Source organism: Pogona vitticeps, chromosome 7 (assembly GCF_051106095.1).
Source record: "Pogona vitticeps strain Pit_001003342236 chromosome 7, PviZW2.1, whole genome shotgun sequence".
Lineage (NCBI taxonomy): Eukaryota > Metazoa > Chordata > Lepidosauria > Squamata > Agamidae > Pogona > Pogona vitticeps.
In genome coordinates this window covers 7,780,976-8,041,708 of record NC_135789.1, presented here as the reverse complement: position 1 = coordinate 8,041,708, position 260,733 = coordinate 7,780,976, and the positions used below count along the sequence as shown (strand labels likewise).

Sequence of the window (260,733 nt, the reverse complement as noted above, 5' to 3'; positions counted from 1 at the left end):
TTGTCCAAGAGCTGCACAAGAAATTCAAAGTCTCCCGTGCCGAGGGGTTTGTCCTGGTTAAACCAAGGGGTCTTGCATCCTGGAAACGAAGACGGTAGAAAAGAAAATGGAGTGGTGAAGAAATCACAGGCCCTCTGGCCTTCCTTGTCACAGAAGCAGGACTAAACACAGCATATCTTGAAAGAATTTGCCCCAAGAGCCTCTGGCAAGCGGAGGGTTTCCTCACACTCATTATATGTTGGCGGGGCACGTTGGCCAGGTCTTCTTCGCTTTCCTAGCATGCATTTGGAATGTGCATGGGATCTGGTTACAAGTCCCTAAGGAATCGTTGGGAACTCAGGACTTGAGGAAGAATATCATAGACTCATATACTCCGAGAAGAACTTGAGTTGCAAGGGGACTATAAGGCCATATAGTCCAACCCCCTGCTCAAGGCTGGAACCCAAGTCAAAGCAGACCTGACACAGGGTGGTCCCATTTTTCTCTTGAATGCCACCAGTGTTGGAGCACTAATCCCTCTCGAGGTCATTGGGTTCCATTGTCGTACTGCTCTAACAGTTGAGACTTTTTCCTGATATTCAACTTAAATCACGGCTACTTGTAATTGGAGCCCATTGTTATGTGTTACTGGGAGGATTGAGAACAGATCCTGCCCCTCCTCTGTAGGACTGCCTTTCAAGTATTAGAAAATGGCTCTGCTATCTCCCCTCAGTCTTTTTCCCCTCAAGGCTAAACAGGCCCAGTTCTTTCAGTTTTTTTCCTCCTAGGGCTTGGTTTCCTGTCCTCTGATCCTCCTTGTTGCCCCCCTCTTCTGAACTTGCTCTAGTTTGTTGGCATTCTTCTTAAACTGTGGTGCCCTGTAGGTTCAATGTTTTTTTTGTGGTTTCTTCCAGCTGTATAGTTCTACGATTCTGTGATCTCACCTGAGTGGGGAAGACTGTATGCTTACAGAGGCTGTGATCTGGGGGATAATTTCACTGGATGTGTTCCTGTTTTTTCCTTCCTTTAAGGTCCTTTATCTTTGAATCGGGATTGAATAGAGCAGTCCTTTCGACTGGGAAATTTGACAGAGGACTGTTATATGTAAAATAGGAGTTTTGGCCAATCTGCGGGTGAATATAGTTTCAGGAAGTAAATTCCCCCTCCCCAAATTGTTCTGACTGGTGACTAAGAAAACTTTAAAAAGTTCTCTCCACACCGGCTAAGACTACACAAATCGACTCTCTAGAGTCTATTAAAGTCCGTTGCTGAAAGCAGTCATGTTTGTTAGTTTGCTGTTTGATCCCTTCAACTGTAAGTAATGAAACCTTTTATTCTTTCTCTTACCCATGTCTCAGAGTAAGTTACTGAGTCTGTAAGTGACAGTTGAAAGAAAAAAGGGGCATCTCTAATCTGGGGAACTTGAAGCTATTCTTCTGTGTGAGTACCCGCACTTCTGCTGCACAGCTAGAGGAATGTAAGCAAAATTCAAAACTCTGCAACATTTTGTCCTGAATGTCTTTGTATACAAGGTTTTCCTCAAGTAATGCAGATTGTTTTAGGGGGTCTCGGTTAATGCTGTGGTGCAGCTGAGAAACCTCCAGGGTTTTTTTAAATACTTCTGCAGAATTTTTTTTTAAAGAGTTTGAGATCTTTTTCCCCATGTGGTCCTTCCCTGTTGAGAATGAGAAAATCTGTGATATTTCTTACAGAGGACTGAAATGCACAAAGAGTGCAGCTCAGTCCTGTTTTATTTGTTTCCATGGGATTTGCTAGATGAAAGCAGGTAGAGGAGAGGAAGGGTGGTTCAAACCCTAAGTCTAAGGAGCCACCAAACGACAAGAGAAAGCTTGAGGTCTGCACACATTTACATATATCCGTATGTTTCAAACTTGAATTCACCAGTACAGGAGAAGCCACGATTGTCCAGTACAGAAGGCTGTAGTTTGCCGAGAGGGAAAGTTACTGACCTTTGGTAGGAGATTTCGAGTTCTCTTGAGCGCCTAAAGAAAAAGGAAACCAGGGATGGCTTAGTAAACTAATGGCCAACAGTAGACAAGGAGTCATTTGTGCAATTAGCAATGGAGGAAAAACGTATGCAGTGACACAATGGATCAACAAAACTCACCTGGGAAAGCCAGGGGGAAAGGAACCAGTTTTAGTACAAGCTTCAAACCCATAATAATTACTTCTAGGTGCAGGGTGTTCTAAAGGGCAAAAGTAATCGTGCTGCATTCTGTTTTCGAGCAGCTGCTAGGGAATTAAAGCATGAGGCATCAAGCAAAGAGCCTCTCCTAAAGACCAAAGGCATGGAGTAGAAGGGACAACATGGTTCTTCAGGGTCAAATTGCATGTCGTAGACAGCATGTCATTAGAAGCAGAAACTCCCTAAATACTGAAAGGCATCTGATTGTTGCAGCCCAAGCTTGCCGCACCTCTCCAGGTTCTTGTTTTGAGCTTTAGCGGGTAAGCACAGGCTTCGTTTCCAGGCATGAGAGTTGGTTGAAATCACGACTCTCTAACACTGACATGACTTCGGCTATAGTGGGATGATGCCTTTGAATGTGGAGCCTGACCCTCCAGTAACCCAGCCCTAGGTTGTTGAGCATCTTGTTCATGAATATCAACCACACCTTGGAAAAGTTTATTTTTGGACTACAACTCCCATAATTCTTCAGCCAGCAGGCACCAAATGTGGGGCGGTACCAAATAGAGACCTAGAATAATTCAGCTTCTTGTCTCCCTTGCTTGTCATGAGAGAAGATACTGAGCACTTACCACTGAAGGAGAGAGCCAGGAGTACTCCGAGGAGCTGAAGAGAGAACGTAAGAGTCAGTATTGCAAATTAGGCCCCTGTTTGCCTTCCAGAAACCAATCCTAACAAGGCATGGTCAATGCAAGATACAGAGGCAAAGAAAATCATATGCTATGAGAAACAGCCATCTTTCACCACTTGAGAGGACAGCTCTGCATATAATGGCTAAAGGTGTCTACTGGTAACTTAGTTATACTCCAAAGTTTGTTCTTCTCTTAATCCTATATTTAAAATATACATGCAACGAACGAACGAACGAACGAACGAACGAACGAACGAACGAACGAACGAACGAACGAAAGAAAGAAAGAAAGAAAGAAAGAAAGAAAGAAAGAAAGAAAGAAAGAAAGAAAGAAAGAAAGAAAGAAAGAAAGAAAGAAAGAAAGAAAGAAGGGTAATCAGGGAAGTTACCTGAAGGGAAAAACACACAATGGCGGGGTACATGCAAGGAAAATTTATTGAGACAAGAGGGTGGTAATTATGGGTTTATCTCCTGTCCCCTCACCTAATTTCTTCTTTTTTTCCTTGTCTCCCTTCTGGTCCAATTAAAAGCAGAAGTCTGGGTTTTTAAGAAACCTCAAAAGGTTCAAGAAAGATGGAGGCAACAGTGGGCTACCCCAAGGCATTTTTAAGTAGAGTAGACCAGTGGTTCTAGAGGTCTCAAAGTGGGGTCCCGAGAGACCCTTGGACTGCAATTCCCAGAAGCCTTCACCACTTGCTCTGCTGGCCAGGATTTCTGGGAGTTGCAGTCCAAGAACATCTGGATGACCCACGTTTGAGAACCGCTGGACTAGACCACCTGTTCATAGTGGCACCTGTCTCCCACTCCATGCACAGGAGCTAGCTGGACTGAAATATCTCCTAGTTCAGTACCTGTGAAGCATTTCTTCTCAGTGAAGGCAATGTCTGGTTTAGGAGGTGCAAGACATTTCAGCATCCATTCTTCCACCCATAGAGGGAAACCAGAGGGCAGACTCAAGGGGGAAAAAATCCAGATGTTCAGCTGCCCAGCTGTCTTGTTCCCCTCTACTAATCATCTTGTGCTCTCCACTCAGTTTTGACTTATGACAATCCTTCCCAGGTAGAGAACTGAAGTGCCTTACCCTTCCCTTCCTCTAGGGGTGCTCTGGGGCTGTGCAGCTTGCCCAAGGCCACCCAGGCTAGCTTTTTCTCCTGGGAGGCACACAGTGGGGGAATCGAACTCCCAACCCTCTGAATGGCTCTCCAGCCAGAGACCTAAACCACTGAGCTATCCAGCCGGCTCTTGTTCCCTTAATATCCCACTGCCTAAAATGGTCACCTCACTCTGGAAGAAGCAAATATCCGCTCTCCTCTTCCAAATACCGAGACTTTATTTGAATTTTCAGATTCAGATGGACGTCGTTCGCTCCTATAATTACCATCCAGTTCAGATCTTCCTCTTACTCTTTGCTGTCAAACTGTTGGCCTGATTTGCCAAATGCAAACGTTTCTCTACGATTATTGTTCATAGTCATGAATAATATATATTCTTGGGAAATTTGTATCCGCAAATGACAAATTATTTTGCAAAACACATTTACCGACTTTGAAAAAAAAATCAAGTCACCCCCCTTAAGACATGGGTTAGCTTAGAACGAAAATGAAAATTCCTTACCAGGCTCTGGCGAGTTCTCATGCCCACCATCCTTGCAAACACAGTATGTACAGTCTTAGGTTCTGGGGTGCGACGGTTTTATGGGCTACTGGTTGCCTGTGGCCCTGCGTAAGCTGAGCTACTGCATTTCCTGTCCGGTGACATTTCTGCCTTGCTGACATTTGTGGGAAGGAAACCTTCTGCCCTGCAGCCGCCTTGTTTCCCCATCGTGCCCTCTAGCCAGGTCGCCGGCAAGCGACTTTCTGTGCTCCATTCGTGAGGCCAGATGTCCGTGAGAGGACACATCCACGGCAGCCGGAGCATCCCTAGGAAGCTATGTCACTCTGCGGTGGCTGCAGATTCTCCACGCTTACTCTCGGTCCACCAAAGGCAGTTCTGAGGTTCTATTATGAAATGCCGTGTGTGTTTACAAAACAAAATATTTACTTTTTAAAAAAAGAAAACAATTTTTGGTTGTTGCATGGCCGGGGAATGAACCAAGCATGCAGCCAAGTGCATCACTGGGGTACATCCAAGCATGCAACAGAGAGCCGGGACAATCATCCACACCAGTTATGTAATGTTAGTTTGGGGTGTGTGTGTGTGTGCTGTCACATCAGTTCTGACTTATGGTGACCCTTTCGGGGTGTTCTAGGTAAAGAGTCCTCAGAGATTCTCTTCTCATTCTCTTCTGCAGGGGGCGCCTTGGGATTGTGCAGCTTGCCCAAGGCCACCCAGGCTGGCTCTATTTGCAGGAAGCATGATAAGAAATCGAATTCCCAACCTCTGGCTTTGCGGCCAGATGCCTAAATGACTGAGCCAACCAGCCAGCTTTAATAATCATGTGCTGGCAAGTCAATTCTGATTTACAGCAACCCTTTCCCAAGGTTTTCCAGGTCAAGAGTACTCAATCATGTTTTACCCTTCCCTTCCTCTAGGGGCGCTGTGGGACTGTGCAGCTGGCCCAAGGCCACCCAGGCTGGCTCTACCTGCAGGAAGCATGCCATGATTCTAGGATTCATTCAACACATGCAACACACACTCCCTGATGCTCTGGGGTCCACAAAAATGGCGGCTGGTGGCTGCATGGATTGTCAATCCTCTGTGTTGCAGTTACCGGTCTGGCAGGTGAAGTTTGGACAGAGTCTTGGATCTCATAGTCATCATTCAAAATTGGTGGAGAAGGTTTAACCTGAGTCAGAGATTAGATGGGTTCAATGAATCATGGTGACCTTCATCCCACCAGCCTCCAGGGCTCCCTGGCTTTCCACCCTCCAGTCTCCCATCACTTCCTTTCCACTCCCTTCCTGGAGGGCCCAGAGCCACTTCAGTTTCTAGTCTCCATGCAAAGGTCAGAAGACGCGGGTTCAAGTTAAGATGTCTTTTGTTGCAATCTTGTTTTTGGTTTCCACTGAAAGAAAGAGGCGGGGGGGGGGGGGAGAGAATGGAAAACCCTCTAGCTAACCTAACAAAAGAGTTCCTTCCTTGTCGGGAGAAAGAGACCAAATATTGGAACAATGTAAGTTGTCAAAATGTGGCAGCAGTGGAGTTGCAAATCATTAATTTTAACATGGAAGCACATCGCAACCGTCCCAAGAGCCAGCCTGCCCCAATAAAGAGAGCCCAAAAAACAGCACCCAGCGGGATTGGTCCGTATATTAACAAATGAGGAGCAGGTCTTTTGTAAACCGATTGACTCTTAGCTGCCAATATTAATTAGCCAGCCTCTAAGACTTTGAAGTACAACAGAGTTAGCTCACAGCAGTATATCCTTCCAAGAAAAATCCATTTCCCTATAATTCTCAGTTTTAGAAACAATGCGGCTCGCCTGGGATACAGGCCTTAGCTGGAAGACTTTGAGGCCTAGCTAGGCCTAGCTCTACCTAAGCTTTGGAAAGAAAGCTCCCAGGTAGCACAGGGGCAGGAAGAGGAAGGTTGGGGGAAACTAGACCCAGTCAGCCTGAAAACCTTCCAGTTGACACTTTTGTCTCAGTTGACCAAAATAAGTGTCTGTAAGGTTTTTGTTAGATAGAGATCTCAGAAATGGGAAGCATGGGATATATAGTACAATAATTTTTTAAGAAATCCCATCCCTACCCATTTCTCTCCAGCTATTGTAAGGATTGCAGATTTGTTCAGATGGGAATTGAGGATGGTATTTCTCAGCGGTTGAGGTCTCTGTGGAGCCAAAGGTTGGCAGTTCGAATCCCCCACTGGGCCTCCTTCACAGGGGCTGGATTCCATGATCCAGAGGGTCCTGCCCAGCTCTACAGTTCTAAGATAATGATGATGATTGAGCCTGAGGACCAAAAATCCTGCCATTCCACCCCTACACAGGCTGTGTCCACTACACCATGGTCCACATGCATTCAGAAACTTTGAGCAAAGAACTGCATCACAACATTTGGAGCACGGCACAGTTTGGAGGCAACGTGTGATGTCACCAACCGGAGAAGAGCAAATTTATTAAAGTCACTCAAAAACTGTGCTGCTAACAGAATATAACCCCCCGTTCCTATTGGATCTCATGGAAATGGGTTTCAGGCTACCCCAACATGCATACTATAGAAAACACATACTTTTTTTTTTACTCTCTGGTGTTAGAATCATTGAATGATGGAGTTGAAAGGGGCCTGCTCACCACCTCTTGGTGCCATGGTTTCCGTTGTCATACTGCTCTAACAGTTAAGAATTTTTTTCCTGGCCTGCTTATGTTTCATAGAATCATTGAAGGATGGAGTTGGGAGGAGCCTCTAAGGCCACTGAGTCCAACCCCTCGCCCGCTGTGGGAACCCAAATAAAAGCAGATCTGACAAAGACAGCTGTTTAATTTTCTCTTCATTGCCTCCAGCGTTGAAGCGCTCACCATCTCCCGAGGTCATGGGTTCCCTTGTCATACTACTCTAACAGTTGAGAAGTTTTCCCTGATATTCAGCCTAAATCTGGCTTCCTGTCACTTGCACCCATTATTATGTGTTCTGCACTCTGAGATGATCGAGAACAGATCCTTCCCCCTCCTTTGCCGGATTAGCTTTGAAGTCTCCCCTCTGTCTTCTTTTCTCAAAGCTAAACATGCCCCAGTTAGTTGTAACCCTAATCCAGACGATTTATCGGGCATAACGTATCAGGAAGGAACCAGGAGGTCAATATTCCTGAGGGGCTTCCTTTTGAAATGCCATCTTAGCCTGTATCTTGTATGAGTAAGAGATGCTGACTGCCTTAAAGGCACCATCCACCTCCAGATTATTATGCACATTTCCGGTGTTTACACCTGCAAACCTCACCCAAAGTGCAGAGTATTGTATAAGACACACACACAAAGTCAAGCCCATCTCTTTTCAGGCTGATGATTCAATATAGGCAGTCTTTGAGTCAGAGTAGACCACAAGAATTTAATGCAACTTCACCAGCTAATCGCCTTCAAATCAGTGGATCTGAGTGCATTCAAACTGCATTTATGTCTGGATCCGATTCACCCGGCTTTTTAATTTCAAGTTTTGTTCTCCGCTCTTCACCATCGTGGTGGCACAAAGCCTTTAAGGTGGCTTATTTTTTTTAAAAAATGGAAACTTCAGCCAATTAAAAGAAAAAAAGGTCAAACTGGAGAACACATAGAACGATCTATGCATAACTACATCAATACTGCTGGCAAGTTTTATTGGGTAAGAACATGGACGAATGGATATTATTATGCAGAATGAGGGAAATGTGTTGGAATTAAAAACTGCCGCACACTGCATGCGTGCCGTGCTCTGTGTGGTACTCCATGAGGTAGTGGAGGTGGAATAACTTAGAAATCTTAATGTATTTATTTACTTGTTCCATTGACATCCCACCATTCCTCTGGCAAGCTTGATGCTTCTGCTATTTCCCACTTTATTCTCACAACAGTCTTGTAAGGTAGGTCAGGCTAAGAGATGGTGACTGGCAGAAGGTCACCCCCTTGATTTCCATAGACAAGTTGGGAACTCAGGTCTTCATCATTCAACATCCAAACTGCCTTGCGTCTCACCAGATTTGCTTTAAAAAATAGTCCCTTTAGAACGTTAAAGCTCAGATACATTTGTCACAGAAGCTTCTACAGTGAGAAGGTCTCTCAGGGCTGGTGAACATGTGATCTCCTAGATGTTGGTGCACTATAGTCCATCATCCCTTTGTATTGGCCATGCTGACTAGGACTGATGGTTTTCAAAGTCCAGCTCACATCCCCAATTTTATCCTAGTTTCTTTGTCCTTGACTGCTCCAGACACACTCATGAAATGTTGGAGCATCTCCTTTGAAGTTGGAGGAGAAAGAGTCTCAGATGTTTTTCAAGTTGGACTGGTTTGGTGGCTACCTATGGGATTAGGTTGTGGTGGTTGCAGGTCATGCCCAGAAGAAAGGTTTCAGTAAATTCTGGCCCAGTTGATGTCCACCCTTCCGTAGCCCTGGATGTCCTAGAGCAGAAATGAGACACTCCATTCCTTTCTCAGATGGTGGAGGCACCGGTAATTCCATGACACAAGCTTCTTGTCTTCTCAACACTTGCATGATTAACCCCCTTTCCTGATACAAAGCAGGAAGGATCTTTGCAGGCATTAAGAGGAGGAGGTAAGTATAACATGGTCATCATCTCCATGCTAGAAACAGCTAGACCTGTTAAATTCGGCCAACGCAGATGAGTGAGAATATGGCTTTAATTTGTTCTTGAAGAAGCACTCAGTTCCACTGATTTCCTTATGTCTGGGGATGGGCAGAACAGAAAGTTTAAAGCATTCTGTTGTGAGATAAATTAAAAATGATGGATTTTTCACATGTTATGTTCATATGTAAAGTTTCCACTAAACTTGCCCACCTGCTCAGATGTGCTCCTCAAACAGTACAATAGCTGAAGTTGAAAAACAGTGTGAGATTCAGCTTTAGATTCTTTATAACCAATCTGCCCTTGCCTTCACCTTTTTAACTCAGTAAGAATATGTATTATGCTCAATAATAACAGCACAAATGTTTTATGCCATTTCTCAGAGTATTCATCATGTGACCAATTTCAAAGCCAGTGCAGAACTAGTCACATGATAGATACTCCCCCCAAATTTTGTAAACCACTTCTACAAATACCATTCTCCTCAAAAGATCTCAGGCCATGATGTTTTGTGTTTCTGTGGCTCACATTCATCCGACTAAAGACTCAATGCTAGTAACTATTGCTGGAAAAGCTTCCGAGAGTGGTGACACCTTAGACATACTCCATGATACTGTGCTGGCTAGAACTCTGAACAATGCAGGTGTAATTATGGAAGGATAATCTGGCTCTTGATTCCCTGCTCAGATAAGCAATAAATTTGACCAAGTCACACATAGCCCAAGGCCAAATTCTGCACAATGCCAAGGTGACCTTTCAAAGCATAGATCACAAGTCCGATTGTTGCTGAAAGAAAGAGAGAACTTGAGAAGTCCCCATTTTGAAACCAGCAGATGGTGAACGTCACAGATGATACATGCAGGCGGAAGGAGGCACACTCTGGAATCAATGTTGACAGGCCTCCAAAAGTTGCGGGACTTCCATTAAACCAAATGGTTATAACTGATGGCGACAAGTGTTTGGAATTGTGTCTAGAGGATCATGGTTGCCCATTTGTTGGGTTTGACCAATTAACACCTTTATTAAGGTGCTGGTTTTTTTTTTTAATAATCCACAGTCTGAAAGGAGATAGATTGGAATCTATTGGTGGATCTCTGAGCAATTGTGCATGCCATGTTGCATATTTGCACATCGTGTTTATCATACATTTGATGTTATTGGAAATTGCTTTGGAAATGCTCAGATCTAAGTTGTTTATAAATACAATAGGGCCCCCTTATCTATAGGATCAGTACATGCTGAGTCACTTCTCCACGGTCTGAAAATATTAAGCAGATTAAAAGAAAACTCCTAGAAATATATATTTCTAAAGGTATCATTACCAGAACTGGTCATGGGAGGGAGGCAGAGATCATGCTTTATGTATAGCATTTGTTAGAGAAATACATTTCCACAGTGTCTTTATCTGAAGTGGACAATAGAGGGAGCCAGAGACCATCCTATGTATGGCAGTTGCTATAATCTGCATTTTTCAGTATCCACTGGGCAGGTCTTTGAACCGATTCCCCGCAGATACAGCGGTCCCGTTGTACTTATTAATAAATGAAAAGTCTGTGATTCAATAACTGCCAGCATTTTCAGCGATGAATTGATGGGAAAGACCTTAGCTTTAGACTTCACAGAAGCGCGGTTGAAGACGAAAGGCCGAATTGAATGGTGAGCTTTAATTTGCTTTGGTTTGGCAGGCAGGGATCGGCTGATGCCCCCTTGACTGCAGTTTATTTTACTTTTATTTCATTAGCTTTATATATTGTCCCATTAGTGCAATGCACTATTCTGGGCATTCAACCACAAGTGGAAGAGGAGGAGAAAAAAAAAATAACAAAAACATGTGAAACTACAGAAATATTAAACCATGAAAACAAACATACTGTAAAGGCATTTTCTGGATGAGAGTGAAAACAGAGGTGCAGGTGGTTGTGGAAGGTCTTCCTGAAGAACAGTGTTTTAAGGTGAATGTTAGCAGGACGGCTCCATCAGTAGCTCGTTCCACAGAGTCGGTGCCACTATGAAGAAGGCCCTGCTCCTCATAGGCAGTGGTTCCCAACCTTGGGCCTCCAGATGTTCTTGGACTTCAACTCCCAGAAATTCTAGCCAGCAGAGGTGGTGGCGAAGGCTTCTGGGAGTTGTAGTCCAAGATCATCTGGAGGCCCAAGGTTGAGGACCACTGTCGTAGAGGACCTCCGGGGTTCCCTCTTGGTTGACAAAAAGTACTCAGCCATCACCTTCACCCTTCAAGGACGTTTTGGGATAACTCTGCTCACAATACAACCAGGGTCTGCTGAAAGGGAGGCTGCACAGGGCTCTGTTATCAATAGGACGTCTTTTGACACAAGTCTGCAAGTTTTTACAGTCCATGGCAATGTTTAATGGCTTGGATCACGATTCTGAGGGAGCAAACAACTCACTCTGATAACCCTTTTGACCTAGCATTCAAGATGCGTATGAGTGTGTCGAGGAAGGAATGTCAAATATAAAGGAGGTGACATTTTGGTCTCCTCCCCTTGGCCGTTCACTGTCTTTTCTTCCTTGTAATTCATATTTAGTTCGTTCCAGTTTGATTAGGAGACTGCTGAAACTTTCAGTTCCATGAGTCACTTTCCCTGAGAGAACGTACCTGAAGGAATAGTTTTGATGTACGGCACATCTAGACTCACAAAGGAGAGGAGATATTTTAAGGTAATCCAGTCCAGCCTTCTGTCGGCCTCAGAAAATGGAAAGGATTGCGTGCGTTTGGCCTAGAACTCCTCTCATACTTATGCAAGAACCTATATCTTTCTTTAGACAACAATGACAATTCCTGGTAATCTCCAGGAACTATAACTCTCCTTTTCTGGCTGATTGAATGGGATTGATCTCATCTAGAGCAGCAGAACACAGATGTCATAGAATCATGAAGTTGAAAGGGGGCTCATAAGGCCATCAAGTCCAACCCCCTGCTCAAGGCAGGGATCCAGATCAAAGGATATCTGCCAGGTGGTGGTTAACATTTCTTTCGAATGCCTCCAGTAGTGGCAATCTCACCATCTCTTGAGGTAAATGATTCCATTGTTGTACTGCTCTAACAGTTAGGAAGGTTTTTTTTCCTGATATTCAACTGTTTGAAAACTGCCATCATATGTCCTTTCATCTGTGCGAAAGTTCTTCAAATAGTCCAAGATGGCTGTCATATTGCCTCATAACTATCTTCTCTCTGGCTTAAACATCTCCAGCTTCTCTTGGCAGAGTGTGGAGATGTTAAGGCTTAAAAAACTTTGAACCATGCAGCAGATAAAAGTTCAGGGACCTATAGAGTCAAATTTCCCCTCAGTAGACAGCCCTTCTTGCTTAGTCCTCCTCAACTGGCACCTACTGTCTCAATAATTCACCCAGAGACATTGGTAAGAGAAGAGAACAAAAAGTTCCACTTTACTCACATTTCTTCATAGATCAAAACCTGAAAAGCAGTCTGTGGAAAAACAGTAACTGATTACATGAACGACATTTAACTGATTAACTACCTGCATAGTAAAGAAGGAACAGGTGATACCTTTATTAGACCATTAAAAAAATCAGGCAAACAACAAACGGTGAGCTTTCAATGATAATTCACCTTGCACCAGGTTCTTGGGGTAGTTCCAAAAACGATATGCTTTTATTAAAGTTCCAAAGTCTCATGGCCTTGGTTGGGGCCAGCGGAGCCTCTTAGATGGATATAGATGTAGTCTGCAGGAGGCTTATGGGGGGGGGGGAGGGTGTGGTTTAAACACCTTCTCAGCCACTGGTTTGGGAATTTATAATTCAATTCTTTAAACCCAAGGCTGCTAAGCACTCTGATGGAGACCGGCTACGCTTCTGTGTTACCTTGTTTTCCCTGGCCAAATAAGAAATTCTTTGAGTTTCAAAATGAAGGCAGTAGGTGGCGACAAGGGGGATCCAGAGTGCTCTCCAACTCCTTTTCTACTGCTGGGTCTTGGGTTCAAATCCCCACTTTTTATTTTATTTATTTATTTATTTATTTATTTATTTATTTATTTATTTATTTATTTATTTATTTATTTATTTATTCATTCATTCATTCATTCATTCATTCATTCATTCATTCATTCATTCATTCATTCATTCAATTAATTAATTAATTAATTAATTAATTAATTCAATTTACACCCGTCCATCTAGATCAAACGTCTACTCTTTAGCCAGGGAGGCTTCTTGGAAGTCACACAGGAAACCACTGAACATCTGAAGTTCATTGAAAACTATACTATGGGGGTCATGGATTGGAATTGACTTGACTGCCTTGTAATTAATGGGGATCTGCATCACCCCGGCAATTTATGGGATGGCCTTTTAAGACCAGGGAGGCAAATGGAGAGAAGCTGTCAAGCTCCCCTGAGAATTTCCCAAGGAAGCAAGTTTCTGAAGATTCGAAGTGTCTGATCTTCTTTTTAAACCACAGTATTGGATAGACACTTCCTTTCCGATAGGCCTGTAGAATAAATAATGACTCATATCCTCTCCTCCCACTGATAACAGGGTTGATGTAAGGAAGTTTACTAATGAAATACCAGCTGAGGAATAGGATATTTTATAGCACCATTGTATACATTTGCTTAGCTGATATTTCTGGGCCATGTCTCTGTGGAATGTTTGCTTAGAAGTTAACCTTATTAATTAGTAATTTAAAAAAAAAAAACTTTTCGAAAACTCCACGCACCCACGCCTCTCCTTTAAATATGTATCGAAGAGGCCTCTTAAAGGTCCCAGGAGAATCCTAGGGAAAAAGATATTTTGGTACGTTTATTGGAAAGAAAAATGTGACTATGCCATGCAGGAAGGACTGTGTACTGTACTTGCAAGGAGAAATGGCAGGTGGGAACAGAGCTTGGAAAATTTATTTTTACAGACTACAGATCACCGAATCCCCCAGCCAGCATAGCCAATGGCCGTGGTAGAAGGGATGTGTAGTCCAAAATAAGTTATATTTCTAAACTTTGAGAGAGAAAAATATAGTTAGGGTTCCTTGATGTATCCCTCACTGTTTTGCTAAACCTGCTTCTCTTTTACCTCCCTTGGGGGGGGGTGTCAAACTAGACAACACACTTAGCACATATTTAGAAGCAGTGCTCCTATTGGTTAAAAAAAAGTCTGATTGTCATAACACATTCTATGCTACAGGAGTGGGGGAATCAAATTCTCAACCTCTGGTTCCACAGCCAGATATTTAAACCACTGAGCGATCCAGCCAGCTAGTTCTATGCTATACCAACCACAAAACAAGATTGCATCGAAGACCCAGAAATCAGGTATTGGTCATTTGTAGACACCGTTCACATTTGACTGCTAAGGCACACAACTCTGAGGCTGACCTGTCAGAAGAGGAGTGACAAACACGTTAAATGCAGGGGTTTACAGTCACCTTTAATATGATAATATAGATGCATTGGCATTGCAATAAATCTCTCTCCAGTCGTCTGGGCAAACAAACTAGCCACGAATGCTCATATGAAAATGCACCTATAAACTAAAACCCAGTAAGGCAGAGGTGAAGGTTTTAACTGGAATACATCACTCACAGAGACAGAATGCATGGTCAGAATCTTAACTGATTATTTATGCTTGCGTAAGGGTGGTCATGTTTGCTAACTCCTAACAGATCACAGCAGAGGAATAAAACTGGGGAGGATCCCAGGAAGTGATGGGAGTTTGATGGGGGCATAGCAGTGGAGGAAGAGACCAAAGGAGTGAAAGGCAGGGAGTTCTATATCACCTGACTTTTCCAACATCCTTCAAGGCAGAGAAGATCAAGCCCAAGACACTCACAGACAAGCAGAAGAAAGTAAAAAGGGAAGAGGAATCGTAGAGAGATGAGACACTTTGTGGCGTGTGTGCCACAGTTGTCTTCTTGCCTGAGAACAACACAGTGTGCCCACGCAGCAAGTGTAAAGTGGGTAGACCTTTTTGGAAAGATAAGGGAAAGAACTGGGGGAGTCAATGGCCATACTTAAGGGTATAAGAGAAGATTAGTGGAATATAGTCCGAACTCTTGAGCAGTAGCTGCCACGGAGGGAGGCGTTGGGGGGGGAAGAAGAACCAGACAAAGCAGAGGAGGAGAGTGTTACATAGTGGAGGAAGCACCATGGGGAAAAGCCCCTGCTAGGAGCCGAAGAAGGAGAAGACACGCTACTCGAGTAGAACTGCGAAACCACTTTCAGGTTCCTGAAGATGAGCCTGGCAGACAGCATGCAGAAGAAGACCTGCAAGAGAAGAGAGAACAGGAGAGAGGCTGAAACTCAGTCAAGGAGTGTCGTTGAACCCACGCCCCTACAAAAATAAGTAGAGAAGAGTAGTCGTAAGGGGTGACTCCCAACTGCGCGGGATGAGAACTGAAATACGTCAGAAAGATACATGGATCTCCTCGGTATGCTCTCTCTCGGGATTAGGGAATGTGTGACATAAGATATCGTGGCTTCTGCAAAGCCTTTGACAAATGACCCACGATATTCTGATTAGCAAGCTAATTGGGTATGGGTAGAACAACGATCAAGTGGACACACAGTTTGTCACAGAATCGTACTCTGAGAGTGCTTATCAGCGACTCCTTCTCAAAATGGGAGGAGGTAACAAGTGGGGGTATCCCAAGACTCTGTCCTGGGCCGAGTGCTCGTCAACATTTTTTGTAATTTTACATTGGGGATGTTTAGCTTTGAGGGGTAAAAAAAGTCTGAGGGCTGATACAATTACACTTGAAAGGTAGTCCTACGGAAGAAGGGCAGGATCTGTCCTTGATCTTCATAATAGGCTCAAGCTGCAGATTTAGGGTGACTATCAGGAAAAACTTCTTAACTCTTAGAGCAGTATGACAATGGAATTCATGATCTTGGGAAGTGGGGAGCGCTCCAACGCCGGAAAGCATTCAAACTTGGACATGTTCTTCTGCATGGCTCTTAAAGGTTATGGTCCCTCCATGCCGGTATAGAAGCAGCCATTGAGTTTCCTGGAGTTTTATTTCTTTCAATTGCAGCTAAATCAAACAGATCCTTGTATCCGAAAGGCAAATAAAAATTTTTGTGGCTTTAGGCAACCACACGATCGAGGAACTGATACAACTTCGCCCATGTGTGCGTGACGGCAAAGCACTGGGTGTGTTGACCTGACGGAGGAATTTCACTTCTGTGTAGATATTTTCGCAAATGCTTTCCAGAACGTAATAGCTCAACTGTAGAGCTCATAGGCATGCGAAACAAGAGCACAGGTACACAGTTGCCTGAACTTTGATTAACATAGTAGTCTGTAACGTTTATGATGATTAAGCAGCTAGTTTCTCTGGTGGTCTGCTTTGCTTCACAGAAGGAAAAAGAACTCTCATTTTACATGGCGACATTTTACACAAACTTCAGAAACCTCGAGAGAGTGGAGGGAAAAAAAGGACATCTTTCGTTCTTGCGATAAAGACGCCCCCAAAACTCACAGATCCCAACAAGGTCCTAAAGGGGAATGAGCTATCTTCAAATGGCATCTATTTTCAAGGACTGCCACCTACTTTTCTAGCTTTCGCACTAGACCGAGGCTACACCTCTGTCATTTTGGCACCGATTACAATTCAATCATTTTTTCCCCCATGTTATATGTTTTTTCCCAGGCTCGTAAAGTGAGATAGTGCAAATCTGAAGCTGCTGTGGTTTTCTTTAAAACCTCCACTCCTTTCTTCCTCCCCCCCCCTTTTTTCTTTTTTACTGGGCGGCAATAAATGTGGTCTATACAACCAGGCCTGATTAATAAATTACCAAGCTGGTTGATCTCTGTAGAAGCTTTATAAAACGGTGCCTTTTTTCCCTGTCTCTCTGTGTGGGTGGGGTATAGTTTAAGAGGTAGAAAACTGAGCAAGTGCTTAGAAGGAGGAGAGAAAGAGAGAGCAAGAAGCAGTAGAATTTTTTCCCACTGGAAGACGTGGAGAGGAGGGATACTGACAACCACAGAAAACACAGTTGCTCCAGAAGGAGAGAGCTGGAAATATTGGTCATGGCATCCATGGTCATCCCTGTGATGGTCATCTTTTCAATGGTGGTCCAGACCTGCCTATCTGCCGTTATGGTCCAGGTAAGTCTTCTGTCCCCTCGACATGTTATTGGAGAGGTGCTTCCAAAGCTTCTCCCGACGGCAGATTCCCTACGATTTGGTTGGGATGCAGCCAAGGATGGTTCAAGCAGGATCAACCGGCAGTTCGCCATGTGACGGAAACATGCCTTGTGAGTTTGCAGAGGTGTGCGTCGTCATGAGCCAAAATGTCAGAAAGAACGTCCTCACGGCATGAGCTGTTTGGCAAAGATCTCTCTCAAAGGCCCTTAAAAAGTTATGTAAACGAAAGGAAACCGGGTGTGTTTGCGTGTGTGTAACTTAGTTGTCTCACATTGCTGCACTTTTCAAATGGGATTTTGCTGTGCTTCTGTTGCTGTGGGGGGAAAGCACCATAATAATAATAATGATCACTTTTGAATGGTAGGGCTGGAAGAGACCCCATGGATTCCTCTCAAAGAGGCCCAGTGTGGAACTGAACCCCCTACCTCCGGCCCCTCAGCCAGAGACCTAAGCCACTGAGCTATCCTGCATGTACTGGTAAATGCATTACTGGTTGCTTGTAATATCTAATTGTTCCCCTAATTAAACCTCTCCTAGTTTGGTACCCTCCATAAGTTTTCATCAGTTTTGGCTGGAAATTATGAAAGTGGTTGTCCCACACATATGGAGGGTGTGAAGTTGTGGGAAAGGGGTCTAAACCTTTTTCAGGCTTTTGGTGAGTGTCCTTGCTAATACGGAAGGACATAACTTCTGGATAACTTCTAGATAGCTCAGGGGTTGCGGTCTCTGGCTGTGAAGGTTGGGAGTTCGATTCCCCATTTGGGCCTCCTTCACTTGATGATCCATAGGGTTCCTTTCCAGCTCTGAAGTTCTAAGATGATATTGATGATGATGAACACCTTGCTGGAAATCAGCCTTCAGAACTGTACAGAGAATCTCGATGGACTTTCTACATGGGGAAGAAAAGGATGATTGATGGGCAGGTTTAGCATGTAGCCTCTGCTCGCTTGTTCACTGTATGGAATTCGTGACAATCTAAGTAGAGTTCTAGTTAAAGAGAGTGTATGCACGTCAGAGTGGGGCAGAAATGATCTGAATTGTAGGATTATAGAATGGTTCAGGTAGTTCAAGCCGCTCCTCTGTGCAGGTTGCAAATTGGTGTTTAAATGGACCTAGGAAAAAGGACAGTTCTGGGATGAGACTAGAACCCAGGCTACGTCCTTAAGAACATGGAATCATGGAAAGGGCATCAAGCTAAGTTAGATCCTTGGTCTATGTCGACCACTGTGATGAACTTTAACTGGTAGTGATGGCTTTCCACAACTTTCAGGCAGCTACCTGTAGCTGCAGAACTAGGGAATTTCCTGGTGGTCTTCCACCCATGTGCTTAACCAGGGCTGATCCTGCTTAGCACCAAAAATGAGATGAGAGCAGTTGTGCGTAAGACCATTCGACGATGTGGGGTCAACTCATGAGTTTGGTTGCCTTGGAGCAGGATGGAGGCCTCGCCTTCCCCCTGGAGTCGGTGAAGAAGCTGAAGGTCCTCTTGGAAGCAGATGCAGGATCCGCTCCCTCCCGCCAGAGGAGCCAGCTCCCTCTCATTGCTGTTTGTAAGAATCCAGAGCTGCCCAAGGAATTCGAGCCAGTCTGTAGAAGAAGAGATGCTCCTCTCGTTTTCAAGAGGCTCAGTAAGTGAACAGGGCTGGCTTCCTTTCCTTTCCTTTCCTTTCCTTTCCTTTCCTTTCCTTTCCTTTCCTTTCCTTTCCTTTCCTTTCCTTTCCTTTCCTTTCCTTTCCTTTCCTTTCCTTTCCTTGCAGTTTTCCGGAGCTTTCTACGAGGTAGGATAGTAGATGTGTGAGTGTGTGTGTGTGTGAGAGAGAGAGAGAGAGAGAGAAACTTTGTCAGGACTACACTGATTAAGAAAGTGTTAAGCACATGTGTTGCTCTTAAGAACCCGCCTTCTACTAGTAAAGAGTAGTTAGTTAGTTAGTTAGTTAGTTAGTTAGTTAGTTAGTTAGTTAGTTAGTTAGTTAGTTAGTTTGTTTGTTTGTTCGTTTGTTTGTTTGTTCGTTCGTTCGTTCATTCGTTCATTCGTTCGTTCCACTTTTCTCCCAGTGCTGGGGCCCAAAGCGGCCCACAATGTTAAAACAAGGAACACTAAGAGCACAATAAAGTACAGATCAAAAAGCAGTTAAACTGCAGCAATAATTAAAAATGAATGAAGCTATTTAAAAAAACACCCATTTACAACTTTAAAAACAAACTTAGAAATCTAAAAAGCTTTTTTTTTTAAAAAAAATAGCATCCATTGTTGGTGGAAGGATAGAAGGAAGGAAGCCAGCCTTATCTCCCAAGGAACAGCATTCCCCAACCTGGGAGCTGCCACAGAGAAGGCCCTCTCCTGTGTTCCCCTCACGTGCATCTGCAATGATAATGGGACGCTCCTTTCTTCCTGTCTATCCCCTTCATACACAATGTTCTCGTGTCCACAGATGAGACCACCAGAATGTCCCCGGTCTGTTTTCAAGTCCTTGGGTCAGCCCTGGCCAACATTTTCCACTCCTCCCTGTCCCACCCTAGTCGCTCTCATATTTGCTAAGTCTTGGCTTGACCGAGAGACATTCTTTAACCAAGAGTTTTCTTTCCGATAAACTTTTGTCTTATTTACTCTATCCCATTTATCTGGCTCATTTTAATCCTGCAAGCCTGCACCTTCTTTTTCTGGTGCGTGGGGGTGGTTTACAAAAGTTTGGCTCCATGGATGAGTCCCCGGAAACTTCTACATGGACCTCCGCTCCAAACAGAGGTCAGCTCTCCCATAGTCAGGATCTAACGAAATAGAAATAGGATGAAAAATTTTCTATGGCTGTTGATGAACAAGCAGGTTGATTGGCAGGGACCCATCAACAGGCTGCTGTAAGGAATGAAGCCCAGTTTTGTAAATTTTTGGAAGACCAGTTTGGGAACTAACTTCATGGACCTCCAGATTTTATTTAACATATTCACACCAGCAGAATTGATGTATGAAACTAGATTATCTTCGTCTTCTTCAGAGACATGGACGTAGTGTTTAGGGTTCTATCTAAGCCTTCCTCCCCCAAAACAGGATTTCCACTCAACCCTCCAAATTTTCCATTTCCAGCAGACATTGAACTGACCAAGGGTTCTGAGTCTCATCGGAATGGGCTGGCTTGTGTTGACCAATTGAGAACATTTCTCCCTTTGGTTTGTTGAGTACGTCTTTTTGGGCTATTGAAGAGTTCACATCTCCTGCTGGCATGGGCTGTAAGAAGACTTGACACCCCCTTTCCCCATCGAGAAGAAAAGCTCTTAGAATGGCGTAAAATTGTATAGTGGGATGAGAGTCCTAAACTCTGGGATGATTGAGGACAGATCCCTCTGTATGAGGACCTTTCAAGTATTTGAAAAGTGCTCATGACCTCCCAAAGTCATTGGCTCCATTGTCATACTGCTCTTACATGTTGCTCTTCCTGACAACATGTAAAACATGTTAACTCTGTGGTTTAAGGTTCTGGTCGGGGAACCAAAACTTGGAAGTTTGATTCCCTGCCTGGGCCTTCTTGACAAGGGCTGGACTTGATGATCTATAGGATCCCTTCCAACTCTACAATTCTAAGAGGAGAAGGATGGTCTCCATCCTAAACCTTTTCATGAGTGTTGCATCTCTTCTGCTCCTTGACCAGAGAGAGCACCTTCAGTGAGTCCAGGGTCCATTTTTCTGTTCTGAGGGAGGCTACACTTTTGTCCCCTCAGTGTTCAAGCAAAACAAATACAAACCAGTCTTGAATCGTTCCTTGCTAAAAACAGCCAAGCTAATTTTAGTTTTTTTTTCCTTTTGAGCAGATTTGGCTGTAAGCGATGACCTATGTGAGATCTGCGCCAACGCGGCCTGTACTGGCTGTTACTGAGGGGAAATAGTCAACGACGGAGGCCATTTTTGACTCTTTGATAGAAATATTTGGAAACGGTGGATCACTGAGTGTCCTTTCACTAATGTTGTCCTTTCAATGGTGGTCGTCTCTGTTCATTTTGAAGCAAAGGTGATATCAAATTCCTTCCCTTAAATATCAAGTCATCTCCTGAGCTTTGAGGATCCTAAATGAAGAAGATGAACAACCCTAAATTCTTGAAAGACTGGATTATGAGGTAAATTTTGATGGTAGCCTTAAGGGCAACAGTAAGTGTAGCTGGCGCTGTGCATTATTTCTGTTACAATGCCCACAACGCCCTAATCCCACTGCCATGTCCTGTTTTACGACTGGTGGTATATTTGTGAATGATACTTCAGAGTGAAAAACAAAGAAGAGACTGTTTATCAAGCCTCTTTCTTGGCCAAATTATGCACTATGTGATGAAAAAGAGGAATTCCTGAAGGATGAGATGGCTGGACAGTGTCATCAAAGCGACCAACGTGAATTTGACCCAACTCCGGGAGGCAGTGGAAGACAGGAGGGCCTGGCGTGCTCTGGTCCATGGGGTCACGAAGAGTCGGACATGACTTAACGACTAAACAACAACACACTACAATTGGAAAGTATTTTTTTAAAACCTTAGTTACTGCAGATAGCAATTAGAAGTCATTCATGATAAGGAATAAGTTACTTCCCAGTTTTCTTATGACTTTGGATCAATAATTTTTTTTGCCAAGCTTTGTGAAGAACAAACAATTGTTGAGTGGCCTCAGTACAGAAGAGGTTAGCAGAATGTGTCCTAATGCCAAGCTACGTCTGTATATTTTGTTCCAATGTCATTCTGCTATTAGTGATGGGATTTTTTTGGATCCTAAATCCTGTAAGTCTCCATTCTGGGAGTTCTACCTGACACACAGACCCTTTCCAGACACCTGGATGTGGCTCGCCTGGGTGAAAAGGCCTAAACTGGAAGGCTTTGATACTCAGCTCGGCCTAGCTCATCCAAGCTTCCTGTTTCTGCCCCATGAGCTTCCTTTCTGAACAGGAAGCTATGCAGAGCTAGGCCTGGCTAAGTCTCAGCACCTTTCAGCTGAAGCTTATCTCCCAGTTAAGCCACACTGAGGTACTGTAAGGCAATGGTCCCCAACCTTAGGCTTCCAGATGTTCTTGGACTACGACTCCCAGAAGCCTTCACCACCACCTCTGCTGGCTAGGATTTCTGGGAGGTGAAGTCCAAGAACATCTGGAGGCCCAAGGTTGGTGACCACTTCTGTAAGGTGTCTGTCCATCAGGTAGAACTCCCAGAATGGAGAATGATGGGATTTGTAGTCCAAGAAAAAAATATCTCTGTCATTGTGGCTGCTGATGCATGTCTGAAGGGAAAAGCTGGCATTCAGTGCTCTCGAACACAGAGAAGCTATATATTCTTTGACACCCAAGCCCTCCCTTAACTGGCCACCCTGTTTTAACTTCATCTAGTTACAGATTAACATTTTAGCAAGGCAGATCTGCTGCTGAGGTACATATTTCAATAAACTCTGATTCACTACCTTCTTGTTGATTGTTTTCTTTGTCTATGACTTTGTGGCTGGATGAACTCAACCAACACTGAAAACAAATACAGATGCTGGGGAATTCAGGCGGCATTGTTAGCGATGTGTCAGTGGTACATTTTGCTGTGCACCTGTCCGTCCTTGTACGAGAGCCAACCGCATGCAGTTTCCTCAGCACAGATGTTGGGGTTCCACTGGGAGAGATCAATGTTATTACCACCTATCAAGCTAGTTCAATGCGACACGGCATTTATAGTGTCATCTTCCGATGTCTATCCACTCCCTGTGGGATCTGCCACGTGTGCACTTGAGCAAAAATTCTGATCTCCTCATCAGCCCCACCTATTTATTTATATCCCACTTTCCCATTATTAGGGCACAAAGTGTCTTACAATGTATTAGTGAGTTGAATTTAGTAGGACCCCCTTATCTGAGAGAGATTGGTTCTAAGCTCCCCTCCTCCTGTGGATGCTGAAAAATGCCGATTACAGTGAGTGCTGTTTTAATAGCAAATGCTATACATAACATGACTTCTGGCTCTTTCTAATCGGCAGTTCTGGGAACTTCATACAGTGGTGCCTCACAGGACAAAAAACTCACAAGACAAATGGTTTTGGCAATAGGGATGATGACTCGCAAGACGAATGTTCCTATGGCCATGCTTCACAAGAAGAATGTTTTCCATTTTTTGTTCCTGCCTCATGTTTGCTGATTTTTAAATGTTTTTCTATGATGTTTAAAAAGTTAAGGTTTTTTGATTGAATTTTAAAAAATCATCTGCACAATACGAATGGCTTTAAAGAGCACTTAATAAACCCTTTGTAAACCAAATTTGACTTTGTTCTGACTTTTTTTGCCCATAGGAATGCATTAATTGGATTTCGGTGCACTCCTATGGGAAAACGCGTTTCGCAAGACAAATTTTTCGCAAGACAACATTAACCGCGGAATGAATTAAATTCGTCTTGCGAGGCACCACTGCATATATTTCCAGGATTTTTCTTTTAATATTTGTCATATTTTCAGACAGTGGATAAGTGACTCCCGTGGATACCAGAGTCCTGCTGGATTGCAATTCAGAAGAAATGAAACTGTTAAAAATAACCATTGTTTTGATAATACACAATAAAATATCAGATGATATAATATGAAATAACAAGACAAATACACTTAATCCAGTTCCAGAAACATGCCGCATCTGTGGCCTGAGACGTTTAACTCACTCTGCCCAGTGGGAGAGCTGGCTTGTGAGGGAGTGGAAATGTTGTTGTGAAGTGTTGCCATGTCACTCCCTGCTGACAGCAACTCTAAGGAAGGGAAAGGTCCCGTGGGTTGTTCGGAATTTTCCAGATAAAGGTTGGTTAGCTGAAAAAGGAAAAAAATAATCGGGATTGGGAAACCTGATGGGGCATGGCTGATGCTTTCTTTCTATCACTCCCCCCCCCAGGGTGTGCAAAAGAATTTCTGTTATGTGCTCTCAAGTTGCCCCCAATTTATGGTGACCCAATTGATGACCGATCTCCAACACGTCCCATCCCCAACAGCCCTGCTAAGCAATTGGAAACTCAAACCTGGGGGTGTTCTTTATTGAGTTTGTCCATCTCACATGGGGGGCCTTCCTCTTTTCCTGCTGCCGTCCCTCTCCCCCAGCGTGATTGTCTTTCACAGAGAATCCAGCTTTCTCAGGATGTGCCCAAAATAGGACAGCTTCAGTTTCATCTTTTTTTTTTTTGCCTCGAGAGATGGTTCAGCCGTGATTTGCTCTCGGCCCTAGTTGCTTGTCGTTCTCGCAGTCAGGGGCATTCGCAAAGCTCTCCTCCAGCAACCCGTTTCAAACAAATCCATTTTGTAAAAAATTTCCAGTTTTCTTCGTGGTCCTTAGAATTCTTAGATGTGTTTTTTTCCTTCCCACGGATTTCCAGCAGATGGCAGTACATCGACACCATCGTTACTGTCGGACAAGTAGCATTTTATGGGAATTTCGAGATGCCAAAAACCTTTCATTATCAGATTCTTTTTAATACATACACACACACACACACACACACATCTATACATAAACACACACACACACACACACATCTATACATAAACACACACACACACACACACACACACACACACACACACACACACACACACACACACTTTTTTATTAGAAACTACAACATAAAATACATAAACCAAAATACAAATCAGTTGTGTTCCCCCACCACCTGATTATTCATTACCCAGTTCTTCTTAATATTCCAGATTCTGCTGGTGAGTCAAAGCACTCTTAGAGTTGCTTCCAAGTTTACTTTTTCATTCTGGGAAAGAGTCACGATTCCACCCCCCCCCCCACGTCCCCAAGACCTAGAGATAAGAACAAGGCTGTAACTAGAGCAGGACAATGGGAGCCTGGATTTATTAAAAAAAAGATTTCAAGATTCTCTAGGAAAGACTGTAATGCTAAAGCTTAGTTCAACTCTACTGCACCTCACTGCTTCTGCTCTCCCCATTCCTTCTGCTATTTCTAACATTTGGGGAGTGCCCATCTCAGAACATGCCATGTCCATTTTAAAGCCAAATTAGCATTAGCAGGGCCTCCTTACTTAGCACCAGAAGACAGCTGAAGGGTTCCTAAGGGATGTGATATGTTGAAGGAGCGGTTTATCATTCCATGGCTAAATTGGGATTTGAATCTAAGTCTTAGTCTGAGCCTGTAACCACCATACCACATTGCCTATCATGATCATTCAATGCCTCAGAATCTGCACCTTCTGAGTCCTCTATTATGGCACATTCTGGTGGTCTGCATTTTCTTGGTTCTGCAAACTTAGATTTGCAAGTTCACTTGTGACCCTCAAGGATTTCAAATCCACACCTTCTGCAAATACAGGTCTGCCTTTCTGAGTCTGCCTGCCCCCTTCCCCACCCTCATGACCGAATGGCATTGACCAATATCACCCTATCTCATCTCCAGACAAGTATTTGCACATCCAAGCTAGGTCAAGAAGTTTGTGCAAGAGAAATGTTCTATTTAGTCATCATATTTATTTTTTACCTGATTTAGCTGGTGCAACTTCTTCAGGTGTAAACGCTGGAAGATTTTTAGCTTAGCCAGAGCGATTATGAGGGAGCCATGGTAGGAATACTGGGAAATGGCTTATACCCAGGGATGCTGGTAACAGGGATCCAAGTCCCGAGTTCAAGTCTCAAGTCAATTGACCTTGGGGCAAACGAAACTTGAACTTCAGAACCAGGACTTGTTGGGATTTGTCACATACTCTGGCTGGCAGCACTGGCCCTCCAGAATTCTTCCCAAATCCTACCTGGAGATCCCCATTTTTCCCTGTTGGCCATTCATCCCAGTACTAGGGAACCAACCCTGCTCCGTTTCTGAAATCAGATGAAATCAGATCTATTCAAATGGGTGGAATCATAGGGCTGTGTACAAAGGCCAGCATCCTATTAGGATTTTACTTTGGAGCAAGTCACAGTGGTGAATTGTAAGTACCAAGGCAGTGGTTGCATTCCTGGCCTTGCCCTCGGTTGCTTGAGTGACATGTGACCTGGCACACAACAGGCACTTTATGAATTGTTGCAATTTGCCAAGATGACTTACGTGATTTCACTTCCCCTGGCATAAAGCCACACTAGGATTCTGGCCATGGTATTTGAGCATGTCATTTGTGCATGGGATGTAGAAAGTTAACAAGGGAGATATTTTTGATGTTCTGTCATGATACGCAGAATGCCGGTCATCCACTGAAGATGGATGGTGAGACATTCCAAAACAGAAAATAGGACACACTTCTTCACGCAGCGTATGGTGGAATGATGCAATTCACATTCATAACGTGCAGTGATGGCCACCGCCCTGGAGGACTCTAGAAGTCAACTGAAGTGATTCCTGGAGTCCAGTCTATCATTGTCCAGCCTTGGTGGTCCTATTTTGCTCCTTGCGATTAGAGGTATGAATTCCAGTTGTCAAGACTGTGACAGAGTCTGAGAAGCCCACACTAACCACTCAGCCACAATGTCCAGAGTTTCCTGGTGTGGGCAAATTCCAGGAAAGCTAGACATGGTGATAGCTGGGGAAAAATCTTTCTGCATGATATCTCTCCCAATGCTTTGAGTCACTCTGAATACTCAGGGCGCCAGGGAGTTGCCAAAAATCGATAAGTTTGAACACTTTTGATTTGTATGCCAACCCTGGAGAATGAATTGGAGTGTATTTGGAGAGGATGTGGCTGGCTGACGTTCAGATTTGAAGCAATCTGCTTGTCATAGGGGTGTGGAAACACTGCTATCCTTTCCACTTCATTTCTCAAACATCGCTTCTGTTTCATTTCTCAAAATCCCAATGGCATTCTTTTCCCATCCTTGTTTGGTGTTGGCCTGGAAGGCCTTTATTCTTTCCCCGGACAGAAATCAGGATTTATCTTGGTGCAGACATTTCCCAAAGTGTGTGCTGTTCTTGATACTGAATCCCCCCAGTTTTATATACTGAAAGTTTGTAATTTGATTTGAGTGGTCTTGTCTCTGCTCATGCGTATTCTAATCTATTGCAAACGGATCGATGGAAAGATAATGAACAAATGCTATGGGCCGATCCATCGATTCATGGATTGGTCGATCAACCAGGTCAATTGATTGTGTGTAATACAAAAAACGGACCCTGTTCTCCAGAATCAGAATTATTTGGAGTGATAGACAAAAACACCTTTGCATCAACAAACAGCAGAATGAGAATTAATGAATGAATTATGTTTATTTCTGAAACCATGTTCTGCAATGACATCCATGACTAAAATCAGGAAGCAAAGAATTATTTTTTTCTTGAGGCAGCTTCATACAACACTAATACACATTTAAATATGAGAAGGAAGGAAGGAAGGAAGGAAGGAAGGAAGGAAGGAAGGAAGGAAGGAAGGAAGGAAGGAAGGAAGGAAGGAAGATGTCATCCTGTGTGTTGAATCCAGAGTTAATTAAACTAAGAGTAAACTCATTGAAATCAATGGGGCTTATATCAGTAACTAAATTCATTTCCTTTGACTACAAAGGATCTATTCTAAGTCTGACTGCACTTGCTTGCAATACAATGACTGAAATCCAGTAGTAAGTTGCAACGAGAGTAGACCCGTGGAAATCAGTAGGCTTTTGGTGAGTCAACTGCTCAGTCCAGTTCAATTGATTTAATAAGCGCCCTCTTGTTGTAACTTACTCCTAGATTTCAGCCATAGTGATTCGCAAAACAGTGATTCCTATGGGGGAATTTCGCTGGACAATGTTTGGTCCCTGCTTCGCAAACCAATTTTTGCGAGACAATGATTTTGACAGCTCCCTCCACGCTCGCAAAACGGGTGTTTTTTGGACCTAAGCTTCACAAGACAGCGATTTAAACAGCTGATTGGCAGTTCGCAAAGCGGCTTTCCTATGGCTGATCTTTGCTAGACAACAACGATTCTTCCCTATTGGAATGCATTAAACAGGTTTCAATGTATTCCTATAGGGAAATGCTTTTCGCTAGACAATGATTTCGCTAAACAATGATTTCAGTGGAACGGATTATCATCGTCTAGCGAGGCACTACTTGTATCTAAATATCTAAATAGTCTACTTGTTGTTTAGACGTTAAGTCATGCCCGACTCTTTGTGACCCCATGGACCAGAGCATGCCACCCCCTTCACGGATGGCTGCCTTGTCGTGGCGAAGGGGCTTGAGTCATTCGGAGAAGCTATGGGCTGGGCCGTGCAGGGACACCCAAGACGGACAGGTCCTAGTGGAGAGTTCTGACTTGATGCAATCCACCTAGAGCAGGAACTGGCAAGCCACTCCAGTCTCTTTGCTAAGAAAACTCCACGGACAGAAACCAAAGGCTAAATATTCTACTACTCGGTGGTTATTTGCCTGGAAGCTCACAACAATTCCTTTCTGTATGAGCTGAACTATACATGGAGGGCTCCTTAATCCAACTACACAATACAATTTCCCCCCACCTTTAAGTCAAAGGAGGAGGGGGGGATTATGAACAGAGAATTATGGCGCCCGAAACCTCCTTAAACTCTGCAAAGGAGCAGAACAATAGCATCGTAAAGGGCCTTATCTGAAGTTTCTACATAGACATTGAAGCTCATATACTGTATGTGGGACGATGGCCTTATAAGCCCCTTCCGACTCTATGAGTCTATGTTAAACATTGGAGAGCTGAGCCGAGATTTCTTCAACTGTGGTTTTCTGAGTAAAATAAAAGCATTTGGCTCTTCTCGCCCTGCACCAGGAAAATGGCCATTTTGAAGAACATGTTTTAAATTTCTTAAAAAAAAAATTCAGTTGGTCCCGCAATCATCTGAGTTTCTTACTTAGGTTGCACATAAAAGAGGCACTGATTTAATTAATCTTAATTCAACATTTTGTTGAAAGTGCTCCTTTATGCTTTCTTGCTTCTGGAAAATTGGGAGGGGGTGGTGGTTTTATAACCCCTTTGTATACATTCTTGAATGCAAGTCGCTCTCTTTTTTAATGAAAAAGGAAAGAAAAGCAGGAAAAAAGTTACAGAGAATGGATGTAAAGAATCGTATGGCTCCTAGCTACATTAGAAGGTATGTAACTAGCATAGCAAGTGGAAACGGGACATAACTTAGGCAATCTTTTTCCTCTCCTGCCTCCCTTCCTTCTGAACCCTCTACAGCGGTGCTTGCCAACCTTGGGTCTCTAGATGTTCTTGGACTGCAGCTCCCAGGAATCCTGGCCAGTGCAGCTTGTGGTGAAGGCTTCTGGGTATTTTAGGCCAAAAGAACCTGATGATCCAAGATTGGGAAGCATTGATAAACAGGTTCGTAGGAAGCTCTTGACAGTCCCCTGGACTGCAAGGAGAACAAACCTATCCGTTCTGAAGGAAATCAACCCTGAGTGCTCACTGGAAGGACAGATCCTGAAGCTGAGGCTCCAGTTCTTTGGCCATCTCATGAGAAGAGAAGACTCCCTGGAAAAGACCCTGATGTTGGGAAAGTGTGAAGGCAAGAGGAGAAGGGGACGAGAGAGGACGAGATGGCTGGACAGTGTCATCGAAGTGACCAACATGAAATTGACCCAACTCTGGGAGGCAATGGAAGACAGGAGGGCCTGGCATGCTCTGGTCCATGGGGGCACGAAGAGCCGGACACGATTAAACAATTAACAACAACCACAACAAAGTGTAATGGCGGGTGTCCAGGAAGCCAAACTGGAGCAGCAGTAGCCAGGAAGCCAAAGCCTCCCATCTATACAAGCAGGCAAGAATCATCATCTGTTGAGATGGACAGAGGAACAGCAGCAGGAGCAGAATGGTCCAGCCACCAGGAACATCTCAGAAGGCAGTCGCGATGGCCGGAGTGCGCTTGGGTTAGCATCCAGAACAAGCGACGTACGCACAGATCTCGCAGATTGTCGCATCGCGGGCGACAAATTCTGAAACGAAGACAAGAGGAGCCATTCTTTAAAAAGGAGCTCCTTTTTTGTGGCTCCAGAACCATAACCTAGAGTTTGGAAAGTTACTTTCAAACACGTGAGGAAAGTAGCCTGTCGTTGTTGCTCTGCTCAAAAAAGGAACACTTGGCATTCTGCACCTTAGAGATGAACTCCTATATTTTAATATGAGTTTTCAAAATTCAGAGGAGGACCACAAAGATGATCCAGGACTGGAAACCAAGCCCTAGGAGCGAAAGACTGAAAGAACTGGGCATGTTTAGCCTTGAGAGGGGGAAAAAAAAGACTGAGGGGAGAAAAGAAAGAACTTTTCAAAGACTTCAAAGGGAGTCCTACAGAGGAGGGGCAGGATCTGTACTCAGTCATCCCAGAGGCCTGGATACATAATAAATGGCCACAAGCTCCAGGAAGTCAGATTCAGGCTGAATATCAGGAAAAACTTCTCGACTGTTAGAGCAGTACGACAAGGGAAACAATGGAATCTTGGGAGGGGGTGAGCGCTCCAACACTAGAGGCCTTCAAGAGAAAATTGGACAACTCTCAGTCAGATCTGTTTTGATTTGGATTCTTGCCTTGGATCTGATATCCTAATTGGCCCTTCCAACTCAATTATTCTAGGATTCGTGGGCAATTAATATATCGCCCTAAGCCTTTCCTTAGGGCCAAATGATTTATGTGTTTTTCAATGCTCTCTGGAAACTTGAGAAATTCGGCACTTAAATGAGGTTGGAATCTCTGTCCCCCCCAAAAAAAAGGGGGGGGGACTGTACTCTGTTGTAATTTGTAGATTTATATGTTCAAATAAAAAAATATTTCGAGTGTCACAATGCTTCGTTTTGTTTCTTCTTTTTCTTTTGCCTGCTATGCCAGCACAGTCATTTTTGTAAGGATTGGATCTCTCAGAGCCTCCGTTTTTTAAGTTGAGATTGTGGACTCTGAAAATGTGCCATAGACCTACTGAGGTCTAAGCCATAAGCTTTTGGAGACAGATATGGATTGCAGGCATAGACAAGGTGTGGGAACAGGAATACCTCCACACCTCTTCTGCAATCAAATGGAGGGAGGGTAAAATCCTAGGTATAGTGGGAGAGGAATATAAGGAAGAAGAACTTTAGGGCTCCTCTCTGCTTAAGGGAATGAAGGAGGGCAAAACGGCTCTGTTTTCCTGCAATCAGTGTTTAGGGAAGGATATTTGTTATCACATTTTGCATCTGATGGAGTTGGCACCAACCTACACAACTGGTACAGCTTGGTGACTGCCACGTACCGAGCTTTTGGAACACACTTGGAGCCCTGGAGCTGGAACAAACAGGCGCTATCTCGGCAGGCAGCTGTGGGTGCGTACACACTGCGATGTATCGGCTGCTACGGAAGCGTGGGTTCCTGGGCTCCGCATCAAGGAGGACCTTCAGCTGCTTCACGGATTCTAAGGAGACCGAGAAGTCGTCCACCTGCAGAGAAGAAAGGGGGAGAAAAGGAAGGGTGGAGAAAATGGTTTGCGAGTTAAGAAGGTTGCAAGCGAAAGGTCTGAATAATCTTAGAATCTTAGAACTGCAAAGCTGGAAGGGATCAGACCCTGCCCAAGAGGCAAGGGGCAATGAGGCAGAAAAAGCCTTCCAAGAAGCGGCACATTCCTTCGTTGGGAGAATGTACTGTAGGGTTGCCAACATTCCGCACGAGAGGGTAGTGGGTTGTTCTGATTAAAAAATGTCCTCCAGGACAATGTTGCTTCTCATCAACCCATCCCAACTCTGCTAAGGAACTTCAAATCATAGCCGCTCATCAGGCTTGTAGAAGTTGCTTTTTTTTTTTTTTTTTTAAGATAGCTCTCAGAGTCCCATCTCCAATATAACAGCTGTTCTCCAGGACCGATCTTGAAGCCCAAGGTGGGACACTGAAAAGTGGAGACAATGACTATGTACTATCATTGGTCCCATCTAACTCACCCCGGAGCAAAGGGGCTGAAAACGGTCCAACAGGAATCCTTCCCAGACCTTTCTGGTGATTCCAGAGGCTGAAACTGGAACTCATTGTGGCCTAAAGTCAAGGCAGGCTTGTTTTTCCTAGTTGATCCCTATTTGGTGGTCTCCCATCCAAACATTGCCCAGGCCCCAATCCTGCATAAGTATCTCGAATCAGGAGAGATCAAATATATTTAGGGCACTGTGGAGCCTGTGAACAGTGACATGGATTGCCTTGAGGAAAGCTGTCTTGAAATGACAGCTCATGAGCAATCTCTCCTCCAGCATGAGAGTGAGACGTCAGGTGATTTCCCCACGCCCAGCCATCCTATCCTGCACAATTTGCACAATATGTCATTTCCCCTTGTGAAGCTACACAAATCCAGACAGACAGACACCAGAACAATCACTGAACAGGATAGGATGGTGGCTCGCAATGACGTAGCCACGTCTTCCAATGGTTCAGCTTCTGAATATCACATCCTGTGATACAACAGTAATCAGATTTAAATTCTGCATTTTTTAAATACAGAGATCTGTCATGAGAGGGGTAAGTTCTGTTAGAGATTGAAAAGAAATATATATATTTGTGTCTCATTCTTTTCTGGTTGAATATTTTCCTGCCCAGTTATTCAGTCATTTAGGTTTCTGATGGTGAAGCCAGAGGTTGGGAGTTCGATTCCCCACTGTACCTCTTTGACAGGGGCTGGACTTGATGATCTATAGGGTCCCTTCCAGCTCTGCAGTTCTAAGATGAGAACCAGCTACTCTTTCCCAGTCCTATCTAGAGATACCACCACCTGAAACTGGGACGAAAGCATGGGTCGTGAGCTAATTGTACCAATTGGACTGCAGTTGACATCTTACCAAATGGGGAAGCCACATGGGAGCTGAACTGCTCTGGAAGGCTGTTGGACACTTACCGTGACCGTGACCCCATCAGAAATCGCTAGAAGAGCCGATAAGCAGAGCGTCACTGTCAAATAGATGTTCATGGTCAGCTGAGACTCTGTGGCTTCTTCCAAATAATCAGGAGTGTTGAGATCTTAGGCTAGACAGCCACTGAGTCAGACTTTTAAAGGGTATGCCTTCTGGTTATTGAATAACTCCAGTATCATGGCACTAGCTGAGACGGTTTATAGTCTCTCTTAGCAGATTGTAAAGTAACAGCCCTGATTGCCCGATGACAAACCAGGGAGGAAGGACTCTGCCAAGAAAGATAATGGCGTCCTTGTCAATTTATGGCGGCTCGTCAGAAGTGTTGCTTCAGTTTATGATTACCGCTCGCCATAACCCATCTGGAATGGGGCTGCTGGCAGGTGATGGGTGAAGGAGTCTGATAACCCAAGGATGGGGAAAATCAGGCAACGCCTAGACCAGCTTGTTGACGAACTTCCTTTTCTATCAGCCTAACATGAGAGAGGAACTTTTGGTGAGACAATCAGAAGTTTGTTTGTTTTAGTTCTCTTTTACCGGTGATTCGTAGCCAACACAACAGTTTTGCTGGCCGATCCGTCCACTAATGGGTCTCTAAAACCAGGCGGTGGGAATGGTCTGCTTGTTATACTTGGTTGTCATGTCAATTAGTCCTGGGAAGTGTACCTCCAAAGTAGCACGAATATAAAATAAATCACAATTAATATCTTAAAAAAAGATCCACACACATAAGCACAGATACGATAGTAATCATCGAATAAAGAAAAACGCACACAAATTGATGGCAAGTGGGAATAATCACACGATCAGTTCATAAAACATTAGGAGAGGATGCTCTCGAAGGCATTGGTAAACAGCCTTGTTTTGAGCGTTGTGAGGGAAGAGGCCAGGGCAACTCCACTAGAAGGACATGAGAAGGGGCCACTACCAAGAAGACTCTGTTTCTAGGACATGACTTCCTGGCTTTCCTCAGTATGGCAACCTGGAGGAGCATGTTCTGAGAGGATTGGGTGGCATGGGTAGATGTTTCCAGAGAAAGGTACTTCAACAAGGAAGAAGTTCTACCATCATTTTGGTGTTTCTGTACTGCTGGCTAGAAGACTCTTCTTATTCCCATATTTCTCTGAGAAGTAAAAAGCCCCACAACCCCAATATTATTTATATATTCTGTATTTCCAAAATGATCTTGGTGGAGATATATGATCATAAGACATCTTTTGTCCAGTGGTTAACCGGAGGGGTTATCTAACTGCATCAATGTGCAAAGTTCTTGAAATGCAAATGGTATGAAGACTGAATGCTAGAACACAGAGCCGTGTAACACTGCTTTGTCTGATGACATCCGTCTGCACGAAAACGAGCCTCAGCAATGATAAAAATATGGACTCTGTTGAGTCAAACCCAAGGTCCATCTTCTTCCCCACAGGGCCAAAGAGATGCCTCTGGGAAGTCTACAAGCAGAAGGTCAACTTCATAGGCCTTTGCTGTTGATCTTCACTAGCAACTGTAATACAGAGGTATTACAGCTCTTGAACATGGATGTTTAAAGGTACAGAAAAAAACTGAAAGAACTGGGCATGTTTAGTCTTGAAGAAAGACGTCTGAGGGGAGATAGGTCAGCACTTTTCAAAGACTTGAAAGATTGTCATCCAGAGGAGGGGCAGAATCTGTTCTCCATCATCCCAGAGTGCAGGATACACACAACAATGGGTTCAAGTTGCAGGAAGCCAGATTTAGGCTGAATATCAGGGGGGAAAAACTTCTTAGCTGTTCGAGAGGTGGTGAGAGCTTCTGGAGGCAACGACGTGAAAATTGGACAACCATCTGCTGCCAGAGCTGCTTTGACTTGGCATCCTGCCTTGACCAGGGGGTTGGACTCTGTGACGATAGAGGCCCCATCTTGATTCAATTTTTTTTATGATTGTATAATTATCACAAACAAGCTCATGCAAGGTCCCTAGAATTGTTATTAATAACTCTTAATAACAACATCAATAAGTTCTTAATTTTTTAAAACTTCTAGTTTTTCTTCATTTGTTGTTCTTTCTGTATATTCTATGTCACCCTTTGTTGTTTCTGCCATTGAGGTTTAAATTGATTCGAACGGATTCATTTATATTGTTGTTATAATTTAGTCACATCTTTATGTGCAAATCGCTCAGAGTAGTGGCTCACTAAGTTGGGCAGTGTATACATTTGATGAGCAAAGCAAAGCAAAGCAAAGCAAAGCAAGGTTCCCCTTGACATTTAGTCCAGTCGTGTCTGACTCTAGGGTGTAGTGCTCATCCCCGTTTCCAAGCCATAGAGCCAGCGTTTGTCCAAAGACCGTTTTCATGATCATGTGGCCAGCGCGACTAGACACGGAACGCCATGACCTTCCCACTGAGGTGGTACCTATTTATCGACTTGCATTTTTACATGCTTTTGAATGGCCAGATTGGCAGGAGCCGGGACGAGCGACGGGAGCTCCCTCCGTCATGTGGATTCGATCTTCCGACGGCTGGTCTTCCGACCTTGCAGCACAGAGGCTTCTGCGGTTTAACCCGCAGTGCCACCACGTCCCTAAAGTAAAGTAAAGCAAAGCAAAGCAAGGCGAAGCAGAGTAAAATAGAGTAAAGCAAAGTAAAGTAAAATCAAATCAAATAAATACTAAATTAAGGCAAACTTCTAAATGATGCACGTTTCTTTTTCCGTGATTGCCAAAATCCAGTAGAGCATAAGCTGAGTTCAAAGAAACCTCTCCTGTTTGGGTAAGAGGAGTCTAAACACAGACAATCCCCATTTAAAGGGACACAGCTGAATCGCAAGTTTAACACTTTAGCAAGAAGAGAAAATGTTCACTGGAAATGTTCCCCGGGAAGGCAATTTTCCCCAGACTTGAACAAGAGCTACATAAACATAATTCAATGCTTAGTTTTACAAGCCTTTGGAGTTCATGATGACCCTTCCATTTAGATAATGGGACACTGTGAGATCTCCTCTCCCTTGTATGACCCTTTGACCTCAAACTGTACCCTTTTGCAACATTGGTTTAGCCAGCTTGTACCTTAGCCATCACAAGATGTTCTCAATGGGGATAAGAACAACCTTGTTTCGGTACGCAAGTTACTGTGAAACTGGCTGTCTGATAATAACATTTCAGCTCAGCTTTTCTGAAAAGAAAATAAAAACATCGAACAGCCTAAACTGCCCACCTTTACTACATTTTAGGTCTATTTTAGCTCAAAGGGAAATGAAGAGCAATATCTTGATTTATTTCAAATCACGTCAGGGCCAACGTCCTGTTGAAATTTCCAAGACAACCAACAAAATAAGATAAATGCTGAGGTTTTGTGGTGATGGTAAACCTTGAACAACTAACATAAAATCCCAATTAAAATTGCACTCGTTATAAAGACAGCAAGCAAATCCAGAGGCTTAAAGCAGGAATAAATCCAGAGCTCTAAATATGTCTATTAAAAGGGGGGGGGGGTTCGGTTTTCCAGCAGCCCCCAAAGCAAAAGACTCGAGGAGTTAACCAAAAAATTATCCCTGAAATGGGATGGTTTAGATTTTGCTGCTTCCAAAGCTATCTTTCGTTAACGCTTTTACCTAACATTTTAAATATGATGCTATTCATTCTTAAATATTTGAATAATTTGCTGTTTTTAACTTTTAACAGTGTGGTTTTAGTAATGTTAAGCCACCGTGGGTCCTTTTTTTGAGGAGCAAGGCAGGGTAAAAAAATATTTTGAATCAATAAAATAAATAAAAATAAGCTCCTGGCCTTTGAATTCTGGTGAAGATAATTACCTTAGGAAGTTTATTGTATTATCGATTGACAGGCATGAAGTATGATCCCATAGAGGAGACGAAAACATTCAGATGCCCTCACATGCTGGGATTCATAGGTAAGCAGGCGTGCGTTTCACATGAATGTGAGTTTCCTGTATAAGTAGCTTTGAAGGAATTACATCTCTGAAGGGAAAACATGCTATCAGCCAAGTAAGCAGCTGTGCTGGACTTTCTATAACTTCTCCCTAACTCTCATTATTTTAAGTTGAAATGCATTGGGCATTAGTCAATTTTTGTATATCTAAAAGATGACCCCTCTCGGGCTACACAGTTTCACAGTCCATGTTTTGTCTTGTTATGCTTTCAGTCCCATGTGAGTTTTTCCATCCTAAATAGCTTTAGATACGAAATTTTATGTAGGTGTTTGTTCCAAGGTGAGCACACTGCATTATTGTGCTCCATAAACCAAGGCCGAGTGTGGTTTGTAGCAGCAAAGGCAATGACAACTTGTGCAAACAGAACATGACTTTTTTTTTTAAAAAAAAAGATCCACAGCCAATATCAAATGACAGACGTCCTTTGAACTGCAATTGAAAAACTGAAATGAGGCCTTTTCTCTAGCATGGCGGTCTTTAGATTAGGGCTCCTGAGAAGCTGATAACATTTCAATCTTTCGGGTCATAGCGAGATTAGAGAGGCCTTAGCCAGGGCTGTGAATACACGGCTTAATTGTCTAATTGCCAGTTTGACTTGTGAAGTCTACAAACATAATTTATACGGCTAGTTATCCCCATGAACGTGAGCCCCATTGACACGGTATCCCTTTCAGGTATTGGTGAGAAAGAGGAACCGATTTCTGTCCTGCTCTCAGAATAATGCCAAGCTTTGAAGCTTCCTGGGAAATTCTGGGCGATCCTCACCAGCCTCGCTTTTCCATAAAAACAGAAAGCCAGATAAAGTTACAGTATAGAGTATGAACATGGGGGATCATTACCAAATATTGCAGGCTATCTCGAGCCCTAAGAAGAAGCTCCTTGGGTTGCGGCCTACAAAACCCATCATCCTTGGCTCCTTCTGAATCGAGCATCGCGGTCTGAAGATTTTCTTCCCAGTTTGCAATATAAAAAAAGTCTCTGGATATGTGCCTAAAAAACTGTGCTTGGAATATTTGGTAGGTCCTGGGAAGTAGAAGCAACCAAGTGGAACTGTTCGCTGAGCAAATAAGCGAATTGCACATTTAAAATCTCTCGCTTTCAGGTTTAGATTTGTTGCTGCTGTTGTATATAAAGCGCACTGTTAGAAGTGCCCCTTCTTAGTCGGATCCCTGCCTTGAGCAGGGGGTTGGGCTTGATGGCCTTCTAAACCCCTTCCGACTCAATTGTTCTTGGATGCTTCTATGATCCCGATGGAATTACGGGAATTTTAAGTTCAATGAGATCACAGATGAAGTTCCAGAAGGGTGTCTGGGAACTTTCTGGCACAGAATTCAAAGTCCTTCACCAAAATGCGACACCACAGAAATGAATAGAAAACTCATGCTAGGGGCAAGCATGGATCAAGTTCCTTAAAATATGGGGGATGATGTGAAATACTTAGGTTTCTCCCAAAACATTGAATTCCAAAGTAGTAAGAATTGCACAGCTACACACACTCTATGATGTGTAATATTGGGTAAACCCAAGGTTGGCAACGGTGACTTCAGTTGTATATTTTAATGGGAATATTACATTTTGTGGCCATATTTGAGTCCAGAAGTCCTTCCCGGTCATTATGATCATAAGAGCAATGATGCTTGCAGCAAGCATCTTTCATAAAATGGGTGTACTGTATATGGCCCCATAGTAGATGACATCAAACTGACTTAACAGAGTAACTGTTACCATCAGAGTAACAGTTTAACTTCTGAAAAGGGCAGGCACAATCACAATAGGGGAAGCATTCGGTTATAAGTCACAAAGGCCATAAACATTATGAAGGTTGCAGAAGAAAAGCTTCGCCGAGTTCCAACTTTGAAGGGTTTGGAGTCAATGGCAATGGCCTCCAGATTGTAATGTTCCCAGAAGGCATAGGTTTTTTTTTTTAGTTTAAGTAGAACTCACCAGAATGGGAAAAGAGAACATGTCTCATGGCTTCCCCTGTCCTCAGTTTTCTCCCTCTACCTGACTCATCCCTATTTCAGCTACTGTTCAAGGGTATCCTATGAAATGAAATTAAACTGATTTTTCCACTCTGAGAAAGGATGTGAATCTCAAACATCTTTTTTGGGGGGGGAGGCAGAAATTGAGCACAGGGGAATCACTCTGCTTCCTGTGCTGCAAGATTTATTCCTTCAAGATATTTTTTTCCTTAACAAATCTTTTGAGGCATCTTTTCAACTTTCTTGAGAAGTTTCCTGGTGATTTTCCCCTTGTAACTAATGCTAGACTTTCACAATTGCTAAAGATCCTATCTGCAGAAAGCAACCCCGAGTGCTCACTGGAAGGACAGATCCTGAAGCTGAGGTCCAAGACTTTGGCCCTCTCATGAGAAGAGAAGACTCCCTGGAAAAGACCCAGATGTTGGGAAAGTGTGAGGGCAAGAGGAGAAGGGGATGACAGAGGACGAGATGGTTGGACAGTATCATCGAAGCAACCAACATGAATTTGACACAACTCCGGGAGGCAGCAGAAGACAGGAGGGCCTGGCGTGCTCTGGTCCATGGGGTCACGAAGAGTCGGACACGACATAATGATTAAACAACAAACAACAACAACAACAGATCCTATGCAGAATGGGATCTTTCCTGGGCAGGATGCATCTGCAAAGGGCAGAAGGAAACCAAACTGGTTTGTTACAATTCTTGCACAGAATGTCATCTTTCCTGGGCTGGATCCACTGGAAGAGCATTAAGCTGCACATAAGACGGCAATCTTATCTCACAAGCTTGAGTGGCTGGATCTCTGAATGTCGATGGGCTCTGGCAGTTGCCCAGCTCTGCCACTCCACACTGGCACTCACAGACAGAGAGATTTCAGCGTAATTCCTTCTCTAAAATACATGGATTATTTATTCACTGCCATGGGCAAAGGTGGCCACATTCTTGGAACAAGGACATCAAGACAAGGTCAGAACCCGGGAGAGCTTGAGAGCAGACGAATCATCTGACAGCAGTCGCCCAAAGTTCCAGAACAATAAATGAAAGGTGACAAGGCTTCTGAAGAGCTGGTCAATTTCGACTGACTGTAATTTATTAACCAGAAAACAGGGTGGGAGTGTAGGCAGAAGAATGGAGTCTCCTGAAAGATGCACATGTCTCATGGGACTGGCGACTTCAACAAGGTGCTGAATAGATAAGTCCCACTTCTTTTTCCCAAAGATCAAAACCTCTCCCCTGTAGGAGACCTGAAGGTCCAACCACAAAAGGCATCTCTGGCTTTTCCTGGAGTTAGGTGCAACCAATAAACTGACATTGCACAGGCCAATCCTCAGCCTGTAGTTATCCTGCACCTCCTGGGGATGAGAGCACCGAACAACGTCCCAGCCTCTCTGCCAGCCACCTGTTTACCATCTGTTCACAGGGTCATGTCTCCATTGCAAACCAAGGTTGGGAAGCTTCAGAAGAAATTTGGAAAGGCAGAGAAGCTGGGTCTCAAAGAAATGCTTAAAATGATAGAGAAGGGGTTACATCAATCGTAGCAGAGAGATGCCATCAGACACATTTTATGTAAAGGATAAGGCCTCATCTGGAGTCCTGTGTCCAGTTCTGGATGCCACACTTTAAGAAGGATGCCAACAAACTGAAGCAGCAGAGGAGGGCAACAAGGATGATCAGGGGACTAGGAAACCAAACTTTGTAAGGAAGATCTGAAAGAACTGGGCATGTTTAGCCTTGAGAACAGAAGACTGCAAGGAGAGAGGATAGCCCTTTTCAAAGACTTGCAAGCCAGTCATACAGAAGAGGGGCAGCATCTGTCCTCAATCATCTCAGAGTGCAGAACGCATAAGATGGGCTCAAGCGACAGGAAGCCAACTCAATTATTCTATGATTTTAGGATTGTGTACATTAGCCACACCCCATCAACACAAGCCTGGCTACTGAGTGCATCATGCATTTGTATAAAAGAAGCTGTGATACATCTAAGACCCCTCTGATCCCAAAATGTGGCAGCTGTGGAAGTGATCAGAGAAGTGAAAATCTCTCATCATGAACTTTGTTGCCCATTTCTGGACTTCATTGTTCTCCCATTTAGTCTGTGCTAATTGTCCTGGAATTTTCCCCAGCTTTCCAACGATGTTCCCCCTATCTTACACCCAATAATTGACCCCCAACAAAACTTCCTGGACCTCCTACAAAGCTTGGTTTGTTTTTCTTCCCCTGCGTACTGGGGAGCAGGGACACACTTCTCCTCTCTTGTACCCTAAGAGGTCCACCACCACCATTACCAGAAGTTCATAGACCTCCCAAAAACTCTGGATTATTTTCACTCCACTTTGTAGAAAGCAGCAAAGTTTAGCGCTGTAGCACTTCACACATTTGCAAAATGTTTTAAGTAATCGTTTCTGCCCATGTGTGCATTCGAAAGGCGCCTGCTCCGAGCCTATCACCTCCCACAAGGCATGGAGAAGGATCTTCCTTTACCAGCTGCTCTAGTCCTGGAGAAATCCTGCCCCAATATGTTAGTATGGGGATAGAGGTCGTAGCCAGCAACCGTTAATGCCGCTCCCAACGTGCATCACCACAGAGGCCATAAAATGTGTTGCAGCTGGAAAAAAAACACAACAACAGTTGAACAAGCCCCATGTTTAGCAAAGGACTTTGGCATCATGGCTCATGGAGGATTGGGTGGATCAGGGTTGAATTGCCCTTCTCCACAACCATGGCTTTGTTTGTTATTGCGTTATTTTTTTTCCTGGCAACTCCCAGGTGCACATCTTCCATGCGTAGGGCGTGACTGTTTGAAACGGGTGATATTAATGAGGTGAAACAGGATCCGGCCCTTAGCGGAAGTAGAGATAAGGGCAAATGGACTAGATCCGAGTGTGGGGGCTTGCTTTTACCTATCTGATCGAATTACGGAAGGCGATTCATGTGCCGCTCTAGAGAGATTTCTCAACGCTCATTTTTATTTTCACCTACAATTAGGATGCTCACCCAAATGGAACTGCCCTTTTTAATTCCTGCCTTTCAGATTTCTCGTTTCTTTGGAAAATTGCTTTTCCACTTCAATATGCATTGTTCTAAACAGAATCCCTCCCCTTCCTTTTTTTTTTTTTTTTTTTTTTGAATAAGAGAAGTCTGAGAAGACATTTAGGAAGGATGAAAACCATTTCCGTCCTGGCCTCCTATTAGCCTAGCAGGTGTGGAACGGGACGGTTTGTATCCGGATTTCCACATGAGGGGAAAAGTAATCACCAGACCTCTCCACCGTGCTAAGCAGAAGCCAGAAGGGTTGCAGTATAAACCCTGCCATCAATTTTTCATTTGGCCGTGTTCTACATGGTCAGCGGGTTATGAGGAGAGCCACATGGAGGCATGAAAATTTAATCTAGCACTTGAATCTGGTTCGTTAGCGATGCCACAGGTCAGTTCTTCCCCCAGCCGTGGTCTCTCACAAGGTGCCAGCATGATCAAGGCATGTGCTAATTGGAGGTTTTGGGGCCAGCCTGAACCCCATAGTGCTTTGGGCCTCTAAGCCCTAATGAAGAGAGAAAGCCGCCAGGGTTTTAGGAAGGCGAGTGCATTGATCTTTAGCAAGGAGGCAGCGTGGTGCCAGGCAGCAAAAGGTAACATACAGACACGGTATCTGGGAGAACTTCCAGAGTCCAGCTGGATGGGGTCTCGATTGTTATGGGTCAGTAAATATAACCAGGGTCCTTCCCACCTCCTGGCAGAGGTCGAACCTGATTTGGACAATGCATTGAGTTTTAATGTTCTAACCTCCCTTGATGCAAGTACGGCTATCCATCCATCCATCCATCCGTCCCTCCCTCCATCCATCCCTCATCTATCTATCTATCTATCTATCTATCTATCTATCTATCTATCTATCTATCTATCTATCTATCTATCTATCTATCTATCTATCTATCTATCTATCTATCTATCTATCTATCTGTCTGTCTGTCTGTCTGTCTGTCTGTCTGTCTGTCTGTCCGTCCGTCCGTCCGTCCGTCCGTCCGTCCGTCCGTCCGTCCGTCCGTCCGTCCGTCCGTCCGTCCGTCCCTTCCTTCCTTCCCTCCCTCCCTCCCTCCCTCCCTCCCTCCCTCCCTCCCTCCCTCCTTCCTTCCTTCCTTCCCTCCCTCCCTCCCTCCCTCCCTCCCTCCTTCCTTCCTTCCTTCCTTCCTTCCTTCCTTCCTTCCTTCCTTCCTTCCTTCCTTCCTTCCTTCCTTCCTTCCTTCCTTCCTTCCTCCCTCCCTCCCTCCCTTTTTTTCATCCTTATGGCTCCCACCAAGCCAGGGAGGTGAGGCTCATGATCTAAGCCTCTGAATGTGTTTCATACTACAGATTTCCAATTCTGTCCAAAGGATGGGTAATAACAGGCCCAAAAATATGAGCATACCCACGTGACACAGTTTTATCAATACGATGCCGCTTCAACTGTTGCGGCTTTGAGTTCTGCCCATTTTCATTAACTGGCACTTAAAGTCTCATTGACTCACTCTGAGACATTTGGAGGAGAAAGGATAAAAATGTTTCATTACTTACAGGCGTGAACAGATCAACCATGAACACACAGTGCTTTTGAAGGACTCAAGAGAAGGGGAAGTAAAAACAATCAGCAGAGAGGCGGAGTTCTCTTTAAATTCAGAGGCGGGAAGGAACGATTGGTTAGTGCTGCATAGATTGACAGTCACCCCAGCACGAAAAAGTCCAACCCAGTCACTCAAACCACAAGCAGCATGCGAGGTTGTTTAAAAAAAAATCTCTGACAGAGAGTTCCAGTGTATTATCCTGAATAGGGAAATCTAAATGTACGATCACATGAGGAGATAGCTCATATTTTGGTCCACTCCTGCAGCCATCTGGTGTGAGGTCTTTCACAGAGATCACACAACATATGGAGGATAGCGCTCCAACGTGACCCCAATCCATGTCCAAGCTGGATTTTTTTTCCCTACAGCAGTAGAGTTACTGCATTTTGCAGTGAGCTTTGGGGAATTGCAGTCTCAAAACATCTGGGGGCCCAAGATTGAGAACCATTGTTCTATAGGATGTAGTCACGGTACTGGGGGGGGGGGAAGGAACTGAGATGCTATGATTGCATAGTGTAGATACACTCTACGCACAGAGCGAAGTGGGGAAGGGGGAAAGAAATGAAAAACAGAAAGTAGAAAATCCTTTTTTTTCTCCTAAGCATGTTTGGGATCTTTAAGGGTTGGCCAAAAAGCTGCGTCCTGTGATGAAAGCACAGGATCAGGCCCATCGGGTTGGGGAGAAGAAGGAGGGGTGCACTTGAAAGGTCCCTCTGTCTTTATCAGCAAACAGGCGGAGGGTTCACCGTACCTGCGGCTAGGCCTTTGTTCCCATGGAAACCAGCTGCTCTTTGTGCCAGACAGGGAAGGGGGCCCTGAAGGCCTTTTATCGTTCCAACAGCAAGCAACCTTGTGTCCACCTCTTTTCCAGGGGAAGTGATGAGCAGCAAAGAGGGCCTCGAAAACCTGCCCAAGCGCGTGATGATTAGGGAGAGCAAATCGTTTCATTCGACCCGACAATCTTGACCAAATTCGGCTTTCTGGATGGCCCAAAAGTTGGTGCAAGAAGCAACGCAGCTTGACCTGAGAATTCACTCATTCACTCGTGACCCTTCATGGAGGGTTCAGTGAAATGAAGGGCTCACGAAACAAGGTGTATATTTTTAAAATGTAAGCAGATAGATACCCCCCCCTCTCTTTTGAATTTCAGTGTTTTCTGCAAAAAATGTGGGAACTTTTGCTCAAAATTCTTGTTTATGCAGAATTTCCATTGTTTTGCATTAAAATGATTGGGGGTTCTTTTTGGTGCTGAAAAAGTGCATTAGTTTCTTCATCTTGAAGTAGACCGATGCTGCTGCTGCTGCTGCTGATGATGATGGAGGCCTCAATGTGCTGGGCAGATGGGGGAAATTGCAAGCCGTTTCCTGCCCAAAGCTTAGACACATCTCTTTTTGATTTAGCCCCCATAATCCAGTGCCCATCCTGGCTAGGAGCTTCTGGATTTTTCATGTTTTTTGAAATTTTGCTCAAAATTGGTTGACCTCTATATAATGCCTGGAAGCCTATTAGCATTCACTTAAGGTTTGCATGTCCTACTTTGGGCCCATCATGTGAAGGCAGGATTCTTTGGAAAAGACAATAATGCTGGGAAAGGTGGAAGGCAGCAGGAGAAGCGGAAGACCCAACACGAGATGGACTGACTCAGATGCCATAGTCTTGGGTTTGCAAGAGCTGAGAAGGACAGTTGAGGACAGGACACTTTGGAGAGCACTCATTCACTGGGTCCATAAGTTTCTGATGACTTAATGGCACATAAAAAACAAAGTTTTCCTGACTTGCCATCACTAATTGCATGGCGTGCTTTGGTTGCGTGCAAAAGCTTATGGGAGTTACAGTCCAAGAACATCTGGGGACTTAAGATTGAGAACCACTGCTTTAGGTTCTTGACCAGGAGTAAGGGGCTGTAGCCTTCCAGATGTTCTTGGTCTATACCATCTAGTTTAAGATAGGAGACAGGATAGCTCAAAGGATTATGGGGACTGTAGTCCAAAATCATTTGGAGGGTCATAGTTATTGTAGCACCCTAGGGCAAAATTAAGATCATTGCACCCTCTGTGTGTGTGTGTGTGTGTGTGTGTGTGTGTGTGTGTGTTCTGTGCCATCAAGTTGGAACTGACTTAGCAACCCTAATAGGGCTTTCAAGGTAAGTGAGATATTTAAGGAGTGGTTTTACCAATCCTATTCCCCCAGTGAGTGTTCCAAGAGAGGGCAAGGATTCGAACCCTGATCTCCAGAGTTCTAGCCCATCACTCTGTCCACTACATGATACTGGGAATCCAACCCTAGTTACATCCTATAACCTAATGTCCTTTTGGCACCAGTAGCGTGTAGCCTGAGAAGCAGGGGCACCTGATTTTATTAATTTCAGGGTGTGTTGATTCTTCTTGCCTAGGCAATGAGGTGCCTCCATCCACAGGGGAAAACTGTCGAACGCATCACCCTGAGAATCAATGGATTAGAATTAATGTCTAGACAAAATTGTGCCAGAAGGTGGCAGAAGAATACAGGGAAACAAACACAGCGTCTCCTTCCTGCCATTCAGAATCTTAAAGAAAAAATCAATTTCCATTTCACCATAGAATTAACTTCTAAGCAGCCACGGACAAACAAACAAACAAACAAGCGAAGAAGCAGAAGGCTCAGCTGCACCACAACAGATGTGCGAGCCATTCTGAAATCTCATTGCAAAGACAGCCTCTGGATGGGAGCTAAATATCAAAGCGGTGAGCAACACAACAGGGCAACACAAGACCCATTTTAAAAATGGTCCTAGACTACTAATAAAAACTGCTTTCGTTGGTAATTGCTGTATATTTGGTACTTTGGCATCTGTTTAATCAGAACGTTGGAATACTAACTGCGGGCAGACTCCTCCCATCACTTCTTTTTCTTAAAGTCTCGGCAAGTAAAACTCTGGAAATACAGTATAATTCTCTCCAGCTTCCTTTCATCCTCCTTTTTTTTAAAGAATGGGAAATTCATGAACAAGGAATATTTTGGGTACAGCCAGACCCCTAGAGGTCATCTCCGATAGCTTACATCCTACATATATATATCAGGAAAAATATCAGGAATATCAGGAAAAACCTCCTAACTGTTAGAGCAGTACGACAATGGAAACCATGATCTTAGGAGGAGGTGAGCGCTCCAACGCTGGAAGCATTCAAGAGAAAATGGGACAATCATCCATCAGATCTGCTTTGATTTGGATTCCTCCATAGAGCAGGGGGAGGGACTCAATGGCTTTATCGACCCCCTTCCAATTCAATTTACAATATATAAAGATATGCATGAGATGTGCCTTCCATATGTCAGTCCTTACCAATAGGCTACCTCTTAGTTACCTATTTCTTGAGAGAGAGAGAGATTTTGAACGGTTCACTTCTTCACATTTCTCTTGCCAAACAGAAGTCAGCTAAGTCCTCTTTCTCATTTAGAGTAAGCTTTTGATTGAATAGCTCCACGTTTTAGGTCTCTGGCTGCAGAGGTTGGGAGTTCGATTCCCCACTGGGCCTCCTGGGAGAAGAGCCAACCAGGGTGGCCTTGGGAAAGCTGCACAGTCTAGAGCAACCCTAGAAGAAGGGTAAACCACTTATGCGTATGCCCTGTGTAGAAAACCCTGGAAAGGGTCACCATAAGTCAGAACGGACTTGATGGCATTCAATGGCTACTATTATTTGAATGAAGAGAACATAGAGAAAGCCCGAGAAGAAGTCAATATCAAGAACTTCTGCTACGTGTCCGAAGCTATTTTGTCTAAGCTCCTTCCATGATGCTCAAAATTTTCCTGAAAGTACAAAATCAAGGCAAAAATGGAAGCAGGCAGAAATCCCACTCATGGGAAGTAGCTTCATTTGTATTATCCTTCAGGCAACGGATGCACAGACAATGTTATTCCACCAAGATCCTGGCAGTTAACACAATTCACTGATTATACACATCAGATGTAAAAAAAAGCACAAGAGACATAGTTATTTGCCACAAGTTGGTTTTCTTGGCAATGAAATCAGACATCAGAAGAAACACAACAACCGGGAATTGTTTTCCTTTATGTTTCTTGACTGCTGATGAACAATCTTGATGGGCGCTGATATCATGTATCCAATTCGGATCCTACCAACAAACTATTCAGAGCGATAATGAGTAGAGGCATTAACCTCACTCTTTATTGACTTCATGAGGAATGATATTTTTAGTTACCCCATAGGATATTTTCCTCTCAAGGGTATTTTCAATCATTTTAAGATCAACATTTCAAGTTGTATGCCATTGATTTATCAATCTCAAGCATTTTCCTTAAAAAAAAAAAAGCCAACAGGGAGCACAACAAGAACTGTAGCAAAAGCTGTGAAACTTTTAGAATGATTAACACTGTAGCAATAATCACGTGTCATCAAGTCTATTCCGACTTGCAGTTAGCCTTTTCAGGGTCTTCCAGACAGAGAGTATCAGAAGTGGTTTATCATCCCATTTCTGGAGGCACTCTTGAACAGGTGCAGCTGGCCCAAGGCCACCCAGGCTGGCTCTTCTCCCAGGAGGCCCCGTGGGGGAATCGAACTCCCAACCTCTGATTCTACAGCCAGAGACCTAAAACACTGAGCTATGGGCCTGAATAGGGCTCGGAGCTAGCTGAAAAGAAGTATATTGGCTATTTCCATATATATGTTGCCTCCTTCTTTCACAAGTTGGAGTGAGTTGACAGTGACAACCACGTTGATGAAGTTGATTTGCCATTTCCTCTTCTGAATGCGCTGATTTTGTCTCACAAGCTGTCCCGGGCGTTACTTCACAGATCCACAGATAATCCTTGCTGAGTGCAGATTCATAATCAGGGCAGCCCTTCCCCACCTTCAGCAACACATCCACCCACCCCCTGCATCCCCGCCCCACCTCCTGTTAATCCTGTGATTTGAAATTGCATTCCCATCATATTATCTCCCAGCCTTAATCTCCTCCAAAGCCCCCCCCCCCCCGAGGCTCACATGTGTGGATCGCAGGATTTGGCCTCCGACGACGATTCTCTCATTTGTGACTCCAAAAAGATGGGACACAGAGATTCAGGTCAGGGCAGTTCAGATCAAAGGTGCCGTAGTGATGCATCTGGGCAGAGGTGGGGGCAAACCTGAGCAAGGCAACACAATCTCCACCGCACCACCCACACACACAAGGGAGGCAAACAAGAGCCTTGCTTCATTTCAGTCTCTGTTCATGAACATATCCAGGGCAGCCCCCCAACACCCTTGGTCTGTAATCACCTAGGGCCGTTGTTCCCAATCTTGAGTCCCCAGATGTTCTTGGAGTGCAACTCCCATAAGTCTTCACCACTCGTGGTGCTGGCCAGGATTTCTGGGAGTTGTGGTCCAAGAACATCTGGGGACACAAGGTTGAGAAGCACGGCCCTAGGTGATGGTGGAGGTGAGAATCAAAAAAATGTGACAATGGTCCCTTGAGACATCCCTTCGGATGAATGGAGAAGTCTAGGTAGTGATAGGACCAAGGTGGAAGTATCTCAGGATGTGTTTCGTTATTTTGTGTGTCTGGTCTGTGCCGTCAAATCAGAACTGACTTATAGCAGCTCTCATAAGGCTTTCAAGGTAAGTGAGATATTTATGGGGTGGTTTTAACAGTTCCCTAGTGAGTATTCCATGACTGAGCAGGGATTTGAACCCTGCTCTCCAGAGTCCTAGTCTATCACTTTATCCATGACATAACACTGGGAAATAATGCAAAATACAAAATACTAAAATGGGTAACAAAGAACTGCTCCAGCCTCTTGCAAATAACACTGGCTGGTATGATAGATAGATAGATAGATAGATAGATAGATAGATAGATAGATAGATAGATAGATAGATAGATAGATAGATAGATAGATAGATAGATAGATAGATAGACAGACAGACAGACAGACAGACAGACAGACAGACAGACAGACAGACAGACAGACAGACAGACAGACAGACAGACAGAGAGAGAGAGAGAGAGAGAGAGAGAGAGAGAGAGAGAGAACGTGATCCCAAAGCTTAGCAATTCATTCAGAGATTCAGATCAAAGGTCTTTATTGGCAGGATACATTTTACATGCAGTCTCACATATACCATTGTGTGTGTATGTTTCAAGGTATGCAACTCACAAGCATTCTCCTCCAAAGAGAAGCAGGAATCCCACCGAATGAAACTAGACCTTGTATGGGATGAGGAACACCATCAACCAGTGTCTACCTGTGTCTTCAAACCACTACCATCCAGAAATGTCAACTGCAAAACCGGAGACACACTCTTAACACTTAAAAAGGCACACCGCCGTTCATCCTTTTAAAACGGGCACATTAAGTAGGTTCTGTGTCCAGATCTACTACTGAAGCGTCTACCGCCTATTGTAGTTGGTCTGTCTACATGAGTTATTCCTACATCAGTCTCCACCGCTGTGAGATAATTACATGATTTCCCCTTCTGATAGCTTGGCAAAGAGTGGGGTCTGCACCATGGAGTATCTGTCCCTGAGCACCGCTTGCCCATGCATTGCTTGGGGAAGATAAAGGGAGGGACACCACACGTTCTCTCTCTTCCTCTCTCTGTCTCTCTCTCTCCAAGATTTAAGATTGCCCTTCGGATCTTCTCATGCTCAGGATATGAACTAAAGTGCATTTAAGGTTGAGTTCTGTGTTATTGTGAAGTCCAATAACCCAAAAGATCTCACAATTTCGTTGCTCAAAAGAGGCCTGGATTCCACCTTGGTGGAATTCAAGTGGACAGGTCTGGCCTTTCGGAAGTCTGTCCTTTGGGAATAGCTGGTCACTTCCTTGGACAGGGGTCCATTGGTCCACTCAAGTGATGGAGTACTGGGTTCCCCACCATTTCTCTGTGCTCCTCTGCAGTCTAATTGAACATCACATATCGGAATTGAGAGTCAAAACGGCCATCCAGTTAGCTATAGAACACCGGCTTGCGCTGGATGCGCAGCACATTGTATGTGTTCAGCCCTGGAGCATCAAAGCCGGGGGACAATCCTTTGCGATCAAAAGGGTAGAAATTAAAAAGCTGCCCGTCCTGGGTTTCCAGGGAAACTGAGGCCGAGCCCAGATGCAGAGTACAAGGAAACTCCTTGTCAAACACCACCTGGAAGACCCGGTCCTCAAGGTGGTGCAGCTTGATAGTCCGATAGTTTTCGGGGATCAGCTCCTCGATGTGAGGCCCAAACTGTTGCATGACCAGCACTCCACCAGAGCCAACCTTGATCTCGTAGAAAGTTAGATTGGAGTAAGTGTAGTAGCCCACGTAAGGGGTAGGACTTGGCGGCGGGTTGAGGCTCTTCTCAGCCTCACGGAAGGCAGATTCCATGGCCGGGATAAGATGCTCATAGGTCTGGGCCACAAGGTCTCCTCCTTGAGGACGAGGACCAGCCATCAGCACAATGAAGCTCAAGCGGAGCTTGGGGACCAGGGAGAAGGTGGCCGAATAGCCATCCAGGTCTCCGTCCTTACGGATGATGTCGTACCCGAGCAACTCATTGATCTCCCAGGGAGTGCCGGTCTTGTTGGCGAAGTACTCGCTGGAGCACTTGAACAAGGGCGTCAGCATGGTCTTGACGGTGTCGGGCTCCAGGAGACGCCGGTGGTAAGTGCCCAAGAAGACCATGGCCAGCTTGGCTAGGTCCGCGGCTGTGGAGTACATCTGACCCGAGGGCCTGTACCAACCCAGGTCATAGAGGGGAGCCGGTTGTCCACTGCCGTAGAAACCAACGGCCATTTGGGAGCGGATGGGAGGGGTAATATCAAAGCCCGTGTCCTCCATCCCCAAACGGTCAAGGATGTTCTCGGTGACCCAGCGCTGGTACTCGCCTTCGGCAGCGTGTTCTGCTAAGACATGTGCCATGAGGGAGAAAGCTAGGTTGCTGTAATGGCACCTGAAGAAGGAAGAGGGGAAGGAGGGAGAAATGCATATCGTTCTCAGTGGCCACCAAGCTAAACAACTGCCACATCAAAGCATCTCAGTTGCTACAGAACATGATGAGACAATGTTGGCCTACAACTCCCAGAATCCTTGGTCCATGTGGGCAGGGCTTCTGGGAGTGGTTGAGGACCCATGTTTGGCAACCACTGCTAGAGACCGAGACTCAGGATCAACATGATGGATCCACCTTTAGTCATACTTTTAAAAGAACCCTTTGAAATCAATGACACTTGTGTTCATTATGACTGATTTAAATACCATGGTTAATGTCCTATTATTGGTCTCAGCAGGAGAGTAGAGAGATTGAATCAACTGCTGATGGACACACCAACAGTTGTGGAAATCTTATCAAGTCAATAGCTCTAATTCTGAGCAATTGGACACCGGCCCATGGATTTTCAAGAGGGCTCTTCTAAATTTAGCCAAATCTGGATTCAATCCATTGTTACCCTAGGTCAATGGTTCCCAACCTTGGGTAACCCAGATGTTCTCAGATTAAAACTCCCAGAAGGCTTCAGCACTGGGTGTGCTCGCTGGGGTTTCGGGGAACTGCAGTTCAAGAACATCTGGGCTACCCAAGGTCAAGCAATGTGTGGCTCACAGTTTATATAGTGGCTAAGAAGCGGCCAAAATACATCCCTCCGACACATAAACACTCAATCTTGGGGTAGTTCTGAAGTTCTAATTTTCCAAATTTCTCCTGGAGGAGAAGCAACATGTAGAAATCTTAGGTGTTTTATTGATCAGTCTTGTCACTCTTAGAACTGCACAGCTGGACAGGACCCAACTGATCATCGAGTCCAGCCCCTGACAATGAGCCACAGTCTGACCTCTGGCTCCACATCCAGTTACCTAAGCCACTGAGCCCAATCAAAGCGCAAAAAGCTGTACCCACAGACACATCTTCCCCGTCTCCCTTGAACAATGAGGTGCTCAACAATGAGATCAGGACAGCTTTCTGTCAGCATCCAACCACAACTTGGCAACACAGAACGGAAGGAATCGAAACTAAGAAATACATGGAATAACATGATGAAATCAAGAAGCGTTTTTTTAAAAGATAAAGCAGTGCCCCAAGCTGTGGAGAGATTCTAATACAAGGTGCAACTTCAGAAACAAAAAGCAGAGAATCCGGAATGCCAGAATGTGTGGGGAAATGGGGGTGGGGAAGAATTTTAGAAAATATGGGTGCAAATGTCACTGTAACAGTAATGATTTGTGAACAATTCCGGATCATGAAACGTCAGCACTGTGGAAAGAAACACAGATGGAGTTGTTTCTTTGGTAGGTGCTAGATATGGGTACAAATGTTCGTGTCAGTTTTTTTTTTTTTTTTGGCAAAACACATTTTCGGAGGTTCTCAGCTCCACCTCCTTCAGTGGGCACCCGCTCAGAGGCAGCTTCCCTGCCCCGCCTCCCCAGCCACTGCCTCTGAGTGGGTCTCTAACAGAGGAGGCAGAGCTGGAAAGTCCCAAATGCCTATTTGGCTGAAAAACGAACTGGCACGAACTACTATACTATGGATGGTTCACACCCATCTCTAGCAGGCACCACTGACACTATTTTATTTTATTTCATCTTGCTTCATTTTATTTGATTTAAGTCTCATATTCCCTTCAAACAGCTCAAAGGGGTGACATGGTTTTGCTCCTCCCTACCTTTTCCTGTGAGGTACAACAGGCATGACAGCATGCGAGTCCCTCAATGTCACCAGGGAGTTTCACGTTCATGTTTCATACCAAGAACATTTCCTAGTTGTTTCATCTGCAGCTCTTCCTCATTTTAAAAAGAAACTCTTGCTGGGTTGGATTTAATTTGTGGATTAAAAAAAAAACACTCTCCAGTACTGCTTCTACCTCCCTTGGTTATTTTTTCCTGAAGGGAAAAGAAAGCTGGGAATATTTAATCTCCCAAGAGAGAACAGGATAGGACGAGGGTCACTTAAGCTGCTTTGAAGATTTCCCCTCACAGAAACACTTAAATCACCATTAGGCGTGAAAACTAGAACTTGCATGTAGTATTTATTATGGATCTTGTCTGTGATTCTAGCCAAGAATCTGGAGGGGGAGGGGAACTCAATTTCTGGCTGATCTCTTTTAGGTCTTTTTGCCCAAATAGCAGAGAAAGCAAGCAAAGAATGTTTTTAATCCTGTTGCAGAAAAGGATACCGTGAAAATACAAGAGCATGATTTCTATGCTTTAATATGTTTTCATAGTTGTAGCTGTATTAGTCTGTGTAAGCATATCGAAGGACAGACACACAAACACACACAAAGAGAAAATAAAAGCAAAGGCAAGCACACACACACACAAAACCCATTGTGGCACATTAAAATATTCATGTAAGGCTCTGGTGCTCAGTTGCATTTCACACCTCGTAGTGATTTATGACTGAGTATCAAGAAAAACTTCATAACTGTTAGAGTAGTACAACAAGAGCACCAATGACCTCGAGAGGTATGAATGCTTCAACGCTGGAGGCATTCAAGAGAAAATTGGATGTCCACCTGTCAGATCTGCTTTGGTTTGGATTCCTGCATTGAGCACGAGGTTGGACTCAATGACCTTATAGGACCCTGCATTATTCTAGGATTCTATATCCCCAAACATGCTTCACCATGTGGTCTCTGTATTCTAACCCATAGGTCTGAAGAAGCAGAACACGTTCCAGGAAAGCTTATATTAAAACATGGCAGTTAGATTTTAAGGCACCACAATGCCTTCTCCTTTTTTGATTTTGTTTTGCTTCGAGTGTTTTTTGTTGATTTTTAAAAATAGAACCACAGAGTTAGAAGGAACTCCAGAAGCCATCTAGGCCAGTTGATGATGATGATGGAAGAAATTTACTGCGACCACACTTTTCAGCAGAGTCTCTGCTGAAAAAAGCCTCTGCCCATAGAACACCCACAATCTGTTCCACCCTCACATGGCTTTTACTCACTGGGAGCCCTTCTTGATTTTTATTGGAGCTTGAGTCCACTCATTTGGCTCCTACCCTCCAGAGCAAAGGGTAATCCAGGTGTTCTTGGACTGCAACTCCCAGAAACCTCAGCCAGCATGGATGATGGTGAAGGTTTCTGGGAGTTGTGGTCCAACAATAACTGGTTGGGAGCCACTGCTCAGAAGCATCAAGAAAGAAATAAGCTCGACCTTTTATGTGCCAGTCTTTGAAATAGTTGAGGCAGAGACCACTGCCTGTCCCTTGCCTGGCCCTGATCAGTTTGTATTAGAGACGGACACAAACACCCCCCCCCCCAAATGGTGGTTCATCTTGGTTTGTGGTTCGCGGAAGTCCATGAACCACGAACCACAAATTTCTGAATTTTTCCCAACAAACCATGAATCAGTTTGTTGATTCGTTCAGGAATTTTTTTGTGTGTGTGTTTAGATAGCCCAGAATCAATGAACCAGCCATTTTCAATGAACTTCCTGGTTTATTTTTAGATTGGTGCCCATCTCTAGTTTCTATCCATCTCTCACATATATTTTTTCTCCATGTCTCACTCATGCAGTACCTGGAGATTATTAATTCCCCCCCCCCCGTCCTACCTAGAAATGCTAAGCAGTGAACCAGGGATCTTTCTCACGCAAATCAAAAGCTCAGCGTAGTCACCTTTGCACTTTTGAAATAATTTTCAAAGAGAGGTTAGCTACCTTGTCGACTGCTAACATTTCTAAAACATTCAAAGACCGGTATCATTTTAATGGATTCCAGAGGGACGAAAGAGTGATAGAACAGGTGTAGGTGGGGTTAGGTTAAATTCATTGTCGAGGGGGGAAATGCAATTATGGAGATGGTGGCCTTATTCAGATCTGGAAGGCGGCAGTCTACAGATGCTGAGAAGGGGATCTCACCAAAATGAGCCTCGTGGTGGAGTGGTTAAACTGCAGTCACAACTCTGCTCACAACCCAGATAGCTGGCTTGAGGTTCACTCAGCCTTCCGTCCTTCTAAGGTCAGTAACCTGAGTACCCAGATCTCTGTAGTCTGCATAATTCAATTGTAAACTGCCCAGAGAGTGCTTTAAGCACTCTGGGGCAGCATATAAGCAGCATGCTTTGCTTTTGCTTTATTTATTTTTTGCTTTGTATACTTACTTGGTTCCCGGATCAGCCACCAGGACATCATCCTTCAGCAGCGCCAGTGCTTCCTGAGTGGTTCCTTTCCACAACAGGCTTGTGGAGCGCAGACGTCGGGGCAGACCTGGAAGGGCAGACACACCCAAGGAAAGTCATTCTCCACATGTCCCATTGCTTGCAGGGCAAACTGGAATCTGATCGCTCCGATTCCAGTGGGGCAGTGAATCAATCCAGGTTTTACTCTGAACCTCACAGGCACTCTCCAAGGGGCTGAATCCTAATCTTCAGCCCCTTCATAGGTCAAAACACAGGCCTGATCCATTGACCATCCGAAAGCAGACCCAGAAGCTTCACCTGGAGAAGAATCCCACAGCCTCAAGAAGGAGGATGATCTGAGAGATTACTGCCCGGGGGATTCCTGGAGGAGTTATTTATGCCAGGTTTCGGTACACAGATACACACACGGAGAAGATTTACTGATTAGGCCAGACTCTTACTACAGTTGGCACCAGCATTACTCACTCCCAGAAGATCAAGAACCTGAGGTGGGCAGAAGTATTAATAGCTCCAGAATCTCGGATCACAAGGTCAGTTTAAATCACACATTAAGATCTGTTCTCCGCGATAAGCCACCATCACCTTCTCTTCCAACAGGAAATCAGAACGCTCTTGGCACACGGAGACGAATGATGTTGCAATTCATTACTAGGGCCTGAAAGTGTAAGAGTTACTCCTGGGAACGACTGCTATTTCCCAGAATCTCCCAGCCAGCATGGCTGTGGGCTATACTGGCTGGGGAATTCTGGGAAATCTAATCCCCAAAATAACTTTACCAGCCTCTTGTCAGAAGCAAACAAAAAGGTCCGCTTATTAAATTTTTTTTAAGGGGAAATGCATGAAAGTTGGAGTAGAAATGTTCCTCGCAAGGCAAACATGTGGATGTAGAGAAGTTCCTGCAAAGGGCATTAAAAGTTACCTGAGAAATTCCTCCTCTTTCATTCTATTTCTAACAACCCCCCCCCCCAAAAGAAAACATATTACTCCAACTCAGCGGAGCTTGTTTAAAACTCACTGAGGTATGTGTGAGAAAAGATGGCTTCCCCCACTGCTTGTCCATCAGGCAGCCATCTTGGTTTTTCCCCACACACAACTCTCTGGTGATCTAGTATCATTTCCCAAAAATGGAGGCAGTGGCCGGGGACTGAGATAGCTGCCTCGCTTTGCCTCGTGTGGGCTGGCCCCCCTCTGGAAGGAAGCCACCCTTCAGAAACCATGTTCGCTTGGTTTTATTAAGATGGGCACCAATTATAAAGTGGTGAGGACACTTCCGGGTGCTTGTAGCTCTATTTGTTGTTGTGATCTGCAGACGAGCTGCTTCTGATATATGGTGACCATGATAGGACTTCCAAGGTGTGTGAGACACTCAAGGAATGGTTTAACATCTCCACCAACAGCCAGTGAACTTCCATGACTGAATGGGGATTTGAACCCATATCTCCCAAGTCCTAGTCTGACACTCTATCCATTACTTCTATTTAGACATTTATAATGTAGTTTAAGAGAGAAAGCGCTAGCCCTTCCCACTTCATCACCATCCTTGATCTTTGGCAAGAATCAGTCTAAAGAGGAGAGTCTTCTCTACACATTGCAGCTGATCTAGAACCCCGATCCTTCAGGGTTCTAGATCAGTGGTTCCCCCCCACACCTTGGGTCCTCCAGTTGTTCTTGGATGAAAACTCTCAGAAGCCTTCACCACTAGTAGTGCTGGCCTGGATTTTTGGGAGTTGTAGTCCAGGAAGATCTGGGGACCCAAGCTTGGGAACCACGGTTCTAGGTAATGTATGGAGAACCACATTGAAGGTACAACACAGGTGCTCCCATTTATACTGTCGCTCTCTATATTGTGCCTGGTTTAACCAGAGTCCAAACAACTGAACAAAAACTTGCCAGGCGTTCTGAACAACAGGTCTGCTTGGATCTGGATGGACAATATCTTGGAAAGGTTCTGTCACAGGGCCAAAGATAGAACCCTCTCACCTGAGAGCTGGCTGGCCATCCTTCGCAAAGTAACAGGGGATGGCTTGAAGGGCAAGGTGCCTTTCTCCAGGAAGATAAGTCCATCGGCGGAGTACCTTTGCTCAGACTCTTTGAGGCGTCCCAGTGGGTTTTTAATTGTAAAGCTCTGGGTGTAGCGTTCTAAAGGGTCATCAAGAGAGGTCACCTTCCCTTCCTCCCACAGCCTGTACAACATGAGGGTGGGGAAGATCTTGGAAACACTGGCGATCCTGCCAAATACACAAACGGCACTTAGACACACGAACAAGAGCAATTAGCTGCGCTGGCAGATGTAATTTCCCCCGCTCAACCATTACCGACACTCAGCAATGGTTCCCTAGAGGTTCTTGGACTACAACTCCCAGAAGCCTTCACCATGAGCTATGTTGGCCAGGATTTCTGGGAGCTTCAGTCCAAGAACCTCCGGGGACCCAAAGTTGGGAACCACTGCAGTAGACCATTGGTGGTTTACTGGACGAGTATCAAGTTGAACAGTTTTGAGAAATTTATACTAAAATTTTTATAGATTTTTTTTTTAGAAAGGGCAGCATGAACCTGGCTCAGGATGTATACAAAGAAGGAAGTCTAGGGAACATCTCTAGCCGGCTCTACAAAAGATTTGTTTTTCCAAAGAATGCCACAGGTAGCATTCTATGCTTCCTCCTTTTGCTTGATAAGGGCCATACCATGATGTGTGTAGAGAGCCGTGGATCCCAACCATGGGTAATCCAGTTGTTCTTGGGCTGCGACCCCCAGAAGCCCTAGCCAGCACAGCTGGTAGTGAAGGCTTCTGGGAATGGTTGTTTCAGCTCATCTGGGTTAAGCAAGGTGGGAACCATTGATTTAGAGGATGACCTGGCAAAGAGGTGTCCACATTGTCCATGCACAAGAAAATCCTGTGGCGTGTTCTTGTTGTTGTCAAAATTTCTTCTGCTGTTCTGCTCTGCACATGGAAACACACACACACACACACACACACACACACACACACACACAAGGTCTGGAATGTGCAGGAGATGGCAAATTCCAAACCAACTGAATGGGGTTGTGTCTGCCTTACAAAGTTATTTATAATTCTTATAAAGTAAAGGACACGTTGGCAAAATTAAAGGGAGGAAAGGAAGGTGGAGAGGCTATAAACTATGGAACTTAAAACTATGGATCAACAGATTTATTTCAGGGTCAGCTTTTTTCTTTTACTGAATTCCACTTCTACAGACAAAAGGGCAGGAATTCCTCTACAGTTATGGAAAAGGTGTATCCTTTACTTTAGAGACATGTTGGTGTAAGTTAAGAAGTCTCTTTATGTTGTCTGTTGCACATGGAGTCACACCGCATGCAACATGTAATGCCTACAGAGAAGAAGCCATGACCAGCTGAGGATACAGCCAGATAATAGGGCAGTACATTGTTAACACAAGATTTGAAATGTGAATAATTTGAAATTGCAAGCCATCACTAGGGTAACAAATTACATGCCAGGTAGATCTGGCTGTCACAGAAATGTTCTTTTTCTGGGTCAGACGTCAGAGCGATGACTATTTTATACCCATGGGGTGTTACAGAAAGTGGAGGCATTAATATATGTAGTGTGCTACAGAGCCTTGATCTCTATTTAGGCTTTTAGAGATGAACTTGAATGTATTCATGTATTTAAATCTGCGGAAATTGTATTTGATCAAGGAAAGCTTGCACTGAAATAAGTTTTTAAGGAGTTGTGACTTCTTCTCTCCCTCCCTTCCTTTCTTCCTTTAGATTTGACAACATTGTGAGACTAATTAGCACAACTACTACATTGGAAACAGTAATAACACAAGAATCAGAGTAGATGGGGTGCTTTGATTAGGAAGGAGCTTGGTGGAGAAAAAAGTAGACTGTACCCTCCAAGCATTGGTCCTCCCAGAGCTTGGCGAGGTTACTTTGTGGACTACAACTCCCATGATTCACCAGCCAGTATAGCCAGTGCCTTTGTAAGTTTTGGGACTTTTTGAATCATGTCCAAAGAAGGGTTGTGTTGACATCTGTGGGTCTGCTCAGAATGTATTTGAGAGTCTGTTGTGTTTATGAGCATTGAGTGAACAGAACCATGAAAACAGCATGTTTAAGAGCATTTTTGGTGCATAGTCTACCATCCAGCCAATTAAAAAAAAAACATGAATGCAGCTCCCGCCATTCATCGTTAAGCCCCCAGTAGATGAACAGGAGTCAACTGGGCTGCAATTTCAAGAAATCAACACCTTGGTAGTCATCTTGTATTAACGATATGCTGTCACTTGGTCTGTCGTCTGTCTGTCTCCTCATCTGGTTATGGACCTTACCCAAGGAGTCTCCATTTTGTACAAAAATACATATCTTAGGGAAACTTGCTTGCACAACAATAACAACAAAAAACTTAACCTCCAGGCTCACCTGTAAATGGTGTATTCATTGGGAATGCCCGAGAAGGGATCAGAACCATTTCGTTTCCCAAAGTTGCCCGTCCACAGGACGGTGTCGTTATAAATCACGATGGCCGACAAGGCTGGAAGGCCAGGGCTGCGGATTTTGTGACGAAGAAGTGTGTCCACCTGCGGGCAAATTTGGAATGGTAAGAGGGAAGAAACGAAGGCATTTTTTTCCAAGCGGAATAATATAATATATTTCCCCCAATGTGGCACAATTTGTTTGCAATTGCTATGTATGAACGTTGGATACTAATAGGGATATGGATTTCTGCCTGTCTCATTCTTGCACAAGAGAACAGGACACCAGTGGCAATCAGTCACTGGAGCACATGCCCCACTGGTCTCCAGTCATCCCAATTCAGTTTGTCGCCTGTCTGTGTTCCTTGCCTTCTGTATGAATGCTGCTGGACACTATTTGAGAGGCACGTTAAAATGTTTCACACCCATCACACCCAGATAAGATGTTTTGTGTCAGTCTCCCTGAGTTTTTTGCATTTAGAAGAACAACTGCTCTGCATTTTCTGCAAGCGTGCAAAACTATGGCAGCAGCGGCCTCATTGCATGGGCTTTCAGACAAAGAAGCATGGAATGGGTTATTCATATACTTTTGAGAACTCAATCAGCCCTTCTGTGCTTGTGTTTCGCTTCACAAGGGAAAGTCACTCATTTTGCAAGAGGCAAGGCTATAGAAACCTTGATGGGGAAAAACCTCCATTATTTTACTCACACCGGAGATCAGAATTGTCTCGGGGTTCATAATTCATCAACAGGCTGCCTCTCTGGAACAAGAATGAAAACTCCAGGAAAAAAAAATTAACATCCCTAGAGTTGCACCAAATGTTCACCTGAAGCCTTTCAGGTTTTGTGAATTGGGAACCTAATATTCCTTGGGGGGGGGGTACACACAATTTGAATTGTGACAAACAATTTTCATGCTAAAATGTCACTTTGTTCTCCTTTTAGACAGGCCATGTCATCCCTTTTCAGATCTAAAGCCTCGTTCTTTTCTCTCAAAATGACAAGACTGGTTCCAAAATGATGGTCCACCACTGAAGGTTCTGATGGTTGACCATCAAGAACATCTTGATGGTGAGAGATGTTCTACAGTGGGACTAATAGCATCAAATGCTAATTGGCTTTTCATGTTGTTGAATGGTGGGACATCATCTTAGATGTACCTTGGTCTCACACCTGTCATAGATTGGCTCATAGTTCTCCATGCACTGGATAATGCACATACCCTTTCCATGTTCCCAAAGTCTCACCACAACCTACCTTTTCCAACGCATCCTTCAGGATTGGGATTGGGTGGTCAAGAGGCACAGGATCTGGGTAACGAGGACACATCTGTACTGCTTCAGGCTTGACCTCTGTTACTGTTGGGCCTGGGAACCAAGTGAGATGGATAGCGTGGGTGGAGGAAAGGAGCCCTTTTGAGTGGAAATGCTGGAGGAAGTCTCGCTCCGCAGATTTTGAAACAGACCGAGTTAGTCTCCTAATACTCAGGTTGGAATTCTGCCAAATACAAGATGCTGTAGTGCTCCAGATGTTGTTGTGACATTCTTGGCAGTTTTTGCACATCAAAATGCTTTTTTTTAAAAAAAATGTGCATATTGAGTGCAAATGCAGATTACTAAATGCTTTTGCTGTACAGAAACGCATATTATGGAAAAGAGAATGGAAGCCATTAAAGATGGTGACCCTTCAGAGCTTGGAAACCCAATATGTGAGTTTTCTTTCTACCACTTCATCACACTGCAATCTTTATATCCCTCCATAACTCTGTATTAGAGATGAGCTTGCACCGGAAATACGGTAGTTCGTGATAGGTCGCGTTTCGTCGCTATTCACGAACTTTGATGAACTTTCTGATGAATTTCACTGTTTTATGTGGAAACCGGGACTTCTGGGAGTGGCATTTTAATGCAAATTAAAAATGCCAAACTCACAAGAAGGCTGTCCTCCACATCGCCTCCAAGTTTAGTGAACACTGGATTTGGGATATTAGAGTTGTGTACCCACTTAAAGCAGGTCCTCTCCCCAGGAAAGTGGTCTTCCAGGGTATTGGCTATTCCATTAAATAAAAATGACGGGATATGAGACTATGACAAGTAACTCAAGGGAATTATTTGACCAAAACTGGGTTGGCCAAATGGGCACTGAGCTTGATACTTACTGGGTTCCGCCTTGGGAAGGCTGTACTGCCAAAGGAAGCAGCTGGTCATGGCAACCGAGAGCAGGAAGAAGACAAGGAGGGCAACATAGACCAACTTCACTTCCATCGCGGGCAGCCGGAAGAGGCTATGCTTACTGGAGGCCTAGTGGATACAAAGCAGAGGTTTAACAGGTCCTTAGGACTGGAGAGAACTCCGTTGTGCCAAGTTCTGGGAGTCTCATTTACGAAATTTAATGAGGAAATGTTTTGTGTCAGTCTCCCTGAGTATTTTTGCTTTTAGAAGAACAACTGCTCTGCATTTTCTGCAAGCGTGCAAAACTATGGCAGCAGTGGCCTCATTGCATGGGCTTTCAGACAAAGAAGCATGGAATGGGTTATTCATATACTTGAAGTTGTTACATGCCATCAAGCCACCTCCGACTCATGATGTCTCCATGACTCTTCAAAATGCCCTATCCTCTCAACAGCCCTGCTCTGCTCTTATAAACTCTAGGGAATCAGTCCATCTCATATTGGGTCTTCCTCTTTTCCTGCTGCCTTCCACCTTGCCCAGCATTATTGTCTTTTCCTGAGAACCCTACCTTCTCATGATGTGCCCAAAGTACGACAACCTCAGCTTCAACATTTCCAAGAAATCATTGTGTGCTCAAGACAACCCAACTAATGGACACCCATTGACTCAATGGGTACACATAAGTCTTGACTCACTGTTCACCAGTTGATTCAGTAAGTCTACTATAGTTGGCGTTACTGTTTAATTCAGGCCAATGATCAGTTCAAGAGTTTCTAGAGTGTGAAATAAAAGAGACTGGTGGTTTCATAAATCGTTTTTCAGCCCTGTCACCATTTCATCGTCCCTCCAATCAGCTTTAGTTTCGAAATGTACTCTAACCATATTCTTCTTCTGGAGCATTAAATGGACCTACATTGTTGGCGCCCTTGATTACTTGCGTATTAACACAACTGGGTTTCAGAACTTTACCTAGTTGTTCATGAAACATTTCCTTTGTTCCAGTTACTTTTAATATTCGTTACTTTAATCATTCACTCAGCCACACTATTTATTTCTGTAGAGCAGATATTGATGTTATGAGCTGTCAAGTCGCTCCTGTCTTAATGGTGACCTTAACAGGATTTTCAAGAGATGTGAGACAAGGAGTGGTTTATCTGTGCAGTTTCTTAATGGGTTTCCCCAGAAAAGCAGGGACTTAAATCCAGGTTTTCTGAGAATTAGGGGTAGGAGTAGGGTCTGACATTCTATCATCTAGGTTTAGGTGATGAACTGAAACTCATGAAACTTCCAAGCTGGACACTTTCAGTTTCTCAAGGGTGGTGTGTGTGCTTGTTGGTTTAGCCTGAACATCAAGGGAGCTGTCTGAGGTCCTGAAACTAGGAAGGATAGGTTTCAGCACCTGGATAGCTCCTGTAAAACCAAAAAGACTGAATAGATTCATCACCAACTCTTCATCATTTAAGAACTGTGGAGCTGCAGGGGAACCTATGGATCATCAAGTCCAGATCCTGTCAAGGAGGCACAAGGAAATCGAACCACCAAGCTCTGGCTCCCTGTTAGATACCTAAACCACTGAGCTGTCTACCAGTTCATCACCCCACGGAGAAATGGGCTTTTCACTGCCTCTGTCAACAGAACCAACCAGTGGCTTTCTCAAGTTCTAGTTTTAAAATTGCACATGATGTAAGAGCCAAAGATTTATCTAGGCAAAGATCTACCTATCTGTTTCCCATGGGGGTCCAACAGGTACCCAGATGGGACACCCTAAGCAGGGCAAACAACACACAGCTGTCTCCTGCTGATTTACACCAGCGATTATCGTACAGAACTGCCTTGCTTTTAGGGCTGAACAGATGGCTTTATTTCTGGTACATGGCAATTGCGCATATTCGTTTATAGGTCTGTTCCATCCCATTTCTGCATTGATCAGCATTAATACTCACATATGCACACACAAAGAGAGATGTATTTAAGGAGGTATGCAAACACAAAATTTTGAACCTATTTTCTGGCAAAGCACGGCTTTCTTCATTTATTGGAGATCAAATTCTGCCTTTCTAAGTTTATTTTATTTCCATTAATGCACTCTAAACATATCTTGTACCCAGTGTGGTATAGTGAGTACAGTAATGCACTAGGAGTCAGGAGACTGAAGTTCAGTTCTCGGCTCTGCCATGGAAGCTCACTTGGGGAGCGGAATTGGCACAGCCGCTCCTTAAATATCTCACTTACATTGAGAACCCTATTAGGGTCGCTATAAGTCAGTTGCACACAGCAGCAGCAACAACAATATCAAACAAATATGCCCCCCATTCAAGAAAAATGTCAGATCCTGCACCCACATTGGAACATTCTTCTGCAGCCCAGCTTTGGAAAATACCGGCATCGGAAAGGCGACACCAGGATGTGTTGGGAAGGGAGACCCCCAAAGTCAGTTCATTGTGATGAATACAGGAGAATTTCGGGAAGAAGAGGTGAGTGTCGGTGTGAACAGAGGCTTGGAAAGGAAAGCTGCTGTGCAGAATGATCCTGAGTGGTCTCTCTATCTCTCCCCCCCCACAAGAATACTGCTCCGATTTCATAGCATCCCCCACTCTAGCCCATTGGTTTAGGGTTTGTCCCCAGGCCACCAAGCCAGAAAGGCGGGATGGAAATCCTTCAGTGGGAAAGGAGATGAAGCGGACCATCGCCAGGCAGGGGGTTGCCCAACCTGCACGGCTTCTCCCAACCCAGGCCTCCCCAGCCTCTGCCCAGACTTACCTGTGGGAGCTGGCACTACCGTAATCCCACTGGAAGGGCCCTCTTTCTGCATCCGTGAAGTTGAGCACGGGGTGCCATAATGGGCAAGGGGGCACCTGCGAGGGGGGGATTGCAACCCCTCCAGAGCAAGCCTCCGCCATGCGCTGAGAGAGCGGTAGCTGTGGCCGCTCCTGCTGCTACAGCTCCTGCTGGCCTCTGCAGATTTATTTCTCTCCCCTTTTCGGTCTCTCCCCAGTCCCTCCCCCTCTGAGCTCTGGCCTCTTACTCTCTGGGACTCCCAGTGGCCCAGCCAACCCAGGGAAATCCAGATCTCCTTGGCTAAACCCCCTGGGGTGGGGGAGTATGGCATAAGCCGGCATTTGCACTCTCTAAGTGCTCTCCCATTTCTATGGATATTGACCCCAAAGACCTGGAACAGCAGCCAGATCCTCCACGGCCATCTGCTTTGTTCCTTTCCACCCCTGATTTCCTGCCTGCAGGCACATCAGGACCTCGGTGTACACCCAGGAGCAGCAGTGCATGGATTCCCAGCCCTCTCTGTCCATGCAAACATGAACTGGAGAGTCTTTCCAAATCTCCAGAGACAGTGAAGTCGAAATGGAGGCAGCCTTTAAGCAGCTGTGGATTGGACATTTCCACATCTTGGCGTTCAGCAGAAAGAACAGCGGTCTTCTTGGAACATCTGCTAATCTAACATGGTTTGGTCTGCTTAAGCTTTTGTGGTCTGCACTCCACAAAGATCACATTATTCTTCCATACTGTCATGTTGCTTCCAACGTTGTCACCAACTCTGCCCCTGTCTTGCACACTCAAGGTCATGGTTTCCTTTACTGTGTCAGTCTGTCCCACATTTAGTCTTCCTCTTTTCCTGCCATCTTCAGCTTTTCCTACCATTATTGCCTTTCACAGAGCATCATGTCTTCTCATGCTGTGCTTCAAGTCTAATAACCTCATTTTAGATTCTAGAGGAAGTTCAAGCTTAATTTGTTCTAGCAAGTATCTCTAAAACACTCATTCAACACCAGATTTTGAACTAAACCTTTTTTCCCCTTGTCACTTTTATCACTGTCCAACTTTTACCTAGTAGCCTAGGATGATCTTAGCTCTGGTGGCATCTTGTTGAGATCCTTCGTTGCTGCCCTTCCATGTCTCAGTCTTCTGATTCCTTGGCTGTAGTCTCTAGTTGGCTTGATGGTTCGAACCAAGAGATAATGCCAGACGTTGTAAAGAAGGCCCACAGAGAAGACTAAACTACAATTACAGCAATTTAAGGAAGACTCAAGGAGCCTTTAACAAAAGAAGGCAGAGGAGGAATGTTTAAAGCTACCAGCCCTCCCATCAGTGGGATTCTTGTGGAAGGAACAGAAGTCATTACCTTGGAAAACATGGATGTCCAAACCAAAAGTCTTCTAACAGGAGATGTGAGTTCAAAGGCCCACTTCGTCATGGAGTTCATTGGCCAGTCGCACCCAGTGTGAGCTACCTAACAGGGCTGTTGTGAGGATCCAAGTGAGAAGCAAAGCTCTCCATGCTACCTTGGACTCAGTGAGTTCTGGATGGAACTAATCATATACAAATGATGCTCAGTGTGGTGTAGTGGAGGGACCGACAAGGTTCGAAGAGGCTATGGGAGATTTCTTTGAAACAAATCTGCTAATTAGATGGCACCATCTGCAGCAGATTTTCAGTTTCTTCAAAATCATGACCCCCCGTCTTCCTGCCTGATGACTGTCTTTTCCAAATGCCACCTTCCTGCCTCGCAAATCCTAAATCCGATTCCTGAGGGGCTGCTTTCCCGTTGGCGATGGGTGACATCGTTCGTCTTGCGTTCAGTCACAGGGGCAATGTGTTACAGACGGCTGAAACACTCCTGTCGGTTCAACGCCCACAGAAATGCATGGTGAATCGATCCGAATCAGACATACACATGTAGGTTTAGGGGAAGTTTAAACAACCAACTAGCCCCTTTAAACTCATCCTGCCAAACTGTATTTTGGGAGCAAAATGAGGGAGGGGAGATTCGGGAGTTCATCCAACCCAAAATCGAGGCAAGCTCTTCACAAGGCCATGATGTTCCCTCCCCTTATCCTGCCTTCAGTTTCCCAGAAATGAGTCTCTTCTCTCTGTAGGGCAGGGAATTAAACCTGCAAACATGGAGGAACCGGGGGGGGGGGGGAAGGTGATTTGGTCATCCCTCTCACTGAGAGATTGAATATTAATTCTCTCTAATGCTGCTCAGCCATGTGGGTAAAGTGAGCTGACCTCAAGCTATTTATAAAAACCTTCAATCTCCTCTTAGCATCTGTCAGAGAAGGGATTAGCTCAACCAATGGGCAACCTCCCTTCCTCTCTCCCACTGTGTGCAGCAAAAGGCAGAAGACCCCTTTGGGTCTGACGTGCCTCTTGTGTGGTCTATGGGATCCCTCCCCAACTTGTTTTAAACACACAAAGCGAGAGGAATTGCCAAGATCTCTTCAGGAATTGCTCCTTGTTGACCAATTGCACTTGCTCAACAAGTGCAATTGGTCAATTCTTCACCCCAAATTCTACACCCCAAACTGTGGGCTGAAAAAGTTGTGTGCACGATAGAGGGTTTCACTAGATGTCTATAGAATATGCACCAAATTCATCATTCTCATGGATTTAGCCTGCCTCTTGACTGGGCAGTACACTCTAGCGATGGGACTTTTGGATTTTGTGGACTACAAATACCATAGTCCTCTGTTCTGTGAGTTTTACGTACCTTAGACACCTAACTGTGGCTCACCTGGGAGAAAGGCCTGGCCTGGAAGGCTTTGAGGCCTAGCTAGGCCTAGCTCCACCCAAGCTTCCTGCTCTGAGGGAAATCTTCCAGGAACAGAGTAAGAGCTAGGCCTAGCTAGAACTCAAAGCCTTTCCACACACATCTTTCTCCTAGGTTTATCACATTTAGGTGTTTAATCAGGTATCTTTAAGCCAGGTAGAACTCCCAGCCTGCAGATTTTTGGTGTTTATAGCCCAGAAAATCCCATCCCTAGGACACACAGAAGTGTTATGTTTGCTCATTGAGGTCTATGTAAATTGTTTCCTTTCCTTCTGAGAAGCAAACCGTAGGGGCATGAATACCACATGCTCTCTGTCTCTCATGTAGTCGCCGCAGGTGGGGAAGACCCATTTGATAGTGAAGTTGCTCTGCACAAATGTTCACTCCCTTTCCCCGTATCTCATGGGAAACCTTGTGCGATTCCTCCAAAGTTGCACGGACAAGTTTTTTTTCAGGAAAATAATATTGTGCAAGATTTCCAAACAGCATGGGATCTTTCCTGTGGAGGATTGATATAGATCTATAGTCTTGATATGGATCTATATCCTTGTTGTTGTTTAGTCGTTAAATCATGTCCGACTCTTTGTGCCAGGCCCTCCTGTCTTCCACTGCCTCCAGGAGTTGTGTCAAATTCATGTTGGTCACTTCAATGACACTATCCAACCATCTCGTCCTCTCTCGTCCCCTTCTCCTCTTGCCCTCCCACTTTCCCAACATCAAGGTCTTTTCCAAGGAGTCTTCTCTTCTCATGAGATGACCAAAACTTTGGAGCCTCAGCTTCAGGATCTGTCCTTCCAGTGAGCCCTCAGGGTTGATTTCCTTCAGAATGGATAGGTTTGTTCTCTTTGCAGTCCAGGGGACTCTCAAGAGTTTCCTCCAGCACCACTATATATCCACAATCTATATCCTTAGATTTCACTAAAATGCCTGCAAGCGCCAGAGAAAATCTTCAGCTGTTTTTCTGGGCAAAGCTCACCATTAAAAATGGCATTAAGAGCAGTCTTTCTCTCCTGCGCACCCGGGCAAACGAAACTGTGTTGGCACCCTGGCAACTAGTTTTCATCCAGCAAGTGTCCTTTCAAGAAGATCTTGTCAAAACCGAAGGATATGCAATGAAATTTGTTCCAAGCTTTTTGGGAGAAGGGTAGCATTAAAAAGAAGCTCTTGAGTATGGTGGGTAGCCATGCTGGTTTCTTTTGTAACAAAAGAGAAACCTGAAATAGTACTGTGGCATCTAGAAGACTAACTATTTCTTATTTTACATAAGCTTTGATGCGTCCAAGCACACTTTTTCAAAGGAATGGCGCGCCTGTATCTCTGGGCAGAGTAAAAGTTTTGCTCAACAGTTTTAAACTACCCCCAGAGACACAACCACACTGTTCATCTGAATAAGTGTACTTGGACACATGAAAGCTTACGAAAAATAAAAAAAATCAATGGGGCATGATCACATGTAGGCATGTAGCTTGTGGTTTGGACGGCTTGTAGCACTGTCTGGTGTGAGTTATTTCTTAGTGATCACAGGATGTACAGAGAATAATACTCTACCCTGATCCCAATCCAGACACAAGCTGGACCTTTTTGGCTCAGCTCTATTAAATGACTCTAAATCTTTAAACATGGTAGCAGCGGTGAATCAGACTGAGGTGGCTTCCTGACCCCAGAATGGGTTCCTTTGCTTGAATCCCAGTGGATGAAACAAAACAACAGCACAAAGATCAGAAAAAATAGAAATGCTGTTTCATTCCTCATCAAGAGGCAGGATCTTATCCCAACCCCTCAATATCTGGTTTGCAACCATGTACAAGTGGAACAGATCCCTAATATTATGTATGGTGTTTTTTTTAAAACTGACCCTTACCCCAGACTTCAGCCATGTGGTCATAAGTAGCTGTGCATTCTCTTATATAACAGCAAAAAAAGGGGGGGTGGAATCCCTCCCCCGCCCACAGTCCTCTGGCACCCTTGAGATTAACAGATTTACTTCTGCGCGAGCTTTCACGTATACAGCCCACTTCTTTAAATGCAGCTGGTTTTTATCCAGCTGCCTCTAATATATATTTTTCATGGTGAGCTTTTGAGGATAAAAAACAGCTGCATCTAAAGAAGTGGGCTGTATACGTGAAAACTCACGCTGAATATTTATATTTATATATTCCTTCCTTCCTTCCACCCATTATCAGCTCCTTCCTTCCTTCCTTCCTTCCTTCCTTCCTTCCTTCCTTCCTTCCTTCCTTCCTTCCACCCATCATCAGCTCCTTCCTTCCTTCCTTCCTTCCTTCCTTCCTTCCTTCCTTCCTTCCTTCCTTCCTTCCTTCCTTCCTTCCTTGGGCAACCACACCTCAGAAATTTCCCACTGCTAGACCATACTGAATCTAATAAGGGTATATCTACACTGCACAGTTACGACAGCTTCATTCCACTTTAACTGCCACAGTTCCATCCTACAAAATTCTGGGATTTGTAGTTTTGGTGAGAGACTCCGAATTCTCTTCTGGGGAGTTCTGGTGCCCTTCCCTGAACTACAAAGGGAAAGTCTACATTCTTCACCAAACTACAGATTCAGCATTCCACAGGATGGAGTTCTAGAGAATAAAGTAGGATCAAAGTGCTTTTAACAGTGTAGTGAGGATAACATTCTCAGTTTTAGTCCTTTAGCATGATCCAACAAGCCCTTCACATTTCTAAGACCCATACGTTGCTACCAACACCTCCTAAGCTGAATTAGTCCAGAGGCACACTCACCCTGAGAGCTAGTGTGTTATAGTGGATAGAATGACCAACTAAGACATAAGAGACCTGGGTTCGAATCATTGCACAGCTATGGAAACTCATGGGGGTGTGGCACTGGTCAAAAGCAGTCTTTAAAATCTCACATTATCTTGAGAGTTGCTATAAATTGGATTCTACTTGAACAGTAGCTGCAATACACATGCTGGAAGCAATCAGTGGCGTTCTTATGACCATTTCCTTAGGGCCCATAAGTTGATAAAAACACTTCTGAAAATAAATTACTCCCAAAAGACACATCGAGCTCAATGAACTGGGTTCCTGGCTGCAGAGCTAGGAGTTGGGAGTTTGATTCCCCACTGTGACACTATGGAGAACAGCCAGCCTGTGTAGCCTTGGGCTAGCTGCCTAGTCTGCGAGCATCCCCAGAAGAAGGGAGTGGCAAACTACATCTGAATACTCTGTATCTAGGAAATCCTGGGAAAAGTCAAATCGAATTCAATTTGATGGGACATATATTGTTATTGCTGTACGCACTGTGGGGGGAGGTAGCCAATGGGTTCAATCCATATCAGGCCACCTCCTTAAGTCTTATGATTATGACATGAGCATCAAAACTGTCATACAGTCCTAGAACCATGGAGTTGGAAGGGGTCTACAAGGCCATCAAGACCAACCCCCTGCTTAAGGCAGGGACCCAAGAGGCTTCAGGTTTTAGCCTCTGGATGTTGACTGTTGATTCAGAGACAACCTCTCCCACACCACAACAAGTCACACCATATTTTTTGTGCCCTACCTGGAACTGGAGACCATCCATGGCTGGCTATGTTTTTTTCTTCATGGCTGCCTCTAAAAATCCAGGGAACGGGCCAGCCAAGAGGAGGAGGAGGAGGACAGCCGGCGGGGAGAAGAAGCAGACCTCTTCAGTGACTTGATGACTTGAGGGCTGGAACGAAAACAGGAGACGCAAAGCGATGGCACAATCAAAGAGGTTGACGATGAGTTAACACGAGCCAAGTGCCTCCTATGCAGCACTAAAACACAGGGCGTCTGCCTTTGCATGTTAAAATAATAAAATATGCGGGATCTGGATTCCAAAGGAGGTGAACAGAAATCATGTCCGTGGCCACCCTTAGCTTGTCCGTGGACACTGGGGGCCACAGCTATGTGGAAAGACGCACCATTTCTCCTACCTGTTCTTCCTCTGATTGCAACCACATCATTTCAATGGGAGCCAAAGCATACAAAAGTGCCCAGGAATGGTGACCAAATCTATCGGGGCTGTTCTGGGTGTACCTTAAACTCTATTCTGCTGGCAAACATCTGTATCCTTCCTCGGTGTCCCCCTTTGTCGCCAAACCCAAAAAGTGATGCCATAATATTCTTACCGGCCTTCCTGCCTCTTCCTTCCGTGTCCAGGCGGTGTGCGCCGGCGGTGATTTTGGGGAGGGGGCTTATTCCCGGCTGCAGATGTTAAAGACCGGACGACGCACTAATCCCGCTGAGTGGCACAGATTACTCTCCGTGTGAAGGCAACTAGGCGGGATGTGGAACATCTGGTCCGAGATGGAGGGAGCCCAATTGCTGCCTTGTGACTCGAGATGGCCGGCAAGGGGCGGGGGCTGAAGTTTAGAGATGCTGTTCCCTGGCTGCGTTGCGCAGATGATCGTGCCAGCATTTCACTTGTGCGGGATGTTGCATTGGGGGGGGGGAGAGAAGAGGGAGAACATAGAACAGTGTAGAAAGCCACCAGTGAATCCATCTAACAGATGGAGCTGAGCCTTCCCTGCTCACGTTGCACGCTGTCCAACTTTTCACAGATCAGATTAATCGTGTGCTTTTAACACCCCGTTTTCCATGATGGGTATGCCCTTTACAACGCATGTTCCGTCTGCTGTTTGGATCTCTTCTATAAGATGTGTGCTTTTAAGGCAGATTTGTACACAAATCCAGTTTTCAGACAGACAACGCTCACGGCTGCAGGATCTTTAAAACACTGAGCTGTGCGCATCACAGCTGACGAATAACTGGAGCAATGGAGTTCCTCTCCTTCCCCCTGAAATTATTACGAGGAACCCTCCCTGCTCGGTCAGTGAGTTTCTCCTGGGGTGCACCCCGATGCTTGACAATTTAAGGACGGGGATATGGAGATTAAAGACATGGCTGCTTAAACGATGATGGCTAATGCTGGCTAGAAAGCTCAGTAAGTGAGGTACATGGCTGCAGAGCCAAAGGTGAGGAGTTCAATTCCCCACAGTGCCTCCTGGGAGAAGAGCCAGCCTGGGTAGCCTTGGGCAAGCTGCACAATTCCCAGAACAGCCCCAGAAGAAGGGGATAACTCTGAGTATTCTTTATTTGGAAAATCCTGAAAAGGGGTCATGGTAAATCAGAACAGACTGGAAAGCGCATGACTATTATGATTATAGTCAATGCATTAATTTCCCTTTGGAATCAAAGCTCATTCAGAAATAAAAACTAATTCCTCACTTTTCAAATTACAGAACAGGGAGAGGATCTGTTTTCAATCATCCCAGAGTGCAGGACACATAAGAATGGGCTCAAGCTACAGGAAGCCAGAGGCAGGCTGAATATCAGGAAAAAAAAATTTTTTTTTGCCTGTTAGAGCAGTATGACAACGGAACCGATGATTTCAGGAGGTGCTGAGCACTTCAGCAGTGGAGTCATTTAAGAAAGGCTCAATTATTCTATGTTTCTATGATTCTAAGTCCAGAGAGAAATATGGGAAAAGAGAATTGCAGAAGCTGTGTCAGAAAGACTACTAGTTTTTGTGGCTGTTTTTTGTTGTTGTGCCTCTCGTCTTTATAAGAACAGATGGAGAGATGGAGGCCAGTGAGGCAGTCTTGATTCAATCCTCTCCCCCTTACCCTGCTTATCTCTGCAGATCCGTTCTTAAAATTAGACATAAAAGCCATAAACATTCTGTGGCTTGACCAACCTTCCTGGTGGATTTCTCTCTCTCCGACACTAACAGAGAGAGAGAGAGAGAGAGAGAGAGAGAGAGAGAGAGAGAGAGAGAGAGAGAGAGAGAGAGAGAGAGAGAGAGAGAGAGAGAGAGAATGTGTGATGCCGTGTTTTCTATCCAATATCTTTCCATGCCCTGCCTCTGTTTCTGCCCTGCCTCCGAACACCTGCCGGGGCCCAAAGCATCTTGCATCTCCTTTGTTAACTCCCCGCCGTCAGCCCATTTACAGATAATGGATCTCGCCTCTGGACTTTTCAGCCCCATGGCAACCAGATCTTTAATGGCCATTAGGACTCAATGGAGAACAAGGGTGCAGCAGCTTGGAAGATGCTTGGCAGCCACCTCTTCCCAGCGGGACAGGCTCACATTTATATGTGTGCTTAATTCTCTTCCTCCCCACTTTGCTCTTACAGACACAGACAGGGTAAAACAAGCATATGCTAATCACCCAAAGCACCTGGGGATTGGCTTAAACATTTTCACATACGTTATCATAGCTGCAATGCTTCTGACTAAGGGTGATCCTATGAATCGATGACAGCCGCCCCCTCTCCAAGAAGCTCCTGCCATTAGCACTCCTATCAGGGACCTAAAAGGCCATCAAGTCCAGCCCCCTGCTCAACGCAAGAATCCAAACTCAAAGTCATGGCATCTTTTAGTGAGTGAATCTGTCTCAGACCGTGGTGCCTCACAAGATGAATGCGATTCATTCCACGAGAAGTGCTGTCTTGCGAAAAAAATCGTCTTGCGAAAAGCGGTGTCTTTAAAAAAAGAAGTATTGAGAAGCACGGCCATAGAAGAAGCCATCTTGCGAGGCACCATAGCGATCACAAAAAACAATCGTCTTGCGGGTTTTTCATCCCGCGAGGCATTCGTCTTGTGAGGCACCACTGTATTTGGCTGCTTTCCACTTTCCTCACATTATTGTCTTTTCCAACGAGTCTTGTCTTCTCACGATGTGGCAACGTATATTAGCTGCAGTTTAGTCATTTGCGGTTCCAGGGAGAATTAAGGATTGATTCGATCGAGCACCCACTTATTTGTCTTCCTGGTGGTTCACGGGATCTGCCAGCCCCCCCCCCCCGCCCCAACAACACAGGCATTTTGAACCTGTTGAAGTTCCGAATAACTTCCAGTACATCTGCAAAACTCCCAACCCACTGAGCCAAACAATTGGGTAGAGAAAGTGTAACTGCCCCTCAACTACTCAGTGAGCAAACCTTCACCCAGTTCTTTTTCTGTGTTCAAATGGGCTAAATAAGCTGCCAGTGTGTCATTGTAATCTGCTGAGGAACCAACAGCCCCCTTTTCTATTCTCCCCAAAAAATAATAATAATAAATTAAATGCACCCAAACAAAACAAGAAAACCTCCAGATTTTTCCAGTGAAACAATTTTATTTTTACATTTTAGGTGACTTTCAGAGACTCAACCAAAAGTTATTAATTTGGAACAAACTGTCGGAAAGAAGCCATGCCATAGAAATAAATATATTCCCCCCCCCAGTCTGTAAACACCTGCTCATACTGTCTAGAAAGGGTTGTGTCTGAGACTCTGTTAAACGGGTGGCCAGACGGACTTCAGCAGATGTGACAGGGCTGCAGCGGGGTAACAGCTAGGAGCCCCAGTTCTGCCAGGCAGGTCATTAGGGCCTGCCTTGTGTGTCCTACCCTTGCTGCCTTTTGCAAAGGTCAGTTGCTCCTGTGCCACATCAAAAGAAAAGTGAGTTTTGATTGAGGGTGGGAGCTGTTCCAAGAGTCAAAATAGTTGCTTCCAAACTGCAGCTCAGAATTGGCTTGGATCAAAGCGGGACTCGGAATTGGCTTGGATCAAAGCGGGACTCGGAATTGGCTTGGATCAAAGCAGGACTCGGAATTGGCTTGGAACAAAGAAGGACGTGGTACTGGCTTAGCGTAAATGCTACAGGCAGTGCTGGTCCCATGCTAGTGCATGCATATTTGCTAATGTTTATGCTTGGCATCTACAGAGGCTCACTTTTGATGCTAATTGCATGTGAAGTAGTACCTTCCATGTTCATCTGTGTCATTACCAGTCAGAGAGAGGAGGTGGACTTCTAAATGCATATTGATGTGTTGGAAAAACAACACAAACTAGTATCGAGCGGCTACTGTTTTGTACGAGAACAAGATACAAGGGACTTCTGTGCTAAATACTTGAGAGTGATGGACTCACCTGTCATGGGACGATGAGGAAGTGAAAGGCAGAAATAATTTTATTTGTTTTCTTTTAGCATTTTTAAGTCGGAGAAAGCCTCACCATGGAGTGCAGCAAGGATGAGCACCCCAGAAGAATCATTTTTTTCCCATCAAGACTGCAATCAGGCTTGATCTGCAGTTCACAGCATCATAGAATCATAGAATAAATGAGTTGGAAGGGGCCTGTAACCCCCTGCTCGGCAGAAATCCTAATCTAAGCCCATCTGACAGTCGTTTGTTCAGTTTTCTCTTGAATGCCTCCAGCGTTGGAGCTTTCACCTTCTCCCAAGGTCATTGGTTCCATTGTTGTACCGCTCTAACAGTTATGAAATTTTTCCTGATATTCATCCAAAATCTGGCTTCCTGTAACCTGAGCCCATTCCTGAATGTCCTGGACTCTGGGATGATCAAGAACAGTCCTTGTCCCTTCTCCGTATGAGTACCTTTCAAGTCTTTGAAAAGTGCTCTCTTATATCCCCTCACTTTTCTCCTCTCAAGGCTAAATATACCCAGTTCTTTCCTCCCAGGGCTTGGATTCCAATCCCCTGATCATCCTTGTCGCCCTCCTCCCAACTTGCTCCAATCTGAGTACATGTAAAGCTCTCCTTCAACATGATGTTTTGATTCATTTGGGGCTTTCCCTTCTTACTTTTCCTAACTGTCCACCTTGTCCTTAATTGCTTTGTAAGTCTTTAGTTCTGAAAATTAATGCATTTCCCCATCAACGAGGGTCCTGGAGGAGATGTGTCTCCCTTTGACCAGCTAACCGCTCATGTTTGTGAAATAAATTCAAGAGAAAACGTCTGGTCCAGTGGCAGGCTTTGACTTGGGTGTTGTATGTTTGCAGTTTTGCATCTCTCATAGGAGAGGGCACGGGCTTGTCACAGGGTCAGTCTTCATGTTCTCATGAAGGCAGGGCTGATAAGGCCTGGAGAATAGCTAGGAGAATGAACAAGGCTTTCTGTGTTGAACCCATGATATCTGGAGGCATCTCAGTATGGGTTCGGATGGATGCCCAGGTGGATGCCTCATCACTACATGTAAAAACCTTACTCTCCTCCTTCAGGGGCAGCCATGCTCAAGTCAGCCTCCTGCAAAGAGACATGGAAAGGTCCAACAAGCCCCTGAGTCTTCACTCAAGCTCCTGAGATGCAGCAGCCCCACATAGGGACGTCTACCGTTTCCTCCAGGCTGGTTGGGACACCCCCTCTTCTTCCCAATGCATTATTAGATGTATTGCCTTCCACTTCTTGTCTTTGTTCAGCATTCACTCCTTCAGGAAGCAGAGGCGGGCCAGGGCGAGCAACTGCTGCCACCTGCAGGCTGTTATTTTTAGCTTCAACCATCTGAGAAACCCGGAAGAAAGACCGCTCATTGGCCGATGGCCAGTTTATGTTTGAATGGGGGGAATGGTGTAAGCCTTTGCACCCCTCTTCCAACCCTTCCCAACCTTAGCGATCCATGTAGGCTTTGTTGATCACGTGTTGGCTGGGTCAGCACATTCAACCTCATGAGTTACCTGGTTGTGATCTGTAGGGTTGTCGAATTGTTTCGTTTGCGGTCTTCAGGATACTGTGAACACACGGCTGAAAGTAGTTAGATGGAGATGTGGAGACCTGATTTTAAAAGTTCATCGGCTGGTCACCACGGAAAGCTATATGAGAAAAGGAACGCCGGATGCAAGGATGTGCTTGAAGACTTGGTGGAACCTCAGATGATGTTGTTCAGGAAAAATCAGGAGAAGGCCCCATGGTAATACAAATGCAGGAAAAGGCAATACCTTTATTAGAAGAGAAAGGGACGTGGTGGCGCTGCGGGCTAAACCGCAGAAGCCTGTGCTGCAGGGTCAGAAGACCAAGCAGTCGTAAGATCGAATCCACGCGACGGAGTGAACTCCCGTTGCTTGTCCCAGCTCCCGACAACCTAGCGGTTCGAAAGCATGCCAATGCAAGTAGATAAATAGGGACCACCTCGGTGGGAAGGTAACAGCGTTCCGTGTCTAAGTCGCACTGGCCATGTGACCATGGGAGATTGTCTTCGGACAAACGCTGGCTCTATGGCTTGGAAACGGGGATGAGCACCGCCCCCTAGAGTCAGACACGACTGGACAAAAATTGTCAAGGGGAACCTTTACCTTTACCTTATTAGAAGAAGACTGGAGTCATTTCCATCTAAGAAGCTAAACTTGGCCCCTACACCAGCCGTCAGACTTTGGGACTTTAATCAAAGCATATAGTTTTTGAACGACCCACAGCCCAAAGAAGATGAATGATTGTCAAAAACTCACTGCTTGCTTTTGTTTGTTTGTTTTATATTCTTAATGGTCTAATAAAGGGTCACTTTGAAGCCAAGCTCACTCAACCATCCAGAGCTTTGGGACACTACAGCCAACAAAGAGGTGGAAGCAAGTAAGCGATGGAAGCGGGTGAGAAATTATCATCCAGACGACGCACAGCCTGACTCAAGCCATCTCTCCGAATCTGAGCATCCAGAAAGACAAGCTGTTGTAATTATTGCAACCTCGTATGCTGCTTTTAAGAGGTTTTGGCAGGGAGGAACATTTACTATCAATCAATCCAGCAGCAACCTCTCTGACTCAGGTCTTGAAGAGAGCTCCACCTCTTTTGCCTAATAATTCTTTCCCCACTCTTTTCAAGTCAAGTTAAGATTATGTAGTTACTCGTAGAGACGTGGTGGCACTGCGGGTTAAACTGCAGAAGCCTCTGTGTTGCAAGGTCGGAAGACCAGCAGTCGTAAGATCGAATCCATGTGATGGAGTGAGCTCCCGTTGCTTGCCCCAGCTCCTGCCAACCTAGCTGCTTGAAAGCATGTAAAAATGTGAGTCAATAAATAGATACCACCTTGGTGGGAAGGTCATGGCATTCTGTGTCTAGTCGCTCTGGCCACGTGACCACGGAAACGGTCTTTGGACAAATGCTGGCTCTACAGCTTGGAGATGGGGATGAGCACTGTGCCCTAGAGTTGGACACAACTGGACTAAATGTCAAGGGGAACCTTTAATTTTTACCTTTACTATTCACTCAAAGCCAGTCAGGTACTGATTCAGTTAGTCATGTCATGTAGCTATAACTCAGTGAAGCTCTGTTCATGCAACCAGACATTACTTTTTTCACAATATGCTGTTTTGGATCTGTTCGGAACTGGGAGTAAATGCAGCTATTTATTCGTTCTCTTTCCTGTATCTCTGAGTGAGCTATTGAGGCAGTCAGTGCCTGTTGATGAGAACAAACGATAAAAGATGGTCTATTTGAGGAAGACCTGAAATGAATTCTGCTCTGTAGGTCCCTGAACTCCCCCCATGCATAGTTAGAGATTTTTTCAAGCTAAAATTCCACACTGTCAAGACAAGCTTGATGCCTTTCTCCCAGACTCAAGATAACCTACAACACCTCTAGTGTCCAACACACACACCTCCCTTCCCTGTTTCTTAAAAGCAGGAGCGGAGGTGGTAAAAATGTCAATAAGAGGTCTAAAAAGGGAATTCTCACCTCTCCCTTTCCCTTTTCATTCACCATAACCTGTCACTTAAAAACAAGAACAACAACTCCTAGGTAAGATGTTTCTTAATCAGGTTTTCATTCATTGAAGGTTTTCCATCGGTAAACAAATTCCAGAGCCAGCCATGCTACATCTGCAGATTATGACAGTGTGTGGCTCCAGGCACTTTTTTCTCCTTCCAGGAGATGAGAAGATGCTAAAACACGCCTCCAGGGCTGCAAAGTGAGGACAGCCAGCTGTGCCGGAGAATGCGAGAGGGACGGATATCACTCCCCATCCCTTGAAGGAAGAAGCATCCTAGAACGGGTTAATCCATATTGTGGGTTTCGGCGATCAAATCTTCTTTTGTCCAGCCTGCTGTTCAGCTACAGGCAAGCGCTGGGCCTGCAGCAACTCGGAATAAAATGAGGGTAATTTCCTCCTGTCACCTGCTGTTGACCCACTTAATGATCACAGGAAAGGGGCTAAGCTTTTCGGTCGTGCTCTGTCATGGGGGAAGGACCGCAGTGGGATGCTTAGAGAGAGAGAGAGAGATTCTTCAGATATTCTTCCCAAGAATTTGTCCCCATCCAGTATTTTTGAAACTGCCCAGGTGGCCTCTGGCTAATGATTGCAAGTGGGAGGGGTGCGCCCTACTTCCATTCAACTAGAGATGGGCTAAACGAAACTGAAAACAAACCCAGAAGTTTGTTAAAAATCACTGGTTCATGGGTTCGGGTTGGTTCAGGCTTGTCAAACCGGAACCACAAATTTTCGCAATGATTTTTACGAAATTCCCGGTTCGTTACCCTCCCACCCTCTTCTCACTATTCACTACTTCCTTCTCACTACCCCCCTTTGCTTCCCTACCTGTCTCTCAGGATGGTGGCAGAGGAGAAAGAGGCAAGACCAGGCAGGGAGGCAACAGGGACAATTCATGGTTCATAAAAAAATGTTTCGCTGGTTCATGATTTGTGGGTAAGCACGAACCACCACGAACCACAATTTTTGAGGTTCGGGCCCATCTCTAGCTTATTCTGTGTTAACCCAACCATCTCCTACCTGCCTCCTTACCAGAAAGCAGAAGATTAGGGCTCGTGGTAGGTGTCATCTTCAGATAAATGTGTAAAAATAAATCAGACAATTCGTGAGTATTTGTGCATTTCTAGTGTGATCAATGGGTGGAGTGAAGTACCTCGAGGTATCGGTTGGATGTAGTGTTATAGTCACATTGACAGATGAAAAAGAGCAACTCAGCAAGACACCGTGTTTGTGGCAAAGAAGAAGCTGGGTGTGCTTTTTAACTTCAAAATGAATCTTCCCTGCCTTTCTTGCTGCAATGTCATTTTTAATCAAAGAATCTGTTCTCAATCATCCCCAAATGGAGGATACGTAATAATGAACTCAAGTTGCAAGAAGCTTCATTTTGGTTGAAAATCAGGAAAAAACATCTTAACTGTTAGAGTAGTACGACAATGGAACCAATGACCTTGGGAGGTGGTGAGCACTCCAGTTCTGGGAGCACAGCAAGATAAATTTACACAACCACCTGGCAGATATCCTTTGATTTATATTCCTGCCTGGAGCAGAGGGTTGGACTTGATGGCCTTGTAGGCCCCCTTCCAACTTCATAATTCTATGATTTTATGAACAATACAGGAATTGCTTGAGAGTGGATTTTCGATCTCCTTCCCACGGACAAGTGGAGACTTCCTGACTGAGCCCTGGCTTACTGGCCATTCTTGGCTACAGATTGAGCTGCAGTTGCCCACAGTCCCTGGCAAAGCCACAGAAGGAAGCAGCCGGTGTGTTGGAAGGAGCTCATAATTCATAGCCCTTTTCTTGCTGGTGATGGTTTGAATGGATCCCCTTTGCTCCTATAGCTTAGTGCGAGAGGAAGGTACAGTGGTGCCTCGCTAGACAGTTACCCCGCATGAAAGTTTTTTCGCTAGACATTGACTTTTTGCGATCGCTATAGCGATTTGCAAAACAGTGATTCCTATGGGGGAATTTTGTTGGACAATGTTTGGTCCCTGCTTTGCGAACCAATTTTCGGTAGACGACGATTTTGACAGCTCCCTCCGTGCTCGCAAAACGGGTGTTTTTCGGGACCTAAGCTTCACAAGACAGCGATTTAAACAGCTGATCGGCGGTTCGCAAAGCGGCCTTCCTATGGCCGATCTTCGCTAGACAACGATGATTCTTCCCCATTGGAATGCATTAAACAGATTTCAATGCATTCCAATGGGGAAATGCTTTTTGCTAGACGATGATTTCGCTAAACAGCGATTTCAGTGGAATGGATTATCATCGTCTAGCGAGGCACCACTGTAACAGTTTTAATGAGGTGAACAGCCATGTTAGCCTCTTGTGGAACAAACAGCAAAGCAGCTTGGGAGCTCCTTAAAGACTAACACCTTTTACGGACACCCATGAAAGGTTATGTCAAATAAAACGTCTTAGGCTTCAAGGTGACACAGGTCTCTGAGTTGTTTTTTTCAGGATCACCTCCAGTTCCCAGTTGAGTGTTATGGTTGTTAATATACTGAGTTGCTATGTCTCTCCCTTTGCCTTTTCCTTCCCTCCCATGGAAATGAGATAATAGGTAACAAAGGAGACGCAGAACTACCAGCTGAGGTTGTAGAGGCTGTCAGGGGCTCCTCTAAACCTGCGTACAGCGAGACCACCGCCGTGGGGAAGAGCCAGGTCAATCACCCGCCTTTTATTGAAGCAAACAGCAGGCAGGCCAGGCTTCGTCAAGGTCAACAAGCTGAGGTTGGAATTGGAATTCCAAGTTGGAACTACCTCAAATGTTGGGGAAAAAATAGTCTCATAAGGCATGTGCCATAGTCTGGATTAAAGAATGGATAACATTAGAAAATCAAAGATTATTGAAATTGGAGGGTCATGATTTGAAAATGGGTTGGCATGCCTATGTATGGTATGGGAAATGCAAAGAACAATCACATTTCGCAGAACATATTCTGAGGAAGGCGCTCTGTTTAGTATGGCAAAAATTTCAAATACAAACCCTCAAGAAAATTCCAATATGGGTAGTGCCAATGGAAGCATTTACACTGAAGGTATTGAATCAGAAGGGAGCGTTACCCATGTACAAAGACTAATTAACTAAAGATCATGATATGAAAGATAAACAAGATCTAGAGAAACTGGGCCTTGCTACAGATTGGTGGTCAGTGATGAAATTAGAATCAAGATATAAAAGGCTTTTTTGAGGGGAAATTCCAGGTGGATTTTTACACCAATGAGAAAATAATTGTAAAAATGTATACATATTTATTAGAATACAATTTAGAGAATGAGGGGGTGAAGGAAGCGATGGTAAAATGGGCACAAAACTTTGGGTACAATATTGATATTGATGAATGAACAAAAATGTGGAAAGAGAATCATAAACTGATTAAGCTAGTGAATCTTAGAGAAAATATCCTTAATATGTTTCATAGATGGCACTTTACTCCTGTAAGATTGGCAAAAAATGTCAGAAGGGATCAGTAATGTTTGCTGGAAATGGCAAAAGAGATTGTTCAACAAAAATAAAGTTTTAAACCTGAAATGTTATTACAGTGGTGCCCCGCTTTACGATTGCCCCGCATTACAACGAAACTGCATTATGACGACATTTTTGCGATCGCAAAACGATGATCTGAATAGGCCTTTTCCACTTTGCGATAATCGATTCCCTGCTTCGGGAACTGATTCTTCGCAAAATGATGATTTTCCTACAGCTGATTGGTGGCTCCAAAATGGCAGCCGGGTAAATAAAATGGCTCCCCGCTGTTTTCTGGGATGGAATCCTCACAAGACAGCCACCGAAAATGGCCACCCTATGGAGGATCTTCACTAGACGGTGAGTTTTTAGCCCATTGGAACGCATTAAACGGGTTTTAATGCGTTTCAACGGTTTTTTTATTTTCGCATTACGACGTTTTCATTCTACAGCAATTTCACTGGAACGAATTAACGTAGTAAAGTGAGGCACCACTGTATTGAATATAATGCCAGACATTATTGATAAGAAAATAAAATATAGTCTACTGTATATATTCACAGCAGCTAGGTTACTCTGTTCCCCAAAACAGAAGAATGTAAAGACACCAACGTTGGATGAGTTTTAAAGAAGCTATTGGATATTGCAGAACTAGATATGCTTCAGAAGCACTACGGGATCAACCAAGGTACTTTGAAAATGTGAAGGCAAGAGGAGAAGGGGACGTCAGAGGATGAGATGGCTGGAAAGTGTCATCAAAGCGGCCATCATGAATTTGACCGAACTCCAGGAGGCAGTGGAAGACAGGAGGGCCTGGCGTGCTCTGGTCCATGAGGTCACGAAGAGTCGAACACCACTTAACGACTAAACAAATACAACACTAAGCAACAGGATTTCAGCCCGCAAGAATAAATATGAAACAGGTGAATCTTTGTTGCTGAGCAGGGGGAGGAACACCCCTTCATTCCACGGGGCTCCCACTTAAGATTCCGGCTAACAAAGCTGAAGTGGCTGAGTGAGGCCAATCAAAGTAGCTGTGGGGCTGATTTCCAACTGCTCTCCTTTTCTCCCTTTCTGCTTCCCAGCCCCATCCTCTCTGGTCCCTCCACCCACCTGCCCCTTCCTGAGACTCTGGGCGACATACCTCACTCAGAGAATAAATCAAGAAAAATTGCACTAGGCAGCCCAGCCTCACGTGCTAAGATTTTCTCTCTCTCTCTCTCGGCAGATCAGCTCAGTGTGTGCTCCTGTCACCTGGGCTTTGAAAGGGGAGAGAGGGGAGGGCCCCACCAGCTAACCCTAAGCTTTCAAAGAGAGATGAAGGGAGAGATGATGAGAAAAGGAGGGGGCAGCAAACACTGGGGGGGGAGATAATGAAAGAGGAGAGGCTGCATATGACAGAACACAGCAATCCGCCCATTGTTCTCTTCATTTGGATTTGCAAACTCCAGATTATCTGGACACCTTACCAATATCAAACTGGTATACCAGAAATTGCTGGTGGACAGACATGGGAACAATTTTTTTTTTGAAAAAAACTAATATTTGGAGAAAATTGCTGATTTGTTGAATATTCATTGCTTTGTATTCATCAAGTCCAGGGACCTCGACGAATACGAAGGGACACCACCCCCCAAATAAACCCCAAGTACTGATGAACTGATTTGTGGTTCATCAGTAAAACACTATTACCATATTTTTCGCACCATAAGACACACTTTCCCCCCACAAAACAGGGGGGTGGAAAGTCTGTGCGTCTTATGGAGGGAAGAAAACAGATTATATTTTCCTGTTTTCTTCTCCTAAAAAATTGGCGCGTCTTATGGAGCAAAAAACCTTGATGAACCATGAACCAAGATGAAGTGCTATTTTGGCATCCCCATCTCTACTGGTGAACGCCTTCGTAAAACCAACAGACAAACCATCTTCGCCATGATCTACCAAGCAGTTTTGGGTCCATCAACATTGCTCTGATGTCATTTGACACAGGCTGGATTCTGTGATCCCTTCCAGCCCCGTAGTTCTAAGATGATGATGATGATGATTTATTCTTAGAATTGCAGAGCTGAAAGGGACCCTCTGGCTCATTGAGTCCCACCCGTGTCGGTGAGGCATAGTGGGGAATCGAACTCCCAACTTCTGGCTCAGCAGACTAACAGGTGAAATGGCTTCATCTTTATTAAATTTCCAACAGTTAGTGAAAAATATGTTATCCTGCCATGCTCTGCCCTCTTAAAATTGTTTTTAGTCTGTTTTTTAAACATGTTGGACAGAATCCTGTTTATGCCGATGCAAATGTAATGTGCAAATTGTGGCCAAAAAAAATTGCCAGTAGTTGACGGATGTATTCCTAGTCAGGTGGTAGTCATATAACTGAGGACTAGGCTAGGAAAGTGAGTGACAATCTGTCAGCTGGTGATAGTTTGCTGCCGTGATTTATTCTGGATAGCTCAGTGGTTTAGGCATCTGGTTGCAGAGTCACAAGTTGAGAGTTTGACCATCCACTGGGCTTCCTGGCCTTGATGATCCATAAAGACCCTTCCAGCTCTGCAGTTCTAAGATGATGATGATGGTGATGCCATTACACTTAGGCTGGTGTAAACCCACAACAGGATTCTGGCCATTTTTTAAAAATCAATTTGCTTGGGAGGTTCTGCTGATCAAAAGAGCAATTAAGAAGTCCTCTTAATATGCAAATCATCAAGTAATGAACTATAAACAATGGTACGGTCACAACTGAATTCACTGAGATGGTGCTAAAGGTTGTATCAAGACTTTCCTTGCTTGCTTTAGTGATCACATCTGTAAGGTAGGCAGATTAACAGAAAGTCTCCGGAAAGAGAAAGCTATAGCCACGGGTGCATAAGTCTGAAACTGAGAATTCATTGGTGATGTTCGGACAGATAACCACCTGTAATCAGAGAGGAGCAAAATTGGGCAGGCAACCCAAAAGGACAGATAAAGCAGGGAAGAATTTATTTTATCTCTAAGATAAGAGCAAAATACTATCCTTTTTTAAAAACACAGCTCATCCTTGTTGGAATATGTTATCTCACCAAACTCAAGGCACATTCCCCCTGCCAGCTTATCTGACAGAGCGGTGTGCTTTTCCCAGCCCTTAAATCCAGGAGCATGAGTCAGTTTCATGCATATTTAAGGCAGAACATTGTTAAGCTATCTCTTCCTTGCTCCTAAGGGCTCGCCTCCAGCTTGAAGTGGCTTGAGTCTCCGGGGTTCCCCTTAAGTAAAAGGGAGGGGATATTTAAGGTTTCTGCTTGATCCAAGGTTAAAACCATAGTCAGGAGGGCTGGTGAGCAGTGCTTTGAGTGTAGAGGCATATCCTAGTGGCAAACATTCCAAAACTCTGAGGTTGGACCTCATTTTCTTATTCCAGCATATCAAGTTGAAATTGATAAGTCAGACCCAACTTATGATAACTGTTCCCAAGGTTTTCTAGTGACTGTGCATAGCTGTGGACATTGAGTTGGATATGTGAAGCCAGGAGCCTAGGGTCTAGTTCTCCACTGTGCCTTGTAGGAGAAAGCATTGGCCAATGTAGTATTTGGCAAGCTACGCTGTTCTAGATCATCTCCAGAAGAAGGGAATGGTAAGCAATGTCTGAGTCCCTGAGAAAAGTAACCATAATTTGGAATCACCAGGATGGAGCATACAAATTTCATCCACATTCAAAGAAAACTTAATGTTGTCATGGGAAAAAATATATATGAACATTCAGGTTGTCTCTTCAACTCAAGATGGTTTCATTTATTATTCAATTCTATTTGTTTTATTTAATTTATTTGCTTTATAATAATAATCTTGTCTAGCCCCTGTCAGGGAGGCCCGGGGGGGGGAATCAAACTCCCACCCTCTGGCTCAACAGCTAGATGTCTAAACCACTGAACTGTTTATATATCACCCAGCCTCATGGAAACTCTGTGTTCTGGGCAGTGAACACAAAAGAAATGTGACCAACAATAGCTGCAACATCTAACAATGATATGAAATTACAGAATAATCTAAACAAGCAGCAAAGAAGCAACAAAATCATATGGTGACAAGTTAAGCTCCAAAAAAATTATTGTTAAATAAATAAGGAGGGATGGGGCCAAGCCATTCCACAGGGAAGGGGCCACCACTGATAAGGCCCAGTTGACGTTCTTCCCATTTTTCTCAGTTTGGCTACTGTAAGAAGCAGGACTTGGGAGCAATGGGTGAAATATGTAGCAGTCCTCTGGGGTCCCAAACCCTTTACTAATTTATGCAGTGACTTCATTATTTAATTTGTGGTTGCTAGTACAGGAAGGAGTGAGAAATTCATTGAGTACATATCTTTCAACGCGAATATACCAAACCCAAGTTCACATTTGGTTGTAAACGTATCCAAAGCACACTTCCTGAATCGGAATCGGAACCAAAAATGGGTGGGAAAGGCATTTGCCTGAAAAAAAAAACACACACAACAACACACAATTGCGTACTTCTTTCTTTCTTTCTTTCTTTCTTTCTTTCTTTCTTTCTTTCTTCCTTCCTTCCTTCCTTCCTTCCTTCCTTCCTTCCTTCCTTTCTTTCTTTCTTTCTTTCTTTCTTTCTTTCTTTCTTTCTTTCTTTCTTTCTTTCTTTCTTTCTTTCTTTCTTCCTTCCTTCCTTCCTTCCTTCCTTCCTTCCTTCCTTCCTTCCTTCCCTCCCTCCCTCCCTCCCTCCCTCCCTTCTTTCTTTCTTTCTTTCTTTCTTTCTTTCTTTCTTTCTTTCTTTCTTTCTTCCTTCCTTCCTTCCTTCCTTCCTTCCTTCCTTCCTTCCTTCCTTCCTTTCTTTCTTTCTTTCTTTCTTCCTTCCTTCCTTCCTTCCTTCCTTCCTTCCTTCCCTCCCTCCCTCCCTCCCTCCCTCCCTCCCTCCTTCTCTTTTCCTTCCTTCCTTTCTCTTTTCCTTCCTTCCTCCCTCCTTCCCTCCCTTCCTCCCTCCCTCCCTCCCTCCCTCCCTTCCTTCCTTCTTTCTTTCTTTCTTTCTTTCTTTCTTTCTTTCTTTCTTTCTTTCTTTCTTCCTTTCAGATTCTCATGTGCCTGTAGGTGTGTTTTTAGCTGAAGCTGCTGACCTACATTTCAGCAACCAGCAGCTACTATCAAAAACCGATGCTGACGGATTTTGGTGTGTGAGTCAGAGCACTCGGCCTAATTTTCTAATTCTACAAGATGCTTAGAGTTGGAGATGTCAAAGCGAAGCTGCCGACTTGTGCGTTCTTATGAATGAGTCTCGAAAGCACCCACCAGGCAGGGGTTCGGCACAGCATCGCTAAAGTGCTTTTCAGTGTAAGAAGCACAGGCCAACCCCATGAGGCTGAGCTGCTTGGCCGTGGGCTGGTGCAACCTACTATTCCCTGTTCCTGCAACAATTTGAATACTTGGAGGGGATGATCCCAGAAAAGGAGGATATCTTCTCTTCTGCTTTTTCAGTATTCTTCTGCTTTGGTCACCTCTGCGACTAAATAGCGGTACAATGAGAGGTTTCGAACGTTCCCCTTTTGGCCATCTCTCAGAACAGCTGCAGGCCTGGCAGGCTAGGAGAGCCTGAATTGTTGTTTCCAAGATCTATCCAGGTTTGAGCAAAAATTCTATGACAGATTTCCTAACCAGAATACATACTGTGTGCTCCTGTACTCAACCCTGACAGTTAACCGCACCCTGTGTTAACAAGGACGGTTCATGACTGGAGTACGAATCTTGGTGTGAGTCTCTACATCCCAATCTATGAGCCACCCATTAAGTGTTGCCAGTTTGCATAGGAGGAGCAGAAGAAAGTAAGGCTTTACACGGCCTCCTTCACACAGCCCATGGTGGAAACTGTGGAACTGTTTGCCCCAAAATGGTTTCCAACTTCAACAGGCTTGAAGGAGAATAAGATAAATTCATGGAGGATAAAGATGGCAATGTTTACTTACAATGATTGCCAAAGAATTGATGCTTTTGAATTGTGGTGCTGGAGGAGGCTCTTGAGAGTCCCCTGGACTGCAAGGAGAACAAACCTATCCGTTCTGAAGGAAATCAACCCTGAGTGCTCACTGGAAGGACAAATCCTGAAGCTGAGGCTCCAACACTTTGGCCATCTCATGAGAAGAGAAGATTCCCTGGAAAAGACCCTGATGTTAGAAAAGTGTAAAGGAAAGAGGAGAAGGAGGACGACAGAGGATGAGATGGCTGGACAGGGTCATCGAAGCAACCAACATGAATTTGACACAACTCCGGGAGTCAGTGGAAGACAGGAGGGCCTGGCATGCTCTTGTCCATGGGGTCACGAAGAGTCAGACACGACTAAACAACTAAACAGTGACAACAACAACATCTCATAAGAAACATGAGCAGGTGGATGTTACTGCATTAAGGACATGACAAATTTTTGATAAATGAATAACAATCATGTGCCATGAAGTCAATTCTGATTTATGGTGACCATTTCCAGGGTTTTCTGGGTAGACAATAGAAGATTTCGTTTCTTCAGTGTGAAAAACTGACAAAGACTTCGTCTGTTTTTTCTTCAGGTTTTTGAGATGTGTGCCAAAGCCCTCAATCCAAAACAAACACCTTCTCCCACTGTGAGGCCAAGCACAGCCATATACCCACCCACAGAAACCCCAGAAGGACTGACTGAATAATCAGAAAGACAGGAGCAACCCATCCGATGCTTCTGATTATTAAATACATCTAGGCAGCAGCTCTCATAATTTTCTGTGATTGAGACTTTGTGCCAAAAAAGGGGAGACAGTACACATAAGTACAAGAATTATCTTTTATGATGGAAGAAAATTACTCATTGCAGGCCAAGAGGGAGAAAATGTTGACTTCTCATTCTCAGGCACCAGAACAAGACAAAGGAGGACCTACATCCTTGAGCTGGCTGTGTATCTTGGTGGTTTAGGTCTCTAGCTGTGGAACCAGAGGTTGGGAGTTCAATTCCCCACTGTGTCTGCTGGGAGAAGAACCAGCCTGAGTGGCCTTGGGCAACCTGTGCAGTCCCAGGGCGCCCCCCAGAGGAAGGGAATGGTAAACCACCTTTGAGTATTGTCTACCTCGAAACTCTTTGAAATGATTGCCATAAGTTGTAATTGACTTAACAGCACATGATTGTAATAATTCTTTACAAATTACACACTCTCTCTCACACACAAACACAATTTTCCATGGCAGAGCAGGGATTTGAACTCACGTCTCCTGAATCACTCTATCCACTACACCACACTGGTGTACCCAGTAACGTTTTAGCGACCTAATTAAGGTAACACCCAATGCAGACTTCGGTTTCTGCACATAATTACTTTCTCTGTCCCCTTTTTCTTACTCTAGACCAACGTGGTGAAAAGTATGACTTTTATAAAACGTAGACACAGAGATGACAAAGCCATTCGAAACAAAGCTGGCAAGGAAGTGCTGCCAGAGGGGTTGAAATACAGTGAGGAGAAGACTTGGGGTTTCGCTGGTGGATGTTGAAGCCATTTTCTTTTGCCCGCTAAAATGGGACCATCCTCTTGGCCTCCATCCATTAAGAGGACACCACACACCCAACACCTATTATTCGGAGATATCCATTCATGACCCGAAGCCAGTTCCTCATGACACAAGAGGAGACACGGTTGAATACATGATGACCTGTATGATTTTATTTTACTTTTGTCTTCCAACAAAAATCCTTTCCACTTCAATGCAATCTCCAGCGCTCCACGAGAGCCCAGATTAACAGTGGCACAATTTTCGGAGAGCTTTTTTTTTTAACTTGACTCTTTGTTTATTTTGCTTGCTTGTGCTAGGATAAGCTCCGCCTCTTCCTTGTATATTTTTTTCCTAGCAACAAATATGGCCTCTTTGTGGTTCTGGAGACCTCCGCCAATGAGATCGGTGGCCAATCCCGACGCGTGGCTAACGTGCTCGGCTACACTTGGACCAATGACGTTGGGTTCCTACAGGGACGTTCCTCCAATCACGGCTCTCCAAGAGGCGAGGAAAAGTGAGAATTTCTCAATTATCCTTATTTGGGCCACCCCCTCCTCTGAACTGTCCACCCCCTATGCTTTGGGATGGAGAAGCTGATGTCGCCTGATGGGCGCTGAACTTTTGAACCCGAGGAGACCTCATTTTTAGCTATTCGGGGGGAGTCACCGAAAGTTCACTGCCCTTTTGCACATTCGTACCACCACAGGGCCATAAGGGAGCACATCAAGAGCAATATCCGTCAACTTGAGGCTGCTTTCAAGACCCCATCACTGCATCTATAAGCCCAACGAAACACCAGCCATGCTGGGAGGTGCGTTGCGGAGGGCAAATGCGTGCAACAATATCTCTTTGTTTGCAACGTCGGGTCCTTCCTTCCTTTGCACCAATTAGGAAGTTGGCTTAGTGTGAATCAGAGGGGTTCAAGGGACTGACACCCTAACGTGTCTAATTTTCCCTGGTTCACTGCCCTTTTCTTCCTGCCAGAGCACATAAGGATCCAAACATCCATTTACTGAGCACACGTGGGGTGTGAAATTCCTCCTCAAAGAAGGGAAAGTTAATTGAAGAAGATAGAACAACTTCAGCTTCGGAGAGAGAGGTGGACAAGGAAGAGAAAGCTGAAGGGCTGGGGGGCAGGATGGGAAGTATTTCCCGTATTTCCCCGAATAGGAACCTTCAGACAAAGCGGAGGAGTGCTGCCATTTTGAGTCTGTGCCTTCACTAGCTCGGCACGTTAAAATGGCCGTCAAGTGTGACTTCTCTCCCATGTCCCACGGAGCTAACGCTTTATCGGTTAGCCTAATGTGGATGAGAGATGAACTCTCCAGGCATTCAAAGAATAAAAGGTTTTATTAGCTGGAAATGCCAATTAATTATTTGCAGCTCTTTTCTGTTACCACAAATTAGCAACGCTCACAGGTCTGGCTGGCTGTTTCTAAAGTTTCGTGGCCACTGATCAACAAGCACTATTAATAGACTCCCTAGAAAAATAATTACTTGGCTAAATTCTGTTAGGTCAGTGGTTTAGGGAACCCAGGGGTTGGGAGTTTGAATCCCCCCCAAGGCCTCCTTGATGGGGACTGGACTTGATAATCCAGAAGGTCCCTTCCAGCTGTGATTTATTATTATTTGTATTGATGTTCTTCTTATTGGCTTTTTTCAACAAATAAGCCCCCTACTTCCTGGTTTTTCAACATTTTGAAGCTTCAAACTCTCTGGCATATTAAGTTGCATTGGACATTTCTAGTTTGTTTAGTTTTTTTTTAAAAAATCTAGTTAACTCATAAAGCAGAAACTTAAATTTTTTGGACAAAAAAAGGAGAAAGAATCCCCTGGTGAACATTAGCTATGCAAGTTGAGGGATCAATAAACTTCTGAGTAGCTTGCTGGTTTAGGTATCTGGCTGCAAAGATATGATGTTGGGAGTTCAATTCCCTGCTGGGCCTCCTTGACAGGGGCTGGACTAGATGACCCACAGGGTCCCTTCCAGCTCTGCTCTTCTAATGTTCATAGAATAATCATGGAACCGTGGGGTTGGAAGTGGCCTATAATGCCATCGAATCCAACCCCCTGCTCAATGCAGGATCACCATCATCTTGGTGAGTCCAAAAAAAGAGAGAGGAACTTTTCTAAATATTGGTTACGGATCTGGAGGTAGAGGTTGAATGCCATGTCAACTCAAAAGTACTATGAACCCAAGCGTCCCTGTACACGGCTGTTCTTCCGGATGCTACCACCTTTTCCCCCTCTCTACCGTGGCAGTGGGCAGGTGAACAGGAGCGCAGGTGGTGGCCAGGAGAAGCAGCTGCTGGTCCTTTCATCAGTTTTGGCAAAGGTCGTCTACCAAAGGACAACCAAGAAGCAAAGGCACTCAGGCGGCAGCCACGGGGTGTCGTTGGGAACCATCCGTAACTATTCAAGAAGGCCCAGCCTTGATGCTGCTCTTAATTTTGGCTAAATTCTTTGTTTCCATCAGTTTGAACGGTCTTGACTCAATGAGGCACCACTTTCCTCACCTCCTCATCTCCGGATGAGGTGAGACGAGGAACACATCTTTTTCGCTCACTCTCCTCTCTAGGACGATGTGATTTGTGCAATTTATTTTTGCACAAATATTGGTAGCGTCCTTTCTCTTTCGAGGCTGGACATCAAAACGGCATCAGGCACTTCTAATGTAGACCTTTTGAACCCCTTTTCCTGACCATCTAAAATGTCCTTGCCCCTATTTTGCAACTCTGTACGTCTTAAACTGTGTCAGTTTTCAAACTGTGTATTTGATTTTGTTCACATGAAACCTATCCCAAGACTTGTCATTTGGACCTCTAATTATTCTTATTTCAGTCAGCTTATAGTTTATTTGTTTCCTAAGGCATAACTTATTATGTTTCTAATTCTTTTTAATATTATGAGCCGCCTTGAGCCCATTTATTGGGAGAAAGGTGGCCTATAACCGACTGACTGATCGATTTCATTTACAATATTTTTATCCCACCTTTCTCCTTAAATTAACCCAAGATACGGTATTTAAAAGCTAAAAACAGTAAGTATATCAATATTTTAAAAGAACTGAAACAAGTATTATATTAAAATGATAAATAAAAATCAATATTAAAAGACATAAAATAAAATAAATAGTAAATAAAAAACAAATAATCACGACGAAGAATAACGAGGAAAGATACACTGGCAACATGATCTAGGTGCAATCTTTAATAATATTCTAATCAATACAACATTATCTCCCAAAGTAGACTTCGATCTAGATGAGTGGGGTATTATTATTATTATTATTATTATTATTATTATTATTATTATTATTATTATTATTATTATTATTATTATTATTATTATTATTATTATTATTATTATTATTATTATTATCATTATCATTATCATTATCATTATCATTATCATTATTATTATTAAACATTGCTGCCTTTTAAACAAACTAATTATTTTTATTTAATAACAATATAAAAGCACTATAGAGCTTTCATTCCTGCCCAGCTAAATGCTCGACCATCAGCAGTCCAGGAGAGAAAGTTTAAAAAGAGCCTATACTAACAATGCAAATATCTTTTTAATTGGTTTCTGTGGGTTTTTCGGGCTCTTTGGCCGTGTTTTGAGGAACACGGCCAAAGAGCCTGAAAAACCCGCAGCAACCATCAGATCCCAGCCGTGAAAGCCTTTGATAATGCATCTTTTTAATTCTTCAGGAACAGAATAACTGGTGTTCTTTTTAATATTGATATTCCGAAAACTTTTTAATTGAACTTTGTCCCAAGTTATCTCCTGGACATTCAGGAGGTGCCTTACACTTTTTTAATGGCAAAATAGAAGTATGCCTGTTTAACGTCGCAAACTGTGGCCAGCTGCAGCCAAAATTCACGAAGTTTTAGTAAAGTTTATATTAGTTCTAGTTAATAGCAGCAATTTTTAAAGAGGGAAAGGCATCCCGGACTAATTATGCCACTAGATTTTTAGATCATTTATTTTGAGGTCCTTGGAGTGACATATTTTATGCATTTAGGGTTTATTGATATTGTGTATACTGGCTATCGACTAATAGTTTATCTGTCTAACTGCTATAGAAATAAACAAAGGGGGGGGGGAAAGGGAAGGTAGAAGATTTGGGGGAAATCCAGTAAAGCATACCCACCAAAAATGTTTTCTAAGAAACGTTGGCTGTTTTCAGGTTGAAAAGACAGAAAAAAAGCCACCTCTAAAAGGAAACACACTGGGTTCTTTCTTCATTTAATTATAGCCACTTTGCTGCCATGATCTGGCAGTTTTCTTGAGGTGCTCTGGACTAGTGAATGCATTGTTGCAGAAAGGCTAGTGGTTTAGATATCTGGCTGAGGAGCCAAACACTGGGAGTTCAATTGCCCCACTGCGCCTCTTTAGAATCATAGCATCATGGGGTTGGAAGGGACCTCCAAGCCCATCAAGTCCAACCCCCCTGCTCAAGGCAGGAATTCAAATCAAGGCAGATCTGGCAGATGGTTATCTAATTGTCTCTTGAATGCGTCCAGCATTGGAGAGCTCCCCACCTCCCAAAGTCATAGGTTCCATTGTCGCACTGCTTGAACAGTTAAGAAGTTTTTCCTGATATTCAGCCGAAATCTGGCTTCCTGTAGTTTGAGCCCATTATTCCGTGCGATTAGCCCTTAACAGGCACTGGACTTGATGATCCATAGGGTCCCTTCCAGAACTGCAGTTCTAAGATTATGATTTTAAGCAATTCTCCACTCACCTTGTGCAGCCTAGTTTGAAAGTGGGCTATCTGTTGCTGTTGCCTGTAAGAACTTGCTCTTCATGGGACTTCATAGATAGTTCTTGTTTCTACTGAATCACCCTCTGTTAATTTCTTCCAGGGCAGGAAACGAGGACTGTGGACCACTGAATCATTCTCCCAAATAAATCGTTGTCGTTTAGTCGTGTCTGACTCTTCGTGACCCCATGGACCAGAGCACGCCAGGCCCTCCTCCCAAATAAATAGGGCTATGAATTTCTATACCAATAGCCCAGAAAGAACAGAAGGGCAGATTTCTGCTTCCTATTAACCATGTTCTGAGCAGACTCCTCTTGAACTGCTGGATAACTCAGTGGTTGAGGCATCTGGCTACAGAGCCAGAAGTTAGGAGTTCGATTCCCCACTGGGCCTCCTTGACAGGGGCTAGACTAAGTGATTTATAGGCTCCCTTCTAGCTTTGCAGCTCCAAGATTATTACTGATGCAAATTTTGCTGGGTGCAGTTAATTGTGAAAATCTAGCTCTCTCTGACGCTGGATGCTAAATTTGGGCTGAATGGAGAATTCATCTTCCTCTCTTTCTTTTGCAAATGGAAGCTGAGGTTGTTGACTTATGGCATCCCTTTGACTCAGCGACCTCCAAAAAGTTCGATCAGCACGTAACACCCTTTAGCAGCCACCGAAGTCCTAAGAGGACTCACTCTAGCACTAAACCTCCTTGGCCATCTGTGCCAGGTCACTGGATAGGGCTCACCATTTTAGTTTCCCATAATACCCTGGTACAAGACCTGTTTGGGAGCATTATTAGAAATTAATTTGGAGCTTACACAAAGAATATAACAAAACACTTGCACATTTTTCTGTCTTGAATGAGAAGGCTGTTTCAATACCATGAAACATCTCATTGGGGGAAATAAAACTGTCAATGGCTGTGAGATTTCCCCCCCCTTCTGCATGAGAATGAAACAATCAGAACTTTTTCACTGCCACTAGGTTTTTGCACAAAAATCATGTTGCTTAAAACATATTTTCCATGCAAAATACAAAGTTTTCTTGGAGTAATATATTTTTTGTGAAATATACATGGATGTGGGTTTTTTTTTTTTAAAAAGATTATTATTGTTATTGCAATATTTCTGATCCTAAGGTAGATGCATCCAACCTTGAAACGGAGATCCAGCCATGAGCTCCACTTTCTCTTTTGTTTTGCCAGGTGACCAAACACCTTCTCTGGGAGAGTGATCGGTGAAAGAACGTGAAGCACAAAAGGAATGCACCAAACTTTTACACTTCACATTTATTTTGAAAAAAAGTTCTCCTTAAAAATACTCCTACAAAGGCATCGGAGCAGCAGGTTCTGTTTTCCTTTATAAATACATCTGGTTTATTTTATTTTATTTTTTAACCCCCTCCCCGGTAACATCAAAAGATGCCTGACGGAACCAGGAGAAGGTCTTGGTTGGAATGGAAGACACACACTCCATGTGACAAGGGCTGGCAGGCTGCCGACCGATTCACATTTTCTAAAAATACAGAAAGAAAAAAAAATCTGTCAGGGGGAAAGAGCAGTGTTCCACACAAGGCCACAACCTGTGGGCGGCCAGAGACAAAGCAGTCGCCCTCAGGCACAGGCTGCCAAAGAATTGGGTCACTGTTCTGTGGAGAGAGAATGGATAAGCAAAGGAGAGGTTGCCCATTGTTCTGAGCCACAGCTGTGAAGTGTGAGAGGGTAGGACAAAAAACAAACAAACCCAACAACCCCAAACTTGGCCATGAATGCTGATCTGCACATCGTACAGGCTCCATATTCTTCTTCAAATTAGAGTCGGGAGGGTGGGAATCTTTTAAAAAAGAAGCCCTTAATCTTCTCTTGGCTCTGGTGTGCATTCCGTTCCCTGCAGTTGCTATTCTTTCAAGCTGATGGCATTTTTTTGTTTGTTCCATTGCTCCCCGCTTGATCCTATCCAATCAGGGAATCACACCTTGGATGGATGCCCTATACAGTGGTGACTCGCCAGACGATGATAATCCTTTCCACTGAAATCACTGTTTAGCGAAATCATCTTCTAGCAAAAAGCATTTCCCCATTGGAATGCATTGAAACCTGTTTAATGCGTTCCAATGGGGAAGAATCGTCGTTGTCTAGCGAAGATCGGCCATAGGAAAGCCGCTTTGCAAACCAATCAGCTGTTTAAATCACTGTCTTGCGAAGCTTAGGTCCCGAAAACACCTGTTTTGTGAGCATGGAATTGTCAAAATTGTTGTCTAGCGAAAATTGGTTTGCGAAGCAGGGACCAAACATTGTCCAGCGAAATTCCCCCATAGGAATCATTGTTTTGCAAATTGCTGTAGCGATCGCAAAACGTTAATGTCTAGCGAAAAAACTGTCATGCCGGGTAACTGTCTAGCAAGGCGCCACTGTATTATGTAGGCAACCAGAAGTAGTTATGGGCTAATGCCCTTAAGAGAAAATGCCCCCCTTTTAGAACAGTGATGGGGCGAGAGGTGGCCCTCCAGCTGTTGCTTCAAAGCAACTTCATCCAGCTAGTCAGGGATCCTTAAGAACCAAAGTTTCTTTCTGTTTGTTCACAACGATCTCTGGGGGAAAAAATATCCTGTTCTACTTTACCGATTCATCCTGCCCAGTATTATCCATGTCAATTGCCTCTCTTGCAAGCCAGGATATAATGGAAATCAGCAACAGGGTACAGCAGTGGTTGGTTGCCAGATGTGCTTGGACTAAAACTCCCAGAAGCTTTTGCCACTCCCTGTGCTGGCCAGGATTTCTGGGAGCCGTAGTTCAAAAACATCTTTGGACCGAAGGTTAGGAACCACTGGGCTATAGACGTCTCTTTCATCGTGTGAAAATAGTGAGGCAGAAAAGAGCAGAGAGATGTCGGCTTCAACCCCAAGAATGTTCCAGTGGCTCAAATCTGAGTCAGACCCTTCCCAAGCCATGGGATGTTTCCCTGTACCTTTCCTGTCAACTCTACATTTTCAAATTATGAACAGGGAAGGAGCTTCCCAAAGACGGATGGTTATCATCCTCCTCTGGTTCAGAATGGAAATCCAAAACCAGAGGCTGCCCTTGAAACTCCAGATGAAATGGGTGCCAGATGTGGTCTAAACAGAAGGGAAAGAAACATCTGGAAATAATACTAGGTTGCCTCTCAATTCTTCAACAGTTCCTGGTCAGCCCATCCACAAAGAAGGAAAACACAACCTATTGGTAAGGGCAGAAATCATGAGTTGAGAAAGCGATGCAGAGACAAAGCAGTTTTCCAGGTGATGGAAACCTGGGTCTACTCGTGTGTTTTCTGGCCAATCTCAGACTCTGGAAAGCTGGTCCCCATGAAAGAAAAACCAAACCGCTGTTGAGACCTTAGGATCTTGCTTGGAGGACGGAGTCCACCACACTTGATAAGCACTTCTCAATAGAAGGGATCCCCCATTTACAGCTGGCCTGGGGAACTCGTGGTTCTCCAGATGTTGCCTGCAACGTTAGGCGTGCTGGCTCAAGGTTGTGGAAGACCCACTCTGGCAGCGTATGAAAGGTTCCCAAGCTTTGCTGTAGATCTAAAATATAGGAGGAGCTCAATAAACGATCTTCCCTCCTCTTTTAGGGAGTCTACCCTGCTCTTTCCATTTGGACAACTAACCATAGGAATGTGGCGGTTCCTTCAATGGACCTCTGTGTCCTCAATAGTAACTGATGGCATTTATTCTCTATCTACTAGAAGGCTGGGCAGAGACCCAACAGAGAATTACATCCCGAATCATGCCCAACAGCAGAGAAGGTGAGTGATTTACTGGTAATATTTAACCTGATTCATATGAACAAGTGGGAAGAGTAGCAATGGGTGTCTTCTCTTATGTCAATCCATAATCAATAGCTGTACTGAGATGTCTTGGTTGGGGATTCCTAAACTAAGCAAGATGAAGGCCAATTCACTAAGCTGAATTGCTTGGCTACTAGAACAGCTACATGAGGGAGAGGAAACGACAGGGAGAGTTGGCTGCCATTGGCCGTTGACCTTATCTTGAAGACCCAGAGGGGAAGGTCTCCTACGTTCAATGAATTCTGCTGGGAACCATTCAGACAAGTAACTCCTTCACGCCGTGTGGATGCTCTCAGGCATCTTCAGGGACATCCAAAAATAGTCAAACCCATCTCATTGCTCATCATTCCAGTGCAAGACCACAAAGGAAGGACAGGACAGGAGTTCCGGCTGGTGATGAGTCTGGTAGAAGCAGCAGAACCCATATTTCAGTTGTTTTTAACTCTCTAAGCCATCAGTCCTGGAATTCTGAGCTTCCCCCAATTCTAAAATTGGCTTCCATCACATGGACTGTGTCTGGCTCCCGACACGATTTCGGTCCCGCTGCACACCTGTGTCTCAAATTGCAACTTATGTGGGTCACCTTGATTTGCCCTCAACTGACTCTACTTATCAGCATAAATACAACCAGGAGACATCAATACAGAATTGATGAATTCCTCCTGGGGGGCAACGAGGCATCTGTCTTTTGGATCCACGTGGGGGTTGGGGCAACCCAAGGGGTCTGCTGTTCAAGAGTGGGGGTAGCAGCTCTACAGAGCACAATCTATTTCATCTTCTGTGACCCCCCCCCCCAAAAATAAAGATTTCTGATGGAAGACAAGCTTGAGAAGACCTGTGACAGACAAGACCAAATTACAAATGCAACTAATTTTGGGGGGTTTACAGGCATTGATTTTCAACCGAGGAAGTTCCATTCTCCCGAGATTTAGTTATGCTTCAAAAAAAAAAAAATATCACAGTGAAATATTTGAGCTTTCTGAAAATTTAGGAGCCATTTTTCCCCCACTGCTTTCCCTCTTCATCCTCAACCTTGTTTTCTCCTCCGAAAAATTTGCACCCTCCCAAGCAAGCTGTATATTTCCATGCAACACCCTCCTCCGCCGGCCGCCCTCACAGTGTCCAGAAGTGCCAGGATCAACCGCCTGACATTTTATTGCTACGTTTGGTGGGACATGGGTGAGCCGGTTTCCACTCGGGGGCTGCTAAAGGGACATGAAGACGGCGAGACAAAAGTGGTTAGGAGAGAACGGGGAAATGAAGTTTCTGGTTCAGCTTGGAAAAGGTCAAATGTGCAACTAAATAGGCTGAGTGTGGGTTGTGAGGAGCGCTACTATGGTACATATAATGTAAGACGTTCTTCTCCCTTGCACTGGAAAATTCTGAAACTACAACTTGAGAAGTCTCGAAGACCTCCAGGGAAAGGCAAGACAATCTGTCCAAGGAGGAGCATTAGTTGTCATGAAAATATTGTACTAAGAGGCTGACCACTAGCAATATCCGAATCAGGCCAATGGGAGAAAAGAAGTGTGTCCCCCACAACAACCCTCTCTTGGGAAACCAGAGACATAATGAGCTGCATAACACTCTATTTCACAGTGGAATGGATCAGGTAGATGTCTTTGTGTGTGGTTTGTGTGTGTGTTGTCTTTCTGCTGGTGAAGACAGCTTCCCTGGCCTCTCTTCCCTGACGCCGGCAGCCCATGGAACTGACAGGGCCTTGCAACAGGGAAACAGAGTGAGGAAAAGGCTAGTGCAAAGAGAAATACAGCTTTCCCATGGAAAGGACCATGCGCTCAAAGCCTCCTCCGAGCAGAGGGAAGGCAGCAGAGCACCAACACATGGCTCTGAATCTAGCAGAGTGTTGGGAGTGGACACGCAAGGAGTGGCACTAAGAACGGACAAAGTCTGGAGGGGTGGCACACACCCTCCCTCCTATACAAAGAGGACGTTGGCTAAACTGTAGGCAATCCCATTGCCTAAACACTTGTCTGGGATTCAATAGCTTCCTTGACATCTCAGCCTCTTCTCTCCCACCGTACTGTTGGCAAGAGAATGCAATTCTTCTAAAAACACTGGGAAATAGCATGCGCCTTGGCCAACACCCCTTACTAGCTAAGGCGGGGCACGTGGAAGTCTAATTCCTGTCTCTGTTCAACCTTGGCAAGGTCCAGGACTCTGTTGACCTCATCCCCTGTCTTCTGTCTTGGTCCACAAGGCGCTCAGCTTTCAAGCAGATTGCATCCCCAACAATAGGGGAACCTCTGCATCCCCAACACACAAGGACCTCTGGTTTGCTTGAACTTCTGACCAGCTGGATCCTGAAACTGTGTTTTGATTCTGGTGTCGTCTCACTAACTGTAGTTTAAACAAACCACAATTACTGATGGCATTCAAACCTAGATTACCCCCCCATGGCTGTTGTTTAAACTATGGTTTCAAGCCAAGCCATGTTCTGACACTATGTTTATATCCTGGCTTGCTTTTACTACTTATACTTTAGACAAACCTCAGGTCCATGAGCTGTAGGGCATGGCTGTTACCTTAAAATATGTAATAGAAGCTTCTAGCCGTCTTCTTACAGCATGAAAGAAAAGGAGGAGGAGAGCATACAAGCCTAAGGCTCTCTGCCAATCATTTGCAAAGAAATATCCACAGTTTATTCTATGTCTGAATGATACCTTTGTGAAAATGTTTGCGAAAGTGTTCTTGACACTGACGGTCATCCTCTTCACCTACAGAAATGGAGACCCTGAGCTAAGCCGAATGGCCGAACAGCCTTCCCTGCGTTCCTCCTTGAGCGTGACACGGTGGGCTTCCATGCCATCCAGAATGCTCGTCATGCATTTGACCTTCAGAAGATCAAATAGGACAGGGCTGGGCTGAAAAACAAACAGTCCGCCTGAAGCTCAACCTGAAAAGTAGGTCTTAGACCCAAGGACAACCAGCGGGCTGAGAAGCAGCTGGACTCTCTCCTGTTCCGTGTGGTTTTGTAAGGGGTGAAAGCATTAGTGTGGCCTTACACTGACAAGTCTACAGACCTCTGTAGCTTAGATTTCAAGGCTGTTGCTTCCAGTTTCCTTAGGACACCAAAATGAGAGCCGAGACCATATCTGATGACAGCAGGTTCATCTACACCTACTTTGCGTCTTGTCTGATCTTACGAAAGGCAAGTTCATCCTTCTAATCTTTATTATACTGTTCTTCTACTCCCTGACGTCTTTCACACTCCATGTCCAGTTTAGGGCAACGCTCCTTTTCGGGGAGAGATTTCACAGTTAAAAGTTCCCGCTCGTGGAATCAGGTGAAGGGATAAGGGGAAGGACCGAGGAGCAGCCCAGCCAAAAAAAAAAGATCGGGCTGTGCACCAATGCCGGCACCCCATGGAAGTGCTCTGCCGGGAAGCTGCCTGGGGGTGGGGGGGAAAGGAGACCGTCCCTGGGAGACAAGAACCAAGAAAAATGTTATCCTGCTTTTGTAAAAAGGGAAAATAAAAGAGAAGAAGCTACGTCCCACAAAGAATCCACTTCCCTTCCCCCCAACAACCGGTTGTAAACAAAGTAGAAAAAGATGAAACAACAACAACCCAATGGAGATGCACATCAAATCTACAACATACTGCATGGCACAAGGGGAGAGAGAGAGGGTACGCCTGCCACGGACAGGCCCGTGGCAATCCGTGAGGCCCTGTGAACGTCTTGTGCATGTGATATGTAGGAGTCGCCACGGCAGGCACAGAGCTTCTGGGAAGGGCTACGCTCCGAGCGGTCCCAGAAGCCAAGACCTCAGTAAGCCCCTTTATTTTCCCAAGGGGGTGGGTGGGTGGGGGTCCAAAGGTTCTTACTCATCCATAGGAAAAAAAGAAAAAGCGTCTTAGTTCTTCAGAGAGAAGGAAGTGTTAAAAAAAGCCACAGTCTTCTCTGAAGTCAGTAGCTCTCAAGAGGCGACCGACGGACCGACCCATTCTATGGGAAAAGTTTTCCGACTCTCGTCCTCTCTTCAGTCAGGTCTTATAGAGCGGCTGGGTTTTATGAGGAAGGCAGGCCGGCCCTGCGAGGTTCAGAGAGACGTAGGTTGACACGCGACCATCATCCTCTGGTCCCCTTCGTGCTCCGGAAGGCCACGGGACTAGCATGGAAGAGAGGGAGAAAACTACTCCAGCACTTGGCTTCGTCAGTTGGTTCGTCTCAAATCCACCGGAAAGAAGCCAACGGCTATTCCATTTCATTATTATTATTTTTTTGAAAATAAAACAACCCAACACATCCTTCTAAAAAGTCATCATCACCATTTCCGTTTCGTTTTTGCTCTTTTTTTTGGGGAGGGGGGGATTCTCAAAGTCTTTAGCGAAGTTCCCCCTGAGGCCCGTCCCGTCCCTGCGGCTGCCATCTCTGGAGGAGACCCCGAAGGGCCTGTCAAGTGCTCAGAAACACAGGGGACAAAATGGGGACGGGGGCCCTCAAGGGAGAGGCGTGCGCCAGTACAGTTTCTCAAACCTCCACCGACTGGATTTGATTCATCTGTGCCCGCATCACCTGGATACTGTTCAAAATCTTCTTCTGGTGCCCGGCTAACGTGACTCCCACTCTCAAGATGTCCCTGGAGGGGGGCAAGAAAACCAAACCAAACAGAAATCACATGAGAGTGAAGGAAGGTTAGCAAGGAACTGATTGTCACGGACCTTGCGTGGCTTCTGAGATTTGTTTCTGCAGCCTGGAGATCCTTACACATTTTAAGCAAAACAGAACATCCCGGGTCCAAAAAGGAGAACGGCTATTCCGATAGCTTAAAAGAGTAGCAATCCACCTTTTATATAGGCCAGAGAGCTCCGTGCAGCATTTAGCATCAGGAAAAACAACAACAACGGTATTTTTCCAAACAATAAATAGAGATCTAGGATGCCGCTATGCCACTGGCAAACCCCCCCCCCCCCAAAAAAAAACCTAGGTGGAAAACAAAGTGACTTTCTTTGCTTCACATACTGTAAGCCCTAAGGTAAAGGTAAAGGTTCCCCTTGACAATTTTTGTCCAGTCGTGTTTGACTCTAGGGGGCGGTGCTCATCCCCGTTTCCAAGCCATAGAGCCAGCGTTTTGTCCGAAGACAATCTTCCGTGGTCACATGGCCAGTGCGACGTAGACACGGAACGCTGTTACCTTCCCACCGAGGTGGTCCCTATCAATCTACTTGCATTTGCATGCTTTCGAACCGCTAGGTTGGCAGGAGCTGGGACAAGCGACGGGCGCTCACTCCGTCGCGTGGATTCGATCTTACGACTGCTGGTCTTCTGACCCTGCAGCACAGAGGCTTCTGCGGTTTAGCCCACAGTGCCACCACGTCCCCACTGTAAGCCGTACTGCGGTTTAAATTGATGTTCACTCTGCATCATTTTCAGCCGCTGTGGGGCTTCCTATGCATTCCACTGGGGCAAGAGAGGCATTCCTCTCTGGGAGGGTTGCTATAAATCAAAATAGACTCTACAGCACATCAATTCTATTCTTGCAATTAATGCACACGTCACACTTTGGCCAACAGAGATGAATTGCATAAATGGTTTGCTGGCAGACTATAAATGCATGCAGAAATGCACATCCTCTTCTACAAAGAAAAGCACACACATATGTAAGGGGGAACAACTGAGGTCAGGTTCATTTAAATTAAAGCAACATATCTAAAAGGCTAAACTAGCACACACAGGGAAGGACTGACAGAAAAGCAAAGTAACACTCAGACACCTAAACTAGCAAAACGGATGAGTAAAAGGTTCGCACAAAGGGACAATCATGAAGAACTTTTTTTTTTTTTTTTTTTTTTTAAAGAAGTAACAGACTGATGGAAAGAGGGATCATTGGAAAGGAAAATCTAATCCAATCAACAAAGGAAGAATCTACTTAAAAAGTGAAGGATTAAGGACCACAGAGGAAAATTGACTGGAAAGGAAGGAAGGAAGGAAGGAAGGAAGGAAGGAAGGAAGGAAGGAAGGAAGGAAGGAAGGAAGGAAGGAAGGAAGGAAGGAAGGAAGGAAGGCTACTAAATGTTTTAAGATAAATAAAAAATGCAGTCCTTAATTCCTATCACAGTACTCATCACACACAACTCTAAGATAATTATTTGGGAGACAGGAGTCAACAAGTTGGGTAAAGTTTGGATGAAAATGCAGACACATAATAATCAGCCTCCATTCAGATGCAGAAATCCATCCAGCAACCTCATATAATAATGTCCTAAAAGGACTGGACTGGATGGGAAATTGCCGGTGAGATCTTGTCCATTCCAGACCTATCGCTTAGCAAAGCCCAGCTCTACTCGATCTTCCCAATCACACCACCCTGGCGTTTCCCCTTCGTGGTAAAATGGTAGGGTGACCACATCTAGAATAAGGCTGATCTGACCCAACCTGGAACCACCCCAACCTGGAACTGGCCTTAAAATCTGGGATTTGGCCAAATCCTGTCCACAGCCCTGCAAGAAAGCATAGCTGTTCTTCATAATTAGAGCAATCAATGGCAGATCTTAAGGTATTTTCTCAAGGAGAAAGGTTTATAGCATTTAAATATGCAGGTCTCTTCTTGATGTCCTCTTTGTGGTTTCAGGTTCTCTGTGTACTTAGGCAAACCACTGGCACTAAGTTCTTCTCTACTAGCATTCTAAAGGAGCATCTGGTAAGATCCAGCAGCTCTTATAGCTGCCACAAACCTATCTTGAAGCTGCCATGAGCAAGGGTAGGGAGGAAGTCTACCGAGGGCTTTTCTCCTATCCAGTTTGTCAACTTACTCCATGGTCATCTGGGACACCGTGTCGAAGTTGGTGAAGCCACTGTTGGCAAAGCTTTCCTTATATTGTCCCATCTTGATGGCCTCGAGCCATTCATCGACGGTGTTGAAACTGGAATAATCTGGGATTGTGCGGTCCAATAAAGGAAGGTTAATCCTGGAAGAAAGCCAACAAAATGGGAAGCACAGATTTAATGGGCACACGTGTGAGACGTCCACTGGCCATTAAAAGAGTTCTAGCCTTAGTCCAGATCACCTCCTCCATCCCAATAAGAATACAACTTCCCCATCGTTTGATCTCCAAATCCATGCAACCTAGAGATTCTGAATCTCCGTCAATTCTATTGTCCCAAACAACACACTCTCATGCCAGTGTTTCTCAAACTGTGAACTGTGGTACCCTGGGGTGCCACCTAACCCAGCTAGGGGTGCTGCAGAATCCTCTTATCCTTCATCCTTCTTTAAAGTCTACAGATGAATATGTATGCCCCCCCCGGACTTCTGGAGGCTGCCCGTCTCTGACCAAAATTATAATTTACTATACAAATGTTGATGTATTGGGTCTACACTAACCAGGGCTAGCATCTGGACTTAGAACCATGTGCTACATATGTGGTGCAGCATCAATAAATAACAGAGATGCCAGGTCTACTTCTTTTATCAGGGCCAGGTTTCTCCACCATGGTGTACCTTCCTGATTCTCAACCAATGCTCAGCAACGTGATGTTGTGTACCAATTATGGGACTCACCCAATAGTTAGTTTATGACTGAAGGTAAAGAGGGGTAAAGAGGAGGAAAGGGGGGTGCTGTGAGCAGTGGAAAACCCAGCCAAGCTAAAAGGGGAAGGTAGACCCTTGGAGATGTGACATCATTTCCAGACCCTGTCCTCTGTCCTACCCTGAAGAGAGGGGTGCCATGGCTTTCAGGCTGTTTGGGTTTCGAATCATCTTGTCTAAGGTGTTGACGATCTGGCCAAATTTGGGCCTGTGGTTGCGGTCCTTCTGCCAACAGTCCAACATGAGCTGGTGGAGGGCGCTGGGACAGTCCATGGGTGGGGGTAACCGGTAATCTTGCTCAATGGCATTTATGACCTATAAGAGAAAAGACCCAATTAAAGTTTAATCCATCCATCCATCCATCCATCCATCCATCCATCCATCCATCCATCCATCCATCCATCCATCCATCCATCCATCCACCCACCCACCCACCACCCACTCATTGATTTTTATTTCTTTGTTTAATTTATACACTACCTGGTTAGTGAATACACACTCATGTGTGGTGTTCAGGGTAAAACATGGGCCACCCAACTTTGCCTCAACTCTGCTAGCATAACAACATAATCAACATGGCAAGATAAATGACTCAAACATGGTTAAAATACAAAGGGAACCTAAATTTCAAAATTAAAAATCATCAGCATTCGGGAATATGTTCTTAAAGGCTACCTTTAGAATTCTAGACATAATAATTCTATAATTGTAATGATAGAATTGTTCTGTTAGTAATTTCCAAAATATTGGGAGGGATGGAGACTGGTGCACCTTGATTGGCAGTTTATTCCACAGAATGGGGGCCACCACCGAGAAAGCCCTGTCCCTCATTATCACCTTTCTAGCCTCCCTCGGCATGGTTACCTTTAACACTGTGGACTGGAAGGAGCATGTGAAACGGGTAGATTTTTTTGAGGGGGAGAGATGTTTGACAAGTGCCGAGGTCCTAAACCATTAAGAGGCTTAAAGGTCATAGCCAGCACCTTGAATTGAGCACAGAAACTGATAGGTAGCCAATGCAAGTGGGGAAAAAATGGGGTAAGAATAACCCTTAAACTCTGAACTGCAGAGCTAGAAGGGACCCTGTAGATCATCAAGTCCAGCCCCTCTCAAGGAGGCCCAGTGGGGGAATCGAACTCCCTACCTCTCTGGCTCTGCAGCCAGAGACCTAAGCAACTGAGCGATCACAAACACTGGCTTCCAAAAATATCACAGCTATGAACAGAACAAGCAACTTCACCATTCCTATGAAATAGCGAGTCGTTCTCCCTGGGTAAGTCTTGACCTTGGGTTCCTGGTCTTCAGCCAGTGGATTGGGCCCTTCTACCATGGTGCAGTCTTCCTTCAGATGGGTTGTAACATGTGCGCTGCCCTATGATTGGTTTTATTTGCCACTGCTAGCATTACTCCCTCTCACTTTGGCATGGGACTGTGCAATTTCTCCCCATGCGGCATAGAAATTGTACTATTTCCCGCAAAATTTTCCAAAAACTAAGCACACTTTCATAATGCATTTTTCAAATGTCTGAATTCTGGCATACCTTGTCCCCCACTGACTGAAGCGTTATCAGTGCATGTTTTCCAAACATATGACCCTTCCCCATGCATATTTTCAAAATGCACGCCCTTCTTGCTATTGTTTTGTTTCGCAGGCCATGTTACAATACTGGACGCATGTGGATTCCTGCATGTTACCTGCATTCGGATCCAATTGGTAGCCGTTCTGATCCAGAATGTAGCTTGGATCAGGCAGGCAGTACCCTCACTTGAAAAGGTGAACCCAATGACTCTTACTTAACAGGGTCAAGTCTGGTTGACAACTGGAAAGGGGATCAGAAGGAAGTTATATGGGGAGAGGGGTGTTGGTCTGTGGCAGAATGCATGCTTTTGTTGGATCTCCAGATAACCTATGAAATCATCATGCCTTCAGCAATAGAGAGATGCTGCCGGTCAGAGCAGACCTTATAAGGTCAAAGGGATTGACTTGGCGTCGGACAACTTTTTGGGTTCCTCTGTAGACTGAGGGACAGGATGTTAGAAGACAAAGAGCAGCAGACGCAACACGGGTGGAATACTTTCCTGTTACACATCCCTCGCTCTGTGACTCATTTCTGTCACAGATCACTGGCACCGTCATCGTGGAATTGTGCACGGGTTGGGTTCATTGACAGCTTTTGTTTCTCCTGCTTTGCTAATGAACTGTTTGGTGTTAAGTGATTGACTTCTGCGCCACAACAGAATAGCGCTCAGACACCCATCCTTCTGCTTGCCTCTCTTTATCGGTAATCAAGATTGGTGCATTTCCCCCATCTGCATGCACACAGACAATACACACACACAGAGGCACCCTCTCCTCCTCCCCAAATGGCCCGAGGGAGCCTTCCCTTCCCCACCAGCCGCGGACACATATGCCCCTGTGATGGGAGATGCTGAGTGTCTTTCCCCTCCGCTGGTGCTCCCGGCTGGGGCCAAGAGGGCTAATAGGCAGTGTTCACGACCCCTTGCTTGAAAGATCATCGTCAATTAAGCAGCAACAACTTCGGAGGTGGAACGCTCAAGGGTAGGCAGGCAGGCAGGCTGGAGGAGGAGGGGGAAGAGCCGCAGAAAAATAACTGGTATTGTTGGAGATGGAGACGACGGCCTTGAACTGCCAAGAACATCTTCTAATGAAGAGGGCAACATGTGGTTTACCGGTGATCCAAACCTATTTCATGATCCTTACACCCTCCTGCACACCCTTAGCAAAAAAGATGGGCCCATCTCATGGGCATTCCCAACTACTTTCTTTCTTTTTTCTTTCTTTCTTTCTCTCTTCCTTCCTTCCTTCCTTCCTTCCTTCCTTCCTTCCTTCCTTCCTTCCTTCCTTCCTTCCTTCCTTCCTTCCTTCCTTCCTTCCTTCCTTCCTTCCTTCCTTCCTTCCTTCCTTCCTTCCTTCCTTCCTTCCTTCCTTCCTTCCTTCCTTCCTTCCTTCCTTCCTTCCTTCCTTCCTTCCTTCCTTCCTTCCTTCCTTCCTTCCTTCCTTCCTTCCTTCTTTCTTTCTTTCTTTCTTTCTTTCTTTCTTTCTTTCTTTCTTTCTTTCTCTCTAGTGGGATTTACTCAAGTGTCGACTCAACATTCAGCCTTTGAGTCAATGGGCCGACTTATGTTGGAGCCACCAATTTGATGCAGGCCATGCATCCCCCCCAAAAAAGGAGAACTGCCAATTCTCCTTGAATGATTGCCATTTATTTATTGTGCTTAGATTAGAGATAGGGAACCAAGGTGAGGAATCACAGCCTTAGTCACCACGACACTCTCCTCACTACACCAATGATACCCAACCTTGGGTCCCCAGAGCTTCTTGGACTAAAACTCCCAGAAACCTTCACCATGAGCTGTGCTGGCCAGGATTTCTGGGAGTTATTGTCCAAGAACCTCTGGGGACCCCAAGGTAGGGAACTCGACTGCTGTAAGCTATGGGATCATTTGAGGAAATGGGTCATCTTTCAGAGGTGCTGAAAATGTGAAAACTGGAGCTACGCCAGGGTTGGGCCATGTGTTGACCTGATCTGGAAAACTACAGGCAAGTTAGCAGTTTTAGACCACTGGCAAGAGCGGGTTGTCATTTCCGCAGCAGTCGGCCCGGCATGGAGGAAGCAGGGGAGATGGGAAGTGGGAGTGTCAGGAAGCGAGGATGAAAGACAAGGGAGCAGCAAAAAAGAGTAAGAGAGAGAGAGAGAGACAAAGAAGAAGAGTGACATGTGATCCTTCACACTATCCTGCGGCCCCTAAAAGTTTGCTACTCAGGGAACGTAGTCTTCAACAGAAACAACAAGGAAGGTTCTCCAATTCTCGTATGGACCGTTATTCATACTGAAGAAATTCGTGTAAATTCGTTACTGGCTATCACAAACAAAGGCAGTTAGGGCTGTGGGCAAGGCAACTTAATAGAACAATCTCTAATGGAAATAAGAATACTGTACAGTATTCTGTTCTTTGCTTGGAGGCATCTGAGAGGACTTCTGGATCTTAAGTCAGCCCGGTCAAAGGGGTCGGGCTCTTGAGTACAGACGGGCATGAACCCCTGGTTTGGTGGTTTATGCTGGTTCATTCTTCAACCGAACAGGTTTTTGGTGCAGGCGCCCATTCAGGTTGGGAGTTCGATTCCCCACAGTGCTTCCTGTGAGCAGAACCAGCCTGTGTAGCCTTTGGGCAAGCTGCGCAGTCCCAGGACACCCCCCAGAAGAAGGGAATGGTCAACCATTTCTGAGTACTCTCTACCGTGAAGACCCTCCTTGCAAACCACCAACCAAAATATCACTTACATCTTGATTGGTCATGTCCCAGTAAGGCCGCTCCCCATAGGACATCACCTCCCACATGACTATGCCGTAGCTCCAGACATCGCTGGCCGACGTGAATTTCCGGTACTGGATGGCTTCGGGTGCTGTCCAACGAATCGGTATCTTTCCACCCTGCGGGGATGGGGAGAGAAATGATACGGAAAGAATAATCAGTGTTGGAAAGGAACAAGATGGCTCCAAAAACTGACAAAATTGGCATCATAGAATCATGAAGCCCGTAAGGCCATCGAATCCAACCCCCCTGATCAATGCAGAAATACAAATCAAAGGATATCTATCGGGTGGTGGTCTAAATTCCTCTTGAATGCCTCTAGCGTTGGAGCACTCACCACCTTTCGAGGTCATTGGTTCCATTGTCATACTGCTCTAACAGTTAGGAAGTTTTTCCTGATATTCAGCCGAAATCTGGCTTCCTGTCACTTGAGCCTATTGTTGCGTGTCCTACACTCTGTGATGAATGCCTCCATCCCATCATCATCTCACAGTTCTTCTGCTCTGGGTGGTCCCCCTGTTCAGATGAACTCTTCCTCTTGCTCCTTCTCTGTTGGCTACACCTCCCTGCATACTCCACATAATGGCAGTAGGATGATTCATGGGCAGCCATGATGAGGGTCCACTAGAATTCGAAACGGCGGTCATTGGAAACCTCTAAGATGCCCCCTTGACTGAATCACAATTTCTCATTCCATACATATCCTCTAGTATGGTTCACCCAAAGCTTGGACCATTTTTAAGGTGTTGCACTAATTACTTCGAGATGTCCAGATCATTACTGAGTCCTCAATGTGATAAGATATTTATGTGACACAGTCCTGATAGCTGGAAGCTCAGATGACCTTCAAAGCATGTTAGATGAGGTCACAGAAGAAAGTGACAACATGGCATTGTCAATCAATGCTAACCCCCCCCCCCCATAACAATGGTGATAAATAGGAATCAGTATAAATATCATCTGTACCAACTCACATGCAGACAAAGCAGACCGATATGTGGATATGGGATGTTCATTTAACAACCATATGGACAGCAACATAGAAATAAAGCAAAACACTGAGACAGCTCGAGCAATTATTTTCAAATTGAAGAAAATGTTGTTTAACGAACTGCTTAATATAGCTTTGAGACGGAAGATGTTAAAGCATTACATGCAGTCAACCTTCCTACATGGCTTTGTGGTGTGGACTATTAATCTGAAGATGCCCTAAAGGGGAAAAAAAATGGATAAACACAAGAACCTTTCACATTCCACAGACTGATGTTACAAAGAAAGAAGAGGTCCTTAATCTGATAAGAAAACAAGAAGAGGGTTGATGATTAAGGAATGCAAGCTCTTGGACACATGTCCTCATGGCAAACATAACGTACTACAATAGGCCACTGAAAGAAAGGTCAAGGGTAAATGTGGAAGAAATAGATAGATTGCAGAGATTGGCCGGGCCTTAATAAAGAACAATTAATTCACACAGTGAGAGACAGGTGACAGGCCATGATGGAAGCCAGAATCAGCAACTGAATGGTGCCCAGGGAGAGAGAGAGAGAGATAGATAGATAGATAGATAGATAGATAGAGAGAGAGAGAGAGAGAGAGAGAGAGAGAGAGAGAGAATTGTTGTTTCTTTCACAGGGGTAATTGGCTATATCATCCATTAGCAGGTAGGACTGATTTAAGGATGCGCATTTACCCCAGACCTAGTTTATTTTTGAGTAAATGGTGCACAAAATAGTGTTTGACCCATCCTGTGACTTTTTGGTGACAAGCCAACCCCACCCATGTCTGGACTTAAAATGGCTTATGTGTGTTATCAGATTTTAATGAAAAATCTATTGTTCTGCATGAGTAAACATACAGTTCTTATGGCTTAGTATGGGGCTACCCAGCACCATCCATTTGTGGGAGTTCTTAAATACTTAGAGAGAGAAACTCAAGATTGCATAAAACATGACAACATTCCTGAATAAATGCATTTAAATGCTTCAGAATGCCCTTAAAATGGGCTTCTGAGAATAATTTGTAAATAAGATTCAATATACCAAAGAAGTAACTTTATTCTCCGCTTTATATTACTTTCCATGTGTAACTTATTTGTTTAATTTTATTTATACCCCGCCTGTCTGGTCATTGTGACCACTCTAGGTGGCTTCCAGACAAAATAAAGAATAACATATACATATAGCAAAATGAAAATTATAAAACAATAAGCAGTTGCATGCTCGTTTCTCAAATATTTCTTACTTTCAGGTAAGTGGAAGGAACAGACAAATGTTTGGAACATCAGTTAGAAAAGTTCTTCATTTCTTCTGCGCTGCGGCTCCGAGCCAAAGGTGATTTTGGGAGCTGGGATCCCAATAAATAATTTGTCCAAATTCTGAGATCAGTTATTCCTGAATGTCTGTGTATGCATTTTAATTACTTTGATAACTTATCCTACAGTGTGCTGGGAGGAGTAAAAAGAGATGGCCGTATTCTTCCCACGAATCTCCCCAGAAAGAATGAGCAGATTGCTTGCATATATCAAAATGTTGAAGATGGTGTGATCCAGACGTCTTCTGTAAATGGCCTTTTTTTTCAAGGGAGGCCAGAACAAAGCAGGTTGCGGGTTTTCACTGTTCTAATCTACTCTTGCTCCAGCACACAAAGACACACACACACAACACTAACTGTAGAGAAATCCACAGTGGTGGAAGCTTCACGGCTAGCGTCGGTGATCCTTCAACACGCTCGCTGCTTATTCAGGAGGAAGCGTGATGAATTCTTAATGTTGGCCGCGGAACGTCCGCATTAAGAGGCAGAGTGCATTTGGAAGCTTTACCTGTGTCTTTTGCAAATGTCAGTGTGCTGTCAAAAAGAAGGGGGTGGGAGATTCCTGCAGAAAGATGACCTAGATAAAGTGCTCCCTGGTTCACCTGACTTGCATCTCAAGGAGATGATTCTTCCCAGCCATTCATTTTGCACGACGAAGGTTATCAGAGGCAGTGTAACTCATCCAATACAGAGCATCTGGTTCCTTTTAGGTAACTAGGCTTTGCAGTGATCTTAACAGAAATCCTGCAGATGTTGTTCCTATTATCCCACTTTGTTGCTACACGAGTTCCTTCATTTGCTTTTTCTTCGTGGGTTCTCTCACTAAACCCTGGGTTTAATATTTTTTGTTTTGTTCTGGACACGGTGCTTTAAGAAGGATGCCGATGAACTGGAGTGAGGAGGGCAACAAGGAGGATCAGGGGACTGGAGGACAAACCTTAGGAGGAAAGACTGAAAGAACTGGGCATGTTTAGCCCTGAGAAAAGAAGACTTAAGGGGAGATAGGATAGTCCTCTTCAAATACTTCAAAGATTGTCATCCAGAGGAGGGGCAGGATCTGTTTGCAATCATCTCTGAGCGCAGGACACATAATAATGGGCTCAAGTTACAGGAAGCCAGATTTAGGCTGAAGATCAGAAAAAAAAACTTCTTAACTGTTAGAGCAGTACGACAATGGAACCCATGACTCAATGTAGGGACTCAGTGGCCTTACAGGCTCCTTCCAACCCAATTATTTTATGGTTCTATAATTCTAAGTAGTTAAGCGCTATGGCACTTCTTGTACTTAGCACTAAGGCACCAGTAAACAAAGCACATGAAAACACTCCCTCCCATCTGCAACCGCTGTATAGGTCAATGGCTTAGGTCTCTGGCCAGAGGTTGAGAGTTCGATTCTCCACTGGGCCTCCTTGACAGAGGCTGGACTCATTGATCCATAGGGTCCCTTCCAGCTTTGAAGTTCCAGAGTTGTTGCGTTGTTCTTATTACTAAAAAAATACCAGACATAGTCAATCAAAATTACAAAAACACTGAGTGGTTTCAAAACCACATTTTAGCCAAAAAACTAAATGTCTGCTAAATGTCGACATTGATGATGATGATGATGATGATGATGATGATAATCATCATCATCATCATCATCATCACCATCATCACCACCACCACCACCACCACCACCACCATCATCATCATCATCATCATCATCATCATCATCATCATCATCATCATCATCATCATCATCATCATCATCATCATCATCATATTTTCTCCCTCTGTTTTTCTTCACACATTCTAGAAACAGAGGGGCTGTCTCCCTATAACTGTTAAAGGGCACCTGATGTTTTCCAGAAGACAGTGTGCAAGCATTAGGAGCGAAGAAGCTTGCGCTTTTTCCAAGAATGCCAGAGGGAGGAAAATCCTTCACAGTTCTGCCGGTTATGCAATTGTTAAAGGCTCATTTGTTCTGTTGAAATGAAGGTGAAACTCTGCGAGCACTGGTGTGGTAGGCAACAGTTTAGAGAAGAGCCTCAGTAAACAGTTCGATATCAAGGAAAATTAAAGGAAAGTGAACAAGACAAGACAAATGTTCCCTCTGGGTGTGTTCTTGGCTGGGAAAATGTGCCTGGTTGTGACTCCTCACTTCTCTGCACTGTGAAACAAAAGCTGTGGACTACCCGTGGTTGGTGAGAAGATGCGGGTTGCTGGATTCACACAGGGTCCTTGTGCCCTTAGAAAAATCTGATTTGAAACACAAAAAGGGCTGGAAGTAAACACAACTCCAGCATCCCCAAAAGTGGCTCACCAGATGTTTCTGCTAGACCTTTCGGGGCTCTGGCAGAAATGTGACACAGAAGTATGGCAGAGGGATAGCACAGGGAAGAAACGACGAAGTCTTTCTGAAGGCCCCGTTTCAGATTGCAGGAAATGAGGTGCCCTCTTCGGTCATTGTTTCTCACAAACCTGGGAACAACGGCCTGCACCCCCTGCTGGTCCCATCTAGAGAAGAGCCACAGAATCGACTGCAATCAAGGTAAGTGTTGACTTACCAATCAGCATTGGGTCTACTCTAATAGCCTTGGCTTTAGGTCAATAGTTCTTGGACTACTACACCCAGTTGTCCCTCTCGGTGGGAGGAACCTGGGAGCTGTAGTCCCAAGTAGTCCATTTTCAAAGCTTTCCTTTCCAGGGCCAGGAGAAGTTCTAGTGTTGTGGAGGGGATTATGGTTTTCCAAGAAAGCTGGCCCAAGGCCACCCAGGCTGGCTCTACTTTCAGGAGGCCCAGCGGGGAATCGAACTCCCAACCTCTGGCTCGGCAGCTACGTACCTACCTCACTGTGCTCTCCAACCAGCTGAACCATTCCTTAAATGTCTCACATGTTTTGGGATCCCTACTTGGCTCACCATAAGTTGGATATGACTCAGTGGCACCTGATTCAGCCCATTGTCTAGGACCACCCAACAGCTTCCCTTCCTGCATCTTACCAGAGCACTGGTGTACGTCGGATCTGAGGTGTCATCCTCCAGGAAGCGGGACAGGCCAAAGTCCGAGACCTTGCAGACTAGGTTACTGTTGACCAGGATGTTCCGCGCTGCCAAGTCACGGTGGACGTAGTTCATATCAGCCAGGTATTTCATGCCAGCGGCGATGCCCCTCAGCATGCCCACCAGTTGGATCACGGTGAATTGCCCATCGTTTTGCTGAGGGGAGAAAATGAAGGACAAGAGAGAAGGGCAAGGTTCATGGCTGGTCAGAAGAGACAACTCTGTGGTTTCCAAGATAAATGAGCGCTTCACACTAGCCACTCTGAGGTCAGGTGGCTCCATTGCCTTAGGCATTTTTATATGGGTTATGGGCCCCACCGAAGGTGCTTCTTCCCAAAATGGCTGCCGTGTGGGTTAGGGCCAATAACAAAACAAACATGTTGCAGAAGGCAAACTGGTGATGCAAAAAGGCACAGAAGCCAAATACAGTACAAAAAGGGATGTGTAAGAAACACTGCCCGGTACTAACTCTGACGTCTGTCCACCCAAAACATAGGATCTGACAAAAAGCCTATTACACAAACTGAGGAGATGAAAAGACAAGCCACTTCCTCATGATCCTCACTAGATAGCAGAAGGGAGATGTAATCTTCCCCAAATACACACCCACCCTTGCACATCCATAGTTCCCTTCTGTTGAGGTCACTCCCCTCAAGATGCTTGCTTTTGGTCCTTGACACCTTATATCTCCAGTAGACAAAAAGGGCTGATTATAGAATGCCACAAAACATGGAAAATTCCTATCAAAATAACTGGACAGAGGGCTTAGAAAACCCTTCAGAAAACAACTTTTGGAAGTCACGATGAAGTGCTTGCTCGGTATTCCAGTGGTTCCCAACCTGGGGTCCCCAGATGTTCTTGGACTAAAACTGCTGGCGAGGACTTCTGGGAGTCCCAGTTCAAGGACACTTGGGAACCAATGGTTGGGAATCATTGCAATATACCAATAAAGTAAATTTGTTCCTACTCATTACACTACATTTCAAGTGTATCTTTGTTGGGCAGTATGGACAAGTCACAGGGAACCTTCACTACCAGGCGTCCCCATGGAGAAAGAATTCCCATCTCCCCGGCCCCCTTCCTTTAGGAGCGTACCCGAAGGAAGGAGTCTAACGAGCCGTTCTCCATAAATTCAGTAACAATCATGACAGGAGTGCTCTTTGTGACGACTCCCTCGAGGTGGATGACGTTGGGGTGGTCGAACTGGCCCATGATGCTCGCTTCGCTCAGGAAATCCCGCCGCTGCTTCTCCGTGTAACCTGACTTCAGGGTCTTGATGGCCACAAAGCTCTCCCTCTTGCCCGGCAGCTTCAGGTGGCCACTGCACACCTCGCCAAACTCCCCTGGAATGGAAGAGCGGGTGCTGAAAACAGAGATCAGAGATCCTCCATTTGCAGGAGGCAAAAGGTGGGGGTCATTGGGGTGCTTTTTGAAGGGGTTAAGGAAACTGATTTATGGGGGGGGGGAAACAACCATGAGTGGTCCTTCTCTACTTGATTGTCCTGCAGAGGAAGGGCAGGATCTGTTCTCAGTCATCCCAGAGTGCAGGACACGTCATAATGGGCTCAAGCTACAGGAAGACAGATTTAGGCTGAAGTTAGGGAAAAAATTTCTCAACTGTTAGAGCAGTATGACAATGGAACCCATGAGCTCGGGAGGTGGTGAGCGCTCCAGTGCTGGAGGCATTCAAGAGAAAATTGGACCACCCTCAGTCAGATCTGCTTTGACTCCTGCACAGAGCAGGAGGTTGATGTCTTTATAGGTCCCTCCCAACTCAATGATGCTATGATTCTAGCCATCTCTCACTAAGATGCCCTGGATGTAGCATCATTTTAGAGAAAGAGTCTGGGGGGAAAAATTGTGGTTCTCACTGTTGGGTGCCGTTTTGTGCAACTGCAGCCGTTCTTTCCCAAAATTGCACAGAGTAAATGCTAGGTCCTGTGCTTTTCGGGAAAAGGAACAGCAACGTGGCAGCTTCTGAGGAGCGCCAAAGTGAACAATGTCACAAAAACGTGACAGGTGTGCTCTTCATCACAGGAAAAAGAAACAAGACAGGCAGAGAGAGATGGAGGATGCTATCCAGTTCCCCTGAGATTCACCTGCCCCCAGTTTTGCTTCTGTTTTGGAGTCACTTAAAGACGTTGTTGGACTTAAAAGTCCAGAAAGGGGCAGCCAGCGCTGGTGAGAAGCTAGACTTTGTGTTCCATTCCCTCCCCGCCCACTTCTCGGTGGTTCTTACCTGCACCGATCACTTGCTCAATTTTGACACACGAGATGTCAATCTCCTTCGCAAACTCCCGGACGGCCTCGTTCGGGTCTTCATAGGTGAAAGGGTCAATGTATATTTTCATGCCAGGTGTCACTGCTCAGGGGTAGCAAAAAGGTAGACTTGTGTTGTCCATTGCCCTCACTCGTCACATTCGAACCCTTCCCCTAACGCTAAGGAGATCAACCCTTGGGTGGGGGGTCCTGCCCCACTCCTCCCTCAATAAAACTGGGTGAGAAGGCTTAGGATCACGTTCAACCTGCTCAACTCCACAGTATATAGGGATAAGACCTAAAGCTTTTCTAGGGTTCTTCTCACACACCACCAAAGGCTTTTTCTGAAGGATCGAGTATTAGCAATAAGAGTTTAATGGCAGTGGTTCCCCAAAACATGTGCCATGGCACTTTGAGGGGCCACCAAAATCAGCCAGGGGTGTCCCGGAACGCCCCACCCGCCAACCATTATTGTTTTCAATTTTAAGACGCAGCCTCTTCTCTCTGTTCGCCTCCTGCTGCCGTCTCATCCAATCTAAAGCTCTTCGTGGCTGCCGACGCCACCTCCCAAGTCCGGCAGCAATCACTGCCCCCGGTCCTGTGCCATGAACAAAGAAAAATGGCGGACGGAGATGGTGTGGGCCAGGCTTTCCCCTCCCTTCTCCCTCGTCACCCAAGGTATCCTATGGGGAGAGCTGTGGCCAGTGGCCAGCAGGGTCAAAGGGCCCACGAGTGGAAAAAGTTTGGGAGACTCTGGTTTTAAGGTTTTTAAAAAAGGTGTTATTTTGGTTTCCGCCCATTTCTCTTTGGATAAGTGCACCACAGAAAGGCGCCCCTTGAGAGCTTATCTGCAGCTCGGAAACCCGAAAGGATCTGAGAACTTGGGTTTGTTGTGGGAGCTGAGGGCAGCGCGTAATGTTTTCAGACATAAATTATCACCCCACACCCACTCATGGTTACCCCAATGCTTGGTTAATTTCAGCATTCATTAATTTCAGCATTCGTTAATTTGTGGCCAGGGTGTTAGGGAAGTGTTTTCTTGCTGATGCTGTTTCTACTTGGGTTTAGTTTCTACTGACTCATCCTGGGTAGAGCCCAGTTTGCCCAAAATATAGCCTGGGAAAGTCCAATGACTGGTGTGGACCGCCATGAACAACCGGCCCATTCTGCCTGGCTAGGCATTCTGGGAGTTGTAGTCCAAAATGAGAGAGAGAGAACTCTCCCAATTTACGACCAAGAGAGACAAAGGAGTTAAAATAATATAGACCAGTGGTTCCCAACCTTGGGTCCCCAAGTGTTCTTGGACCGCAACTCCCAAAAATCTTGGTCATTGTAGCTATTGGTGAAGGCTTCTGGGAGCTGCGGTCCAAGAACACCTGGGCATGCAAGGTTGTAGAGTAACCAGTGAACCTGGGCATGCGAGGTTGTAGAGTAACCAGTGATATAGAGTAAAGCCCTCCCCTCCAGGCACTGAAGTAAACCAAAGAACAAACTGCCCAACGCACCACACCGCATCACACCGGATCTCACCCCCCGGGGCTCTGCACACTCTGGAGGGTACATACTGTGGCCGCTGGTGTAATGCTGCAGCTTGTCGGTGTACTCGGAGTCTGCACGCTCAAATCCTCGTCTTCTGGAAGGAGAGCATCGTGCTGAGCGGGAGGCAGATGGACTAGCAAAGCAGGGGGGCAAGGCTGGGCTTCAGCAATTAGCCCAGAGACACAGCCCTCCTCCCTGTCTGCAGCTACTCCCCGCTTTCCCCACCAAGTCCTCCCGTCCCCATGACACCCCAACGCAAAGGCTGTGCTTGCCTGTTCGATGGGTTTGCACCGGTTCATCCAGTTTGTAAAGGTGTTTCTTCCTCCTCTGGTTCGATCAGCCACTCTCCAGGCCCAGCCTCCGTGATCTTCAGCTGATCTTCCAGTGCCCGGCAAGAGCTTAAGTTTCTCTGCCCCACCCTCTTGGCTGGTCACCCAATCAGAGAAAAGGGCGGGGCAGAGAAGCCTGGGCTCTTGCTCCTGACTGGGAGATTAGCCGAGGAGGTGGGAAAAATCAAACAAGAGTGGCTGATCAGCTGAGGAGGTGAGAAACGGGAGCAGCAGCAGCAAACTAGGTTCATTAATAATAATATTCATCATCATCTTAGAACATGAGAGCTGGAAGGGACCCTATGGATCATCGGGTCCAGCCCCTGTCAAGGAGGCCCCATGGAGAATCGAACTCCCAACCTCTAGCTCCACAGTCAGAGGTCCAAAGCACTGAGCTATCCATCAGTTCTGTCTTGACTTGCAACAGCTGTCTATACAATATGGATGTGAACTATGGTTGCTGGCAAGCCACACAAATGCCTTAAAAAAATCCCTTGACCAAAGATCAAAGATGGCTGCCTCCAGGATAAATTTAAAGCATGGTCTCAGGCAATCTTCCTAACCCCACTTCCATTCAAAGACGTTTTATGAAAGAAGTGTACTTTGTGTCATGTCTAGTTGGATAGAAGGCCTGAAAATCAGCCTCTGGACCATAAGACTCACCCATATAATATACACAATGGACAAACCCACTGAATGTAAGGTACTTAAGTTTTAAATAGTATGCACCCTGGAATCCCCTAACCTACATGAGGAATTTGGGGAGTTGTATTCCAAAATGGAGTTTTGTCACGGGGTGTACATGCCACCCCACATTGGCCATTACCATACAAAAAAGGTAAAACCTCTCCTCAAAGTTATTCACTTCCCCCCCATCTTACATCACGGAAATCCTGCACAGGAATTCTCGTATCCTACACAGGAACAGCCATGTCCTGTGCAGGGATGGCTATATCCTGAGCAGGATAGGTGCTTTCGGTTTCTGAAAACTTTCAGAAATATTCCTAAGATTTCCTGAAGGTCAGTGAGAGCTTTCCTGCATGACTTGGATGTGGGAAAAATTAGGGAGAGTAGACAAACTGATTCCCCACTCCTGCCCCTCAAAGGGAGTAAGAAGCAGGGAGATTTACATCCTTTGTCAAGAGTGTTTAAGCACCTTTAAAATCCTAAAATCATCATAATCAAGGGCTGAGAGATATGACCCAGCTGTCTCCACACACATCTTTTGCTGCTTTGCCTTGGCCCAAACCCAGTCTCTTCCCCCCCCAAATGTTCCATTTTCACTCTCTCCCCCATCCTCCAGTGACCACACCATAGCCTCCTTACCTGTTACAGACAAGGATGATGACCACCAGTGCAATGAGAAAGACAAGGCCAGCTGCTGAGGAGCCAATGATGAGGGGGAGCTTCTCCTGGATGCTGGTTTGATATTCAGCTGCGAGAGAATCAAAAGAAATCTGGGCAGTTGCACCAGGGTAGACAAGCTCTGAAGATCTGGGAGGAAAGTCTGTCTCTCTGAACATGCCTCCCAATACATGCCCCACACCATGAGTTTTTTAAAAGTGGAAGTGGGATAGAGTTCAGTTCTGCTTTGTGGAGAAAAAGACAAAATATACATCTTCTCAAGTTCTGAGAGTAAGCAGAACTTTTTACTCTTTCTCTTACCAAATGTCCCAGAGTGAGTGTCAGTGGATGAGAAAAAAAACACTAAGGGGCGGGGTCCACTGAGGGAAGACTTGAAGCTAATTCTGCTCTATAGGTCCCTGAACATTTTTGGCTGTGTAGGTAGAGGATTTTAGACAAAATTTCACACTCTGCCAAGAGCAATAAAGCAAGAATTGCCGACACTTGAGACTGCCGGGAGCGGTGAGCTGCATCTTTCAGGAGTTTTCTTTCCAAATGGACTGCCCAAGGCCCACAAAAGACAGGCTGGGAACCCACGTGCAGCCCCCTTGTTTTACTCTTGTGTTACCAGGGCACAGATTTTCACCTTGGCCACGTGAGCAAGCAGTGATGAATATGAGCCAGACGACAGCCTGGCCTAAGAAGGCATCCTTTTGGCTCTTACCTTCAGTCATGGTCTGGAAGTACATTTTGCCACTGAAGCGCCCGTAACCTGCCACCGTGCGTGCCCGCACCTGGAAGACGTAAATGGTGCCAGCTTTGAGGTTCTGTACCGTCACAGTGTTTGTTGGGCTCTTAACCGCAGTGGCGTTGAACTCACTAAGCTCCTGTCAGGCAAACAGACAACCGATCAACAAAACAAGGTGGCCGTAGCAGAAGACTCTTGATTCTCCACCATCACCAACAACCATGACGTGTGTTCATTCACCCACACTGGACATGTCCAAAGGAACAAGCAAATCGCCCCCTCCCCTTCTGATCTGCCTGGGAGAAAGGGCAGAGTCGGGTACGGCCAGGGCTCCAGGGGAGGCAATATAGGTCAGGGCCTATTTATCGGCTCAAATGGTGGGCCCCACCCCCAGCTTCCCCGGGCCTGTAGGGAACCAAAAATAGGTCATTTGGAGGGACGAAGGGAGGAGACCTGTCCACGGAGTTTGGGAAAAGTGTACGGGTGTTGTTTCATTTCATCCATATTTCTAATTAGCTCCCCTACCAAGTAATCCCCCTCTTGTCCTTCCAGATTGTACACTCCTTTCTCGCATCTGGCGAACGCGCACTGCCTCTCCAATTCCCTGCCTCAGCATTTTTGCCTGCCAAAGATTTCCGCACACAAATACATTTGCCCCGAGTACACACTCTCTAATTCTACAATCCTTGGAATGGAAACAAAGGTTCAGCTTGGGAGATCAAGACATGTAACATCTTCTTCCCACCTCCTACCAAAAGTAATACTTTACTGTGCCTGGATTACAATTTTTTTTTGTCTACGTCAGCGTTGGATGTTGTATTTATGCATCAATCTGTCCACACACACAATTGTATTTTTTTATTTAAGCACCATGAAAATCCATGTCATTTTTAAATATATATATATATGTCACACAGTATGCATTTCTATATGCATTTTACATAAAATAGGCATTTAGCATGCATTTTCCCTTAAATATGAATGAAGGTACTTTTTCTAAGCCCTGAACTGTAACAGGATTCGGAGATGAGTGAAATCCAACAGATAACCATGTCCTAATCCGTTAATCTCTCGACTGTGAATCAGTTTGGTTCATTTAGAGAGGTGGCCTGAATAAAATCCACAAGGGTGGCTAGACTTTAGGGTTGCAGAATTTGCTTTAGGGTTCGTTTCCCACGTCACTATCCCTTGACTGGAGACATGCCTGGATTTTTACAAAGTCTGAACTGAGAGGAGTGTGATGGGGCTGAATAGAACTCACATGTTTTGTACATAAATCCATTTAAGCTTCTCCCAAACTTCATTCCTAATTTCAGAGTGGTGTTGGGGTTAGAGTAATGTTGCTGCTTCAGAAGTCAGAATTCCTTGCTCATTTGGAATCACAAAACTATAGAGTTTGGAAGGGCCCATCAAGGGTGATTTGGTCCAGGAATTCATAGTTGAAGGATCTTGAACACATGATCATAGCGTCATAGACTAACGGAGTTAGTCCTCAAGGCAGGAATCAAAGTCAAAGTATATCTGACACATGGCTGTTGAGCTTTCTCTTGAATGTCTCCAATGTTGGAGAGCTCACCACTTCCCGAGGTAACTGGTTCCACTGTCATACTGTTCCTACAATTAGGAAGTTTTTCTTGATATTCAAATGAAATCTGACTTCCGTGTAACTGGACCTGATGTTCATACTTTATGGCTTCTCTTTGGAGATAAGGTTACTGAGGGACTTGGCATTTCACAGTTTCTTCCATGTACGTCAGAGACAGCCACACCATTAAAAGATCTGTATCTAGATACATCATTTTCCAAAAGAGCTTGGAAAATTAATAGAATCACAGAATAATTGAGCTGGAAGGGGCCTATAAGGCCATCAGGTCCAACCCCCTGCTCAAAGCAGGAATCAAAATAAAAACAGATCTGACAGATAGTTGTCCAATTTTCCTTTGAATGCCTCCAGCGTTGGAGCACTCACCACCTTTTGAGGTCATTGGTTCCATTGTCGTACTGCTCTAGCGGTTAAGAAGTTTTTTCCCCCTGATCTTGGGCTTAAGTCTGGCTTCAGGTAGCTTGGGTCATTATCTGGCTTTCTGTAGCTTGAGCCCGTTATTATGTGTCCTGCACTCTGGGATGATCAAAAACAGATCCTGCCCCTCCTTAATTCTCCATTAAGTGCTCTGTCCTCTGGTTCTAATCCAGGATGTCTCCTGGGGAAGAGGAGACTCCCCCAATTCCACCCCTTCCCTTTTGTACCTTCTCATAGTACTGCAGCTCATAGTCCAGGATGACTCCGTTGGGTTGGTCAGGCTGCGACCACGAGAGAGTGATGCTGTCCACTGTCCGGCTCACCTGGTGCATGATGGACACGGCCGAAGGAGCTATAAGGAAAAGAGGCCAATGAGTAAGTCAATGATCCTGTGAACAGGTAGAACATTGTGCAGAAAAAGTGCTTGAGATACTTCTGAAAATGGCAGGAAAGCAGAGATTGCCCATTAGGTCAAGCAGTGGCTCCCAACGTTGGGTCCCTAGATGTTCTTGGACTCCAACTCCCAGAAGCCTTCACCGCGAGCTGTTCTGGGCAGGAATTCTGGGAGCTGTGGTCCAAAAAAGATCCGGAGGCTCAAGGTTGGCAACCACTGCTCCACATCATTTTAGCTCCTCTTTACTCTCTTGGGAAAGGGTGGAAAGCAGCAGGAAAAGAGGAAGATCAAAAAGGAGATGGACTGACTCCCTAAGGGAAGCCACAGGTTTAGATTTACAAGAGCTGAGCCCAGCTGTTCAGGACATTTTTCGAGATTGCTCATTCATAGAGTTGCCATAAGTCAGAAGTGATTTGATGACACCTGGCAACAAATGTGTGTGTGTGACTTTTTAAAATTATTATTCAAGCCAGGGGATTTGGGGCGTTGTCGTCTCAAAAGCCCCCTCTCCAAACGTTGGCGTCCTTCACACTGGCCAAACCGCCAAGCGGAATCTCATCGTCAGGGTCATGATGGCTACAAAGCCACCTCCCTCACCCCACCCAAGCCAGATGGTCTTCCACTCCCCCCCTCCACACACACACATGCACACCCCTGCCTCCGGACGCATCCTGACCGGGCTGGACTCTTGATCCCACTGCCCTTCTGTCCTCATCACATCCCTCCCCGCCCAGCCCCTCCCTAGCAGAGGGCCGAAAAAACCGTGTGCGCTCCGCGGTGTGATCCAGGTCACCGAGGTTTACGATGTCTGGGAAAAGAGCGCTAATTGTCGAAAGGCTGTGCGATGCTCATGGCCATTCATTATGATTAAACTGACACGCCACAGCAGGGAACTGTCAAGGCAGCAGAAATCCGTGCCAGCGAAATTTTGCAGCGGCTTTGTGTTCTCCTGGGGTGACAGGATCGGATAAAGGAGCAGAGGGTAACTGGGCTGTGATATTTTAAAGGCCGTTTGCCCCGATATTTCAGCGTCTGTGCCTATTCTGATCACTTGCCCCCTTGTTTGTGAGAAAAGCAGCTTTATGTATTGGCCGTCAAACAGTTTATAAAGCCCACCGAAACGGCACAGAGCCTGTACAAGCTTCGGACAGCACAGGATCTGAAGACAGGCAGAGGGGAAAGAAAAACACAGAACCTTTTCTTGATTATGTTTCAAAGGTCTGGGTGTTAGAACCGGGATTTAAACCAGCTTGGTTTTCTGCTTCTGCTCAGGCTTTCTCTTTCTGGGGGGGAAGCGCTCCCGAAACCGGTTTGAACTTTGGAAGAAGAAACAGACAGGCAAAGAAAACAAATACAGTGGTGCCTCGCTAGACAGTTACCCCGCATGACAGTTTTTTTGCTAGACATTGACTTTTTGCGATCGCTATAGCGATTCGCAAAACGGTGATTCCTATGGGGGAATTTCGCTCGACAATGTTTGGTCCCTGCTTCGCAAACTGATTTGCGCTATACGATGATTTGCTTTTCGCTAGACAATGATTTTGCTAGACAGTGATTTCGGTGGAATGGATTATCATCATCTAGCGAGGCACCACTGTACAGAAACAAAAAGCTTGTCCAGGATGGAACATTGACACCCATTGATTGATTGATTGATTTCCAGCCAAGGGACCTCCTTATTCATTCTGAATCATTAAGTGGCTCCTTCCTTATCACACATCCGGGTGAAACTGTCAGCCTCTCAAAAGGGGAGGAGAAAGCAGGATCTAAATTAGACAGATCTCCTGATATGTCCTCCTCCTCCTCCTCCTCCTCATGTGCAGTTAAGTCAGTTCTGACTTAAGGAGACCCTTTGCAGGATTTTTCAGGTACAGAGTCCTCTCAGAAGTGGTTTACCCTTCCCTTCCTCCAGGGGGTGCTGTGGGACTGTGCAGCTGGCCCAAGGCCACCCAGGCTGGCTCTTCTCCCAGGAGTGGGGGAATCGAACTCCCAACCTCTGATGCCTCCACCGCTCAGTTACCCAGCCCGCTGTCTGTGAGGTATCCCTGATCTGTCTGGGAACCTATAAAAATGGAGGAGTGAGAGACCTCCCCGATGCCCCAGCGCTTCCCTTCTTTAATGCTCGGCTGCGAGCATGAGCCGTGGAAGAGTCCAACCATCACCCCCCCTCAGGCTGCTTGTCTCATTGTGGGTGGGTTGGGGAGGGGCGGCGTCTCCTGACATGCTGTCTACGACAGTCCCGGACCACATGCTAGCCATGAAACTGTGGCCCTTCTCCGGTTTCCCCTTTCATGCTTGAAACCCGGCCAGCGCCAATCCATCCCACTGTCCGCCTCACACACACACACCCCCACACATGAGCCCCCCTTCTCTGTCTCCCTCCATCAGCTGCCAGGCTTGCCGAGCAAGCTGAACCCCCCCAGGAAGAGCCCAGCCCAGCCCGTCGTTGTCCCAGACAAATCAAAGGGGCTCCTCGCCCGACGAGGCCTCAGTCCCCAGGCTTGGGTTACGAGCAGCCGACTCCGTCTCTGATCATCTTAATCCCCCATAACTCGTCTTGGGTCTCGGGAGGACCCGGCGGAGCCCACCAAAGCCCGATCCCCCAAGAGGGCCGGGGGAATGAGACGGAGCACAGAGGGCGGATGATGATGCTGCCGGAGGTCTTCCGGATTCTTCCTTTCAAACCTTCACTCCTTCCCTGGGCATCGGGTTACCGTGGGCCACCAGGGAGCGAAGGGAAAATTCTGGTATTTTTCAATTACCATCTAGCAGACACGGCTGTGCATTGAGGTCAGGGTTAGGGGGAAGCCGAGGGGGAAGAAGGGAAGACCCAGCAGGCTGGGAGAAGCAGATGGATACGGAGGCTTAAGCTTTGTTAACTATGAACTACTTTCCCCAGTCTCTCTCTCTCTCTCTCTCTCTCTCTCTCTCTCTCTCTCTCTCTCTCTCACACACACACACACACACACACACACACACACACACACCATTTGGGAAGTGTGGGCTAAAAAATCTCACATGTCAGAGTGCCAGATTAAAAAGGTGTACCAGAACGCAACGCCTGAGTTTGGAAGAATACACAGAAAAAAACGACACTATCCCATCACCAAATTTGTGCAGAAGAGAGTAGGCGGTCTGCTCATTATCGTTCTGTGCCCGTGAAGTTGGAAACGACTGACAAACAGTGCTTATGAAACTCTGGACGGTTTCCAATGATGTCGGCTACACATTACATTCCGCTCTCTCCCCAACAAGAACCTTGGCGTTCGATTTATTGACCCCCAGAAGGACGGAAGGCTGAGTCAGCCTTGAGCCAACTCCCTGAATTCATTGGGATCAAACTCAAATCATGAGCAGAGTCTTCACTGCAGTACTGCTGTTGAACCACCACACCGGAAGGCTCCTAAGCATTGAACATCTTCCCCTTCCGGAACTGCCTCCACATTATGCTTTTGCCTAAACATCCCAATAAGTGCAACTGGATCACTGATTGATGCCGACAGTGGCATCATTTTGGTACCAAGGCAAGACACATTTACTAGAGCCTTTGGTGGTTGAGCATCATGGGTTTAAGGCGCTCATACTTCATGTCATTAATGCAATGGTTTTAGTGCAGCAGTGCTAATGTTTTTAAGGTCTGAATGTTTCATTTCGGTCTTTTTAATTGTTTGATTTTAAATTGTTTCCATCCGTCCATCTGTCTGTCATTTCAGGCACTAGAATATATACTGGTATTTATACCTCTGCTCATTCCACAACCCCACAGCCCAGTCCATAAATACATATGATAGAAATCAGGACATTTGCAGTCCTTTGGATTTATATTCATTACATTCAATGAACTCTTGCAAACTTATGCATTCAATTGGCCTTCATGTGGCCACATCGGAAAGGGGCAGTTCCAATGCTTTTTTGTCCTCCGTCTTCCACTTCTGCTCTGACCTCATTAGAAGAATGCAGCGTTATTCATGACGCGGATTGGGGGCATGATCAATTTGAGAATTGCTTGTGCAGATCACAAATCAGATTTTTAAAGCTGTCACATCTGAAGATGCCGGGCTGCAGTCAATGAAAACTTTTGCCCAACAGAACCCGATGCCCTGGAAGGGGATGCCAAGCTGTTTGTCGTTAAAGATGTGAACAACTCTCAAAAAAAGTGTCTGATTTTAAAACAATAGGTAAAGCTAAAGAGGTTCCCCTTGACAATTTTTGTGCAGTCATGTTCAATTCTAGGGGGCGGCGCTCATCCCCGTTTCCAAGCCATAGACTCAGCATTTTGTCCAAAGACAATCTTCCGTGGTCACATGGCCAGTGCGACTTAGACACGGAACGCTGTTACCTTCCCACCGAGGTGGTCCCTATTGATCTACTTGCATTTGCATGCTTTTGAACCGCTAGGTTGGCGGGAGCTGGGACAAGCGACGAGCGCTCACTCCGTCGCGTGGAGTCGATCTTACGACTGCTGGTCTTCTGACCCTGCAGCACAGAGGCTTCTGCGGTTTAGGCCACAGCGCCACCGCGTCCCTTAAAAACAACACTGATAATTTAAAAATGAGTTTGAACGTTTCTGCTTGAGTTGGATTTTCATATCAACGGGAACCCCAAAGCTGGGCCACAAGGAGAAGGTACCCCAGTTCAGTCGCCTTTGTCTGTTGCACTTTCATGTTCGGTATCAAAATGGACGTGGGAAAAGCGGGGACTTTTAGATGCCACGCAGCTCCTTAAAGGCCGAATTGGGTTATAATTTCATTTGGTACAAACCAATCCAAATTTCTTCAGTGGGAGTTGCCTATTTTCTTTCCTCGTTCTTATCACCGTGTCTCTCTCCTCTCTATTTCTCCCTTTGAACAGCTGAAGAACGTGCCTTTTCTGGGAAAATATTTAAGGAAATATCTCCCCGTTGGACAACTTTTCACCGCTCTAACAACTCGGTGGTTTAGGCTTCTGGCTGTGGAGCCAGAGGTCAGGAGTTTGATTCCTTACAGTGTCTGTCGGGGAAAAAGCCAGCCTGGGTAGCCTTGGGCCAGCTGCACAGTCCCAGAGCACCCCTAGAGGAAGGGAAGGGTAAGGCACTTCTGTGTATTCTCTACCTAGCTAGCTGGATAGCTCAGTGGTTTAGATATCTGGCTTTGAAGCCAGACACTGGGAGTTTGGTCCCTTATTATGCCTCCTGAGAGAAGAGCCAGCCTGTGTAGCCTTGGGCAAGCTGTGCGATCCCAGGGATCAATCTCTTTGGGCTTGACACTGGATTTGGGGCAAATTAAGAGGCCATTTTTACCCAACACGAAAACATCAACAATGGTCTGTGGTGTCACAGGTGGCACCAAAGGTGGCCTTTGCAGCTCCCAGATCACTGAGGAGACCGTCAGCAGCTTTTCTTGGATTAAAAATTGTGCTCCTTCTATGCCACAGACGAGGATGAGCCTCCAATACACTCCCCCAAAGACCCCTAATTCAAAACAGAAACTGGATTTTCGTGCCCTTCCCACTTGTTTATTTTTTAAAAAAATGGATTAAAAAAACCCCACATTTCTGGGCTTGGAATAGATCATGTTGCCTGGGTGGAATAGGGGAAAGATCTGCCTCTTACGGCCATGGGTCTCATAGAAGGCAAAATGCCCCCACTCTCCCCTGTAGCTATCCTCTCCCCCTCCCCACTCAGTGCCGTGCAGGATTTCCCCCCCTCCTCTTCCCCTTTTCTTCTTTTCCTTCCTTTTTTTGTCTCCACAGCTTCCATTTCCAGCTGCTAATGAGGAACATCAAGACAGCCGGGGTGGTGAGGAAAGCCTGCAAAAGAATCCTGCCTCTAATTATGGGAGAATTAGCGAGCCGACAGTTACTGTTTCGCGCTAATGAATAGGCGCATTAAGAGGGGGGCATCTCCCAAGTCTGGGAGCTGAAGCTCGGCATATAATAAGGCTGGGCCAGGCAGGAGCATGAGATGTGGGGGGGGGGGGAAGGAGGAAGAGGAGGAGGAGGAGGTGGTGGACGATGAAAGCTCAGTGGAAGAGGGCTTTTGTGTCCCCCGATACGACAGCGCCCGCCCTCGCACCATCACCCCATCTCACTGCAAAGGTGAGGAGGATTACAGTCATTGCTGCCTGGCTGAGCTATAAGAGATGAGACTCGAGAGTGATTAATTGTAAGACGTGAGGGGCGAGGCGACGGACTCCTGCCGGAATACAGGTGATGCCAATAATGCTTGCAGGATTTGGTCTGTAAAAACTCTGAGCTATTTTGGCATAGCAGTTCGAATGTTTGTTTATTTATCTTATATGCTGCCCACACTACCCAAAGGTCCCTGGGCAGCTTACAATAAAGTAGAGAAGGGCCCAAACCAGAAAATGATGGATCGGGGCTGGTTCGTTGTTCGTGGTTAATCACGAACTTCCGGGGGGGAAAAAAGGAATCGGTTCGCTGTTCATTTTTCTGGTTTATGGCTGTGGAGGGAGGGAACGTATTTGGGGTCTTTCTGGGTTTTGATTACTGATTCAGTAACCAACTTCCTCGACCACTACCATGAAAACAGGAACTTAATTATTCATGGGCATCTCCACGTCCTTAGCGTTATGATCACAGGACTCCGAAATCAAAAAGATGCCCTGATGCACATTTAGACACGGGTGTTCTGGGAGAATCTATATCAAATTCCCTTTCTGCTATACAGTCAAAGAACAGAGATTCATGGAAGAGAATAACGTCTCCAGAGTCCACCTCTTTCTCCTGAACTGGCATGCAAAAATCTCAAAAACTCACTCTGAGGCATTAGTAGGAGAAAGCGTAAGAATATTCCATTGCTTTCGGTTGTGAACAGATAGACAGCAAAACAAAGAACAGCCTTCTAACAGACTAAAGAGAGGGAAAGGAACACTCAGCAGAGAGGCGGGGCCCTCTTTGAATTCAGAGGTGGGAAGGAATGATTGGTTAGACCTGGATAGATTGACAGGTGCCCTAGTCCAGAAAACCACCTCTACTAAAGGCAGCATGCGAGCTTGTAAACACTCCAAAGTTGTATTCATGAATGCACATATAAATGTGGACATTTGGATCCACCTTTGTTCACAGCACCAGCAGCAACCACTGAAAAATGTCTGGGCCAGAATCTTTCCACTAGTAGAAGGACTGAGCACTAGAGAATTCCCCAGCCCAGTCTTTCTCTTATCCTGTGCCTACTTACTACTCATAGTGTCCAAGGAGATGTGCTTGAGAAACTCTGAAGCACTGCTTAAGAGTAATAATCATCTGTTATATGCTACTTTGACAATCCTCTCTTTGCAGTTAGATGAAGGCTGCACTAATCTGTGTTTTGTGTGTGTCTGAAAATATATCTGTCTATCTATGTCTTTATTTCACTTCGTCGCTATCCAGCATTTCCCCCAGTTCCAGGATTAAAAAAATGGCAGCAGGAAAAAATAATGACATGAATTAAAATTCTACAATTGTCCCAATTAGAACAATCTAGAAACAAAAACAGTGGGAAGGGAAACACATTTACAGTAAAAATAGTTTTCAGGAGGAAAAGAAAAGCAGAGTTAAAAACTCTCTCCGCAGCCCAACCAGTGTCAAACAGCTTGCCAAGCCTATGGAAGAACAGTAAGGAGGGAGGCCAACCAAGACTCCAGTGGAAGGGAGTTCCACAGGCTGGAAACAGACCTTCTCTTGAGTCCTCAGCAGATCTGCCTGGGAGGACGGTGGGAGCAAGAGAAGGGTTTCCCTGCAAGGTCTTTAAACCTGGGGAACCTCTTAGAGGGGGATATGATCCTTCATACAGACTGGACCTAAGACCTCTAGGGCTTTATAGATCATAAACAGTACTGTGAACCGGGACCAGAAGATGATTAACAACAACCAGAACTGGTATGGCAGGGAACCTACACGCTCCCTGTAACCATCCCTAGTCAATAATCTAGATGCAGTAGTTTTGGACCATCAGACTTTCCGAAACAGTCTTCAAGGGCAGCTCCCCATAAAATACATTACAGTAATCTAAGCAGGCTGTCACTATGGCACATGCCACCACTTATGTTTTCAATGAATGAGATGTTGCATCTAAGCATGGCCATGCGATTTAGGTACATTACACATGCGTAGGGCCCTTTTCCCCAATGGACTTTGAGAAGGAAGAACAGCCAGGAATGTTGTGGCATCTTCATGACTAACGAGTTGCATTTTGCATCAACTTGCACAGTTGCCTTCTTCAAATGCAGATCACGCAGAGAAATCCCTGGCTGAAATGTGGGCCACCGTGTATGAAAACGGATGCTTGGATAAAACGGTTAATCTTTCAAGGTAGTGGTTCCCAAACTGGGAGGCATGTCACCCTGCGGCACTGCCAAAACCAGTCGGGAGTGCCACGAAATCCTTGGAAGTACAGTAAGACCCTTCTATCTGTGCAGTCAGTATCCACTGATTCATTTATCCGCCGGTGGAAAATACTATATTAAAAAAAACCTCAGAAATGCCTGTTTGTACGTATTTCCAGCACCTAACCTTACCCGCCTGGTTGGTGGTGATGTTGACGGAGGCAAACTGAGGTGAGAAGGGGCTCTGGTCCGTGACGCCATTCACCGCCTGAATCTCAAAGGTGTACTGCGTGTGGGCCAGGAGGTCGCTGATGTAAACACGGGGCTCGGTCAGACCCAGCTGGCGCGGCGTAAACTGCACGTTGTCCCCACAGCGGGTACACGCCCCCCGGCCCGACCCACAGCTCTTGCATATGATGTTGTAGACCAGGTCCTCGCGGCCGCCAGAGTCTCGGGGAGGGCTCCACTCCAACATCAGAGAAGTCTCGTTCACACTGGAGATGACGGACTGCGGGGCGGATGGGATCGCTGTGGGGAGAAGAGGGGGAGAAAGTGAAACGGCAAGAAAGCAGAGGTTCCCCATTAGGTGAGATCAGTGGCTCCCGGCCTTGGGACCCCAGATGTTCTTGGGACTAAAACTCCCAGAAGCCTTCACCACGAGATGTGCTGGCCAGGATTTCTGGGAGTTGCAGTCCAAGAAGTTTACTTTTTCTTCCAGCAAGAATTTCACGCAATTGTGGTGCAAAAAGACGGGGGTGGGGAAATGTTGATCCATTTTGCATTTTAATACCAGCCTCCTAACCCGCACCTCCAAAACTGGTAATATCATCCTATTTGTCTTAGAACTGCAGAGTTGGAAGGGATTTTCTGGATCATTAAGTCCAGCCCCTGTCAAAGAGTTCCAGTGGGGGAATCGAACTCCCAACCGAGACCTAAACCACTGAGCTATACAGCACCGTGTACAGGGGTATATATGTATATAATGTGATGGCTCCTATAATTGTATGGGGGTCAGAATCCCAGCATGGATTTCTGCTGGTTGCAGTCCAAGAACATCTCGGGTCTCAAGGTTGGGAACCAATGGGTTAGAGTGTGTCCAATTAACGATGTAGGACACATTTTTACTGGCCAGTTCTCATTTACCAACAAATGGGAGATCTGCACTTCAAGGTAAAATTGGATAACGAGGAGGAAGAGCCCTTCCCTAGCACCTTTGCTTTGTGGCTGTTAGTCTCCTCAAGAGGAGACAAGAGGGAATTGGCTTATGAGAACATCTTATATCTTTTGACCTTCATTTATGTCAAGCTTCTGGAGAACCTTGGGGTACAGGAAGACCATTACTGGCAGCATCATTTAATGTTGTTGATTTTGGGAGGGGGCCTTACTGTTGACATAGTGTCACGCACTAAGCCTTGATGACCGTATTTCAATTCTTTATTGATGTTGTACTTCTCTCACAATTTTTGAACTTATTGGTGCTCTGAAAAAATGTCCTGTTAATTTCCTCCTTTTGAAAGTGATGTGTTTTTATAAAGGACGGCTGGAGTCCTATAAGTGTTTGCTAAAAGTCTGTGTAAGCTGTTGTGGCTAATTGTGGCTAATTGATCAGGTGCCGTAGTGCCTCCTTAGTAGCGTGCTTGGTTGTGTGGCTGATTGCACAACCAAATGTGGTTTTATGGACCTCACCATAATGGGCGGACTTCAAAAGTGACCAACCATGTATTTCTTTGTATTTATACACAAAGACTCAGACATATGTAATACTGGGGTACGAGGCTTTTGTATTTATTGGAGTACAGCTCACAGAATTTGCTAGGAGCCCCACCAGCTAGAATTCTGATAGCTGAAGCCAAAAAATCCAAGTCTTCAGAAGAATCTCAGTACTTACATCTTGGAACCTCCTCTTGGAACCACTATTTGCTTGAAGGAAATGGGTAGGAGTGTCTGAACTCCATGGGAGCTGCAAGGGATTAGGGGACTACTAGTCTCTCTGCTTATTAGGCTCTGTGAAGAGTGCTTCTCAAAACTACCGACACAGTCTGTGCATGATAGGAGCTGACCTGGTTCCCACACTGTGGGCAGATGTACCCATTTGCCCCTCCTTTAGAAAATGGTCAGCACCTTCCTCTTAGCTTTGTCCCCTTTCCCTTTGTAACCAACGTACTAGTGCACGGCATGTCCAGTGGATCAGAGTCTGCCCGGTAGTAGCTGTTGCGACAGACGCAGTTGGTGGCTCCTTCCGTGGTGGTCCGGCTGTTGATAGGACAGTGGATACAGCCCTCGTCCCCCTGGTTGGCTTTGAACATCCCTGACGGACAGCCTGAGAGAGAAGAGGAAAAAAAGATGATTTCTGGAGGCATGGGAACCAGAGAGAAAAGTGGGGCATGGAAGCCCTCACATTCAGTCAAAGAAAGTCGCTCAGGGTGGATATATGTTCTCTTTCAAGGAGGTCAGTCCTTCATCTATAGACCTGGCACAGGTTACTTCTGTTTCGGAAGGCGTTCCCCCATTCCAGCTATCCGCTGGAAGTCTGACAGAAGGATGATGAACCAAAACGAGGGAGATCCAGGCCCTCGGCCTGCACATCAGCCGTGAGCCGAAACTGAACAGCAGACCCAGCAGAAACGTCACCACGACAGAGAAACATGGGGGTTCAGTGTGAATTATTAGAAAGATTCTAACTGTGCCTTTGTAAATATGAATAAAGAGCAGTGATAATTGTGTCCTATGGAGTCAGCCACAACCCCATCGTCGGCGGTCCCGCGTTTCGAGGTCTGTAGGTTTTGCACAGTGTCAGTTCTCACTGTTCTGCCTCCCAGAAGATGTTGGCACTCCTTGATCCATCCTCTATCCCACCCCCTCCTCCTCTTTGGGAAAACCAGGTCTCTTTTGATCCCCGTCTGGAGAAGAGAATCCTTCTGTGTAATTTGACCCCAATCTCATTCCCTTGATAGTAGAAGCCGTTCCAGCGCTTTACCCCTTTTGTTTCTCCAAACTCTCCCCCCCCCACCGTCCTGGACGCTTCCACAGTCCTGTGGCTTCCAATGAGCAAAACCAAGGAATGGGGTTCCCATCCCGATCAACCCCCCCCCCTCCCTGCTTCGTGGCAGGAGCAGCTGCAAGGAAAAGATGAGATCCATAGAGCCGTAATTCACCAACAGCCCCCTCCCTCCGCAAACCCTCAATTCCCTCCCACCCCAGACAGAGGCTCTGGGGTTTTGTCTGCGACAACAGCTGCAAAGCGGGCCCCCTCTTGCTTCAGACTCCATCAACAGCTTGTCACTGCAGAGATTCTATGTGCAGATATATGTGACTTTTAACATGCACTGGAACCTTGCATGTACTTCCCCATGCTAGGTGTCAAGGTGGACATTCATGGGTCAGGTGTGCACGCCTGTCCATGCAGACCCACACCACATGAATTGTCAGGTGCCAGTTGTATCAACCTGTCCTGCTCAAAGCTGGGGATGGTTACTTTTTCTTCCAACCAGCCAGGCCAGCAAGAATTTCAGACAATTGTGGTGCAAAAAGATGGGGTGGGGAAATGTTTACCCATTTTGCATTTTTATACCAGCCTCCTAACCCGCACTTCCAAAACTGGTAATATCATCCCATTTGTCTTAGAATTGCAGAATTGGAAGAGACCTTCTGGATCATCAAGTCCAGCCCCTGTCAAGGAGTTCCAGGGTGGGAATCAAACTCCCAAGAGAGACCTAAACCACTGAGCTATCCAGCACAGTCTACAGGGGTATATATGTGTATACAGTGGTACCTCGCTTTATGATTCCCCCGCATTACGACGAAACTGCATTACGACAAACTTTTTGCGATCGCAATTGTGATCGCAAAACAATGGTCTGAATAGGGGTTTTTGGCTTTGCGATGGTCGGTTCCCTGCTTCGGGAACTGAGTCTTCGCAAAACGACGATTTTCCTCCAGCTGATTGGAGGTTTCAAAATGGCCACCAGGTAAATAAAATGGCTCCCCGTTGTTTTCTGGGATGGATTCCTCGCAAGAAAGCCACTGAAAATGGCCGCCCTATGGAGGATCTTCACTGGACGGTGAGTTTCCAGCCCACTGGAATGCATTGAAGGGGTTTCAATGAGTTTCAATGGGCTTTTTATTTTCGCATTATGACGTTTTCGTTCTACAGCAATTTCACTGGAACGAATTAACGTCGTAATGCGAGGCACCACTTAATGTGATGGCTCCTGTAAATTGTATGGGGGTCAGAATCCCAGTGTGGATTTCTGCTGGTGACAAATTGCTACTTATTATCAGGCTAAGAGTTGCATTGCTGGTCTTTCACCAAGTCACAGGACCAGCATGTGACTAGGCATGTGAGCAGCCGCCAGTTAATTAATGACAATTTGCCATTGTTATTTACACCATTGCACTGAAGCTGGTGTAAACCTACAACAGGATTCTGCCCAAGATCTACATATATAGAATAATCTTAGAACGGCAGAGCTGGAAGGGACCCTCTGGATCATCCAGTCCAGCCCCTGTCAGGAAGGCCTGGGGGGGGAATCGAACTCCCAACCTCTGGCTCTGCAGCCGGAGACTGAAACCATTGAGCTATTCAGCAGATGTCTGCTAAGTCTCTGGATGTATATAAATCTGGGACGAAAACGTCTAATTTTAAAAAAATGCATTTGAGCCTTGCATTTAAGGGCACAGAAATATCCTTTTATTCTGGAAAATAATGTTCAAAAATGCATGGGCTGAATGGGAATTGCTTGCCAAAACAAAAGTAAACAAATCAAATCAGAAAGAAAGAAAAAGAAAACATACCCAGTACTGATATTAGAATAAATATATGTGTCTATTTAAATGTAAATACATACATTTATTTATATAAATATGAACAGATGTCAATGGGAGTTTTGAAACACACACACAGAGAGACTGATGCTAAAGGAGAATGGGATGGATTTAATACGGGGAAGTGACAGAAACCGAAATTGACAGATGTCCTGAACGTGAAATGTTAAATAGAAACACTGGGAAATTTGTTACAATAAGGCAAATGCCAAGAAGCCTCTTGGGTTTTTTAAATCTATACGGGAGGGCAGGGGGTTGTAAGGTGATGTTGTCATCATTTCTATAATACTCAGAGTAAAATTTAAGTGTGTATGAAATACGATAGCTCTACTAGTACACGGCTAGAGGCCGGCTGGAAGCCCTTATTTAGTCGACAAACAAGTCATAAATCTTTGATTACAGTATTTTGTTCTCAGAGGTGAGGGCGGAAAAAAAGTCTACATTTTCCTCCAGCACGCAAGATTATAAGAGCCTCTGGGTGGGTTTGTGTGTGTGCGCGCGCACGTGTGCATTTTGGACTCGCGTGCAAAAACATATCCCCACCGTTTTCCTCGTGCAAAAAAGCCGGGCATTACACAGAACAGCTTGCATTTTGCACCCAAAGAGGAATTTTTAATGCAAAATGTGGGGCTTTTGTTAAAAAAAAAACATACACACAGTTTCATGAATACTGCAGCTGACGAAGAAAAGTCTTTTGACTCTCCTGTAGAGGTCAACAAGTTCTCAATGGGTCCCCATTTTTTTCAGTAGGTTCTCTAGATATATGTCAAGGGACCTTTTTTTTGGTGAAGGATGGGAAATTTCACAACCTTTCTTTGAAAATGTCTGAGCTTCCAACCACTGGCTTACGCAGCCGTTAGGCACAAGGAGGTAGAATCACGCACAAAGAACAAAAAAAAAAAAGAGCAATGGCTTCCATGTATACATACGGAATTCTTTCTTCTTGTCGATTTAGACTGTCTTGACTGTTGGGAGTGTTCACAACCTTGCATGCTGCGTTTAGCAAGTTGGACATTTCCTGGCTGGGATGCCTGCCAATCTATCCAGAACCCACCAATTGTTCCTTCCTGAATTGGAACCCAAAGAGAGCTCCGCCTCTCTGCTCTTTGCCTTTTCCCCTCTCTCTCGACTCTCTTGGAAATGAGTGAGTCTGTTGAGACAGTTTCCAATAACCACTCACTGCTTCTCCGAGGCTTTGCTCTTGAGCTCCGCCATGCCCAATCAAATTGCCTCAGAGTTCAGGCAAGGAATTCCCTACAGTTATTATTGGGTCAAAGCTATCTGGATGAGTGAATGGCTCTATTCACAGATCACATGAGCATGCAAAAGAAGGATGATTCCACCAGGGTCTGCAGCTTAGCTGTTTCGGCACAGCATCTTACTGGCATTTTAGCAAACGGAGAGGCAATACAGTGGAACTATCCATCATAAGAAGTCGTGGCCGCAATAATTGTGCACAATGGTGCCTCGCTAGACAGTGACCCCACACGATAGTTTTTTCGCTAGACATTGACTTTTCGCGATCGCTATAGCGATTCACAAAACAGTGATTCCTATGGGGAGATTTCGCTGGACAATGATTGGTCCCTGCTTCGCAAACCAATTTTCACTAGACAACGATTTGTTTTTTCGCTAGATAATGATTTCGCTAGACAGCGATTTCAGTGGAACGGATTATCATCGTCTAGTGAGGCACCACTGTATTTCTTTTGAATCGTTAGTTGAGAAAGAACTCGACCCATCTGAGCAAGTGGTTCCATTCAGGAAAGAAAAAAAATGGAAATTATTCTTGTTTTGACTTATAAAACTTACGAACTTTCCTTGTCTTTCCTGCTGCACGGTAATTAAGTTAGAGATGCCCATCTTACAGCCTTCTATTCTCAGAGATAAACCGAGAGGAAAAACCTCTATGTCATTCTGCCCCCCACCCCCCAAGGAAATCTTGTCTGAAACCTTTTTTTTTTTTTCAGGAGTTCTGTAGGCCTTTTTTTTCCTGGAAGCAATATGAAGATCTGCAGGTTTTCTATTCTTCCTGCAGAGAATGGCATCTTTTCTGCAGAGGAAACCCCTGGCTGTACAGGATTGCTACGATTCCTTCATAGACTGACAACAACCTTACTCTAGTCTCTGTTCGAAGAAATACTGAACATATTTTGTGCAAAGGATTAACTTAGAAAGGCCGAAACAAGAAGCATTTCTCCAAAGCAGGATTTACTTGGAAAGGGCATAAGAAGCACCGGTTGCAGGTTTCAACTGGAAGGGGAAGAAGAAACACTTTGCTTCAGAGGATTGTTACAACTTTGGTGCAGAATCATATATTTCCTGTGCCACATTACCTGGAAAAGGCATTAAGTGGACCAACATTTGGTGGTTCCTCCCGAGAACAAGGAAGGAAGGAAGGAAGGAAGGAAGGAAGGAAGGAAGGAAGGAAGGAAGGAAGGAAGGAAGGAAGGAAGGAAGGAAGGAAGGAAGGAAGGAGCTGATGATGGGTGGAAGGAAGGAAGGAAGGAAGGAAGGAAGGAAGGAAGGAAGGAAGGAAAGAAGGAAGGAAGGAAGGAAGGAAGGAAGGAAGGAAGGAAGGAAGGAAGGAAGGAAGGAAGGAAGGAAGGAAGGAAGGAAGGAAGGAAGGAAGGAAGGAAGGAAGGAAGGAAAAGTACTGAGTTTTCACTTTTGCAAGAAGCAGGAAATCTCAATGATACCGAGAAAAGTCTTTGTAAGAGAGCTTGGCACTGTTAAGACTTGGAAAAGTGCTGAGAATGAGAAATTTTTCAACTACACATCGCATCCCTAAATTAGATCAGCCAAGTTTATATTGGAGCTGCAGCACAACTAACTTCAGATCCAAGGAAGAGAAGGCACAGGGTAAGAGAATGAATGGAATTCATAAAGAGGCAGATGCTCCCTGAAATGCCCTTTTAAGAAGGATTCAAAAGTGACTGTGCCCATTGCCCTTTTAAAATCCCTTACCCACTCCCTTCCCTGGGGTAGCCTTGAGAAGCACTTGGTGAGATTGGCAGCTTCTACTGGCTGGTGGGGGAGAGGTGGGGGCACAGAGCACCTAGCTGTATAGATTGCGGCCACAAATATGTTTCTCTTTGCCTACACCATTCAGCCTGTGATCTGGCCTTGCCATTTGCATTTCCTCACCCACAGAAATTAGGCTTTTCACAGAGGACCAGAAAATACCATCACGAACCCAGACAAAGGTTGGGCAGGTGGGCTGGGCACCATCTGTGTGCCCTTTCTCTAAGCCGGATGATGGATGGTTCTTTCTCATGTTTCTGCCTGCTCTTTTGGAATGCATTATTATGGTCTGTTGCCTTGTCCCTAATTTGTTGCATTTGTTTTGAGGGTTCTAGCTTAAATGGGTTTAGCACCAGAAACCAGAACGGGAGGGGGGGGACCCAGAACAAAGGAAACTGAAAGATATAGGTATTTGGGGGTGTACAGTAAGGACCTGTATCTGAAACAGACTGAAATTGAAAGAAGGGACCCCTGAAAGACCCCAAAAGGAAGGCAACATGGCAGATCTCCCCCTGCATAGCCTTGTGTACCACTAGATTTTTGTTTCGAGAGATGGGGGACCAGATCTAGATGACTGAGATGCCTCTTTCCGGGTCTGCTCTCCAGGTGCCAGTGGTGAATGACAAGAACATCTGGAATCCTAGACACACACCTCCTCCTTGTATGTTCTTCAAACTCTAACCAGACTTGGGCTGGAAAGCCATTTGAATGGAGAACATCTTCAAAAAGAAGACTGGCCTTCTTTCTGGTGGCCCTTTAGAGAGACAATCAAGAGGTCCACCCAGTCATTCAGAAGAACATCTCTGCTCCCTTGTTTTTCTCCAATAGATGTTTGCCTTACCTCTGAAGCAGGCAGTAAAAGGGCCACACATCTGAGCGTGGGTCCTCACAATGCCACTGAAAATCTAAGAGACGTTTTCCCCTGCTCTTAAAATGTTTTACAAGTCAAGGCCTCATCCTTTTCCTGGCCCAACATCAATAACTCCTGGACGTTTGGTGAACTGTTCTTTCAAAACAGCCATCTTCCTCCCCCTCCCACCTTCTCTCTCTGAATCTGAACACTAGTAAAACAGCAGCTGAAAACAACTCTTAGCAGCAGATAAGTAAGCAAGGACATCAAAAGCAAGGATGATGGAAATCTGGACCCCCCCCTCCTCCCTCACCTCTGTTGCCCCCTCATGCCATAAAACGGTCTCTCTTGAACTGGTGTTCAAAGACAGAGAATCTTATCTCTCTCCTTAAAGGAGAAGATGAGTCGGCGAAAACTGTCTTTTAAAAACCTCATAAACCTGACAAAATTCCTCTCCTGGAGATGGGATTTTCCTCTGAACGGAGAAGAAAGGAAAGCTCTCTTGGCAGCAGAGATGCTCTCGAGCAGAATCATGACAAAGGACAGGAAGTGAGAGGTTGCTAGATCATCAGAGGATGGTGTGCCAAAGAACTACATCATTTCCCATCTCTGGGAGTAAAACACATGGACCACCTGTCCATTTCTCCAAGAGAATCCACATTTTGTTCTGTCTTTCCCAGTTGTGCCTCTACACAGAGCCAACAATAACAATAACGGTGCGCCATCAAGTCAGTTCTGACTCACAGTGACTCCTTCCTAGTAGCAAATCATCAGAAACAGTATATCATTCCCGTCTGCTAGGATTGTGCAGCTTGCCCAAGGCCACACAGGCTGGCTCTTCTCCCAGGAGGCCCAGTGAAGAATCGAACTCCTAACCTCCATGGGCATGGTAAAGAAAGTCGCTCATGTGACACCTTGGAGAGCATCACCGAATCAGGGGAAGGCAACACTAGGTCCAGTGTGTTAGATACCTAGCTGAGCAGCCAGAAGTTGAGAGTTTGATTCCCCACTGGACCTCTTTGACAGAACTGGATTCAAGATCCATAGGGTCCCTTCCAGCTTTATAGTTCTAAGATGATGATGATGATGATTTACTTCATGATACATGAAGCAACGGTGTATTTTCATCCTCTGAAGAAAGACGGAATACTTAAAACAAACAAAATACATCCTGACACTCAGTTGAGCATTGATCTGACTGATAAGGTTATCTGGTCTCACACTGAGAAATAAACCTTTCAGAGATAGTTAGCTTTGATGGACCCCACAGACTCAAGCTAGGAATTTTATAGGTCTTATAGGGCTCTGAAGAATTTGTGCGAGTGTCATACAGTTGATTGTGACAATACAAAGCAAAAAGGCAAGAAACTTGAGAATGATTTACTAATGCCAGAGGACTCAGAAAGAGGTATATAGGCTCCATTAAGGACCAACTTTATTACAGAACTATTCTAGTAAGGAGTTATTTCATCTGCGCACCAGAACTGTGCGCAGATGAAATAACTCCTTACTAGAATAGTTCATTCAGTTCACTCTGCGCACGTTAACAGAGTAAAAACATACAAAGCCTAAGGCTGTGCTCTGTGTACAATTTAATATGTTACAAGTGAACAACGTGGACTTGAAATGGTTAATGCTATAATTTATTACTGACTTGGCTGTTTGCCTCTTTTTGAAACCTCCATATCTATCCAAGTAACTCGTCAGCCAGCCGAGCACATTCTTGGCTTTTAAATTTTGGAATCAAATCCTGGTTCGCGTAGTAGTAAAGCTAGTTCTTGATTAACTGTCTCAATACAAAATGCAGCGTTTCTTCAATGCTTACATCCTGAATCTCTCTCTCTCTCTCTCTCTTGAGTTTTTCTGCAATAATAATTACAACCAGATCCACTGTGAGTGTAAATATTTTAAAGGTCTCTGGGTGTACCTGTTTGAAGAACTGTTTATGCTCAGTTTATTAACACGCCTTGCTTCATTTCACAATTCAGCAAGGATGGATGAACTTGTCAATTTCTGCTTTCCCTTACTTCTCACTTTTCAGTTCATTCTGCCCCAGCACTATATCCGTTTCAGCCTTCTCTTAAATCTCCACATTTAAATTGGTCTCAATATATACACATTCGTAGGCTCTTCAGCTTAATATATGCATTTCCTTTGGCTTCTTCTTCTAAAATGCTTTTTGCACTCACTTCCCTACTTATATTTACATTTTGGCATGCATTTCTCTCTCCAATATGCATATTTCTGGACACCTTTTATTCTTTCACTGGGTATCTGTTGCAGAGTTCTGCATTTTTGGTTAAATTCCTTTAGCTGCGCAACAGAAGTGCAAGGATTCACAAAGCAGAATAGCTTCAAGTTCCCCGGATGAGTCCACCCCTTTTTCTCATTAATTGGAACTTACAGTCTCAATAGCTCATTCTGAGGCATCGGTAGGAGAAAGAATAAAAAGGTTTCATTTACTGACAGATCAACAGCAAACGGACAAAAGTGACTGCTTTCAGCAAGCAGACTTCAACTGAGGACGTGGTCAAACTGGCAATTTGAATTTATTTCTGTTCAAACTGTTTTAAAATCAGGCTAAAAGCACAAGTAAAAGCAAAATGTGTTGGTTATATACTGAGTGGTTAATCATTTAATTATGCATGCTACACATTTACTGACCTTGGAAAGTTGGAAGGATGACTAACCCTTGAGTCATCCATCGGGGATTGAACATGGGTCAGAAGCAGAGTTTTGGCTGCAGTACTGCAGTTTAGCCACTGCGCCATGAGACTCCTTGTCACGTGGTATTTAAACCAATGACTATGTTCACATGTGTTGGATGGAAATGGATGTCAACCAGTTTTGATGTTTTCACTGTTGAAATTGACATGTTTCCTTTTTGTTTTAGGAGCATGCTCTTCTTAAAAGTTTATATATAAATTTTATGTGTGTGTGTGTGTGTGTGTGTGTGTGTGTGCGCGCGCGCGCACGCACACACACACACACACACACACACACACACACACACACACACACACACACACACTGCTTCCCCGAAAATAAGACAGGGTCTTATATTAATGTTTGCTCCAAAAAAACAAATTAGAGCTTATTTTCAGGGGATGTTTTTTTCATGTAAAATAAGTAAGTGATACATCAGTAAATTGAGTATCTAGGAGGTGCTGCCTAGTGCCCCCTCCTCCTCCATCCATGGGCGTGACGAAAAAATCCTTTGTGCGAAACCCTGGTGGGCATTCTTGAGTCAGGGGAGGCAACACTTTAGATAGAACAAAGTCTAGATAAAGGAACTTCATATGTTCACAAGGAGCATCTGTAGCTCATTGCTAGAGCACCTGCATGCAAAACGTTCTAGCATGGATCCATATTACCTCTAGGTTGAGGAATATTTTAAAGAGGGGGATCCACAATGAAAGAATTAATTCTTCACTAAATTCCTCCACTCAGCATCATGATTTCCCAGGGCTGCATTCCCTTTTCTCTTCTCTAAGAATTGCACAGCTTCATTACACACATTTGCATGGAATATGCCATTTGCCCCAGAGGGTAATGAGATCAAACTGTACCAGGTGCATTTTTTATTTTTTATTTTTGCATAACTGACCTACAGCACGCCATGGATGTCCCTGTGACTCAGAGCTCCTTTGGGTCTGAATTCAAGTGGGTCAGGTAAAAACGAATGTATTTGGTGAGCCTCAGGCTGAGGCTCATATGTAAATCTGGTGACCGTCCTGTAAGTGGAGGCACTAAACAGCAGCTCCAGTGTCAGTAGGGCAGGAAATCCACTCCAGGACTGAGATGAATCCCAAATTTAAAGAATTTGTCCTATGTGCCAATCCTTTGTAGAGGATGGAGTTTCAGCACACTGGACAGCTCCTATAATGTTTGGGCTAAAAGGAGCACTTCCATGGCCCATTGGGTAATGCTATCTCTCAGAATATGATAAAGGCCGATTGGGCACCCAGACACAGAAAACGTAATACACATATTTCCGAACATAGACTATTTTTAAATGAATAGGCTTTTTTGGGCTTTAATTGAAAAAAAAAAGAGAGGCTTTAATGGAAACAAAATTAAGACAGAAATTGTGACTACAGAAGAACTGCACAATTTTGATGTTGACAATGAAGACTGTGATATTGTTAAAGATTCTGCATCTTTGATTCAATCATCAATCCACAGGGAGTGTGCAATCAAAAAAATCAGAAGAAGGCTGAGACTCAGAAGGACAGCCATGAAGGAATTAGAAAAGATCATCAAGAGCAAGGATGTGTCACTGGAGAGCAAGGCAAAGACCCACAGCTTTGTATTTCTGATTATTATGTACAGGTTGAAAGCTATACAGCAAAGAAGGCTCATCGGTGTGTGTGTGTGTGTGTGTGTGTGTGTGTGTGTGTGTGTGTGTGATGATGATGTGTTCGAAATATAGTGCTGGAGAAGAGCTTTGTGGATACCTAGGATGGCCAAAAGATGAGCACGTGGGTCCTGCAGCAAATCAAGCCTGAAATATATCTACAAAACTTGAGGCTGTCCTACTTTGGGGACATCCTGAAAAGACAGGATTCTCTGGAAAAGATAATCATGCTGGGAAAGGTGGAAGGCAGCAGGAAATGAGGAAGACCCAATACGAGATGGACTGATTCCCTAATAGATGGGACATAACAACACCAAGATGCTACTCATTTGAGAATTAACACACATAAATTATAAGTGGCCAGATGTCTGTCATTTGCTGGCCATGTGACCATAGGGGAAAGAGACCTCCCCATTCGGGACTTCCCCATTTTGTGACTCCCATTGTGTGTTGTGTAAATCAAACAGGACATTGGCCATAACATTCAATTTCGACGCACTGTTCTTAATAGACACGTTTTTGTGCATGTCAATATGTACGCACAGAGAGAAACACTGTGTAGACTTTGGTGTTTATTTGTACGGGCTTTTAAAGGGTGGGAGTAAGAATCTGTCCCTCACAGTTTACTCCTAACTTTTTGGGGGGAATTCTACATTATGGATGAACTTTCATGAAAAGTCTTGCAAGCCGAAAGCGGGTTCTTCTTGACATTGAGCCTTGTGACTCTGTTGGTGCTTCACCCTTTTGTTGTGAAACCAACAAAAAACTCTCACAACACCTTTAAAAGCTAGCAAGCCTCCTTTGGCATCGGTTCTGGAAGGTTGTGGCCCCCTTTTTCAGATATACCCTATTCAGAGAGACGCCATATGCTTTTGATTTAAAAGTTTTGGTTCCCGATCAATTCCTAGCTGTGTTTCCTTTTGTTTTCAACGTGCTATAACGGCTTCACAATGCCGTAGATATTATTTTTCTCTGAGAAACTGAGTCATCTGCGTAGTTTTCATTGTGTGTCTTATATTTTGTAAATATTTCTTTGGCACAAGTGACTTCATGTTTAATGCACAAAGAAACACGAGAGGCCCACTTCGGAATAACTAGCACGAAGGCAGCCTGCCTCCTCTACGTCTTAGACATCGGTATTCCAAGCTGCAGTCAACGTGCTCCAGTCCAGATCCAGAAATTAAATTAAATCCGTGACGGAGACAGTTTATTAAAGCAGAACATAAGACTAATTAAGGGTTCTGACACTGGAATTGTCAAGATCTGCGGTGTTAATTAGCTCCTCGTTAATGTCAGCTCCCTGAGCTGTAAAGAAACACAGATCCTGTTTCGATGGGGAAGCTCTCCGGAAAGCAGAGGTGAAGCTGTGATCACAGTGCACCTTTGCTGCTAAAAAGGGGTTAAGGAAAGGAACCGTGTCATGACCGATCTATGCTAGGCAGGGCCGAACGCATGTCATGTAGCACCAATAGTTAACTCTGTGTAAAACAAAATGACTCCGGGATACGGCAGCTGTGACGGGTAAAAAGGGAAGAGGGACTTTTGAGCCCCGTCGGTTTGTTGGTTTTATCCTTTTCCTTACTTTTGCATTTGAGGCAGCATATGAATGCTGTTTTTGTTTGAATTGTATTTACAGCCTTGCATGCTGCCTGTAATTTGTTTGACTGGATGGCGGGACTTTTCTGGGCACGGGTGATTGTCCATCTATTCAGCGCTAACCAATTATTCCTTCCAGCTTTGATTTCAAAGAGAAACCCACCTCTCTGCTGAGTGCTTTTAACTCTCTTTGGTCTGTTGGTGTCAGCTGTTTGTTTGCTGTTGATCTGTTCGTAACTGTAAGTAACAAGATATTTTTATTCTTTCACTTACAAACGTCTCAGTGTGAATTACTGAGGCTTTAAGTGCTGGTTGATGTGAAAGGGGGTGGCCTTTCGGCAAAGCTGTAGCTATTCCCCTCTGTGGATTTCTGTACCTCTGCTGTGTACCAAAAAGGAATTTTAACCGGAAACCCAAAACGCTGCAGCTGTTAATAAATAAACAAAAAAATCAAAAAAGCAAACAATCCTTTGGAAGAAAGAAACAATCCATTTTCTTTAAGTTGAAATGTAATGCCACTGTTTCCTGTTATTTCCATAATGGCGATCCAGTAGGGAGAACACAGGCCTCGATAACAGATCCAACCTGATGTTCTCAGCAGGCTTTTCAACACATCCATATCACCAAAGCTGAAATGTCTTTCGTGTGCGCTTCACCTCGTTCTGGGGGGATATTAAAAGCGCTAATCTTTTTCACGAAAGCACACTGGGCTCAGCGAGATCCTTTTGTCCGGACTGGGAAACAATTCATGGTGGACAAGAGAAAATGGATGTGTGAAGCTCTCGTCTGAGATCAGATACCTTTCACCCTTCCTTGTGGGCTTAAGTCTTGGTTTCCATGGCAATCGTACAGCTTTGCTTTGGCCTTTCCCCTCACTCTGCAGGATGTACAAGGGGACCAATAGGGAATGTCGGTGGTTCTTCTCCTGACACGCAGTAATGCACTCTAGCGTGGCCATTTCCATGTCACTAAAAAGGCTGCACGCTTGTTGGTCACAGATAGTTGCTACTCAGATACTCTAAATCTCGAAATGGGCTTCAGTTACAGGAAGCTGGATTTTGGATGAAGATCGGGAAAAAAACTTCTTAACTGTTAGAGCGGTACAACAATGGGACCCATGACTTCAGGAGGGGGTGATAGCTTCAAAACTGGAGGCATTTAAGATGAAGCTAGACAGCTAGATTAGATTCCTGCCTTGAGTTTGATTGGATGGTCTTATTGGCCCCTTCGAACCCCATTATTCCATGACTCTGTGATACTCTGACTCAGCGGAAATGTTTTAGCTGGAAAAAAAAAAGCCTTCCCACACTTCTTTTTCCCATGATTGTTATCTTGATGCACAAAATTGCCTATGTAGAACTGGAAAGGATTAGTATGACTTAAATGCAATTTGGAAACATCTCACTCGAGTGGGTATTATAGAGACCAGATAAGAGATGAGTCTACAGCACAGATGTAAACGACGGCTGAAAATAGCATCAGGTCGTGACACTTCAAAGTCCTTGATCTTCTTTCTTTTGCTTGTCTTTAAATGATAATTGGACCAGACGACCCTTCAAAAAGAGCACCCTTTCAACAACCGGGGGTCTCCTCTGCCAATCCTTCAAACCACTGGAGTGGCCTCTATGAATGTTTCCATACAGAGCCAATGGGGGCTGATTTCTATTTTATTGCAGTGCTCATTGGTTTAGGTCTCTGGATACAGAACCACAGTTTGGGAGTTCGATTCTCCACTGAGGCCTCCTTGACAAGAGCTGGACTGAATGGTCCATAGTTTCAACTCTGTAGTTTTAAGATGATGGTGGTGACGATAAGGTCTGAGAGAAAAATTGTTCTGTATACGTTTTCAACCCCAAAAGGATGGATTTGGAAATTCCAGAAAGCGGAAATGAACGGCAAGTGTGCAGAAAGACATCTAAACAGGCGGGAGATATTAAACCATTCAGTTCTTAAGACTAAAACAACTGAATTCCACGTAGCTATTTAACTAAAATGACGTGCTCTTTCGAAATACTTTTTTTTGCTGGTGGAGAGGTTCGTAGCCGAATGATTATCTTTTACAACCCGTCGGTTGCTCTGCAATGCAGACATTGACAAAGAGATTAAATCCAGAATCGTGTCTAATAGCACGTCTTCTGAACCAGCAGAAGACGTTGGCCATCGTCCAGCGTTCACCATAATTGGGCAATCCCCTTGTCATTTGCTGGTTCCTTTCCCCAAGCTGGCTAATTAACGCATCTTTCAAGTTCCCGATTAAGCGGGGGCACTGATATGGCTTGCTAAGTACCAAGATGGCAAAACAATCCATTTTATCTGAACTCCTTCGCCGCCTCCCTAACGCCAGCGGGGAAAACATCCTACGTTTTACTTCTCTTTTATACCAGAGGTGGCCCGTTTATCACCAACCTTTCCAGAGTAGCAGCATGGGCAAAGGAAAAAGTGGAAGAATACTGCAAACATTTCTTTAACCCCCCACTCCTCAACCCCCCCCCAAAAACCCCAGGGCATAGGGAACGAACAGGGTATTTTCCCTACGTGGTTAAAGGAAATGGATATCTGAGAAGCACCAATACAGCAAATGGGATTTGAATATTACTGTCCTGATAAAAGGGAGAGTGAGTGTTCACGATGGTTAATTTGCCTTATTGCTGGGCTATAATCATGTGCTGATCCGGACCTCAGAAATACTTCTTGACAGAATCCATTGCTTCTCCATTAAACACTTCTGAGACTGGTTTGAAACCAAGGCAAACTCAGTGCAATGTTATCTCCAGTGAAACTCTCACCAAACACCTATGAATTACTGTGAAACTACACACCCGAATCAGAGACTGACAATTCTGCTTGTTGTCACGTCCCCTGCTCCAAGCCCGCTTTGTCCAGTTTTGTCATCTTTTGGAGTTTTTAAAAACAAGAGAAGAGAAGAAACCAAAAAGTGGATGCATTTTGATGCCCACAAAAAGCCGTATCCAGTTTTCTACGGAACAGATCCTAGTAAACCATGTATTTCTCCCAGGGAAGATATGACTTTAAATACAATTTAAATTTTTAAAAATTGGATTTTGTAATGATTTAAATTGAAAAAATTGATTTAAATCCATTTTTTTTAAAAAAATCATTGATTTTTATCCACCTGCTCTTCCAGATCTTAAGCACAGAAAGAGCGACCGGTGGAGTTATCCCAATTAAGCACCTTAACTATTAGCTAATAATAATGCTTATTTTATTATCTCATGATTTTTATCCTTGTTTATAGGCAGTTACATTAGATTTCAAATGCTATTTTTAATAATAATCATATGCCATCAAATCAATTTCAATTTACAGTGACCCAAGTATTCAAAAGTGGTTTACCCTTCCCTTCCTCTAGGGGCGCTGTGGGACTGTGCAGCTTGCCCAAGGCCACCCAGGCTGGCTCTTCTCCTAGAGGGGGAATCAAACTCCCAACCTCTGGCTCCGTAGCCAGAGACCACTGAGCTATCCAGCCAGCTTAAATATCAGCTAAGAGATTATAAAACAGTACATGGGTTGAATGCCCAGAGGCCTCCAGATTTGGAATCAATGTCCTAGAAATTATAAACAACATCATAGGGCTGAGTCTACAAATATGGGGAGATGTTTTGTTTTTAACTAATCTTTAGTGGTCACCTTCTGAAATTTAACACATCATTGCCAGCCAAGGCCAGATCACAGTTTACTCTGCACTGGAAATATTTGGATGAACATAGCATTTTTGAACTGACAGGATACAAGTCGGTCAATGAGTCTTTCCGAGAAATACTTACAAATTGAGAGTATCTAAAACAGTGGTGTTGAACTGTGGTCCTCCAGATGTTCTTGGCCTTCAACTCCCAGAAATCCTGGCCAGCAGAGGTGGTGGTGAAGGCTTCTGGGAGTTGAAGTCCAAGAACATCTGGAGGGCCACAGTTCGACACCACTGATCTAAAAGCTAAGACTCAACAGCTCGGTTGGGTAGCTCATTGAACTGCTGCATTGCTCAGTGGTTGAGGTCTCTGGTTGCAGAACCAGCGCTTCGGAGTTCCATTCCCCACTGGGCTTCCTTGACAGGGGCTAGACTTGATGATCTACAGGGTCCCTTCCAGCTCTGCAGTTCTAAGATTATTCTACGACAAATTTATCAAGACCTGGTTTACTCTTATTGAGTATGCAAACATGAATGCACAACAATGCCTTCTGTCCTGAAATTCTGCAGGGATATTTTATTTATTAATTTATATTGTGCTGACTTAGTGTGGGTCATCAAGTGCTTTACAAGGATAAAATAAACAATAACCCCAACTGCCCATTGAAAAAAATATGAGAAATGTGTGCTTTTCACCCCTTTCAACAGCTCTTGAACTCAGTCTAGAAAGGTGAAAAAGCACTGGATGTTTTCTGTCTAGCTCGAAATGATGTACGTCTAACGTGTTTTGATGAAGTAGTTATATTTTTAATACAGTAAATAGAAGGAGGGAATCTGGAACCCTCGGCATCTGCAAAATGTTCAGGGAGGGAGGAAGACAAAGCGGATGGAGAGTAAAACCAGGAGGTGGAGCAGAACGGCTGTTTGTGCCACGGAGTGACTGCCTAAGCAACACGAGGTGTGCCACGTAGGGTGGTGGGACTGTGAATCTTCCGCCCACGCCAGGAGGACACTGAACCCGCCTGCCTAAAGCGGGAGGGAAAGAAGGCAGAGCACAGAATGAAGGAGGGCCCATTGGAGCTGCCGATGGCTTGAGGAAGTTATGAGAGAGAGAAATCCTACATGGAATACATACATAGACATCCTTCAGTCTCGAGAGACTATGGTAACATGCTCTGAATCGAGGAGTGTCCTCTCCAGAGCATGAAGCCTGGGTAAAGTAATATGAAGGATAGGCTGTTACCCAAGCAGCAGATCCCCCCTCTCCACGTTGCTGAAATGGTCCAATGGAAAGGCAAGAGCCAATACAACTGGTTCCAGCAACGTCACAGGAGTTGGCAGAACGACACGAACTGCCTTCGGGACTCCAGCTCCGGATTTTGCCTCTAGGTTAACTCCTGAAGCCTTTTCTATGAGTGGATATAGCCACAAGGCAGTGGAGGTTTGAAATCAGAGTTTTCCTTCTCCTAGATGGGGCTGCCTTCCATGGCTGACAAGCCCCACCTACCCACCTACATGGAATGACCCAGTCCATACTCCATCATTATGGAACAGCATTATCTGCTGGATTCAGCATGTTTCGGAGTGTTGAAACACAGTTCTCAACCGTGGAAGTGCACCAAAATACACATTTGCATGCATATTTTAGGAGAAAAGGCCCATTTAAATATGCATGTCCAGAGAATACACATTAACATGCATGCTAAAATATGCATTAGGAGTGCATTTTACAGGAACCTTCTTTTCTCAATGCAGAAATAGTTGCCTATACCACTTAACATGTCAAGCAGGGAAAATGGCCTGAAGCTCAGTTTCACCCACAACGGAGGGCAGGCAACGTGATACCACCAAGATGCTTCGGAACATCACCCATCATCCTTGGGTGATTAGCCTTGCTGGCTTTGGGTGATGGGACTGGCAATCCAGAACATCTGGGGCCGATAGCATTGACCACTTCTCCAGTCTGCACCACCCCACACATAAAAGAGACACATTTTCAGGCGGCCGTCAAGTCATGTGCCTTGCTCACATGCCCAACACGTTTTAGCCTGTTAGTTATTATGAGGTCTCATTTTGGAGGTTCGGAAACTTATAGAAGGCACACTAATGCATCCATACAAACATCATGAGATAGAATCCTTCAAATAATTGTCGGCTGTAATCAAGCCAATGTATTGTCATGTACCATCAAGTAGCTTCTGACTTTTGGTGACCCTTGTAGGTTTTTTTTTTTAGGTATGTGAGAAGTTCTAGGAAAAGGCACATTTACCATCGCCACTGAGTTTCCACCATGACTGAGCGGGGATTTGAATCCAGGTCTCCGGAGTCCTAGTCTGACACTCTACCTGCAATGCTACACTTAGCTTTCTCTACAGCCCCTCTGTCGTCAAAGACAACACTACGCGGAAGGCCAGAAGCTCTCCAGGCTTCCATACAGAGTTATTCCATAGAATCATGGAATGATTGAGTTGGAAGGGGTCTACAAGGCCATTGAGCCCAACCCCCTGCTCAAGGCAGGAATCCAAAGCCAATCTGACAGAGGGCTATCCAGTTTTCTCTCGAATGCCTCCAGCGTTGGGACGCTCATCGTTTCCCAAGGTCATGGGTTCCCATTGTCATACTGCTCGAACAGTTGAGACATTTGTTTCCTAACATTCAACCAAAATTTGACTTGCTGTAGCATGAGCCCATTATTACGTGTCCTGCACTCTAGGATGATCTAGAAAAAGTGTCCTCCTGAGGAGACCCACTAAACCTAAGCAGCTCTATAGTCACGAGGTGCCCCCTGATGCAGGTCAATATATACCGTATTTTCCGCACCATAAGACACACTTTTCCCCCACAAAACGGGGGTGGAAAGTCTGTGCGTCTTATGGAGCGAAGAAAACAGATTATATTTTCCTGTTTTCTTCTCCTAAAAAATTGGTGCGTCTTATGAAAAGGTGCGTCTTATAGAGCGAAAAATACGGTATATTCTTGAAAGTTCTGGCTTGCCCTTTTTGGCACCAAGGCTGTTAAGGATTTCGTGACAATTTTGCCTCAGGTCCTGAGGACCTTTAATCAGGAGGGTGGTGTTCCTTCAGCTGTTCCTCCTGAGGCCCAGGTCCTCAAGGCCACTACTTCCTGAGGGCTCTGTATCAACATCTGAAGATGATTTCCAGTAGGAGAATGAGCACTGCAATCTATGAACAGTTATTTTCCAAAGTCAGGGTCCCATAGATACATCCTTCATTCTTTTCCTCCCTCTCTGATTTGACAGAAATCAGGATTGTTGCATTTACTGTACATAGGCACAGCTTTTATACACTATTCCACATGGTGTAGCGGGAATGTACATAAGGACCACCTTACGGTACGCAGCAGGGGACACTTATCATCCCATTTGGAGTGTACATGCTCAGACATATATCTCCCCATATAAGCTGTAATATAACCTGGCAGCCCACAGTGTACACCTTAATTTGGAAGGCATGCATTTCGAAAATGTGGCCGCCCATCAATTTGTGGACATCCCATTGTACCGAAACCCTTAAATGCAATATTAAATTGTAGAAGGGAGGGGATTTTTTTAAAAAAAGCATAACGAAACTCATGGTTTCTAGCCTTTATTTTCTTCTATTAACAATTCCAAGTCTGAACTGTTCAACACACACACACACACACACACACACACACACATACACACACACACACACACACACACAAAGTCTGTTTGTTTGTTTTCTCCACTTTTAATTATCTTCAGCTGCTGGTTTTGTTTTCCCTTTAAAAAAAAAAGAAGTTATTTTTAAAGCCTGGCAGATTTCAAATTAGTTGTTTTTTTGTGTTGTCGTTGAATGAGGCTTTTTGGAAATATTTCTATTTTTTAACACCGTCTTAAACGCTAGCAAAAAGGTCACATTCATTTGTAGGTGTTGGATGTGCAAAAAGATGCAAAAAGATTGGGCAATGGGATTTAAAGAAATTGAAGAAATTTTGGGTTTAAATATACAAGTGTGCCCTTCAATATGTTTAGAAATATTAAAACACATGGGGGGGAAGGGAAATAGTTACTGTTACGGTAACTGTGGCAAGATTGATATTTACAAGAAATTGGAAGAGTAACAAACAGTTTACCATGGATGAATGGTGTGGAAATGTGGAAGATTGCTATTAATGATAGCTCAGTGGCTTAGGTCTCTGTCTGTAGAGCCAGAGGTTGGGACATCGATTCCCACCCCGGGCCTCCTTGACAGGGGCTAGACTAGATGATCCAAAGGGTCCCTTCCACCTCTGCATTATTATTATTGTTATTATTATAAATTAAATGTGTGAATTAAAAAAGTACATTTATGGAATGTATTTTTAGAACCTGTTTTTGGGAAAGGCAAAAGAAAACTCCAGCTCAAGACTCACTTTACTTTTAGAGAGCAATGAGGCAAAAAGCACAAATTAAAAATAATGACAGTATCCCTGGGTGGAGGGGTGCACTTGACATTATATATATATTGAATTTAATTTTTTTTCTTTTTCTTTGTAATTTATCCTACTTGTTTTCTCTTTAATAAATATAATATATATAAAAAGCAAAGCATTCTGGGATTAGACAAGCGACGGCGGAACGCTTCCAGAGATGGGGTTCATTCCGGTGGATCGCTGGAGAAAAATACACCAAGTTCCGACAAGCTGGTGCCGTTCCCTAGATTCCCTCTTTCTTAGACAGAACAGCCTGTGCTGTGTTCTGTCCAAGAAAGAGGGAATATAAAACTTAACTTAACCTCAAGCGTGTTGGGTTTTTTCCCAGGGCGAGATTTGTGGTTTCTCCTGCTGCAGCGCCTTGTGGGTTCCTCTGCTCTATCTCATACTTGGCTGCTCAGTGAATTTCCACGGCATCTTTAACTCCATTAAGAAACTCACACATGGATGGAATCTAACAAGAGAAACTACACATCAAGTTGATAATGCCAATGGCTAGTTTTTGTTTTGTATGGGTGTTCAACAGTCTCAGTTGTTGAAGATGCCACATAAATAGAAGCCGGCCTGATAAAGCCTACCAATTAAGGCATGCTATGTGATTCACATTTTAAAAAACTGTTGGAGGTTTTACAAACAAGACTGTGGTTTGAGTGACTAAAAGAGCTGGGTTGACCGTCAATCTACACAGCATTAGCCAATCATTCCTCCCCACCTCTGAATTCAAAGACAGCCCTGCCTCTTTGCTGAGTGTTCCCTTTCCCTCTCTTTAGTCTGTTGGCAGCCGTTGTTTGTTTGCTGTTAATCTGTTCGGAACTGCAATTAATGGAGCGTTTTTATTCTTTCTCCTACAAATGTCTCAGAGTGAGTTATTGAGACCATAAGTGCCAGTTAATGAGAAAGGTGGGTTTTTTTTTTCTATCTGGGGAACTTGTAGCTAACTTCTTCTGTAGATCTGTCCCCTTCTGCTGCATAGAACAAAGGAATATTGCCAGAGGTTCAAAACTCTGCAATACTTATAACAACTGCAGCGCATGTGAGGACCTTTTTAGTTCATCTTAAGGAACTTTCTGGGAAACGCCTACCCAGTTTTAATGTTTGTAGATCAGAGTTCAACTATGAAAGGTAAAAAATGAAGGATGCTTGCACCAAGCCCCTCTCCCTTCAATCCAGTCATTTAAGGATACAAGACAGAGCACCTCCTTCCACCCAATTTTGCCAGAGTCACTTGTTCCAGCCAGGTTGGGCAGCTGAGGGGCATAATGCCAAGGAAGGTCTGGAAAGAAAGAACAAGGAACCGACCCTTCTCGGCAGTGGCGCCTCTCCTCTGGGATCCGCCTGGCTCCCTCTCTGGGTGTCTTCAGAAGCAAAGTCGTATCTTAAATTCACATTTTACCCACTTGGATTTATACTGCATGCTTATTGGTTTGACTGTTTTTAAAATTTGTAATGCCGCCCAGAGTAGACCTTTGGTCTAGATGGGCAGGGTAGAAATCCAATAAAATAAATAAATAAAATAAAGAAACAACCATCGCCACCATCGCCTTCATTTCAGCTGGAGTTCAGGATCATGGAGGTCTTCATTCTCATGAATTAGCCATGCCTTGGCTTCATGAGAAACCTTAGCAAGGAAATGTCAGGGCTAAGAATGGGCACACCTTGCCAATTTGGTGGTACAGGATGGTTCATTTATTGGCCAAACAGGTGTTTGGCGCTTCCCGGCTCCACCTCCTCAGACAGGCACCCACACCCAGGAGCAGTGCACAGAGGAGGCAGGGCAGGGAAACCAAGGTGCGACCTCTGAGTGGGTATCCATCGGAGGGGACAGGACTGGGAAGCACCAAAGGTCTGTTTTGTTGATAAACTAACTGGTGGTTTGTGCCCATCTCCAATCAGGTTCTGTGTCATTCCACACCATCACGGGAAAGAAACACAAAGTCCGTGATCTCTTTTTTCCCCATCATAGTCTTCACAATGTGCACAAACGGCTTCTACCTTGCGCAGAAGTATTTTCTTTTGGAGCCCGCACAGACACAGATGCAGAAGGCAAGCCGTGTTTGCTCCAAAAGAGACCAGCGACGCCGATGTTTTCTAAAACTTTACAGTCCACCCAATGAACCAGCCAATGCTTCCCGTGATCTGCATTAAAGCATCCTTTCTGCCATTATTCTGCAATGTTCTTCGGCGCATTCCCAAATCTGGAGGGAAGAGAAGGAAAGATCCTTGCGCTCGCTCCTTCTGCCTGCGGACTCCGGATCGTTCCCCCCCGAGGCGGATTTCTCCGCCGTAGCCCTGCGTCACAACAAAGCTTCCATCCACCCGCCATGCTTCGTGGGGTGCCTTGGCTCTCATGGCAATAATAGACCCCGCTCTGTATAGCTCTGGGGAGGAAAATTCAAAAAAATAAAGGAAGAAAGAAAAAAAAGAGAAAGCTGTGTGCGCCGGGGGGGGGGACACAAAAGCCCCCGAGGCTGTGTGTTTGCAAACAAGACAACCAAGCTGGGAGAGGGTCTGAAAGCAGTAATTGTCTTTAATTAAAGGAGCTCGGCGCTCTCTCAGGCGGCAACAAAAGACGGCGAAGCCACTGGGGACGGTTGGGGATGGGTGTTTGTGGCATGTGAAGGAATGGGAGGTGGGGTGGGCTTCCCCTCCTCCAAAGCAGCGAAGGGAATACAAGCCCTCCTCTTGGGGCAGGGAGCACCTCCCAGAGGGCAGGCCACCCCGGCGTCTATTGAAGCAGGTCAAGCTTCTGCTAAGCCATTCCCAATGGTCCTTTCGCTTGATCTCGTCTGGCAAGGATACCCTGAGCTTTCCCTTCGGCTTAGCGGAAAGCTGGGAAGGCCCCATTCGAGCCCTTGGCGAACAGGGTCCTGCCCACATCGGATTCATGCACAAGCTGCGTACAGTGGTGCCTCGCTAGACAGTTACCCCGCATGACAGTTTTTTCGCTAGACATTGACTTTTTGCAATCGCTATAGCGATTCGCAAAACAGTGATTCCTATGGGGGAATTTCGCTGGACCATGTTTGGTCCCTGCTTCGCAAACCGATTTTCGCTAGATGACGATTTTGACAGCTCCCTCTGCGCTCGCAAAACAGGTGTTTTTGGGACCTAAGCTTCGCAAGACAGCGATTTAAACAGCTGATCGGCAGTTCGCAAAACGGCTTTCCTATGGCCGATTCTCACTAGACAATGATGATTCTTCCCCATTGGAACGCATTAAACAGGTTTCAGTGCATTCCAATGGGGAAATGCTTTTCGCTAAACAGCGATTTCAGTGGAATGGATTATCATCGTCTAGCGAGGCACCACTGTACATGACAGTTTTGGGGAGCAGACTACGGGGAGCTTCTGAAAGAAAGCCATTCCATGGGCTGAATTCCCGCTGTGTTAAAAAAAAAATCTGCACGGCCGACGGCCGTTGACAATAATCATGTGGTGTCAAGTCCATTCTGTCTTGACCTTTTCTGAGACTTTCTAGAGGCATGGCACGCAGCCGTAGAGGTGGGCACAAACCGAACCACGAACCAGAAAGACCGCCGGAGGCAAAAGCAAGAGAAAACAACGCAAGCGGGAACAGTATTTATAAAGAGGAAATTGTTGCTGACTGAACAAAACATCATAGAATCATGGAGCCGGAAGGGGGCCTCTAAGACCATTGAGTCCAATCCCCGGCTCTCTGCAGGAATCCAAATCAAAGCCAATTTGACAAGCGGTTGCCCAATTTTATTATGAACACTTCCAGTGCTGGAGCGCTCACCACCTCCCAACGCCATTTGTTCCACTGTCGTACTACTCTAACAGTTAAGAAGTTTTTCCTGATATTCAACCAAAATCCGGATTCCTGTAACAGGGACCTGTTTTTACGTGACCTGCACTCTTGGAGGATTATGAACACAGCCTACCTTTACAGCATTTGAAAAGTGCTGGATACTCATGCCTAAAGATCAAATCTACTCACAATTAGCACTAGCAGTGTCTAGCTGACATCATGTAGTTCATGTTGTGCAGCTGGTAGAATATAGAAAGGTGAGGAATGCGGCAGTGGAGAATCCATGTAGCTACTTCCTTAAAAAAGCTTTTAATTAGACATCTACACAATTAAACCTTTGACCCTCTTGTGCGCAAAGCTTGCATTTTGCTCCATTCCTCAACCCAAGAACAAACTTAAAAGCAGTTGCTGGCTGAGTTCTTATTTTTGGCACAACTAATTGACACTATTTGGGTCTGCCTGACCCCATGGCCTTCTAAATCTGGGATCTTTTGGGGGAACATATTCCCTTGATATCCCAACTGGGCTCGGCTAAACTTTCTCCACGCGAGGCATTGGGAACTTCTGAAACATTAGAAGCAGGACACAGCCCTGCCTTGAAAAACTTGGCACAGAAGCTGGTGGGCAGAGGAAAGCTGCCAGCTGGATGCTGCTAGAACCCTTGGCCACTAATATTTCATGCTCACATTATTTTTTTTGCTTTGGAGTCATCTGCTCTGCAGGTTTCTTCTGCAGTTACTTGAAACGAGCTTGAACAGAAAAACATTTCCTGGATAAACTTTTTTTTTCAGGCTGCTTCTAAGTTATTCCTTTACTTCTTTTTTAAAAATGTGTTTTGATTAGAGTATTACAGAAATAGGAAGCAAGGGAGGGAGGGAGGGAAAGAGAGGAGGAAGTAAGAAAAGCGGGAAAATAGATAAGGAAGGAAGGAGAGATAGGAGGAAGGAAGGAGAAATAGGAGGAAGGAAGGAAGGGAGGGAGGGAGGGAGGGAGGGAGGAAGGAAGACAGGAGAGATAGGAGGAAGGAAGGAAGAAAGGAAGGAAGGAAGGAGAGATAGGAGGGAGGGAGGGAGGGAGGGAGGAAGACAGGAGAGATAGGAGGAAGGAAGGAAGGAAGGAAGGAAGGAAGGAAGGAAGGAAGGAAGGAAGGAAGGAAGGAAGGAAGGAAGGAAGGAAGGGAGGGAGGGAGGGAGGGAGGGAGGGAGGGAGGGAGGAAGGAGAGATAGGAGGAAGGAAGGAAGGAAGGAAGGAAGGAAGGAAGGAAGGAAGGAAGGAAGGACAGGAGAGATAGGAGGAAGGAAGGCAGGAGGAAGGAAGGAAGGAAGGAAGGAAGGAAGGAAGGAAGGAAGGAAGGAAGGGAGGGAGGGAGGGAGGGAGGGAGGGAGGGAGGACAGGAGAGATAGGAGGAAGGAAGGCAGGAGGGAGGGAGGGAGGGAGGGAGGAAGGAAGGAAGGAAGGAAGGAAGGAAGGAAGGAAGGACGCTGTAGGAAACTGCAGAGTAGAGCCAGAGGTTGGGAGTTCGATTACCCACTCTGCCTCCTTAACAGGGGCTGGACATGATGATCCATTGGCTCCCTTCCAGCTCTGCAGTTCTAAGATGATGATGATGATGATGACGATGACGACTCAGAATCATTGTCATGTATCACAAACTATTCAGTCATGGAAATTACATGATGATGAAACCCTGATTATTGACAGAAGCCACATGACAGCCATGGTTAAATACCATCATGGTTAACTCATAGGAATATGATCTGCATTTCAGATATTTAAAAGATAAGTTATAATTTATCTCAAGATATTTGTTCCTATGCAACTCTGTGTATTTTTATGACTCAACTGGTTGTGAACTTTCTAAAAATGGCTTTATCTCACAGATCCTAAATAAGCAGTTGTTAGCTCTTAGGTTATATTTAGCAATGCCACTCTTGTATATTTATTTTTTCTTCCCATAGGGAACCCAAGGCAGCTCGGAAACCATTAAAATTATGCAATAATCAGTTAAAAACACCAGGAGAAACCACACTAAAAGGAATTAAACATCTATCAATATTAAAACATCTTTTTTTTTTAAAAAAAAATCAAACACATTTTTCAAATTTTTATATTTTTATCAGTGTTTTTTTGTTGTATGGCATTTAAATTTTGTTTCCACCACTGGTACTCAAATGGGTGGTTAACTGCAAATAAATTTATTTAGATTTATTTATTTATTTATTATTTATTTATTGGACTTATATACCGCCCCATAGCACTACAAGCACTTTCCGGGCGGTTTACAATTTGTAATTATACAGGCTACACATTGCCCCCCCAGCAAGCTGGGTACTCATTTTACCAACCTCGGAAGGATGGAAGGCTGAGTCAACCTTGAGCCGGCTACCTGGGATTTGAACCCCAGGTCGTGAGCACAGTTTTAGCTGCAGTACAGCGTTTTAACCACTGCGCCACGAGGCAGTGGTTCCTTGTAATAATGCTTTCTATTTTGACCTGTTTTTTTCACAATCTGAAGACAATCCTGGATGGGTATCCCTAAGATGTACAGCATATAGTTTAGAACTGTAACATATTGAGTGAAATCCTGTCACACCATTACACCAAAGGCGTCATTTCTGGATCCGAACTGGTCGAGTTAACAAATCTCTGAAGACATTTACCTGTTACTTGAGCCTCGTGGTGGAGTAGTTAACTTGCAGTACTGCAGCCAAAACTCCATGTGCAACCTGGGTTCAATCCCCGGTAGCTGGCTCTAGGTTCACTCAGACTTCCATCCTTCCGAGGTCAGTAAAATGAGTACCCAGTTCGTGGAGGGAGGGGATATGCAACCTGCATAATTAAATTGTACACTGCCCAGATAGTGGTTTAAGTGCAATGGGGAAGTAGCCACCTAAGGGAGCCCCAAAAGCCATCCACAAGGGGTCGGGCCTTCTTCGTGGTGACACCAACTTTATGGAACCAGCTCCCACATTTAGAAGGCAACTTAAGCTACACTTGAATCCCTCTCTGTTAACTTTCAGGAGGCAGTTTAAGACAGTTCCTTTCAGGGAGGCCTTCCACACTGACCCCACCTGATTTGACGCCCCAGTTCTGTTGTCTCAATGTGAACCTGCCATTGGCACCACGTGTGTGATCTGATCCTCGATTTTAACTTCCTAGTTGTGTGCACTGTGTGTGTATATTTATAGCGTAACAGTATTTGTTTCAGTATTTTATTCATGATTGCTGCAAGTCACCCAGAACAGCACATGGCGCTAATGGAGCGATAAATTATATAAATCAATAAATCAATGAGGGGTTATATAACATAGCAGGCAAATCTTATACAGATTTCGTAACTTGACCGATTCACTTCCAGAATTCACACCTTGGGTGTAATAGCGCAACAGGATTTCAGGCATTGTTCAAAGGGGAAAGGAGCTAGTTCGGCCATATCCTGAGCGAATTTTAAATTGATGCATCAAATGTTTCTGTCATGGCTATTTGCCACAATTCCATATAACAAGCATTCAACTGCTCTGCATTTTTCCGGCTTTTAGCTATCACCCGATGACTCCTGTCAGCATAGATGCTATCCATTCCTTTGATGTTATTTCTACATTCTGCTCCTTCCACGTTATTAGCAAGGTAGTTTGACTCATAGGGGCTGAAATCCAGTAGTAGCTCAACTAGAGTAGGCCCATTAAATCAGTGGAGACTGGGTGAGTCAATTCCTCTGTCAGTTGCATTGATTTAATAGACCTACTGTAGTTGGATTTCAGCCAATGATTCACTTGGAAGGGGGCCTATAAGGCCATCAAGTCCAACCCCCTGCTTGATGCAGGAATACAAATCGAAGGATATCTGCCAGGTGGTTGTCTAGGTTTCTCTTGAAGGCCTCCAGTGTTGGAAAGCTCACCATCGTCATACTGCTCTAACAGTTAGGACGTTTTTCCTGATATTCAATCAAAATCTGGCTTCCTGTAACTTGATCCCAGTGAGAGATGGACTTGATGGCCTTTGATGGCTCCATAGCGCTACAGTTCTATTCAAGCACAGTTCAAGAAACTCCCATCTGTTCGAGTGGTACGGCCATATGAGCTAATTGTCCAGTTCTCTCGCACATAGATTGGTCCAAACCACTGAGCCTGTGCAAATCTAGAATCCATCTTGATACTTGCCCAAACTCTGGTAGAACACTGTTTGTTCTGCATCTTCTGAGCAAAGACCATGGCTCACAACCAGACTGAGCAGTGGCACTGCAAACCACCAAAAGCCATTGCGAAACCCAAGGGGAAAAAATTCCAGGAAGGGGAAGGGAGGGTGACGGAGGTGGTATAACCAAGACAGACACATGGATCAGGCTTTCCTGCCTTGATATTTAAGGACCAGAACGGTAGACTCCAGAACCGCAAAACAAGCTGGCATAGGAGGGCATCTTGGGCAGAAAAGGAGCTCCACATATGGATAGGGAGTCACAATATGTGCTCATCTCTTAATCATGCGAAGTCCACAAGCATTCCATGGAAGAGAGTTTTCCTACACACCCACAACGGGCCAGACAACATAGACACCACAAGCAGCAGCAGCCTGCCACAAACCTAGATGTCAACTCCATTCCCACCTTGATTCTAGCAATGCAACTACAGGTCCCAGAAATTTTGCACATGACATTGGGAGTTCCTTCACATGCTCCTCTTCTATTGTGGTCTTTGCCTCCACTGCACCAGTTTTCCCCACTTTCTATACAAGGCAAACAGAACCATCTCGCGGATGAGAAAACAAAGGCACAAATCTGACATCATATATGGCAAGTGACAGGCGTTAACTACCTGAACGGATAAAAATCAATACAAGAACGCTTCCAGACATTCATTTACATCCTGCCTTTCTCATTTGTAGAGAGAATTTGCAAAGGAAAGAGCTGAACAGGAATACATCTAAAAACTCCAGTGTATAACCAGAGGTTTAAACCAGTACAATGGCTTTTTGGTGCGCTATATGCAATAATAGACTGTGGCTTTTTAAACAATAATTTTAGGTATAGAAAAAAATGTTTAATAGATGCAATAGGGCACTTTGGTTTCAGTACTAACACTGAATATATTGGTTTAACCACTTCAGAGGCAATTAAATTAATCTAGAAGTGCAGTCTTTTCCAGTTGTTCGTATGATTTAACTACTTTTCTCACTGCCAGGGTGTTTACGAGAACCAGCCTTTTGCAGTTATGATCAGGGCTCCTAATGGAATTGTCATTTTCTTTACCCCATTTCTCTCTCATCCCATAACCATGATGCTTCCATTGGCACATAAATATTGTACTCTATGGATCTGAAGAAGTGAATTGTGACCCATGAAATCAGATACAGTGGTGCCCCGCATAGCGATGATAATCTGTTCCGAAAAAATCGTTTTGCTATACGGATTCGTCGCTATGCGCGGCAAAAAAGCCCACAGGAATGCATTAAAACACATTTAATGTGTTCCTATAGGGAAAAAACTCACCGCTATGCGAAAATCCGCCATACAGCCACCATTTTCGCTGCCCGGTAAGCGAGGAGGAAAGGGCGTGAAAACACTGCGGGTGGCCATTTTTTTTAAACCCAGCGGCCATTTTGTAACCGTCAATCAGCTGTTTTTAAAACATTGCAATGCGAAAATCGGTAAGCGAAAAGCTTACTTATCATCGCAAAGCAATGTTTTGCCATTTAAAACATCATTATGCGATCGCTTTTGCGACCGCCAAAAAACACATCGTTAAACTAATCGCTCGTTATACGGGGCACCACTGTACTAAGATAAACCTGTCATCTGACAGCTGCAACAAGGTTCCGTTTCTCCACCTCCCGAGGAAGCTGGAACAAATGAACACAACCATATCTTGGAAAGCATCCTGCAAACTAACGGACCATGCAATTCCTCAACCGGATCTTCTTGGCCATGCCACCAAAGAGCAGCATCAAGCGTTAGCGGAGGAAAGAGCGGCTGATAAGGTCTACCATGACTCGGTTCCACAGAGGAATGAATACACACTGATCTCAATAGATCGTGCCTTCAAGAAAACCTTCTCAGAATGGAAAACAAGAGTATGAAGACACACTGAAAGGGCTTCCACTTCTGGTATTCGGTTGTGATTGCTTTCGTCTAATTCCAAGATTCGCGGCTCAGAAGGAGCTAAGCAACCATCCCCAAGAGATTATTTTGAAAGCCCGGGGGAAACCGGGTCAAAGACGTTTCGGGAAGCAGAGAGCTGTGCAATTTATCTGCTTGCTTGACAGATCATGGCAGAGTTTACATACATAGTTTATGTAGAGGCCTTCTGCATATTCTCAGCTGGGCTTCAGCCTAGCGCTTGCTATATCTTGTTGATGGCAAGTCTAATAATGTTTATCTCTTTCAAAGCTTGCCCCATCGTTCCTTTACAGACCAATACCATATGAACATTTTGGAAACGTATGCTTTGTGTTCTCAGCTCTGCAACTGTCATCATCGAGGCAGAAGGACAGTTTTCATATCCCCTCCATCGCATCTTGTTGCAGAAGTCACACTGGGCTAGATCTGCAGCATAGATGTTACTCAACCTTATGCCTTGGAAAATGATAAACAGGGGCCCAAATCCTGTTGAGCAAATTATGTCTGCATAAGGGTGACGATGTCAGTAGCAGGGAGAAACTTCCTGCTTCGATTCTGAGTCTGACCCGACTGGCACACAATATAACTCATTGCAGGCGAGTCTCAAGAGCCACAACATTGAAGCAGGAACTTTTTAATTACCAGCAATCTCCTTCTGCTACCAACGCCATTGTCCTTACGCAGATGTATTGTACTCAACAGGATTTTGGAAAATATTTCCAGCTTTCAGCCACTTGCTCCATATACTTTTTCTACAGTCAAAAACCAGCTGGGACAAAAACTGTCTCAACAAAATCTATTTGATTTTGTCACTAGAGTACTTAATACTGATATCTAGTATTTGAACAAAAAAAGAGAACACCGAGGAGCAGAAACATCACATTCTACATTCATTTGTTTCACCCCCATTTTGGCAGACACAGGAATTTTCAGTGGACAGAGCTGGGGGTCACCTCACAAAGCTGCATGGTGATAGAGTCAATACAGGTGACCTGTGGAACTCATTGCCACAAGATATGAGGAGTGTTTGCCAGCTTAGATAGCTTCAAAATATGAGTGAGTTACTAGTCCAGGTTACTAGTCCTGGTGGCTATCAGAGGCAAAATATAAGTCCATCACCAGCAGTCCATGGTCTAAGCCAGCGGGGGGGGGGGGGCATGTCATGCTACAGCACACATGGCACAACTTGCATCCACATGAACATCCACAAAAAAACTAGCAGTTTAGAAATGCAGGAGTGGAACCATGTGAATCATGGCGACCAGTCACTGATTAATAAAGTGCTGGTTGAGTCCCCAGTTGTGCATCCCCGCCAGGCAACAAGCACGAGACCAGGAAAGCAACCAGCATCTTCTTAATTGGATGCCATTTACCAGCAGAACTGACTTGATTTGACTTGTACACCCAAAAGCACCAATGGGGATACAGTCACCGTTCTCTTCATCCTGGAATACTCAACACATCCAGTTGTGGGCTCAACCGGCCCTTGGCAATGGTCACTTACCTCGGCAGGACCGTCCCGTTCTCCACCGACTCGTAGCCCGGCTTGCACATGCAGCGCCCAATGGGCACCAGCCACTCCCCCGTCGCCATTGCAGTACAAATTTGATAGGTACGTCCACCTCTTCCGCATTCGGGATGCAGGTGCCCCGAGCTGCGACTAGCGAGGTGCTCTCTGCCCCCAGAGAGGGTCTCCAGGAAAATGGCTCCGTTTTGGATGATCCGTGGGCACTTGCGGTAGAAGACGCGGACGGCGATCAAGGACATGCAACCGCCGTAATCCTGGAAGGCCAGGTAAAAGCCATTTTTGGAGACGGGCCCAAAGCTTCGCACTTCCGTGTTGATCTTCATCACCCGGCCCCCCCAGGTCCACCTGGGAGAAGCTCTCGTCCGCCGCGATGGTGTCCACTTTAATCCAAGGGTTCTCCATCCAAGTGGGGAACGTCTTGGTAGCAGCGTCATAGTCGGATTCGTAGTAGTAGAGGTTGAAGGTCTCCTTGCACGATCCAGGCACGCTGGGGATGCTGCTACAGTCCCTTACAGAAAATTTCATCTCCACGTGGATACGATGGGCCCCCTCTCCTCCGGATGTACTTGGTCCTCAGCCAGTTATTCTGGCTGGATTCAAACACATTGCATACTTGGTAAGTCCGGATCGTGTTCATGTTCTCATCATACCCGCTCACTTCTTCCCACTGTGGAGGGGGAAAAAAATTAGAATGGTAGAGCTGGAAGGGATCCTATAGATCATCAAGTCAAAGAGGGCCCAGTGGGGAATCGAACTCTGAACCCTCTGGCTCTGCAGCCAGGTGCCTGAACCTCTAAGCTATCCCATAGTTCTTCTGGAAGAGACACGGAAAGTCATTGCTAGATATGCATTAGTCCAGGAGATGTCCCACCACGTGGTGACATTTTTGGAGCACCATCTGGGATTAGAAAAAATGAACTCACTAGGACTACAGTTCCCATGCTGGATGGCTGATTCTGGGATTTGTAGTCCCAAGCTAACTTTTCTAAGTAATTTCACCTCTGCAGCATCACTAAGCCCACCGTCCAATTCCCATGCCTGCAATTACTCATCCATCTTCCAGAACCGCAAGGTGTATTAATAATATATTTGCTAATTGAAGAGAGATCGCTCCCCCAGCCGTCTTAAGCACCGGGGTCTACGTCTGCTTCTCTAAAACATAAGTCCTCATCTGCATCTCCTGGACAGGTGGCAGATGATTCCAGCTGTATCCTGCCTAGGCTGCTTTCCCCACCCCGGAAGCACCTTCGCACTTTGATCCCCCTGGAACCTTTTCTCTTCCGATGAGTTGTCTGAAAGCAGTGACAGCCTTGAGCTATCCACAAAAAGCCTCAGTGGGGCTCGGTGGTGCCTAAGGCTGAGAAATCGGCTGCAGAGCATGAGGTGGGAATGGAGGTGGGGGGTGGGTCTACCTAGATGCAGCTTCTGTTTGAATGGAGATGCAGCACTCCTAGTCTATGACAACAGTGAACACCAAGCAAGGCTTGAAGCCAACGTATCCACCCACACGTGCAGCTTCCCCGGCCCCCCTTGCTCACATGTCAAGAGCCTCTGGAATTAGAGTCACCAGTCATCACCAGTTGAGGAATTTCTAGTTGAATTTTCTTAGGTTCCTGCCTACCGTGAAACTTGCAATTCTGCATTAGCTTCTCTGATGAATAATGGAGCACACCACTTTTTCCCAACAGAACGCAACAAGAAGGGACTCTCTCTCCTTCCTTCCTTCCTTCCTTCCTTCCTTCCTTCCTTCCTTCCTTCCTTCCTTCCTTCCCTTCCTTCCTTCCTTCCTTCCTTCCTTCCTTCCTTCCTTCCTTCCTTCCTTCCTTCCTCATCCATCCATCGATCGATCGAATCGAATCGATCGATCCATCGATCCATCGATCCATCGATCCATCGATCCATCGATCCATCCATCCATCCATCCATCCATCCATCCATCCATCCATCCATCCATCCATCCATTTATATGCCACCTATCAAGTGGCAAGTCACTACTTTAGTGACTATTAACAAGTTTAAAACACACACCATCCCACCTTCTTCAAAAGCTCAGCTGCCACATGTTTCCTGAAGATCAAGAAGGATGAAGCCCAGTGCATGTCCATAGGTAATGCTTTCCATAGCATTGCATCCACCACCAAGAACATCCAGTTCTTGGTAGTAGTTTTTCTGGATCTCTCTTGGGGTGACCACACCCAGCTGTGAAGCTTGGGTAGAACAGGTGGTCTGGGCAGATGATCTTAAAGAGAGATGCTCTGACGGATGGTGTGAATTTGTGTTAGGGGTGGAAACATCTTTGGCCATGTAGAAGAACATGAGAGAAACCACCTTTCTTCCCTGGACCAAAGCCTTCTATCCGGTCTGGGCTTCTGTTGTCCTCGTGGTCAACCAGATGTCCAAGGTAAGCCCACAAGCAGAACATAGATGCAACAGCACCCCGTCTCTAATATAAAGAGGCTGCTTCTTATCCGTCAAGTCGAAAACAGCCAGTATGACTAAGTTGCTTTAGAAACAGTGCTCCCCAACCTTGGGCCTCCAGATGTTCTTGGACTTCAACTCCCAGAAATCCTGGCCAACAGAGGTGGTGGTGAAAGCTTCTGGAAGTTGTAGTCCAAGAACATCTGGAGGCCCAAGGTTGGGGACCACTGCTATAGACACCCCCGATGTGGTGTGGCTTCCTTTTCTCTTTCTTCTCCTGCTAGAAGTTGTGCGGTTAATATGAATCTCCATATGATGTTCTTTCATGCGCTTAATATTAGGAATTATTAACAGCAACGGGTGAGCACCCTCCCTTCTTCTTCTTTTTTTTTACCCTGCTATGGTCTCTGATCAAAAAGGATTTGCGGCGCTGAGGAGACCTGCAAAATGTCAAAATGTGCTGGATTATAGATGAAAGCCAAGCGAGGGAAGGGCAGGATGGAAAGAAATGGAACTTTCTAGGACATGGCTCCCAACACCCTTAAAGACTAGCTCCCTGCCGCTGGGCGGACGAGCGGCAGCTTGTGCTGGCCTCGTTTTGCTTTTTTTGCTTTGCCTGGCTGGGAAAACCTGTCCCTTGATGGGCTTCTCAGAAGCAGCTCACCAGCCACTGAGCAAAAGAGCATCTTGGACTAGAACTCAGACTTTTATTTAAAGCAAGGGTAAATAAATAAATAAGTAAATAAGGGTAAATAAGTAAATGAGATAAAAAGCCACACAATATAAAATAAAATAACAAAACAGGTGGATTTGGGGAAATATCTATTGCACATTTTTGTACTGTATTAGTTTTTTAAAATACCGATCCTAGACTGTAATAAAGCTAATTCAGCTTCTCCAAACTCTGAATGCAACCACTTGAACCTTAAGAAGGATGGCAACAAACTGGAGCAAGCTCAACAGAGAGCAACCAGGAGGATCAGGGGGACTGGAAACCAAGCCGTAGGAGGAAAGACTGAAATAACTGTGTTTAGCCTTGGGATAAGGAGACTGGGGGTGGGGGGAGAGATACATAGGCATCCTTCAGTCTCGAGAGACTATGGTAACATGCTCTGTATCGAGGAGTATCCTCTCCAGAGCACGAACCCTGCATAAAATAATATGGAGGATAGGCTGTTACCCAAGCGGCAGATCCCCCCTCTCCACGTCGTTGAAATGGTCCAATGGAAAGGCAAGAGCCAACACAACTGGTACCAGCAACGTCGCAGGAGTTGGCAGAACGACAAAAACTGCCTTTGGGACTCCAGCTCCGGATTTTGCTTCGAGGTTAACTCAGTTAACTCTACTTTTAATCATTTTTTTAATCGCTTAAATCCTTGTTCTTTAATAGCAGTTACTTTCCTTTGGGGCTCTCGGCTATGTGATGCTACCGTTACGTTTTATCGTGTGGTGAACCACTCAGAGCGACCACCGGTCAGATATAAGTAGTATAAAAATGGAATGAATGAATGAAGGCTGTCCTACAGAGGAGGGGCAGGATCTGTTCTTGATCATCCCAAAGTGCAGGACATGCAAAAATGTGTTTAAGTTACAGGAAGCCAGATTTCTGCTGAATATCAAGAAAAACTCCGTAACTGTGAGAGTAGCATTCAAGACAAATTTATATATCCATCTGGCAGATTTCCTTCAATTTGCATTCCTGCATTGACTCAACGGTCTTGTACGCCCCTTCCAACTCAATTTATTCTTTGATTCTCCATACATTTCACCATCTTCTTGGGAGGATCTGCTTCGGGTTGTTGGTGTGAAATTATGGGATGTTTTTTCTCTCTCCCCTGGCCTTGTCCGTAAGGCACCAAAGATCTGGAACTCTCTGGATATATGTGCGCGTGCTAAATCTGAAGAAAAGGTGATCAGATCAGGAGCCTTTTAAAAGGGCTGCCGTCTCTAAATGCTTTGCCACCTTCCCCTGATCCTATCAGTTTTGTGTGTTTGTGTCTCCTGCTGCTTCTGTGATTGACTACCTGTTGGTAGATTTCATGTGTGCGGTTTCAAGAGGCAGTTCATCCGCCTCCCCCCCCCCCGCCCCCAATTGATAAGTGGCCTGCAGCTCATTCATCTCATAGAGGTGAGATACAAATGTATTAATCAACCAGCAGCTATCTGTTGGAAGAAGAGACAAAGCAGGGTGGATCTGGTCACGCAACTACTTACATAGCTGCATCACAAACAGAAAGCAGAGATTAAAAAAAACACACAGAGAAAGAATCAGGTGACATATTGGGTCTATTTTGAGAATATTTGCATATCTGTAAACTCAGTAGGCTTAGCAAAATATCAAAGAAACTATCATCCTGCATCCATGATGCTCCTGGCCAAGAATGGCAACTGCTCTTTGTAACAATGGCGTCGGCGGTCCATGCCCCCCGACCCAGCGCGTGCACACACCTCCGCTAAATGCCATATTTTTTAATCTGCGGGGAAGTTAATTAATCAACTAATTGCATTCATTAGTGCTGTCAGCCTTATCGGAATTATTCTACGCGTTTACGGCATCGCAGTCGGGAAACGGCCGAGAGGCAGAGGTGATGTTCATTCACAAGTGAGCAATAAGCGTTGCCCCCTTCTTTCTGCACATTTTCGGGGGAGGGCTTCAACATAGCTTTCAGGAGGGGGAAGCTGTTTGCTAAAGCATGCAGAATCATACGTCTTTATATAATTTATTCATAGATTCACATTCTCTCTCTCTCTGTTGCTCTATTTAACTGCCATGCCTCCATATTAATAGGAAAGATTCCACAGCTCAAATGTACAGCTAACATTTTTCATTCAGAAAGTGCTGGGTGCCATCCACACCATGTCCAAACAGAGCTGAATAGAAGTCTCTTGTCTACAGTGGCACCGGTGAGGTGCTGCCAGTCAGAGTGGCCAATATTAAACTCAATGGACAAACAGTTCAATCTGAGACCTCACGGCTTCATTACAGTGGTGCCTCACTTAACGATTGCCTCGCTTAATGACGAAATTACGACACGATTAGGTTTTTGCAATCGCTTTTGCCATCGCAAAATGATGGTTTAAATGAGTTTTTTTTTTTTTTTTTGTTTAACGATGATCGGTTCCCTGCTTTGGGAACCGATTTTCGCTTTACCATGATCAGCAAACAGCTGATCGTCGGGTTTCAAAATGACCGCCGCCGGCTGAAGAAAACGTCCCCTTGCTGTTTTCTAGGATGGATTCCTCGCTTTACAGGCACCAAAAATGGCCGCCATATGGAGGATCTTCACTGGACGAGCAGGTATTCAGCCCATTGGAACGCATTGAATGGTTTTCAATGGGTTTCATGGGTTTTTTAAAATTTTCGTTTGACAATGTTTTTGCTCTACAGCGATTTCGCTGGAACGAATTAACATCGTCAAGCGAGGCACCACTGTATCTCCTTACATTGCCTAGGGGAGGAACCCCCTCACTGGCAGGCAAACCTGAGTTTAGTCTCTCACTGGAAGAATCGTAACCTGAAGGAGCTGCTGCCAGCCCGTGCAGGACACAGTTTGGGAGGCTCTCTCAGCACGTGCAAAGGATTTGTTCCTTTGTTTGATGGATGGCTGAATTTCTAGCTCACCTTTCTCTCAATTAAGGGACTTGGGTTGGCCAACGACAGCTGGCGGGGGGCAGCAGTGACTGCTCTACCAGTTGAAATATTTTAAAAAGCACTTAATAATATTAATGTCAGTGGGATGGTTTGGACTCATGAGTTGGGTGAGAGGCTTTGGATTCTCTGCTTGAGTGCTCCTCTTAACGACGCTGCCAAGTGTAGCTGACCAACGACAAACCCCACGGCCCTGCAGGTATGAAGCCACACCAGTTAAACACCTCCCAGTGTAGAGAGGCACTGGGAGATATGTCAGTGTCATGCTCCTGGAGGAATCATACTCACCCCCGATGATGGATGCACCGTCCAGCCGAGTTCTGCTGTTGCCGTGGTAGAGTCCATCAGCGTCTCTGTGGGACAACACAACATGAACAGAGAGAGAGAGATCAGGGAACATCTAGCCCAACCCAAGCAGTTTTGTCCCCTGTTCTTGATCCTCGGAGTGGCTCGCGGTCCTAACCCTCAGAATCGGGAAGAGCACTCCCTCTCCCAGTCATGACCTGCCTGCTCCTGCTTCTCAGCATTTTTCAGGAGGAATTACGCCTTTCCGAGCTTTTGTTCACTGGGATCCTTTTAGGGAATGAATACAATGAAAACAAAACAAAGACCAGAATCCCAATGGTGTTCATGGAAGGCTGGAGGAACTCTGTCCTGCTAATTGTGGCTAATTGATGAGGTTCAAGGATCGTCCCGGTTGCCACCTCGTGAGGCACCCCTTTGTGCAACGGAGACGGGCCCTGGCCTCTTGACAATGAGCCGCGGCCCATTGTGCCTCTCCGGTGCAAGCACCCAAAGACGCATGGCGCCCTCGCCAGTTTTCTTTTGCACCGGCTCTCACCGACTGTGGACCGCTGCATCCGATGCATGAAGTGCAGGCTCAGCAGATGCAGGGGTTCAGTCCCGCACGGATAAAGAAGCAGGACCGAGAAATACGGGGGATGGAAAATGCAAACTATACTGACAGCTGGCAACCTCAATGGAGGTTGTTAAAATGTTGTTGAAAGGTGATAAATATGTCATAGATGAGCACCGTCATTCTTCCCGCCCAAGCAAAAAGGGACAGAATTAACTTCCTGGCAGGGTCAAGGGTCAGACGTTTACAAATGCACAAATCAGAGATAGAAAAAATAGTACTTAATAATGAATATCACGAACTCTTTTGCTTGCTTGCTTGCTTGCTTGCTTGCTTGCTTGCTTGCTTGCTTGCTTGCTTACTTACTTACTTATTTTACTTACTTACTTAACATCCTGCCTTTCTCTTCTTAAAGGGATGAAATTTAATTATTTTAGATTTTTTTACACCACCTTTCACCTTAAGGAAGGACCCAAGGCCACATACAATGCACAAACAAACACAACACAACACAACACACACACACACACACATGTTCATGTTGTTAAGTCCCATCAAGCCACTCCCAATTTCTGGTGACCCTATGATTGAGCCCTCTCCAAAATGTCCTCTCTTCAACAGCCCTGCTCAGCTCTTGCCGACTCAAGCCTGTAGCTTCTTTTAGGGAGTCAGTTCATCTCATAATGGGATCTTCCTCTTTTCCTGCTGTCTTCCACTTTTCCCAGCACGATTGTCTTTTTCCAAAGAATCCTGCCTTCTCAGGATGTGCCTGAAATAGGAGAGCCCCAGTTTCAACACTTTGGCCTCCAGCAATATTTTGGGCTTGATTTGATCTAGGACCTCTTCGTTTGTCTTTATGGCTGTCCGGGGAATCTGCAAAGCTCTCCTCCAGCACTACTTTTGAAACGAATCATTTCCCCCAGTCAGCTTTCTTCACTGTCCAGCTTTCACACCCATACGTCGTGATCGGAAATACAAGAATACGGATGATCTTGGTGTCCAGGGACGCATCCTGACCTTTGACAACTTTTTATCATTAAGACATAATAGTAAATTGCAGTTAAGACAGATAGACCTCCAAAGGTCACCGGGTAAACATGTGAAGTGAGAGAAGGAGGATTTGTTCCTGTCTAAGGAAGAATGTGTCAACCTAATCCAGAGGACAACACAATTTCCCATCAGTTCAAGATAAAAATCTAGAGGCATTTGTGAAAATGTACATCCTTTCCAGGTGAAAGCTATGACCTTTTCCCCATTATTTTTTCTTCTGGACCAGTCATCACACAATCCACGTACACACTAACTCACTGGCTACCCACAAATCATGACCCACGAACAATCATGTTTCAAACCACTTCGCGGTTCGTTTTTCGGGTTCGCGCCCAGAGGAGAAAACGAAGCGCTGAGGGCCAAAAAAAAGTTCGACACTTCTTTTCATTTTGGCAAAACCGGGTCCCTGAACAGAACCACGAAACAGCCCTGTTCGTGGCTCTTTCTGGTACGTGGTTGGATTCGGGACCATCTCTACTCCAGGCACAAGGGAGACGCCTTCCGGCAGGATTTGGCAACCGAAATGATTCATGCAGGAATGAAGGCTGCCGAAATCTGGCTGTTGCGAGGTGGACGCATTTGATTTTCGAAGCATCCGGTCGTTGCGCTCCTGTGCTTGTGTTCATCAACAACCGCATGGGTATCTTGGTATGCATTTCCCACAATAGATGCCATCTCCCCTAATATATGCAGTTTCTGCAAGATAATTGTCCTAATATATGCAGTGCAGCGGCAATTTCCCCTCCTGTACATATTCGTCTTTCCATTCCTTCCTCCCCCCACTCCAACTGATACATACGCACAAAAGCGAATGGGTAAGAAATAAATGGACAAGACCTTTGGCCGTGTAAATAAAAAGCTTTGTTATTATTTAGACTTCCTCGCCTACTGCCGACCCCATGTGGGTGAGGGTTGGGGTGTTCTGACCCTCAGCAGCTTTTTGCAAGCGCTGTGTTGTGTGAATATGGGAGTTCCTAACGTGAACATGGACGGTAAACAAAAGCTTTAAACCGGATTTGGGAAACAGCTCCCGGAATTCCCAGGATTTTAAATGAAGCAGTACAAGACTATAGGAACCAACCCACGGATTGCTGCGGAAGGCTTCCCCCAAGAAGATCATCCTTCCTTAGCCCAGCTCTGGGCTGGAAAAAAAGCAGTAACGCTGGGAAAGGGTGAAGGCAACAGGAAAAGAGGAAGACCAAATGTGAGAGGGATCGGCTCCCTAAAAGAAGCCATTGGCTTGAGTTTGCAATGGCAACTGAGGAAAGGACATGTTGGAGATCACTCATTCATAGGATCAATGTGAGTCGGAGGTGGCTTGATGGGGCATAAGAAACACAGATTAGCTTCCTGTGCATCCAAATGGCTCTCTCTCTCTCTCTCTCTCTCTCTCTCTCTGTGTGTGTGTGTGTGTGTGTGTGTGTGTGTATGTGTATGTGTATGTGTGTGGTGTTGTGTACCATCAAGTCAGGAATGAACTTACAGCAACCCTAAATAGGGCTCCAAGATAAGTGAGATATTTATGGAAGGGTTTCACCAGTTCCACACCCCCAGTGAGCTTCCATGGCTGAGAGGGGAATTGAACCTTGTTCTGCAGACTTCCAGCCTGTCGCTCTACCCACTACACTATGCTGCGAGCGGGGGAAAAAATGCACTGAACAGCCAAGACCTCCCCAACAGGTCCCTCCTTTTGCAACCTACATCTTCTCCGGCCCAACAGCAAAGGGCAAAGAGAGATGGGTCGCTCTCACCTGTCCACTCTTCTCCGACCGGCTGGGGAGCCGAGGGCTCGGAGAGGCGGCTTCTTTGTGCTTCCGCCACGGCCTGTGTATTTATCAGCCGATCCACACACACGCTGCGCCTGGCATTCAAGCCATAAATCCGCGGCGGATGGGAACCGGCAGATGCCAGCCTGGCGGCCTTCCCAGCAGGCGCCGCGCCACTTCCCCGCAGCCCGGGAGAAGTGCACCAAATGGGCCCTCCGTGCTTCCCACATGGAGGGGTTTTCTCCTCCCCCCCCCCGGGCCGGTGGTGCCAAGCGCTGGCCCCGCTCCAGGCTGGAGGAGATGCCAGGACTGAACCCCGGTCCCCACCCTGGAGAGGACGGGATGAGCGCCTCGCGGAGAAAAGGGCAGTTTTTGGAGTCCGAGGTGGTGGGTTGAGAGGGGGGGAAGGAGACTTGGCCAGCCAAGAGGGAATGCCTCTCCAGACTCCGAGGCGGTGGGCAACATTCCCAGAGTCGGGCCTGGAGGAAGCCGTTCTGAAAGCTTTTGTGCCTCAATAATGAGAATCGCTCTCCCTCCTCCATGAATGCGTCTGCCCCCCCCCCCCCGTTCGGCCTCATTCAGGTGGAGCCCTCCTTCCTCTTCACCCAGGCTGGGGAATTTGCCAGGGGTCGTCCCCCCCCCCCATCCTTGGTCGTCATTACCTCATTAAATAAACGTCCCTATTGACATTGGGTCGACCCCCCCTCCTAATCAGTGATGCTGAGTGGAATTAATTGCTCAGATAATTAAAGGCTTCTCTTTTTCTTTCCCCTTTCCCCGCCCTTCTGGAGGTGGTGGTGGTGGTGGTGGGGGAGAGGGTCTCAAAACCTCTGAAGTGCAAACGGCGGTCGCGCCGCCACCGAAGCCGCCACCGCCCCCCCGGCACACGACCTGGCACATCTTGCCACGCCAAGGCGTGAGGCACTTGGCCACACAAGATGGAGGATCACCTCCTAGCCGGGCTGCAGAAGCTACAGGTGGTACTCCATGGAGGCTTCCTTACCAAAGCCCACAAAGACAGTCGTGCTGGGGGACCGAAATGGGACGGAGCATCACCAGAAATGCTGGGTAGTTTGGCGGTTCAGATATCAAGTTGGGGGTTCGATTCCCCCCCCCCGGGCCTTCTAGACAGGGTCTGGACTCAATGATCCATAGGGTCCTTTCCAGCCCCGTGCTTCTAAGAAGATGATGCTGATCACTTTCCAGTGTCTAAGAATTCTTGTGTTCTGCCCCAGTGAATAATGCTCCCCTTGACTTGTCAACACCTGAGTCTCTCTGTCTGTCTGTCTGTCTGTCTATCTATCTATCTATCTATCTGTCTGTCTGTCTGTCTGTCTGTCTGTCTGTCTGTCTGTCTGTCTGTCTATCTACCTATCTACCTACCTACCTACCTACCTACCTACCTATCTAGGCGCTTCCTACCTCTGCCTCCTCTAGTGGGAGCCCACTGAGGAGCTGCGCTTGGAGGAGGCGGGGCAGGGAAGCCAGGACACTTCCTCTGAGTGGGTGCCTGCTGGAGGAGGCAGAGCTAGGAAGCGCCAAATACCTGTTCGGCCAAAGTACCCAAACCGACATGAATTTCAGAACTGACAGTTCGTGCCCATCTCAGGAATCATAGTACAAACAGCAAGAACAAAACGGGGCAATTAAACATATTAATAATCAACAAATAAGAATCCTCATAATAAAAAAAAGGAAGTGTCACAATATTCGCTCCTGAAACAAAGACAACAGAACTAAAATGAAAGCTGTAGTGACACTTTAACCACCTAAATCTAAAATAATGCAACTTAAAGAGGACATGGCACAAGTTCAGGTGTTTGACTAAGACTTGGGTTCAAATCTCCACTCAGCCATGAGGTTCTCTGGGGAACCTGTGACGATCACATGCATTCAACTTAATATCTCTCACAAGATTAATATGAATGCAACGGGGGAGTAAGAAGGCCACGTACAGTGGCCGTGAGCTCACTGAAACAGAGTCGGAACACAGATGTAAGAAACGACACAAGATTAATCCAAGATTTCCCCGACCTTCTACACTCCTTGATGCCTGAGGCGGCTGCTCCGTTCTGTCTAATCCTAAGGTCTTTTGACTACCTGCATGGACTGCAGCTCTTTCCGTTATTCAGGGAGAACTCCATCCAAGGTCTTTGAAAGCCAACAGGAAATGATCAGCACATCCATGGGGTCACAAACATTGGCCTTTCTCTGCTCTGTGACAGACGGATCACCGCTTCCCGTTGAAAGCTGCTTAAGGTCGAAACCCGCGATGACAACCTGGGACACGGATGTGGTCCTTCCCTTCATCACTCAACCTCAGATCTGTTCTTGGCGTTGTGCACCTCCTTAACAGCCAAATGTCCCGTCCCCTCCACTGTTACCGTCACCGTGTTGCTGATGGGCTCCAAACCGGGCTACAGTTGCCAGTTCTGCGTGGACGTCTTTCCAACAATCGGAACAGGGAGTCGTAGGCAGGAAAAAGAACTCGCTCGGGACTCCCCCAGGGACAAAACTGTGCCTCTCGTCTCACGGAGAGATCAGGAAAGTCAGAGGAAAAGTGTGCGCCAGCGAGCGAGAAGGACGTGGGCTTAGACACATCGGCTGTGTGGTTCCAAAGGACTCTTCTTACATTCTGATGTTTTTAATTGGGGTATGAATCATCATCTTCATCATTCTGTGCCATCAAAGTCAATTCTGACTTAGGGTGACCCTTTTCTGGGTTCCCCAAGTAGAGAAGATTAAGAAGTAGTTTGCCATCCCCTTCCTCTGGGAACGGTGCAGCTTGCCCAAGGCTACATAGGGTGGCTTTATCTCAAGAGGTCTTGTGGGGGGGAATCGAACTCCCAACCTCTGGCTCCACAGTCAGATCCCTAAACCACTGAGCTATGAGTATTACTCTCGAAGTCCTTCATTCTTGCTGATTTTGGCAGTTTCAACACAACCAGAAAATTGAAGGGGGACATCACTACAAGAGTGGTTCTCAACCTTGGGTCCCCAAATGTTCTTGGACTACAACTCCCAGAAATCCTGGACAGCACAGCTAGTGGCGAAGGTCTCTGGGATTTTGTAGTCCAAGAACATCTGGGAAACATGTGGCGCCTGACACTCTGACCAATGCTTCACTCTACTCACGATGTCGGTGGTTGCCAACCTTGGGTCCCCAGATGTCTGTAGGGCGGGTGTAAGCCCGGGTAGAGCTGTCAGAATGGGGGAATTGTGGGATGTGTAGTCCAGAAAACCAGAAAATCCCATTCCTACCCAGGCCTCCACATCCTACTCCAACGCTCTGCCCACTAGACCACACCAGTTCTCTTGTGCCATGCACAATGAGCAACGAGATTTAAGTTGCAACTTGGCTTTTTAAACCATCAATGATTTCCATCAAATATGATCTCAGACTACCCAAAAGCTTTTTTTAAAAGGTATTTTTTAAACAGGTTGGATTTGATTGAAATCACTGACACAGTTTAAATTACGATTGAAATTTTTTTAAATGATATTTTTTTGAGCATTTAAATAAAAACCCATGGGTTGTTTTTTTTTTTTTTTAGATGTAACTCATGATTTAAATCAAATAGATTTTTTTAAAAAAATCATTGATTTTATTCTCCCCCCCCCCCCCCCGGAATGTGTACCAAGTTCCCCTTCAGCTCTACTCTCTTTTCTAGGTTTTCAAAAATTAATTCCCTGTTTTAAACCGATGGGCTCAGCCTTTCTGTAACGGGCTGGCTGGGTGGCATTTCTTTTTTAAAGCCAAGGGAAATCTATTAGAAACCTGCAAGGACGGGAGTAACAAAAAGCCTCGTGACATTTTGCAGACTAACGAGTGTAATTTGGCATTCGCTTTCATGGAGGGTAGCCCACTTCGTCAGACGCAGCCCAGGAAAGCTTATGCCAACTGCAGCTAATGCCAAATAAGGTGCCACTGGACTTTCCTTTGTTGCTTTTGCTGCCGCACGGCGACCAGCCATTTCTCAGAAATAGAAGCGTCAGGAAAAAAAAAAATCTGGGTGTTACAATCATAACAGGAGCCGCTAAGATGTTTTCAAATCAGATTGCCAAGCCTTCCAGCAAGCCAAGGTGGTCCTGGCAAGAGAGACCAAATAGGGTCAACAAGGAGCCAGCTCTGGAGAATCTCAATTTGTTGAATTCTTTTTAAAACCCAAAAAGGACTGAGCAGATTTTTTTTAATATAATCACTACCGAATGTTCACTGTCAGCTGGAAAAGAAAAACAGAAAACTGGCAGCATTTGGCACAGTTGTCTACATAGAAGCACTCACTATGCGAGAAAACACACACAATATGCCAGTGCTTCCCAACCTTGGGTCCCTCAGATATTCTTGGACTACAACTCCCAGAAATCCTGGCCAGCACACCTTGTGGAGACGGCTTTTGGGAGTTATAGTCCAAGAACATCTAGGGACCCAAGATTGGGAACCACTGCTGTATATAACGCCCCTGGTGCTTCTCCTAACCTTCCACAATTAATTCTTTCTAGGTTGAGAGGGGAGATATGACACATCCTAGACCTATCAAATATTCAGGCAAGAACAGATGGAGCGAAACAATAAAGGCCTGTATCACTAATTAAGTCTTCAGTGTAGCGGCTTCCCTGCGTTATGCCGCTCTCTGATTTGGGAATGCCCAGGGAAGGGGTGGCCAAGATCCAAATGTGTCCTTGCAACCAGTGCCAACAGAATTGAGAATTCCTCCCTTCCCTGTTTCTGCTGCAAGCTTCTGTGCCACCAGCGAGGGATGGGGAATGTTTCCTCCACTTACTTAGAAACTTAGGGAGGAAAAAAAAATCCCTCTTTTGTACTTCCACTAAGATTCCTCCCTGTGAGATTTCCTTTCTTTTTCCTCCAGAGAAATCCCACGAGAAATCTTGTATTTCTCCGACGCTTCTCGGAGATTCCTTTTCTCGAAGAGGCCACCAGTTCTGGAGGAAGCCGTGGAATCCAGGGGTAAGGTAAACGTTCCCCTTGACATTTCGTCCAGCGGTGCTCATCCCCATCTCCAAGCCGTAGAGACAGTGTTTTGTCCATAAACAGTTTCCGTGGTCACGTGGCCAGCGCAACTAGACACGGAACACCGTGACCATCCCACCGAGGTGGTAGCTATTTATCGACTTGCATTTTTACATGCTTTTGAACGGCTAGGTGGACAGGAGCCGGGACGAGCGACGGGAGCTCACTCCAACGCGTGGATTCGATCTTATGACAGCTGGTCTTCTGACCTTGCAGCACAGAGGCTTCTGCAGTTTAACCCGCAGCGCCACCACGTCCCCATGGAATCCAGGGGAGATACCACTGAATAGATCAACAGTGTAACAAGAGGACAACACTCTATTCTGTGTTAGTGGTTTCCTAACCCCATACCTTTTCTACACCTCTGCCCAAACGGGGACTGTAGCCAAGAAATCAGAAGACTGAGACCCAGAAGGGCAGCAATGAAGGAATTTGAAAAGATCATCAAGTGTAAAGGATGTGTCACTGGAGACCAAGACCAAGAAGATCATCCACACTCTAGTGTTTCCAATTGCTATGTATGGGTGTGAAAGCTGGACAGGAAGAAAGGGGGGAGTAGGATTCATTCAAAATAGGGTACTATAGAGGAGCTTTGTGGATTCCCTGGACTACCAGAAAGACAAACAAATGGATCCTAGATCGAATCAACCCTAGACGATCTCTAGAAGGAAAAAGGATGAAACAAAGTTGTTGTCATTTGGGTAGATTATGAGAAGACCCCCTAGTTAAAGGCAGTGGTTCTGGAAACAGCTGAAGGCACCAGGAAAGGAGGGAGGGCAAACATGAGATGGACTGACTCAATAAACGAAGACCCAGCCTTGAGTTTGCTAGACACTAACCTAATTGGTAATAATAAGGCTTTTTTGGAGGTGACTCGTTCATCTGATCACCTTCAGCTGGGAGGGACTTTATGGCACAGAGCACCACACACGCCAGCTATCCTAACAAGAGTGTGCATATATACCTGGAGACCTGTACATGCCCAGAGCTCAGTTCTTGGGCCCTGGCATTGTGAAACTGGGGAAGAGATGGATTTCATTCCTACAAGTTAAGGGGGCATCCATTCTCCTGCCGTTGTCGCTCTGTCCAGTCTCAAAAACTTAAGCCACGGAAACTCACCTTTACAGAAGTGGAGACTGGCTGGGGAGAGTCGCTCACTAATACAGCTGAAACACTTAAGTCAGCTTTGGATCCATTTGTCATAAATTTGTTCCAGGCAATTTCTCAACCACTTTGTCATTTTCGGGGGGGGGGGGGGAAAGAAGCGTCAGTTTCGCTTTTATATGCACACGGCTTTTTCCCTCGGCAGATATATTGTCTACTCGCTTTTCCTTGCATTGTTATACAAACCATTTCGCTAGCAGAAGACACAGCAATATAAAACTTCCCCTAATATACACACACGGTTATGTAAAACGTTTCTGTACACAAATACCTAGGCATTGCTTTACAAAACTTTGCAGAAGTTTTCATTTCAGTACGCCGTTTTTCAAATGGAGGTCTGCAAAACAGCAAGGTTCCGAGACACAAGAAATCTCACAACGAACTCGACGCCAATCTGCCTGTTAGGCCTGTTGGCTTGAAAACATGGAATAAGTTAAATTAGTCCTCACCCCTAGAGTGGGGAAGAATCAGAGCTTGGGAGAGTGGGTGCAGAATCACACCTTCCGCCATCTTTGGGTCTTCACTACTTCCTCCACCCCTTGGGCTAATTGTCATTTTGGGACCAGTGAGACCTCCAATGAATTTATGTTCTTCAAGTCTTGATGAAGACAGAGAGCCACTGGTGTCCTTTTAGTGCATAGACTGGTGGTTCCCAGCCCTGAGACCCCAACTTGGGACTACAACTCCCAAGAATCCTGGCCAGCATGGCTTGTGGTGAAGGCTTCTGGGATTTGTAGTCCAAGGACACCTGGGGATTCAAGGTTGGGAAACACAGCTAGAACTGCTGGATAGCTCAGTGGCTTAAGCATCCGGCTGCAGAGCAAGAGGTTGGGACTTCAATTCCCTGCTCTTGCCTCCTTGACAGGGGCTGGACTAGGTTCCCATCTAGTTCTGCACTTCTAAGATGATGATGATAGTGGACAGGGATGCACCGTGATGCAAAGCAGCAGAAAAGAAACATATAGATGGGCTCCTGGACTGGGGAGAAGCACTGGGCAAGATTATGAAGGACTTGCATTTCATGAACAGTCAGACTTTTCCTCGTATGGAAGAAGGAGCTACTATGACCATCAACAACTTCGTTCTTATGGCCTTCTGCTGAAACTGGCAGAAGAGAATGGGAAACCATCACCTGCTGATACGTGATGTCGCTGGCCTTCCCTGATCAGATCAGAATATTATCAGCCCTTGCCGAGATAAGCTACTCTCACAGCCAAAAGTTTGTAACTTTCAGGTGAGACCTGCTGTTTCCTTCTACGCTTATGGTTCTCAAGAAGCCGGTGATTTACACGTAAGCGTATTAATGTGTTTTTATAGAACACATTTCCAATTCAACACACCCATCAAGCGTGTGGCTTGATGGTTCTGAAACGCTGATGAGTTTCTCTTGAAGGTCACAATGCCTTTGGACATTTGGGCAGAATTACACCCGCACAAGAGGTCTGAGTCCTCTCTCTGTTTCCCCGTCCCCTTTTCACAGGGATTAAGAGCGGATTGTAGCGCTCTCAAGGAGTGCCTGCTAAGTGGGTTAAACATCTTCCGAAGAACAGCATAATGACATGATCGTTGTGTATTGCTGCCTACGTACAGTTCTTCCCCCAATGCCACCTATATTCACTTGCCTAGAGGACAATGGGTTGTTATGTGGCTCTTCTGAGGATATCTATCACCTGGTCACCTCTTCTCATCAACAGCCATTGACAGAAGGTGCCATAACTAGAACTGGAGACCTCCCAAAAATGGGCCACCTCTCTGCTCCTTTAGATCTCCCTTTCTCTTTCTCCTTCCAGTATGATCCTAACCCAAAAATGCACCAACTCTAGGCTAGGAAGAGGCAGATGACTCCTTGCTTTGTTGCTATTTAGTCGTTAAATTGTGTCCAACTCTTCGTGACCCCATGGACCAGAGCACGCCAGGCCCTCCTGTCTTTCACTGCCTCCCAGAGTTGGGTCAAATTCATGTTGGTCACTTCGATGACCCTGTCCAACCATCTCCTCCTCTGTCGTCCCCTTCTCCTCTTGCCTTCACTCTTTCCCAGCATCAGGGTCTTTTCCAGGGAATCTTCTCCTCTCATGAGATGGCCAAAGTATTGGAGCCTCAGCTTCAGGATCTGTCCTTCCAATGAGCATTCAGGGTTGATTTCCTTCAGAATGGACAGGTTTGTTCTCCTTGCAGTTCAGGGGACTCTCAAGAGCCTCCTCCAACACCACAATTCGAAATGATCAATTCTTTGGCAGTCGGCCTTCTTTATGGTCCAGCTCTCCCTTCCACACATTGCTACTGGAAAAAAACTATAGCTTTGACTATGCGGACCCTTGTCGGCAAGATGATGTCTCTGCTTGGTTGACCCCAATCCTCTTACAATAATAATAATTGCAGGCTATCCAATGAAATCTGACTTATGATGACCCTTTTCCGGGTTTTCCAAATAGAGAACATTCAGAAGCAGTCTAGCCTTTCTACCAGCAACAAAGTTGGCAGGATCTCCTTCTTTCGGCTGATCTGTGTCAGCTGAGGGATCTGCCAAGAGGAAGACCCTCTGGAAAAGGTGTGGACAACGGGCAGAGGGGCACCTCGTGCCAGCCCCCACACTCTTCCATCATGCCAGCACAGAGGACTATCCTGAGCTGGTAAGGGTTTAAACTCCCAACCTCTGGCTCCGCAGCCAGAGACCTAACTCACTGAGCTACCCAGCTAGAATGGTGTGCCATCAAATCAATTCTGATTTATGGTGGTCCTTTCCAGGGTTTTCTAAGTAGAGAGTCCTCGGAAGTTATCCCTTCTTATAGGCTGATTGTGACATAACTCAGTTACACGTTAGTAGCTGGAATGGCAAGTGATGCCCTGTTTGCAACGCATTATTTCCAAGTTTGTGGTTGCAGAGAAACTTGACATTCCAGGTTTACAAGTGCAAAAATTTGCAGGATACACTGTTTTGCTGTGCTTCCCATGAGGTGACAGGAATTGAGGGACATCTGTGCTAGCAGTTAAGGCAGGGAAGGTGACCTAAATCTGCACTAGATGAACCTGGGACTGGACTGGTCTCGGGAAAGAAAAAAGATAGAAGGAACTTCAAAAATCCAGACACCACGACCGTACGTATCACAGAACTGAATAATTTTCTTCTGACCACATCCAGGAGAGGAAAAGAAACATTTTCCTTATTGATCAATATCTTTTTATCATCATCATCTTGAATTGCAGAGCTGAAAGGGACCCTATGGATCATCAAGTCCAGCCCCTGTCAAGGAGGCCCAGCAAGGAATTGAACTCCCAACCTCCCAAGGAGGCACAGTGGGGAATTGAACTCCCAACCACTGAGCTATCCAGCAGTTCCACATAGTATGCAAGGAACATGAGACAGCAGCTGCAGGCAAAGGCAGGTTGAGAGTTTAAGGAGGTAAAGCAGGAACTGATACCTCGGAAGGGACCATGTGTCTCGAAATGAACCTATCTCAGCACTAGAATCAGACAGTTGACTTTCCTGCTTTCGTTCTACAAATGAGGATGAAAGAAAGGAAGATGCTTTTGATTTTGACTGCAAGAGATTTTGTGTTGTTATTAGAGATGGCAACGAACTGGGACGAACCAGTTCATGCCACTTCCTAAAGTGGAAGTGGCACAGATGCTGCTCCCTTCCACGCCTCCTCAGCCGACCAGCCCCTCACCAGGCACAGCTTGCTTGCATTTTCCGCCTCCTCAGCTGATCTCCCAGTCAGGAGCAAGAGCCTCTCTGCCCTTTTGTGTGAGCGGGAGATCAGCCAAGAGGGCAGAGCAAAGAAGCCTGAGCTGTTGCCGGGACCGGATGATCAGTTGAGGAGGTGCAAGAAGCTGCTGACTTTACAAACTGGGATGAACTGGGATGAACCGGGATGAACCAGTTTGTGCCTAGCTCTAGTTGTTATTGCTTTAGTATTGCAGGATTTTTTCTCTGAAAAAACCCATGGAGCTGAGAGTTAATTTAAAAAGAAACCCCGTGTGTGTGTGTGTGTGTGTGTGTGTGTGTGTGTGTGAGAGAGAGAGAGAGAGAGAGAGAAAGCTCATAATTTGCACGAAATACAATTTTTCGTCAAAATGAACGTTTTTTTTTTCACTATAGTGGCAACTGTCCAATATCAAAGCCCCACACCATTCCACGGCTGCCAAAAGGTTCCCAAGGCTTCCCGTTAATTAAGTACTTAATTAAATATAAAGATTCCCATCCCCAAAGGATGACGTCGGCCAGGCTGGACAACGTAAACCTGCGCCGATAGGATTTCAGGCAAGTTCCGCCGCCACCCACCCAAGACACGATGTATTCATGGAAATATGGCCAAGTTCTTTCCTCAGCTGAGTGAGAATTTTGTTCCATTTGGGGTTTCTTAAGTATTTGACAACCATCGTCAGTTTCTTCACATCTGGAATGAAAAGAATGTAAGATTCACCGAGACTAAATGTAGAAGAACATAAAACAAAACGATTTGTACATACAGGTCTTGAGCTTTGAGTCTCAATTTGAATTCCTGTGTTTGAGCCATTTCAGATTAAATTACTGGGGTCATTCCTTTTCTTTCCTAAGAGATTTCTTCTTTTGAACAACTATATAGGAGGCAGGGACCTTGAGTTCCACTTCATGCCGAAAATATGCAATTCCACTGAATTCAGCTGGCACAAATGGGGGGAAATTATCTCTGCTTGGCTTCAGAGGATTTACTAGTTATTGAAATTAACAAGATACTTCCTCTTCAAGACGACATGAAAAGTTGAATGCACACACACAAAAAGGCAAAACTGACAGATCTCTGGAACATGATCCATAAATTTTGGCACAAGCTGAGGGATCCTTCCAACTCTTCAAAAGGCCAGATGTCAATTTCCTTTGTGCCGAAATATTCCAAAATAGAAGGGAAATCCTGGCAGTGCCTGACACCTCCGTCGTTGTCATCTCTGGTTGCCGAGTGAACAAATATTCCCAAATACAAACGTCCATCTTTAAAACAGAATGAAGCCAAAGCAGGGGATGAAAAGGAAAAAACTTTTTCTCTTCCTCCTTGGTTTAAGGGAGAAAATTGTTCGCCTTATTTGCTCCATTCAAAAGAGAAGATGTGGTGAAGGGAAAGCCACAAAGAGAGATAAACACAGAGACAAGCACACCCTGAACATGGCAAGTGATGGAGGACATTGGGAGAAAGATGGCCTACAAACGATACTATAGAAATAAATAAATCCTCTATATAACAAAGTTCCCAGATTCAACCAACTGGAAGGTCTCTGCGAGTCCTTTACAGGTGTTCAACTCCACAATAAACTGCTCCATCATCCAAGAATCACTTTTCCAAGCAAATTGACAGGGAAGTAGCCTAAGCCAACAATGTTTATTGATTCTGGTGGCTGGTATGTGAGACGAGAGGGAAAACACAGAAAGCTATGGTGATTCATTGATTTGTATGAAACAGAGCCGGTGCAAAATACCAATGGAAGGAAGGAAGGAAGGAAGGAAGGAAGGAAGGAAGGAAGGAAGGAAGGAAGGAAGGAAGGAAGGAAGGAAGGAAGGAAGGAAGGAAGGAAGGAAGGAAGGAAGGAAGGAAGGAAGGAAGGAAGGAAGGAGCTGATGATGGGTGGAAGGGAGGGAGGGCGGGAGGGAGGGAGGAAGGAAGGAGCTGATGATGGGTGGAAGGAAGGAAGGAAGGAAGGAAGGAAGGAAGGAAGGAAGGAAGGAAGGAAGGAAGGAAGGAAGGAAGGAAGGAAGGAAGGAAGGAAGGAAGGAAGGAAGGAAGGAAGGAAGGAAGTTAAATGCTTAACTAATATCAGACATGGGAACCACAGTGAGGACAAAATCTCTTTCCACCATTTTCTGATTTTGTCTTGGGCAGTGGTTCCCAACCACAGAGAGAAACACATGGAGAGTTGGAGGAGAACATTGGGTTGCGACAGTGCCACCCATAACATGGAATCATATACTGTACTATGAATGGCTGAGAAGGGAACTGGACAACCATCGATCAGATCTGCTTTGATTTGAATTCCTGCCATAAGTTGGACTCAATGACCTTATAGTCTCCTTCCAAGTCATGATTCTTTGATTCTGTCCTAGGATATTAGAGAACAAGACCATGTTCACCAACGGGAAAGACCTCTCTATCAAACTGTATAGGCATCAGTGCTTAGACTTGTTTCCTATGTTCATATTGTTTCAATCCATGGCACAGCCTGGATTGTGTGTGTGTGTGTGTGTGTGTGTTTGGCAGAGTACGGAAATATTATCTTCGCATTACCATATTGATGTTAAATGTTGCTACATTTTCATGAAGCAAGAGAACAGGCAAGCATTACTTTCGAAGTGTTTATTTCAGAAGACCAGATAAATCTGTGTTCTCGTCCTCCTGCGCAACCCAAATGTAATGATTTGAACGTCAATTTTTTAATGTGTTAATTCCAAGCTGTTTGTGGTTTTTCCGCCCCATGCAAAATCTCCCAGTTTCCATTCCTGACATCTTTGGACAGTCAATATGATCCCAAAAGATGCCTCTGCATGAATGGAGCCAGTCCATGTAGACCAACCGTCCCCATGTTTGTGCCTTCAAAATATCTTGAATCATAATGGTTGAGAATAATGGGGACTATCATTAAAAACATTAAGAGAACCAGATTGAGGACTGCAGCTTTGAGGGTTTTGTCACACCCCCCCTTGATACCTAAACCCTACCCCCAGAGGGAAAAAAATGGGAGTCAAATACTCACTATTTGCATTTTTTTGCTTTTAAACAAGGCACAGGACACCATGCATCTTGTTTTCCTATCTCCCAGAGAGCCATTAAAAAACAAACAAACTAAAAACTCTCTTTTGCCCCCTTCTAATTTCTTCTTGGGGGGCTGGTGCCACCCCCAGAAGGTCCCAAGGGCTGGAAAACTGCCCTCTGAATCCTCCAGATTCTGCTCACCAATGGCACAGACAGTGCTGAGTTAGGCGGGCCTGGCCATTGAAATCATCCTCATGACTCACCATCATCAATGGACCTCTTATCTTCCAGGAATGAGTGCAATCCCCTTTTAAAAGCCAATTTAAGCCACTGACCATTTGTGGCAGCAAATTCCATCTATGAATCACATGTTCTAGGGAATGGCCTCCTTTTGTTCCTCCTAAACCTATGTGTGGGTCAATATTGCTGGTAATCCTTAGAAACTTAGTATTATCACAGAAGGAGAAAGACTTTTCCGTTGGTTCTACCCTGCAAACAATTTCATGTCTTTCTGTGGCAAGCTGGCTGGTTTAGTGATTTAGGTCTCTGACTGTGAAGCCAGAGGCCCACTACTGGACCTCCAGGGAGAAGAGCCAGCCTGGGTAGCCTTGGGCAAGCTGCAGAGTCCCAGGGCGCCCCCTGAAGGAAGGGAAGGGCAAACCACTTCTGAGTATTCTCTACCTGGAAAAATTTCGCCATCAGTCTGAATTGACTTGACAACACATGAGAAAAATTGATGATTTCTGTGGCAAATGAGGCCAAATGTGGCCTCTGGTTTCCTCCCCAGGCTGGGGGGAGTCAGAAAATGCCAATCGGCACCCCCTTTTGGGATAGGAAAATAAGCAGGAAGTGCCAAGTTTTCGCTTGCTTGCTTGTTTATTTTATTTTATTTTCGATCATTTGCAAGCCCCCTTCCTCACAAGGCGGCTTGCCATGTCAAAACCATGATCATTTATGGATGAAAAAAGCAATTCAGCCGCAAGAACAGCTAAAAATCCATGAAGGAATTACGAGTGTTGAGAACGTGAACATGGAGCTTAGAAAAAGGTGAAGGGGGCGGCTTCCAGGGACTCAAGCCTAGGTGTTCGAAGCCTGCCAGAGCAGGTAGATCTTGAATGGGTGGCGGAAGGGGAGAAGGCTGACCTTCTCATAGGTGTACTCAAGGGAGGCCATTCCACAAACTATTTTGGGGTTGTTCTCTTTCTCACAACCTTAGACAGGGCAGATGGGTGACCTTGAAGAAAAGTGGTTTCCTGGTCTTCCCTTAGCCCAGTGGTCCCCAACCTTGGGCAGCCTCCAGAAGTTTTTGGACTACAACTCCCAGAAGCCTTCACTACCACCTATGCTGGCCAGGATTTCTGGGACTTGATGTCCAAGAACATCTGGAGGCACAAGGTTGGAGACCACTGCCTTAGCCCATGAGAAGTTATGCAGGCGGAGATACTTTAAACCCTTCTCCAGCAACCTTCCCCACAGACATTGAGGTAAGTCGGCTAACATTTTAATCCAAAATAAACGCTGGAGCTCAGCTCTCAGAACCCAGGAACACACCAAGCGTCCCTGGAGGCATCAGACTCAGACACATCAACCTTGCATCCCGAAGAGCCTCCATGATGATTGTCTCGCTCTGCTTTGCCTCCCACCAACATACTGGTAGTTGCACTGGCTGATGTCTGAGCTGAGCCTCTCAATAATGAGACAAATCCTTGCTTGCCTTATTCTCCTACACACAAATAAAAGATCACAGCATGTTTCTCTTCACTCGCAAGACCCAGTGCTTGTTAGAGAGTTTTGAGTTTCTGGTAAAATTCCTTGTGCTACACCACAGAATTACGGAGACTCAAAGAGCTGAATAGCTTCAAGCTCCCCGAATCGTCCACTCCTTTCTCATTGACTGGCATTGACGGGTCTCAATAACTCACTCTAAGATACTTGTAGGAGAAAGTAATGTTTCCATTATTTGGAATTGTGAACAGATCAACAGCAAACCGAATGACGAACTTCAACAGACCAAAGGGAGGGAAAGGGACACTTAGTGGAGAGCTGGTGGAAATGGAACAACCAACCTCAACAGACTGGAGAGAGGGAAAGGGACACTTAGCAGAAAGGTGGTGCAAACAGAACAACCAACCTCAACAGACTTAGGAGAGGGAAAAAGACACTTAGCAGAAAGTTGGTGCAAACAGAACAACCAACCTCAACAGACTTAGAAGAGGGAAAGAGACACTTAGCAGACAGCTGGTGCAAATAGAACAACCAAGCTCAACAGATTAAAGAGAGGGAAAGGGACACTTAACAGAAAGGTGAGGTTCCCCCTGAACTCAGAGTCAGGAAGGAATTATTCATTGCTGGATAAATTGACAGCCACCTGAGCCCAGAGAGGTCCCTCCCAGTCACACCTACTGAAGACAGCATGCAAGGTTGTACTGTAAAACCCCCAATGATTTCATCAGGACTTGGTTTAACCCTGATGCTATCCTCATTGTTCTCTGCATTCAGATGATGTAAGAATTCACTGTAAAAACAGGAAGAAACAATGGAATGTAGTGGTTTTTTTGTGCCCTCTTGTCTTTTTGCTGCTGTTTGTCGCTGGGGTGCAGTTTAGCGCTATGGCACTTCCCGTCCAGTTTGCTCCTGCAGTTAACAAATTTTCCATTGGAAAATTTCAATTTCTAATCCATTAGCCTAGGAAGCATGGGTTTCTAATTAAACTATTATGGGCACCAAAAATGGTTCCCTGAGGTAGGATCTCCCTTTATCCTGCCGCACCCAACAAATGCAGCCCAGTGTATCCTGTGATTTTCGAAAAAACCAGACGTTTGGCAGGTGGACCGACCAACCTGAAGGAGATGGAAAATGGTGTCTGAAGGAGAGGTTCTGTGTTCAAGTCTATAAAATAAATGACCCTAGGGGCCAATCTTACTGCAGAATTGGGAAAGGTCTCTTGCATCCCTGTGAAGGAGGAGAGTTAATTACTGTATGATCCACCCCAGCCTGAAACTCTCGGCAGTAGGAAGAGCGCCACAGACTTATGCCTCCTGTTGAAAAGCCTGCAAGCACCAGCTTTTGCCAGAAGAAAACTGAAGGGAAGGCAGTCTGAAAAGCCCCGAAAAGCTTAGAGGGTCTGAGTCATCCAGACTTTTCTCTCTCTGCCTTCAAAGAAATGTGCAGAGCGAGGAGACAGACGGCAGCACCTCAGGTTTATTGAGTGCTTAATAAAGTATTAAGAGGCGAGGTTGGAATGTTGAAGCAAAGACGCCACGTCAAGACGGAGCCCCGTTCCAATCTTCCTGCGGTTGAGGTCAGTGTCTCTCTGTGTTTCTTGGAGCGGGGACTCCCCCCCCCAACGGGGATTTGCCAAGACCCCCTCCTCTGCCTCTTCCCCCAAAATTGCATCCAGATATCCACCCCTTCCTTTGGAATTGACTCAGAGATGTGGGAAGGTTCGATCCCCACCTCTTCCCCACAGCATGGAGAAACCCCAAAACTGGCCAGGAAGCTGCCTCTGGGGAGGGCCGGAGGGTGCTGACTTCACACTTCATTATAACCTTTGCCTGAATTTCTGTTTTCCTATGGGGAAAGTACAACCATGGGGTGTGTCTTTCCCCAAACCAAAAACAATGGTGAAAACGTTCCAGGTTTATCCAAAACACGCCACAACACTTGTCCCATAATTCAAGAAGCCTCTGAAGGCTTTGGATTACAGTGCCCAGAATCCCCTCATGGCCATGCTGTCTGGAGATTCTTGGAGCTATAATCCAGGAACTAGCTGGATGGATAGTTCAACGGTTAAGGTATCTGGTGAGGAATTAGATTCCCCACTGAGCCTCGAGGGAGGAGAGCCAGCCTGGGTAGCCTTGGGCAAGCTGCAAAGTCCCACTAGTGTCCCTAGAGGAAGAGAAGGGTAAAACACTTCTGAGGACTTTCTACTTGGAAAACCCTGGAAAGGGTTGCCGTAAATCAGAATCGACTTGACAGCACATGATTATTATTGTCATTTATCCAGAAATTGTCAGCCTACGGAACCAGCGGTGCACTGGGTAAAGCTATTGCTCTATCTAGCCTTATATTGTCAACACAGATTGACAGCTACTTTCAGGAAAAAAAGAAAGAGGGAGGGAAGAGAGAATTTCTGCCCCATTCTCCTTGGAGAAGACAAAGCTTGAACCCGGGACCTCCCTACATGGCTTTCCCACTGAGCTATGGCCCTTCCAAGGGCTCAACCCTAAAAATATATAAAGAGACCCATAAATGTTCAACTTCTTGAAAACCATAGGCAGGGCATGGAAGTAACGTCCCACCTCGTTGAGTATTTGAGACTCTAAGATAGAGTGCCTCTCAACATGGAGGTTCCATGACGACAAGGAGACTTATCCTGCCTCCCAAACTCTCAACCCTACTGGAGTTGTCACCCCACACCCTGGCACAGAGTGGGGGAGGTTGTTGCTTTCTATGCTGGTTAGAGGATAATGGCATATGTAGTCCAAAAATGGTGGGGTTGTCCGAGCTCTGCTATCAGTATCATGCCCGTAGATGCCTGAACAATCGGTCTTGGATTTTAGGGGGTCTTATTCTTCCCAGGGCCTCTCGGTTTACACAAGGGCCAAGGAGAGACACCAGCAGCTGATCACACACACACACACACACACACACACACACACAAACAAAGAGAGAGAGAGAGAGAGAGACTGAGGTTGAACTCCAGAGCCAAGAACCAAATTCTTGGCCTTAATGGACTGTTTATAGAGTCTGCTCTTACCATGAGGATGGGTAACCTAATCCCGGCTTTTGACCGCTTTTCCGGGTTTCAGCTGTGATTCAACTGCTGGCAGGGTCCCACAGACCAATAAACTTCTACACAAGTAACCCTGGTCCTTCCCTTTTTCCTAGAGAGAGCCCCAAGGCAAGGCGACCCACTGCCTCCCCCAAGCCCCTGCAAGAGGCGTGACTGGACAACATGAAGATGGTGGGAGGCAGCTGTAACTTTCCATGACGTTGAACGTTTTCACCCCCAAATTCTCCCCTTTCCAAGTTTTTTTTCCATGCGGGAAAGCCAAAGCATCCGTGTGGAAGAGCAGCTTCATAAATGGGACATTCATCCTTTTTGGGGCGGGCGGGTAGAGAAGCAATATGTGGCCCAGTTGTTGTTCCAGGGAAAATGCTAAAGGAAAAAAAATTGCCTTGAAAAATGAAATAGGTGGGGAAAATACAGCCTGAAAATTCCCAAAGCCTTCTCCAATATCTCTGCTGCGTAAGGCCCCAAATGATTTTTTTTTTCATGACTAAAGGCCTCTTCTGGCCTGATCATCATTTTCAGTTTTGAAACTGGGAGTCCTTGTTGCAGAGTTTTGGACTCCCGGTCAAATTCCCTTTTCGCTATGCGCTTGAAGAACAGACTGGAGGTAGGCACAAATCAGAAAAAAAAAACGGTGATTCGTTTTGATTCGTGATTCATCAAGGTCAATGAATCACAAATTACAAATTTACAATTTTTTCTCGATTCGGGATTTGTCAGGGCATTTGTACAAATATGAATTGAACAAAAATGTGTATGTTTTTTTAAAAAAGAAACAAATTTGGTGAGGTTCCTTGACCTTATGGGAAATGGGACTTGACTCTCCATGGAGAGTTGGGGAATTTTTATTTTCCTGACCTATGGCTCGCACTGTGGCATTCATCCTCTACCTTGGCTAGGGGAGACTGGGAGTTGTGATAGAAGGGAATAAAAACACATGCCACCATAGAATCACAGAATAGTAAAGTTGGAAGGGGCCTATGAGGCCATCAAGTCCAACCCGCTGCTCGATGCAGGAATACAAATCAAAGGATATCTGCCAGGTGGTGGTCTCAATTTCTCTTGAATGTCTCCAGTGCTGGAGCACTCACCACCTCCTGAGATAATTGGTTCCACTGTCTTACTGCCCTGATGCCATCATTTTCTAGACCAGGCTGGCTCTTCTGGTGATGCCCGGTGGGGGAATTGAACCCCCAACTTTTGGTTTCGTACCTGGAGATCTAAACCACTGAGCCAGCTAACAGAGCTAAGGGGGATAAATTCCCAGTGATTGAAGCAACTACTGGCTGATCTTGAAACTCTCACTTACTACAGAGGCTCAGTTTTCCCTAGGGATAAAATGGGACCAAAGCAATCCATGCCATGCAACAGAGCATGTATATTTCAGTGCGTTATATATAGGCAGAGCAGGAGACGAGGAGCAGAGGGCTTCCAAGCTTACCCTTCCTGGTTTGCGGCCTCCCTCACCACCTTTCTCATCCGGACCATCTGATGGCATGCATCTTTAATGCCCGCTGTCGGCTCGGGGCAGGTTTGAGTCTGAACCGCATCAGAGTGTCCTTTTTTAAAAATGTAGAAGGTTAGAGGGAAGCAATAAGAGTGCAGTGGTTAGGACGCCCGGCTGAAACAGGAGAGACCGAGATTCAGCCTTTTGGACAACGGCAAAGCTCAGCGGTGACTTGGGATCTCGTCATTCCCGACTTAGCTCACTCCATGTAACTGGGTTGTTCTGAGAACCCCCACCAGTGCAGGAAGGTATATGGGTTTCTTTTCCTGCCACTGTCCTGATTAAAACTGGCATCAAGGATTAAGCTGTAAGGTGGCAGTTCTCGGACTCCAGTAAGATGCTTCTTAGCGTTCATTTTTACCACTTCATCAAACAATCAACCTGCTGTGATTTTAGTGCAAGGAAGCCTCTGGTGGACAGCATCGTTGGGCAGTGTTTGGGAGGCTTTGAAAGTATTTGGACGGGATTCCCACAATCATGAGATGCTGTTGTTCCAACCGGACCATTCGCTGGGCTGTTTGCAACGTAAATAGGCGCACAACACTTTGCCCCCCTAGCGGGCTGGGTATTCCTTTTACCAACCTCGAAAGGATGGAAGGCTGAGTCATCCTTGAGCTGGTGACCTGAGTCCGCTGGGATCAAACTCATGTCTTGAGCAGAGTCTCAACTGCAGTACTGCAGTTTAACCACAATGTGGCTTACATCCTTATTGTTTCTCCGTGGCCTCATTCCTGTGGGTGAGGTGGGGGGGGGGGACAGTCTCTCCCAGCCAAGTATGGTCTGAAGTTATTTTAAAAAAGGGAACTTCTTTAAATTCTGGTTATGAGAAGCCCTGACACAAAAGCCCATGCACTGATTAACAATGCATGGCCAGCTGTGCCACATTTCTGCTACTTAACCTCAAAAGACAAGTTTTGCCTTCAACTTCATGCTTTCTTTTCGTAGGGAAAAAAAGAAGTATCGTAACCTCAGTGGCCCAGTTTAGGTTTTCCTTGCTAGTTTTCCTCCCTTCCTTAAGGCTATCCATAACGCTGGGCTTCAGACAGATTCGCCTGTGCCGTGCTCCGATTTGAGGTTTACAACTAGGTTATTATTTTTTTAAAAGCGAGAGAGGACGGCTCTAATTGATTTTTCTTAATTAAAAAAAAATCCCATTTAAGTTTTAAACAAATCTTTTTTCTGTAATTGTTGCTCCGAGCACTTGAAGCATTTTTGACTCTGAATTAAGGCTCTTTAGCGTCCTCATTTCCTGGTGCATTCAAGGTCACCATATATCATTATAGACATGTGTCTATACATACATACATACATACATACATACATACATACATACATACATACATACATACATACATACATACATACATACATACATACATACATACATACATGGGTATGAACATATATACATATACATTTACATACATACATGTATATACATACACATACATATGCATACATATATACATGCATGCACAAACACACATATATATGCATGCACATACATACATGTATACATATGTGTATACAGTATATATACACACACACAAATACTATATACACACACATACATATATCTGTATCGATTTTTGTTATTGTTTAGTCGTTAAGTCGTGTCCAACTCTTCATGACCCCATGGACCAGAGCACGCCAGGCTGTTATATATCTGCATGTACTCACACATGCTTATTTATACCTATTTTGGGGTTTTTAGGAGGGGACTGATTTAAACTAGCAAAATCTCTGACATAGTAAAACAGTTTCCCCCGGAATGGAAAGAAAAATTATTATTGTTAGATATTAAATCCTGATCCTCATAACAATTTTGCACCTCTTGAGACGTCTTATGTGCAGAAGCACACCTTCTGAGAAGGATCTGTATAAACCAGGGCACTTCCAATGAATTTTTGAGAAGTAAGCTGGACAGGAGATGAAGTACAGTGGTGCCTTGCAAGACAAACACCTCGCGGGACGAAAAAACAAGATGAATGTTTTTTTCAATCGTTATGGTGCCTCGCAAGACGGCTTCTTCTATGGCCGTGCTTCGCAAGACAATTTTCCCCACCAAGACCGATGCCTCGCACGATGAAAAAAATTCATTCGTCTTGCGTGGTTCCCATAGGAATGCATTGCAATGCATTCCTATGGGAAGCCGCTTTTCGCAAGACGATTTTTTCGCAAGACAGCGCTTCTCGCAGAATGAATTACATTTGTCTTGCGAGGCACCACTGTACAGGTTTTAGAACATGAGTGGTTGAGAGGCACACCATTGGAAAAATAGGCACAAAATCCCGCCAACGGGACTTTGTGGAGCACAATGAAATATAGACAGAGAGATGTTTCATGTTCCTAGCCCTGAGTGAACTAGAGCTCCCATCATTCTCTGTCTGTGGGTGATGGGCATTGACCACACCCAGACATGTCTAGGTTCGGAGATCTTGACAACCCTCCCAGGCTGCGGCGTCTGCCCAAATCCTTCCAGCCAATGGAGATGACAAATTTCTCTTGCTACTTGTACGATGCCTGGCTCGGAGCGTTCCGCCAGGGCTTAGCCCAGTTCTGTCTCCTTTGTCCTCCTGTCGGGTGGATGTATAAAAAAACAATACTTTCTCTTTTCTGACATGCTTTTAATCATGGGGGCGGTGGGGGGAGGATGTCAGCTTGCCTCTTTTTTTTATTTTTTATTTTTTATTTTTTTGGTCTAGGTTCAACAGCCCTAGATCTGTCTGCTCTCTCTCCTAAAACATGTCACTTTGGGATTCTTCGTCATGGCTAGGAACGCAGCCCCGGTTGACAGGCCGACAATCAAGGTCACCGAGGAACCGGGGTATAGGACAGGCCTTCGGCTGGCATTCGCCTTGAGTTGAACCAAAACAATTCCCAGTTTGAACATGAACGGGGTCACTTTGGAGGAACCCGACATCAGATTGCATTTTTGGAAGACTTTTTAAGTGGGGGAAAAAATGGGAAAGACACACAAAGCTTTCCCCCAGAACCACAATCTTGCGGTTTCTCATTCCTGTGTCTGTGGCAATCTCGAGAAGAGTTACTTCTTTGAAGAGCCAAATTCAACTCAAGAGAAGGTATCGGGGCCACCATGGAGAAGTGGGTGGGGCCAAAAAGCAAAGGGGTGGGGCCAAAAGGGCTAGCATATTTTGGCTTCAAACTCTTAGTAACCAAGCTTCAGAAGTGACATCTTGTTTGGGGGGGTGGAATCATTTGGAAGGTAGTGCTGGAGGAGAGCTTTGTGGATAACCAGTAAGAAGCCAGTAAGATGAACCAGTGGGTCCTAGATCAAATCAAGCCTGAACTCTCACTGGAGGCAAAAATGTTGAAACTAAGGCTGTCCTAATTTTCAGCACATCACCAGAAGGCAGGATTCTCTGGAAAAGACAATAATGCAGGCAAAGGTGGAAGGCAACAGGAAAAGAGGAAAACCAAACATGAGATGGGCTGACTCCCTAAAAGAAGCCACAACCCTGAGTTTAGAAAAGCTGAGCAGGGCTGTTCAGGACAGGACATTTGGGAGATCATGCATTCCTAGGGTCACTATACATCAGAGGCGATTTGATGGCATAACACAACAACAATGAAAAGCATGCCACACAAAACCTGGAAACGATATATTTTCCTCATCCCTGCCCAAGAGTTGATAAGCAAGGATGTTCCCACACCCCTGTTTCCAGCAGAGGTCCTTCTAACTGGAGAGGTCAAGAAGTGGACCTCGGATGGTCTACAACTGAAGCGGGCGCTCTCCCGCCCTCACCTTGTCATGACTGCCTCCAGTTGATCGCAATTTGATGTCAACTCGTCAGCGAGATCTCACCCCAGAAATTAAGCCACACATCAACTCAACGAACCTGTTGCTGATGCTGAATCTGCTTCTCAAGCGAACATGATTGGTCTCCTTGTCCTACGGAAAGCTGGAAGCAAGGATGCTTTTCTGTTTGACAGGCTGCCAGGGAGATCTTGTGAATTACTGCCTTAAAATGTAACTTTTCCAAGGACTGTTTCCATTCTCTCTTAAGACTCCTCCATACTTTCCACCAGCCTTCAGGGTCTGAAGATAGTTTACTGATATATTCTGCTACATTTTTAGCCCCTCTTTTCCCAGTGTCCTTGGTCTGCCATCCTGGGAGGTGCGATTGGCTTCACACACACATGGAGATTTGAACGCTGGCCTTCCGAATCCTGGTCAGGCATGCTAACCCCTACACCGCACAGTCGCGTCCACTTCCTCTTAACCTTTAGTCTGCAGAAATGTTTCTGAGGAATCTCGCTAACTGGTTTGTTGCACATGAGCGGATCCTGGTGAACGCTCCTTCCCTCTGGAACAATGTATATGCTGAATATTTATACACTCAGCATGCTATATTTATAAACTAAATACAGTATATATTTACACTGGGTAGCATTCATCCAGTGTCTGTTTGCTCTCCTCTTAAAATGTACTTTCAAAATATGGATAACTTCTTCTAAAATCCATTTGCAGGAGGTTCCTTACTTTACTCTCTGATGTAAAGCGTGTGTGTGTGTGTGTGTGTGTTATGTTTGCGTACTTGCCTTTCATATACACCCCGTTGTTGTAATTCACCATGGCAATTAAGACTGGCAGGTAGGTTAAAGCTAATTTTGTTCACAGACGGCATCTTCGGTAGCTCTCCGAGTTTTGCAAAGATTCATCCCGATTCAAGAAACGTTGTGGATCTCACCAAGAAAGAGTCCAATCTGAAAACTGGAGCGTCCGTGGTCTTTCGGTAAAAACAGGACCAAGATAGATCGAGCAGTGGACTAATATGGGATGAGGAAGCTTTCTATTTTAGGAAAAAAATCTGTAGTGGATAATCCAAAGGAACCCAGGTTCCATTCTGGGTATCAACAGGACTAAGAAAAACTTCTGTCTGAAAATAAGAGCTGAAAGTGCAAATTACTGCAGTGGAGAGATGCAAAGGATACTCACTACATTCCTTCCTCTTGTCCAGTTAGCAGTGGAGATTTTGCAATGTTCCATGCTGTCTACAGTTTTTTGACTGAGAGGGAGTTTTCTGGTCTGGGGTGACTGTAAATCAATCATCCCCTCCTGTCTCTGAAATGGAAGGGATCCCTTCCTCTCTGTAGAGAGTTCCTGCCCTCTCTGTTGGAAGGAGTTCATTTGTTAGTTTGCTGTTGATCTGTCCACAATTGTAAGCAAAGAAACTTTTTAATTCTTTCCCCCACAAATGTCTCAGAGTCAGTTATTGAGACTTTAAGTGCCAGTTAATGAGAAAGCAGGAACTTGTTAACTGTTCTCCCCTGTGTGTTCCTGTACTTCTACTGCGTAGCACAAAAGAATTTTACCAGAAATTCAAAACACTGCGACATTTAGGCTGTCTCAGCAGATCAAGGCATGAAACATTTTCAAACCTTGCAAGATTGTTTGTCTCCAACATAAACGAAAAGTAAGGTCTTTTTTTTAAAGCCCCCATCAAGCTGCCTGCAATTTTCTTTGGCCAAAACTATTTAGCCTTTGAAAAACAAAGCATGCACACAGGAAGCACAAAAGGACTAGGGAATTGGCCACAAAGACACAAGCAACCCATCCAAGGGTTTTAGAAGTCCATGACACAGCAGTCCTGAGAAAGACACAAGCAACCCACCCGTGGCTTTGAATTTCTAATGATTCAGCAACCCTGAGCTAGATGCTGTTGCTTCCCAAACATGATTCTAGGCTGCCTTGTTGTGAATCAGACATGGAGTTGTTGTGTATCACCATCATACCTTCTCCGCCTGTTTGCAATTTCCTTGTGTCTATTTCTAGATTGTAACCTTCCCGGGGCAGAGACTTGTCCTTTCCTCTCTAAAGGGGCCTCTACACAGATGATTCTGTGGCAATAATTCTGATCATGAATCACACCAGAGCTATAATTCCGCAGCTCAAAAGGAAGTTATCAGGGGGGAACTTTCTGAAAACAATACATTTGGTGCGCATGAAAGTGGAGGAAAAGGGAAATTTTCCTTCTGTGTGCGCACATCATTCTTTAACTGCTTTTTGTAGACAGATTATCCCCAGGGAGGAGACCTAAAGGGAACTTTCTCTTTTGCCGGTTAAATCTGCTTAGGGCAGCTTGGTTCAAGGCGAGATTCACCTCCCATCACAGCCATGAAAGGACCTGCCTTTAGAACCTGGATCTACAGATCTAAAGTTGTTTAGCTTAAATATTTTAGCTGCAGTCTGTTGTCTTCCTTGTTGTTCTGAAGAGAGACAAAATGGGAGGAGAAACAGTGCAGTTTTATCTTGAAGGAAAAAAAGGGAAATGATCACCACCAGCCGAGACCAGCTTTTGCTTTCTTTCGAGATTAAGATTTTGCCACTTCGACTTCACAATTCTGCCTGGCCTTGGCTGTTCGGAAACATTGTCTTCAGAGGCGTTGACTTCTGCTTGCCACAAACCAGATCAGAATGGGTTTGTTTCCAGCTGAAACTCAGGCAGGCAAATCTTTCTGTGAGGACCTCACGTAGATTTGAATCAGATCTCCGGATCAATGAGATTTTCTTCCCCCCAACCAAACCACAGTACAGAAATGAGAATGAGAACTTGCGACCTTTCACTGAAGAACAACCACAGAAATACGCTGAGAAGTCAGCTACAAAGATCCCAACGCGTGTGTGTGTTCGGCTACTACAGTCTTTTCCCTCTAGATACGCCACTCCTTCAAACTGTCATGCCCGACCAATCAGATGCGCTAGCAAAGGCCGCCCCAACCTCCCAATCACTATAGACAACCAAACTTATTTGCAGTGTATAGAATGACAGAAGTTCATATTGGGATATAGAGATTTTTTTTAAAAAAAAATTCTCAAGGCAGTTCTGCTTCTAATAATGTCCTAACATTATCATCTAGTTTGGACCTAAAATGCAAAACAAGCTGTCATAGAATTACCAAAGCACAGAATAATAAAGTTGGAAGGAGCTTCTGAGTCCATGGAGTCCAACTCCCTGTTCAATGAAGGAATACAAATCAAAGCAAGTCGGACATATAGTTGTCCCATTTTCTCTTGAAGGCCTCCAATGCTGGAGCGCTCACCACGATCATCAGTTCCATTCTTGCACTGCTCTTACAGTTAAGAAGTTTTTCCTGATCTTTAGCTGAAATCCAGCTTCCTGTAACTTGAGCCCATTATTACATGTCCTGCATTCTGGGATGATCAAGAACAGATCCTGCCCCATTTTCTGTAGGACTACATTTTAGTTTTTTGAAAAACGTTATCATATCACACCTCTATCTTCTTTTCTCAAAGCTAAACATGCCCAGTTCAGCCTTCAGCCTTTCCTCCTAGGGCTGGACCATCCTTGCCCAAATACTGTGAAGAAAACAAAAAGGATCAAATCCTACAAACCCATCATCCTTAAATGGTCTCAGTGGCCCTCCATTCATACTCTAGGTCTCTGTTATCCCCCCCCCCCCCCGTACAAAACATCCGATGGATATTCATTTTCAAAAGATGCACCATATGACATTTCCTAGACTGTCAATTATTTCCTAACCACCATCATGCGCAGAAACAATGTACCTTTGTACGCAAAAAAGATAGAGACTAGCAGGCCCTACTTCTCCTTCTCATGTCCAACCGGCAGGTTTTCCAGACCACCCATCGCTGGCACAGAACGCCAGCCCAGACAAGCCTTTGATGTGATCCACGCCGGCAATCCTCTTTTTTCCGATAATCTTATCAAACACCGCTCAAGGCTAAACACTGCCTTGTGCTGACTATCAAATGCTGTCCAAAAAGGAGACAAATATTCCATCACGTCTGCCGTTAAACACCATCAATAATTACATTGGTGGCATGCCAAATATGGAGAGCAGTCAACTAGCACACAAGGTATTCAGCTGGCTTAGGTAGGAAATCCACCTTTCTACTGCTATACCTCCTTTCTTCCTATACCCCAATGCCAGACTCCCGTCCAATATTCATCTCAGTGCTTTTTTCTACTGACGAAAAAATATATATGAGTTCTGTGCCATCTGTTTGCACGATCTATTCTCAGTCACCTCAGAGTGTGCAGGACATGTAAGAATGAGCTCAGGTTCAAGACAGGCAGCTTTAGGCTAATTGTCAGGAAACACTTCTTAACTGTTAGAGCAGTACGACAACGGAACCAATGACTTTGGGAGGTGGTGAGCACTCCAACACTAGAGGCATTCGAGAGAACATTGGACCAGCATCTCTCAGTTCTGCTTTGATTTGAATGCCTGCATTGAGCAGGCGGTTGGACTCAATGGCCCTATAGGCCCCTTTGAACTAAATTACAGTGGTGCCTCGCTAGACGATGATAATCTGTTCCACTGAAATAGCTGTTTAGCGAAATCATCATCTAGCGAAAAGCATTTCCCCATTGGAATGCATTGAAATTTGTTTAATGCATTCCAATGGGAAAGAATCATTGTTGTCTAGCGAAGATGGGCCATAGGAAAGCCACTTTGCGAACCGCCGATCAGCTGTTTAAATCGCTGTCTTGCAAAGCTTAGGTCCTGAAAATACCCATTTTGCGAGCATGGAGTGAGCTGTCAAAATTGTTGTCTAGTGAAAATTGGTTTGCGAAGCAGGGACCAAACATAGTCCAGCGAAACTCCCCCATAGGAATCACTGTTTTGTGAATCGCTATACCGATCGCAAAAAGTCAATGTCTAGTGAAAAAACTGTCATGCGGGGTAACTGTCTAGCGAGGCACCACTGTATTCCATTCTATGATTCTGACTTAAAGCAACTCTAAAGAGTTTTCAAGGTATGTGAGATGTTCAACAGATGGTTTATGATGACCATCCCCCAGTGAGTTTCACTGATGGAATCAGGATTTGAACTCAAGTCTCCCGAGTCCTAGTCTGACACTCAATCCATTACACCCCATGGGCTCCCCACACAGAAGCTGATCTCCCAGTTTAGAAGTTCAAGGAGACTGGTTCCACAATTACATTCACACCGTTCTTTCAGATAAAAATCACAGCAGCCAGAATCTTATAACTGCAGTTAACATCACCTGCTTAACAGAGGTAGCTACAAAAAGCTACTAAAAATGAATTATTAGTGGGCCTAAGGGAGGCCGTAGGGGTATCACTTTGAGCTATTGCCAAACAAGACAGGTTAAGATGCAGAAGCCATGAAAACATATGTGGTCCTAAAGGCTAATTTTCTGGAGATCTCTCAAGACAAACATAGCAAACTTTCTCAAACATGTGTAGCTACTAGTGGGAAAGGATCGAATAGCTGAAATTTATCTGAGACGTTTCACAAATTTTTTTAGCATACCCATAGAATCAACAGGGGCTCTGGTGAACCCGATTTTGAGATAAAACTGACCCCGTTCTGTAAGCCGTGAAGCCAACAGAATTCACACAAAATGTCATCGTTTCTTATTGTTTCAGAGGTCCTTTATGTTGAAAACAAATCAACAGCTGACGATCCTTATAACCTCACTGTGCCAAGCCTCTCAAATAAACTATAGATTTAAAAAGAAATGACTGAATACCAAAGATCTACAAGTAATAATTTTTTTAAAAAAAAATCTTCATCTTTGTTTAATGGTACACAATGTCCATTCTGAAGGCCAAAGAAAATGGGATGGAGCCGATTCAAAGAAAACTAAGCACTTCAGTTTAATCACAAAGCGGTAGAGAGATTGCAAAATTTCCTTTGGAATTTGTATATCTTCCTCTGCCAGGCTAAGAGGTACAGAATAGTTGGGAGAGTATAACTGGGTGGAATTTTTGATACTCTGGCCCGGCCCGGCCTTGTTGCTCTGGAAGAATCGAGAGGCCACCAACAGCTTTTTCAGTCGAATTTCAAAAATTTCAGAAATGGAAACGATGAGATGGAGAGGGGGGAGAATTTTTCCCAACGTATTCATCTTGGCACTACGAATTCAGAATCGCAGCTGACCGAAAAGATGCAGAAACACTAAATGAAAAGTCATCTCAAAAAGGACTCAAAAACTGGGAACGATGTTATAGCTGGACTCGAACTACGGATTGGAAAGCACAGAGAAAAGAAGCATGCGATGATCGAACTAGGGAATGGAGAGACACTAGTAACTATAGGAATTCTGGTAAAACATGTTAAATTGGGGTGTTTGTTATCTTCCTCTTTTAGCATCATTGTATAAGTGGATATAAAAATATTATCTCGCGCTCTGGAATTTTACCTTTCCCCCCCACCCATATCTATTCCCCCAGCCCCCAAACTCCCAATCCTATTGCCATTGAAAACGAATAAAATAAAATAAAATAAAAAGAATTCAGAATCAGGGATATCGGGTAATCAGCCTGAAACCATGCCAAGGCGGAAGAACACAGAGCTGACCCAGAAACCTTCTACACCAGATTTGTGACCACGCTCTGAGGAAATGGCGCCCACACGCTCCCCGTGTCTTGCACTCTGCCGCCATTTTGGAAAAGGTCTAGGGCGCACGAGGGCAGCGTGGCTGGGGGGGGGGATCCATCAACTCTCACAGCTTCCCACTGACGTGAATCTTCTCTTTCCTTTCTTGTTTGCTGCTCGACACCTCCTCTCTCCGCTCTGAACGCAGACGCTGTCCTTCCAAACCTTAAACGAGGACGCCCGGCCTTGACAAATACCCAACGCAGGGTTGTTTGTAAAGGAGGTGAATGCACCCTAGAACTCGTAATGCGCTTGGCCAGCTTTTGCTTTGCCGTCAGCGCGAGGGAGGCCATGTTCCAGAAGAGTTGTATCGCAATTTGCACAGATACCACAACGAACCACGCATGGCCACTTCCTCCACCAACATTCCTCTGGGTGTCCACGTTCACCCAGTGTTGGGGGAGGGGGAAAATAATCCTTGATTTCTTCCCCATATTTTAGAGACATGACATCGGTAGCCCCGCTGTGTGGCTTTGCGTGGTTAAGACTTCAACACTGCCCACAGAGCCCCTGGTTTTGGCCGGAGGACGTCAGGAGAAGAGGGAGTGACCCTTCTGCCCACACCATGCCCCAGATCTAAATCTCTCTCTTTCACAGATGCACAGAGACGTATGGAGATCCAGCCGCCGAGCCTTAGCAGCGAGAAATGGAAAATAACCCAAGAAAACATATCGTTCCGACATGCACCTTCAACAATTATGAGAGGGGAGAAAGGAGGAGGGTGTTTTTTTAAAATTGGGAAAACAGCATGTGAGGAGGAGAGCTCGAACACCCTCATTAAAGACAGAGACCCACCCACCCCATTATATATTTAAACTTAAGCAAAATTTTACAAAATCAATCGTGTGTTTCCAGCATTTGGCGTAATGTCAAGGAAGTCATCTATATGGGGACGACGGAGCGTGGCGCAATATAGGGCAAATAGAATACATATATTTTAATTGCCTGATATTTCAGCACCCCGAGCGATTACAAAATTCTGGTCACAAAACCAGTCTCCCTGGGAAAGGAGGTTTTGCGAAGGGAAGATTTTTTGACGGCTTGCGGCTCTCGGTGCCAGTTCACCACAAGACATCCGGGAGGAGAGAAAAGAGGCAAGCGCATGTTGACGAAGGCCAACGGAAGATGGGCCCGCTCCCAAATCACAAAGCAACGCCGGGGCCACCTCGGCGTTCGGTGATTCCCAGGCGATGGCCAGAACCACACTCCCCATGAGGCACCGAAGCTCCTGCAAATCCTTCGTGAGAAGGCCCGGGAACCAAGACAACACAACGCCGGCTCCCGTTGATCCAACCTAGATTTGGGTCAGTTCCGTGGCACCGTCTTGAACACGTCCACGCCAATGCCGTCCCTTCCATTGGTCCTACATCACAATGGCGGGCAGTCCCGGCAGCCAAACGTTCCACGTGGGCCACGGATCCGTGAGGGCAATGACTGTCCACCCATCATGGCCAGGTTGCTGCTCTGAAGCCACTCCTGCCTCCTTTCCACTGGTAAGGGACCAGATCTGGTCTGTGAATGGAGAACCATTCCCTACCGCTCTGGAGAGGAGGCCATTGGCCCCCCAGCTGCTGAAACAGGAGAAGACCATCTGCTCCTGGCTCCTGCCAGCCTGTGAGGGGAGCGTGTGGTCCTCTACCCTCTCTCCCTGACCAAGGGATGGCCAAACGTCAAGGGCTAGGAGACCAACCTTGCGGGCATCGCTGGGGCTGGCCAGCGAGGGCAGCTTATCTTCACTCGCTTTCACACAGAAGCCACACACAAACTAGCAAGTTGTATCCTCAGTTGAGGGAAGAGCCCATCTCACCAGCATCGGGGTGGTGCCCCTTCCTCTTCTCTCTGCAGTCCCAAAGCTTCAAGGCAGACCCGGCCAGCCACCCTCCAGTTGGGTCCCGGCAGTTCCAGATCCGGCCGAGCCAACCTTGTCTCCCTCCCACCCTCCTCCTCCCTGGAGACCCAGCGCTCCCGACGCCTGGACCCCAGACGCTCACCGGCGTGGCCTGGCCTCCCTTCCCCTCCTTTCCCTGTCTCGGGCAGCGACCAGCCAGGCCAAACGGCCTCCCCAGCCCGGACGGGACCTCGGGCTACCGGGCTCCGCCAAAGGCTGGGCGCAAAAGAGGCTCTGGATGGGGAGATCCAGGGTTGCCCCTCCAGGCGAGAGCAGGCAGCCGGCTCTCCATGCCAAACCAGACCCCCCGGATCGCTGCCCCGGCGCGTCCAGGCGCCCTTGCCCGGCTGAGCATCCTTCCTCCGCCCAAGCCCGGCCGGATGAAACTCCCCCCCTCGGGGACTGGCCACTCACCTTCCACGGCGGCGCCCGGCGGCAGGATCGCGGCCAGCGCCGGCAGCAGCAACAAAAGCCGGAGCGCGCCCGGGCCCGGCGGCGGCGCTGGCGGCCCCATGGCGCGGCGCTCTCGGCGGCTCTACGCGGCCATGGAGAGCCCGGGCGAGCGGCGAGGCCGGCCGCAGGAGCAGGAAGAGGGGAGAGGGTGGCTGGCTGGCTAGAAGGGGGGGGGATGATGATCGAAAGGGAGGAGGATCGGCGGAAAGGGGCCGCCGCAGCCTCCCCGCCCGGACCCAGGCTCCGTCCGTCGGGCGCTCCCGGGGCCAGCGGCGGTGCGGCCAAGGGCGAGCAGGAGGAGGAAGAGGAGGAGGAGTGGAGGAGGGAGGGAGAGAGGGAGGGAGCGGGAGACGGAGGAGGCACGTTCGCCCAGCTGCGCGCTCGCTCGCCCGCCCGCCTGCCTGCCTCCCCGCCTGGATGGCTGGGGATGCTGCAACGGCAGGCGAGGCGAGGGGAGGGGAGGGGAGGCGAGGAGGGGGCGCGGGCAGGAGGAGGAGGAGGAGACTCGGGCGAGCTGGAGGGGAAGGGGAGGGGAGGGGAAGGAGGGGAGGGGGGCTGCCTCCTCGGCCCGCTCGCCCTCGGGTCTCCGCGAAAAAAAGCCCGCGGGGGAGCTTGGCCACGGCACGGCGCGGCAGCTAGGAGCGCACGGCGGGGCCCCCGGGGCGCGCTCCCCCGCGGCTCCTTCCCGGGCGCCCTCTTTTCCTCCTCGGCCCTGCGCGGCAGCCCCGTCCTTCCAGCGCGCTCCCTCCTTCTTTCTCCCTTTGTGCGCTCTCCCTCCTCGTCTCTTGGCTCGCTCGCTCGCTCGCTCGCTCTTTCTGCCCTGCCCTGCTTTCTTTGCGCGCCCGAGAGGAGCCTTTGCGCGCTGTCCCTTGTCCAATCTCTCTCTCTCTCTCTTTCTGCCCTCCTCCGCCTCTGCTCTCTCTTTCCGGAGTCTGCCTGCGAGCTTCTCTCTCTTTCTCTCTGTGCTGCCTTTGCGCCCTATCCCGCCCTCTGCCCTGCGCCGCCTCGGCTTTCTTTGTGCCCCAAAGGGAGGGCGCCCGGCAACCTTTTGCCTCCTTGGTATCTTGCAGCCGGCTGTACTGCGCGGCCTTTGCGCGCCTGCGGATTCTCGCCCCGACTGCATGTGGGGAACACGCCTGGGGAACGGGCTTCAAATTTTATAACCTCTCTCTGTGTGTGCGTGCGTGCTTCCCACTGTAGATTAAATAAAGCTTTTGCGCACCAGAGAGCTGGATCGTGGCCACACGCCCCTTGGCTTCCAGCCTTACTAGATGCTCAAACTTGGGAAGCAGAATCTTGCTGTCACTCTTTACTGGCTAGGATAACTTTTAAAAAAGCACCTCTGTCCAAGAGCAGTCTATCATATATAAAAGAGGCTGGCCGGCCACCTCGGTCAGTGGGGAGAATGGATTTCCTGCAGGCTGCTGAAGCAAGATGCTGGAGGAACTGGAGCTTGGGGCCTGATCCACCAGAGATCAGACTGGAGAGAGCAACTCCACGCTATAAGAATAGAATGATGGACCTTTGGTTGAAACTGATTGGAAGATGTTGAACGGCCGGGGAAGGAGGAGAGAGTTCACACATTGCAGGATGGGCATGTGGAACTCCCTGCCACAAGAGCAGGGCTTAAGAAAAGTTACTGGTTTGGACTAAAACTCCCAGAACTTGGAAATTTTATTTCATTTTTGGGTTTCTATCTCCCGTCATGAGGCAGGTGGCCGTGCTTGATGGGGGCTTTTCGGGTTCTGCCCAAGAGATAGGCATCCATCGCATCCAATTGCTTTTTAGAGCTGAGATGCCACCACCGTGCCCAAAAAATGGGATCCTGGACACCGAACGGTCATTCTCCAGTAAGATGGCTTCGGGGAACAGCTTTTCCACCAAAGCTCTTACCATTTATATTCTTTGCTTCGCCAATGGATTTGAAGCATCCTCATCACCACCAGGACCATCTGTCACAGTACTTTCAGAGGAGCGTCCATGAAAGGTGCTCCAGAAGGCATCAAGACTGACTCCATATTCAGCACTGGATCTGAAGCACATTGCGGGGAACGCAGCTACGCCAGAGGGGTCAGAAAGGCAGCCTGGAAACTCACCCACGAATGGGTGTCTTTGTAGCCCTCCTAAAAATAAAAGGTGAGCTGCTTCCCCCGGAAGGCTTCAGGAAGGACAGTTTAATTTTTAGATAGGCTGAAGGGCTCAGGGGATTAGGGATCTGGCTGCAGAGCCAAAGGTCTGGGGTTCAATTCACAGACCTCCTGTGAAGGAGGGCCAGCCTGGGTGGCCTTGGGCAAGCTGCACAGTCCCAGGGCACCCCAAGTGGAAAGGAATGGAAAACGAGTTCTGAGCATTCTCTCCCTGGAAAACCCTGAAAAGGGTCGCCATTAGTCAAAAATGACTTGATGGTACCTGACTATCATTACAGTGGTGCCTCGGTAGACGATGATAATCCGTTCCACTGAAATCGCTGTTTAGCGAAATCATCATCTAGCGAAAAGCAATTTCCCCATTGGAATGCACTGAAACCTGTTTAATGCGTTCCAATGGGGAAGAATCGTCATCTAGCGAAGATTGGCCATAGGAAAGCTGCTTTGGGAACCGCCCATCAGCTGTTTAAATCGCTGTATTGCGAAGCTTAGGTCCCGGAAACACCCGTTTTGCGAGCGCGGAGGGAGCTGTCAAAATCGTCGTCTAGCGAAAATCGGTTTGCGAAGCAGGGACCAAACATTGTCCAGCGAAATTCCCCCATAGGAATCACTGTTTTGCAAATTGCTATAGCGATTGCAAAAAGTCAATGCCTAGCGAAAAAACTGTCATGCGGGGGTAACTGTCTCGCAAGGCACCACTGTATTATTATTGAAGGGCCCTGCACCATTTAAACTCCAAAAATACAAGAAGTGAATGTTTAGCTAATTCCCCTTCCTTCCTTCCTTCCTTCCTTCCTTCCTTCCTTCCTTCCTTCCTTCCTTCCTTCCTTCCTTCCTTCCTTCCTTCCTTCCTTCCTTCCTTCCTTCCTTCCTTCCTTCCTTCCTTCACTTCCTTCACTTCCTTCCTTCACTTCCTTCCTTCACTTCCTTCCTTCACTTCCTTCACTTCCTTCCTTCCTCTTTGGGGCATTGAAGGTGGTCTAGATGACCTCTGGAGAGCCCCAAGGATGGCCAATCGGCCTCTGGACCAGTCAGAGCTGCCTGCCTGTTAACTCCACCAAACTGAAGAGCTTCTGCGTGAATGCCCTTCTGAGTCGGAAGGCCTGAGCCAATAGACTGAGGCAGGGGGTCCTCCCCTGTAATTTGGAGGCAAGGTTTCCCCTCCAACTCAGTTCCACCAGCCATTCCTGCCTGGGACTTTTGTGCACGCAAAGTCTGTGTCAGTAGCACTTATTTCAGAGGCCGGCTGTGCATCTTACCTAATCTGTATGGCAGAAAATAGATGAGGTTCTGCTGCTTAGCTATACAGGTAATTTGCAGTAGATCAGCAAGGGTTAACTCCCAAGTGGTCACAAGGCGGAAAAAGTCCCCCTTTTGCTAAATTAGGCTGCCGAAACCAGGCTGCTTAAAAGCTTGTAGGAAAAACAGCGGCTGATTCAAGAGTGAAAGGATTTGTCCTTCATCTTGTGTATTAATTAATTAATTAATTAATTTAAAGCCTTGTTACCTCCACCTTCCTCCTTAAAAAGGACCCAGGGCACCGTACCTCATTAAAAAGCAATATTTAAAAGCTAAAAACAGGAAAGGTGCAGATATTTTAAAAAGAATGAAACAAATACCATGTTAAAAACCAACACCAAAGCAGGAAGGCACAACCGCTCCTTTGAAAACCTCGCTCAGAGAACGGTCTTTGCCTGCTTATGGAAGGAGAGCAAAGATGGGGCCAGTCAGGCCTCCAGTGGGAGGGAGTTCCAGAGTCTAAAGGAGCAGCCACAGAGAAGGCCCTCTCCCTTGTCCCCATCAAACACCACCTCAGAAGGTGGTGGGACTGAGAGAAAGGCCCCTCCTGATGATCTTAACCCCTGAGGTGGCTCATAATAGGAGACACAGTTGTTAAGATAACTTGGACCCAAGCCATTTAGGACTTTATAGCTTAAAACGAGCCCTTTGATTTCTTTTGTGTCACCTGGCTCTGAGTGGCAGACCACAGGATTCTGGAGTCAAATAACAGAGATCTCATAATGCTAAAGTCTGTTGATGCTTGTTTGGGGCACAGCCGTGGCAGCTGGTGTCCATTGGGGTGGGTGAGGCAGAAGACACTGCATGGATAAAAGTGTCTTGTAAAGCCAGGGGTAAAAGTGGGTACAGTGGTGTCTCACTTGACGATGTAAATTCGTTCCAGCGAAATCGCTGTAGAGCGAAATCATCATCAAACGAAATTTAAAAAAACCATTGAAACGCATTGAAAACCATTCAATGCATTCCAGTGGGCTGAATACCTGCTTGTCCAGCGAAGATCCTCCATACAGCGGCCATTTTTTGTGCCTGTAAAGCGAGGAATCTGTCCTAGAAAACAGTGGGGGGGGGGGTCATTTTCTTCAGCCAGCAGCCATTTTGAAACCCAACTATCAGCTGTTTGATGATCGTTATAAAGTGAAAATCCGTTCCCAAAGCAGGGAACCGATCATCGTTAAATGAAAAAACCCCATTTAAACCATCGTTTTGCGATCACAAAAGCGATTGCAAAAACCTAATCATACAGCAATTTCCTCATTAAGTTAGGCAATCGTTAAGCGCGGCATGACTGTATTTTTATATGCACACAGGCAGGCATCAAGCAAGTAGTGTATACATACAGACAACAGCAGAAGGGGAAGGACACTCTCCTTGTGGTGTGGAGACTGGTGGATGTGAGCTTCAGGGTGGTGGCTTCAGCGTCAGGTGACATGGTACCTGGTTTGCCCCTAATGGATAATCTGCCTCATACCAGGGCAAGGAGCATTAGGCCTCGGGCCAAATCCCATCCTCCTAGGACTTGTAACTTGGACCTCTGTCGTCATTACATGCTGTCAAGTTACCTGCAACTCATGATGCCCCTCTCAATGAACAATCCCCCAAATAGCTTGTCCTCAGCTGCCCTGCTCAGGTCTTGTAGACTGAAGGCTGTACTTCTGGACATCCCCGTCCAGAGATGTTCAGAAGTACAGGCTTCAGACTACAAGAAGTACACCTTCGGTCTACAAGTCATTAGAAAAAAGAAAAGAAAATTGGAAAGCAGGAGAGAAAGACCACCATGACTTTGTCCTCTCCAGCCGAAGCCCATACAAGAGGGGCAGTCACCTGCCCACAGTCTCATACGCGCAGTCAGTTCTAAGTGTCATAAAGGCTCTCTGTAGCTAGCGAAAAGAGGAAAGAAAGAAAATCCTCGAACATGGCCACTCTAGCAACTCAAGGAGCGCCCTCCCCTCGCCTGTTGCAAAACTACTGCTTCGCTGGGTAGATGGGAAATAAATTGAGTCCAGTGAGGTTGAGTTGAAACCGCCCCCCCCCCCCCCAGGGGTTTAGTGACTAGAGTTTCCAGGGAGGTTTAGACTTTGATTGGAGTTCCAGCTCTCCGTCTCCTTCTTCTGAAAGCTTCTTCTTTTGCTACCAGAAAATCTACCAAGATTTCTTCCCCCCCCCCCTTAAGTTTTACATTTCAAAGTCTGGAGCCAGCATCAGTGGTTTTAGGGGCATGCAGATGGACTACGAGATCAGGGTGGAAATCCATTGAACAGAGCTGGAGCTGATTTGGAAATGCACCCCACCCCACCTAGGCCAGCCTTCCAGAATTTAGGATCTTCCAGAGGTGGGCGACTAGGGCTCCCATCATCCTTAGGCAGCTGAGCCACACTAGTTGTGAGTGAGGGGAATTGCAGTGCCTGCCTCTGAAGCAGGTCCCCAGACATTGGGGCAGAATAAAATATTAAAGTGAGAAGGCGCGAGTTCAAATCTTCATACAAACGTTGTGCTTAGTGGGTGATCTTCAGCCATTCATGTCAGTGAAGGACAGAATCCTGTAAAAGGGGGGGGGGAGAGACTGCTTTATCAATGACAGTCCTAGAACCAGCTTCCACACTGGTGGGATCTGTAGTACATGAGTGGTCACACCCTGGTTGTGATACCGGTCATGTCATTGACACCCTACCAAATGGTGCGGTTGCCATTGCCTGGGTGGGTTATTTCCCCTGACACGATTCTGGCTACGGGCTTAAAAACCGAAACGGACAGGAAGCAGGTCAAGATCTAACAAACGTCATTATTTTTGGCGATGTGCAGTGCGTCAGCAAAGATTTCTGACCCTCGCCTCTCTCACAAAAGCAGCTGTAACCAAAAAAGAAAAAAAAAGCTGTGTAAATGAGAAGCTGCTAAATTAGACTGCGGAGATGAAAGGCGAGTGGACAAAGCCGAAGGAGGGAGACCAGCCTTTGATTTTGTGTGTGTGTGGTTTTTTTTTTTCTGTGTGTGTGTGTGACTGGACTGTACGTCTGGTTCTAGCACAGAGGAGGGAAATCTGGGCTCAGAATTATTTTATTTTAATTATTTAAAGAAAAAATTATGTAAAATTAACAAAGCATCTTCGGGCACTTTAACAAGTCTGAGCTGGCATCTATTTCTGTGCCCTGCTCCTGCCTGTTTCTTCAGAGCGTTTAAAGAAGTCATTGAAACCTTTGCCAAATAAAACCAAATTACCATTGTCATTTTTTAAATAGACCAGCACCGCCTCCTTCCCACATCAGGAAATTTAATTTGGAAGAGACTTCTTCTTCTTCTTCTTCTTCTTCTTCTTCTTCTTCTTCTTCTTCTTATTATTATTATTATTATTATTATTATTATTATTATTATTATGCATCAGATTTCACTCAGTAGATCCCCAGTTTTCTGATATAAAAAAATGAGTTGGTACTACACATATCTTGAGTAAATCGCATCAAAGTAGTTCCATTGAATCCAAAGGGATTTGGTGAGTCAACCCCTCCCTAATTCCCACTGATTCAAATGGTAGGCCTACTCCAGCTGTGACTTGCTTGTTAGAGTACACCCATCTGAATCAATGGAACTTACAAAGGACCCATCGATTCATTGGGCCTACTCTAGTGCAATGTAATACATGAAGCACCAAGATTTTGGTCAATAGGTCTACTCTAGTTGGAACTAGAATGTAGGCACTGCCTTTATTGCCCTGATTTTGTGTATTCCCCAGAAACAGTTTGCTGTAGTGTGTGGCAAGGGTTGCTTCAATAAAATCTATTCTCTTTCGGGAGTTCGGGCCAAAATAAATTACATAAAACTAGGAGTCCCCCCCCCTCCCGTAAAAAAAGATGATATCATCACAAAGAGAAACCAGGTGCAAATTTGTTCAGTTCAAAGTTGTAGCTTATTATTTGGATCACCTTGGTTTACAGCATTGTTTTGGCTTGTGCTGTTTATGTATGTTCAGGGCCTGTGGGAGCCATAAACACATGTGCTCTGGGTTGTGATGAATGAGGGTTTCAAGGAAAGAAGCAGTGCTGAGATTCATTTCTCACAAGACAGCAGAAAGCAGAAAGAAGTACACCTGGATTTTTACAGAAGCCTCCGAGAAGCCAGGAAGTGGTGCCGGCTTTGATGTGCGAGTTTTTCTGCCCCAAAGGAGATGACGCGTCAACTTTCCCCCTTCGGCCAGGTCATGCCTCTTCGGAGCTCACCTTCCGAATCCTGGATGCACCCACCTTCCTCGGCTTGGCTGCTTGGGGATCCAGCGTGCCGTGAAGCCAGCAGAATGGAAGAAGCTGCTCACCTGTCACTTCACGTTCCATCATGGCACACCTGAAGGGAGGCACAGGGGGCTGAAGCGACAGACTGGTGACCCATGGAAGGGGGGGGGAAACTACCTTTCCAAGTCCTATGGAAAACTTGCTTTCTCTGACGTGTCTCGTGAGGAAGTGCACAGTGGCTTCGTGAAGAGATGTATAAAAACTGGAGTTGAGTAAGATCCTGCTGGTTTTCACAGAACCATAGAATGATGAAGTTGGAAGGGGCCTCGAAGGCCATCAAGTCCAACCCCCTGCTCAAAGCAGGAATACAAATTAAAGCAGATCTGACAGAGGGTTGTCCGATTTTCTCCTGAATGCCTCCAACGTTGGAGCACTCATCACCTTCCGAGGTCATTGGTACCATCGTTATACTGTTCTAACAGTTAAGAAGTTTGTTAGGAATCTGAGGTGTTCAATGTTTTCCATTGCCACCCCTCTGTAAGTTTTACTTTCTATGGCCCGCAGGGAGCTGAACTCAGAGAAATAGGAAGTGGAGAAATGCAGAAGAGTGCCAATCGGATCCAGGCCAAGAGGCATAAAAATGGGATGGAGGTGTAACTACCCTAGCTCCCAAATGCAAACTGCATACCCAAAGAGTCAGTTTGAGGTGTAGTCTTCGTTGGTTGCCCTTTGACCAATGTAGAATCCATCTCTATAAATAGAAGCACACAGACCTTCAACAAGCTCTCAGCAGAAGCCCAGGGAGGTGTACTGACTTGGAGCAGAAGCACTGAGTATCATGGCAATCCCTGCAGTCAGCAAGCACAACAGAGTGATATGGCAATCCTCCATCAGCCTATAAGAGGGATGTACTTGACAAAAACAAAGGGCAATTGTAATAATTATGAGTATTATTTTGCCTATTCTTACTTAGTTTGGAGAAAGCATGTCTATGAGTGTTAACTAGCTTGGAAGAAGGTTCTCAAGGTAATGCAGTGGAGGCTGGTGACTCCAAGACCAAGAGGGCAGGAATCCAGTCCAGGTTTTAGGGCACATTTTAAAGGAGCTTTCCAAGGTGCTTAGACTTATTCAGGGTAGTGGTGGTGGAATGGGTTCAGAACCTTGGATAGCTCCTTTAGTAGGTAAACTGAATCTCTTCACTTCTGGACCATCACCAGCAGCCACTGAGGTGGTGCCATTCCCGTCAAGTGACCGATGAAAGGTCCTTTGAATATATGAGTAGAATTGTTTTCTCATGGACTGGGAGCATATCCACCTTCTTCCTCTCCCTGGTAAAAATGGCTTTCCCTTCAGAACATCTTGTATAATAATGATAGACATCTTAGAACTGCAGAGCTGGAAGGGACCCTTTGGATCATCCATTCTAGCCCCTGTCAAGGAGGCCCTAGGGGGGGAATCGAACTCCCAACCTATGGCTCCACAGCCAGATACTTAAACCAATGAGCTATCCAGCAGTTCATATATCTGAGAAAGCTTCATGAGGGGCCTGTCCTTGCAGATGGACACTTCTCCTAGGTGTTTATACCTGGACATGTGCCCTCATCCGGCGACTTTCTTTTGGGCTGGGAGAAAGACCAGCCTTCCCCTCCATCTTGAGCCTTGAACCCTTCACCGAGGGGTTTAGACTTCTGGATCACTGGGAGTCCGATGCCAGGCACTGACTCTGAAGAAAAGGGGTGTGTCTTCATGGACCTCCAAAGCCAAAATTTCTTCAAGATTCTCCTCCGTTTCAAGTTTAGGACGCTTTGTTTTACACTCACCAGATAGGGCCAGAAGTTGAGAGTTCAAATCCCTGGTGTTCCTCCTTGACAGTGGCTGGACTTCTTGATCCAGCAGGTCCCTTCCGGTTCCACAGTTCAAAAGTTGTTACCTTTTGACTTGCTTTATTTCACTCTGGATGCAAATGCTCCGAGGCATGCTCATCATTAATCGGCCTGGTATACACATTAAATAAGTTAGCAAGTAAACAAATAAAGATTTGTGAAATGTCTCAGAGATGTAAAGGAGTATGATTAATTGATTGATTAAATTTTAAAAATAACAAAATACAACACAAACAAAACAACCAAAGTAGATGTTAAAAAAAGCAAAACTATGGAAAATACATAGCTAACAGCAGAACATACATATAGCATAACATAACACGCTCCCCACCCCCACCCATTTGAAGATATAATCAATTTTCTTTCCTGTACAGAGTACCTGTTCTTTCCAGAACACAACCTTTCCACTTTATTAGTACATAATACTATAAATTCTCCCCAAATATCTATAAAGGGGAAAGCTGTAACAGACCTCCACCTGCAGGAACTTCTTAATCTCTGTCTATAATCAATTTCTTTCTGTCTTCCTTCATCCCTCCCTCCCTCTTGAAAGATTGTCCTTCAGTGATATGAGCCACCTTGGATCCTTTTTAAGGAGAAAGGCAGGGTGGGTAAATAAATGAATGAATGAATGAATGAATGAATGAATGAATGAATGAAAAATAAGATAGGTGAGAGTCTTGACTTTTTAGCTAGTTGTAATTCAATTCTTTATTCATTTATTCTGTTTGAATGAATGCTGACATAGGTGAGTCAAAGGATTCTGCCCAACCGCACCCCCATTTGAAAAGCTGGGTTTCCTCTGGAGGAGCCCATGCTTAGGGTGTACCACTTCAGACAGGATGAGCACTCGAGGTGGCCAAGAACCAAAGCACAACTCCAAAAGGTTCGTGGATCCCATTTCGCTGAAACGAATTGACATAGGGTCGTTGTATCTGGAGACGGCAGCAGAGGAGGAGGAAGAGAAGAAAGCAGCAGGAGGGAAGTGATGCGGGCTGGGGGGCAAGGGATGGGAGCATTCGGTTCCCCTCCCCCCTGGCACAACCCAAAAGAAATGACTCACAAATTGGTTCGTTTTTTTCCAGGATTCGGGAGTGATTTGTGGTTCATGGTTCGTAGGTCGCCACGAACCGCAAACCACCCCGATTTGTCATTTTTTTTTTCCATTCGTGGCCATCTCTGATCTGCCCCCAGTTCCCTTGCTAGATAGGGCCACGGCACCTGGCCTGATGGCTCAGACATGAGTGAGAATCCCATCCCTCGCACCTCGCGTGCTTTGCGCTCTTTCACGAAGTGAGCTGCCCTTGAGAAGGGAACATTTCGTTTCCTGGGACTGGGTGGCGCTTCTGTTCGAGCAGCCTCTTCTTTCTTCCTCTCCCAGCTGAAAGCTTGGCGGCCTCTCCATCGCAGCCTTTCCTCCATCTGTTAGGCAACGGCTTCCCCCTTGGCCATGCGCTCCTCCCAGCCTGGTTTTCATTACTGCAATGTTTGCTTATCTAATGCTGTGATTTAGCTGCGACGCAGGAACTCGCACACTTGCTGAGTTGCCTTGAAATTACTTGATTGTTTCCTGACAAGCAATTCAGTGTATCCTGGGCAGTCAAGGAGCCTGGGAGGGGAGGTCTCCCCTGCCCTCGTCGCCCGTGCAGAGCTAGAATGAGCTTTCTCAGACTGGTCGGGGAATGAGCTTAAGGGATGCCGGCTTCTACACTAGCAAAGGCTGAAACATGACCGGTATCAGGGTCAGAATCATAACCTGGACAATTGGGGGCCCATTTTCAGGTCCGGAAGACTTTCTTATCCGTCCAGCTACCCCCCCCCCAAAAAAACACAAGAAAGCATAGAGGAGGTCAAACTCTGCTCTGTTTTCATGACCATCTGGTGAAGGAAGGAAGGAAGGAAGGAAGGAAGGAAGGAAGGAAGGAAGGAAGGAAGGAAGGAAGGAAGGAAGGAAGGAAGGATGGATGGATGGACGGACGGACATGGGAAGCTATCTTAAAAGGACTGAGCTCAATAAGCCCAATATTGTCCACTCTAACCAACACTTATGCCTTTCTGAGTTTTCATCCTTTCCTAGCCCTATCTGGAAATCCCTTGTATTCTCTTTTCTAGCTCATCCCTATCTGGATAGTCCTTGTATTTTTTTTTCTGGCGCTCTCCCACCCAGATATTTAACAGATCTGACCCTGCTTATATGATGAAATCAGACACGATTAATTATATTGCAGATATCTGAATTTCTGGTAAAATTCCTTTTTTTTGCTACATAGTAGAGGTGCAGAGACTCAAAGAGGAGAATGGCTACAGGTTCCCCAGATGGTCCACCCCTTTCTCATTAACTGGCACTTAAAGTCTGAAGAACTCACTGAGACACTTGTGGGAGAAAAAAACCAAAAAATATATTTATTTACTTATAGTTGCTCACAATAACTGGCTTGTGCATATCGCTTTCTTCACTCCTTACATAGCAACCAACCAAACAGATCAACAGCAAATATGTGACATCAACCTATGAAAGAGAGGGAAGGAGGCACTCAGCAGACAGGTGGGGACTTCTTTGAAATCAATGAGGGGAAGGAATGATTGGTTAGTGCTGGACAGATAATGCTTACCCCAGCCCAAAAAAATACACACACACACACAGAGACACAGACACAGACACACACACACAAGTCATTCAAACAATAGACAGCATACAACATTGCAAACTCCAACGGTCTGAAGAGTCATAGAGGTCCTTCGTTTTCGGTGGAAATCCTTTCCGACACAGGGTTTTGCACAAATATTTTAAATTTGTTGAAATCCTGTTGTGTTTTGAGAGAAACTGCACACTGAAACACAGTGGCTGAAATCCTGTTGTTTTGATAAACTGCAAATAGAGCAGGCGTATGGAATCAGTGGGAATTTTCTAAACCACCTCCTCTGTAAGTTCCAGCGATTCGGTGGGTTTACTTAGTTGTCACTTACTATGCAAAGCAATGGGATTTAATCCAGTACAGGTATTTCAATCTAGGATTATAAATCTTATGCCTTTTAGATCTGGCTAAATATGTTGATGGCTATGTCAGGTCTGTATAGATCACATACATCTGTTGTCGTCATGAATTCATTCTGTCTGATTTCCATTATGAGTCTTGATTTTAAATTAGGCACAAAATATTTATGTGTTTCCATATATTTCTCCCCAGTCATATGCACTGTATTTGCTGGGTATCTAAGACATCCATGGTTCTATAGGAGTTTCCAACAGGGATACAATCTTATGGGTATGGTGTGATAATATGTGGCATGCCTTGGCCTATGCAAAATCCATTTTGATATTCAGCTTTCCCTTAAAAAAACCATATGTTTCGTCCCATTTCTGGGCCAAGAACGACATAAAAAAAACCATCTCCCAAAATGAGCCGTTGGAAAGGTCCCTGCACTCCAATCTGCTTTTTAATTTGGGCAGTGCAAATTAGGTTGGCTTGTTTGAAAACACACATCCAATTGCTCTCCCATCCATAAGTTCCGATTCATGATCTTTTTCACACTATGCGCATGCCGTGATCAAGTGATGAGATTTAATGAATTTGAATGTAGCCTTTCAATGTGTCTGTTTATTTATGAACCAAAGAACTGGGTAGAGAAAAGGTTGTTTTAAGCGTGCACAGCATCATGATGTGCCTGTAAGTCAATTCCGACATAGGGTGACCCATTTCAGGGTTTCCCAGGTAGAGAAGACTCAGAAGTGCTTTACTTTTCTCTTCCTTTAGGGGGTGCTGTGGGACTTCCCAGCTTGCCCAGGGCTACCCAGGTTGGTTCCTCTCCCTGGAGGCGCAGTAGTGGGGGATCGAACTCCCAACCTCTGCCTCTGCAACTAGAGATCTAAACCACTGAGCTATCCAGCCAGCTGGTAGGGTGCAAACGTGGCTTCAGATCAGCAATGGTTCCAGGGTAGAGAGGGGCTGTCCACCCAGTGCAGGGTAGTAACATTTCATGGTGGTAATGAAAATACTCATTACAGGTAAACTCCTTACAAAATGCAAGTAGCTTTATTTTGCTTTTTGTCTCAGGGTGCAAAACAAGATAAATGCAGCAAAGGAGGTTTCCCGGAGTTAGCTCCTTTTCCATAAAGGATGTGACATTTTCCTTGAGTTGGGGATCTGGGAAACAATCATCGCTTATGATGTGGCAGGGGGTCAGATCCTTAAGGGGAACTGCTGAAGATTGCTTGAAAGGTGTGATGGCATTGAAGTGCTGTTCCTGGGGCTTAAGGAGGAAGAATTGCTGTACGGTGCTGGAGGAACTCTCAGCGTCAATAGTAGAACCAGATGGCAACATTGGATCTTACTTCTGAGTATATATGCAAACTTTGGGCATAAGATTACTGAACCCCTCTCTGCTTCATCTGTCAATGCTTAGAATCCATGAGTCAACAAATGAAGCTGTTACCTGCAACGAGCAAAGCTCAGGCATCTTGTCCATTTGCACTGCTGCTCCTATGTGGTGCTGGAGGAGAGCTTTGTGGATACCCGGGATGACCAGGAAGACAAAACAGTGGGCTCTTGATCCAATCAAACCTGAACAATCTCCGGCAGCAAAAATGTTGAAACAGAGGCTGTCCTACTTTGGGAAGGCAGGACTGCCCACAAAAGACGATCATACTGGGAAAGGCGGGAAGCAGCAGGAAAAGAGGAAGCCCAAAGATGAGATGGATCGGCTCACTAAAGGAAGCCACAGGCTTGAGTTTGCAAGAGCTGAGAAGGGTTGCTGAAGACAGGACGGTTTGCAGATGGCTCATTTAGAGGGTCACCATAAGTCAGAGGCAATTTGACAGCCCATGAAAACAACAACTCCGATGCTGGCTGGGGATTCTGGGAGATGTAATACAAAAAGAGAGGGGAGATTCTCAAACTCTGGCAGCTAGCGACTTTTCTGAGGAAGGAGGATGGAAAAACGTTATATTTCTAAACTAATGTAACGAGAGTCAATGTTTCTTTTCCAGTGTAATGAATAATGTTTTCTAGTTACTTTCAAAGGCGCTTTTCAAGAACGCATGTTAAGGTGTTTTGACCAAAAAAAAAAAGTTTTATATCCTTTGTTTACCAAATTCTTAGATTTTATTTTTAAACAAATAAGGTAAGGATCAACACATGTTGCTTTTTCTGTCATTGTAATATATAAGGGCAACAGATTGACAAATTAGAGGAACAGATTGTTTCTAAAAAGTAACTTTCCATTCCTGGGTCTGTTTCTCCCACCCATTGCTTTCATGAGACAAGCCAGCCAGAGCCATTTTTTAAAAAAAGAAGTGACATTATGGAACTACAACCCTCAGCAGTTCTCATAGCTGGGGGATTATGGATGTTGTAGTCCCCTCTAAAGTGAGCTGGTCAAGATCTGGCCCACTGGCTTCCTGATGGTTTTCCCAAAAATATACATCATTTAAAATGCCACCATGATCCTTTCTCTTAAGTTGCTATTTTCTGAGCTTAAAAGCTCAACGATTTTCAAGCTTCCCCAATAGAAGAATCATTATTGATGTCACTGCTGTAGTCACATCAGGGAATGTTATCTGTTCCAGCACTGATTCTGATATTGCAGCTTGGAAACCTTTATAAACGCACAATATATATATATAAAAAGAGAAGATTGACAAGAGAATGGCGTAAGATTCAAAAACGCCTGTCAAAATTCCCAGTTCAGAAAACAACAGTTTGTTCGTTTTTACGCCTAAGTTCCCCGAAACGTTCTTTGGTACAACCAGAAAAATAACTCCGCACTGACTGGTTATATAATTCATTATCCCCTAGGTAACATATTTGTCTAACTAGTTACCTCTGAACCTGAATCCCTCGGCAAAACAGGACCCTTAAAAAAGCTCAGGATGGACAGATCTGTTTGCTTTAATTTTGTCTGCATGTATTGAACTTAAAAATCTCACATTCTTTCCATTCCCAAGTATGATGTCATTTGCAAATTCTGGTCGATTCTGGTTGTTGTTTTTTTTAAAACAGCAGAATGTAAATTATTTTTTTCTGCCCCCAGAGGTGAGTGTAAGAGCAGGTCAGCTGTGAGATTGGAACCTTTCCAAACCTGCATACAACTGCCACTTCCAGGGGGAAAACTTTGAACGGTTGCTTACCTCATTCATTTATTTTTATATTCCACCTTTCTTCCAAGTCAACACAAGGCAGAGTGTGTAGGTCTCGACTGCCCCCACAACAGCCTTGTGGGGTGGGTTGATCCGGCTCAAGTACACTCGGTGAATTTCACGGCTCACTGTGGGGATTAGAATTCTGATTAGTTCTGTGGTTTAGGCCTCTGTCTGAAGAGCCAGAGGTTGGGAGTTCGATTCCCCCACTGGGCCTTCTTGACAGGGGTTGGACTTGATGATCTATAGGGTCCCTTCCAGCTTTGAAGTTCAAAGATGATCACAGAATCATGGCGTTGGAAGGGGACTCCAAGGCCATGGAGTCCAACCCCCTACTCCAGGCGGGGATCCAAATCAAAGGTGATTAGACAGAGGGTGGTCCAGTTTTCTCTTGAAGGCCTCCAGCCTTGGAGCACTCACCACTTCCCAAGGTCTCTGGTCCCATTGTCGTACTGCTCTAACAGTTAAGATGTTTTTTTCCTGCTAAATCAAGTTTCCTGTATCTTGAGCCTGTGATGACGATGGGAACCGGCTTGTCCATGTTTGAGGCCAAAACCAGAACCACCACCCTAGGCTGCCACCCATGTTCCACTGGGGGGGGGAAGCCTACCACCACCTCTCAGGGGATGCTGCAAGCCAGCGTGGTCCCTACGAAGGGAGCAAAGTCTCCGCTGCGAAACACAGTTTGCAAATGACGAGCAATGGCTTGGGTGCCAAGCTGTTTACCTTGGCCTCCTGCCACAGGTGCACTCGGGCGCTTGAGACGTCTTGCTCGGTCTGGAGCTTTGCAAACAACACACACAGCTAGAAGGTGAGAAGAGATGCCACATCTTTATATATATATATCCCACCACCATCAGAAAACAGCAAAAAGCAATTTACACCACCTCTGGCTTGTGAGCCCTTCCCCCCCGCTCCTCTCTGGCTCTCTGGGAGCATCCAGCGGGGGTTTCCCGCCAACCCCACAGCCCCCCCTTCTCCAATCTCCCTCTGGAGGACTGTATTTATTATTTACCCCTGGGATCAATGCGGAGGGGGGGTAGGGATGTGGGATGGGGCCCATTCTTCCTTTTCATCTCCCTTTTAATGCCTTCAATGCGCCATGCTTGTTTTCGTGGCTGGAGTGGGACGGGGTGGGTGTGGGTGGGAGAGCCGCGTTCAGTGCCTGGGGGGCTCCCCCTCGCCCGGGGACTCTCTCTCTCTCTCTCACTCTCTCTCAGCAGATGGGCCGGCGCTAAGAATACATGTACAGTGAGCCCCTAAGAGGATTTGCTCTCAGCCCTTTCATTGCTTCAGAGGCCATTGTGTGGCTCTCTCTCGGGGCTGCTGCTGCTGCCGTGGGACGCCCCCCCCCCAGATTCCTCCTCGCTTTCTCTTCCCTTTTCTTTCTTCCCCCTCCAGAAAGAAAAGAATGTGCCCATAAAGGCCGAGTTTGTTCAGCTTGTTTAAGGAGAGCGGCCGAGGCGACGGCCCAGCCGGGACCCGTCTCCTCATCTTTGAGAAAAGGCCATCCTCTCTCGGGAGAAAGGGGACCGAGTGGAGGGCAGCTTAAGTCCGCCACTGTTCCTGAGGTATGAAAGCAGCTTTGGTTGCCCTTTCAGTGTTTATTGATCTGGGAATCTCTCCCCCATCCAACCCACCCACCCTAGCTCACCCCGGTCACTTTAGTGTCTAAATTCTGGATGAGAGGCGGCCGGGGAAGGAATACATCAGGAGAAGGCAGGAGTCTCTGGAAGAGACCAGGATGCTGGAGAAGGCGGAAGGCAGCAGGAAAAGAGGAAGACCCAATACGAGATGGGCTGACTCCCTAAAAGAAGCCATTGGCTTGAGTTTGCAAGAGTTGGGCAGGGCAGTTGAAGACCAGGCCTTTTGGAAATGGGTCATTCATAGAATCATTATAAGTCAGAAGCAACATGATGGCACATAACAACAAGAATGGGAATGAGACTGGGGAGACCAGTTGGAGAAATGGAGTCTTATCAATGAGAACTCCCATAATCCCCAATCCAACAATATACGCTCCTGTTTGTTGTTGAACAACAGCCGGAGGTTGGAGATCATCATGACTCTCTTGACTGTAGCAGCAGCAGCAACTCTAAACTATGAAGCTGGGTTGATTATTTATTTATTGAAGAATCATAGTATTATAGACTTCATGGAGTTGGAAGGGGCTTGTAAAGCAGTCAACTCCAAACCCCAGCTCAAGGCAGGAATCTAAGCTGTTTGGATAGAGGATTGTCCAATTTTCACTTGAAAATCTCCAGCGTTGGAACGCTCACCACCTCCCGAGATCAGGGATTCCATTGTCGTACTGCTCTAGCGGTTGCGAAGTTTTTTCCCAATCTAAATCTCATTTCCAGTTATTACATGTCTTGCACTCTAGAATGATTGAGAAAACATCCTACCCCCTCCTCTGTTCTTGTATTTGGAAAGTGCGATCCTATTTCATCTCAGTTTTCTCTTCTCAAGGCTAAACCTGCCTAGTTCTTTCAGACTCTCCTCCGAGGGCTTGGTCTCCAGCCCCCTGATCCTCCTTGTCGCCTTCCTTTGAACTTGTTCCAGTTTGTTGGTCATCCTTCTTCGTGCGTGGTGTCCAGAACTGGACACAGGACTCAAGATGAGGTTGAACCAGTGCCAAACAGAAGAAAACTAGTACCTCCTGGGATTTGGAAACTATACTTCTGCTAATGCATCTTAAAATAGTTTCCGCCTTTTGTGCAGCCACATCAATTGGCTCATATTCAACTTTTGATCTACAAGAATCCCAATATCCTTCTCACTCATAATATTACGGAGCCAATGATGATGATTGTGATGATAATAATGTGTATTTTTATCTGGCTGGCTTAGTGCAAAATTCCATCACAAAGAGAACTGTAGCTAGGGAGGTAGCCCTGAAGGATAATACGTATTAGTGAAAAACAAAAAGCCGAGGAGGACACCGATTGGCAATAAAGTTCAAGGCCAATTTAGAACTCATGAGTTCATTTAAATGGAAATAACCATTCAACTCATTGAAAGGGTGCGGGGAATGCTGACCAGCTCTGCGCCGAGCCTACCTTTTCATTCTGCTACCTGAGCAGCCTCGTGGGTAAGGTCAACGCTAAACTGAAGCTGGATATCAGGAAAAAAACATCTTAACTGTTAGAGTAATACCTCAGGAGGTGGTGAGCATTCCAAGGCTGGAGGCATTCAAGAGAAAATTGGACAACAATCGGATTTGATTTGGAGTCCTGTCTTGAGCAGGGAATTGGAATGGATGGCTTCCATGAGTCTAAGCCTTCCTTTGCTACTTTGTCATTAAACCAGGTTGGGTTGGGCCAGATTTTCAAGGAGAAAGTAAAGGTTCCCCTTGAGGTTTAGTCCAGTCATGTCCAACTCTAGGGTGCAATGCTCATCTCCAAGCTGTAGAGCCAGCGTTTGTCTGTAGACAGTTTCCATGCTCACGTGGCCAGCGTGACTAGACTCAGAACGCTGTTACATTCCCATCGAGGTGGTCCCTATTTATCGACTCGCATTTACAGGCTTCCGAACTGCTAGGTTGGCAGGAGCTGGGACAAGCGACGGGAGCTCCCTCCGTCGTGTGGATTCGATCTTATGACTGCTGGTCTTCTGACCTCGCAGCACAGAGGCTTCTGCGGTTTAACCCGCAGCGCCACCATGTCCCCTTCAAGGAGAAGGCACATTCAAATCCAGCGCTATCCTTTCCCAAACAGTTCTTCTAATGGGACCCTCACCCGTAGCTGAAGAGATGAATGGTTGCATGCCAAACCATGCGTTACTCTTGCACCTATGATTTCTTATATCTTCCAGATGCTGGCAAGTTTTATGGCCAGGATCGTATATTCTCAATTCTATGGATGTTGCCCCGTCAAACTGTGCACAGAGGAAACAGCAGCGGGTCCTCTGAAACCTTAAAAAAAGGTTTTATTTGGCCTGTGCTTTTATGGAGTGCACCTCAGTGCCTCTTTCATGTAACTCTGGGGAAGTGAGCTTGATCGGCCGTCTACAAAAGCTGGCACCAAATAAATCTTGTTGGCCTGGAACACACCACAAGAGTTTTCATTTATTTTGGCGAACACAACTACCTCCGAGTAAATTTCATCCAGTTTATTTGCCCTGCAAATTTGAGGACTGGAGGTGGGCATGAACCAGGAAAACGGTGGTTTGTTAATGGTTCGTTGCTATTCCTGAACCATGAACTCCCAGCGAACTTTCCAACAAGATTAACTGTATCATAGTTTGTGTGATTTCCCTGATCAGCAGAGGTGGAGATTGGATTTGGGCATCCCAAAGCATTTCTTCCCCTCCCCCACCCCCAGGAAAGTGCAGTTTAGTAAGCTGCTAAATTGCTGAGCAGCTTGATTTATTTTTTAAAAAAATAAAACAATATGAATAAAAGTACAAGGCCTCTTGCTTGAGAAGGGCCAGGTTTAATTCAACAGCCCTTCAAACTGAGGATATGCCTTGTTGAAGCTTCAAAGAGAGGACTGTCCTTTGTAAAAGAGGACACATGTGGCCAACCTGTGCATGGGCAAGAGGCTGCTTAAAGTGGGGGCAAGTGTTCCACGAAGCCTTGGGTGTCAACACTTCCGGCTCTATCCCTATTCAGGCTTTTGTGTTCACTGCCTGGATACTCAGTTAGGTATGCACACAGCTGCAGAGCCAGAGGTGAAGAGTTTGATTCCTCACCATATCTCCGTGGAGAAGAGCCTGGGTAGCCTTTGGCAAGCTGCACAGTCCCACAGCACTCCCAGAATAATCAAATAATCATGTGCCATCAAATCATTTCTGACTTATGGTGGTCCTTTTGGGGGTTTTCCTGGTAGAGGGTACTCAAAAGTGGTTCACCATGCCTTTCTTCTTGGGGTGTCCCGGGACCGTGCAGCTGGCCCAAGGCCACCCAGGCTGGTTCTACTTGCAGGAGGCAGAGTGGGGAATTGAACTCCCAACCTCTGGTTCCACAGCCAAAGTCACTCAGCACATCCAGAAGAAGAAGGGACTGGTAATCCACTTCTACCTAGAAAATCTGGAAAGGGTCTCAATATGTCAGAATTGGCTTGACAGCACTCAATCGTTATTATTGATGATAGCTCCAAGATTCAGACAGGGGTCTTGGAACAAATGTATGAGTGTCTCCCCTCCTTCTGACACACACAAGACAGGCGGGAAGAATGCAGGAGGTCACATCCAGCCCTGCCTTTCCTTCTCCTGTGGGAAGCCGTGATGGTCGTTTCTGCTCTGCAAGGAAGAGCAAGCAGGAGGATGGAGAGGTCTTGAAAGAAACAGAGCGGAAGGAGTCAGGGCTGACAGAAAGGCATGCTGGGTAGTGATGCCTGGAGCTGAACGCAGGCCAGGCAGGCTGCGCTCCCTCCGTCCCCATGGTAACCTCGGCCCGGGGAGAGCGTCTCCCCCTCCTCGCAACCCGCCCTGACAGCCGTGGCAGATTCTAGGTCACAGATGGCCTTGGCTGTCGTGACTGGCCCTGGCGTTGGCCGGTTGAGCCTGCTCTGAGGGAGGATGTCGGCCAGTTCTCTCCAAAGCCCCAAGGAATGAAGAAGCCAAACAGAACCGGGTTCTCCAGGTCTCCTGAGCCAGAGAGGGCACTTTCCTCGGGCAAGGCGGGCATTTCTTGCAGAGTTGGGCCCGCAGAACATATCCTGTCACCCCAGCAAACATCTCCCACCCCATTCTCCTTCCTCCACTCGCCCCCTTTTGAGGCTAGTTCGGGCCAAGCCCTTCGCTTCTCTTCCTCCTTGTGCCCGCTTTCCAGCCGGCAGGATTGACCCCGGGGCAGGAGGTGAGAGGCAAGATGGCGGCGGGGGCTCGGAGAGGGCTTGGCGCGCCCAACCTCCGAGACAGGACAAATATTTTATGAGTAATTTAATATCTGGAACACACAGACGCTGTCATTCCCGGAGAGAGACAGACGCTCCTCAAGGTTCACAAAGCTGGCTTTTCATAAGGCAGCCGCTTGGCTGGCAGGTGTGTGTTTGTGTGTGTGTGTATATGAGTGAGTGTGCCTATGACAGAAAGCGAGAAGCACTGTCCTAGAAATTAACCCCTCCTTGCCTGACTAGTGCTCTGCCTGTAGAAGGGAAAAAAAAAGAAGACAACTGGTTTGGATCTTCCTGCTCCCTGTGACACAGACGTCAGCTCCCACCCCAAAGGACCCCTTTTTCATTCATTCAGCCCACCCAAAAGAACAAGGAACTCCAGGGCCCATGTTTAGAACAAACACCCTTACACACCAGAGTGTGAAATTCTGAAGAAGCATCTCAGAGAGATTGAGTCACTCCGGTGGCTGGTAGCACAAGAGAGGACCAGCACACCTAGTAGGAGAGAACATTCCTGCAGGCGTGGTGAAATTCCACCAATAAAAGCTTCATAACAACCACCTCTGGGTTGGTTCAACGTAACTCAGACCACTTCTGTTCTGAAGCTGGTTGCTTGCTTTTTTTTTTTCTCCTTGACTGGTCAACAAATTGGCAGAATAAATAAACAGGCCTGGGTGGAGAATCTAGTGATGGCTTATTCCAAAGCAGGTCCAAAGGCTTCAAAAGGGCCACATGCAAAGTTTCTCGCTCTTTGCTCCTCCCCCACGACAGGGAGATCAGAGGAAATTAGCAGATAACAATACCATTTTATCCATGTCTACGTTGAACCTTAAGACCAAACTCAGAACTGGAATGCAGGGAAATCAAGAGCTACCTCGGACTAAAAAAACTTTTCTTGGAGAGACCAGCTTTAGGAGGGAGAACCACTCCTTAAATAGGGCTTCCCTCCAGATTTCCAGGTGAGCCTCATGAGTGGCACAGCCGCTGCTGCTACTACACAGGCCAGGGGCCTGATCCTGCAAACACCTGGCCAGTCCTGGGTCCAGCTGGCCCTGATCCTGCAGCTGCCAGGGCAGTATGGGCCGGTTCCTGGTGTAAGGCAGCAGGAAAAGAGGAAGACCAAATATTGGATGAACTGATTCCCTAAAGGAAGCCACAGGCTTGAATCTGCAAGAGCTGAGCTGGGTGGCTGAGGGCAGGAGATTCTGGAGATGGCTTATTCATAGTTCCACCATAAGCGGGAGGTAATTTGATGGAACCTCACAGCAACAATAAATCAGATGGGATCGCCCCACTGAAGTCAATAGGATTTGTGTGTGTTTTGTGCTGACTGACAGCAGCCCCAGTAGGGCTTTCAAGGTAAGTGAGCTTTTTAACGAGTTGTTTTACCAGTTCCACTCGCCGAGCGAGTTCCCTTCGCTGAGCAGGGATTCGAACTCTGTCCTCCAGAGTTCTAGTCCCTCACTCTCTTTGCAGCACCACACTGGGAATCTCCAACAGGAGTCACTGCCATGTAAATGTGTCAGTGAGTCTCCAGATGGAAGGTGGGAATCATCTTCTGAAGCCATTCATCTTCTGCTTACTAGATCAAACGCTTGAACCGTTTGCCGAATCCCCGTCTTCACGCTGGAGAGACCAAAGGTTTGCAGTACCGCAGTTAGCCCCGCCTTCTTTCCTCTAGAGTAGTGGTTCTCAACCTCAGGTCCCCAGATGTTCTTGGACTACGGCACCCAGAAATCCTGGCCAGTAGATCTAATGGTCAAGGATCCCAAGGTTGACCTCTACTGCTCTAGAACCAGCTTTATCATTAGACAAGGAAAGACAAGATTCAGCACTTTGCATGCATCTTCTAAAGTTGGACTGAAAACCCAGCACGGATTCACCCTCGACACCAGAGTCACCATCTGCTACTGCTATACAGTTTGTGTTGGAGTTAGATTCAGCTGGAAAAGACAAAGTCTGAAGGCAGTAGGAAAAGAGGAAGGTCAAAGGATGGTCTGACTTCATAAAGGAAGCCATAGGTAAAGTTTGCAACAGCAGAGCTGTTCAGGAGAGGACATTCCAGAGGCCATTCATTCATCAGGTTGTCAGAATGGCAGAAATGTTAGAACGTGAGAGCCGAGGTAGTGTCAAAGCTCAGAAGTACTGGGTTCAAATCCTTGCTCCGTCATGGATTTGCAGGTGACAGTGGTTAACCACTTCTTGAACATCTCCCCTACCGTGGAACTGCAGATGATGTTACGGAAAAGGGAGAGGGGCCGCAAGAGCTAAGACTGGCCCCCAAACCAAGCTGCAAGAGTTCGGTTAAGATTTCATAGCCTCCTTCTCAAAAATTGCCATCTCAATCCTCTCTCTATTAGTCCAGCTGAAAAGTCTAAAATATCCAAGCTGGGATCAAAGTTGCGTGCCGAAAGTTCCCAAAAGTTTCCAGAAGTGTCCCCCTGATTTCTTTTTTATTTTAAAGAAGAAGAACCACGAGAATTTGGATAAGGGGAGGGCAAACCCTCAAAAGCCTTCTGAAGATCAACCCCCTGGATCCCAGCCCCACAAAAAAAAGGAGAAAACTTCCCCATAAGGGTGCTTAGAGAAGGAGACTGAAATGACAAACCCGCTTAGAATTCCTGGAACACTTTCTGCACAAGGTCTGGGGAAGGGATCATCCCACCCTGGCCGGCAAGCCTGGCCAGAAATAGCTAAGCGTCTGCTGCCCCCTGATGGCCGTTGGTGGTGTCAACCAGCATTGAAGGGAAGAAATGAGGGCTGTAGTAGACATGTCCGCCATCCGCCGTCTGGTTCAGAAACCAGTTTAGCACATGGGGAAGGATCACAGTTTGATCGGCGGTGACACAGTCCCACCAGATTTGAGCAGGAGTGAAAACGACAGCAGTGCAGTTGAAAGCAAAAGGAGTCCTTTATTGGTTTTCAAGGAAAGCACAGAGATCTGTTGGACTGGTGTTTATTTTTTCTCAGAAGGATACGGGGATGGGTGTCCCTTGGGCGCTGGGCTTGGTCAGAGAGAGGCGGGTCGGGATCCGGAACGGGGCCAAAATGGCATCCCAGGGCAGGGGCTTTCTGAGATCAGCTCAGCCACATCTGCTACTATCGAGTTGGACATGAGCCGGAAGGTTTCTTTAGCTATCGGGGAAAAGCAAGAAGCCCGAGAAAACGCTGTCGGCCCCTTCCAAGCCCCCGATCAGGGAGTTCTTCTCTGTCGGCTCCAGCCAGACGGACTCGCCCCGGGCCAGGCGCAACACCACCCCTCCCGTGGTGACCTGGAAGGTGTTGTACACGAAGTCGCAGAAGGCCACCACCCTCTCTCCCCGTTCGCTGCCTCGGCCCTTCTTCAGGTGGAGGCACAGGTTCCCCCGGGAGCTGACGTGGTAAGTGAAATAATACAGGCCCGGGGCCTCACAGGTGAAGCGGCCGTAGCGGGTCTCGTAGTGCCGGTTGACGTTGGTGAGCAGGCGGTCGAAGCGGACGGGCTGCCCTCGCCGAGGGAGCATGGAGATGGTCCGGAAGGCGGAGAAGGCCGAATTGAGGGTGGTCTTGTAGTCGCCGGAATCCCCTTTGGGCCCACGAGGGCCGGGAGGACCCGGGGGGCCTTTGGAACCGGCTCCTCCTCTTGGGCCCACTTTGCCCGGATAACCCGGCTCTCCTGGGTCACCCAGTTCCCCGAGGTCTCTGTAGTTTTCCACCTTTCCTGGAGGACCTGCAGGAGGAATCATCGTCATCTCAGAACTTCAGGTCTGGAAGGGCCCCCCTCTGGACCATTGAGTCCTGCCCTTGTCAAGGAGGCCCAGTGGGGAGAATCGAACTCCCAACCTCTGGCTCTGCAGAGACTTGAAAGATAGTCATACAGAAGGGTGGATGGGCAAGGATCTCTTCTTGATCATCCCAAAGTGCAGGACAATTATAGTCACGGGCTCAAGGTACAAGAACCCAGATTTCGGCTGAATATCAGTAAAAACTTCTTAACTGTTAGAGCAGTACAACAAGGGAACCCAATGGCCTCAGGAGATGGCGAGCGCTGCAATGCTGGAGGCATTCCAGAGAAACGTGAACAACCCTCTGTCAGATCTGCATTGCTTTGGATCCCTGCCTTGAGCAGGGGGTTGGAAGTGTTGGCCTTATGGTCCCCTTCCAAGTCAACGATTCCATGATCCTATGATAGGGGGATCCATGACAGAGGCATCCATGGGTCCTCCACATCTTGCCTCTTCTCCCCCACCAAAACAAATCATAGGTCAGCTTTGGGGGGGGGAGCTGTGCATGAAAGCTGTGCTTAGCAGCTCACCTTGCACAAGTGCCTTTGTAGAAGACCCTTTGGGATGAACCCCTTGCCCCTTCCCTCCATCTTCCTCCTTACCTCTTTCGCCCTTCGTCCCATCCACTCCATCTCGGCCATTGGTCCCCGGAGGTCCTGGCATGCCAGGGATCCCGGGGATAAGTGTAGGTCCCTGACAGGTCTCCGCAGCATTAACCCGCCAGGCTGCAGATAACCACAGCAGCATTGCCCACATCGCCGCCTTGGTGCTTAACATCCTGGAAAGTCTAAGGAAGAGAGAGAGAGATTGGAGGAGAAGCTTGCATTTAAGCCGGCAGAGCGTGCTTCAGACCTGCCATGATTCCATTCTAAGCCCTGTTCAGAACTTGTTCATGCATTTCATGCGGAACCCTTATATATATATCCACTGTTTGATCTCTGCCTCCCTCAAATTGGCTTTCCTTGCTTTCGCAGCATGCAAAGAGAGGTTCTATGCCATGGGAAGCTTTCCCACCCTTTGAAATGATTTGGGAGCAAGGTTTAGAATAGTTAGTAACTTTGGGACTCCCACTGCCATGCTGGCTGGGGGAATTCTGGAACGTGTAGTCTAAGAAGGAAACAATCTTCAGCTCTTGCAACTTGTCATTATACAACACTTCCGATTTATAATAATCATAATCATCTTAGAACTGCGGAGACTGAAGGGGCTTTAGGGGTCACTGAATCCAGATCCTGCCAAGGAAGCACAGTTAGGAATTGATCTCCCAACCCCTGTCTAAACCACAAAGCGATCCAGCAGTTGTGAGCGTATGAGGTGTTCAAAAAGGAGTTTACAATTGGCGCTTGCTCACAGGCTGCACGGGGATTTGAACCCATATCTTTGGAGTTCTAGTTCAACACTCTTGTCTGGTGGGCTTGGCGTCAAGTCCCCTGTAAGCCATGAAATTCCCAAGCATGGGGGATGTCTTCAGTGTGGCTCTTTCCATCTCTCGCCCTAAGTCGGAAGATAGCTAGGGGACCGATTCAAAGAGATGTCATCCAGATGTGTTTCTCTTGTCTTAGAACTGCAGAGCTGGAAAAAGCACTCTCTGGATCATCCAGTCCAGCCTCTTTAAAGAAGTCATCATGGGGAAATCAAACTCCAAACCTCTGGCTTCCTAGTCAAGAAGCCAGTTTCCCTCCAACACACACACACACACACACATATCCCAAGGAATGAAAAGGGTCCTAGTAGACAGCGTTCCCATACCTTGCAACCAGTTGACGATACCGTAAAACAGCACGGCAGGATCTGCTCGAGGCCTTGACTGAAGCACTGCAGAGACAGGGCGATGGGTTGCTCAACAGGGACACGCTTTGCCTCTCACAAAACCGCCCCCCCAACACACACAAGAGTCAGCCAATGTCCGTTCCGTCCATATTTCGCTTTTTGGTGGCGAAAGGAAACAGGCGGCTACTTCTCCTTTCTTGCCTTCCCTCCCTTCACGCTGGGTCAGCAGTTTCACATCCAATCCTTACCACAGCTGGGGAGAAGTGGGTTCGGTTATGGGGGTGGTGGTTGGTTGGTTTGGGTTTCCTGGATGGTTTGCGCAAATCCTGCAAGAAATTTCCCAGAACCTTCTTTTGCAGGCAGATGTTCTCGGGGGGGGGGGGAAGGCGTGTTCCCAAAAGCTGGCGGGCTTCGGAACAACCTGCGCTGATTTCGCGGGACTTCCTCGTGAAAGCAACTCGAGTGTCTCAGCACTTTCTCCTTTCCCCGTGCAACTGTTACTCAATCTGGCATAACTCTTGGTTTTACTTCCAGGGGAAACTCCAGAAAGACATTTCTAAACCCAGGGGCTCAAAAAGTTCCCTATTGCAAACAAAGATAGGGGATCTTGGGTGTTGCAATCAAAAAAGTTGTCTTCCCGAGCTTCATGCATGCTGGCTTGACTCTGCAGAAAGGCCATGATCCTTCACAGATTGAAGGTCTCGGGTGTCTCCAGCGTCAGGTCACAAACACGACTCCAGTGGTTCCCAACCTTGTGTCCCTGGATGTTCTTGGACTAGAACTCCCAGAAATCCTATCCAACATAGCCAGTGTGAAGGTTCCTGGGAGTTTTAGTCCAAGAACATCTGGAGACCCAAGGTTGGGAGCACTGCATTAGGAGATTATGGTCAGATGAACAAGCCTTCAATTCTGCAGGGGTGTATTTGTGTGTGTGTGTGTGTGTGTGTGTGTGTGTGTGTGTGTGTGTGTGTCTTTGGATGCAATGAATTTTTGGTAACCAGCCTCCGCTTATAAATGGCCTATGGGCCTAGGATGCAATGATCAATAATCATCTTAGAACCGCAGAGCAAGAAGGGACATTATAGATCATCAAATTCAGCTCCTGTCAAAGAGGCACAGTAGAGAATTGAACACCCAACCTCTGGCTCCACAGCCGGATACCTTAAACCACTGAGCTCCACATTCCACCCCTGCTCCAGTGGTCAATGGTGGCCCATGTGGTTTGGGAGGCAGAAGACTCAACATCTGATGGCCGGTAGTACCAGAGATGAGGGCCAGTGTCAAGAGTCAGATATAGTATTGATAAACACATGTGTACAATTCCTCCATCACACGGAGGTGATCACTCTCTCCTTCTCATGCATACAACCATGTAAACATGGATGCAGTTTTTTCCATGAACACTCTCTCACTCTTTATTTATTTTCTCCATAAATTAGTTCAAGAGCAGAAAGGGAGGAATATCACCCTGATCCCAAGTTAGAAAAGGTCTGACCTGCCATGATTTCCGTTTTGCCTCATCTAAATGCTGGACAGTTCCCTTATTCACTTGCATTCTTTCTACTATTTTCTTTCACACACTCAGCAGTTCAGCGCAAGGGGACCCAATTACCTGTGCTCAGGGAGAAGGTAGATCCCAGGCAAAGCGGTTGATCATTTGCCCTAAGAAACCATCTCTATACCTTGGCATCATCAATGAAAAGAATATCAAAAAGCCCAGACTGCCATGACTTGCCGTGGTGTAAGTCCAAATTATGGCTATTTTTCAAAATTACCCCTTGGTTAATTCCCCCCCCCCAAAAAAACCCTGCCTTGATTTCTCAGCCCTGAAGGATCTCAAAATGCAGGGGTGGACACCATACTTTAAGAAGGATGCCAACAAACTGGAGCAAGTTCAGAGGAGGGCAACAAGGAGGATCAGAGGACAGGAAACCAATTCCTAGGAGGAAAGACTAGAAGAACTGGGCATGTTTAGCCTTGAGAAAATAAGGCTGAGGGGAGATAAGACAGCCCTTTTCAAAGACTTGAAAGGCTGTCCTACAATGGAAGGGCAGGATATGTTCTCGATCATCCCAGAGTGCAGGACATGTAGTAATGGGCTCAAGTTACAGGAAACCAGATTTCAGTTGAATATCAGGAAAAACATCTTAACTGCTAGAGCAGTGTGACAACAGAACCAATGACCTCAAGAGATGGTGAACGCTCCAGAGAAAAATAACCACCCCTATTTTTATTTGGATTCCTGCATTGAGCAAGGGGGTTGGACTTGATGGCCTTCAAGGTGCCTTCCAACTCCATGTTTCTAGGATTCTAAAATTTTCCCTACAGGGCCACCATAAACACACAAGTATACCCTTTACTGATTTACTCCCAGGTCACTGTAATAGCAAAGCAAGAAAAACACAATGGCTGGCCCTGTTTTATTTGATTTATGTTTGCTCATAATGACATTTGCATTTATTTATATTTTAGCCACGTTGGATTTTCAGAAAAAGTGGTTCCAAGGAGGTGGAGAATGCAAATTTTTTAGATGAAATTTTAATACCTCTGACTGTTTAATGGTTTTTAGTATACGTATTTCTGTGGACTTTGGATTCGTCTGTATTTATATTTTTCGCATTTCTGCTTTAATCAGGATGGCAGCGGCTCAGGAGAAATCTCAAATTATGAGCTCACTTGGTCGGATCTGGACCCATTTGTGTGAGGTCTGGATCGAGAAGGCCTACAGTTAGTTTCCAAAGAGGAGTGAAGCAAATTTACAAATCGGTTTGTGTCCAGGCCACAAATTGAGTTGGAGAAGATACAAATAGCATAAACTGGTTCCCTTTTCCTTTTTGTTTTAGAAGCATATTTTAAAGGAGACTGGTTTTGCAACCCCATGAAGTTAACCGTCTCAAAACTAGTCTTCTGTTTAAATTCGCTTATATCTCTTAAGTTCCTCATATGTTCGTGCAAAACCTTCAAAAAATTACAGCTCTTTTGCCATTCCAGTACAAGTCCAGAAGAGAATTTCAAGCTGGTTAGCATCCTATGGAGTCACATGGGGGCATGTGTCCCTCTAGACCAGTGGTTCCCAAACTAGGATCCCCAGATGTTCTTGGATTACAACTCCCCGAAAGGTGAAGGCTTTTGGGAATTCCAGTCCAAGAACATCTGGGGACTCTGGTTTGAAAATAACTGGTCCAGAGCAGGGATTCCCAACCTTGAGTCCCCAAATGTTCTTGGACTAAAACTCCCAGAAACCTTCACCATGACTTATGCTAGCCAGAATTTTGGGAGTTGTAGTCCAAGAACATCTGGGGACCCAAGGTTGGGAACCACTGCCTTAGATAGACCAAATGAAGATCTATTTAAAAGTCCCTAAACTTCGAATAGGATCAGGAAGTCTGTGTGTGCCCTTAATTTTAATCATGTTCTTCTTTTTTGTCATTTACGATGGAAAGACTGTAAAAATGCAATAACGAACAAGGAGAAAGAGCAAAGAACAGTTTTATTAAGATTTTTTTTTTTTGAAATATTTTCATTTTCCCCCCATGAAAATATTTGTGGAGCAAGGGTGAAAAAGCATGAGAGCCATCGGGCTATATAAGACCAAATAAGAGCAGCTTGAATACTTGCAGAGAAGCTGTACTCAACGTTCTGATGAACCCATTGAAACCCACTCTCTAATCTGGGAAGAGCAGGAAGCCCGAGAAGACACTATCTGATCCACCGATCCCCACCATGCCGTTGTAGTCATTGGCTGCCAGCCATACCTGGTGGCCCCTTTCCACCCTGAGCAAGATGCCGCCTGAGCTGACTTGCTTGGTGTTGGACATGTGGTCACAGAAACCGGTCACTTTATCCTGGTTCAGATACAAGTTGATGCAGAGGTTGGCGGTCTGGGACGTGTGATAGACGAAGTAGTAGAGGCCGGGGATACGACAGGTGAACTTGCCGGTCCTGACGTCATAGTCTTGGTTCGTGTTGGCGATGGCTTTGTTGAAGATCACGGGGACGTCCTTCTCAGGATACTCAGCCGTCTGCCGCATGACCGTAAAGGCGGATTGATGACTCCGCTTGTAGCCACCCAGTTCTCCTGGCTCACCATCTTCTCCCTTCGGACCGGGCTCTCCCGGAGGTCCGGAAGGCCCTCTCGGGCCAGTCTTCCCGGGCAAACCAGGAGATCCTCTCTCGCCCTTGAGAGCTTGATTGCCAGAAAGGGCTGGGATCCCTGCAAGGTAGGACAGTTCAAAGAAAAGGAAGGATGAAGAAGAGAAGCAGACTTTGGAAAAGGGACTTCCCCCCAAATGAACTCTGAGAAGAAGGGATCATCACAACATTGAAGGATGAGCTGTGGGTCCCACCTCTCCATTAATCTGGGGATCACCACCTTGTGCTCCACGTATCATCGGTCAAAAGGAATGCTTGAAAGCCGTGGAAAACTACCAAGAGATAACAAAAGGATGGGCTGGAGAATAATTAGGTGGAAAGGCCTCCAGATCTGTCCTTGCCGCTCAGAGGAGTTGAAATTCTCCTAGATTTGATACCCCAAGAGAGAGGGTATGGGTTCTCCGTCTCTCTCTCTCCATTCAAGAATGATCTGCCCTCCCTCAAAACAAATATAGGTGGTGGTGGCCAAAAAGGAGCTGACCTAAAGATGACCAAGCCATGTTCTGAGGGAGCTCCCTAGAAGAGCCCCAAGACTTGATCAGATTGTCCATGATCTAGGAATCTTCCTAAAAGCTCATCAAGTGTGGGCCAGTTCTGGGTGGGTGGCCATGGTGCCATCCCATAATGTCCAGCATCAGTTGCATAATAATTAAAGGGGGGGCAGAAAGAGGTGAGGGAACATATTGGTTTATAGCTATTCCACCTAAGCCACCCCTTGAAATTCTACACATGGTCACTAAATTTCTCCGGGAGATAATAAATTCTGCAACAGGGTTTTGACTCCCCCTGAGAAAGTCGCATCAGAGCTTCTTTCTTCCTTAATAAACCTGTGGATTTGTCTGTTTCTTTTCTAGAGATAACAGCAGCCAGCAGATATATATTGGCAGCCTAGCCGCCATTTTCACTCCTCCACAGAGCTGGCATCATTCTGAGGTACTATTGAGGGCAGAGAAGGGGTAAACAGAGATGCCAAACTTCTCAAAAAAAAAAAAAAGGTGGAGGGTCTTTCTTTCTTTCTTTCTTTCTTTCTTTCTTTCTTTCTTTCTTTCTTTCTTTCTTTCTTTCTTTCTTTCTTTCTTTCTTTCTTTCTTTCTTTCTTGGTAATTCTGAACCGTATCCTACTTTTTCTAGGGAAAGGAGCAGGAGGAGAAGCATTAACACCTCAGAATTTTGCATCTGAGACATGGTGGCCTCACTCTGCCAAATTTGACTCCTAATCCACTGCTGAAATCCAGTACATCATTCAAAATCCAACGAAACAACAAAACAAAACAAAAAGACAAAGACATGGGATAGAATTTTTCAAATCCTTGAAAGACTGTCCTACAGAGGAGGGGCAGGATCTGTTCTCAACCGTCCCAGAGTGCAGGGCACACAACAATGGGCTCAAGTTAAAGGAAGCCAGATTTGGGCTGAGTATCAGGAAAAAAACTGGTTAGTTCAATTAAACTGAGCTGAGAGAGCAATAATGAATAACTGCTATGATTATGTCTACTTGCTTATTACTCCAAGCAACAGCAGCCATGGTCTCAGGATGTGGAAGTCCAAAAGCTTTGTTCTTCCATGCCCTAAACAAAATGGCGGATCTCATGCCAAACAAAATGGCGGACCTCCAACCCAATGCAATAGCAGGTAGTCCTATCTGCTAAACTGGAGAAAGTATTTTTTGGGGATGAGGGGATTCCCACCATGAGCTGGTTACATACCTGGCTCTCCTTTGGAGCCTTTCTGGCCATCTCTGCCATCCATGCCCGGAGACCCCGGGACCCCGGGGAGACCTGGAGTCCCATAGCAATAGTGCGGAGGATCAACGCCTGAAGATACGTCAGCCAGAATCAGGAAAAGAACGACAAACCCCCAACTCGGGAACATTCTGGAACCCACGTCCATCTTTTTTTATCTGTGGAGATAAGGAAAGAGAAGAAAAGGTAGCCTCTGAGGGAAACTTCAGCCTAGTTTTACTATAACAGCCCTCACACCCCAAACTCCCTCGGCTAAGTCCTTATAAGAAGTCTCTGTTCTTTCCTTTATATTTCTACAGCATGAAGTTTACAAAGAATCAAACTCAGCCATGCAATGTCTTCCCCCTGTGTATTAGCAGTTTTCAATGTTTCTTATTTGAGGAAGATTTGATAAGGCTGACTTTTCTTTTGTGAAGGAAAACACTTATGATCGGTATGTCTAGGGCTATGGCTAGCTTGTCCATCCAAACTCCGGGGGGTGGGGGGAGTCTGATTGAGGGCTGTAGAACCATCTCCCTAAACATCTTGGGGCGAAATCACATGTTACAGATAACTTGGCATGAGAAGATGAAAATTCATACCGGTGTTCTAGAGACAGGTAGATTATTTTTGTGTCTGAGAATGCTTGCAAACCTTGTACTTATCCCCCTCCACAAGCAATCATAAAACATAACAAGCTATTTTGCAAATTATGTGACAGCTGCTATTGTAACAATGAGAGGTTTTCAACATATAAGGAAATTCTTCTTCCAATGATGGTCTACCTGTAATGCAGAGTTTTGCCCCAACTTCTAGAATAGTGCTGTGAGGGTCAGGAAGAGGGGATCAAAAAGAACTGTGGAGAAACCTCGCCTCCCTGATTGTTAGGTGATAAGCAGGGGAAATGCCACCCCTTTTTTTTCTATGCCCCCCTACTGAGCCTTCATATCACCATTCCAAACGTTTTTGCAACGATTCAAGCCCATTTGTAACCACTCAAAACAGGAGCCTTTTTTGAATCACATCATCTCTATCTTGATCTCCTAAACCTCCCCGCACCAAATGCCTTTCCCTGAGATAGCAGCATTTTTGAAACTATATAAAATCAGAGCCACAATCAACCTCTCTGGTGAACCTCCTTACCTCTTGAGGAATCAGCTGGACTCTTTCAGCAAGGAGACAATGTGGAGCTGCAAGGGACCCTGAAGGCCAGCTCAGCACGGGGCCAGGGCAAGCTCGTGCTTGCAAAATTGTGCTTCACAACAGGGAAGTTGGTGGCCTGCGAGAACCAAGAACTGGCCCTTCCCCTTTCCTGTCTCTATACTGTTCATCTTTCAGCTCTCCGTCCCATGCATTTTTAACCACCCTTATTTTTGGCAATCATGATTCTTTCTCCCTGGACTTGGAAGTAATTCAAAAGTTTCTCAGGACTGCAAAGGCTTGGGTTCTAATCTTTATGCAACCATTCAACTCACTGAGTAACTTTAGGCAACTCATGGCTCTCTCACTCTGGCCTACCTCACAGGGTTGGTTTGAGAACCACATTGAGGAGATGGCGGTGACCCAAGGCTCAAATCTTACAACCTTGTTCCACTTCCATGGTGCTCCATTCCATGAGAAGTGGGGCTTTCTCAGTGGTTGTGCAAAGACACACCCTATATCTCATTGCACCCAAGTATGCCTACTGAAGACAACAAAAGTGATCCCTACATGTGCAGAAGTAATCTGGAGATGATGGGATGCAAGCATACATTCCTTGCATAGCCCAAGAGGTCCCACTTTGTTATCAGAAGTCAGCACTCAGCAACAGTAAGTAGATTCAGCCTCCAGAAACATCAAGATTGCTGCAATTCTTTTGGAAGAAAGACACTGCCTGAATTTTTGAAAAAAAGATCTTATTTGGGGACTACAAATCCCAGGATTCCCCCAACCAGCTTTGCCACTGAGACAGACTGAAACTGACTGGGATGGGTTGAGGCAGAGAGAAAGGAAATCTATGCAACACTGGGGAAAACTTTGCAAGCTTGGACTACAATTCACAGTGGCCAGGCAGGCTGGAGGGGATTCTGGGAACTGTAGTTGGAAAATTATGTAGAGGAAGGCATAGCAATTTGACTGGGTAATATGTACCCTACATTTTAAGGCAGTGGTTCCCAACCTCGGATCCCCGGATGTTCTTGGACTACAACTCCCAGAAGTCTTAGCCAGCAGAGCTAGTGGTGAAGGCTTCTAGCAGATTTAGTCCAAGATCATCTGGGGACCCAAAGTTGGGAACCATTGCTCTAAGGCTCTGATTCTCAACCTTGGGTAACTCAGGTGTTCTTGGACTGCATCTCCCAGAAATCTTGGCCAGCACAATTAGTGGTGAAGGCTTCTGGGAGTTTTAGTCCAAGAGCACCTGGGTTGCCCAAGGTTGTGAACCACTCTTCTAAGGGATGTGATGGAGGATCTTATGATCTTGCTTAGTCAAGTAGGGCTATCAAACAAGGTGGGTAAAGGGAGAAACGGCCAGATCTTTAAAATTCAAATAAGAACATCAGTACTTTAATGATTTCAAGATCACTTAGTGTGCCACTGTTGTGCTGCTGAGCACAAAAAGAGGATGGCCACCATTTTGTAATTCACAGAGAGCAAGGGAGCACAACAGCCTCCAAAAACAATGTGGGTGGAGCAGGTCACGCTGGCTTCCATGCAGAGCTAAGGAAAGTTACTTTTTTTGGACCACAGTTTCCATGGTTGCCATGCTGGATGTGGGATTCTGCAACTTCCAATAGCATCAGATGCAAAGAACATAAAGAGTAGGGGATAAACATGCAAATAATCTTTGCTATTTTTATTCCCCCCTACACACACATACTTAGGAAACTGTTGAAGAAATTTCTCGCTCCTTGGAGAAATTGTTCCATCCAGTTTCTAGGGATACATACGCCTCACTCTGCTTTCTTGCGTGTAAAGAACACTTTTCCCCATTGCTCTTAGTGCTACTTCTTCCAGAAATGCAGGAAGGAGGAGGGAAAGAGGACTCAAAGCCTCCTGAGGTAGGAAATCCTCCACCAAATGTAAACACCTCTAAATGCAACCCTTAAGTTCATCTTCATCTTCTTTGGCCTGAACAGGGATAAAGGCTTTTAAATCACACTTCATGGCCAGAATCCTATTGGGATTCACATAAAGGTTGCATAACTGTGTCCCAGCATCTCATCAATGAGCCACAATTAGCTCCAGCAAGTTATGTAAACCCTATGCAAACATGACTAGGATTTCAGACCATAGATTAACCAGCTCATCTATTACAGGCTGTCTGGATTGTCTTCCAGTCCTTGTATGCATATCTCTGCTTCATGGGTTAGACTCAAACTTTTTGTCCCCTAACCAGTGTTCACTTGCTGATCTATGCTGGGACATCATTTTCACTGTTCGCCAGGTATTTTTAAACACCCATGGCAGAAACACTGATCAATATCTCTACCATTTACCTTCCTATGATGCCCCCCCCAATTCTTTGCTCATCTTCACATGTGAATAAAATCCAGCAGCAAAAGATACCCTGCAAGTGCCCAAGGAAGTCAATAAAAGTGCACAAATATTTTCAAATAAATCTTTTAGCTGGAAGGCTGTTGGGATTCATATAAAGTTCGCGTCATGGTGTGGGCAATTGCAGCTAATTGATGAGGTGCATGTGTTGGTTGCTCAGCTGGGCACATGATCATATGCAAAAGGGAGACACACACCGACACCTCCTGAGTTAGCCACAATTAGCAGCATCAGGTTAAACAAACATTACATGAACACGGATAGGACTGTGAGTCATCCCCTCTAAGGTATCACGGGGTTCTTTCCGTTGTTTCTTCCCTTCCTTGCTATTTAAGTAAATTATTTTTTTATATTATCAGCATCCCAATAGTTGGCTCAATGGTTTAGGTCTTTGGCTGTGTAGCCAGAGGTTGGGAGTTCAGTTCCCCCCACTGGGCCACTTGTACGTAGAGCCAACCTGGGTGGCCTTGGGCCAGCTGCACAGTCCCAGGGATCCCCCACAGAAGAAGGGAAGAGGAAACTACTTCTGAGTCTTCTCTACCTAGAAAACCCTGAAAAGCATCATATAAATCAGAACTGGCTTGACAGCATGGAATTTTTATATTATTTAGATTGGTTTACACACAGTAAACAGGGAAGAACACAGTTTTCAAATGGTAAGCATTTATTTAGTGCCGGAATTGAACTGATGTAGAAGGCAGGGGAAGTTTTAGCCTAGGAGACGGGAGATGTCCATAGAAGGAATGGTAGCAAGAAGTGATAGGCAAGGGATATTTAGACAGGGGTCTCATCTCTTCCTCGCAGCTGCTCAGGCTATGGATGGAAAAAGCAAAAAGCCACTGAACACGCTGTCCACTTCGGGGCCCTCGTAAATGTTGCCGTTCCCGGACTTGGGATCGCTCTCCAGCCAGACGCGTTCCCCTTCGGCCAGCTTCAGGACGCTGCCTCCTGAGTTCACCTGGAAGTTGTTTTGCTGGTTCTCATCGCAGAAGGTGGCCACGGTGGCGTCTCTGTGCATGAGTCGGAGGCACAGGTTCCCGCTGGAGACCACCTGGAAGGCAAAGTAGTAGTAGCCTGGGTGCCTGCAGGTGAATTCGCCCGTCTGTGTGCTGTAGCGGTTGTCTTGGTTGGTGATGATGTGGTCAAAGACTACGACGTTGGGATTCGGGGTGGGTCCGGGACTCTTCCGCGTTGCCGAGAAAGCCGTTCGGGGCTGCTCTGCAATGTTGCTGGATTGTCCCTTGACACCTTTATTTCCTGGTTCCCCTGGAGGGCCTGGAGGACCATCTGGGCCTCTGTAGCCTTGGTTCCCTGGGTTGCCAGGTGGGCCGGGGTCCCCCGGATCACCTTTGGCTCCCCGTACCCCTGTGCTCCTGGCAGCCATCCCTTGAATGAAAGGAGAGAAGGGTGCGTGTTAATTGCATCCAGTCAGAAGACGCTGTCAACCTAGGTTAAATGAAAGTGATCCACCTCTAAGGTGCCACCAAGGTTCTCCATTGGTGGTGCCACCATGGAAGAAGCTTTCAGGACAGTTCTCCAAACAGACCCTAAAACCAGAGGCATGGAAATCCAGTTGCTGATTCTGACCAACTAAAGGGTGAGCCAGCATCCTGAGAAAGGTGGAAGGCAGCAGGAAAAGAAGGAGCTGAGCAGGGCTATTGAGGAGAAGACATTTTGAAGAGTGCTCATTCATGGAGTTGCCCTACGTCAGAAGCAACTGGATGGCCTACGACAACAAGCCAACGTCTGTGTACATCCCGTTGGCTCACCTCCAACTGCTGCTTGAAACTAGAGTGGACCCACTGAGTCCCATCAAAAATAGGAAGAGTTGGCTTAGCATTCAGCCGTGGGTCACCCCTAGCTGCAACTAGCAACCGGTTGCAAGGCCGTTGATGTTGTGGGCCCACTCTGGGTGTGACTAGCTGTGGAATGTAAGCCACTGATTCAACGGGTGAGAGGCAACCCAACATTAGGATTTAGCATGAAAAAAATAAATAAACACAGCAACAGTTAGGGTTGTTGCTGCTACTTCTCTTATTAGTATTACTCTTAATTTTCATAAATGTTCCAAATAATGGAATGAGGAGGGGATGCTGTCTCGTGCACTACCCATTCTTCTTCCTCTGGTAGGAAGTACCTCGGACCAGCTTTGTTCTCTATAAAAGACAGCCCTCTCCATTCCCAGGGTCCATAAACTGTTCCCCCCAGCCCTCAAACTAAGGTATTGCCTTTTTTTCACTTTTTCACTGTGCTCTCCAATACCAGAGACCTACCTGGTTCACCAACGTCACCCTTCTGTCCTGGTCTCCCGTCACGGCCCGGAGCCCCCGGGTGTCCGTCTCTCCCGTTGGGTGCTTGACATACGCTTTGCTGAGGGTTCGCAGTCTCCAGGACCAGAACCAGCACACAAGCTGCCAACCAGACTTGGATCCCCATGTTGCCTCTGTTGACGTCAAGACAGAACACCATGAAAGTCTTTGTCCTCATCTCGGAGTCTCTCCAGAGCTCCTTCTTCCTTGGCAGACTTAATTCCTCCATCCAAAGAGAGGATGAAAAAAGGATTTCGCACATCCTGTAGCAACCCAATGAGAGTTATCTGGTAATGCAACAAGACACCAGATGCTTTGCATGTGGGAGATCTTCCTAATGTCTCCAGTTTTTAAAAAAGGTTGATAGAAATAGCTCTTTTTTTAAAAGTTAGTCCATGCAAAGCCTTTCAACAAGAAACACAACACAAAACAAAAGCAAACAAAGATGGCGTGGCACTTTAAAGCCTAAGTATTATGTTTTAGCGCATGCTTTTGTGCAAAGAGTCCACTTAGACTGTCACTAAGGATGGGATGTTGGGAATAAAAGCACTTTTGCTCCCGTAATTTAGCCTGGGAGGTTCTCACTGAATTATGGGCACAGAGGCTCCTCAAAATCCCAGGTCTACTGGCCGCTAGAACTGAAAGCAAGTTAGGGTTGGAGAGAAATGAATCAGGGGGACCTTCAGGGCCGAGAAATCAAGACACTGAAGTTGCAAAGATTGAGAGCAAAACGAAGCAAGCTATTTCATGGGCAGTAGAGGAGAGGGTCAGATTTGAACTGAGAGGAAATGACAACAAGGTGAGGCTACAATGGCAACCCAAATATCCATATTGCAAGGTCTAAAAGCGAAAATTAATCACTAGTTAATCCAGCCCTAGCAAGAGTTACAGTATTTTTTTTTAAAGAGTGCTAAAAAGCTGGATTTGTCTGATGCATGCTTATACACAGCTGACTGTACACTCCGTGAGTTAGATCTATGGGGCCAGAAGTTGAGAGTTCGATTCCCCCCTCTGTGCATCTCAGAAGAGCCAGCCTGGGTGGCCTTGGGCCAGCTGCACGGTCCCAGGGCACCCCCAGAAGAAGGGATCAGGGAACCACTTCTCTGTACTCTCTACTTGCAAAAACCTGAAAAGGATCATCACCAGAATTGACTTGAGGATGTCTATACACACACAGCATTGTTAAGCTACACTGTGTGCTATGTGAACAGAAACAGTGACTGGTAAGGCTGACTAGTAAAATAAAAGTAAGGCAGAAGCAAGTTAAATCCTTGGACGAGAAGGGTCACTTACCTCCTTGTGAGAAACCTCCACCAGATACTTGGGGAAAATTCTCTCTTTTCAGTTGCAAGCCTGATGGAAGGAAAAAGGAAGAGCTGAAGGGGGCAGGGAAGATTGAGTTTGGCTGAGTCACCGAAATCTGAGTTTCCCTTCCCTTTTTCTACTTCTTCCTCTAGTTATTTTCTCTTGGTTCCCCCCCCCCCCGCTCCAAAAGCCATAATGTATTGTTTGTTTATTTGTTTTTTGGCCTTTATTTCTTTTTTAAAAAAAAAACACATCAGTCAATGCATCTCTTTTGTGGCGGTTTCCTCCCGATATCCAGAGTTCGTAGGCTTGTGTGGGGCCATTTTGTGTACTCTTCTTGGCATTCACTCATTTTGCACAATTTTTTGTCATGCCTTCCTCTAATTCCAAGGAGTTAACACTTGATTGTTAAGTTGACTTGGCCCTCAAACTGCTAAGAAGGTGACTTGGTAATTCATTGAAATACAACGTGATTAAAGCTCACAACATTGCTTAAAATTACTGAACAACAACAACTCAACGATCCATAGGGTCCCTTCCAGTTCTGCAGTTCTAAGATGATGATGATGATGATGATTTCTGAGTAAAAGTGAATAACACAGCAGGTTCTCTATGCTCTGGAAGGAAGAAAAGAGACCAAGGAAAGCAGGGAGAAATGCTAGGTTGTGTAATTGTCGCATTGTGACTGCTTCTCCAAATTATGTAGACACAGCCTTGGTCCAAGTGGGGACATGTGTCCCCTGACACCATGGATCTATAAAAAGATGAAGTAAAAAAGGCCCCAGTACTGCCCATGTGCCTGAAGGTGGCATGCATGCTGACACCATTGTACTACACACCAGATTACAGAACTTGTACAAGCACTCAACCTGCCACTGCCTTAGAAGAATATTTGCGTGCAGCCACAGGAGAAGACAAGACACTAGATGGTGCCCTTGCATAAAGGATGTGCATTGTATGGTTTGTGTGCTGGGATAATGGCACCAGGCAGGGTTGAATCCCGGAGCACTTCACAACAGTAATACTTGTGACACCTTTTCAAATTTTCATGCATACTCAGAGTGAGTTGCAGCCACCGCTTGCCGCTTGTCTACACAACAATGGATTTGTGGTGAGATGCACACTGTGAGTGCCAGCTCCCACCCCTGTGCCTCAAATAATCATCATCATGTGGTATCAAGTCGATTTTTAAAATTTATGTCCCACTTTCCTGATCTTCAAAACCACAAACTGGAGTCTTTATAAGAAGTCTGATCTAGGCTAATAAATGTGATTTCTGTTCACTGGGTTCATCTTCTAAGAGATCAGAAGCACAATGATCTTGTTCTACAGGATTTATGGCTCAATTAGTTTCAGTTATTACAAGACTGAAATCCTCTTACTTTGTTATGCACGCAAACAGAAGGTAAGCAGCATAATATTTGCTGGCTGCTGACTGGCAATTAATGAGTCTCTGCTGGCATTCTACATGTTCTTACTGGCTCAGGAGTTTGAGCAGGGATACATTAATTGCCAGCTTGCACAATAAAACAACAGGATTTCAGCCATTAATTTTGATCCACAACATTGGTCTTGGATTTAGATGGAAAACCAAAACAGGGTCGAGTCCTCCACCTACCAGTTACTACCAAACCCCAAAGGCAAAATCAACTTCCCCAGTGGCTTAACAGATATGTTAAATAATGTAAAGAACATTTAAAAAAAACACATCCTACAGCATCACCATCTGAAAAATGCCCGTCATGTAGAACTGGTGTCTTCGTGAAATCGTGGCCCTGAGCCAATTTTTCAGATGTATCCCCACTCTCAATTGGGATCAAAATTTTTGGAAAAAAATTCCATCAGCCTCCTCATTCCCATTTCTGATGTAAACTGCAGATGTTCTCAGAGAACTCACCTCGCTCTACCTAGCTTTGCATTATGGGGAGTTTCATTTGCGCTACAACTGTGTTCTGATTGCGACTACATAGAGAGAGATTTTTTTAAAAAAAAACACCTTCTCTTTAGAAGATTGCAAAGTGGGACTCATCCAGGTCCAGAAGAGAGAAGCACCTGTTTCTGCCCTTGCTTCTTAATGATCTACCCAGGCAACGGTGGATGATGTTGTTCAGCTATTCTCGACGTGTAAACAATGCAGATCAAATCACGAAGACGTGGGTTATTAAAAATTCATCATCTCTGCTGGCAATGGCAAGCTGATTTGAAAATATGTGTTTCGTGTGTCCCAATCTCTGATTAGATTAAAGGTGTAGGTTTTTTTTAATGTCATAAACTCTCCTCTACCTCCTGTTTCTCCTTCAAGCACTGTCTTCCTTCCCTTCCCGCACGTTCTTGTGTTCGGTGCTTTGGCGGCTACGCCAGGCATGTCTCTTAGTTCTCAACATGCGTACCTCTCTTTGATTCCCTGTCTCTTCATCTCTGTTTCCTGGGCATCCATTCTGTTACACCCCCCAGCCCTCCCTTGCCTTCAAAGCACTTAGCTTCCCCCCACCTTTGTTCCTCGCCTTCCTTCTGCCGCCTCGCCTCTCCTTTCTCGTCTTCCTTGGTGATGGAAAAAGAAATCGCACGGCTGGCCAGCGCAAAGTCACTCCCGAAGTTCCCGGGTTCCAGCACACAAGCAGGTGCGCACGTTGCTTTTGACAAGAGAAACAAAACAAAAGCAGAAAGGAAAAAAGAAAGACGTTGTGGCACCTTTAAGACTAACTGCTATATTTTAATGTCAAGCATCCATGGAACATGGTCTACAACTTCAGACTTACGAAGTACATGGCAAACTATTAATGCAAAGCTCTAAGATAAAAGGGGCCATGGTGTTTGATTGTTTTCCAGGCCTAATAATGATTTATGACCCCTGTTTGGTATTTGGTTCTTTTGAAGCTTGGTTCTGTAAAGAGCAACACGATTAAAATTTAAAAAAAAAAAAGGAGGACCACGTGGTAACTCAAAAAATGGCAGACTTTACCTTTGAGTCTTGTTCTGAAAGATGGGTCTGGTAGTTGTGAAGGAAAATAACACTGGATAACAAAATAATAATTCCATTCGGTAACAGCTTAAAAAACATTGGCTGATATTTAATCCTTTGAGATAGGTGTCCAGCATGTTTATATATTTTGTTTAAATTGTATCCCTCAGGATTCCCGTTCTGTCATATTTGTTTGTTTGTTTTCCTCCTTTCTCCAAAAGGATCCAAGGTAGCTTAAAGTACTAAAAGAAACACAGTTTAAAACCAAATAATAAGTTACCACAATATTTTAAAAAGCATTAAACAATTATCACATTAAAATCCACAATAAGAACAATACTAAACACAGAATATAGTTTTTTCCTTGTCCAGGATTGCAACTTTCATATCTTGTGAAGACTGTCGTGGTAGACAGAAGTGATTTGAGACAGGTTTCTGGGTATTGTGATTTCTGAAGTCTGATTTATGTCCATTAATTCTTTTGCATAGAGATTGTCCTGTTTGAGCCATGTATAGTGCAGAGGGGTGCTGGGTTTTAGATAGATAGATTTTATAGATGGATGCCCCGTGATCTGATGATTTTGCAGCAGGTTGCGTTGATACCTATACACAAATGTATGACCTTTTAGGTAAAGGTAAAGGTTCCCATTGACATTTAGTCCAGTCGTGTCCGACTCGAGGGTGCAGTGCTCATCCCTGTCTCCAAGCCGTAGAGCCAGCGTTTCTCCGAAGACAGTTTCCATGGTCACATGGCCAGCGCTACTAGACATGGAATGCCATTACCTTCCCACTGTGGTGGTACCTATTTATCTACTCGCATTTACATGCTTTCAAACTGCTAGGTTGGCAGGAGCTGGGACATGCGATGGGAGCTCCCTCCGTTGCGTGGATTCAATGTTACGACAGCTGGTCTTCTGACCTTGCAGCACAGAGGCTTCTGCAGTTTAACCCACAGCACCACCACATCCCCTTATAGTTTAGTAAAAATATAGGATCACAGAGTTGTAGAGTTTGAAGAGACCTGAAGGATCATCCAATCCTTTGCAAGAAACACACAGCAGAAACATGTCTGACAGAAAGCCCTCCAAACTCTCTTTAAAATTCCTAGCCATAGGATTCTGTGCTAGTCCATTCCACTGCTGGACAACAATATATATTCCTAGAACTGGACTTAGTATTTCAAGCAAGGTATTTTCAAAAGAGAATGGCATTACTTCTCTTAGGATGTTATACATCTGTTGATGTTGAGTACTGTGATCAGTTGTCGTGTTTGTCTGCACAGTTGACTCACATTTAACTTATGATCTACTAAGATATTTAGATTCCAGTAGTGCACTTGCTGAGGGCAAGATCTAACAGAGTGGTTCATATCTGGTGGTAGCAAAATTGGCACAGACACCCCCTCCTCCTCCTCCCGGAACTTGCAAATTAATTTTAATCTGTTAACATTAAACTTGTCACTTATCTGGCAACAGCACTCAAGGCCTTCAAAATCTAATTTCACCCCCTCTCCCTTTGAAAGTGCGGAGATAACATATTAGAATTCATGCATTAATGCAAAACCTGTTACAGTTTTGGAACAACATGAGAAAAGGGGCCTCAATATTTAATGTTTGAAAATAATCTTGACATTCTTTTCCAGAACTTATGTCCGTGGAAAGGTGGTGATGTTAAGGGCAGAGGGCAAGTTTCAGTCATTGAAAACTTCCTGCTTCGTCCTCGCGTCTTTTGAAACTGCTGAGTAATCCCCTTCATCACGTGGAAGCCATGGGAGCTGTGGGACAGAAGGGGGAATTCTTTAACTAACACAAACCTTCTGATGGTAATGTCATTGCATGTTGACATTGCTGCCATCTTAGTCATTAAAGACCTCCTCACCTCATCCCACGGCTTCCACACAATGAAAGGAATTGCCTGGAAATTGTAAAACCTGCAGAAGTAGGAAGTTTCTAATTAGCATAAATCACCCTTTGCTGCTCATGCCATGATCCTTGCACAGGCATAGTTACACCAACAGGATTTCAGGGAAGGACGGTGCCCCAACACTATTTTTTTTCCAAGTTCTGCTTTAGCTAAAGGTTATACAGTATTGGGGCACAGCTGCTTTCCTTATTTGTACGTTTCCCTCCTGTATACTATTATTAGCAGAGGTCTTTTGTCTTTTCTATAAGACAAAATTTACAGTCAGAATTTTAGAGGGATATACGTTAGTGCTGTTTTTCCAGTGCTTCCACCTTGGGGTGGGGGGAACAGTCAAAGGGCAGAGTCCAAGGCAAAGTTGCATTCGTGGTATTGCTTGTGTGTAACACTGCACAAGATGTTGTGCTTTTCGACAGGTCCTGGCCACCCCACTAGTGAACTTCAATGGCCAAGTGGGGATTTCAACCCAAACCTTCTGGACCCCGGGTTGCTGCTGTAACCACTGCACCACACTGGCTCCTGAAATAGCCCTTTCCAGTCAAGGTAATACAGGGTGTTGAGAATTTCTGACCTCCTGATGAACTGTTAGAACTGTGTCCTAATCCAGAGGGTGGAAAGTACAACCAGCTAGGCAATGGCCCCTGCTGGCTGGGGGATTCTGGGAGCAACGGTCCAGAAAAAGGAACTTCTTAAGCAGGTCCTGCTTTCTTTCTCAGCCCATATCTGGCAGTTGCGTTTTCCCATCAAGAGGGGGAAACCTCTCCCCAACCTAGCCGTGCTGAAACACCTTAAGTCTTTCTTCTTCCTCCTCCTCCGTCCACCCCTCGTCAACGTTTGTTACCGAGGGAGGTATTTCTCCTTGTGGATTCCCTGCGGGATTCCATAATGGGGAATCGTTAGATTCAGAAATTAAAATATCCTCAAAGAGGGGCGCGATGCGCCAAAGGATGGCCTCTGCCCTCCCAGTGAAGCACGGTATAGCTTCATAATTAGCTGCAATCTTCCCCAGCTCCTACAACGTTAGCTTAATGGGTAGGGGGGAGGAAACCTCGGAATTTCAGACCTGAAGAACCTGGGGAAAATAAAGGCAGGTTCTTTCCCTGCAGCTAGCTGCCTTTTCGAATGCAGACAAGGGAGATTGTTCCAAAGGTGGCTGATCGGTGACCCTTGAGAGCCTCTCCTTGCCCCCGTCTCATCTTGGTTCCTTTTGCTGGTGGTTTTGCTCCTGTCACATTGGCAAAATGGACCCAGTGAGGTCCCTACCTCATGGAGACCGCAAGGGCCAGTGATGGAGACCTGAACTGCGGGACCTGCTGTCACATGGCACAGTGAGATCCATTTACGGTGGTGCCTCGCTTAACGACGATAATCCGTTCCAGGAAAATCACTGTTAAGTGAAAACATCGTAAAGCGAAATTAAAAAGCCCATTGAAATGCATTGAAAACCGTTCAATGCATTCCAATGGGCTGAAACCTCACCGTCCAGCGAAGATCCTCCATACGGCAGCCATTTTTGGTGCCTGTATAGCGAGGAATCCATCCCTAAGCACAGTGGGGAGCCATTTTAAGCACCCGGTAGCCATTTTGAGACCCCGACGATCAGCTGTTTTTGATAGTCGTAAAGCAAAAATCGGTTCCAGAAGCAGGGAACTGATCATCGCTAAGTGAAATTCCCCCATTTAGATCATTTTGCGATCACAAAAACATTGTCGTAAAGTGGATTCGTCGTAATGCAGGGCAATCATTAAGCGGGGCACGGCTGTATTTGAAATGGACATCTTCCTGCTTGGCTGGGGGTGGGGGGAAGGGGTGCACGTGGACATGGGATGAACTTCTTTGTTTGAAGAACTAGGGTACAATATTCAATCCACAGCTGCCTCCACTGTAATCTTAAAACAGAATCCATACTACTTCCTACCCTCTCTTGACTTCCAATTAAGAAAGACAATCCTCCGGCGAAATTCGTCTTGCCAAGAACTTTCTGACTTTACACCTTTACAACTTTCTTGGTGAATTCCATCTTTCCATGACTTTTAGACTTCGCACTCGTACTAGCTTGATGAAGTGATCCACAAAAACCTGCGTATTGTATGATTCTTTTTAGTGGTCTATAAAGATATCACCTATTTTCGCTTTTGTAGAAGTGTCAAGATACCCTTTGTTTGTTGAGTGGGGGGAAAATTGCACACATTGGTTAACTCCTTAATGCAAAGGAAAATGCTGTTCCACCATGGACACATTGCAGTTTTGAAATGAACTTGCTTCTTTAGAAACATTCATAAACAGTGGACATCACAGGAAAAGAATTTCACCGGGTTCAGTCATATTGACCAAAGTTGAAGGCTTGGCGTGGAAAGGAGTCTGGCCTTTAGACGTCAATCATTTGGTCGGCTTACAGGACTTTTTGGAGAGACAAAAATGGGTACAAAACAAAGCACTAATTTTTAATGCAAACAGCTGAAATACACAGTGCAGGAAGAGAGAAAAGGCACAAGAATTTTTTTGAACAATGAGAAAAAATGGACAATTTATGGTTAAATGCACAGATTAGGAAAAATGTGGACATATTGCAGTATGGGAAGCAAACACTACATTTCTGGACTACGAACACCATAGTTCTCCATTCTGGGAGTTTTCCCTACCTTACCTTAAATACCTAAATGTGGCTCACCTGGGAACCAGGCCTTAATGGGAAGGCTTTGAGGCCTAGCTAGGCCGAGCTCCACCCAAGATCAGGAATAAATTTCCCAGCTAGCCCTGGTGTAGGATGAGGAACCTTGACCTAACTGAGCATCAAAGCTTTCCAGGTTAGGCCTGGCTTCCAGGTAAGCCACATCTCGGTCTCTGCAACATGTCAGTAAGATTAGCAGAATTATGACAATGGAGAATTACGGCATTTGTAGTCCTGAAAGTCCAATAAAACAAAAAAAAACCCCCACACAAATCCATCCCTAGGGGAAAACAGTGGGTTAAATCCAACTGCTAAATTCAAAACAGGTTCAAGGAATCAACTGACATTGATTAACTGACTTCATTGATATTAAATCATCAGTATTGGCTTAATATTCAACAAATGGCTCAACGGTGTTTCAGACCAGCCGTTGGATTTCGGACATGTCTCACAATCCAGTGCAAAACCAGGATGGGAAGAAAACGCAAAGGGGACGAGAGGAAAAGATTGAAACGGAGACGCTTTAATTTTTCTCCTCCCCAGCGGCCAAGAAATAGGAAAGGGATTGAATAGCAAGCGTTTTGAAAGCGATTACTCAGGAATCAGTCACATCGGTTGGAGAGAAAAACAGCAAATTCTCTCTCCCGTCTTCCTTTTTGTCTCAGATTAATTCTGCGCCAAAGTATCATTTGCCACTGAGCATGGCAGTTATATATTTCCCCCCTCCCCCCCCCAGTAACTGGGTCACAAGAGTGGTTGGAAGTCAGAACCAGCTGGAGATGGCGGCCGCTCGCTTCCCGATGGGTGGGTCGCCTTCCCTTCAAATGACCTTGGCCGCTTGATCGATACAAAGTGGGATTCCACTTAACACATGGGTCAGCTCTTTTCCAAAGGCATGGTATGATCCTTTAGCAAAACTGTCTCTGAAGCTCTTCAAAAGGCTACCACCAAGGGGCTTTTCTCTTGGTCTCCGTCTCTACGGAGGCTTCGGAAAAACCAAGGGCATAATTACACACTCTTTAAGAACTCATTTTGGATCAAGCAGGAGGGACTCTGAAGGCTAAGCCTCAAGGGTATTTTGCAGCCCAGGCTTGGTGAGAACACTGGACATTTTTATGGAGGACTCTGCTACAGGATAGGAGAAAGTATGGCATGGTTTATGTGATGCAGCTAAGCGGATTGTCTTTAAATGCACCAAAGGTCGGTTGAACAAAGACTGGCGTTGCATCTCTTAGTCCAGGATACTGCTCTATGATTTAGCCCCAAAATTGGTCAGGTATGCCTCATGCGGCCTCACAATACTCCAGAACCCACAAAAGCCCTGTCAGACACCCCAACAAGATGGAGAAAGATGATGGCAAAGTGGACTTCTTGCTCTTGTTTCTACGTGGGGGAATGGCAGGCGCTGAAACCTCCCAAAATTAAAACAAGGTGGAAGATGGAGGTCAAATAGTGTGGATAGTAGAGAAGAAAGGAGAAACGGCTCAGCTTTCATCTCTCCTGCAGATATTTCCTTCCCCCCACCGCCTCCTCAGTTTCCCAACCACCCTGATCTTTGTTGCCCAGTGGGGTGTATATATATACAACAAAGTGTGTTACTTTGATTTCCAAGCAGCAAGTTACAAAGAAACATATAAATGGAAGGGGAGAGGAGAGATAAAATCCCTCCGACAGGCACTCTGTAGCATCTGCATGTGGAATTCCCCAGTGGGAGAACGTGACTGTTACTGCCATTCTGATCTTTTTAAAGCAGTGGTTTCCAACCATGGGTCACCCAGGTATTCTTGGACTGCAACTCCCAGAAACCCCCCAGACAACACAGCTGGTGGCGAAGGCTTCTGGGAGTTGCAGTCCAAGAACACTGGGGGTGACCCAAGGTTGGGAACCTCCATTCTGAAGGATTAGCCATGTTAGGTCAGAAGCCAATAATCTAGGAAGTCTATATTTAGAGTTGGAAGTATATTAGTGTTGGAGAAAAGTGGCTCAAGGTGTCTTTCGAGATTGCAAAGGAATCCCATTTATGTCCTGAAGATGGACCTTCAAAAGAAACAAACAGATTCACAGACTCCCAGAGGTTAGAGAAAGTCTTGCTGGAACAGCAGTTCCCAACCTTGATTCCCCAGTTGTTCTTGGAACAAAATTCCCAGAAGCTTTAACCACTGATTGTGATGGCCAGGATCTCTGGGAGTTGTAGTCCAAGAACATCTGTGGACCCAAGGTTGGGAACCACTGTACTAAAAAGAAACCCACTCAGATGCTTTCATTAGATGAATATTTTTCTCTTCTAATAATGAGCTATCTATAACATCTCTTGATGTCTTTAGTTTAGGGTCTGGGAGTTCACCATGTCCATCTCTGAACCCTGGAGAGCAATATACTCTCCCATGATCTCCATTTTCTTACCTTTTTTTAAACTGAAAAAAAATTCCCTTGCACTCTTTACTGCCACCAAAATAGTTCATTAAAAGATTATTTCTTAGGGGGCATGGAGGAAGACGCCTAGTGATCCCCAAGCATGGCAAAATTGCCTTCCTGGATGGTATATGTCATCTCTTGAGGCAAAGAAATATAATCAACATTAATTTTGAAGTGATTTTGGGACCAGGGGTGCTATGGACTGTGTTTTAGCCTCACAGGGGCCCTGAGATTCATGTTGGTTTGGTCTATACTCAGAGGGATCTGACAAAGTTTGCTACAGTGCACAAAAGCTCATACAAAAGAAAATATACTTTTCTTCGTGGCTCCCAAAGACAGGCATTTATTTATTTACTTATTTACTTGCTTATGCTATATCTCATTTTATCCACATAAGCGCACACAGAGGGGCACATACATATGTATTGAATTCATGCCGTTACCAACACACAGAGCTGAAATTGCATAAATTAAGGGCAATGTCTGTTGCTTATGCATTCTGTTAGATAAATCTCATCTTCCACAAACAGCAGCATTTACTGTTAGCATCCAGACATGCCCAAAACCTCAGCAGTAGAACCTAAAGCTGTAACTAAAGCTGAGCTCCTGGTTTAACTAGTTGCAACATGTATTTGCTACAATTTTGTAAAAAGGGACAGTACATTACACAAGCCATGGATCCGGGACAGATTGTGATGTCTCACCATTAAAACAGCACCTGTCTTATCAGAAATGGTTCTATATTTTGGTAACGAGCCATTAATAAGGATTCCTCAATATGGATTGTTCCTGTTTCATAAGAATATACATTGTCTTTGGACAAATGTGCGAAAACCAAGCTGAATCAGAAGTATTTCTGTGTTTCTGGAACAACCAGTGGTCAGAGGAAAGGATGAGGGCATTTGACAGGGTGGAGTGGCCCCCTCCAAGGATCCCTCTTGTTAAACTTGGCTTTGGATCTGAAAATAGACATTTGGTCCATTAAATTTGGAACTTGGGATGGTATTGCTAAGAGGAAAGAAGCTGCTTGGGGAGACTATTTGAGTTGAAGCAATGATGAGCAAAGAGGTTAAATACCCCTTCCCCAAAGCTGCTTCACTGACACCACCATCATCTTAAAACTGCAGAGCTGGAAGGGATCTTATAGATCATCAAGTCCAGCTCCTGTCAAGGAGGCACAGTGGGGGAATCGAACTCCCGACCTCTGGCTCAACAGCCAGAGAACTCAACCACTGAACTATCCAGCAGTTCTTCCTCTGATCCTAAGAGCTTCTCCTTGGGCAGGTTTATCTCTTAAGAGCAGACTGTGGAAATAACATTTTCCTGCATCTCTGTAGGATAGCTCCACACATCTGGCATGATTGCATATATATCCAGAATGGTACATTGCAGGAGAGAAAGCCGTTCAGCTCTTTGTCTGCACACTAGCGCTGTTTGACAGTAGCGTCTCCTGCCTGCTGCGCATTTACCATCATCATGAATCTGTCTTTGGCTCCTTGCCGAGGCACTGAGGGCATGACCCGAGCAGTCCCAGATGTCAGCATGACAAAATGACTTTTGGCTCTCTTAACTCCTTATAGACCTTGTAAGTCGTCTGTGAGAACTGATGCAGACAGGTATGGTAAATGACCATCTCAGCAGCACCCCCAAATCAATGAGCTTATGAACTCTGTCCCTCACTTCTGCCTTGTCTCTCTCTCTCTCTCTCTCACACACACACACACACACACACCCCAAAGACGCAGGCCGGTCCCTGAGCACACGCAGGTGCTGGAGAACCCAGGTAGCTCCAGGAGCATGTCTGATGCTACCCGGGCGTCCTCTCTCGGATGCACAGATGATCGACCCACCCAACCGTTGTGTGCCAGCAACTAATTTAGTGGAAAGGCCCCCCACGAAGTCACACGGGCAGGTCCGTGCCACTAAAAGCC

General features: G+C 45.6%; 7 protein-coding genes and 1 pseudogene across 18 annotated transcripts; 1 reads left to right on the top strand and 7 right to left on the bottom strand.

The window, feature by feature from the left end:
• Nucleotides 1-16,733: 16,733 nt before the first annotated feature.
• Nucleotides 16,734-21,629, top strand: LOC110089365 (guanylate cyclase activator 2B). Its single transcript, XM_020812378.3, has 3 exons — nt 16,734-17,110; nt 18,585-18,777; nt 20,954-21,629. The coding sequence occupies exons 1-3, from the start codon at nt 17,033-17,035 to the stop codon at nt 21,016-21,018; spliced, it is 336 nt and encodes a 111-aa protein (XP_020668037.3). The 5' UTR covers nt 16,734-17,032; the 3' UTR covers nt 21,019-21,629.
• Nucleotides 21,630-27,311: 5,682 nt separating this feature from the next.
• LOC110089364 (guanylin) lies at nt 27,312-35,700 on the bottom strand. Its single transcript, XM_020812377.3, has 3 exons — nt 32,912-35,700; nt 31,295-31,478; nt 27,312-30,009 (listed from the first exon to the last, which is right to left on the bottom strand). Exons 1-3 carry the CDS (start codon nt 32,981-32,983, stop codon nt 29,945-29,947), a joined length of 321 nt encoding a protein of 106 aa, XP_020668036.3. The 5' UTR covers nt 32,984-35,700; the 3' UTR covers nt 27,312-29,944.
• A 13,776-nt stretch (nt 35,701-49,476) lies between these two features.
• LACTBL1 (lactamase beta like 1) lies at nt 49,477-72,162 on the bottom strand. 4 transcript variants are annotated; one of them, XM_072977701.2, is made up of 8 exons: nt 71,831-72,162; nt 71,239-71,388; nt 62,137-62,278; nt 61,236-61,345; nt 59,926-60,083; nt 57,499-57,746; nt 55,480-55,585; nt 49,477-51,335 (listed from the first exon to the last, which is right to left on the bottom strand). In XM_072977701.2, the coding sequence occupies exons 2-8, from the start codon at nt 71,257-71,259 to the stop codon at nt 50,357-50,359; spliced, it is 1,764 nt and encodes a 587-aa protein (XP_072833802.2). In that variant the 5' UTR covers nt 71,260-71,388; nt 71,831-72,162; the 3' UTR covers nt 49,477-50,356. The 4 variants fall into 4 exon arrangements, with proteins under 4 accessions (XP_072833802.2, XP_072833803.2, XP_020668041.3 ...); XM_072977702.2 differs by lacking the exon at nt 71,831-72,162 and adding an exon at nt 71,636-71,739; XM_020812382.3 differs by lacking the exons at nt 71,239-71,388; nt 71,831-72,162 and adding an exon at nt 64,910-70,039.
• A 27,423-nt stretch (nt 72,163-99,585) lies between these two features.
• EPHB2 (EPH receptor B2) lies at nt 99,586-136,614 on the bottom strand. 8 transcript variants are annotated; one of them, XM_078379122.1, is made up of 13 exons: nt 135,053-136,614; nt 133,081-133,416; nt 124,419-124,543; nt 122,148-122,310; nt 121,406-121,514; nt 119,717-119,883; nt 118,192-118,314; nt 117,048-117,295; nt 115,893-116,108; nt 110,570-110,719; nt 106,387-106,580; nt 105,490-105,645; nt 99,586-103,316 (listed from the first exon to the last, which is right to left on the bottom strand). In XM_078379122.1, exons 1-13 carry the CDS (start codon nt 135,246-135,248, stop codon nt 103,208-103,210), a joined length of 2,292 nt encoding a protein of 763 aa, XP_078235248.1. In that variant the 5' UTR covers nt 135,249-136,614; the 3' UTR covers nt 99,586-103,207. The 8 variants fall into 8 exon arrangements, with proteins under 8 accessions (XP_078235248.1, XP_078235251.1, XP_078235252.1 ...); XM_078379125.1 differs by having other exon boundaries at nt 118,192-118,317; nt 119,777-119,883; XM_078379126.1 differs by having other exon boundaries at nt 119,777-119,883.
• Nucleotides 136,615-167,018: 30,404 nt separating this feature from the next.
• Nucleotides 167,019-208,855, bottom strand: LOC144584014 (ephrin type-B receptor 2-like; annotated as a pseudogene). The gene is made up of 3 exons (XR_013538002.1): nt 208,722-208,855; nt 173,402-173,466; nt 167,019-167,713 (listed from the first exon to the last, which is right to left on the bottom strand). The product of XR_013538002.1 is annotated as an ephrin type-B receptor 2-like (transcript).
• Nucleotides 208,856-233,171: 24,316 nt separating this feature from the next.
• C1QB (complement C1q B chain) lies at nt 233,172-235,921 on the bottom strand. The gene is made up of 3 exons (XM_020812385.3): nt 235,793-235,921; nt 234,646-234,830; nt 233,172-233,988 (listed from the first exon to the last, which is right to left on the bottom strand). The coding sequence occupies exons 2-3, from the start codon at nt 234,818-234,820 to the stop codon at nt 233,411-233,413; spliced, it is 753 nt and encodes a 250-aa protein (XP_020668044.3). The 5' UTR covers nt 234,821-234,830; nt 235,793-235,921; the 3' UTR covers nt 233,172-233,410.
• A 3,364-nt stretch (nt 235,922-239,285) lies between these two features.
• C1QC (complement C1q C chain) lies at nt 239,286-242,989 on the bottom strand. Its single transcript, XM_020812383.3, has 3 exons — nt 242,830-242,989; nt 241,672-241,865; nt 239,286-240,026 (listed from the first exon to the last, which is right to left on the bottom strand). The coding sequence occupies exons 2-3, from the start codon at nt 241,853-241,855 to the stop codon at nt 239,479-239,481; spliced, it is 732 nt and encodes a 243-aa protein (XP_020668042.3). The 5' UTR covers nt 241,856-241,865; nt 242,830-242,989; the 3' UTR covers nt 239,286-239,478.
• A 2,877-nt stretch (nt 242,990-245,866) lies between these two features.
• C1QA (complement C1q A chain) lies at nt 245,867-248,978 on the bottom strand. Its single transcript, XM_020812380.3, has 3 exons — nt 248,823-248,978; nt 247,494-247,663; nt 245,867-246,606 (listed from the first exon to the last, which is right to left on the bottom strand). Exons 2-3 carry the CDS (start codon nt 247,654-247,656, stop codon nt 246,029-246,031), a joined length of 741 nt encoding a protein of 246 aa, XP_020668039.3. The 5' UTR covers nt 247,657-247,663; nt 248,823-248,978; the 3' UTR covers nt 245,867-246,028.
• Nucleotides 248,979-260,733: the final 11,755 nt, after the last annotated feature.

Bases quoted from the DNA above. Each gene is read 5' to 3' on its own strand.
- LOC110089365 (XM_020812378.3), top strand. From the start codon at position 17,033: ATGGCATCCATGGTCATCCCTGTGATGGTCATCTTTTCAATGGTGGTC. The intron at 17,111-18,584 runs GTAAGTCTTCTG...GCCTTGGAGCAG, and splicing joins TATCTGCCGTTATGGTCCAG to GATGGAGGCCTCGCCTTCCC. The intron at 18,778-20,953 runs GTAAGTGAACAG...CCTTTTGAGCAG, and splicing joins TCTCGTTTTCAAGAGGCTCA to ATTTGGCTGTAAGCGATGAC.
- LOC110089364 (XM_020812377.3), bottom strand. From the start codon at position 32,983: ATGAACATCTATTTGACAGTGACGCTCTGCTTATCGGCTCTTCTAGCG. The intron at 31,479-32,911 runs GTAAGTGTCCAA...TCTTCTCTGCAG, and splicing joins CTGATGGGGTCACGGTCACG to GTGGACGACTTCTCGGTCTC. The intron at 30,010-31,294 runs GTACGTGGCAGT...TCTTCGTTTCAG, and splicing joins AAGTGTGTTCCAAAAGCTCG to AATTTGTCGCCCGCGATGCG.
- LACTBL1 (XM_072977701.2), bottom strand. From the start codon at position 71,259: ATGGATGGTCTCCAGTTCCAG. The intron at 60,084-61,235 runs GTAGGTTGTGGT...ATTTGCCCGCAG, and splicing joins TGAAGGATGCGTTGGAAAAG to GTGGACACACTTCTTCGTCA. The intron at 51,336-55,479 runs GTAAGTATACAA...TTCCTTCTTCAG, and splicing joins GTGGCTGATCCGGGAACCAA to GTGCCATTACAGCAACCTAG.
- EPHB2 (XM_078379122.1), bottom strand. From the start codon at position 135,248: ATGCCTCCAGAAATCATCTTTTTTTCCTCTTCTCTCTCAGGCTGTCCG. The intron at 121,515-122,147 runs GTAAGAGCCAAA...ATTCTCTCGCAG, and splicing joins CTTCCAGACCATGACTGAAG to CTGAATATCAAACCAGCATC. The intron at 119,884-121,405 runs GTAAGGAGGCTA...CTGCTTTGCTAG, and splicing joins ATCATCCTTGTCTGTAACAG to TCCATCTGCCTCCCGCTCAG.
- C1QB (XM_020812385.3), bottom strand. From the start codon at position 234,820: ATGTTAAGCACCAAGGCGGCGATGTGGGCAATGCTGCTGTGGTTATCT. The intron at 233,989-234,645 runs GTAAGGAGGAAG...TTCCTCCTGCAG, and splicing joins TGGGACGAAGGGCGAAAGAG to GTCCTCCAGGAAAGGTGGAA.
- C1QC (XM_020812383.3), bottom strand. From the start codon at position 241,855: ATGGACGTGGGTTCCAGAATGTTCCCGAGTTGGGGGTTTGTCGTTCTT. The intron at 240,027-241,671 runs GTATGTAACCAG...CCTACCTTGCAG, and splicing joins AGGCTCCAAAGGAGAGCCAG to GGATCCCAGCCCTTTCTGGC.
- C1QA (XM_020812380.3), bottom strand. From the start codon at position 247,656: ATGGGGATCCAAGTCTGGTTGGCAGCTTGTGTGCTGGTTCTGGTCCTG. The intron at 246,607-247,493 runs GTAGGTCTCTGG...CTTTCATTCAAG, and splicing joins GGGTGACGTTGGTGAACCAG to GGATGGCTGCCAGGAGCACA.